The sequence below is a fragment of the Corvus moneduloides genome, chromosome 3 (assembly GCF_009650955.1).
Source record: "Corvus moneduloides isolate bCorMon1 chromosome 3, bCorMon1.pri, whole genome shotgun sequence".
NCBI lineage: Eukaryota > Metazoa > Chordata > Aves > Passeriformes > Corvidae > Corvus > Corvus moneduloides.
Window position 1 is genome coordinate 84,639,075 of NC_045478.1, and position 242,743 is coordinate 84,881,817.

At 39.4% G+C, this 242,743-nt stretch overlaps 1 protein-coding gene and 2 long non-coding RNA genes across 11 annotated transcripts; 1 reads left to right on the top strand and 2 right to left on the bottom strand.

The window, feature by feature from the left end:
• Positions 1-11,303: 11,303 nt before the first annotated feature.
• Positions 11,304-36,243, top strand: LOC116441040. Of its 2 annotated transcripts, XR_004238853.1 has the most exons (4): positions 11,304-11,365; positions 20,689-20,771; positions 35,382-35,415; positions 35,935-36,243. It is a non-coding gene; the product is annotated as an uncharacterized LOC116441040 (long non-coding RNA). The 2 variants fall into 2 exon arrangements; XR_004238852.1 differs by lacking the exon at positions 11,304-11,365 and having other exon boundaries at positions 20,404-20,771.
• Positions 12,463-207,110, bottom strand: LTBP1 (latent transforming growth factor beta binding protein 1). 8 transcript variants are annotated; one of them, XM_032102534.1, is made up of 33 exons: positions 206,177-207,110; positions 205,699-205,769; positions 191,101-191,389; positions 157,576-157,751; positions 138,710-138,877; positions 119,601-119,825; positions 116,044-116,090; positions 104,975-105,077; positions 98,910-98,981; positions 82,969-83,091; positions 81,223-81,387; positions 78,083-78,316; positions 77,170-77,192; positions 76,069-76,171; positions 75,383-75,481; positions 73,214-73,339; positions 71,951-72,076; positions 71,179-71,301; positions 68,328-68,447; positions 64,062-64,184; positions 61,907-62,029; positions 57,053-57,175; positions 54,415-54,540; positions 47,867-47,992; positions 45,519-45,662; positions 35,592-35,774; positions 34,199-34,285; positions 31,735-31,863; positions 30,273-30,413; positions 27,775-27,945; positions 18,189-18,311; positions 14,770-14,919; positions 12,463-13,497 (listed from the first exon to the last, which is right to left on the bottom strand). In XM_032102534.1, the coding sequence occupies exons 1-33, from the start codon at positions 206,635-206,637 to the stop codon at positions 13,328-13,330; spliced, it is 4,773 nt and encodes a 1,590-aa protein (XP_031958425.1). In that variant the 5' UTR covers positions 206,638-207,110; the 3' UTR covers positions 12,463-13,327. The 8 variants fall into 8 exon arrangements, with proteins under 8 accessions (XP_031958425.1, XP_031958421.1, XP_031958420.1 ...); XM_032102530.1 differs by having other exon boundaries at positions 75,383-75,478; positions 116,044-116,321; XM_032102529.1 differs by having other exon boundaries at positions 116,044-116,321.
• Positions 207,111-210,596: 3,486 nt separating this feature from the next.
• LOC116441039 lies at positions 210,597-232,433 on the bottom strand. The gene is made up of 3 exons (XR_004238851.1): positions 231,944-232,433; positions 225,374-225,453; positions 210,597-211,432 (listed from the first exon to the last, which is right to left on the bottom strand). It is a non-coding gene; the product is annotated as an uncharacterized LOC116441039 (long non-coding RNA).
• Positions 232,434-242,743: the final 10,310 nt, after the last annotated feature.

The window sequence follows — 242,743 nt, forward strand, 5'->3', positions numbered from 1 at the left end:
TACATTTTCTATTGTCAAGGGTACACGCCTTTCCTTTGCTTTATGCAAATTAAGTTAATTGCTGTAAAAAATCCTTTCTGCTGCTTTTTACAGTGGTAGTCTCCTGTTAGAATAGCAGTGTGTTTACTGAAGACTCTAATGCATAGCTTGGGATTGGTGATTATTTTAGTGGGAAGGTAGGGCCTTGAAAGATAGCCGTTATGTGGATGAAAAATCTTTATTCTGTTTAAGATTTGTATCTGAAATACACACTGTGGGTCACACTGAAAGTGGTGAGAGTTAAGGACCTGTGGCACTTAAGGAATTTGGAGAACGTTAAACCTTTTGTTTCAGACATTATGTAGGCAATGATCATGATTGTCAGCCAGAATGGTGTTTTATATAAGAACTAGTTAATCTGTGTTAACATTAGGTAGACTACATGATGCCAGAACAGTTTACATAAGAATTTTCTTCAGGAAAGTGTCTGCCTTGTTGAGAACTTTGCAAAGATCCTACCTGCCATGACAAGAATGCGATTGTTTATGAAAAAAAAAGAGACATACAGAGGGTGTGTGAATAAACACTGTTGTTGATATTTTGGGAATTAATAATAACTCTAGACCAAGGTTTTCCTTGAAAGTGCTTTTTTTAATAAAATGGAATGCTCCAATCAAAACTCCTTTCAAAATCAAGAATTTAATTTGTAGAAGGACCTGAAAGTTATGATATTTATGGTATTTTTTCTTGTGTTAATACTCATATTTAGGAGACAGTATGAAGCCTTAGAAAGAAGTTGATCTTTGCAGATCATGTACTACAAACCTGATAAAGAGAAATATAATTCTCTAATACAAATGTCTATTATAATATAATTAACTAATTTGTAATGAACAGTGGATCAAATACAGACTTCAGTTGAAACATGGAAGCAGATTTTGCTTAGAAGACTGTCATGGAGATGACTGAGGGCATGCTGCAGTCTTTCTGGCTCTTTTGGACCTCAGATCAAGGCCAAAGGATTGGCAAGGTGTAAAAGTTGATTGAACAGCTGTGGAATAGGTCTTACTTTATTTCTGCAAAGTCGGTCTCCACAGTGTAACAGCACCGAAATGCAAAGCTGCTTAGCAGTAATGCACTTGCGCATACCTTTATTCAAATGTAGTTTAGTTGAAATCTTAAATCCTCTCAGTGAGTTACTAGTGGTTACAGACTTGAATTTGCATCACACATTCTCTGTGTGCTGTTAGCACCAAGCACTGCCAGAGCCTTGGAGAGGCTTAGTCTGGAAGAGCTGCTTGCCTTGTGTCAGCACCGTGCCAGTAGAGCACAATTCCATGAGCCTGCTTGCACTGATTTTGTGGGTAGTCTTTCTTTCAAAACCACACACATATTTTCTCAGTGTCATTCAAAACATCCCTAAACATAAAAAATAGAATGCAAGGTTAAAGCAGAGTTGCTCTCCTCAGTCATTCTGACTTTGCACACTGGAAAAAATTCTCACTCAGTGTGCAAATTTCTCAATCCCACTTTACCATTCCAGTCTTGAGGAGAGTCTGTCTTGAAAGAGATCTTCAGAGTTTTCACTACAAACTTCCTCCTGGGAATTGATCAGGTAGCTGGTAGAGCCACAAGAGAGCTTGGAGCAGGGTGAGAAACTGTTGCTGAGGGCAGATGCTTGTAAAGAGCAGTGAATTTTTCCCATTTTTCTTCAAAGCAGAAGAGTTGTTTTTTCTCTGATGGTCTCATTTTTACTCATCCTTATGCATTAGTCTGTAAGACGAACAATGGCTGCACAAACAGATACAAGGTAACACTGTGGTGCCCAGAATTTGTGGGGATGTGCCTGGTCCCCTGGAATTCAAAGCATCTTGTCTTCACAGTTCATTTACATTCTGTGCCCTGAAAATATAGCATGTGTGTGCATGTGTTACAGACATAAAAAACCTCTTTATTTTCAGTGAGTTCCTGTGTGCAGATGCAACTTCTTCAAAGTAAAGAGAATCATGAATTCCTCACCGCAGAAAACTTAAGACTGAGCTATCACATGGCAGCATGAAAAAAGCACTGCTTTTTGCTGGACACCCCAGAGGGGCTTTGCACAAATAATACTGATTTCTACCACTGAGCCACAAAACATGAATTCAGAATCGTTGATATGCTTCCCCCTGCTAGTACTGATTACTGTGTTAGTTTTAGCTCTGCATCTGGCTTTTCACAATTAGAATGGTAAAAGTGGTATCCAAATTCCCATGAAATTTGAATATGGAAGTTTTTTAGAAAAGCTTCCAAAATGAAAAGCTGAACTACCTGAACCTTCTCCTCTGCTTTTTTGCTGCCCCTCCCTTGGGCTGCTGAGCAGCATTGTGTAATGTCACTCTTTCCACTGACATCAGTGGGAATGGGTTTGACATCAATTCAGCATGAGCAGGGAAGCACACTTTAGTGCCTGTAATTCATTAAGTGTCTTGAATTCCTTGTTGTGTTATTCCTGTCTCTCTTACCCCCTCAGTTGTCTCTTTCTTGCATTCACATTTGATTTCCTTGTGGAATATGTTGCAAGAAATTACATAACTTTTCCTGGTAAAACTATACAGAGGAAGAAACAAAGAACTAGTTTTTATCTTCTGTAGCTCTTGTTTAGTCTACCTGACTTAACACCATGAAAATCACTTGTCTCAGTAATATTGAGTAAATTATAAGGACTTTCCTTTTGATTTCTGATTCTGTTAAACACAGATGGTCTTTCTGGACTGCAGTGCAGGCTGTGGGCCAGAACCCTAACTTCTACAAATTGGAGTTGCTTCATCAGTTTCAGTGGAGTGACACTGATTTGAGCTGTCTGAGGATTCCTGCCAATTGGTTTTAATGTATCTGTGCCAGTTTATGGCAGTTGAGGAGCTGTGAGTTTAAGGGCCTTTCTAATTGTAGCTTATGTTCACTTTATAGAAGATTTATTGGTTTTCTTCTCTCTGCCAGTCAAGCAAGTCATCAAAACACAGACACATACCAACAGATCTGCTGCTTCCAGCCATGGGGCAGGCTGAAGAATTGTTCATGGTGATCTTAAAAAAAAGAAGGGAAAACTGCAGGTCAGACTCAGGCTGTGGGTCAACATACAAGCAGGAGACTGATAGTCTGCCCAGTGTGTTCGTGGCCCCATGAGTTTAGCACAGCTGGGGGCTGTGATTCCTTATGCCATCATCTGTCTCTCTGCACTTTTGATTGGTTGTGTGGTCTTGAAGGGAGACCACAAATAGAAGTCTAATTTGTTTTTCACCTGCTTGCTTACCAAAACAGAATGCATATTTTTTATTCTGTGCCTTATAGAACATGCCTTAAAGCTGATGGCAGCATAGCAATGAAGATTAAAGTTAAAACTTCATTTACAGAATGTTGAAGTTCTTAAGGTCCAAACCTTCTGTACCTCCCCACCATTTTCTCTGTGACTGATTTCTCTACAAACAACCAGGAGTTTAAAGCTTTTAGGGGTGTTGTGACGGTCTGAAATACTATCTCCATGGTATTGATGAGGAAATAGAGTAATTTGCCAAAGGTCTCACAGGAAGTAATACTTTTATTTGGAAAGCTTATGCTGTTTGTTGTTTCTCCTTTCAATATTTTTCTTCTTTTTATTTGTATGTTGTGTTTCTCCTGTTCCCTTTTCAGTCACATCTTTATATTCACGTTCTTTGCGTGCTACTTCTGTCCTGCTCAGGGTATGTGTAATTTGGTTTACTTCCAGACAGCTCACAATTTCATGTTGTTTCCACTTGTAAAATTGTCGTGTAAGCACCCATGTGTTTTCTCTACCCCTTGTGAGAAGCTGCTACAAACAACTGCCACATTACCACACGATTTGGCAAAACTCTCCTTTGTGCCACCATCCTGCAAAAATGTCAACACTGTTGCTGCAGGGCAGCAGGTGGTGTTTTGTTGCAGGAAAGTAAAAGGGGCTACATAAAATTTCAACAAGTTCTTGGACTGTCAGAAATTATCTCAAACAGGTTCTGCTGGTAATACCCATCTTTGTGGGTGGTGTCTCTGCTCTCCTGACTGCTCAGGATGCCATCCCCATTTCTGATGGCATCCCATCTTTGTACAGAGTGGGCAGCTGCTCTCACTGTTACTAGTATTATCTCATTTATTTGTATACTTTTTCCACCTCTATCCATCTTATTTTCTCATTTGATACCTCTGTTGAGAGAAAGCCTTTTTTACAGCACTTGACTCAGCAAGGTGCCTGTTTTTGACTCCCAAGCACTATGACTCAAAGGTATTAGTAATGGGTAGATGACCTCAGGCAATGCACTCCTGCACTTCAGATGTTTTATCTTCTTTACTCTTGCATTTATTATAATGTGTGTCTTTTAGAATTGAAGTTTCCAAGGAAAAAAAGTGAGAAAACACATAGCAGTGACATTTTTTTCCTCCTTTGTATATAATGTACTAAAGAAAGAGCAATAATGTACTAAAGAAAGAGCAATAATGCATCCCTAGAAAAATACTTCCTACAGGAATCGGTTGACTTCTTCATGGTTGCTAGAAGCTGTGTGTACATCATTTTACTTATCCTCAGACTCCTCAGGTGTAGACTAGGGAAGGAAATATTTTAAAATGGCTAAAATCTTTCTGCTTTTTGTTTGGGTTATGGAGTCTTTTTTACACAAGTTTCACTTTGCTGTAATTCATTGACCGAGATGAGTTTCTTCCCCCATATGTCAGTATGAATTTATTCTCCTGTGATTTCCTTTGCCACTATGCCAAGAGGTATAACCAAATGCTAACCAAACATTTCTGGATTTCAAGGTGTTGATTTCCTGTATCTACCACAACAGAGGAGACAGGTTAGGTTAAATTGTGCTAAATGCCATTGTGTGAGTTTATGGAAAGATTGCAGCCCAAGCCTCTTTGCTGCAATTTGAGTTAGGGCAGCCTGTTCTAAATGGCTTTTTTGGGGTATTGCTTTGGAATTCTTAGTTGGGTCTGAGTCATGCCGACAAGCGTGCTTTTCTGCTACAGTGGTGAGTTGAACACCAGAAATCCTACCAGAACACACACGAGGAGGGGAGGTGACTAATTTGCCTGCCACAAGGTGACATTTCTTCAGTGCCAAATCTCTCTCACTTGCACCTGTCTTGAGAGCAGCTGATTGCTGCAGTCTCCTCTTCTAAAAGGAAGAGGAAGAGCTGCTCCACCGCAATTCCTGTCAGGTGCTGTGATAGCTGTCACCTCCTGGCTGGTTCTGGCTGTTATCGGGCCCTTGAGAGCCCCCGGGGGCAGGACTAATGGCACACAGAGAGAGTCCCGAACCATGAGGTTTATTCCGTGACACCAAGGATCACAGTGGATATCTGTTTTGTTATGTTGGGAAGACGAGTGTCTGTTTCTTTTTTTATTTAGGAATTGTTCCAGAGCAGTTAATGCTTTCCCTATCTCCTTGTCCTGCATGTATGAGCTAGATTTACATTAGTTAGACCAGCTGTTCTCAGCCTGGGATAGGAATTTTGTTATGCAGGGAGATTAAAGAGTTTATTTTTCATGCATCAGGAAGAGCCCTCAGAGCGTTAGTCAGCTGGACTTGTTAGGTGGCAACTTCTACCTCAGGCTAATGGTTGCTTTAAAAATAGCAACAGCTACACTTCATCGCTCTGCGGGAAACTTCCAGCCTCTCGCGCGCTTTTATGCCGATTTTGGGCTCAGGCTTTTCGGTTTCAGCTGCGCTCTTCTTTTCCCGGGGCTTCCCGTTTCTCCTGTTGCAGAAACAGGTTCTATTATCTTGGATCTATTTCTTAAGACCACTGTTTGCCTCTAGGAGCTGGGGCTTAACATTCCTGAAAGGAGGGCAGCGTGGCACTGCAGGTGCTGCGCTGACCTCTAGTGACAAGTCAGGAGGACAGAAAGTAACTGCTGTTCAAACCCGCCAACAGCAGCTTCCCTCGGAGCACCCCTCTTTCCTGCAGTGTTCAGCCCAAACAAATCGTAGGGGCTTCATCTCTCCTACGGTATCTCCAAGCCTTTATAATATTTGTTTAAATTTATGTCCAGTTATTGAACAGCAGGTGTCAGACTCAGATCTTCTGCTGGTTGTACAATGGCAGAATTCTATTAGCTTTTATTAATACTTATTAATTATAAAATTAATAGATTTTGCAAGCTGATGATACTCCATTCCATTTATGATCCTACAATAAAATGATTTATATGAATACGACTTAACTCTTGAAACCTAGAGTTTAAAAAGTTTGTTTTGACTCTTAAAATTTGCCTTTTAATTGCATTTCAGTCCATGTGTTGTTACCAGCAGGGGAGTTGGAAGGGTTCAGTGAGATATTACTTGGTTTGAAACACAGAAAAGAAGTTATAACTAGCAAATATCTCTAGGGTTGCTAGATCTCTTTCAATAAGTTTTAGACACTTCATTCCTTGCATTTTAAATTATTTTAGTTTTTTAAATTTTGAAGTGTTAGAAAATTGCTGTGATTCTTTACAAACTGGGAGCAGAGCCACTCCCTGTGTGAGTCACTGAAGTCAGCTGAGTGCACCAAAATTAGGTGGGACAATATGCATATTAACAGATAATGTACAGAAGAATGAAGAGATGACAGTGGAAATCACACTGAACCAAACCAGAGACGTTAGAAGTACAAGGGAATCACAGTGTGAGAGAGACACTGCAGGGCCCTTTTGTTTGGCCTGCCCTGGAGACTGGTAGATCATTTGCAAGAGGCTCTTGCTTGAAGTCCTTGCCCTTGAGTCCTGGATGCTCCTGAGTCTCTAGGACCTGCTTTGAGTTAGGTATTTAGCCGGGGAAAATACCCCTAATGTCAGATTCTCCTAGACTATCATCCTTGGGGTACACATTTGCAAGTGTTTTGTTAGGTCTCGTATGTGGTAGATGTAATGTTTTTAGCAAACACTCAAATACAAAATTTTTAGCAAACACTCGAATTTTACTGGATGAGGTAAGGGCCATTTTGGCTAAAAATAGTTATTGCTGCCTTCTGGTGGAATAACCCAATACCAGAACTATTAGCAGATGTGAAATTAAAATATATGTCTGAATGCACTATGAACTCAACAGCGAAACCCTCAAAAGCTCCCTATCATCTGCTTTGGTTTATATTCAATGTGCTACAATGAACCAACATCACAATCAGTAATTCAGTCAATGTAGCTCCTTTTTTTCTCCTTAGCAGCCTAAGGAAATTTAAAAATAATAATTTTCTTAAAATAAAAAAAAAAAGTCTAATCATGAGCAAATGTGAATGAAAATTCCATGTTCATTCAGCTCACTATTGTGCAAAGCAAAGGATTTCCCTTTCCTGTCTTATTTTTGAAACTTCCTTATTCCATGTTTGCTGTTCAGCTCAGTTTGGGGATGCTGCAGGCCAAGAACACATTCATTGCTAAAGGCATGGTTGAAATTTCTTGCTTAAGGTAAAAGAGGGACAAAGGACATGTCACATCTCTCTGAGTAGTTTTGTTACTTGTGGTGGTGGCTTCTATTCCTGTGAGGAGAGGGATGACTGTGAGGGCAATGATCAGTTTACCTCGGCGGAAGGTTTTCCTGAGTACCGGATAGTAACTATCAATTTCACCACATGCCAAATCTTTATTTAGAGACTGAAAACTACTTTGTGGCCTCCAATGCCAATGAACAGGAAGGATGGGATATATGGGATGCTGAAGCTTTGGATCATGAGCAAATGACAGGATGTACTGGAGGCAAAACAGCAAAAGCGGGATTTCAGTGAAGACTGCTCCTGGAAAGGGGTATCAAATGGAACAGAAAGTGGGGAATGACCCTGTGGCCACAGCTGAGCTGGATGGCTGCCTGCAGCAAGAAGGACAGGTGTGGATCCTGAGAATGGTGCCCACTCACAAAGTTACACAGACTGCCCTGACAACAGTAAAGTTTCATTCAGTTTTAGGTGAAAACAGACAATATCCTGCTGGGGGTTTTGGAACAGGTCTTACCCACTCTTCCAGGCAGCTACTGCCTGGATGAGAAGTGGCAGAAATTGAACTTTTAATGTGAAAGAAATAAAAAATCTGCTTAGCTGCACTCAAAACTTTTCTGCCAAAGACATTCCTCATTAAACACACATGGTGGGATTTTTTTCAAAAGGGCTTGGCACAGCCTTTTCCCTGCTCCCACTGGAATCCATGTAGGTGCCACAGGTTTCAGTGGGAGGAGAGCTAAATCAATATGGAGTGCTTTGGAAAAATGCAGCTCAGAATGGATCCTGGCAGCCTGAGTAGATAGGGATTGGAGGTGATGCTGAAATTGTCACGTAGAAATTTTCCATGCTGGCTAGCGTTATCCTCTCCATCCTCCTTGGTTCAGAGCTAATGGAAAGCAGTGTGTGGCAAAGCAGTGTGTGACTTGAGGGGAAGGGAAAGTCAGTGTTGAATAAAATAAGAATATCCTAATTTCCTCCCTCCTCTGTGTCTTTTGTCAGGACAAAAACCGCAGAACTTCCCTTCTCCCTGAGGTTGCCACTTAACTCTTCAAGAACACAGGGGTTAATTGCAAGCAGCAGTGCACATTGTGCATACTGCTCCTTCTGGATGGGATTCTCCTGATGTGGGCTGAGCAGGTTGGTACTCTGTTTCCTCCAAAGTGCACCCAGCACATGTTCAGGTGTGGGAGAAGAAGGGGAGCAGGTCACATTCCCTCTGTCCTATCTCACATAAGGATTCTTTCCCCACCAGGTAGTAAAGTCACTTATTAATTCAGGTTGTCACAGGATAATCCTGTTTCATTACATGTTCTCTTGTTGGCACATGGGCACTGAAATGGCACAGGTTGGTGAAGGGTGGGGTGGTGTTTGGGTTCAAGATCTTCTGTTGTGTGAGCTTATTCCTCACAGGAAAGTAGTGACAGTAGCCTAGTCCTGTAGCAGTCACTTACTCTCACAAGGTGACATTGTCACTCATTGAGAAGCCTTCAGCAGGTGGCTGATTTTCCTCATTCACTCAGTTATTCTGCTTCTGTTTTGGACACATTATTTCAGCTTCCCTAAGTAAATTTCACACCTTCTGATAGAAAAAGCTACAGAAATAACAAATAATCACAGAATCACAGAATCAATGAGGTTGAAAAAGACTTCTGAGATCATTGAGTCCAACCTATGGTCAAACACCACTATGTGAACTGTACCATGGCACTGAGTAGCACATCCAGTCATTCCTTAAACACCTCCAGGGGCAGTGACTACACCAGTCATGATCTCAGAAGTGAACAGTAGCTTCTGTTACACACAGCAATTCACCTCTTCTTTGCTTGAATGGCTCCTTAATAACTCCCTTGGCCTGCTTGGTGCTAAAAGAGGCCCCAGCAAGCACAAACTGCCCTTTGAAGTGGGTGGCATTGTTAAAAGAACAATACTGCAGTGTCTTCTAGAGCAGCAGGGTTTCTAAGTTTGCCATGCAATTTGAAGGAATGCACTGTGGTTTAATTGCTGCGCAGATCAGGCCTGTGACATGCCCTAATTGGGTCTGTTACCTTTCTTTTTGAGGAATTAAGAAAGTGCCAAAGCCAGGAGCTACTCTCCTGCCAAACTCAGATTCAACCTGCATGAGGGTAATGATCAGTGTGAGCTAATAGGTTATGACAACCCCTTCGGTGCCTTCAGCATTTTAGGACGTCTCTCAGTCAGGAATTTACTTGAGTGTGTCAGTTGCCACTGACTAGCTGAATATTTGTCATGACTTTGAGTTCTGTCTCTTGGACCCAAACGATCTGTCCAGCTGTGAGAGTCTTTTCCCAAGGAATGTTAGTGTTCACTTCGATAGTTTTAACACTGGCTAATTTTTTCACTGAATAGCATCCCAACATGAAAGTATCTGTTCATAGCAAATCTCTTTCTAGCTGAAATGCACGTAACTCTAGTTAACTTCATTGTCATTAACACAGGAGCATTAAAAGGGAACTAGCAGAATTCAGTTCTACCATGTCAGCAATTTTATTTTTTGTAGCAAGGAAATGTCTGCCTGAAAAAGGACTGATTTTTTTTAGAGGATCCATATGGATGTATAAAGTATTGGTGCCATTTGGTATAAATTATAATCAGTTCCAGATTCTGCTGTACTCAGAAACTTGAATCATGGAATTGTACGTGGTGGTTTCTGTATTTTGAGGACTCTCACCTAAACCACAGCTCTTGTAACAACTAAAATGGCTACACCCAGGGTGTCCAATCCCTTGACTTAATCATGTTAAGAAAATGTTTGTTCAACTATGAATCAAAATTGTGTTCCTAAGCCCTGCAGCTTTTCAGGTGAAATGACAGAACCAGCTTTGCTACACTGGGGCAAAGTAGGTGGGCTCCAGAGGCTGAATTTAACTTAATTCCTTCAATTGTGGTTCCTTTGTCAAAGCATTTCTGAAGGCCTGGAGCCAGGCAATGTGGAATACTAAGCACTGGGACGTAAGTGGGATTTAGGCTGCTTGGTCTACTTTTGGCTCCCTGCATGTGTTTTAAGGCATATTAGAGGTACAAAGAGGTAGAAGGGAAAGGCACGAGCACGCACAAAGTCTGCTGCCTGCTTACACAGTGTCTGTGATTGATAGAAGCGTAATGAGGACATGGCTACTGAACCAGCAGAATGTTTCAAACTTCATTCAGGACTTGGGTCATCTGCTGCCCTCTTGAATTAGGTAGGGGAGATGGAAGATGGCTGACACACCAAAACCTTTTTTGTGAATTGCTGCCAACAGAAACTGATGGTTTAGGTTTGCTGTGGGGGTTTGTTTTCTATGGAACCAGAGCCAGCATAAGCCATGACTCTGAACTTACTCGTAGCTTTCAACACTGTGACCAATTTCAACCATGTCTATAAGGCAAACTAGATCAAAAGGCCAGCACAATCTGAGGTCTGCAAACTTTGATGAAGAGCTAGAGACAAATGACCCAACTAATCCTCCCTGCTGAGAGCATGGACATTTAACATGCCAAACATTTAGTTTGGCAGCAGTTGTGCCAATGCATCTGCATCTGTCAGCCTGTCCTGGCACTCACACCTGCAAATGGGTGCTACCTGTGTATGGATTGATGGAGTACTGGGATGCTGAAAATCTGAGGCTCGGGTGACAGCTGCAGTGGCAGCTTGGGGCCTAGGTTATCTTACAGAGATGGACACAGCTGGTTTCTGAAGCAGAAGCAGGTCGGAGTCAGGAGAGCACTATCTCGTCTATGAATTTTCATGGTGGCTGAAAGCAGCCCAGGGCTCATCCTGAACCCAGTGAAAGGTTGTAACTGTGACCTTGCTCTTTATTAAGATCGTAGGATTAACCTTAAGCAGGACAACTAGGAGCTCTTTAGTTACAGCATTCACTAACAAGACTAGACCTTCCTTCCTTTTTCCTTAACCACAGCAGGTAAGCAAGAATTATTTTTTTGTGTGTGTGTAATTATAGACCAGCTCGAGTGTTTGTAATCTACCTCTTTTTGACTGGAAGAGTGACTGGCCCTCCACCCTCTCCTGCCTAATTCTAGAAAAGTCAAGCAAGTTGGGCACTTCATAAAGAATCTCCTCCCTAAAGATCCCTCTTCCCAGAGTTTTACTGAGAATGTTTTATTGCATTTTAACAGTATCTCCACTTGTCCTAGTGTCAGGTTCCAGCAGACAGAGAGAAGGGTCCTGGGAAGGAAATGCTTCTGCACAGTTACAGTCACATGGACTTTAGTAAGATCTACTGTAGGGTACAGAACTGAAAGGGATACAATTTATGATATTTGTAGTTCAGTGGCTGACCTGAATATTGGAAAATAAATTTTATTCAGAATCAAAACAATATTTCTTTTTTTGTTTTGGTGAAATGAGAAATAATAACCTAATTTTTTGGACAATTGGACTGAATTTGACTCACTTAAAAAAATCTCAAGTTATCCTTCTCCTTTTAATGCAGGGCAGGTCTCAAAGACACAGCAAAACATTTTATTTGAAAAATAGCAAAAGGACCTGTTTCAGGATTTCCGAAATAAACTCTTTCACCCTGGAGAAGGTCAAAGTGAAACATCTGTCAGTCTCCTAATCTCTTTCTCTCCTTCCACTGAAAAATAAGAGCTGATGGGAAAGTATAGTTCATCAAGAAAAGGAAATTCTCCCCCTTCTCTTCAGTATTTCTGAAAACCAGGCCATCATACTGTAGAGTCTTATTTGCAGATTCAGTGGGAAACATGCCTAAACCAGGAAAGAAGAAAAATTCCATGGGAATCAGCTTCCAAGTCAAACAGTTTCTGTAGGTCTGTGTTTGAAATCTTCCCCCTGGAAGCCTAACTTCAGGCATTAACTAATTCAGATTCTGGTCTTATTAAAACAGCATGAGAAGGAAAGACCAGCCAGACAACTCCCTAAGACTGTTGTAATGTAAATTAAATCTAGTACTGTAAACACCTGAGGGTTGATTCCTGTAAAACAAACACAAAAAGAAAATGAAGGAGGGGGGAAAAGAAGCCACAATAAGTAAATAGCGCTTTTTTTCTAAAAAAAGGTGATTTTATTGAGTTTTAATATACAGCTTTAATATGTTAGGGTAATCATACAAGATCTCTCTTGTGTTCAATTTACACATTACAATAGAGATGTGAGCTAAAATCTTTTCGTTTAATGTACAAAAGGAATCCAATGTTGTCCACTAGCAGCTTTGAACTTGGCAAGAAAGGTTCTAAAGACTTTAAGTGCAGTAACAACCATACAGGATACAAAATGAATATAAGGACTTTTCGCCAAGGTATATAAACATTTGAAAACAAATGGTGCCTGCTCCACAGGGCAGACAACTAGCAAATTTAAAAAAAGTCACTGACCAATGTTCCAGAGAAGGAGGAGCATCACCCTGTGTAACAGTTCTTACAAAATGGACTAAGAATATCTGTATCATAGAATTTGTACTGATCAGAAAAAAAAGGTCTGAAAAGAAACAGTAGACAAGGAAATGAACAATCAAAAAAATGACATAGTAATATAAAACATTTCCATCACTATTTAAATGCCAAATTAATCAAGCAATAGTAAAAAAAAAATCCAAAACAAAACAAAAAAACCAAAGCTCTTCTGTTTAAAATAACAGCACTGTTTTTGATTATTTTCAAAGATTTTTTTTTTTATGAACACACTATATACTTGATTGTTTCTTTCATACAGAGCAATGTGTACATTTGGTCTGTCACTTCAGTGAAGCTGATACACAACCAACCCATCACGTCTCACCTTTGACACATTTTAACCCTTTTCTCCCCTTTCGTTTGCTACTCTGGTGCCTTCTCAAGTTAAATACTTTTCTTCCTTTTCTTTATACAGTGCAGAGTATATGGGCTTAGGATATGGAGATTTTCCTCTACTCCAGTTCACTATCTAGTTCTGAGTTCAGTGGTGTGCAGTAGTTTGGCTTGTCTGAAGGCACGTACCCAGGGAGACACAAACACTTGTACGACCCTTCCGTGTTGATGCATTTGGCATTCTTGCAGAGAGACATCCTGTTGTTCAGCTCGTTGCACTCATTCACATCTGCAAAAAGGAGGTATCAAAAGACATGTACTTAAGTCTGGTGTGTAGGTAATACTCATTTATTTCCAGCATTGTTAGGACTAGAACAATCTGTACCAATGCCCTGAGAACTTTATTTTCAGTTCCAATTGGGTGGAATTAGGCTGGGTCAAAAGCTCTAAAAGTTGAATTGGGAAGAGGTAGAAGTTATCATAGGAAATCAATAGGGTATTAAAGGGCTTTGAAGAGTTAGATTACCAAGTCCAAACTCAGTCTAGCTGCACAACAAAATTAAGCAACAACTTAGAGGTGTTTATCTGATGACTGAAAAGTGACTTTTAAGAAAGAAGCGCGAAGTTCTTAGCATAATATCTGCACTTTACACAACTGAATACCTTAGGAGCTGCTGGTGTTGTCAACTGAATAGTCATGAAGAGCAAACTACCTGCACTCAACATCATGCAGCATTGGCCTGACATACACAGCAGCTACATCTTGGCTAAGGAGGCCAGCTTGCCATAAAGTCCTGAAGACTACAAGGTGCATAGGCTTGTCATAGAGCTGGGAGATCTCAGCTGTGTGTCATGAAGCATAATGCTAAACAAGGTTAGTGCAGACCTTAAACTGAAATAATCACTATTTTTACTAGGCTTCTACACTGAGGGGTAGTTGTTTTGCTTCATCTTCTCACTGACACTTGCTGTTCCGACGTTCATTTGTTTTAATTGAAGATACAGATGTCATGGTTAGTAAATATGCAGATTTACTAGTTTGAGAGTGAGAGAAATAGCTGAGTCTGTTGACTGTTGAAATCATTGAAAACCAGGGGCCAAACTTCACCAGGTGGTTATCTGCATATTTAGGCAATCACTCTCAATCCACTCTAAAAATCCACTCTAAAAATCCACTCCTAAAATCACTCTTCTGCTCTGCATCCAGTTCCATCCTCCTAGCTTACCAAAGCCTTTGAAAAACATTTGGTCTGTATATTAAGAGTTAAATTCTTGATATAAGTTTAAGCTTCATTCCACCAATATGTGCCCGTTTACCTCTACTCTCTTAACTGAACACACCTGCAATGACCAAGATGAACTGAGGAACACCAAGCTATTTTTGTAACAATAATTACTGGCTTTTGCAGTGAGTAAGACAAAGCTGGCATCTTTAATACAATTCAGGTGATCATTTCTATCTAACCCCTTTGTTCGAGGCCTCCTTAGGTCAAGTGACTGAGTAAACTGACAACCTAACAGGACATAACAGGTGATGTAACAGGTGATATGCTATCCTCACCAACACAAGTCATTTTGGCCATATCGAGGTGATAACCATCAAAGCAGTCACAGGTGTAGCCCTCCTGGACTCTTACACATCGGCCGTTTTCACATCCATTCAGAATACCACATTCCTCTGCTTGTAGCTCCTCAAAGCTGTTCAGGAAACCTGGGAGGAGAAAGAATTACAAACAAGTAAGTTACAAAGCTATTGAATCAGTATACCCAAATATATAGTGAGAGTCTGAAATTCTCTCAGAAGCTTGCTGGAATGTGACTTTGCAGAAAATAGGTCAGCCTTAGCAGAGCTGTACCATCTGGAGTTTTAAATGTACCAGAAAAGTGCTGTGATATGTTTCAAGATGGAAACTAAATAACTTGGTTAACTCTTAAGTTTTAGTTTGTGTTAAAAATCTGTGATTTTTTTTGTAGTAATGGAAACTCCATAATTTCATTGTTTATTTTTTTAAAGAGTAAGTTGGTGTTTTCTAAATAGCGCCTTTTATTTCAATTGTTACGTGTATCAGCCTTTAAGGAAACAAGTGGTTGTGCAATCTGGGATAAAACTTTCTTAAAACTATTCTAGAAAAATAAGGTGTGTGTGTGTGTAGAGGGGTAAGAGATGCATTATAATTTATCCAGAAGAAAACATATTAAAAAAAAAAAATCAATCCCAGCTGCCAAAAGGAAAATAAGAAGAAATCAAGAGACTGCTTTCCTGTTGTGGTTTTTTGTTAACAACCCTTTGGCTTGTGCTTCAGTGACTGGTGCCAGTACAAATACCCATAATCTACCAATTGCTTCTTGTCATAATTCTAGATGGTGAGCAGTCAAAGCTCAAAGAGTTGAGCTTTTTAGTTTTTCACCTCTTACACAAAGAGCTGTCTTTGTATTCAGTGGTTTGTACAATGCTTTTTGTGCTCCTTGCCTTAGGGCTTTTGTGACAGTTATGCTTTTATATATAAGGAAGGATTTATACTTACAAAGTTATTTTACATTTTTACATGTTCAGAGATTGTGTCTAGGACTGAACAACTCCTGTAGGTTCTAAGGTTTTTTTCACTAGCTTCCTGCTCATGGAGCAGTGATGTAACAGGACTGCAGATGGCAGCCCATCACATCAAAAAGACTTCTGTGGAAAAAGCTGAGACTATTTGAGTCATAAGTTTAACAGCACAATGAATATATAGAGGGGAATTGGAGCTGGAGCGTAATAGAGTAGGATGTATCTCCCCATCTGTCCTGTAACAGGTAGTAGCTCCACCAACAAGCCATCAACTTATTGAAAAACTGTTTACTGATTAATTGCAACAGCTGTGATACATGTATTTGCTAAGCTACTAGGAATATGATTTTCTCCCTTCCTTATGTTTCTTTCTCTTGTCTTTTCTTATTTACTCCACCCTGTCTTGGTCCTTGAGGCCTTCTTTTCTATTGACCTGCTTTTTCCTTTTCTATTCTGCCCTTTCCATATCATCCTCCATTTAACTTCCATGCTGCCATTTCCACTCCCCCTCTTTTGACTACAAATATTGTTCCCCTATCCTGGATTTTCTAGCATGGTGGGCTTCTCAGTAAGGGTCAAGCTGGTCAGTAATACACTGAGTAGATTCTGGAGACACTGAACACGTAACATGAAGTAAGTATTTGCTGACGGATGTCACATCTCAAGAACATACATAATACACAGGATGTGTACAAGTGTGTATTAAATGGGAAACACTGCAGTCTTTTTCACGAGCCTTGTAAATCACTTATCAGTGCAATAGTATTGAAGATATTGAGCACTGTCATGATGTAGGTAACCAAGTTTCATTACTTGCTAGAGTCTTCTGACAGAGCTTGCAGAGGGCTCAGGAGAGACCTTTAAACTAAAGACTTTTTATAATTTAGGAAACAGTGCCAAGAAAGGGAAAGGTGTCTCCCCAAATATACAGATATTTTTAAAATAAAGACAAGACATAATTATTAGACATATAGTTTATATGTAGGTATATACGCATGTGAATAAACATATGTACACTCCCTCTCTCCGTCATAAATACAGTATGTTGTAATTTTAACTAGCTAAAACTGAAATATTTATCACTTACAGCAAGTTCTACTCCACAAAATATACTCTACTTCAAAACAGCTTGATGGGACCTGTATTGTAATTCTAAGGCATGTATTTGCTTCTGTAGAAACTGATTGCATAGTGACAAATATTACACTGAAGGTACATGGCCCGGCCATGGGATGGGATGTACTGTTGTATTCCTCACACAACCTGCAGCAGGATTGTGATCTTGAAGTCTCTAATGCCCTAAACAGGATGCCCCACCTGATTCAGCGATACGATGGGAGCAAGAGCCACGAGCTCTTAAGCCTCTGTCTCTAAGAGGTTGGAACTAGATGATCTTTAAGGTCCCTTCCCACTGAAGACATTCTATGAAGTGGTCTCAGCTGTGGATTCAAAACTTTCCACATTTCATAGTATTTATTTACCACTAAGTTATATACCTTGTGAAATGCTTCTTTCCAGATTAACAGTACATTAACATTGCTTAGCCATCATCCTTCTGGGCTTTTCCTTGTGTAACCAGTAGTTTTCAGCTGTGTGACACTTCAGTTAAACATCAACACTCAGTAACACTGACTGGGGAAGAGCATAGTGGCAACTTGCAGGCCATATATATGTAAAGCACAAGAAGTTACCAGCTCCTTCTGATACTTCCACTTTCCTTCTCTAAAACTGTGATAAAATATTCTGGACCTGTACAGGGTGCCTGATTTTGAGGAAGATGCTGAAATCTGCAAGCATTCCTCTCCCACAAGTCTTAACAGTGAGCTGGGCCAGACCCAACATAAAGGGCCCTGATATTCCTCAGGCACAACCAAGATGCCGTGTACAATCCCTCACACCCTGCCTGGCAGGCAATAGCATCCAGCCTGAAGTCCATACATACGTGTATTCTCTGATCACACTATGCTGTACATTTTCTCTGTTGAGAAAGAATGACTTGCATGCTCTCATTTCACCCATACAAGTTCTGCTGGGAAATCACGGAAGGATGAATTTTTTTTTTCCTTTAAAATTAAACACACTCTGGAGAAATCTGTCCAATGCTCCAAAGGAAAATCAATTTGTGAGAAGGAAAATTGGCAATCCTTTTGACCTTGAGCTGTAAAAGTGTTGGTAAACACAAATTTAGTACACTTGGCACAAACTGTTTCACTAGATTAAAAATTAATTGTACTCCAAGCCCAACTGGACTCTCATACAAACCTGGCTCTTGAACTGGAACACCTGACTGCAAGGTAGTGTCATAGGAATAACTAAAACATAAACAGGCCACATTATCCAGAAGCAAAGAGAAGAATGAAACCAGCTACAGGAAAACAACTGAAGTTAAAATCTCATTTCCAGTCTCTTATATTACAGAGAATCCCACTTACGGTCTTCAACAAAGTATGGATTAGTTTCTGGAGTGTAGTGCTCCTCGAAGTCAACTAAAGCATCCTGTCCATATGGCCGCCGAGATCCTGGAACAGGAATGTTGCACAGCTGGGCGTAATCCTCTGAGGGGGGGAAAGAAAATAAGATATAAAAGTAAACACACTCGTAACACAGGCTGCATTACATTAGTCCCAGTGAGCTGTGGTTCATATTTGCTGGAAATAAACTTATCTTCCTAGAAACACCATAAATCTGCAGAAAAGAAAATTTCCAGAAAGCATTCTCTCTTCAAGAAGAATGTCATTAAAATGTTAATGAGCCAAATATATACTATTAAGTCATAATAGGGATAACACCAGGGATAGATTTGAGTCAATAACTGTACAAAAAGTTATAGGTCAGGTTCTTGTGGTCTGCATGGGAAGCAAGAGCAGAGGGATGCTGTGTATCCCACTGCTAATGCACTTCTCTCCATGGCTATCTCTGTTTACACTCCTCATTCTGTGGAACAAAAGCTATCCCAGACCATCATGGCTGCTAGCAGAAGCCTCCCCAAAGGAAGGAAATTGGGGCAGGTACAGCCAGTATTTCTGGCACTATCAGCCGACCTGCAGAAATCAGAGTGAAAAATACTTTTAAAATAGCCCACACTTATCTACAAACTGTATCTTCAACCCACAGGCTTAAAATTATGAGTGCTGTTCAAAGTGTCCTTGGTTGTGAAACTCAAAGGGCATGGGAAAACACACAGGAGAAATAGTTACATCTGATTTTGTGCCTGTAATAGCCAGACTACACAAGCTGAGACAAAAGCAACTCTTCATTTTAGGTGTCAGAGTCCATGTTTGAACTGCTTATGCAGAGTTTGATTCTTTTATAAATCAAAAATTGTGTCAACTCTGTTTCTACTACCCTTTACTAAAACACATACAATACAATTGATTTGAAAATAGAAATATTGTTAAAATACAGCAACCCAGGTTCTCCTTTACTGTTCCTATAGTCTATTTAGCATCTGGTTCTGTGAAGATTGCCTGGTGTTCTGAGAATCAGGCAGAGAAAGGACAGGAAAGAAAAACCACCAAAAGAGAGGGAGGAAAAAAAGCCCTCCCTAAGCAGATACAAAATCCAAGAATTGCAGATGGTTACAGAGCCAGAAACCTCATGCTGTGTAGAACTGTCCCAGACAGCAAATAGTTGGGTAAGTCCAGACTGCCTCTAGACAGTGCAGAGCACAGCCCCACTTGCTGTCCAGCACTGTAATTTTATTTTTACAGGTAGTATCTCCTCCACCTGGAACGATTTTATTTTGTACTGAAAAAAACCCAAAGTGTTCAAAAAGTCTGTTTGAATTCTATGGTCAACAACTCGGCCCTCTGAGAGCACAAGACGTTGCAGTACAGGCAAAGCGTGTCCGTGCACATCCAGAGCTGCCATGGCTGCCAGTCCAAGTCTGCAGCATGAACTCCCCAGAGAACTTACAAATTATTGTAAATCCCATCACATTCTGCTGCAAGACTGAAGTGGTTTCCTTTGAGGTATGTCCTCCAAAATATATTTATATACAGTAATAATATTCAAGCAACACTCTCCTCTCCCAGAGAACAAAGTACACTGCCCAAGAGGAACATCCCAGGGCACAGCAAACAAAGCCAGCGTGGCAAAATAAATGACATATAGAAAATGCTACTTACATCCCTGACTGCACAGCTTCCCACTGAGATACTGTGATAATGAGCATAGTTTTAAGAGCAGACATAGGACCAAAACCACCCCATTCTTTCTTCCCCACATCTAATCCCAGATTAACATCCATGCATGGGGACAGGTTATCATCTCAGAGGGACTCCTTCACTCATAGGTACACACAGGAAAGCTGTGGAGAATAGTAAAAGCACTTTCTCACAGATGCCCACAAATGTTCTTGGCAAAGGAAATCTGTGTTCTACCACAAAATACTAATTCATCTGGCCTGTGTGGAAGAAACCACCACATGAAAACAGTCAGTGAAAGGCAAAGGGATAAGACAAGCAGGTCTTAGGGATCACTGCCTCTTCCACATGAATGGGATGTGACGGGAAGGACTGAACAGAACCTGGACATTGGCTTCCCAGATTACTCAGTGCTAATTTTCCATTAGTGATACTGGTAGTATAAACCATGTTTTAGTTCTGAAGGAAGCAGTTGGAACTTCTGAAAATCTGTAGACCTGGAACTCTCATGTACATGAGAGTTGCGTAGTTTGACAATTGTGCAAGACCATTTTATACTGCATGTTTGCCAATGAAAAGTTGTTTAGTATCTAAAAAAGACTAAAGAAATGTTGACAATAGAAACTTGTTTCCTGCCCCACTGGTCCGTCGAAAATCAAGTTCTGAATGTCTGCATTTTTAGGTCTTATACCTATAATTACCTATAATACTCTCTTAATACTGTATGTTCTGTTTAGCCGTCCAAGTAGTGTAGACTGAATCTCTTCTTTATAATGTGTTGATTCAGTCACTAGTTGCTCAGGCAATACAGGGGAGAAACAGCAACTCACCTAAGAAACCAACAGTAGAAATTCAGGACCAATAACAGTGGTAAGTTATTCTGGTAAGTTATCTGTTTCACCTTTCTCAGCTTTCTTTCTCCTTTTTTTTTTTTTCTTTTTCTTTTTTTCTCTCCCACAGGGAAGAAAAATGTGGGCAGAGAGTACAAAGACTGAAAGGTGTACAGGGGGCCACATTCTGGAAAGATCATGAGAACTGGTGTTTTGAAATAAGGTAGACTTGAGACTTGGATCCCTGACAGAAACGAACCCATCAGAATGCCCCTGTGGAGGACAGAACAAGTTACAGCAATGACCCTTTCTGTTGTTTTAAACTTTTTCCCTTGCTATGCTATGTTCCTACAGTTCAATTTAAGATAATGTATTTTGGATCACTATGATGTGTGCTGGTCCCAGTCTTCTAGGGGAGGGAACTAAATGAACAGAGTGCTGTAAGATTTGTGGGTGAAAGCATGACTGGTGCACAGAAACTTGCAGGTAAGTATTCAAATGGAAGAACAGCATGAAATTGCCCTGGGGAGATGGCAACAGGAGACAGAGATCAAGAAGGCAGTGAAGGGGTAGAGACCGAGACAGAATGTGGAACTACCCCTGAATGACAGAAACATTTTAGTTGTCACAGAAATTAATGCTCACTTCGAAAAGAATCTTTCAAGTAAAGTTGAAAGAAATTTTTCTATAATTCACAATGAATGAAGAAACCTTTTTCTATATTGGTTTGTTTTTCCTGCTCACTCATCTCCTGGCTGTGATCAGGGACAATACAACTACAGTTCAAGAGGAAAAAAAGTACTTTGTTTTTAATATAGTTTAGTCTACATTGGTCCATGTGTTTCTAAGTTTTCTTCATAGCTTGCAAATGAAGCATAGAGACAGCTTGTTGTATAACTAAGGGTGGCTATTATAAAAGGAATCTGATGTATGCTTCCAAAAATGTAAAGGACACTTTTAAAGTCAGATGTATTGCATATTAAACAAGTGTTAGGGGATTACATCTAGACACACATGTGTACTGGCACAGATGTTAGCTGTAATTGGTGACGAAAACTCGGCTGACAGAGACAACACAATATAATGGGATGGACTGACTGGCTTTTAGGTGCTTGTTAGCAAAAATGCAGCTGCGTAAATGTGCATTTGATTTGCATATCTAGCTGTAACTGAGCAAGCCCATGTGGGCCTTACTTGTACCCAGAGGCCTAAAAATCCTAAATTCTCCAGTCAGAAACATAATTTCACAATTCATTTATTTAAAGCAAAATATTATACAAAAAGCTTTTCCTGACACAACCATGAAACAACTACACCACAGCCAGTCCAGCTCCTGCCCATAAAGAAAGCTTTATTTCTGTTCCAGCTCTTCAGAACTGTCACTATCACACAGACATACAAAAGAAGCCAAAACTAAGAAACCAAGCCAGATCCATCAAATTATTTAAGATTGCAACAGTTTCACCAGAGGTTCTGGACATCAGTCTAAATTGGTTAAGTTTATGCTGTCTCAGGAAATTGCATCATCTGTGAACCAAAGCTAGAGGTATTTCTGCTCTGTATTTAGATTGTGCTATTTGACAATTTAGATAATTTCATTGACATTGCCCATGGATAGATGCTAAGGTTTGCAGTGAATAGCATTCACATCTATCCTACAACTTAAAGGTAAGGACATCAATTTTAAAGGTTATTTTTCATTAGTCAAAAAGGATGTTCATATCCTCTCATGGACATACTCTAAATGAAATCCCTGAAAAAGATTCACAGTGGATGTAAAGCTCTTCCTAAACTGAAATAATTACCAAATTGATTATCTCAATACCTCTTGGTACTGACCTTTTGTTCCTCTACTAATGCTGCTCAAGTTTCCTAAAATTACCTTCCCTCTCCTTTTGCTCCAAATAGATAGTTAAAAGTTGTAGTAGAAGTCAGGTTGTTTCTGACAATTTTGCACATGGCTTCTGACTCCTTGCTGATTTCAATGCACACTCGGAATGTGAGGTTCTGTGAGAAAAACCCTTTAGCCAAAGCAATTCTGCATGTCTCTCCTAACCTTCAGAAAAAGCACTGAAAATCTCCATGAACAGAAATGAAATCAGCCAAAAATCTACACAGCCAAACACAAGAATTTGAATATTCAAGGCCCAATCAGTGCAATATTTTAAGCCCAGAGGACACAATCCATTTGACCAGAGGACTAACCACAAAGGAAGGAGGCACACTGCCATCCATGAGAAAATGATCTCCAGAAATGAATCCAGTGCCTGCTGATCTTTACCATCTCGAAAGGATAGATGAAAACTCATCCTTTACACACATGGGTTTTCCCTGTACTTCCAGATCCTCATGAGTGACATTAGCCAGAACTTAAAGGGAACACAGTGTTCTCATAATATGGAAGCTCAGCCCAGAACTAGCTCATAATGTTTACAAAGGATACACAGAGTTCCTTTGCAACAAAAATGCAATCCAAACAATCTGTTCTGCCAGAAATGGGCAGAATTCAACTCCATGTAGGCATTACTGAGGGTCTACATTAGAGTTAGTTATTCACTGTCGATTTTTAGTCCATGAAAAGACATAACCCCTTCTAAGACAGAATCTCATCGTAAAGCACGTATCTCAGACAGGTCAGGGGAATATATTGCTCAGGGTGCTAATTTAGCTTTCCTGATGGAAGAAGAAACTGGCAGGACCAGCACTGATGTGGGTTTCTGTATAAAAAACATGATATGAAATTGTCCAAGAGAAATCCTACGTTATACAACACCCCAGGTGATTCACACTACTCTCAGTGTTCCCTTAGCATGGGCTTTGCAAATGCTAAGGTGGAAGATGAACTTCAAATACAACATGAACAGCAGTTCTAATACCACAGAATATGCGAAGTATCTACTGACTGGAGATCCACCATTGTCTTTTCTGCTGTGGTTCCATAAAATCCCACAAAGTAATAGAATTTAAAACTTAGAATAGAAAATGTATTTATAAGGATACACAAAATAAGCAGGCTGATAAACTGAATGCTGGTGCCTTTTACAGTTGCCTAAGGATGTGTTCATGACATTGCCTTAGCACTCACACCAACAAAAAGGTCTAAGTTATATATGTAGGAATGTACCCCCACTCTCAATAGTTATTAAAACATCTGCTAAAGCTGCAGAGTCCCAGACCTACCTCACCCTGTTTTTCTATATGAAAGCTTCTCCAGGCAGCCAGCTACAGAAGAGAAAGTACCCTCCTTAACTGACTGACATCTTTGTTTCAGGGGCTCCTCATACCACCTTACCACCATGTTAAGGTGTTACTGAAGCAAAAGTGGTACTGCACTACAATAACCTCAAAAAGATCATTTTACAAATACAAAAATAGGCAGTCTCTGTAAATTAAATGCTAACCCCAGCACACCACCTTACTCAATGTTTTCTAGCTGTTAGTTCTATCTCCTCCCTTCAAATTTCATGTAACCATACACCTTGTCTAAAATCCACTTCAGTACCATAAGGGTCTCCCAGGAGCTTCTGGAGTCTCAGAAGGTTTATAGTTCAGGTCCTACATGTTCAAGTTATCTTGAGGCTTTATTTTAGATTTCAGATTTTTTCAGTCTGGGCCAGTTGCTCTGTTTTCTGGCATGGAGGCTTTGACCCAGCTGCTAAACCTATTGGTGCCTGTTCTGCTACCTGCTACTAGACCATGGACTCTGGATGGAGAGAGTTGGGCTGTTAGGCACTAACAGTAAATTGACCAAGGAAGCAGAACTTCTGAAGACACGTCATCCAATGTGTACTTTTTTGGGTAGGTGCAATGAAGAAAGGATGTTTTGCTATTGTTATCTAAACCAAAAGTATCCAATTTTCTAATTTTCTTCAGCTGGTCAATTACTACAGATTGCCAATGACAAACCTCAGTAACACAGAAGCTTTTAAAGAATAATTACTAAACTGTTATTACTGTTCTTTGGGCAAGTACAGATTAATGCCACCATGAGCTCAGAGAGGTTACACCTCAGTAGCTGACATTTTGGTACTGGATGCAACCTGTGAAAGTTTTTGTCCGCAATATGATATCCTAAGATTATAATGTTAGAACCAATGTAACTGAAAACAATTACATCCCTTGTTTGCATGAGTCAGATGTACTCAAGCATTGCACTACAGTACATTTGCAGTGTTGTGATCAGGACTTTGAACTAATATTTTGAGTTTGTTCCTCAATGTTGTCATCAAAATCATCATCTGTCTTACTACTATTGTTAAGGTGCTGCTGTTGAGTTGCAATATCAACAAGTGCTACTTATTTTTGTTTCAGTCTCTGAATGTTTGGAGTCATTTCAGTGGGGTTTGTTTAACTAAGCACTGATTAGTAATTTTTAGAAATTGTAGCAACCATGTAAGTTCTGTTTTCACGCTGATTTAAGATTGTATTTATTTTTGCTTAATCTGGATAAATTCTTACAAAAATGCTCTATCTTCCCACAGGTTTTATGCTGGTTCCTACTTGAACAGGATATTTAAATTTTGTAATGAAAAATGGAAGCACTTTAAAAACAAGTTGGGTTACAAAAGCTAGAGGTTATTTTTATTAAAGCATTAATATCTTTAGAAGGGACTTGCAAAGTATCACTTATGGTGGTAGGCCTGTACTTCCTTCTTTCTAAGGGTGCTGACTAGATCTTCAAATACAATGGGAACATAAACAAAGTAAAAGGAAACCACAGATCTATCCTATGATCCAAGCCATTTCATGGTGATAGTCTTGTGGTGATAATGCTTTTCACACTGCCAGGTCTTCTTTAACATGTGCTACAAATCTCCAGAAAGCCCCTAACTGGGGAAATAAGCAAACACCTTCAGTGGTAAACCCGGCCAACACAATACCTAAGTATTTAAAAATGGAGAAATTCCAGGTTCCCCAGCCAGGACTTGAACCTGTGACCTGCTGGCCTGGAGGTGTGAAAGCACTCTCTTGAGCCAATGATATCACTTTAAGTGCTACAGACTTAAGACATGTCAAATGAATCATTTATTCAGTTCAGTCAGCTTTAAATTTTTCTTGGTAAACGTTCCTGAACGCAGAGAAAGGCTTCCAGGTTTCTGTGTGGGTGAGTGCACATGTGTGTGAGGACAAGTGAGCACATACCATCTCCTCTAAGAAATGTGAGCTGGTATGTTTATTCTGACATAATAAACATTCAATATGCTTTTATTTTTAGCTATGTTCCAATCTATAAGGATAATTTAAAATATTTAGGATCAAAGTATGCCTCATACTTTCAGTTAAAGCAGATACCTCTCAATGCAAATGAAACATTACATAAAAGTTATCTCATGTCTGGAGGGAGAAAGATTTTATTATCCAACGTAATGCTCTTCAGCTTTGACTAAGGATCATCCAACCGATGTTTAGGATGTTATCCATTGGGAACCTCCATGTAATTTTTTTAATGAATTTCCCTATTTTCTTCATACAGCTAGTGGGGATTTGCATCCCACTGTTGGCACAGGATTGAGGCTCCAGAATCCTGTGTTCTTAATGATCAGAATACGTCTAATATTTTCAGACTGAAATTGTTCCAATTCTTCCTCATATCAGCACTTTCATTTAATTAAAAAGTTCCTGGGAATTCTGCATAATTGTGCTGTAGTGGAGAGTCTTAGAATTTGCAGCCTTTGTTCTGCATCTATGTTTGGAATTTTTCATCTTCCCTTGTGAGGCAGGTTCTCTTCCCCTGACTATGTTGGTGGTCCTTCTCTCTTCCTTTGCAGATTTATCCTGCTTTAATTGTAACTAGCTAGAAATCTCCAGAAGTAAATCTTGTACCTAACTGAACTCCCTCTAACAGGAACAGCTTTTCTTCCCTCTCTCAGGATTGCATGCTTGCACGACACACATGGGTCACTCTCACCATGCAATGAACTTTGTACAAAGCAAAACTCCTTTAATCTGCTCCATCTTTCCACCTGAGGAGTTGCAGGTCACAGCAATGATTCTTGCTATTAGCTATTGCCCTGTATATTTCTTACTATTACATTTCTTCCATTGCATTTGTTATTCTAGCAGTTTTGATGCCCTCATATAAGATTTGTTCTGACAAAGACATTTCAGAGATTTCCGTATCTTATAAATCAAGCTGCTGTCATGCCCTGTTTTTCTTCTTCAGTCTCTTTCTGGGGTAAGCATCAGCCAGCAGTTACTCCAGCCAACATCATCAAAATCAGGTGGTTTTTTTTCAGTTGCTGCATTTCCAGAGCAAACTCAAACAAGTAAAGATATCTAAGAACAGGTTCAGGGACATTGCAAGTAAACTATAAAAGCATAAAACCCAAGCAGACAGAAACAACCACATTGATGCTTCACTGAGCTTCTCTGTGTAGTTTTTTAATTCCTGTTTTTTTGCTACAAGTAAAACATGTATTGCTTTAGCCATAACATTATCATTGGAGTAACACAGGCCCAAGAGAAAATCCAGGAATGTGCACAGTAAAATGCTTTACCAGTGCAGGATGGTATTCCTACATGGGAAGACATGTTACTGAAAGACACATAGTAAGAAAGCCACATCCAAACCAGGCATTGGAATAGTTTATACAAGGGGGAAGAAGTTAGTATTGTACCAGACTGTGTATACCAGGGCTGATGTATCTCAGGCAGAGCATGACATATACCCATGCTGCTTCCCCTGGCCCCTTCTCCAGTCCCCAGAAATAAATCTGTGTGTCAATGACACTTCTCTCTGTATCCATCTAGCTTTTGTAGTCACCACAAATAGCACCTTTACCTGAAATGTCATGGAACAGCATCTGATTTCCAGACACGTAAACAAAATATAGTATTTTAAAAATACGACTGTCAGCTTTCTTTTTAACACTAAATTATATTCCGTGGAAATTCTTCAGTCCTTATTGGCAACCCATTTCCCTTAACTTGAGGGGCTAGGGGTTTTTTGTTCTTATGTTATTGGCGCAGGTACAAATGCAAGGGATTAAAGTGATGAAGTATTTCAGATTTCGTTCCAAGAGCCGACACACACATCTCCTCACCTGACTCCTTCATGGGACACAGCGCGCACTGCATGCCCCAGGCTTCACCGTACAGGCAGCAGCACTCCGTGTACGTGGTCTGCTTTCCCACCAGTGGTCGACTACAGACAAAATCGTCACTTAGGTGCTGCCAGCAAAGGTCCTGGTAGACCTCAGCTTCTTCAGTTTGTTCTGATGGAGAAGACAGGATAAGGTAATAATCACAGCACTGTTATTTAAATAAGACACTGGCATACTGAAAAATTTTATTAACTTAGATTAGAAGAATAACTTAGCTTTACAGACTTCACTGAATACAAATTTAAGCTTAGAAGTCATGACTTTTTTAAGTGCCTGAGGTGGCTCATCACTTGAATGTTCAGCTTTGCAAAAATCTTGAAAGGTTCTGAGTTGTCACATTAGCCCAATTTAAAAGCACATTGGGTTGGACACCCAAGAAATAAATCTTTCTAAATCATAGTCATTGCTGAACACTTAACACTGATTCAGCTCGGCTCCCATGGAAGTTAACAGAGCTTGACAAAAACCAGCTTTGGGACAGAGGTGAATGTTTGGAGAACTCCATCCACATAATGGATCTTTAAAAGTTGCTATTTTGCTTTTCTTATATTGCCGTCAATGGCATCTGAACGAACTTTTACAACTAGGGCAGAGCTGAACAAAAAATTTTACATGGGCTCCCTGGGAGACTGGACAAATACTTGGAAGAGAGAGTCCCATTAACTAAACAGACAAACTACATCAGTCTCAGGAAATCCCCTGAGCTGAAAATAGCTGGAGGCTGAGAGAGTGCTGGGGAGGGTGAAGAGAAGTATTGTTTATCTGCCCTCCTGGTCTCTAATCATCCACTTACAGCTATTGTTAGAGACAGAATACTGCTGTGAACTACTGTCACATTCTTAGGAACATTAACAAAAATCTGTATTTTTGTCAAGGCTGGAATATTTCAGAGGCATAATAGTTTCAACACAGATTTCAGAAGAAACCATTCCCAGTTGCAGCAAGTTTTGATCACTGCTGATTGGAAGGAGAGGAACTGTAAACTTAGTCTTCTACTTGGAATGTAAAAATCTCAGTACAATTGTTTTGTGAAGACATCTGCAAGGTTTTGATTTTGTTCCAACACAGAGTGAAAAATAAGTGTTGTCACAAACCAAGGTTCTGTTTTGTCTGTGCATTTCTATTTATGTTCTATCTATTCTTCTATTGTCTGTGCATTTTTACATTATGCATGGGTGAGTACGGAACTGAAACCTTGCTCAAGAGTAAAACTGAGTTCTGAAAGCATGAAGGTGATCACCATTTAGATACCTATTCTAAGAGCTTGCCAGAACACGCAGTGAAAAGCAGCAGTGGGTCTCTGCAACAAACTCCAAACTCTGCTGGCAGCAAAGGAACCAGCCTGCCCCTTTCCCCTCTGCGTGAGGGGGACATTGCCAGTAGCAGTACAAGGCTTGAGTGCTTTGTGCTGGCCAAGATGATCATTGCCTTGTCAGCCCGAATGCCTCACGACAGAAGACCCTTTGGGCCCTTGTATTCTTTTCACATCCGAGATGAACCAAAAGGACAATCCTGCTCTTGGTTTGTTTAACTGAAGATTGAACAACAGAAATGCTGTGGTTCTTTCACAGTTCCAGGCAACAGGATGACCACATTACTCCTCAAAAGTATCAGCCTTATAACTTGGAGTGGCTAAAGCACACATTCAGTCTATATTCCTATTTACTTTCATAGAAGCATCTCAGGAAAATTCACTGCAAGTTGCAGGAACCAGAGGTCTGGATTTATGGCTATACAGTGCCAGCATTAAATCAAACCCATTGTAACAATTTTTTTGAAGACATGAGTGGCATAGACAAAGCTGTGCACACTGCATAATGCTCTGGATTTCTGAGACATTTCTAAGAATTTCATAATATCTAACATTTTTTTCTGAAATCAGTGTCTTCTGAAATTAAAATAACACACAAAAACATTACTTTAACTGTGATGTTGAAGCCCGCAGCTTGAAACTGTGAGCTCAATGCACCTTCAATGTTAATCAGTTGAAAGCACACATACAATTTTAGCTATTTTCTCCTATATCCTGTCATTCCTGTTTTTATTTTACTTTGGTAGAACTGAATCTTGAGACTTAGCCTGCAGCCAAACCCCAGCCTTACTGAGACAGCAAGAGGGCTGTGCCTCATTACCTACAAGGCTGGACTAGGCAGATGCAGAGCTGGTGAACTGGCTGAAGACTCCTCAGCCCGAGCCTAATCTCACAATACTTCCAGCAATATCCTGTCTGTATAGGCAAAGTGGAAACTGTGGAGTTCTACATCACAATGCCTTCTGGATCAACAGACGATGGTCCAAGCATTGCCTTCCAAAATCCTCCAGAAGAGCAGGCTCATCCAAGGATGACCCAGTCTAAGCTTAGACTTCAGGTCTGTAGCCATGTCAGCAGCACCTCGTAGAGGTGTACTCACTTCAGTAATATGTATAACGGATCATACCACTCGAATCTGCTGGTCTGATGCATCGCTTTTCTGTTGCGTCCAAAACCATTGGGTGTGTACAGAAACAGTTGTAAGATCCTTCTGTGTTTATGCACTGGCCATCAATACAGCTGTTTGGGTCCTGACATTCATCCGTGTCTTTAAAATGGAAGGAAATGTATCAAGGAGAGCCAGCACAAAGTATTTGCATTGTGTTAATCTATGTTTATATTTTCCTATGTTAGGAGCAGACTTCCCTGCATGCCTTCTGTTAAGTACCACAAATACCCATTGCTGGCAACAAAATCCTGTCTGTGCTCAAGGAGAAGTTCAGACATCTGAAGGATGCTAACGTCTGATCCTCAAGTATTAGGGAGCTAGTAGGGAGGAGTACTAGGGAGGATGAGGAGGCTTGCTGGGGGGGGTTGGAGTGCCAGCATAGCTGCCACTGCTTCCCACATTCGTCTCCCTTTAGGACAGTACCAGCGGGCATTAGAGGTGGGCATACTCTTAGTGATTCTTCATGAGCTTGTCAGAAGAAGGGATCACCTTACGTAGCCATGGCAATTATATTTCTTAGTTTGTCTTGGAAAGCAAAAGCTGAAATTTAGCTCAAAGGGAAGAGCAGGCCATTTCAGATAAATTACATTTAATCAGCAAAAATCCCACCCTTTGTAAAGAACAATCATAGAATCCCAAGGTGAAAGGCTCTCTTACTGCAGTTGCAAAAATTACTTCCTTTCATTATGCTATTCTGCACATTATACATAGTTCTCTGCTTACAAAGCAAAAGCCAGGGTCATAGTCCTGAGGAATTTTCAGTTGAATACCAGAACCAAAGGAGTACAAGGTTGTGCAGGCTAAAATGAGCTTATCAATGACCTCAACTGTAATTTCACATTGCATATTAACTCCTTGTGGAAAATGTCTGTCCTTGAAACAAAACAAAAAATAATCTGTGTTAATTTGATTTAGTATAGTAAACCCAGAACACTTACCCAATGAAAGGTGAGCTTCAACATACAGGTTTTCACTGCTCACCCCACATACAAAGAACAGAAGGCTAAATTGTACCTTGGCAGAGTGAAGCAGCAGTGTGCATGTAAGGAGGGAGCCTCCTCTGATCACTTTGTGCTGCCTGCATTAAGGCTGGCACCAGCTCTTGACTATGCGCTCAAAGGAGCACAAAGGGCTGCTGGAGATGCAAACTCCTGGGAGTAATTTACTGTAAAAGGAGGAAAATAAAGCAAACCCTGCTCTACATGCCACAGCTATGTCATCCAGAATTGCTGCTCAGCCAAGCAGAAGGAAGGGAAATGACCCAATGCATCTCACAAAGCTGCTACAGGAGTTCAGAGGCCCAGTGTTTCTCCCCTTACTGGGAATGCCACAGTTCTGATGGGAATCCTGCTGTACAAGTCTGCTTCTTTTGCCCATCTGCATACCATTATAGTGACAAGACCACTTTAAATAAACTTACCAAAGCACTGGAGCTTAACAGGGTCATAGTATGTGCCTTGTTTGCAGTAGCACTCATAACCTGGCTGTGTATTCAAACAGAAGCCATTTTTACAGATTTCTTGTCCAAAGAGTTGACATTCATCAGCATCTGGGGAGAAAACATTAAAGGCTGTGTTACCATTGTTACTATGATGCCACATAGAGAAGAAAGATGGAATAAATCCTACACACTTCTCTGTTCAAGCAAACTTCAGTTTAAACAGAAAGTCCCAGGAGCACAGATATCCACAGGAAAAAAACAAAACCCTCAGACAACTGGTGTGGAAGAGGCAATGTAGCCAGAATGGAAAAGGAAGACTTGGTGGACTGTTACTTCCCCTTGTCAGAATTAAGTCCCGTGGCACAGAGAGACTGCAATAATCTGCTGTTTCCCTTTCTTTCCTTTGGTATCACATTGCTCTTGGCTGCAAGCAAAACAGATGAACAATATGGCCTGTATTTTCCCACATAATTTGCTTTACTGAAAGGTATTCCCACCATGGATCTAATTTAAGCACACCACCTGATTACAAGACTAACTAAGCAGCGATGCTTATGGATGGATTCTGTGACTGGTCTTCTCTTTGCATAGAGTTTGGTGACTCTGCTGTGCACAGCAGGAAGCTTTCCTATCTGCACTGCTCATGGCTTTGTTTTTCAAAGCACAGCTTCAGTGCAGCCTTCCCCCACATAGGACCAACTGTGTCAGTTGCCGAACACAGGGCGGCAAACACTATAGAAGCAGCGATGGCTGACAAAGAGAATCTACCACACTTTCAAATGAGGCTAAATGTTTTCAGGGAGGTTTCACAGAAAATATATGCCAGCTCATATATAGCTTTTCACAGTTGTACACATTTTTTCCCAGTCTTGTATTTATGTATTTGTTACTGTTGGAATTCTATTCACTTCCTTTTTTCCAGCCTACTTTTCATTTGCTAAACCTACTTAGAATAGTCTGTTAAAGCTAGGTTGGTAGTAAAAATGGCAATAAAAAGCACAACTTAAAGTAGGTCATTCTTCTCTCAATACCAATTGTTTTAATCCACTGTATTCTATATATTTACTCCCCATTTATTCTGGGGCAACACAGATTTTATCCCAAAGCTGTAATTTCCAGCTATACAGTAGTTTTAAAGGTGAATCATTCCTTTTTCCAGAAGAACTGGAAGATCTAGAAAACAATTTATTTTCACAGCCACTCTTCCAGCCACTTAGCAGCTATAAACATTAAATATTTTGACTGTTTAGCAGCAAGAACAATGCAAAGATTAATAAGAAATGTCATGTACACATCTGTCTTTTTCCTGTGGAACATGGATTTGTGTCTGGAGAAAAATGGGAAAGCCTGGAAGCAAAGCCAAGGAAGGCTAGCAGGCTATTCACTTCTGACAGATAATTCCAATAAGAAAACAGGAATTGCTCTTACAAGCAAAAGCTTGTGGAGAAAAGCAACAGTAACATTGAAGTTAGTGTAACAGAGAAAGATCACATTACGAAAACAGCACATTAGTAAAAGTTATTTATCTATTTAGTGTTTGTCCTTTGTGGCATTCCTAAGGTTTTACAACATAAATTTACTGAAAACAGAAAAAGCCTTACTATGGCAGGGATTTGTGGAAGATACTTCCAGATGAACTATTTCCACATTTCAGTATTTATAGCAGCTAGAGATATTATCTACCCTGAGGTAGCACAAAACAACACAGATTTTATCTGAGATGCATTTGGACATGCTGTACACACAGCAACTTCCAAACCCCCACTGTGAATATACACAGAAATCTTAGATCTGCAAAGATAAACAACACCCTCAAACAATCCCTGAACAAAAATACTCTCAGAGACTTTAAGATGAGCTCTGTGACAGTCTTACAAATTATTGATATTGATGGCTACTTCTGAAACCTGAAAAGAAATTTTGCTGATCTCACTTTTCCTTCTTGGTGACGCCAGGTCCCTCCCACCAACATCCTCCAACTTCTATGACACTGATTCCTCTACTACCACTGAACTACCACCAGTAATTATTCCATGAAGTTCTGTAATGAAAATATCATTGCCGAACTTCTCTTCAGTTTTTATATTCATTCTCCCTTAGAGGCCAAATGTTTAACAGAACTCTCTCCTCTCTTCCAACTCCCCATACATATATTTACAAATTTAAACTGGCATTGTATTCCATATGTAAATGAGTATTTGTGGTTTGTGGTCTCAGCACCTATTCTCACAGCAGAAATTAAACCAGAATATTACAGAGACTGTGTAATTGACATTCTTAACAATCTGTAAAATGATGCTTTTCAGTAATGTTTCATACTACAAACTGTTTTTATCACCTAATAAAATTTGAATTAGTATGTTTACATTCCTGGCTCACATTTCTAGTCAATCAACTACCAGAACTTCTGAAATAATTAAACTTAATACATGTCAGTACTGACCTTTGTAATTCTGAGCAAGAAGCCCGTAAGATGATTCTCCAGAGGGAATGAAACCTTTTCCTTCAGGACACAAATCAGTAAATTCAGCTGGGAGAGAGAGAAAATAAAAAATTATGTTGTTAAGAAAAAGGTATTCACATACGTAGTGTTACGTGTTTCAGGGTACTTTGAGATATCTGCCTTATTTGCATCTATCAGGCAATCATACACACCTTTAGCTTAATGGGGGATGTTAAATGCCACAGCCTGACTTTCCCCTGCTCTCAGTTTGCAGAGCTAGCTTTCACAAACCTAGCTAGGGTGCCCACAGCATCACAGAGCTCCAGGCAAACTAATTTTTCTTGCTCTTTGGCAGGAGAATGTAGTCCTTACTAGGTTTCATGGTGCACTGCAGTTATAACAATACCGGTAGCCAAATTATCTTAATTAAAGCTAGCATGGGCCTCTCTGAGCTATGCTGCAAGCTGTAATATAGGCATACCCCGACTGAGATACAAACCCCTGTCCACATTCTTCAGTCCTCATACAGGAAAAACACTAATTGACTGCAACAGGAGAACATGGTGTGCATTACAGAGAGAAATTATTTCAAGTGTCTTGGAGACTATACAAAATCAAACTTATCCAAGCAGAGAGGCCCCTTTTTCATTATGCATTTCATTTCAGTTTCACCAATTATAAGGTACAGTTAAAACAGGAATTAAACGTGATGATGTATTTGTGTGAAAAGTAATCTTTAGCATTTAATCTCAGAAAGTTCACACGTGTTCTCTCTTATGTGATTTTTTCCATCTGGATTCTGAATTTCAGCCATTTATGTTTATGTTTCAAGTACTATTTTCAAAATTTGTGACAAATATCACATGGCTATGTTTGTCTAATTTAATACTTAGAGGTTAAACAATGGTCTACAGACAACATTATTAACTGAATTGTTCAGTAAGTTGCAAAATGTAAAACTAATGTCATAATATATATCAGTAAGTTGCAGTGCTGTAGAAATAGTGTTACAAAAAATAGCTGCAGACTTTAAAATGTTGTCATGGTTACCTTTGTTTTCCAGCTTGTGGAAAAAATCTAACATGTTACCATAGCATCTGGAAAAAGCTTTTGTGAGAATCCATATTTGCTTAAAATCAGTTGGAGCTAACATTATTCAGTAACAGGCTCTTTTTAACCCTAGGGCAACTGCACAGAAGCCAATGGATTTACACCAGGTATGAATTATTCTTACCACTCTTTCCTCTGTGGAGGGCTCCTATGGATAAGTCATGACTAAATACTACAGAATATGGGATTCAATGGGCAAGCCTTCTCTAAAGGCAAAGCACACTCTGTTAACATAAACACAATGCTTCAAAAGCTTGCAAAGGGACAGAAGGCCTCCTCTTACCACTTCCAATGACAGGACATGGGAAGATTTCACAGTTATCACCCCAACCAGCACCCAAGGTACAGCAGCATTCTTGTTTGGTTACATTGGATGTAAGCACGTTGTCACAGAAATTAGCATCATTCAGATTGTAGTAGCACTCCTTCTTTCCATCTTCCTGTTGATCAACCTCTACTGGCAATTCTAAGGCAGAAAAGAAAACATAAACCACACAAGATGACACATGAAATTAGTCACTTTTACAGGAGATCAGAAGAGTAGAGAAGAAAATGGTTAACTACAAATTTGGTTGAATATTTAGAATGAATGATGAGAGTTGATAACTTTCCTTTCACTTTTTCAGACCTGTTCTCCAACTTGACCATAAAAGGATTCCTCCAATTTGCACTTCTATCATTTTCAAGCAATGCATGAAGCACCCGCTCTCATGTTCCGCTATCTAACGGCCATGCCCAGCTATTGACACGATGCTCTTCACATATGAATCCAAAAGTTCTTCATAGAGGTAAGCAAACATTACAACCTCCTTTTTTCAGATAAAGGAGCTAAGGCATGAAATGTAAAGACCCAATTTTCAAAAGAATGAGCATTTACAGCCCCCTTTTATTTCTCTGGTAAAAAAGCATGCTACATATTCGAATATAATGCCCTTTATGATTTTTGCAAAAGTAACTTACTGACTCCATGGTAAGCAGAGGAATATAATGCAGATGTCAAGTTAACTGACTCTGTGTTTTACTTTAAAATAGGCATCCAGCCAAGAAGGCAAATTTATTGCCTTGAGCACTGAGTGGGTCCTCTCACAATATTTATATGGACTGGAGGCAAAATAGTCTGTCCCATAGATCCAATAAAAGACCGTATTAATAGTCAAAGATCTTTCTAAAGCAAGGCACTCCTAAAGTACACCAAAAAGTGATTTTGAAAAGAAACAGCTATTTAAAGCTTCTGTGTTCACAGAACTCTGTGTACGTAACATTTCACTTCACAAAAATTATCATCAAGGGCTCAGAAGTGTGAACTAACACATAAAATTGTTATTCACACTTGACCAATATGGGAAACTTTTTGCAGGCCATCAGTAAAGTAACCAAGTTCCAAATCTACATGCGCCCACATTTATTAATCAAACCCAAAACTTTATTAAGGAACTTGAGATAGATAAATCTTGAGGCAACTAGTTAACTTCATTTTTATCTAGAGAAATTCTCTATGCTTGGTACTTAACAAATGTTTAACTCACAAGAAACCTATTAAAATTATTGCATGTTGGCTGATTTTTCATTCTTCGAGATTTCATTAATTTCTGTCCAGGCTCTTGTACAATAAGCCAGCCTTGAGACATTTCTCAAGAAATACAGCTATTGAAGCAGGAACCAGACCCTCTATTTTATAGAGTGACAGTGCATTTCAAGATGCTACTGCAGCAAATGTTGGTTTCATGGTGCAGTAGGAAAACTGTAACTGAGTTGCTACCACAGAGACACGGTGGGATGACTTGCACAGCTGGAGCACTGCAAAGGATGGTTCTAAACTCTTGGGAAGGGATAGGCAAGGGAAGACAGATGGTGGAGTAGCCCTGTGTGTTAGGAAGGGTCTCAACTGTCTGGAGATGAACAATGATGACAATAGGGTTGAGTGCTTATGGGTAAGAATCAGGAGCACGGCCAACAAGGCAGGTATCCTGGTGGGAGTCTGTTATAGAGCACCCAGCCAGGATGGAGAGGCAGATGAAATATTCTGGAAGCAGCTGGGACAAGTCTTGCAATCCCTGGCCCTTATTGTTCTGGCAGACTTCAGCATATCAGACGTCTGCTAGAAATACAAGACAGCAGAGGGGAAGCAGTCTAGGAGATTCGTGGAGTGTGTGAAGAGAACTTCCTGACATACCTGGTGAGGAAGCCACCAGGGGAGGTGCCCCACCAGACTTGCTGTTTGTGAACAGAGAAGGGCTGGCGAGTGATGTGATGGTCAGAGGATGTCTTGGGCAAAGCTATTAGAAAATTATAGTGATTGCGATTCTTCAAAAGTAAGGAGGGGTGCCAGTAGATCTGCCACCTTGGACTTCCAGAGGGCAGACTTTCACCTCTTTAGGTGACTGGTTGAGAGACTCCCTAAGGCAGCAGTCCTGAAGGGCAAAAGAGCCTAGGATGGCTGGATGTACTTTAAGAAGAAAATCTTAAATGTGCAAAGGCAAGCCACCCCTATGTGCTGAAAGATGAGACACGAGGGAAGATAACCAGCCTGCCTGAACAGACTGCTTTGGCTGGAACTTGGGAAAAAAAAAGAATCACCTTTGAAACAAAAGGCAAGGAGGACTATGAGAATGTCAGGTCGTGCAGAGAGAAAATTAGAACAGCTCATGACCAACTAGAATTTAATCTAGCTACTTCTGTTAAAGACAACAAAACATGTTTTTACAAATCCTTTACTGGATGCAGGGAAAAAACATAGTGACAAAGAATAATGAAAAGACTCAGGTACTTAATGCCTATTTGGCCTCAGTCCTTATTAGCGAGACAAGTTATCCTCAGGGTACCTAGCCCTTGAACTGGAAGACAGAGATGGGAAGCAAAATGAAGCCCCACAGTCCAGGAAGAAATGGTTAGTGACCTGCTGTGCCATGTAGACACTCACAGGTCTATGGGGCTGGATGGGATCCACCTGAAGTACTAAGGGAGCTGGCAGAAATACTCACCAAGGCACTTTCCATCATTCACTGCAATCCTGTCTAACTAGGGAGGTCCCAGTTCGTGGGAGATAAGCAAATATAAGAAAGCATATATATATATATATATGTATATATATATATATGTGTATATACATATATATATATATATATACAAACGCATCTATATATAACAGGAAGGAGAATCCAGGTAAAAAACTGGCTGGATGGCCAGGCCCAGAGAGTGGTAGTGAATGGATCTAAATCCAGCTGGCAGCAGTCACCACTGGCGTTCCCCTGGGCTCTGTATTGGGGCCGGTCCTGTTCAATATGTTTATCAAGGGGCATCGAGGGCACCTGCAGTCACTTTGCAGTAGGTCACCAAGTTGGGTGGAAACGTTGATCTGCTGGAGTGCAGAGGGATCTGGACAGGCTGGATTGATGGGCTGAGGCCACTTGTATGAGGTTCAAGAAGGAAAAATTCTGGGTCCTGCACTTGGGCAACAACAACCCCAGGCAGTTCTACAGGCTGGGGGCAGAGTGGCTGGAAAGCTGCCCAGAGGAAAAGAACCCGGGGGTGCTGGTTGATGGCCGGCTGAACATGATCCAGCATGTGCTCGGGGCCAAGAAGGCCAATGACATCCCGGCCTGTATCACCAACAGTGTGGCCAGCAGGACCAGGGTAGAGATACTCCTTCTTGGCACTGGTCAGGCTGCTCCTCAAATCCTGTGCTCAGTTTTAGGTCTTTCAGTACAAGAAGGACATTGAGGTGCAGGAGCAAGCCCAGAGAAGGGCAATGGAGCTGGGGGGGTTCTGGAGCACAAGTCTTGTGAGAAGTGGCTGAGGGAGCTGGGGGTGTTAAACCTGGAAAAAGGAGGCTCAGGGGAGGCCTTAACACTCTACAACTGCCTGAAACACTGTAGTGAGGTGAGGGATGGCCTTTTCTGCCATGTCTCAAGTGAAAGGATGAGAGGAAATGGCCTCAAGTTGCTCCAGAGAAGGTTTAGATTGGATAGCAGGAGAAATTTCTTCACAGAAAGGGTGGTCAAGCATTGGAACGGGCTGCCCAGGAAAAGTGCTCAGGTCACCATCCTTGGAAATGTTCAAAAAATGTGTTGATGTGGCACTTGGAGACATGGTTTAGTGGTGAAAATGGCAGTGCTGGGTTAAGGGTTGGTCTAGATGATCTTCTGCAACCTAAACAATGGTTCTAAGATCCCACTTAAAAAGTGTTTGTGAGGTGGGAACTAGAAGATACTGATGTCCAACAAATGCTAAAGGAATTAAATGAACTCCAGCTCTTGCTACTTCAATCCTATTATCACTGCCCACCCACGTTCCCCAAAGCAGATGGAGCAAGGCAACTTTACTGGGCATGCAAATACTAGATCCGTTTGGAGAAAAGCAGGTTTAAAAATGCCAGTATGGATTGCCTACTATCGCACTTCAATAGCATGAACATGTGTAACAGTTCTTTTGGTTTCTAATTAGACACAGACAATTGGATTTATTTCTGATTTCCTCAGAAAAGTGACTTCAGTTGTGGGAGGCTGAAGGGCTGGCAGACACCTCCATTCAAATTTAGTATAATGTTGCCACCTACAAGCTTTGCATTTTTGCCAATATAACTAAATTGTACATTAAAGGATACACCCAGCTGGGTGCTTATTTCAGCTTTGTTAGTTTAGCCTGTGGTCAACCCTCATCTGATAATTACGATTTTCCATAGTGTGTTGAATTTCATCAACTGAGGTGGTTTTGTGGTATCAGTTGCTAGCCAATAGGAACTATATTAAGACTATCATGTCAGAAACACAGCTGAACTAAATCTCCCATTCCAAGGTGAGAGAGCAGTACTTCAGTCACCAATTCATACACTTTCCTTGGCCATTTGCCATCTGTCTAACTGAATCAAAGCCAAATCTTCATCAGAAGAGAAAGCATGGCCATTTTCATGCTGTTTATCAGAGGAAGGGGAGACAGTCTCATCATGTCCTTGTTTACTCCCATTTTACATACAAGTTGGTTTCTCCTCCCATTATCTGTTCAGTAGCTTAAATGGCTGTTGTTTACACAGCTGTAAGTGAGGGTTAGTCAAGAAGGCGTCATGAAAATGTTTGGAAAGCAAATGAGATACAAACCTTTCTCCTTTTGTTTTTTTAACCAAGACCAATCTACGTCTACAAGTTTATAATTTCTCTCTCATAGGTTATTAACCATTTAGTAAACAGGCTGGCTTTGAAAGTGATTTCACTAAGTATGTTGACAAAATACGATAGAAAATTATTTTTCGTATCATTGCTCTGTTTTTTGTTATAAAATGTAAAACATCTCTCTACCTAACGCATGCTAGTAAAGGAAAATAATATTACCACATTTTTGATATAACTATTAACAGCCTATGAGAGAAATTCTGTATAGTTGCTCCTAGATTGGATTCTGAAGTATTTACTAGAAATAGATTTATATATGTTAGCATAACCTTGATCCAATAATATGCTTCAGCATATGTTTGATGCAAAAACATGCATCAGTAATATAAGATTCAGTGGACAATATGGGTTAGCATATGCTTAGACTTCAGCATACAATGAAATATTTGCCTAAATAGTGTCCTGTTAACAACTGTGATCTGAGAAAAACAAAACATAGAACTGATGGGATCTTAAATACTGCATCAGTGTACCAAAACCACTTACTCACAGGTACAATCAGAAAGCTGGTGGCTAAAAAATGAAAAATACTCCTTGTAACTTCATGACTTCTAAAAACTCAACAAAGACTCAGATGACCCAGAGCAAACAGCTTGAGTAACACATTTTCAGAAACTAATTTTCAAAAATACAGTAAAAACATATTGGTAAGTGCCTATTGTCAGGGTGTACTTGTTTGGATTTCTCAATTGACTCCATATGTGACAAGCTACAACACCTAACGTGTGTGTACCATGCATATACATATACATGCATATGTACAATTCAGGGATTAGTGCAAGTGATGAACATTTAAAACTTAGAGCTAAGACTTTGTCCATAGACAACTGAAATTCAGATCATGTTTTATCTTGGAAAACCATGCACATATTGATATAAAAAATAATACAAATATGAAGATTCCTTTTAAGTCTTAACAATTAGAAAGCCTGTAACGTTTAGGAAATCTAGAATCTGTACTCATGCACCAAATTTTTAGCCTTAAGGAACCTTTTGGATCAAATTTATAAACTGTTACTTGGCAGCCTCAAATTTTGTGCTGGTGGTTGGTTAGGTGCAGGGGGGACTGATTTTGCCTGCTCGTGTGCTCCTAGGAAGTGGTGCTTAAAAAGTAACCATCACTGAATGGACCTCAGCACCTTCAAAAGCATTTTCTCAGGGGACCTTGCTAACTAGCTCCCTGAGAAGCCTGAAGTGTGCTATCCTCGTATCTTAAGAGTGGAGGCTGGCAGTTTCCTCTTGTCACCAGATTTTAAACTTGATTGCTTCATGGTCTCTGTCTCCAAGACAGCCATCAATCACCACCTCACTCATGAGACCCTCTTTGTTAATAAGCAACAAATCAAAAAGTGCATCTTTCCCAGTGGGCTCCCTTAGTACCTGTACCATGAAGTTAGCATCCTGGTGTTTTAGCAATCTTCTGGATCTGTTTGTGCTGGCTGTTTGTTGTTCCCAGTTAACATCTGGCAAGTTGAAGTCCCCCCAAAGGACAAGGGAAGTTGATTTGGAGGTTTCCATCAAGGAACAATTCATCAGTGTCATTGTCCTGGCTAGGTGGTCTATAGCAGACTCCCACGATGACATCCATGTTGTTTGTCCCTTAATCCTTACCCAGAGACTTTCAACCATACCATTACCAAACGTAAGCTCCATACATCCCAGGCCCTCCATTACATACTCCACCTCCCTGCCTCACCTGCCTTGCCTGCAGAGCCTGTAACCATCCAACGTGGCACTCCAGGCACAGTTTCATCGCACCAGGTTTCCCTTATGCCAATGATGTTGTATCTCTGCAAGCTTTGGTATTGAAACATTTCAACTTTTGGCATGCCACCCCAAGACATACCTGTTATAACCCTCAAATATACACTATCTATTATAGCTTCTGGATTCAACATCATGAGACATGTTAGTAGTATATTAGTCCATATCAGCAGTTTAAATGTATACTACAACATGCAACAACTAATACCACAATTACATAGATTATTACTTGAACTGCATCGAGCTTGGCACTTGCTAGAAACTAATCACAAATGGCTTTATACAGTTTGTTAAAAGAATAAATGAGAAGACTTCAACCGATAGCATGCATTTTTTTTCTCTTAGGCACGAAGATGTATGGAACAGCAGATTTTCATCTCCTACAGAATAAAGTTCTTTCCTCCTTTATCTTTTCTTCCTTCTGAAACATTTCCTGCATTTTATGAATGGCAGGGCAGACAAGAGGGGAACGGGACAATCAAGCCTTGCACAATTTTTTGCATTTTTTTGGGTTTTTTGACTGGAAAGTGACAATACGGGCTTGAATTCCTGATACATACACTGGGAGGACTGTTTCAAGACACAGCTAACAATAGACAAATTTCCAGCAAGTGAAATCTAAATAAAAGGAAGTCTCAAGAGCCCTAAGGGCAAGTAAAGTGTGAACACACAGCACTCCACAAATCTAACAACCTTTAACCACATAGAACAAAGGTCCCAAATTAAAGTAACATTTGAACAAACATCACCTACTTGCACTTCATACAAGGTGGACAAAGACTTCTTTATGTGCACAAAAATACAGAATGAGAAATAAACAAGAGCTGAGTAAACCAGGCTGAACTGTCAATATCTGCAACAGGATAACGCAGATTAAGTTCTTCCTTTCTGGCTTTTAAGTTCTGCCTTTCATAAGCATGGTGCAAACTAATGCTGACAGATGATGTCCATATGCAACACGGGACCTCTGGAAGCACCACGCCTGACTTGAGTACGTGGCTTGTCAAATCCAGAGAGAATGTGCGGCTATTGCAGCATTCTTTACAGCAATAATTAAGAGAACTAACAACAGTCTTTTCCCCTTTTACTTTGGAAGAAAAGAGAATAGTAAGGTCCCTGTTCCAAGTACTGCCATTTTGCCTTATTCTAGTTCAAGACCAGATGGTGTAAAGTACTTCTCACTAGGTCCTTCTGGTCTCCTATAAGAGATCTTGATGATCTTATCAGAGAAGAGACAAAGGTGAAGCATGTGTTTTTGTTAGGGCCTGATGAAGCCTGGAGGGGAAGGGACAATAGTTACTTTCCGGACCGATCACAGCAAAGCTGTGCTCACTGCCGACAGCATAATGGAGTTAGTACTGACAGCAGAGTATCCATCTGTTGACAGTACTATCGGTCACACTGTGGTCTTCATCCCCTTCCTCCCCACAGTAACGTTAGGGTATGTCCTCAAATGTCCCTTGGACGTGAGTTCTTTTTACATGGCTCAGGTCCTCTGCTAATTTTTTAGTTCTGGTTTTCTTTTATCAGCTATCTGAACTCCCCTGAGTACTACCTCCTCACAGGCCCGAAACATTTATCAATCAGCTGTTAATGATATTTCACAGGCAACTTCTTCAGTGCTGCTGAGTGCTACATTCAGTAATCTAAATACTTGTGACAATTACGTCATGGATATTTCAACCCTCTTTACAAGTCTGCAAGACCATGAAGTGATAGGAGAAAATAGCCACAACCTGGAAGCTGTAAAGTCAGTACCTTGGCACTACAGCCAGTTCCTCTAAGGCTGTCCAGAAGCTAGATCAGCCTGCAGTGTAAGAACAAAACAAGAAAAAAATACCAAGATTTTCATTCTGGAGGGTAAAAAACGCTGTGCAAGCAAATACTTTCATTTCTTGTACTCTGTTCTTCCTTATTGTGGGCTTGATCCTTTCTCCAAACTGGATCAGTGTAGAAATGTGGAGGCAGGTTTAAGAGTTCTAAACTAATTTTCAGTTAGTGCATTTCCAGTAGAATTTTCAACACTCAAAACACTATAAGAGAAGCTCACAAATCTAGTACAATGGACTAGTAGGAAAAACAGGAGTAAACCAGGCAAGGACACTTCAAGAGTGACTGACAATAGAGGTAGATTAACAACAGAGGTAGACTAACAACAATTTAGTGGTTTGGGTTTTTGCTTTCCCAACAACCTTCTCTTAGGATTTAGGTTAATTCTAGATAATGATAACAAGATATCACTACTGTGCTGATTTTGGCTGGTATAGAGTTCTTCACAGTGGCTGGTATAGGGCTGTGGTTTTGGTTTGTGCTGAGCACAGAACTGATAACATCGAGATGTTTTCGTTATTGCTGAGCAGGGCTTACACAGAGCCAAGGCCTTTTCTGCTTTTTGTTCTGTCATGCTGGCGAGGAAGTTGGGGGTGCATGGGAGGTTGGGAGGAGACACAGCCAGGACAGGCAACCCAAACTGACCAAAAGGATATTCCAGACCATATGACATCATGCTCGGTATATAAAATGAGGGGAAGGAGCAGGAGGGGGATGTTTGGAGGGATGGCTTTTGTCTTCCCAAGTCACTGTTACACATGATGGGGCCCTGCTGTCCTGGAGATGGCTGACCACCTGCTTACTCATGGGAAGCAGTGAATTAATTCCTTGTTTTGTTTTGCATGTGTGTGTGGCTTTTGCTTTCCCTATTAATCTGTCTTTATCTCAACCCATGAGCTTTCCAGCTTTTACTCTTCATTTCTCTCCCCAGTCCTGCTGGTGGGGGAGTGAGTGAGTGGCTGCGTGGGGCTTGGTTGCCATCTGGGGTGAATCCACAACAACTAAATACAACTTCTGGTTTTAATAATATGCTCCCTTAAACATTGTCCAAGCATATTAATGGGTGTTTGTAAAAGTTTGAACAAAAACCAAAATAATTCAGGTCATAAGGCTTGATTCCATATCACATTTCATTGTCACAGCACAGCAAACAAGACTGTTTACTCTTAACTGTGGTAATTGCTCAATATTACTGCCAAGTCTGTTGATGTATAACATTTTGAAGGTGCTTCTGCTATATTTTCACTAATGATTCACTGGATGATATAATGATTCATATTCCATCCTAGAAAAACCTCCTCTCATGCACACACTTTCAAGACAATGACAAAGTTTCAAATTTTCCTGTTGTAGTTAGAGCAACACCAATACTTCAACCAACTTTGCCCTTCCAATGGTTATGTGTGCAGTTGAAATCACGGCAAGCATGCAAAAATCTGCTGGTGTTTTACCTGGTGAGGTACGGAAGCGACACTGTCCAGTCATTGGATCATACTCCTGGTTTTCATCAGAGCACAGACACAGGAAAGAACCATCAACATTTTCACAGAGGGCTTCGCCACATACTCCACTCAACATTTCACATTCATTCACATCTGGGGAAAAAATCCGAAACATAAATCAATTGAGACCCATTACTGATTGTTCTTTTATCTCCTGTATCTGTGCCAATATTGTCTGCCAGATTACAGATGTGATCTCTGGGGAAGGATTAAAAACTCAGTAATACGTAAGTGGATTCATAAACAAGTATTAAGTCCTTTGAAATAAAGACCCCTGAAAATTGCAGTACAGTTTATAGACTGTAAGTGCTGATTAGGTGCTGCTTGTAGACCAGAACACAGTTTTTTGGTGTTTCTCATTGTTAAATACTTGTTTTTTCTGTGTATTCTCTTCTTGGGATTTAAGATTCAGAGTAATTTAATTTGTTTTCTTAACTTTATTATCAAACTTTCACTAAACTCAAGGAGCAAAATGAAAAGGTTATGGCGTGATTCAGACTGCACCACAAAAAAGAGAGTTAATTTTCCTCCCCAAAATACCATTTTCCTTGTAAACAACCACTAAACAGTGAATTCCCTGGCCCCACTGCTACCATATGCCTATCATATACATGGACTCACAGGCTGCTCTGGGACCCACAGAAGTTATGCCCAGGTCACCCAGGGACCCCCACTGAACACTGCAAAATTCCTCTCTCCAAAAAAATCCACATATTTTTAACCCGGATTCCATACACCTGCTAACTAGCCTACCCTGAAATGCTTTTTTGATAGAAGACTTGTCTGTTGCTTAAACAAGGATTACCAAATACTACAAGGATCACTTTACTTGACTTTCTTTTTGGTTGCTAAAGTTGACATTTGAAAATCTACTTTGTCTACTAATGAGAGAATCTCATTAGTAGACAGAAATCATGCAGATTAGTATCAGAAATAGTAATTTCTGTATCACAATTCAGAAATTCCTATAATTGAGTGTAGGAATAATTTGTTGCCTATCAAAATCTAGTCTTCTGAATAAATGTTGATTTTTATATATTTTTATACAAATATGCATTTTAACTTAAAGTTTGCTCAGCATTTAAAATATGTATTTAGATTTTTGTTTTTACTGGGTTCTTGTCACAAGGAATAAGTCTTTTTGGGGAACATTGCCTAGTCAGGAACTAGAAACTTACTTTTTCCTGAAATTCTTTTGGTTGAAAACTGGCTTCAAAATTTATAAGAGTATTTTATACTATATATTTTTATACAAGAAAAGAAAAAAAAGCATTATTTCATGGTTCAGAATTACTTCACTGGGAACTCAAAATTAAATTTAGTTTCACACCATCCTTTCCTTCCCCCCTCCCTTTTTTTTTTTTTTTTACTTTCTTTGCTTCAATTGTTTTCATCCATGAAAAGTCACTGTATGACAAAACACGCCTTGGTATGCAAAATAAGTGCCAAGTGGCACAAAGAATTTTGTAACAAAACTATTTAATATATTAGAAAATGCACACAAACACTCTGTAAAACTTTTAGTTCCTTCTCTCTGTTTGGTATTCCATTTAGGTCTCTGTTACCGGTAAATGTGTTTCATCCTGCGTCTGGCTTGAAGAAATTGCTTAATGAATACCTTTCCTTGATCTGGTATTAATTTTATGCTACAAACTTGTGCTGCTTCAGATGGTTCTCCAGCCATCACTACTAAACAGATCTGGAAACCTATTAGTCACAAAAGAAATGTGCAGTATTTACATACCTACAAAAATCCCACATCATTTCATGGCAATGGGTGTCTTTCCTGGAGCTGGAAGCTAATGTTAAAACCTGTTTAAACACAATATGCCTAGGGAGGTGCCATCTAATTCAGCCTGGCTGCACCACATTCCAGAAGTTATTTCCTGCAGGGGGTAGTGCAGGGTCCTGGTTACTCAGCTAAGAGACTAAAGAGATGTAGCACCTAAATAGGCTACAGTATTAAACTCATTCTATTATATTTGTGAATGGTCCTGACATGCAGAAACAGGGAGGTTTCTTGGGTTTTTTAAAAGAAATAAAATAAGTGGCTCGGCTTAATTTGCTGTTGGCTTTCGTTTGTCCTAATAACAGGTTTTCATCAAATAGATACACAGTAAAGTTTCCATCTGGCACAAGGTTCACTGAGTGAAGAAGAGCTCAACCCTATTTTAGTAGTAGGTGGCATAACTTTAATAAAAACTGACAGAAAACAAAAATGTGAAATGAGTTTGTTGGAGTGCTGTTTTTGCTCACTTGAACTTTGCAGCAGTGACTACTTGCACCTATGAACTCACCTGTACACCCTTGCCCATCCTGTGTGTCCTGGTAGCCTTGGTAACAGAGGCAGCGGTAGGAGCCATCCATATTTTCACAGAACCCGTGACTGCCACATACCGTGCCATTCGTACATTCATCCACATCTGCAAGGAAGAATTTTGACATCAGACAGGCTGAGTGACAGCCAAAGGCAGACATTCATGAAGAGTGCAGAAAACCCACAGATGGGCCATTCTGCAAACAGATGCAGCTATGTCTCTCAACATACTGGGAAGGAACATAAGGACAAAAATTAAGGTAAGCACATGAACAATTTAAGAAATTGTTTCAGTGTTAGTTTTTCAGTAAATATGTCAGCAATGGTCAACTGCCTGCACCCATTTGTTTCACCAAACTTGCCAACCACAGCATGATGCTACATAGCACAGACTAAGGCATAGTTTAACTAATCTCTGACTGACTTACAGATTCTTCCAGTGTAGTATTATACAGTCAACAACATGAGAGAAACGGAACTCACTGTGCCTACAAAAAGAGTTCAAGGTTATGGCTACATCCCCTGTGCAGAAGTGATGCACAGATCTCATTCTGGCTCTCAGCACAGATCACAATTCCATAGTGTAAGTGGTAAATATCTGTGGACTGAGCCTTTTGTCTTTAATCCTGTAAATCTACACATACAAGTCATCTTACTCAGGTACACAAAGTAATTCCAATGCTGGAATGTTTTCTGCACTGGCCTTTTCATTTGTAGTTCCAGTTTTGGTTTGCTGGCCTTACAAGTAAGTCACCGGCATGTGTAAGTCTGTTCTTTGACTCAGCTGCCCCTCGAATTATAAAGAAGCAGAGCTGCTTGTGGCAGATTGCGGTTTATTTCTGTAAGCGTATAACAAGTGCTAGGAATGCATTCTTTTATCTCCACTCAAAGTAAGACCTAAACCCAAAGCCATGGCCATATGTGGTCATTAAAGATGTCATGGGGTGCTTTTCAGGAGGAAGACCATTAGCTGAAACTGTGAACCTACCAGGATGCTAGGATTAGTACTTTCTGCCTTCTAAATTTCTCTGCAGTCTGAAGCAGAGAAATTATTGCTGTATTTCTTTCCTAAAAAACATTATGATGTTAAGTAAGGCTGCTGTCTGCTTTCCTTCTGCACATTTCCTCAAGGGATAATTACATTTTAAATGGGGAATAAAGTGATTTGCTCTTGATTTATCTGAGTACTTGTTACTATCATTAATTCTGCACATTTTGGTAGCCCTTCATGTGATGGAGCCTACCATCATTCTACCTCCAGTGAAAGCCTTTGGCACTCCCTGAACTAAAGAACTGCTGAGACTGAATCCTGCAGTGCCACAGAGAAGGCTTCTCTGAACAGGTGAGCAGCACTGCTGTTTGGTGTCTTCCTTCAAGAACAGAGTAGGGCTCAAAGGTAGTCCTGCCTACTCCTCCAGCTCTTCACAGCTGTGTCAAACAAAAAACTTCAGAAGTCAGCAAAGATGCACTGCATTCCTATCCTGACAGTGCTCACCAAGCAAGGACTTTTTTGCTTTTAAATTGTGTTTTATGCTCAGCTGAAAGGGAACTCTTGGTCTTTGAACCATGTGGTCACAGCCCACCAAGCTATCAAAATTTGAGCAGCATGTCATTACCATCCACACTTGTTACCTCTTCTGCTGCCCTCTTTTTCCCCAAGTGCTCAAATTCATTCACACAAGCTCTGCATGCCTCAGGGAGAGGTATTTTTGGGGTCTTGAACACCAGCTTTTCCTGTGTGCTGTGGTGGGTTCTAAACAGGTTTGGAATCGCATGTAGACTTTTAAGGCCAGAAGAGTCTATCTAGAGCCTTTTAAAAGGCTAAAAACCTGTCTCTGGCAATTTCTGTACCAATGGAATAAACGGTGAAATTTTAACATTTTTCTCAGAAAGACATGTCATTTCACTCTAGGATGTTTAAGTGATGGAAAATTCACTTCTACTGAACTGACCAGTTAACAATCTTCAGCCTACATACGAAATGCATACAAAACCTGTATGTACTACATACACCAAAATCTAGGGGACATATATGAGTATAATTGACAATTATAAAGAAAGTACTGGCAGATGGAACTGGCAGAAAAATTTATTTGGTTTTAAGTTTTGCAGTAAAGATTTTAATAGTCTTTACATCTTGATTTATTAAACAAAGGAAAAATACTCAAGGAATTTATGTTAGAAAGGGCTATTGTATTTGGCAAAGAATACAATAGCCAGTATGCTTATTCTCAAGGAATTGAATATGAAAATTTGGATGGTTTCTGGATGTTGAACTAATTGAAACCTACCACAAACCTTTCCTAGCAGAATTAATTCAAGAATGTGAATAAGCAACTTATCTGTATTAAAGACTGTCAGAGGTCAAGAACTACCTTTTACACCTTTTCATTTTCGAGTCCCCACTCAAGTGACAGAATTATAGAAAGATGCATATGGAGTTACCAGGAGGAAGACAATAAAAAGTCTTTACAGTGGTGTTTTCCTGGTCCCTCCTTTTTGCTGCTATGCACTGTCTCTGCATAACATAACTGATATTAATAGTCTCATGTGATCAGCAGAGTTTCACATATCTAATAAAACAACTGAATACTCTGTCTCTTAATCAGAAAACTCTGTTAAGAAAATGAATTAAAAATGAGTAAACAATGGTGGACTGACAGCCAGGAATTTCAGACAACAGACAAAAACACACAGTGCTTGTGTTTTCAGTGAACAGCTATGGTTAAATAACAAAAAGTTCCTGAGCCACAGGACAGTGACTTTGTTAAAAACCTACACAGAAGAAACTACAACTGGAGATTTTAGAATTACCCAAATAACAAAACTTCTCTTGCTTAAAACCTAAATGTTAAAGGAAACAGGGGAATGGTTCATGCAGCTAGCTCTTCATAGGTAAAACAAGGTCATTGACTAAAAAGCTGTAGAAACAAAACCTGTGATTTCAGCAAGTGTCCTAATTCAGTGTATAACACAGCTACAGAAGACAGTTTTGTTTCTAAGAAGTACAGTCTGAACATCTTTCAGTGCATAGGATATTACAGAGAAGGTCCAAGCACCAAATATTTTTCCTTGTCTAGACAGTTCACTCAAAGGACTCTTTTTTATAGCCGGAAAGGACATTTGTTTCTTTAATCACCCCGTAAAGAGTGATGCTTGTAATCGGCAGTTCTCTTGCTACATAGAAACAAAGTCAGGGGGAAAAAACTAAATATGAAACTAATATACCCTATGTCTATAGAGTGACTAAAGCAGTTCTCTGTAATTCAGCCTGTTTTAGAATCCATGAATCAGTGCTGCCTGCTTTAATCAAAAGGCAAAACGTGCACTCATGCACACTCCCGTGCAGTTCAACACTGTGTTCCTGTTTTCTGACAACCTGAACAAGATGAAGGCAACCTCAACCTCAAGCATGATAACTTAAATCTCACTGAAATCTATTTACAACGCAAAATGTCTGGAAGAGGAACTGGTTCCTAGGATAGGTCTGTAAAGTCATTAGGGAAGCAGAGCTCTGATTCTGAAACTTCCAGGGCTACCCATAACATGCATACATAAAAGGAAGAAGCAAAGGTTGGATAGCTCTGGCGGGATGTGTAATTTTTTTGGGACTGCCTGTTGCAGCAGAGAGAAGCCAGTGAGAGACATATGGGATGGGACATGGAGACAGAAGAGGTGCTTGAGGCAGGGTATTGACTTAAGCATCAGAGAACTTGAGGTTTTGCCAACATAGTTGATTAGCAGCCAGCTGGGTAAAACATCATCTTTACATGAACCCCAGAAAGCTCAACAAGGAACTAACGAGCACTCTGAGAGCCTTCCGTTCAGAGAGCCTGGCACAGTCAAACTGCTGAGCCTGGGGCAAGGCTGCAGTGGAATGTCACTGCTGCAACAAAAGTTTGTCTACACCTTGGAAGAAGACACAGTTTCCACAGCTGTTCAGTTTACTTTGGCCGATGGCCACAAAAACTCCATACCAGAACTGAATCACATGAGGTTCTTAAATGTTTTATGCTGTTGTTTCAAACTTTAAAAAAAAACCAAGTCAAACTCATAACAAAATGTCTAGAGATGCAGAAAATTTGCTCCCCAGGTACAGAGAGGTGTGTGAACCCAGGAAAATTTTCTCAGGTTCTTCCTCTGACGGTATAAACAGTTATTCTCACTCACTTAACTAGAAGTAAATTCACAGAGGCACTTAGTGTAAAGAACAGTAGCTCCTGCGGCTGGAAGGCACATCCTTTCTCAGCACCTGGAATGTCACACATTCCTTTTGTTTTATCTTGCCTTTTAGCATGAAACTAACACCACTACAAATATTAACACTGATGCCATCAGTGCTCCGTTAAAATAAGTTTTTTCAAAACTCTGGAGTTGTTTTTATTAAAATGACAGAATGGAGAAACTAATTGTGGTGGAAAAGGAGTGCTGCTGCTTCAGAGACTAGAAGTACCCTTGCTTCGCCAAGTTATTAAAATACTTTCCAAGTGCTGAATATAAAGTCTGATCTGTATTCCATACACAACACCAATTACTTGTGAAGCATGCTCAACTGGTTTTGTACTTGTTTTATTCTTCATTAAAAAGTTCCAAAACTAGTCACAATCCTGGAAATAAGATCTTGTGACTTCATCTTTTTCTATTTAGTAAGTTTGGCTTTTTTGTTCTAATGGAGATTAACTTTGTATTACTTCATCATATATGATAGCAACCTTTCCCTGGAAACTGTGCTACTTTATTAACTGTCAGAGATGCAGAGGAGGTCATTGTTTCTGGTACATCTCCTAACATTAGATGCCAATGACTCTGGAATTTTTTTTTTGAAGTTGTGTTCCTTTTTGATTCTGCTTTTTTTAATTTCTGGGAGTTTGGATTCACAAGGTTGATAAGTGTTCTTCTAGCTTTGATTTGAAATAAAGTGTTTGGTTTCTACAAAGAGATGGCTGCATTCTTCTCTGGCCACTTTTTTTTTTTTTTTTATAGCTATGCTCAACAGTGAGGCAAAACACCTGCTACTACTTTTCTTGCAGAGAAATTGAAGATATGTAGCCATATCCTTCCTGAACACTGGGTGAAATGTATACATGCCGATGAAAGAGTCCATGAACATGCTTTGGAATTATCCCCATTACTTCAAATCATAAAATGTCGCCTCCTCCATCAATCATGGAGTTACTCAGATTTGCTCTCTCTAGCCCACTTGACCAGGCTTCTGTCTTGGCAGTAAGAGAATGTGTCTTTCAACTTACACCATGGTTACAAATGAAGTAAAAGTTTAGAGAGAAAAAAGCACTAAAAAACACTCCAGAATGTTTTATAGTTATCAATAATAATTAAAACAAAAATGGTGTGCTTGATGTTATGCTATATCTAAATGTACAGCACTTACTCCCTTACATCAGCATAACAGTGCTCCTGCCAGCAGTGTATTTCATTTCACGAGAGATCACATTACTAAATACATGACAGGTTATATGCCAGCTTGAATAATAAAGCTGTAATGCTAGTTTTTCTCTGCTATAAGCAGGGAGAGTAAATGGAACAGTCAGAGACAAGTTTCAGTCTTGAGTCTCTGACCTCATCTGCCAAAGGACAAATGTTTTCACTATCCTAAGTGAACTATGAGAAGAGCTGGCCTGTAACCAATCACATATGGATTTACTGGCCTATAATTTGGGAGAGAGAACAGTTGCTTACTTCTTGGATGCTTGAGATCCACTATCCATAGGTTCTAACACCGAGCTATCATCTGCTCCGTGCTTCTCCTCGGCATGTACCCTGCTGAAATACTACCATTTAATTTTTTCCCCTTCTGTACTTTTCACACAAGACTTCTTGTCTTGAACGCTCCTCTCACCCATAAGAACAGCCATTCTTAATGCAGTTAGGGGAGTGTTTATTTTCTATCAGCATCACTGACTACACAAAGCTGCATACCTTCTTGGTCTCATTGAGCACAAGTGTCCTGTTTTAAATTCAGTGCAGGAGAGCAGCATCACTAGCAAACGTGTGTACACCATTAGCAACAGGATATACTCTCATGATATAGTAACATAAAAAACCTAGTTACCCTGAATTCCAGGCTCCTGCTTGATGTTGCTGTAAAGATCTGATTACTGCTATTTACTCCATTTCTGTAATTTCAAAATGCCTGAAGTGCTGTAATAAAAATACTGCACTTCACTACAACTTCTCACTGGAGTTACCATTCTGTTTTTCAAAAAAGTTTGGACATGCAAAGCTCTGTTGTCTTCCACACAGCAATGAGAACATTCAGGCAGCCCAGGCTTGCTGATAATGCACTTAAGCTTCAAATTAGATAATCCTAAATATTCATGTGTATCTTACTCACAGAAACTTATCAGGAGCTTGAGTTCCAAACACACTTTGGACATCATCTATTTATGAGAAAAAAAATATAGGCCCTTAAGTGGCAGATTTTAGAATTAGTAGTGACTGACTGACTACTTTTCTCACCCTCCTAATAGCAACAAATCAATGGGAATGGGTTATTATAACTTGTCTCACCTTCGCACGTTCGGCCATCTGCAGACACAGAAAAGCCCCGCTCACATATGCACTGGTAGGAACCATCCGTGTTTAGACACTCTCCGTGTGGTGAACAGAGGTCAGATCTCTCACATTCATTGATATCTGAAAGCACAGACACATTAAGAGCTTTGCAAATCATCACAGCCTTAATACTAAGCCTTAGTTCAATTAATATTAAAAGCGGCTTTTATTTCCACCAGCTATGTAAATAGCTGTGTGAACGAGCTCATCTCCCAGAGTCACCAAATCTCCTGGGATCATTCTTAAACTCTGTAAAGATGTCATTATGTTCTGCTGCATCATACTCTTGCTACATCACTCTGTGACAAGGATGAGCAGAGAGTGATTTGTGAGATACCAGCATAAGTGCCATCCTAGCCAACATTTCTTCTGTGTTAGAGGAATTCTCAGACAGCTCCATCTCACTGCTTTTTCACTGCTGCACACTGGTCAACTTGGGCATCTGACTCCACATGTTACTAGCAGGTTCAGAGCTGCATCCTTCCCAGAAGGTTGATTTTTTTGTAATTCAAAGCCAAATGCTCTCTTTTTTTGCTGGTGGGGAGTGGGAATGATCCCATGAGGTTGCTGTGTAAGAGCTTGTCATCACTGTCTGTTTTGTTGGGTACTATTTTAAACTTAGAAAGCATTTTTCAAACTTGTGAATTTGAAAAACAAATATTTCCTTTTGATTGATGTCTCATGTTAGCAACCAAATCTGCCCTCAGAACTTAAGGACTGCATTCTTTCATTAAGGTACTACAACATTGTAATTGCACTTTTGTATTTTGCTTTTAGAAAATCTATTAAGAAGCATTCAGTACCATGCTGAGATCAAACACAAATTTACAAACAAAACTTACCCATGAGGCTCACTCATCCATTATCCCAACACTAGAATTTCTCATTTTTAACTGTACCTTTTGTTGCTTATAGCCACCCAGAATATATCAAAGTAGACAGCAATTTTGATATTCTAGAGAAATTATGATTTCAGTATCATCATCTCAAGACCATGACATCCATTATATAATTTTCTTTAGATACAAACTGATTCTAGCCTGTGTGTAAACCTTCCAACCAGTGTCCTGAAATCATGGCCATAGGAGGAAAGAAAAGAGGCAGGCAGCTTGGGGACTTTGTATCTGCATGAAGTGCCTAAGGAAAAGTCAGTGCACTGTGCTCAACACAACACCTACATGTGTAAAGCTTTCTCTGAATTCATAGCAAATGCGAACCATCAACTACTTCCTGAAGCCCTCTGAAAGTTGGGAATGGTGGGAGATCAGCAATGACAAGGACAGTATTGTACATTCTCATACTGTACTCAAGAATTAGCTGTCTTAAAACTGCCAGAAAAATACTGGAAACCGAACCAGCTGATTATACAAGGTAGAATGATGTATTAAAAGACAGGAAAACAAAATTACCAGTGTTGGAGAAATAGAGTATAATATGTCTGAAAGAGCAAACTGCAGTTTCTCATGTTTTGGACTCTTTTCAACTTTCTCCTTACCAAAACGCATATCCCTAACTTCTAGTCTAGCCCAGATTCAACTTGCAGACACTGCACTCTGTGATAAATTTGCCAGTTTAATTCAATAGCTCTCTGTCTGTACTGTCTGTCCCTTAGTTGGCTCATAAGTGCTTTCAGTTTTGTTATGTTTATCCATTTAAAACATGAGGCATATATCTACTGCTTTAGATGGCAAAGTGAAGAGAATAGCAGGGTATCAAAGCTGGCATTGATTTTAGCTTGTGATCACTTCTCTTTTATCTGCTAAAGCAAGGTCTAATACAGCACTTCTGTATGCTGAATGCAACATTTTTTTGAATTAGAAAGCAGTCACACAGAATACTCAGAACTTTTACAGTGAATTTACTGTTTGCTGCAAAAGATCTTCAATGTGGATCAGCTGGAATACAGTTTCTCAGCTCAAGTCTAAACTGTGCACAAGAGAGCAGCCAAAGCAAAGTCCAGTGTTCTGGTCCTTCAGCCATTTAGAACATGAACATGCTATCACTTTCCAGTTCTAATACCATGGTTTCTGTCTCATAAAAATGGAGAGCAAAAGGGAGTGATGAGGCATGTCTGGGTGTCGCGACAACATGAAGATGGGATCATTCAGAACGAAAACCTGGGAAGTGTTTTTCTGGGTTTGGCAATGCTGACTCAGTCTCAGATAACACATTCTCTTCCTTCCCACCCACCCTCCACAAAGCCCTGCAAGTGTTTTAGGGGTGATATCTAATGTGACTTGATGCTAACAATGCTGCTCTTGTTTCATCCCTGATTCACAACACATAGAATGTTCTGTCAAAAAAAATTTTCCAGGATTTGGGAGAAGAGCAGTGCTGTATCTCTGTTAGTTCTAACATAGATTCTCTTTCAAGTTATGAAGGCTGAGACTTCAGCCTTTTGAAATAATTTCTCAGCATGTATTTACAGAGAGAACAGAATGAATGAGAATAGAAAATGAGAAGAGTAAGAAAGTACTACAAATGATAAACGAGTTTCTCTTCCTTAACATGTTCTGTGACTATCACAAGTTACACTTACAAACTTGCACATTTATAATAATGATCCAGGTATTTTTTTACACCTATTTCATACCTTGACATCCCCTATTCGCTATCTGCTGGAAACCATCCGGACAAGTGCATTTGTAAGACCCTTCAGTATTTATGCAGCTTCCTCTTAGGCAAACATTGCTGTCTTGAAGGCATTCATCAACATCTGAAATTAAAAGGCAACTGAATTATTAGATGACGTCAAAACTGATGAAACTTTTAATAGTGATACTTTGATACTAACATAACTTGAAGCAACTGTGGTCCATGCATGGAAATCAAGTTTACTATGCCTTAGCATTGATTCTTTGTTACTTTCCTTTCATCATGTCATCAAACTTCTCATATTTCTAGAGGGCTTTGAAATTTGAATTTGTATGTGATTTATTCCTAGTAGATATGACTCATGTACCATCTGCATCTCTCACAAAAGCACATCTTAACAGTAATGCAGTTAAAAAGAAATCCAAGCTGCTGTACATTTAGAAGACAGACACAAATACACCTACTAGTGCAAATCTAAAAAAATCATCTTTGGGCATGTTTAAACCACCACACAGAGATCCCTGAGCTGGAAGTGACCTGACTCAGACGTCCCCTGAGAGCGGGCAAGCCCAAGCATAGCTGGTGTGTCACACTAGGCAGGATGTGCCTGTGGAGACTGCTCACACAACAGCCACGTGGGCAAGAGGCTCGTAGGACAGGGACCACACTATGTGCACTGCTGTGCTAATGTGTGGCTTTTCATGCAGTTCTTGAGATGCAATACAGCCATTTCACAGGCTTATTTAGCAGCTGGCTCATGAAGCTGAATGGTTGCTTTTGCACAGTGCTGCACTCAAGCCATAAATCCAGCTCCAGAGTCCAGGCACGCAGGATCTTGTTTCCCAGGTGCTGATACACCACGCTCAGCATCAAGCCTCAGGCCTGTACACTCTGCCCTGGTGTCTTGATATCCATGGGATAAATGGCTGACACACAGCAGGGAAAGTTTCAGGACACAAACTAGACACGAGGTAATCAAATATTTCAAGAAGAGGGCACTGGCATTGTCTCCATCTAAAGTATTTTCTTCCCATTGTCTTTCAAAAGGCTTAAGGTCCAATGGAGGAAACAGAGTACAGCTACTTGGGGTAGAGGATTAAGTCAGCAAGTGCCGACATTCCAGTGATATTATGCAGTTTTGGTTTCATTACAGCTAAAGATCACAAGGTATTTGGTGACTGTAACTCTAAGTTTTAAAAGCAACAGAAAGTAAGAGAGTCAAATAAAAAAGGCTGTCTCATAAGCAACTTCCCTCTGCCTCCACAGAGCCCTACCTAATAATCTACCAAGTCTATTGCTTTGATAATGTAGTTAGTTTCCTTTGAAAAACAGTAATCAAAGACTTTTCCCAGTATCTTTGATTATTCTGATTTCTTAAGTATGGATTTTAGCTGATTAGAATTGTAACTTTTTCCTGTGCTGGAGGAATGAATAACAACTGTAATTAAAAAGAGGACATGACCTCATTTCTACATTTATCTTTGGAAAGCCCACGCTATATCACTCTCCTTGGGATTTAATCTATTTAACATAAGTAAGAAATAGGGATAGCTTTCTTACATAAATGAATGTTATTTAAGATAAAATTGCACTTAATGTTGACAAAGTTGTGACCTTTAGATAACCACATGTTTTATAACCATTTTCAACTACGAAATAAAGTGTGGCTTATTTAAAAAGCAATTAATTTTGACTAGAAGCAGGAGAAAAATTAATGACTCCCTTGTGCTAAGTTAATGCCAAGTCTCACAACACGAAGGTGTCTTCTGCCAAATTCAGTCAAAATGCATTATTTTCCATATAGGATGCAAACCTCCCTTTCTCTGATGCAGGTCTTCATAGATCCTATGAGTGCTGCATGAGAATCCCCAGAAAAATCAGAGGCAGTAAATCATGCTTGAGACATTCAGTGCTTTTTACCACCCTTTACACACGCATGTCTTGAACATTTTGGCTAGCAAAATCTCTGAAAACTCTAGAACACTGGAGACTCTTACACTCTAGACTTTCTTCCAGTAACCCAGGTTCTTTGAGATGTACAGTCTGTACGCAAGTCCCACTGGTGCATATTCCCACTCCCTGTCGGTTAAGACAAGGCCTCACAGGTGCCCTCACACTTTGTGTTCCCTCTTATTCAGGGTGACAATGAGCAGAAAGTCTCAATGTCACTTCATCTCAAGAACAAGATGCTGAATGAGAGACCAAGGCAGAAGACAAACATGCATGTGGGTGTGTATCTTGAAGACATACTGCATGTATACTTGTATACATCAATGTATACAAGTTATTTGCAAATAACTTTTTTTCTTAAACAAGTAAAATACCGCACAAAGGCTTCCAGACAAAAACTTCAGCCAGGGAGTTGCAGAGTTATGCAGTTGCACAGCATAATTCTGCCAAATTCTGCAATACCCCTAGAAGTTTGCACAAGTTATAATGATCAAAACAGCAAACTGCTTCTCACATATAACATCTTTAAGAAAACTTCTGAACCAGAAGAAATCCTAATTAAACAAACACATTTCTTTCAAGTGGTTTGCTAATTACATTGGTTTTACAGCATCATACATTTTTTGGGTATCCTCTGATGTGACAAATGTCCATACCTGGCTCTTCAAGAAACTGGACAGAATCTGAACCACTTTGTTCTTTCCAGACAACTGTGCTGTGCTATACCCACAGTTTTTTGTCATCTCTTTCCTGCTTTCTCTGTGAAGTGTTAGAAAACATTGAGGTAAATAGGCTAATCCAAAAATCAGAGACCATTATGTGGAGAAACACTGGATGTCTTCTTCAGGTGATTTACTCTTTAGTTTCCAAGGTGCAAAAAGCAGTCTGTAATATCCTGTACTTCAGAAAATTTTGAAGGGATATAATGAAAGCACAGAAGAACTACTTCCACTTCAAGAGACTAATTATTTTGTGCAGGACTTGCCATATTTACAGAAGTCTTCAGTGAACAAACTATGTCTACAGAAATTAACCCCTCTGTCACTGGGTAGAGAAGCTGTAAATTTGGTTGCAGACTTTTAAATAAGACAAAGATCCTGGGGTAAAGGAGTGGTTTTGCCCTTTTTCCTTGTTTGATTCAATCCCTCTTCTTTTGCCTTGAAAGTGTCTGAAAGTATTTTGTCTTGAAAACTGCCTTTGAGCAGGATAAAGAAAGAGTGGAAGATAAAGCATGGACCTATCTTGACAGGCCAGGTAATGGAGAGCTGCAACAGCTACCATGACTTCTTGGGCTGTATGAAATGCACCAAAGCAGTCTGATGAGAAGTTTGAAATCTCATCTGAAGCCTACTCAGAGCAAGTTACAGTAGTTATCAGGAACGATACCATATTATCTGTTCTGCCTTTGGGAGTCAGGAAGGACCTGTGATCCTTTACACGACATTTTTCTCTGATTCTTGACAAAGTATCTCTGCATCTGCTGCAATTCATGAAGATCTTGAAGCCAGATGAGAGCAAATTTCTTTGACTCAAATTTCTAGTGCATTGGATCATCAACCCACATTTCTTGAAGCTGATGCAAGTGATGTCGGTACTCAGCACGAATCATGAGAAGATTGTGTTAAGTTCTTCCATGAACATATTCTCCAAATAGCTCAGGACCAAAGAGTATCGGTGTGCTGAGGAGATTTTAAAAGATATCCTTATTCCTTGTTGGTGAGAACTTCAAGAGATGCTGTCACTCATTGAATGTGGACAATCCAGTATAATCACTGCTGACAAAGTCTGTTACAGGTTTGTCTTGACAAAACAGCATTTGGTTGGCCCAGGGGGAACTGCTCTTCTTCCTGGATCACTTGAAGAGGAGGACTCCTGACCTATTGTTGTGAGGGAGAAGGTGAGGACTGCCTTCCAAGTGCTATGTGGAAGATAACCTAGCAGCAGAACACTATTTGGTAGAACAGCAGTAAGCAGATGTATCTTGCATGGTATCAGCAGCTACAGAAAGCACACCAGAGACTGAAAAGCTTTTATGAGCTAATGCCACCTGTACAGTGAGACCTTAACTGAGAGCTACTTCTCCCTGCTAGCGTGAGATAAGAAAGCAACTGAGGTACAATCTTTCCTGGAGCTTGCTAGGAAGCAATCTTACATTTTCAAGGTGACCATGAGTAGCGCAGCAGATGTACCATATCAGATGGTACAGCCAACAACAGAGAAGAGGGAATAGCTTTGAAATGCTTCGTTAGAAAAACATCAGTTTGCCAATTACTGGACAATGAATTGTTCTACTTGAGAGATAAGAGGATTTTTTTCTCTAACACAGCATTTCTCTGTACATTTAGTGTACATCTCTCACTTCTTACTTTTATTTTTATAAGCTCAGTACCTAGACTGCCTTTTGAGACCATGCAAGCTGTGAGCTCCAGCAGATCCCCTTGGAACTTGTAGTCTACTAAATACTTTCTCTTGCCAGTGCACATGTGTGACTGTGGTGGCTGGCTGCAGGTTCCCAAAACCAGCTGGAGAAGCTTTAACTAGCAGGCCCCCATGAGAACAGTGTATGCTGGCAGAAGCTTTGTAATACAGAGCCTCTGTGTCAGAACTTAAACAACAAGGTTTGGAAAGGCTGACTTGTTTTCGGTAATAACGTGAACTGGTCTTCCAATCTTACTGCTGGAAACACGTGTCCTGATTTTTTTGTATGTGGAAAGATGACAGGGACTATTTCTAAGAACCATTAAATATGTGGTTGTGTTGGTGGGAATGAATGGTTAGCAGTGTAGAGAAAAAGAGGCAACATATATTTCTGCTCCATTCTTAAAAAAGTTCATGCCTATAGCTGAAATACTCAAGACCTTATTGAAAAAAAATTAATCAGTAGCTAAGTCCCTCAGCTTACCTTCACACTGATCTCCAGTAGATGATAATGTGTAGCCTTGGCTACAGATGCATCTGAAAGATCCTTCTGTGTTCCTGCAGCGCCCATTCGTACAGACTGATCGCTGATGGCATTCGTTAATATCTGCAGCAGCAGAGACAGCGAAAGTGTTACACATCTGAAAATACCAATTACTCATCAAATGGTGCAAAGACCAAGCCTGAACAGAACAGCAAAGCACAGTGTCAATATCCAGTACTGCTTAACTTGTTTGTATTTATTAAATACAGACAGTCATTATAATGCATAAAATTATATGAAACTGCAGACTGTGTGTTTTCCTTGAGATGACTGTGTTCAACATTCTCTCCTATAATGTCAATTTATCCCTCAATGCACAACTGGGTACACACAGACTCACAAATACACACACATGCTGCCTGAGAGCTGCTTTTGTTTCTGTTACATCTGGCAGAGGTAGCAAGTCAGCCACTCCAGTGAGTCAGCAAAACCCACAAAATACTTTCCAGCAGGATCACCACCTTTAACAGGGTGTGGTTTTCAGATGCACACTGACAGGCTGTTCCCCTATTAAGCTGTACGTTAAGGCTCCTTAAAATTCTTGACTTGTAACAGTGTTAATCATCTAACTGTGGGGAAATGTCTCTTTGCTTCCACAACACTGCTAATCCCTCTGCGCTTCAGTTCTCATTAACTGGGGTCAAACTGAGCTAACAGATGGATTTGAACATAAAACTTAAATTTTCCTATGGAAAACTCAAAGTATTGGAGGGGAGTGACACCTTGAATTCAGAACATAGCACATGCCTTGTTTGAGCTAGGAAGCCTATTTTCTCTCTGTTGTATAAAAAGTATTCATTAAGAAGCAGTATTTAAATTGACTTGGTGAGTTCTTGGTCACTTTTAGCATTTTGGCAAAGCTGAATGTCTTTCTGGAAATACACTTCAGTTCAAACAGGAGAATGTTACTCAATGAGGTTTTTCAGGTCTGTGTTATGGCTGTACAGTCTGACCTCCTAAGTAACGGTTCCCTGCAACCACAGAAGTTTAGAATTTAAGGATCACTGAAATCTGTGGAGCTGCACGAAGCAGCTGGGCATGTGTACGGGTCCTTACTTTAGAAGGGTGCACTTTAAGAAGAACAGTCTGCACATGCCAGCTAGGCTTGGCAAGGGCTCTTCCATGAAAGGCTCAGAGGAAGCAGTCAAATTTTGTCTACATATTTTCCCCAAGATCAGTCTGCTGTGTGTCCTGAACAGCATATTTAACTCACTCAAGACACTTAACTTACACTGATGTTTTGTTTCAAACTTCCTGACAAATTTATAAGAACGATCATTTAGTTTTACTGCATTATTTTTAGCACTCAGAAGTCTGAAAGTGTTCAGTGCTGTACAGAGACACTTAGGGAAGGGTGAGGGAACGGAAAAAGAGGGAAACCCAACATCTGACAAGAAACATGTAGGTTTCTCTGTGCTTCCACAGCCTAGAGACACTGTCCCAGATTTTCACCTTTAGGAAGAAGTTTTAAGTGCCTTCTAGTTAAGGAGAAGAATATTCTTTCCTCCTGTACACAGTCTAGGTTCTCCCTCAGACTTCTTCACTCTAACTTAAGACCCAATTTTGTTCCACTGGAGCAGTCCTGATAGGAATTTTAGATGTGGAAGAAATGTGGAAACTGACACTTTGGAGGTACAGGTACTGTTCCTAGAATACAACACCAAGTTCTCTCTCTCTCAATGCACTACTGGAAATACAGTGACACCAGTGCAGGCAGTGTTAACAGCACGGGTTTTTTGATTCCACTCACCCACATGGTAGAAAAAAAAAAAAAGAAAGAAAAGCAAAAGCCACTGTCCCTAAACCTCCAAAATGACAGATATGCCAAGGATTTTGCAAAAATTCCAGTTTAGCAATGTAAATATTACTACATGTTCTTGACTGGCTTTATAACACATGTCAAAATCTACAGTGTGATCACAGAAGCCATAAAAGGGAAATACATATTCTTAAATTTTGGGGTTTTTAGCATCAGTGTTGTATATTTGTTGTTTCTCCATTAAAAGCAAAATAAAAAAAAAAAAAAAAAAAAGATGAAAAATATTATCTAAAAGTTAAGTGCAACCTTATGAATTTTAATTGTATTCTTTCTTACCTTCACACTGATCCTTTGATGCAGAGAGTTTGAAACCCTGGGCACAAATACACCTGAAGGATCCCTCTGTATTTTCACAATGTCCATTTGTACAGAGATTGCCATACTGACATTCATTTATATCTGTGAACAGAAAGAAAGCGCAAGAAATTAACTGGGGTACAACCACCTTTCAGTTGAGCTTGGGAATATATTCACATTACATCATAAGCTTGGTTATTATTCGTGAGGAATTTCAATGGGATTTCAGCACTTCATGCAGGTCCCTTTGTAAGGCTACTCTACATACTCAACAAGGAACTCCACTGGATTATGCAAAATCTCTCTTCCTAGTCACAAACCATCCTTTCTTTTGAAGAACTTGAAAGTGGCTTTTTTTTCTATAAGCTATCCCACAGACATCTACTTTCATCCTTCTCTGAAAGAAGGATATTAACTAGATGGGCCACTTTCTTTAGCCAACATGAAAATTGCTGTGTTGCTACTTAACACTAATTTTCAAGAATTTCTTCTGAATGCAATTGGTATAAATCTACAAAGCAAAAAGCAAGCATAAAAATAACATATATAACAAATCCAGCCGGAATTAATTCTGTATTCTAAAATAACAGTTACTGTTTTTCTCCTCACAGTGGTTTTCACTTTAGAAAAAAAAAAATCATTTTAGTTTTCAAATTTTATTTCTTTATTTTGGGGTTGCAGTAGTCAGCACATGTCCCTGTTTTTATGGAAAAAGCTGTATTTTTTTAGCTTCACTGATGCAGGAAAAGAACTACGCTTTGTTTGTTTCTATATGCCAGAAATCATATTATTCCCAATTATCCTGTCTTTTGCCACCACAAAGCACACAAAACCCATCAACATAAAGAAGTGCTAATTATTTGAGGCACTTGAGCTATTTAGGCAGCTGTAGCACAGGGAGAGCTGGAAGAAGATTAGACATCTTTAAATCACCATCATCATAACTCTTACTAGCTATGGGAATACGTGCAGTAACTTCTCCTCACATGTACTTACACACATGGCTCTTTACAAGCTCCTGTACCACCTGCCTTTGACAAAGCTCATCTTTCCCCAGACGTAAATGAAATCACCACTGTCCATATTCCAAATGACCTACAACTCTTGGTTCCTCACTTGAGCCTCTAGCTCTGTAAATAAGATGTAAATAAGATGCTGCAGCCTGGCCAAGCAGACGAAGTGACATCCTCCCAGAGACGACAGCACAGATCCACAGGTGCTGTGCTATGCCATTCAGTAGGTGTTACTACTTATTCCTGTCTCCAAGGCTTATTTCCCAGCTGTTCTACTGTTGCAAAATGTGCTTGCTCTACAAAACACAATCTTTGCTCTCAATGTACATGGTCAATGCTCTAATTGAAGAAAGAATCTGTCCAAACACAGAGAACCCAATTTGGGCATACAAATTTCCAACTGAACAACAAAACTGCTTCTTATACATTCATTGTCATCTCCAAGCTTCTTGACAAAGAAACTTGGAATACTATGTCTGATTTTTGGATGGGACTCAAAGATCAAGAGTCTTCCCCATAAAGCCAGCAGAAAAACCAGGAACAGAAATTAAATCTTCTGAGATGAAATCCAGAGCTAGAACTGATTCTGTTGATGCTACCTACAGCAGGGCTAGAGGTATTTGGATTAGCTCGGCTGACTTCTGTATTAGTTTTAATATCTTCTAACAGGATCCTTAAAACTGTACAAGCTGAATATTGATACTTAACCATGGAGCTTCAAAATCCACCCCAGTGATAATCACAAGGATGAAGTGGTTAGGATCTAGGAAGTTTTGTCGACCTGTTTTTTTAAATTTATCAACACAGAGAAGTGTGCTCTAGATACATCATGATATATGACATTATTTGAATGTGCAAATGTGCAGAGAGAAAAATGGAATAAAAATAAATCAGTGCTTGAAAGTAAACTTAAAACCCAATGAATCATTTCAAATATTTTGTTCCTGTACAACATGAATGCATTGAAGGACCTGGGACAGTGGTAATTTCAAGACAATGAGGAGGCAGGCTGTGCAGGTGTCCTTTTCCATTTCTTCCAATATGCACTGAACATTCCCACCTAAACTCCAGTTAAGTGTAGTCTACCCAAATTTGAAGTGAACTGATTGACTTGCCTTAATGAAACAGAAGTGGCCATGTTCCTGGCTTTAAATCCTGGAAGATTACAATATAAATGGCATCAAAGATCTATTTGCATCATTGTTACACTAGATTTTCTATGGCATAAAGTGCAGACGGAGGAATGAAGTGAGGTAAAAAAAATACTGAGGACTGCACTGTGGAAAAGCAGAAGAGCCGCAACTGACCCAAACTAATAGGAGAAACAACGAATTTATGGAACAATGGATTTAAATACCCTTCACAGACAATGGGAAATACTTTCCTTTTTGGTGTATTTAAACTGTGCCATATTGCAGAACTATAGATTTATGACAAATTGCCTGCATTACATTTTCTAAAATGTATATGGCTCATTTCCAACATGATGTAAGCCTAGGATAAACAAAAAATGGACTGATCACATCACTAATGAAGTGAGTAAGAATATCTAGGCTTAGAACATTTCATAAAACAAAGGAAAAAAGGGAAACTACATGTAGTAATACAAGGAAAAAAATTATCACTTGAAACCAAGACATATCCCTTACATGACTTAGTTCTGAGAAAAGCACTGACTTCTCTCATTTCCCTCCTACTAACCTGGTTAGCAAGAATGAAACAACTGAAAGTTACGCCAGGGAATTTTCAACCAGGCTATTTTCATAAATAGGTACAGAAATAAAGCTTAATATTGGGAAAGAAGGCAAAATTAAGCCAACACTTTGCAAAAAAAAAAAAAAAAGGAGTTAAGTAAGAGAGTTCTAACAGAGTACATATGCCACATTCTTTGCAAGGGCACCAGTAATCCAGGAAGGTGGGAAGGAATGAAACAAAGATGAATGTGGAGTAATTTGTGCAAAGTGAAACCCATTAATTTGTTGTGAACATTTCATAGCCTGCTACAACTCCATTAAAATCCATGAAATTACCTGAGAAATACATTCCTCCACAGCAAGTCAAATGACAAGACCAAATATGCAGCTATGACATGGCAGATCTGTTCAGACAGTTTGACTTCTTCAGAAAACAGGATGGTTGAAAACAGTGTAATCTGCACAGCAAAACTGGTGGTGAGGTTCTGACAGCCACACCATTGCTTCACTGCAACCTGGCTCTAATCTTGATCCATAGATCAGCAGCACATTTGCAGTTGGAGCACAGCAGATCCCAGCCTCCAGAGCTGTTTCCACCAAACACTGCTCTTAGACTGCTTTGTGAACTGAACCAAATCACAGAACTGGGAGCCATTACAAAATAAGCTATGGAAGTACACTGACAATCTGCCCTACAACAGTAATGCAAGCAGCCCCTCGATGTAGGTTATGGTACAGCTGTTTAGGTAACATGGTTATTCCAACAATCACAAATTACAGGGCATGTGCTACATGGAGTGGGCAGGAATATTCACGACATATAGCAGATTCTTCACAACTGATGCTAAATTTAAGTTTCTGGTAGTGTCCTGAAAAGTGGCACTCGAAACTGCAAAAGTTATTTCTTTTTGCGCAATGGAATAATTTGCTCTTTCTTACCTATATCTCAAATAACCAAAACTGATCTTGAAAAAAAAAAATTAATCTAACATTTAAAAACAAATAGACAAAAATAAAATGCGAGAAATCTGTCCTAAAACCTTAACCTAAAGTGAGACAAGAGGCTTTAAGATATGATAATGTTTTGCTAGAAGTACAGATAATTTAGGAGTTTTATTAATATGCTCCATGAGCAAAGTCCCATATCCTACTGAAAAACCCGTGAGTCACACTGATGTATTAGCACTCACTTGTCTTTCCATTTCCAAACAACAGCCTACTACTATTTCACTGACAATACACCCCCTTTCTGTTCCATATTTTCTATTTCAAGAATTTTGTTTCGTAGTTCATAATTATGCTGTTTGTAGTCTAGATTCAGCGCTCATTTATCTACAGTAAGACAAGATTTCCTCATATATACTGTGCCTGAGAACATAAAAGAATATCAAAAATCTCGTATTTTCAGTTATTTTCAGTTATTCTTGAATGAAATGAGGACCCAGGGCAACATGCTGTCATCAGGTTGTAACACTGATTGAATATGAAATACAGCTCAGAAGAACTATAACCAGAGAGACAAAGAGTACTAAACATACCATGGCACTGTCCATTCCAGCCTCTGAAGCCCACTCTGCAAGGAATGCACTGGTAAGAGCCAGGAGCATTAAGGCACTGTGCATCCGGACAGGTGGTTGGAGTCAGGCATTCATCGATGTCTTCAAAAGAGAAGATAAAAGGAAATACTGGTCAAAGCCATAATAGAACACTGAACAATAATCTGGTTACTCTGACTCTCCTCCTGTGATACTAAAGCATTTAAAGAGTTGCATACTTTATCTGTTAGAGACACAGGAATGAACAAGTTCACACAGATTTGTACCAGCAAAGGGGCATCTCCGAGAAATACAGTAGCTCATAACACATGCAACTGAATCTGAATTCTCTGTTACACTACAAATCTTTGGTAGGTCTTCCAGAATACACACCGTGTCAGATTTCTGGCTATGATAGGTAAGAAAAACTTTCCTTATGTTACTCCTTTACCATATTGAAGTGCCTGAGATTCCTCCTATAGTCAGATTTTGGAAGATCATTGCAACAACAGTAAAATTGAAACTCTGGCTTCCAAAAGCAAAGCGCAATTTGGTATTCTCCAATGTTGCAGAGTTATATAAGTGCTATGGGGACTAAAAATGTAATTGTGTGAATTAGAATCAAAGATGCTTACATGAAGCAAGAAGTTACTTTTGTCTGAAAGAAGGCACAAGCCACATCACTGAGTCTGGCAATGTTTAGGGTGATAGAGGGACTTTCTGCATCAGGCAAGGTCCTAGTTTACCCATGACAAGAAGAGATAGGTCCTGAAAAAGTCATGGAACTAATGTTCAGGCTCTGAGGAAGAACAACTTCTTCCAGCACCAAGGAAATCCATAATACATGCAACATATGCAATCTAGAGGAGACTGCAGACAAAAACCAACATTCAAAGACAAGTTGCTGTCAAGTGACCAATGATCAGAAGATGCTGGAATTAAAACTGTGTAGGCAGCTTCCTTGCAGTCCGCTCCCATGTGTGAGATCATTTCATATTATGGTCTTTAATTACACAATAATTACAATCTTTCCCATGAAATACTTGCTTCATGCAGTGCACAGACCTAATTAAACTGTCAGTCACCTCTGAACTCAGCTTCCTAAGCTCCCATCCTTTTCCTGACCCAGGCCTTGCAGTTTTGTGTTCTGCAGTTAAGGACTGCTACTTGAGCACAGATCGTAGGGAGGAAATTCACTCCTAGTTTTGAGAACAAGCTCACAGAAGTAGCTCCCAACACTTTTAATTTAACTGGAAAATGCTCCAAACTTGAGAGAATTGAACATCCCAGCTCCGAACAACTCACTGGATGTGGGCAAATAACAATTTTTCATAGAATCACAATTGTCCAGCTTAGAATACTTTCTCATAAAACAGCAATAGGCTTCTTCAGCTGCTACGATGCAGACCTGCAGAAGTTTCTCATGAAACTGCTGTGAGATTTTTTCTTAATTACAAGAAAATCCATTTCTACTGTAATCTCTTCTCAGACCTGTCTGGATTGTGTCTGCCCTCAAAACATACAACATGAATTATGTACTTCATACAGAAATTTTCAGTCAAAATAAAGTCTAAATGCTGCAAAGCTTAAAAACAAATCCCAAGAAGATTCTATAAGAATTCTTCATCCTATGCAATGATATTCAGCTATGACTATAACACTGTTCTACATAAACAATAGACTACAACAGCATATATGCACTCTTTACATTCCCCTAGCTAGGCCCATGACAGAGCTTATGTGAATATAGCTTGAAGGCAGAATGAAGATAGGGTGAGGAAGTGCAAGTGAACTGTGAATGTTGTGTGCAGCTTGGACAACTCTTGCCTTTGTCTCTGAACTGTGGAGGAGGTGGAAGGAAGTTTTTTGCGGAATCAGAAATCTGTCAGTAGGGTGATCATGCTATGAAGGTGTAATGACATGGTGAAATGATGCCCTGAATGTGTAATTTCCTTGGTTTGATGGATTTAGTATAGGAAGGTTTTTTCCCTTATGCAACCTTAAATAACTTTCAACAAAAAACTTGGTTTTAGAAATTACATATTGTTAAGTTAAATTATAGAGGACTACCACCACACTATTTAAAATACAAGTTAATAACAAATTTGATGTACTGTAATGGCCTGATTTCTAGCCTAACTGAATCACAGACTCCCTACTCACAGAGAAGATTTGCAAAGACTAGTTGTAAGAGTGGAGTCTGTGAAACAGCTAAATAAATACAAAAAATGGAAGAGGAATCATTTAAAATTAAATGATTTCTTGTGGTTTTTATTTCACAATTCAAGTTGAAAATGAAAAAAATACCAGGAAAAAAGGCAAAAATATCACATTAAAAAATAATGTGAAGCTTTGAAGGTCACATGTCCCAGGATCTCCTGCAGCATGAAATGTCTGCTAGATAGAGATACTGAAAAGGCAACCTATCATTTGCTACCTTTTATAATATAGGAAAAACGACAACTTTTTTTTAACAGGAACTTGGTATGCAGGTAAGGACTAACAATGAAGTTAAGTGATTCCATGGCAAGAGACGATAAAATGGCTGTCCCAAGATGGCTCTGTACACAGTGGGGAAACTCCTTTGCATCATCTTAAGTTTAAATAATAGGAATTGAATTGCCGTTCCAGACACCAAATAACGGCAAAGATGAAGAGTACTCACAAAGGCTTCTTGTTTAAGATTGCACCCCCTGGGATTTGTCCCTTTGCAGCTCAAGCTGCAGCGCTAAGCCTCTCTTGAATAGCAGGGGATGTTAATCATTCCAAACAGGAGTAGTTTGGCACTGGTTTTGTGCTATCAATAAATGGTGACTTCACTTCATCATCGCCACTGTGAAGAGTCCAAACCTACCTCCACATTCCCCTCTCCTGTTCATTTGGTATCCACTGTCACAATATTCACATCTGTATGAGCCAAGAGTGTTTATACAAAAGCCTTCTCCGCAAGTATGAGGTCTTGAACATTCATCAAAATCTGCAGATGACAAAGAGAAGAGAAGCTGCTTCACCATCAAAGTATTTCTGAATGCTTGCATCTCCTCAAAACTCTGCTTTAACGAAACTCTAAGTTTGGATTTTTGAAGCTGTTTGCAAGCCACCTCACTGCACAGAGAGAATGAGTTTGAGAAACAACCAGGGTATAGGAAGGTGGCCTGTGAGCACCCCTCTGGCTGCAAACATGTGTTGCTGCATGTATGCAGTGCCCAGGCCAGCACTAACCTAAGGTGGACCACAGCCCCTTCAAGCTGTTTGTGTTGCTTTGTGAAGTCTGTGACTGTTTGCAGCTATATTTTAAAATATGGTTTGTTCCAGCTTCTACTCATTGAAAGAGTGTTGAATATTTGTATTTCACACAACAGGTGTTTTTACTAAATGGCAGTTTTCCTAAACAAGGACGGTGCTGAAAAAATTCTTGTTTTTCAACAAACAAACATTTGAAGAGGAATACCAGCTACTCAGGTGTTTTCCTCACCACAATACCTGGTGAGAGACAGTTAAATATACTTCCAGACACCAGTCCAGTACCACTGACATTGAGAAAAAAAAGCTGAAAAGGGGAATTTAGGAGGGTTTAGATATGCTTTTTTATCTTCTTATTTTCTAGAAAGGAGACTAGTTATTACCAACGCAGTCAGTTCCATCTTCACTGGCCATGAATCCAGCTTGGCAAATACATAGGAAACTTCCTTCTGTATTTTCACAGCGTCCAAGGGAACAGAGATGTGGTGCCTGATTACACTCATTGATATCTATAAAAGAAATGAAAACATAAGACTATAGAATAACATATTTAGTTTTGATTCTTTTTGTGCATTCTATGCCACACATTTGAAAGGACTGATCTTGTAATTATTTTAAATATTTGAAAAGGTGTATCTTTTTTCTCTCAGAGATGCAAAAAAGATGCATTAAATAGTTTTGGTTGGAGAAAAATGCTCCTATTGGCTTAGACTGTAAGAATATTGCATTGGCCTGAAGAACGTGACATGATTACATTTCAAATCCCTACACTGCGTGCAACATGAGCACAAGCTGCAAGCATGGAACATTAATAAAATTTGGATGAAATAAAGGGATTCTAAATTGCCACTTGGCTGTGTTGTGTGATTTACTTTTGAATACTGTAGTTGCACCTGATAGCATGTGTTACAGCGTGAAGCTGCTGAGCTTTGGTGGCATGAAGGTTTTACAGCATATAAGCTGTCGACACAATACACCCTTTCTGATCCAAGTTACCGAGGAACCCGTATGCTCTGAATGAAGAAAAGATACCGATACAGCTGCTTCCAAATCTGAAATGGCTCATGCAGAACCCATCTGTGCCCTGCCTCATGTTCAACAGAGGCCTCTGTTCTAGAATTTACTAGCTTAGAAGGGGATGAAGACCTTGCTTTGCAGATCTCTTACTGTGCTTCTCAGTTGTTTATGATATACTTTCTCTTTTCAGTAGCAGGCTGAAAGGAATGACCTAAAAAAAATGCCTGGACTTAGTCCAGCTGCAGAGCTGGTAGCTGGGTAAATCACTGTGAGAAACAAATTCATTCTTTTTCCAAACAGAAATGTATTTCTCCCTAGCAGTCTTTTAGATACCTGATATACAGCTGAGAGAAGATGGTCTGTCTAATTACTTTTTCTCTCACATCACAATGGGAAAGGCTTTCATTCCATTTAGTTAAATTCACACTCATTTCAGGGCAGCTGAAAGGCTATATTAGAGACTACCTCGCAAATTTTATTTGGCATAAAAATACTAGCTTGTAGTTTGGAAGGATTCAACATAGGAAAGAACTCCCGACTGCTCTTTAGGTATTTCCTCTAACCAGATTCTACATTTCAAGAATTTCATAGCATGGTTATTTCAGATTTTTGAAAGCATTGTTTCATACCAGTGCACTTCGTCTGCTGATCATTAAGTTTGTACCCCTCGTAGCAGATGCAAGTGTATCCCACAGGCAAATTAACACAGTGTCCTGCTCCACAGATATCAGGATTAACTGTACATTCGTTGATTTCTAAGCAAACAAAAAGAAATTTGAGGTTAAACTCTCTCACATAGTCCAGTAAGTGCACAGTATTCTGTAATCCAAGTAGAAAGCTCAGGCCTGAAAACAAGTGGAAATCAAGTTTGTGACTCCTGAGTTTCTGTAATGGATACCTTATCTGGAAGAATCTAGAAACCATCTAGGCTCTTCCTAGTGACGTAACCTTATGTCCCATCCAAGATCTATAAATCAGTACATAAAATTTAAAGTGAAATGAAGATAATATAGAATAAAAAAAAAAATATGGCTCAACCTTTGCATTGCACATTAAGAAAATAACTGTGTGAGTTTCTGATTACAGTGGGTATTCTGATTTACAGAATACTCATCTATTAATGGCTTGGATGTATTTTTTAAGATAAGGAGATTCAGACACGGGCAGCATTGGAGGCTGAAACCTTACAGTAGTTTTAGAAATTCCTGAACTATATGTGTTACTGCAGAAATGCTAATGACTGTGTCCAGTTGCAACAAACTAAGGTTACGCTGCAGTATGGAATTGTAATTCCTGAAAAAGAAAAAACTATTTGTAAAGAAGAACTATTTATCTGGATCACTTAGAAACAGGTCACATTTAAATTTAACTAAAGGTACAGAAATAAGGCACTCAAAAACTTCTCAACTTGAACTGCATTCAGTTTTTTAAATCACGTTCAGGATTTTGTCCTACAAATCTTACTGCACTTGTACTTTACTATCTCTTAAATATCTGAACAACATATTGATTTATAGTACACAGCAATTTCTAGTTATACTAATTTTCCAGAGGAAATAAAAAACAGAACATGGAAAACGACCATTTTCTTTTTACTAACTGATGTGAGTTCCCAGCAGGGTAACTTTGTCTGCCTGTAAGGAAGCTGGGAGCTGGCTGGCAGAAGGGGCACAGTCACAGAAGAGCTTACTTCCAAGTTCTAGTTTGATGATCACCACTAGACACACCTTCCTATGGGATTGGTGAACTGTAACTACAGCATACCAAAGGAAGCAGTTGAATGCTCACAGAAGGACAGGATACTTTCTCTACTCTCACAGTACATTCAGGAGAATTTAACTGCAGACAGAATTGTACAAACAACTGGGTGATTTAGACCCTGTGTGCATTGCATCAACTCAAAAATCCATTCCTGCATGAAGGAAAACCATTTTGAAGAGTTTATTTTTTATTAAAGTATGTGAAATTTCTCCCTCTGAATGGAAACCTCTTTGTAGGCCTAAATATCTCTACCAAATAAAAGAATGCATCTTACATGATTTACTAGGATATTGCAAGCACTTCAAAGTCTGTGTTCATTCTGGTTCATTCTAACCAATGAGACAGTGTAATGCTCTCATGTCTAAATATACTACGTTCACCTTTTTGTTTGTAAATGCACAGCAAAAGAAATTTTCATGTCTTTTGGACACAGCTGTCATTTAGGCAAATTTCAGCTGACAGGTGCATTACTTGCATTTCTGTTATTTTCACTTCTTGACACATAGATGTAGACGAGAATACTTTAACACATCAAAAAAGGACGAAACACAAATATCAAAAGAACATTTCAAAATAGATCTTACAGTAACTTCTCACCTGCTTTTTGTAGAACATTCTGATCTACATCCCAGGAAGTCTACATCCCTCAATGAATATGCTCATGTATACTTCACGAATACACATGTAGACTGTCTAACAACCTGACTTGTATCCAAGAAGTTTTCAGTTCTAGACTTTCCTCGCAGATCTGCAAAGAAAGTCCAGAACTGAATCTGAGATGGAATTATTAATTTTACATTCTATCCTTTTTTCGTGGGCACAAAAATGGCAGGTACATCCTGGAAGGACCTGGTCCTGGCTCTCTTGGCAGTAGCCTCATTGCTGTGCTGTTCTGTACTTTCTCTCTCTAGAGTATTCCTTCTGTTCTACAACCATGTTTTCTTCACTACGGTAATTCAGCAACAGCTCGGAACAACAGCGTCAAGAACTCAGTCATTTCTTAATTTATTGTAGTTCTAAAAAAAGAAGTATAATACCTGTAACTTGAGTAGGTGCAATAACTTGACTTGCACTTGAAGTAGAGACTTCAGGAGCCACTTCAACAGGCAAAGGAGGGGATGTTTTCTCAATCACTACTGTGCGACATGGAATGGAAATCAATCACATCCAAAAAAACCACCTTAAAGCATTCAAAAAACCCCAGCCCTTAAAGCATTCACACATGATACTGAATAAGTCAGGCACCAAGGAAAATTTAATTAGTTTATTCTGCTTGACATAGAGTAGAAAAAAATCAGTATAATTGGAGTTTTCATCATTCTAGTGCTTGTGAAAAAAACACTGAACTAAAGGAAGCAAACACAGTTGTAAAATTTTTGCAGCAAAAGTTATGCATAAATCTACAAGGAGTCACCCAAGCACAGTTTGCTCTTGACAGGAGTACAAGGCTTCACCTCTGCTGACATTAAAATTCTCAAATACATAATCCAAGATATCACTTTTTCTTAAAATATGTCTTTATCTCCTCAACAAGTCACCAAGCCAATGCCAACCTCTCAATTCCTCCCACTTCTGCTTCCATTATTTTTTTTTTGATCATGGAGAAGTTGCTTCTGAAGCTCCAATCATTTTTTCATTAACCTCTGTTAGAATTGTTACTTTCCTGTTCTTTTAAGAATTGTAAGCACTCTCTCACATTGAAAGAAAAGCCAAAATAAGTTACCTGGAAACTTTGGATGCAGGTTAATTGTTGAAATTCCAGGAGAAAGCTGAGGCTGCCCAGGCTCTAGATAAGGCTGCTTTTCTTGATCAATGGAAGCTAATTCCTAGAAGAATGATAAAAAAAATAACATTCTGAAAACATTGCCTTAATTCATAGCTGCCCACAAACTCCTGGCTTGACACACTGATAAAATTCTCATGAATGGCTTTTGATAGCAGATCATTAATCACCACCAATTTAAACCTGAATGAACATGGAATACTATGTTTCCACAATGGCAAACAATTTAACATTGATTTTACGTGAAGCAGTCTTTTCCTGGAGCTTCTAATTTTATCTTTGGCTTTGTCCCTCCATAATTCTCCCATTCTCTGGTCTTTAATTGCTTACAAATAGCATTTAAATGCAGTTCAGTATCACACAAAAGTATACAATCTCATCTAGGTCTCTGACCACTGTGAAAGAGTCCTTCTTAGCTACTGAACCCATCATCTTATTTTCATAGAAATGTTAGATGCTTGTACATCCTTAGGAAAATGAAATGGAGTACAGCTGCAGTTATTCACAATAAATCCCATTATCTTCAGCACAGAGAACCTGAAACCTCCAGAATGGGGGACTTCACACAGATACACACTTGCTCTTCTCCAACGAATAAAAGACATCCTAAACAAACAATGAAATTAACTTAGGCACTAATACTAGTCTCATAAGCAGGTGTCACAAATGCTTCTCAAAGCTTCATAATGTTTCTCTCAGATTTATTTTCTCTAGCTGTCAGTATCTGTGTCTCTTCTTCATACCCTCTGCATTTTTCAGTATCCTCTTTAAAACACAATCTCCAGAATGGGATAGAGCAATATATACCAGAACCTCCAACAAATGCCTCTAAGACAGGTTAAAGTAATCTCTTTCTTGTACCTCACTACCTGCCTGTTGTTGTATATAATAACAGCACAAGTTCTTTTTGCCTCATGGTTTGAACAGTAGTCCACAGACTTGTTTGTTCATTATAAATTCTAAATCCTTTCAGTTATCTTTTTCCCATCTTGTACACATGGTCTGCATTCTAATTCCCAGATAAATTACATCATGTTTTACCTGATCAGGAGCTGCTGTTGCCACTAAAACCAGAAAGAAAAAAGAGAATTAATCAGTTTTCACAAAACATTTTATTATATATTTTATCACATTTGAAAGTTGTTGTTGCCATGACACAAAAAATTCAGGCTCAAACCTCATTCCAAAACAGTGCAAACCTGAAATAATGTTCCTGAAGCAAGTGTAAAAACTAACCTGAAACCAGATCAAGATTCTACACACTGTCTAATGTTTCTTTATTCAGTATGCAGCTGCCTTGTAGGTTTCTCAATTGTTTACCTGCTTCCTCAGAAACAATTTGACAAACTCACAGGTTACTAACTCACTGATGAAACCTTTTCGATTCCTTACAAGGAATATCAACATTTGTAAATATTTTAAAGGTAAATTAATATCATAAGGATATATAACCTACCACTAACAAATTTTCAAGGATTTATTGTAAAAAAACCCAAACCATCAAGTTTTAAAATTTGTCTTTTCTTTAGACAAGCAAGAGTGGTTTGGGATTTTTTCCTCCACAAATATGACTTTTTTTCTGGGAAGGCATGGTAGGAATTTAATATAAGGTTTTATTTTCCATTGCAGCTTTCCATTTTAGAATTCATAAATATATATATTTGATTGATAATTTTTTTTAAGTCTTACAACAAATATGTACTATTTTCTGATCATAAAAATTATTGAGTTTAAAGCAGTCTCATTCTCCTTCCATGGTCTCAGCATCTGGTAGGACCTCCACCCAACATGTGAGAAGTGAATCACGTGAAGCAATCCCCTTGGCAACACGGACGCTCTGCTGTGGGGAGTGACGCCTCTGGGCCCTGCACTGTCCGCAGCTGCCTCGCAAAGACACAAACCATGGAAGACACATGCACAGAAATAGACAAAGACTAAGTTTTCCCACTCTCACCTTCTTGTACAGCCATCTCAGTCTCACTTTTCTGTGAGAAGGTCAGTGCCTCCACTGGCTCTTCCTTTGCTGGGAGAGGTGGAGGAGAAGTACCTTTAGCAACAGGTTGAGTAATCGGGGTCTTGCCAATGACAGGTGGCTGTACTCTAACTGCAGGGTGATGATATAGCTTGTTTCTGTGAGGGCCAGAAACCGTATAACCCATTCCACCAGGGCAGATTTCCTTAAAAGCAGCTAGATTTGGGATGGGAAAATATTCCTTTTAGGAGTCTAAAAGTGCAATATGTTGACATAGTGGAAAATATAATGACTACCACTAAGAAATTTAATCTCATACTGTATATACATTTTAACAAAAAACTTCTTAAAGAGAAGCTATGCATTGCATGCTAATATGACTGAGCATTCTCCCAAAAGCATGTTCTGGCTGTTTTTCCCAGGAGGCTTCCCCTCCAGTTTACCATTTTTCTTCAGTTATGATTATCTGTCATTATATCAAGATATTTCTTAAAATTAATTCCCTTCAAACAGTATATCCTTTCTAAGTATTAATTTAAATATGCAAATTGTCTTTATCATCTATACTGCATAATGAATGAAGACCACTGTTGCTATCATTCTCTTTTTTGTAGAAATCAAAGAAAAAAAAGCTCACCAGCCCTGTACTAGAGGAGCACAACACTACCAACCAGTAACAACACTGATCCACAGGATCCCACCTGACTACATCAGAGGCCTCATACCAGTCCAGATCCAAATTCCACTGAATTGAAAAAGGCTGGCTAAATACAAGATGAGGATCATAAAAAGCCAAATCACTACTGGAAGAGAGGGGAAATAATCTCATTTATAAAGCTGCTACAGAAAAAATTAATGAAAGGCAACAGCACTTGCTCTGATCTCTACAGGTGATCTATAAAAGCATCATGGTTTGCAGTTCTGCTGGAAGAGTAAAATGAGAAAGAAATACAAATCAGTCTTCCTCCCCACCAAAGAGAATACTCATGCTCCTGTCAGGGTCAGGAAGACTTTCAGGAGTCTTGAGGGAGCAGTGTTTCTTTGTCCTTATTGCTCTAGGTAAAGCCATGTTGAGGTGAAATAAATTTAGTCTCCCATGTGGGAATTCTTAGAGAGGCCTAAGGGGTGTGCCAAGTGGGGCATTGCTAAGTTCACAAATTCTGCTTTGAACACATCAGGGTTTTAAAATGAATTAGCATCTAAAATAAAAGCACAAAGTACTAGCTAAAAGCACTCCACAGATGAGTTAAATTATACATTAAATCACAGCATGCATTAATTGCACAATGTGTTTTAATGATGTCTTTGAAAATATGAAGAGTCAAACTAATTAAATTGAGTGGATTCAGGATAATGAAATACTTTTTGCTGGAATATCTGATATCAAAACTTGCTATAAAACAGCCAAATGAGGGTGGGAATTCTGGTCAAAGGAGTAAGATAGAAAATTTGAGGTCTGTCCCTTCAGATGCATACTTAGGATGCAGGAAATCTCGCTTCAGGTTGTATTCTCTCAAATGAAAGGTAGAAATGTGAGTCTTACTCTACCACAGCTCTGATAAGAGCTCTCAACACCTGGGCATACAAATCTGCTCTATCAGTGTTTCTTTAGGAGATGGTTTACTTTCTACAAATATTTAATAAGCTTTTTACTTCAATGACTTTTATACTAACATGGGATGCTGCAGTAAATACATTACCCCATTCTGGAGTATCCCACTTTCACACATTTTTCATAGAAAACTCTGAAACATTATGAATTTAACCTGTTACAGAAAGGAACATGTTTTTAAATCATGCAAGTAGTCATTAAATGGGAAAAACTCATCAGAATTTTTAACTCACAGACTTTCTCTCTGAAGCCTTTTCATTAAGAAAAAAAATCACTAAAGCAACCAATTCCATATGATACTTGATATATTTTTTGTGACCAGATAGCAGTCAACATAAGGATGTATTCTGTGCTCCAGCATACACACTATTAGGCATAAAGCCTCATGCAATATTCTCACAGATGTAAAACACCTGCACTTAAATTGCAAGTCATCTCATGAGAATGTATCTTTTCTCCATTAAAAAGCCATGGAAATGTTATTTATCCAAAAGTGAACTGGAGTTTTAAAATCTTGATCAATGATCTAGTGACCCAATGGTCTTGCAGGAAACAGTGGCTTTAAAAATCCATTGAAATGCTCAAAACTGTTGGTCACTTTCACTTCTTTAAGTCCAACTTAAGGAATCTGCTGCTCTCATCATGTCTCTGATACCAGCTGTGGATTTCCCAAAGCAGCCAGCTGGTTTGAAAATGTAAATCTTTATAAAATATTTCAGAGAAATACATAACCTGCATCATGACAGTGACATCTGCAGCAGCAGCTTCAAGTAAGCACAATGCATTGTCACTACAAATACTCAACAGACTGGACACCATGTATATTACAACAAGCAATGATGCTTCTAAAACAGATTAATTTGACCTTACATTTGGAAACAAAGAGAACATTAAATTGATTTTGCCTGAAGATTCCATAGGCATTTAAGTTTTAAGCAACATCAGGGAATAAAAAGTACTTGAAAACAGTGATCAGTATCTATAATTTTTGGTGTCTTAATCTATAACCAGCCAAAGTGAGAGTGGTGACCAAACAAGCTGATATTTTTGAAGTCCTTATATATTTAAATAACAGCAGAACTCCAATGGAACACTGATAATACAAGAGAGCTTTATGTATCAAGTAAGGAATTGTTTAAGTGAAAAATGGCATGAAAAGTTTAACTACTAGTTTATTGCTAAGAATTCTCTCTTCAGCACATTCCTCAAAATGGATGGTAAAGATATGAAGGAAGATGAGAAGGCAAAGAAATTACCATGCATATCCTACTAACTGTAATACAAACTATATTCCATGCTGTTCTGTAACCAAATTCTCAAAAGCTGCCATCCTTTCACCAGAGCCTTTAACAACTGAAGAGTATTAAATAAATTTTGGGTTACTTTTCCTGTATCTATAGTATGTACTCTGGTGGTTGGTTTGTTGTTTTTTTTTTTTTTTTTGAAAACATGCATAAAAAATTTAGGGGGATGGGGGCAAGAGCTTGTATTTTTAGTGGGAAGTTCTTACCTGTTCCTGGGAGTGGACACTTCTCACAGTGTGGGCCCCAGGCTTTGCCAACACTGCAACAGCAAAGCTGCTTGCTGAGCTGAACAGAAAGAGGATGCATGCATTGCTTTCCTGCACTAACAAACCGGTAGCAGGGTCCTTTCTCTTCAGCTACAGGGTTATCAGCTGCAATGGAAGTGGAAGAGAGGATGGTACTGTTCACAGGAAAAGCGAAACAGCGAAACAGCCCTAGATTTCCAACATCACTTAAATGGATTAATATTCTGTCTGCAGAAGTTTTATTTCAAACACCTATCTCAGATGAGAATCACAACATTTAAAAAAATCTTATTTTGCATCGACACTCCTGAATTCCAACTTACCCTAGACCAAGGATAAGAAGTATTTAAAAGAAAAACAACAACAACAACAAAAGTAAATTCAAAACCAGCAGTTGCCATGCTGCCACAATGAAGAGTGAGAATCGTCTCTCTCACTTGTACACAGCAGCTGAAGATCAGTCACTGGCACTACAGAGTTGTGTCAAGCTACAAAGCCAATAGAACATCCATCTATAAGCAGGCTATGTCAGTAAGACTGCAAAAGCATTAAGTACCATACATGACACTTTTTTTTAATAAAAGAGACAACTACATATTCGCATTTTGATATGCTTAGTTTTAATGTGGAAGAGCCAAAGGCCATAAGCTATGATTAATATGAGGTAACAGAAAGCTAAGACCCATCCAGCTTTCTAATTTATGCATACACATTAACATACATTTAACAGTTCTGGGTAACATGTTCACATAACTCAAAAAATACAAAGACTACCTGATTTTCAACATGACATGTAAAAGCAAAACCAAAACACAACAACCAACTCCTCTCTTCTGGTGTTCAACTGAAAAGCAGTATGAAGTTCTTCAAACTGCTGAGAAACTTTCTCAGTAATTAAGTGTCATTAACTAGTACCATAAAATTGTTACGCTGGGAAAAAAAAGAAGGACTCACCTATGACTTGAGACTATATTTGATAAATGTAAAGATAGCTCAGAGAAAGAACTGAGGATTATAGATATTTTTCAGTTGTACATATTCTTCACAAAAAAAATATAAAGTGAAAAATTTAGTTGTTCTTTACACTCTCTTCTCTTCTTGCAGAGGTAAGTGATCGCAACCAAAGTAAAAGCTAACTAATAGAGGGAAATATTTGCATTCATGTCATTCACAGTTTTTTCTTGCCCCTAATTCTTTCTTAAATTTGAATTCTTCTTAATGGGAAGGAAAATGTGCTAAAGACCATACTGGGTTAAATGTTTATTAATGGACTATCCAGATCAAAGCTGCAGAGGTGGAAAAGGGGAGAGCAGGACACAAAGATAATTTTGGCTGGGAAATTAGCAGAGAGAGGAGCAAAAAAAAAAAAAAAAGGAAACTCCAGGATACTGAAAAGGACTGAGTATATGTGGAGGCTGGATATGGTGTTGAAGATTTGGTGACAAGAAAACAAGAAAATCAGGAAAAGTTGGCAAGGATCCTGGGTAGCCACTGGTGGAGACCAAGCCTTCTGGGACAAAGAAACAGAAAAGAGGCATGAGCACTGAGACTGACTAAATAGAGTGAATAAACTGAGAATATGAGTTGGAGACAAAAAAAAAAAAAAAAAAAAAAAGGTGACAGATTAGAATAGTTGGGCCCAATCAAATAAATCTTCATCTGAAATTAACTATCTAACTTGGTACTTTAATTAGCAGTATTACTTACGTATGCATCTTGAGAGGGTAGGATCTGGCACAAATCCCATTTTGCAGGTACATCTGTAGCTGCCCATGGTATTCAAGCACTCACCATTAGGGCATACTCCCTGTAACTGACACTCATTGATATCTGTGGGAAAATTGAAAACAATCAGATGCTGAAACATGTATTAATACTTCTTTCTTCAGAAGTTCTCACTTTTTTTTAAAATATGAAGGAGAACTGTTACAAGTTAACACTCAAATCAACACTTTTCCCCATATTAACATTTGATTTATAACCTTTTAAAACACTGTTGAGAACATAATAGAAACAAAATTACATTTATACATCATTCTCAAGTACTCTGAATTAGAAAAACAAATACACTTTGACTGGCTTCTCAATCCCTCTTCTCCTGACTAGATTGCTTGCACAGTTCAACACAGCTCACGAGAACATTCACAGAGACAAGTTTTAACCAATGAATATTTTACAGGGGGTGGAACGCTGCTTGCCACATTTAATACAGTTTTTATTAGTATTTATGTTTAATAGTGCTCAACGGTTCATTACGCTGAAAGCAGCACAATGCAAAAATATCCTCTGTAGCCCAAAGAACCTGATGGCAAGAATATGCTGCAGGGAGCACAGAACACACCTGACATGAAAAGAATTGCAGCTATGGCAACACAACTTGTATGTCCCTTCCAACTCAGCGTGTTCTGTGATTCTGTGAACTGCTTTGATAAAGCTTGCTGTTACGAGGCCACCTGTGCAAGTGTTGCTTTCACGGTCTGACTGAATCATCCTCCCATGCCCCAAGCATTGGGTCTCAGGTCTATATCACCCTCATGGTTGCATCTGTAGTTCACTTACTCTTAAAAACAGAACCTGTTTAACAATCATCTGGAGACCATCTGTAACTATGCCAGCCAAACTAGTTTTTTGTTTCACGGGACAGCAACAACATAGTTTGCACTGATAATCCAAACCTTAAAACAGTAACAAAAATAAAAATTAAAAAACTGTCTAATCCATAATTATCTGTCATAAATTGTGAAGTGTCCTCTTTCAGAAAAATGGAGCAAGTACATTGAAATAGATCTACTTTAAAATATTTATGGGTATTATTTTTCCGTAAGACTTTCCCTCTCTATCCTTAAGGCTAGGAAAAAACACCTACCTTGCTGAGTAAACAAACTTCACATGGAAGTCAGAAATTCCAGCTAGCTCTTGGAAAATCAGGTATTAGTGATAATTTATCTAAAATATACAATATTTATTATCTTTCCTTTTGGCTTTTATAAAACCAACCTAATTTTATTTGACCTCATTGTATGTTGCTTCCTAATGCAACGCCATCACTGAGGGTAAGAGGTTGAATATACAAAATATAACAGATGTACTGAAGTTTGCATTTGGAAACCTACAGAAAGATTCCTTCTTCATTTTTCTTCATAAGTTTGGCTACCTGTCCCATGACACAAAAGTGCACAGTACAGCAGACTCTGGCAGTTGCCATATCAGCCACATTTTTTTCCAAATACTCAGTGTTGAGCTTATCCCTCAGCTCTTCCAGTGCTATACCTAATATAGTATCTTGACACCACCTGGATAAAGTTCACTTCTATGCACTTAGCTACATGTGACAAAGAGTAGTAATTTATATCCTAGAACTTTGGATGAAATGTGATGGAAACCACACGAATTACAAAGGATCAGCTCTGCCTCAAAGGAATTTTCAAGTGAAATTCCCAGACTACATGACTTTCTGACCTCAGAGGGAGTGGACTATTTAAAAAGGAGAATGGTATAAGAGCAGAAAAACCAGCTGAAATAGTTTTGTACAGCAGTCTACATTTGTCCCATCCAATGTTTAAGCGGGATGACATCCCATATAAGAACAGGAGTATCTTATTTAAGGATTGCATCAATACAGAATATTTATTAAGCCAGACTTTTATGCATGCACTTGAATTTTACCAGTTTCTTATGTTTTTTCATCAGACTAGCTTCTTTCTTTTACCCTCAATCTCAAAATATGATCAAAGGCACCTACACAGTTCCAACTGGTCCCAGAGGGAAGTTTATCACTATTTCAATACCATTATGATTTGTGTGTATTAAAGAAATGAACTTAAATCTTAACAGTTAGCAAACTAAAGACATTATTGAAACATCTCTAAGTAGAAACATAGTGGTGCTGTTGTACAGTTGTTGGGAGGAAAGGACATATTACTAACGCTCCATTTTCTAAAATTAGTCCCCACTAGGACCTGATGGAAAAAAGGACTCTGCAATATCTAGAAGCTAATACAAAGAAAATACTGGAACACTCAAGAACCCTCTATTGAATTTTCTACCTGTTGGCAATTTGGGTTGTCAGATCAGTCTTCAAATGCTAAACCACAAAATGATTCTATTTGCTTTGATAAAGCATTGTCTCTGGTGTCAGAAATAATAATAAGAGATCTTTTACTCTGAGTACAGGAAAAATGTCAATATATGGGTTCATTTCAAAATGAAAATCCTCAACACAGTTACACAAATACAAATTACATGCACACTTACGTGTAAAAACCACATACGGTTTTTGGAGGAAGAGGAAAAACACAGGAGAAATCGATACACATAATGAAAATAATTTCTCTACTCCCTACATTGTAATAGCCAGACATTTTTAAACAAATTTCTGCCTTTCCAAATTCTAAGTACACATTTTTCTTTATAGCAAAATTAACCTATACCACTGGAGGAAAATGGAAGACATCTGCCAAGCAACATACATAACATATCACTTTTTTGGTGACTTTTTCTGGAATTAGAATTAACAGAAATGCTTTGTCTAGTGAAAATAGCATTTAAGTTTTACATCAGCAAAGAGGACTGCTTATTTTAAAAAATGGCAATTTGACTTGGATTTTGTAATTCTTATTTTCAAGGAAAGACTAAGTCTCTTGTTTGCTAACCATTAAAACACATTGCTATTTACTTATATGTTAGCATGAAATGGATGGCACTTTTTCTTTCTATCTAGGAGGATAATTCTACCCTTCTACATGTATTTAACGAAGGTAAGTAATTACACAGCTTAACATAAGTGCATTTGTATTTTCAGTGTTAAAAATGATTAATGATGCATTCTTCATTTATTAGATGATACCTTTACTCATTGTTTGCATCCACCTTCATTTTAAGGAATATTTAAAATCTATATATGGATAAACTTTATTATTTGAATATTAAAAGTATGAATGTTCCAAGGCATCATTTACTAGAGTGGCTGATTTGTGGATACATAGGATCTTCCTATAATTCATGAATACACAGTCATCCTTCTTTCCAAATCATTCAACTATCCTACAGGAATCATTCACAGATGCTGTCATTACTGCCCCTGTATTCAATCTCTTCACAGATGAACTGTTCTTGTATGTCTTGTATTTAAAAACATAATCCCCCATTCACATGAGCTCTGCTATTGCTATTTAATGTGGGCACTTCTACATTTAAGTACCAGCTTTTGTATATGTAAATACCAACTAACATTCCTTCTAGAGTTCCTGATACAGATGTTCCTCTTGCTAAATTTGTCCAATTTTTAAAGTTAACTTCACTGTGCATGTTCCAGTGTCCTCAGCATGACTTAATTATAGTGTATTTTAATGCCTCCTTTCCTGGTCATGTCTACTCAATGAGCTCATAGAATTGCTGAGCTGATGCCCTATGCTGAATTACACAAGCTTGTCTAGGGATTCCACAGAAACAAGACAGAAGCTGATCAAAAAAAACCCCCAAACCCTCAAATTTTATAAAGAAACATATGTACATGTAAGAATAGTGTTTATTTAACAACTTGAGCAGAAAAAAAAAATTCCTCCCAGATTTACTACCTACTTCATTTCAGACTGTGGTAAAAGGCCACCTATCCAAAATGTTTCCTACCACCTGCCAGCCTGCCCAGCTGTGCAAATTGCCCTGGAATCAACTTTTTCAGGCAGCTGGAAAGGAAATGTAATTCAAGATTAGCAGACTTTTTTTTTCTTTTTAGCCCTCTATTTCTTGTATATGGACATAAAAATATTTCAATGTTACATTAGTATAGGAATAAGAATTCATTTGCTTCACTGTAAAAACTAGAGAAAAATGTCTGAATAATGTCCTGTGTACAAGTATGAACTGATGGCATACTTGAGGAGTAATTTGATCAAATGCCTTCATCTACACAGAGGAAATACTAAGGGGCTAGGTAGCAGTACTACAAAACCACACATATGAAAATAAAGCTTTCCAAAGACCAATTCAATACAGAATTTCAGTTTTTGAGAAAAGCGAGAGTAATGAAGTTCCATTGGTAAAAAGCCTCTGCGCTAGTGATACAGAAAAAAAGAGAATTTAAACAAGGAGATATTGCACATAGCACCTCACATGGTTCCATCAAGAACTCTCACAGTAAGCACTGCTATTTATAATTTTTACAGAACTGGTAAATAAAGCATTAATTTTTTAATAGTTGGTGTTTGATAATATGAATGACTTGACCCTTTCTCAGTGGTAGTAAATGGGTATAACCCCACTGGCATGAAAGAAGCACTGTCAGTTCTGCACTGACTGACAGCCTGACCCTTGCTTTTACCCTTTAGTATTATACACACCAAATACGTGGAACTGGTCCTTGGTATACTGTACTCCTAGATGTGATAGTCCATCTCCATGAAAGTTTGACTCACGATCTATTGAGATGGCAGTGGAAGCCACATGCCATCTGTGCCAGTTTGGCCAAATTTAGGAATACATTCTCTGAGAGAAGGCAGGTTACAACCACCCCTCCCGCACCAGGTTCAGGAAAAAAAACTTTTTCCTCGAAGGAAAGTGAAAGAGATAACAACTATTTATTTAACAAATACACAGGAAAAAAGATACTAATGCTAAATAATGAAACCTCTTGCTGTAGAGAGAAAACCTGGGAAAATTTCAGAGTCCTTCAGTAGTCTCTCTCTCTCCCTCCTTGGAGCTGGGACGGGGTGGTGGGCCCACCTACAGGGTCAAGGCCTCGGTGGAAATTCTTCCCGATGTATTCTGATGTTGAAACAGTCCAGCAGAGAAAAAAGGGAAAAAAACCAAGTCCCAGGAAAACAAAAGTTCAACTCTCTGTCTCTGCCTCTCCAGAGAAAAAGAAAGCCAAAAACTGGCTGGAAAGCAAGCTGCTTCCTCCCGCTCCCACTGCTGCAGAAGCAGACCGGTTTTATCACTGTGTCCTTGGAACATGAAAACAAACTGCTTTGAAAAAGTACACTTTCCTCTCTCCCCTCTCAGGCTCAGTTTAAAGGCATAGAAAGGTATATATACTAATTTCTGGGCATAGTGCAGCGATAGGGAATACAACATCAAGTCACCCCAAGACACCATCCCAGCGGCCCCATTGGTAACTCTGCTCTCACAAGTTCATCCAAATACACAGAAGCTTTGCCACAACCAGGGTCTTAACAGTGATGCTGCAGCACTGTACAGATGAGTCTGTCATACATGAAATCCCTATTTGTGCTTGGTCTTTGCATATTAAGTGCTTTAATTAATTAAATTTGAGTTAATTATTTTTAAATTGAATGTTACAATTAACCCATCAGCCCAGGTACAAAAATCCAGTTCCATTATCGGTGTTTTCAATTGTTTAAAGTAGTTTATTAAGAGAGTTGCACCCTTCCCAGTTAAAATTTTCCCAGTTAAAAATCACTAACTTGCCCCTTCTCAAACTTCAAACCACCTATACACCATAAGAGTTGCCTTTCCTGTGTTTACTGTATACTTTTACAAGTGTTTTGAGATGTGTTGGACTTGCATTCTGATTCCAAGGCCAAAACCCCACCCAGTCTTAATAGCCAGCAGCTATTTTTAGCCACAAAGCCATTACTCTGCAGGCAAGCTCCATGGCAACCTGAATACCTGAATTTTAATGATGCCATTGTATTCCCTTATCTCAAACTGATACCCCCTCCCCCCCCCCGATAATGATGAGCCATTAGTGGACAGAGATGATCTATCAAAGGGAAAGCACCAATCACTTTAAACCGAAGGGGCGGGCTGTGGGCAGACTGGGGGCGGAGCAAAAACTATAAAAACGACGAAGCGGAGAGGCAGGGTCTCTTTTCCCCTCTTGCTCTCTCCAGACCAGCTGTGGGAGACGTCGGTGCTGGGGCATTCAAAGCCTTACCCCTTTTAAGGGGCTTTTAGTAATTTTTTTAAAGTCAACCCAGCACTGCAAGTTCTTTTTCCCTTCCTGAGGTCTAGTGCTGTCTCAGCCAGAAGATCTCAAATCCCTGCGCTCCTGGGGCATACCATCTACTGAGCCATAGGATCCCAAATTTTTATATTTTTCTAATTTCTGTAATTTTTCAATTTTTCTGTTTTCAATAAATTTATCTTTTTAAGAGTTGTCTCATTTCTCACAAGTCTGCTATGCCTCAGCTCCTCCTAGACCCTTTTCTAAGCTTGATATATGGTGAGGTCAACCACCACACTATCCAGAGCCAACACTGTGCTCCCAGCTTCAAATAACTCAGACACTGTAACCAAACTGCTGCTAATCTATCCCACAATCTTCCCACAGAGGAGAACTTAAAACAGGCTCTCTTAACAACAACAGTTGGCGTTTGATACCTTCCCACACATTTTTATAGGTCTTCTGGGTGTCAGGTCAGCCTACTCTCAGAAAACGCAATGTGTTAATGACTCACTGCCACCGAATTTCCTGGTGAAAAAAAGCAAGCTGTAACAGCCATTTTCTAACTGAATGCCCATCTGCTCATGTGGAGAGTAGGACTACGAACACAGTACTATCTTTGTGACATAAAAAAAAAAAGTCAACAAAAAACCAACTCTCAAAACCAAAGAAGCAAGGGAGGAAAGTGGGAACAACGTAAGATGGTGTTCATTTAAACAAGTAAGCACACAGTAGCATTGAACTTGCTATAAACCATGACAATTACACAGCTTTACTAAGTCCAAAAGCAGATTCATCTTCAAAGAACTTTACATCCATTATTAGCAGATAGAAGATGGAAATGAATGAGTAACTCAGATAACAAAAAGAAAATTTACTTTGTTCAAGTTTTTTTCTGCTTACTTTTTATCAATGTTCACAAAGAAATTTTATTTGGATTTTTGTCCACTGTAAGGCAAGCATCAAGGTTTCACATTAGAAATACCACAAAGCATTTTACCAGAATCTTGGTCCACATATATTTAACACAATTAGATGAAGTTTTTACTCATGACCACACATAGACACTTGCACGGGCTGAGTATCACAATACTAAAGTAAATGTCGTTCAGTCTAAGTGCAGGCAACAGTTAATAACACCTATTTTCTTCTAATAACTGTGATTTAGAGAAGGACTGAATACTCCAGAAGAAATAAAAAAATGCAGAAAGCTTCTGAAAAACAACCTGACCCTTATCTGTTACTGTTAAAGATCAAAACCTCCAGTGATTTTTCAACATCTCCACCTGTATTTCCTGAAGTACAGATTTACTTGTTCAGCTCTCTTACATACACTGCACACTGGAGAATCACAATGACTGAAAAAGAAATGCATCAATCAAAACTTCAAATTCCGTTCTAAGGTACTTAAATTTCACACCCAATGGAAGGTCTCCCTCTTGCTGATGTAGAGGTATTTATGTGCAGAAAGGTAGAATGCAGTAGAATCTTTCTCAACTGAATGACAATGCACAGAACTCAGTGCTGGAGGGGAGGACATGTTGCAGAAGGTCTTAACTTCCAGTATTCTGCTTGCATTCTCCAATTCTACACTGGCTTTTAAATTAAATTAAAACAGTGTTTGTGACTGCATTAGCTGCTGTTCAACATTACTTTGGTTCTTTACTGGAAACCTACGGGCAACTTCTCTCACATTTCCTGGAGCAATGGTATACCTAATTCAATCACATCCAGGAAGTGAATAATTTCAGCTTTATTCCAGGATTAATGACATTGTAATGCAGACTGAGTATCCTTTATCCAAGAATAACAAACGATGCTAAGTGTAAACATCAGATCCTAGGAAAAATTCCTGTGCCTGCTTAAAACGACATCTGTACTTGTCACTTACTGTTGAAAGAATATGCTTTGCTTGGTTACTGTAAAACATGCCGAGTTATTTACTACATCATAAAGCTCCTTTAATTTCCCCTTTTACTGAAATACCTTACTAGATGCTTCAGCAAGCAAAGACGGAAATGCTTCACAGCCTGCTTCTGTTCTACCCACTAACAGGCCAACACAACCTGAAGGTGATGGCTGCTACAGCCAAGCAAAGTGGTGCAGAAGGACTACTGATCAGCAGAGAACTGCTCTGCCACAGAGCACCCCACAAAAGCTGATGTTGGGAGTATCAGCTCTGCAGTGTTTCCCTTCAGCAGCTTCCAGCTGTAAGACTAAGAGAGGTTCACTGTGTTTTGGCTGTGTTAACCATTACAACAGCTTCTCAGACCACCCAGGCCCAGCTGGCCTAATGCAGAAACACTGAGGTGGTGTAAAGCTGTCTTCTCTGCCTTCAGCCTAGTAAGCCATTCGGACACACTGAGCAAATCTACTGCCTACCCTTTTCAGATAGGGAGCAATGCCCATATTTGGTCACAGACACACAGGAATTTGAAACACTCTTATAAAATTTAATTCATTCTTTCATTTCCCAGCTTAGCACATTGAATTTATGCTCATCAAAATCATCACAGCTTGGAAATTTTAACCATATCTAAGTATTATCTTAAAATTCTACAACCAACCATACATGTTGATTAATGTGTTGTGCAGTCTTCTGATATTACATTATTTAAATCTATCTATTCATTTTAGAGAAGACATTCTTACTCAAGAAAAGCAGTCTGAATTCAGAAAGGTCAGGGTTTACTGCAAGAATTTAGAACAATGCAAATACAAACAAAAATAGTCTTTAATTTGTTTTTTGAAAGAAACCATTGCTACTATTGATGTAAATAATGCAGTCAAATTTCTTTCCAGGAGCACTGATAGCTTTGAAACTATAGGTTCCACTACCAAAATGGGATCAGGGTTTGATTTTATTACTATTTTATGTTGAAGTAACTAAAAGGCATTTAAAATTTTCATAAATAAGTTTGAAGAATGTTAAGTGATTGAGTATTAATTAAAAAAAAATTCCTCTTTTGAAACCATAGATCTCACTTGTATCACTGAGTTTGCTATGTTACAAATTTGGCAGGTGATTTTTGATTACATGAATTAATATGACTCAAAAAACAATGAACAATTCAGATTTTCAAAGTGACATTACGTGCACTAGAGGAAAACAACATATAATTTCACAATTTTTAAGACAACATATAACAAGGTATGAAAACTAAATATGCACCTGCTTTCAGCTAGGACAGTCATGACATCTGGAAGATTCTTATAAAATTTGGACCAAGAACAGGAACTTGTAGAAGCAAGGACTTCTAGTCAGACCACCACAGCCCTGGTAACTTCACTGAAATACTCAGAATAAACTTGTGGCTAGAAAAATACTGCAGCCCATCTCACCCCCTCTGTCCCAAGTGTCTGGTGCTGGAGGACACAAGCAATCTTAATAGCTGATCATAGGCCTAAGCACTGTGGAAAGATAAATTTCTGAAGGGGGACTTCTACAGTTAGCTCTCAAATCCTATCTCTATGCTTATTAAAAACTGACTGACTTTGTTTAAACTACTAAGCAATAAAACCAAGTGGAAAATATTTACCTCCTTCTGATGCAAAGAGAATGACTTCTCTTTCAGTAAGACCCACGCACCCTTAAAACACTTCACTGCATTTAAGCAAAGAAAGCCTTCTAGATCAATTATATACTAACTAGAATTTGCCAAAGTATTTAGGCAACATCTTAATTAAGAATATCCTAGAGGTCAGTCATCAAATGTTATTTAGTAATATCTGCCTTGATAGATGTTTTCATACTGTAAGTGCTTTAATACGCATAATAAATCATACTGCAAATTTAGACTGGAATATATAATTTATGCCAATATGTCAATTGTGAAAATTTGACACATTCTGGTGTGTTGGGTTGACCCTGAGTTGATGGACAGTCTTTAAGACCAATTACGCTTCTCACAATTTACATATTTAAACCACACAGAAAGGCGGGACTTCCCCTTTTTGGTTGGAGCTCGCCTGCTGGAAGGTGGGGGGGCTCCGAGCCTCCCGGCCCCGCTGGGCCGGGCCGGGACCACTGCCCCTTTCCCCCTTTCTCAGCACCACGGCACGGACCCTGGGTCGCTGGGGGGGACTGTCCCAGAGCCGCAGGCAGCTAAAACCAGCCATGGACTGCCACAGCTAACCCATCCAGCGCGGCTTCTGGGGCCAGGCGGGGTCCCTCTCCTCTCCATGCGGAGCCGGCGGAGCCAGCGGGAGCCGGCAGAGCCTCCTGTCTGCAGCCAGCACACTTCGTGCTGAACTGAAGAGGACACCACGCAGCCAGCAGCACAGAGGGAGCGAGGCTTTCCCCACCGTAAAGCCCGAACAAGAACACTCTTCAACATGGCGGCTTCAGAGTCAGAGAGAAAGAGAAGTGAGTCCCGTGGGACGGAGCTGAGCATGGCGACGGGAGAAAAGAGGGCGGTGCCGCGATTCTGGCGCGCAGCTTAAAAGAAACCTTCTTGCATTCCGTGGTAAGAAACTGTAATACCACAAACTGTTTGTCTCTTTAATCCATTTGAAGAACATGGGGGGATGGAGTATCCTCGTGTGCCTATGAAGTTTGTGAAGAGTGCCTATGCCAGGCTATACAGAAGTAGTAAGAAGGCTGTTAGAGACTTGTGGAGAAGAAAAGCCTCTGTGTGCAGGCCAAAAAGAACTTTATCCTTAAAAGATGAATAACCCCATGTGATGGCCCCATGTTTTGTAGTATGAAAGAACTGTGAAATTCTTCATGGGAGAGATGTTCTACACACAGCAGACTGTTTGTTTCCGGGCGGGTCTGCTATTGGTAGCAGTTTGGGAACCACGTGCAACTGAAGGAAAACCTTTTCTTCCTTAAGCATAAGAGAAAGATTTTCAAGAACTGCAACACTGACTAACATCCCATGTTCTGTTATCCCTTGTGTGAGCTGGATAAAAGGAGAGAAGTGCTGGAAAGGAGGGGGGGGGGGGGGGGGAATTTACTTTAATTTTGTTTTGTTGTTTTCTCTTTACTTTTAATTCTGTTAGTAATAAAGCTCTTTCGTTGTACTACAACTGTTTAAGGTTTGTGCCTGCTTTGCTTTTCTCCTAATTCTTATCTCACAGAAGAAAAAATAAGTAAATAATGGATATTTTGAATCAAAACCACTACATTTAATTGGTGTTTCTGCCCGGTTTCGAACTCAACCCGCTACATCTGGTAAGTTAGGCTTCACTGGGAGTGCCATCTGACTGAATGATCTCCAAATTGACTCAATATGCAGGCATCAATTTTTATTCTCTTCATGAAAACCAATTACAATCAATTACCGATTAACACCACAGAAAATACTGTTCCAACTGTTTCTGCTATAGGTACATTAACCACTATTAATATCCTCTAAGAAAAATACAATATCCAGATTTTACTGCCTCCATTATAGTTGATTGTTTCAATAATAACTTGGATTAGTGAGAATGAGAGGTAAAAGAAACAAAAAACAAGGTTTCATTGTTAATGAAACTACTGCAATGTTTTTTAAAATTACAGAAAAAACAGCTGCTTATTCTAAGAAACGACCCACTGATTTCTGTGAGCTAAGAGAACAGCAGCAGAAGAAATCAGTCCAACTCGTTTTGTGCTTTTGCGTGGAATTTACTGGAATGAAAGTTTGCAGAGCCACACTTCTCAAACACATAATCAGTGTCCAAACAGCAACCCAGCCCAATTTCTGGAGATATATTTAATTCTCACTGTGATCATCATGAAAGAAGGTCTTTGAAAGATGGTTGTTGACTTAGTAACTAAGTAACATTAAACAGCATTTCTTATTAAGGAAGCTCTTTTATTATTTAAAAGTAGTGAAATAAATATACAACATGCAGAGAGAAACAAATTATTACTTTATTTTAGGGACAAATGTAGGAGGGAAGAATATACCTTCAAAATTTATCTTAAAACATGATGAAACCAAGGGAAAAGTGCTTCAAGTCTCCAGAGCACATGATTATAGAATTTGATCTATCAACATACAAGTACTAGTTTCTGAAAGTTCATAAACATTTAATTTTAAGAATATAGGGGCTTTCCAAGAACTTCCATGCACTTCTTACTTCATTGCAAAACAACAAGTGTTCAGGTATTTTTCCAGTTCTTCAAGATAAGATTTCTAAAGTGCTCTGTTGGCAATATGTTAAGTTTCCTGAAAAATGAATCCAAACCTTTTCACCAGCTGTTTTTTTCCATTCTATTTCAGTTTTCCAAGAAACCACTAGCAGACTAAGGAAACAGTAAGTATAACTCTAAGCAGGGAACCAGAAATTAGCATAGCATGTGGATTCTGACAAAGAACTTGCAACACTGATAAGCTGTATTTTGGCTCTAATGACAGCCTTAGGGCATCCATGTGTGTACATGTAATAAATCACCCCATTGAAAAGATAATTACTGAGGAGGGAAAAAGCTTTCTTGATAGTAATTATGCTAAACTGTTTGAATTAACATACCCACAGATGATTCTTTGTGGTCCTACTTACACATTAGAGAGAAGAATGCTTCATTACATTAATTCACTCACTTGAAAGGAAAAAAATAATGATCTGGTTATTAATCACACTAATATTCCTTAGTTTCTGAAGCCTATGTAGACTTTTGACTGCAAAACCAAAGTAGAACAAAAGGTTAATTAGGCTTTTAGGCCTGAGTTTTCAAAGGCAGTGAAAGTTGGACAACATAGAGGTGAAAAAACCAATCTCTTTTAGCTGTAGGCAGGGATTCAGAAACATATCCTCATTACTATTTGGTCTGGCAACCCTGGCCCTTTCTAAGCACGGACACAGCATGCATACCCTTTCAGCAAAGAATAATCTAATTAAAATGTACACTTGCATATGGACATGCTGTTCCACTCCCAATTTAATTGTAAGGATTCTTAAAGGAATATGAATACTCCCACGCCAGCAGCTTAAACAGTTTTCTCTTGACATGTACTGCTGTCTGTGTTAGTGATACGGTCAGCTCTTTCTTCATTAGCCCTGTCCTCCTCTCTTATAGGAAAGCATGTCTGCTTCAGATAAACAAACAGGACACTTTTGGCTGACCCATTGAGAAACACATGCTAATAACCATTTCAGGGCTGAAATGCACCCTGCCAGCCAGCTTTCAACTTATGAAACTAGCTTTCCTGAAGAACATTCAAACAGAGGTCAAAATCCTGACCCTCTGAAAGAAAATGGTAATCTTGTTACTGACTTCAATAGGACTAGATTCCATCGTGGCTTTGTTTCATGTTCCTTCTCCCATCTGTATCTCCTTGTTGGAGTGTCTTATTGAGCAAATACAGAGAAGCCATTCAAGCCTCAATAAAACAATAAGGGGAACCTCCAACAGCTACTACCTCATCCCTCTCCAGGAAAGTTAGAGATTGTCCCCATCCCAAATTCATAAAACAGTCTGGTAAGATAATCTTACTATCATTTCATGATTAAACACTACATTATAAATTTCCGTGTATCAATTCCAAGTTATATTAGAGTTCTACAGCTCACTCTCTTCTGAGATAGTGACAGAAGTATAAAACAAATTATTTAAAGCCTCATATTTCTTGCAGTTTTAGTTATGTAGTACAAAACTGTGTCACAGGAAAAATTATCAAAATCCGGTGCAAACCCCAATGATTAGCCTACCACATCACATACAGATCTATTTCTGTACTGGCAGTACTTAGCTCCCTCTTACACTCCTACCCAGATACATATGTTCTCTCTCTCTCTATCAGCCTGTCACCGCTCAGTGAAACAACTTCCTGGCCTATTTCTGGCAACCTTCACAAGCACCAGACCATTTTCTAACTGTCTATAACCCTGATTAAGGATCTTCGTTTCCATGAAATAAGGTTTGCCAACACCTGGGTTCAACCTCTTGAACTGAATGCCCTACTTGCCTTTAAATGCCTGCTGGGTTGCTGCTGTCTGAAACCATTGTGTATTCTGTGGGGTATACACAAAACTGCTGAAGATATCAAAAGCTCCTGTCTCTTCTGGATCAAGCTCAGAGGGATGCACGATGGCACTAACACATTATAGCATCTTCTAGACACTTTCTGTGCTGAAAGTTAGAAAACCTCTCTTTTGCAGACTCTGAAAAACCTCATGACTGATATGTGGAAAAAGACAATCTCTTTCAAAACAGCTGGAACCATCTTGTTGAAATACATACATCACCTGCATGTTTGAGGCATAAAAAGGCTGCCATTGACATCTCACACGTACCTCCCTCACCTTTTCACCTTGCAGTCCCTCATTAGTAAATTGCCATCAACATCTCCCCATCCCTTTTATTTATTAAAAAGACTCTACAGTCTTTCACTGTAGATCAGGGAACAAGCTCTTGAGGTGCAATTGGCAGCTCTCCTCCATTTACTTTTTTGAGCCATCCAGTCCTCCAAACGCCCCTACCCTGCAAGCTAGTAAACCACTAGGTAGAGACCTAAGCAGCAGATAGGCTCAGGTGGCTAAACTTGCAGACAGCAGCTCACATCTCCCTCAGCAGTGAACCAGCATGATGTTTGTGTTTAGTGCTCAACGAACTTTATTATTTTGGTGGGTAAATAATTTCTTTATGCAACTGGCTATTGTACATTCCCTCATTAACATGCAAAGTGAAAGTTTTTAGTTAAATAAGATTAAATTTATGTCTAAAATGCCTACATTTATCCTTTAACATGAATTATTCTTTCATTTTATCCAGCTCTCCACCACCACTACTGTTTTTTTGGGACCTCTTTTACCTTTGAAATACAACAGTGATTAAGAAACCTGGCCACAGCAGTATCAGCTTCACTTGAACTCGTTTTTCCCTTCCTTCCCAAATCCCTCTCCAGAACACTACTGCAAGATTGCTTACATCTTCTCAGAGTTCCTTTTTCTTGTTTACTTGTGCTGTGCCAAACAAGTCAGACAAGCAATTAGGCTTTCTGCTATATCCTCATCTGGCACCTCTGTGCAGTGCTCCAAGATACACAGAAAGAATGAGCATTTGCCTGTGGTCATCTCTTCAGCTTTGTCAGAGATGCTATAGACCAGGAGAATCCAAATGTCCCAAGCCTTGCTTTGTAGCTGCATGGTCATGCAGACCCCACAATCCTGTATGTTTTGATAACTTCTTATATTTATTGCCACGGCAATAATAATCTCGGAGTAACACAACCAGGCCGTTGTCTAACTCCATACATCCTCACCTGCACTATGCACATTCTGGAGTAGGTGGGTCACTTCTTTACACAGCAGCCAGGTATTCATGCTTTTCATCTCCACTTGCCAGGGACATTACCTGGCTTTTCTCAGTACTGTTGTGCCTAACCTCTTGAGTCCAAAAAAATTGTTCTCTGATTGCTCTACACTTTCATGATTACAAAAATTATTCTGTATTGCTAGTTTCATCTGACTTAACTGAATATGTCTGCAGATTCACTGTTTAGCAAAAAAAACTGACAAAACAATGTATTTCTACACAAAAACCAAGTAAAAGAATCTGTATGAAGTCATCTTTATAAATCATCAAAGAAAAGGAGTGTATACATAAAAGTTTCAGAAGTTGTTTTCCCTGGAGGAAAAGAGCCACTCTTACAGAGTTGCCAATATTTGGAAAGAGTCAAAAGTAGTCTCAAGATTTTTTCCCAAATATAAATAAATGAACTGGACTGATTCATCTAAATCATCAATATCAAAGAAATTGTCACAGAAAGCCAGTACTCAAAATAAACACAATCAATTGTGGGTACTATCATACCTTGACAAAATGTAGCATTGATCCTCTTGTAGCCTTGTGGGCATTCCATCATAGGACCGTATCCGTGGTAAGCTGAAAAAAAAATTTACATCAGTTAAATACTGCTAATTCACATGCTTACAGAGCCTGATAGCCAAATTATTATAGAACTATATTAAAAAAATTATAAGGTTTTGTGATGAATGGTTAAGCAAAAAGACAAAGAAATTAAATTAAAGATTGTACAGGTAACCTTAGTTTCCATGTCTTTCAATGTGTGTACCACTTAAGTCTTTGGTTATCCAGTCAAATTTGTGTTAAAAAAACAAACAAAACAAATTGTTGAAATCAGGACATCTTTCATCCTGTATGTTCTGAAATATTCAAATATTTACTCTTGCAAACCAGCTATAAATACCACATTTGAAAAAGATAAAGTTGAAGATTCATTATGGAAACATTTGGGATTTCCCTAACAGAGCTGTTGAATTTTAGAACACTAAGCTTCACTTCACTTACTGGCTGATCAGTGTAAACAGTCACAGATACAACAACACTGCAAAATAAAGACTGAATTGAATTTTGCCAAACTAGAAAGAGTTCGGTTAACTAGCTCTTTATTTCTATTAATTGTTTCTTTCCTCCACTTAAGGTTGCTTTTCAGACTACAGAAAACTCTTTATCATAAATGAGAGCAGTAACTTCATTGTATGGTTATGCACTAAAAGCTAATTTCTTGGCAAAGCCCAGTACTTCGTTAAGCATATAGGACTAAATTTTTGGCACTATGATCACATAAAAGCTTTTAATAAGAGTCAAGAGAGTTTTTCATAATTTGAGTGTTACAACGGAGATAGCTTGTATTTTGTCAGATCTTTTGTTTCATCTAAAAAGCGTTCCAAATGTTCAACAGACAAAAATCACCCCCAAAACCCACCAGATTCATGAGTTTCCATCTTTACTGTATGTAAACTGTCAAATAAGACAGAACAACTGAATAAGATACTGCTGTTGATTGGCTTCACTTCAAATAATGCCTGATTCGCAAATTTATCCCTGCAGCTTAGTTTAAAACTGGCACCTGGTTGACTGTAATGGTGGGGGGAAAAAAAAGAAAACAAGATAATTATTTTAACTAGTTGTAAAGCTTTGCCTATTATTTGGAAAAATTTAAGTGTTGAACTTGAGTAGCAGGCTTTGGAGCGAGATAGTTTTATTTTCAAATTTCCGTGAATTATTTAAAATAATGCTTAAATAAAACATTAAGATTCTCCTTAGACATTGCATAATGGGAAAATGGTTAAAACACAGTAAAAATACAGCAACAATGTTATTACAGCTCTGAACACATACTTCTCCATCTTTACACTGACTACAACCATTTTAACACAAATTACAACTTGAAATTTTGTCTCTCTAATAAAGTGGCAGCTACACATTTAGCTTCCAAGGCAGATTTTTCAGTCTTTTCACAATGTTAATATTAAAACCAGCTGAAATTTAAAGAGACTTTCAAAAGCACAATGCATTAGTCTACTTCTGATCCCGAAAAGTGTCAATGAAACTACTAGTACTCATGTTGGCAGAATCAAACTCATAATGCACTCATTATGTCCCAACTGATCTGTGTTTGCCATTACTGACCTGATTTCATTCACACTAAAACCAAGAGAGTCTCTGTAACTTTCTGTGGGCAGGAATGGTACCCTGCAGTGCAGCCTGCTGAATGAAAACAACTTCCAGTTGTAGATGGAGACCAGCCCATAACCTATGCCAGGTCTTTTCCAGTGCTGCAACACATTTTCCCTTCCAGGGTGACTCAGCTGCTCTAGAAAGTGCAGTGGTGGACTGAAGTCAGAGATTTTAACCTCTCCCTCCTTCCTCATCCTCCTACTCCCACAAGGAACAGGAAATGGCAGCTTACTAGCAGCTGTTTTCTTCCTTTTACAAAGAGCAGAAATGTAAGCAAGTTACAGTAGAGAAGCAGCTTGTTCAGTGATGGCTTGTGATCCATGTGGGAGCTGGATGGAGTCTGGCAGTTACTTACCCTTTACTCACCTAAACAACCTGTTTGTAATTACTAAGTTAGCGAGAAGCCTGACCAATCACAAACATTCCCACATAACACTGAAAGACCCTTCTTCTTCAAAGTTGTCTTCTGTTAGAAGCCCTCACAAATGTTGATCTGTTCCAAAACTTCTTTTGGTTTTCAGTAATACTGAATAACCCACAAACTTACAGACATGGCAGCTGTCTCAGGCCAAGGCACTCACATTTGCAACAGGGCAGAAGCCCTGACTGAGCAGTGGCTGTTACCCAAAACACTCAAGTCTTTACAAAGATGACTGAGCCCTCTGTAAGACAATGGGAGCAAGACATACACAAACTTATTCATGTCCTTAAGTAGTTGATTGAAGAGAGAAGTGCCTCCTAGTGACACTGAAGTATATGCTTAAATATTTTGTTGAAGTGGGTTATGCAGAAGATCACGACCTGATTACATATTATTATAAAAACAGGTCCACCTTAAGTTTACGAGGCATAAAACCATACAAGCAAAAGGAGGTCTGTTTGCTTCCAAAACAACTACAATAAAAAGGGTAATACTAATTTAGTGAAATATCAGAACATGTCAAAATTATATAAGAATGTGGGACTAACTTCACCTGTTGAGACACCAGCACAGATATCACTTAACTGACAACTTACTAATTATCTACTCAACTCCCAAGTTCTTCCATCCAGTATCATATAAATTTATACATATAAATACATATGCATACTCTTTTTACCACTGAAGCATTCCCAGTGTTGTAAAAATAAAAATACTTGATGAATATAAATCCTTCAGCTTCCATTCCAGACTTTCATTAAATCTTCTAATAAATTTACATTTATATTTGGAAATTGTTTACTCTACAGAACCATAACACTTTGATACTGTCAGGCTTAGTTTGGCTTAGTTTGACACCTATGCCCAAAAGATACTTTGACCCAGATCCAGAACAGATTTTGGGGGTTCAAGTTTTGTGCCTAAGTTCAAACTGAACATCTATAAAATTTTAAGATGCTGTAAGATCACTTAAACACGTGCAACACACCAAATGTATCACATTCAGTTCTTAAAAATCTAAAAATTCACCATTTGCATCCATGCAGAATTGCCATAAGACATGGCCTGATTAAATAGCATCATACTTAGAATCATTCCTAAATCAAATGTAGCCTAGAGAAAATACGTACACTGCTACTAAAGCTTCTTGACAGATCCAATGAATACTCTTGAAGCATACACCTACCAAATCACACTCTTGATATAATGACACTGTATTTTAATCTGGATAAAACAGATAGTGCATCCTTCTCCTCCTCCTTTCATAAAACACTAATGTAAAGTGAGAACTCCCACCTAGAAAGATGAGAAATGTATCCTATTACGTCTAGGAGACACAAATCCTTACTTTCCAGGAATGCTTTAATCAGAAGGAGAGGAATATTCCAAGTGGCACCATTCTCTGTCTCTTCCTGAAATCATGCAGTTACATTCAAGAAAACAACTCCAAATTGAGCCAGAAAGCGGGAGTGAGCATGACTCATACTGTAAGTAATTAAGGAATCTGGGAAAGAGACTGGGTTCCTAGAACTGTTCCAAGAATTGTTTCTACATTTTATGGGTTAGGGCATCTCCTCATAGGTATAAAATGTAGATTAGAAATTATTCTGGCAGACAAAGGACCTCTGAAGTGTCCCATCTTGAGCAAGTGTGCTAGCCATTAAGCCTTTACAACAAAACGACACTGCTCACCTCATTAACATTTAAATAAATTATTTCTACTCAGTGCTTTGAGAAAAGGGTGGTGGACTTCCTTTCAGGAGAGGTTTTTAAGTGAGTTCAAGCATTTCTCTGCACCTGCTTAGGAAGCATCTATGGATCAGAACTTCAGACATGGTTTGTCACAGCTTCCCTGTTTGCTTGCTCTTAACACTGTGCTGAGCACTGTAACATTAAGCAGCTGCCTAATCTACATATCTGTGGATTCCAGGCTGAGACAATCAGTATTTTACCTGAACTATGAAGAACTAACAAGTGAGCTTCCCTTCAAACCAGGCACCAAAAATTTGTATTAGTAGTTCCACCCAATTTTCGGCTGAAGCACATTTCAGGCTTTTTTGTGATTTTTCTCATAGCATGCCTACATTCAAAAAAGCAACACTTCACTTGTCAATATGCTTCTGATGAACTAGACTTTCAGTTGTAATTCAACTGCATTGTCCGAACACTTCCTGAACTCTGTCAGGCTGGTGCTGTGACCACTTCCCTGGGGAGCCTGTTCCGGTGCCCAGCCATCCATCTTCATCCTGGGTGAAGAACCTCTTCCTAATATCCAGCCTAAATCTCCCTGACACAACTTCAGGCCATTCCCTCAGGTCCTGTCACTGGTCACCACAGAGAGAAGAGATCAGCACCTGCCCCTCCTCTTCCCCTTATGAGGAAGTTGTAACTGCAAGGAGATCTCACCTCAATGAGATCTCCTCTTCTCCAGGATGAGCAAACCAAGTGCCGTCAGCTGCTCCTCATACAGCTTCCCCTCAAGGCCCTTCACCATCCTCATTGCCCTCCTTTGGACACTCTCTAAGAGCTTTATATTTCTTACTTTGTGTCGCACAAAGCTGCCCCCAGCACTTGAGGTGAGGCTGCCCCAGTGCAGAGCAGAGCGGGACAGTCCCCTCCCTTGCCCGGCTGGCAATGCTGTGCTTGATGCACCCCAGGACAGGGTTGGCCCTCCTGGCTGCCAGGGCACTGCTGGCTCATGGTCAGCCTTCTGACTGGCATCGCTCTCCAGCCTCTCACTCCCCAGTCTGTGCATACATCCTGGGCTGGCCAGGGCCAGATGCAGAATCTGGCACTTGCCTTTGTTAGATTTCATATGGTTGGAACGTATGCTCCTTTTAGAAATTGTATTTACATGCTACAGGAATAAAACAGATACCTCAGTCTTATTAACTATGACCTTCGAACACCCAAGGAGGCTCTCCTTCTAAAGCACATCAGAAGATAAACATACTCCAATGCACAAATTGTTTCAGAAACTAGCAAATCACACTGAGTCAGCATAAATTTATATCAGTCTCCTATGGAAGGAGAAGTCGAGAAATAGGAGTAATAGCAGATTTTCTGCTGGAATTGTATTTACATCCACATTAAGACTAGCAGAGAAATGCATGTTTCCAAAAAATCAAACACTGAACATGTTTCCAGCACTGCTATCTGAATAACAGGGTCCTAGAAGAACTAGGTAAGAATGGCTGCAATTTAATGACCTATTTTTGGCCCAGTAAATGCCGGTCCACTCCATCTGCAAAACAGAGATTACATTATCTTTTCCCATCTTTCATTTAATGCCGAAAATACGACATGACACAGAAGTATTACTATTCCTGTGCAACAATAATGTCATTCACAAAAAGTTTAAGAGATCATCCTCACCGATCATGCAAATAATTCAAAATTCCTTTCTCATTATAATATGATGTCAAATCATAATAAAATGGTGAAGAAAGTCTTTGTTGTTGTCTAATCATTGGGGGAGATATTTCAAAAGCAGAGGAAAAAAAACCAACTGACAGTTTAGAGCTTGGAAGACCTTGGCTCCAAACTTGAAATTTCATCTGCAGTCCCGAGAGGTCATTGCATTCTCTCCAAGCAGAAACTGGCGCCTCTATAATTTAAGATTTCTGTGCAAACTTAAAAAAAAAGTAAGTCCAACTGGAAAAGGCAAGATGATTCAATGTGATTACTCTTCCTGCACTGAGTAAATGCAACAGTCCATCACTGACTCAAAGGAGGAAGAAACAGGGGAAAAAACCCAGCGACGTCAACTTTGCTGGCTGCACCAAGTGCCTGCATATTGTAACTCTGCTGGCATGTGGGAGAATTCCAGTTTCTACAACCTATCTCTAATCAAATCATAGCACATTTGTTCTGCTAGGTTCCTTTGGTTTTTTGCTTTTTTTCCCCTCTGAGAAAAGGGAAAACACTACTTGAGGGGAAAAAGCCACAAGAATAACAATAAAATAGCACTTACATGGCTTCTTGGGACATTTCTGGCATTTGTTAAAACCCCAGGAAGTACCCACAGTTCCACAGCAGTCTTCTTGTTTGGAAAGACCAGGAAGTGCTTTGCCACACTGAAATAGTCAGGTAAAAAATATTCTGGTTAGTGATATTGTACAACACTCACTTCCAGTACAACGTTCTTTTTCAGTCGTTTTGGATCAACCCCTTGCTGAGACACTGAAGATTCAATGGAACTCTTAACTGAACTTAAATGGTACCCACTCATTGCTGAAGCTCTCTAGACAGGCATGAGTAAATTAAGTGACAGTATTATCTTCCCCCATGTTTAATTGAAAAGAAGTAGAAAAAGCCAGAAGAAAACAGTTTGTCATAGGAATGAGTGAGTATATTTCTAAGGTAGTAATTCACCATTGGCACCTATCTTTTTCATCATAAAAACATGCTTGTCCACTTTTTCAAAAGCTATATGAATTATCTCAAACACCTTATAATTTCTGAGGTCAATTTTCATTTCCCCCCAATCAATAACATACTTACTGTGCAATATAATAATATGAATAGCAATATTTGGAAGCTTACAACATATTAGTTATATTCTTGACTTTTGCAATTTTCTTCCATTTTAAATGGTAAAGAAAGCTTAAATGTATTTGAGATGCAGACACTAAAAAAAACCCCAAACATCTAAACCTGCCAGTTAAGTATCAAGTGGAATGTACAAAGCACAGGAGAAGTTCACAACAGCTGTACTTAGTAGGACTTTCAAAGCAAATGTGATATAAATAGGTACTGCAGCAAACAATTCAAATGTGCTGAAGTGTGAATCCTCAGTATGGCGTGAATAGACTTCCCCTAATCTAACTCTGTGTTCTGACAGAGTATAAACCTCTGACCCAAATGTTCACTGCCACATAGCTTTCAGCTCAAGACAGCTGGCTCATCCTATGCCACAGGCTGCGGCCCTGTGGTTGCTTTCACTTAGCTGGTAACCCAGTCACTCGCAGTGCAACTGCATGCTGAATGCACAGGCACTGACAGCTTCCTCCAACTTTCCCAAAATTTTTCCAATGTGCTCTTAATCATACTGTGACACATGAGCCAATGATATTTCTAAAGCAGAGTTACCCTGTGTAGCTTTACAGTGTGACTACTAACAGGATAGCAAGCTACCCCACAAGGGTTCTGACTCATCAGAGGGTCCCCTCTGCACAGGGAGGGCCAGCAAGGCATGATCCCAGACATTTTCTCTGTCCCTTTTTCACAGATACTCCCCAGACACCTCCTGAAGTATCTCAACAAATTAAAAGCAGCAGCAGCAGTTCACTATTTAAACACCAGACTGTAATGTGCAACCTGCAACAGCTCAGCACTTGCAGCACCTGAAGCTTAGATCTATGTCAAGGGATGTGTGGGAAGTCCGAAGCGTCCTCCAGATTGGTGACAGCCAGCCACATACATCCAAGTTTCTAGCACCAGGGCAACTTGGCATGGCTATGGTGTGCCTCCACACACTACCCATATACAGGTTAGCACCCCCTGTGCTTTGAGCCTCAGTTTGGTGTGACACATGAACAGCAAAAAGAACAGAGTGGCCAAACAGGTTCAAACAAACTGCTCCATTATTGTGCAACTTTAGGAATCTACTTCCACATTACTGTCTGGAGTGGGCCTGGTGACAAATTTTCCTATGTTGCAAGAGATGAGAAATAGTCCTTGCCTGGATGGTATTTGGCTGTGTTAAAACACTGAGGTATCTCAGCAAGTCCCACCTTTTAGATACAGGCCCAGGCTTACCCTAGGTGAATGCATGTCTTTCAGCTGTCTTGCACTCCCCTGGCTTAGGCACTGGTAGGATTAGCACAAGGCTGACTATTCCTGATCAGAGTCCGCTGAGTTGTGCTTCCTTAAGCAACTCCCAGCCTGGTACTTCAGAGATACCATCAAGATGCATAAATGGACATTTAATTCTGCTATAGCAGCTCAGCTGTTTTCAAAACCAAAATAAGCTCTTTCAACTGCCCCTAGCTAGAGAATACATAGATTGTGCTGCAGTTCCCAGAAGCTAAAAAAAATCTTCCAACTGGAGAGTACTCATAATGCCTCCTCCATGTGGCTACTCTAGAAACCTTAGAGAGTTCATGTTACACCTTTATACAATGCTGGTTTTCTCAACCTGCATCCCAGGCAGGCATGCTCCAGGAAGGACCATTTGACTTTATAACCACAGCTACCAAGTTTTGCTTTATAGTCACAGATGCTTAACCTCTTTCCTAGAGCTTCTTCAAAGACAGAGAAGCCACTCACTAAAGTCATATGCTGTGGCTGTTATCAAGTCAGCTGCTGCATTTTGCACTCAACTCTTCTCCCCACACTGTACCTTGGTTTTACAACTCTCCACTCTCTGAAGAGAAATGGGAGGAATCAAAGCTGGTGTTGCAACCTCCCCTTATGATCTCAGAAATGGAGCATTTGGGCAGTGAGGCATATTACCTAACACCCACTGTTCTCTTCAAGGTCAAAACCTCAAGGACACATCCCAGGAGCTCGCGTGTGTCAAGGCAAGATTCCACTTAACATGAGAGCCAACATGCCATCATGAACTGTGCCCCCTTTTTTTTTTTTTTCCTTTTCCTCCCAAAATAGAAAAGGTGTCATTTAATAGTAACAAGCAAAAAACAAGAAGGCAAAAAAGCAAGGAGGAAGATGGACTAAAGCCTGCTTATAGTTTAGGTGTGGTGCTACAGCATTTGCACTCTACTGAAAATCATGATCTCTGTGGTCATAACTTTTTCAAATTTCCATATAAAAACCATGAGCAAAAATAAGGATGCCAAAATCTGAGTCATCTGGCAACTGTGTTTGCAGTCCCGTCAGTAAAAACTGGCAATGATTAAGCTGCTGCTCCCTCTGGCCTCTATGGCGAATTAAAGCTTGAAGAATCAATGATAATTTGGTAACATCCAGATCATTGTAGAAACTGGGCAACAAGAAAAGCAACTCCCACATGGGGCTCCTATTGCCTGGAAGATCTGTGTAATTTTGGAGCTATTCATCACAAAACATGACTGCTCTGCAAAGTCCTAATTCAAGCAGAAACAGAGTTCTTCTGTGGCTACTAAACCCTGATTTCTCTGGTACATCTAGCAGTGCTCAGATACTCTAAACATTCATGGCAACTGCACAAACTGTTCCTTAGCCAGCTATATTTTCTTAAGATGCTCCCTCCTTTCTGCAACCTTAAGCATCGATGAACTGAAGCTCTATTTCTACAGGTAGGTAATTCCTCTCCACTTCAAAAGTCTTACCCACATCTTACTACCAATAAGAACTCATTAGTTGAACTTCAGATAGTTTTTTTCAGCCTCTGAGATCACAAGTGACTGGAAAAAGTCACTTGGAGGAATTCATAACTATTTTTTAGTTTGTTTCACCATTCAACACAACTCTAACACATACACACATGAGCCTAAAATAAGCAGGAAAGCTAAACCCAGGCATGCTTGACTGTGCATGAAGATAATGCCATTCCCTAAGCTTAGGTTTACACTTTCCTATCCATCATCTACACATATTTTTAACTAATCTAGTCTGTATTCCTGAGGGCTCCTGGAAAAGAGTACAGATTTTCATGAATGATATCTCTGTCATGAGCTTATAATATGGAAATAAGTCTTACTGGTTCAGAAGGCAAAGAAGTCATGAAGGTTTGGTATAAAAGAGCTCAACTGTGCTGAAAGAGGCTCAGCAGTAGCAGCAGTATGATGCACACATGGTACTGCTATAAAACAAAGTCCTTCCTGGGTAAGAGCACCTCAGAGACCCTGAAAGTATTGTTTCGAATCCACATATTTTTCCCCATGCGTGCCTGGGCTCCTATGCCAATATTTTATATAACTGAAGGAAGTACTGAATATTCCCACTGGAAGACTGAAATTCTGGCTGACCCTGTGCTGGTGCACAAAAGCCACCCCAAGCCACATCACCTCTTTGTTACTTTGTCCAGACTCAAGCCTCTGCCCCATCTCCACAGTCCTGGAGTGCTAAACTGTGTATTGCCACCACCGCTTCATGTGTTTTCCAATGCCAAGGAAAAGGAAGGATTATATCCTTGAAATTCATCTGCTAAGACAGTAGGGGGAATTTATTCCGCTCCCTATAAAGTGCAGTAGGGAGCAATTACTCTCAGGGCAGCCGCAGAGGATTCTGACCAAGGGACCACAAGGTTTCCTGGGACTCCCACTCCTGCATGACCCATCTACAAATCCCTGTCACAAGCTGTTAGCTAAAACCACAGTACAGGCATAAATAAAGGAGTGTCACATGATTAACTATGATTGAAATTGATAGGTGCTTTGCCTGAGCTAATAGCTAATGACTCTGGGATTCAGCTCAAAAGACTGCATTTCACATACCACAATAGCAGAAGTGAATGGATACACTGTTTAACTTTCTGTAAACCACTCAACAGGCACAGACCTTGGATTGTTGCTTCTTTTTTTTCCTATAGGCACGACAAACAGAGCAAGAAACCTCAAACTTAATAAACTGTATTACAGAAACAATTAACAGACATACTTAATTAGCTCACTGACCAGCTGAATGACAGGTTGTTACAAATGAAGAGTGTTATCCCATGTAGCACTGGCTCACTAACAGGCATTGTCTCATAAGCAGAAGAGAGAAACTTAAATACTTCCAGACTTTCTAGAAGAACTGGTAAAGAATTTGTTTTGGCTTAAGCAGAACATTCTTCATAAGCAAGTAAAAATTATCCAGCTTTCTTCTATTTGAGTAATTAAAACAATGTTTGGTGTTTTTGGTATCTGATACATTTTTAATCTTCTGATATTTCAGAGTATTGATCTTGCAAAGAAACTATTGCGAATGAAGCATTAATCCTGGAAATGAATCCACACCAATTTCTGACAGTCTATTTGTTTAAGAACTTCAGAAGCCAAACCATGAGCTTCAAGAAATTCCAGACAGTTATTTTATTTTATGAGATTGGTATTTTTTAAGACTATTCTAAAGAAAAGAGGTTTTAAAAGTGCTCTAAGAGAAAAAGTACCAGATGAAGCACAAAACTGTATCATTTCTCCTGCCTAAAGAAGATAAATACGAAGTTCATTTCATACAGCTGTCAAAAAAAGAAAATACCTGAAATTTACCTCCACAGGAAATGTTTTCTTAAATACGAAGTTCAACAGGGATGCTTATACAGTTGAATGAATAACTTCAACAGGCATGTTACTACTGTCATCACCTCCACACTACACACATTATGATCATATTGCATACAGCAGTATCAATATGTTAGGTTAGGCATTAAGGGCAATCAACATATTTTGCTGTTCTGATTTCTAACTCAAAAACTTTGATGCATTTGTTTAATATTTCCCATCATGAAAAACTCACCAATTATCTAAGTCCAGTTTCTAAAAACTTTATGTATATTCTCAAAGTTAAGTAGCTGATCAGTGTGTGCACTTGTCTGAATGAAGTAAATGCTTAATGATTTGCAGTCAGAATCTTGACCATGATATGATGTTGATAATTTCTGACCTTTTCCAGCTGCCACCTATCACTTGGCTTTATTTTGTATTCTAGTAATTTTGACAGCAGTTTGTTTGACAGGGTGTTGCTCAAACCAAAACAAGTGTTTCCTGTAAAAGACATTACTGAAACAAAGTATTAAATAAACTATCTCCAAATGTATCCCGCTCAAGATGTTGATTAACTAATATCTGTTGATCAGACATACTAAGCGGCATTTGAAACACATTTGAACACATATGTGAGAGTTTTGATTGCACTGAAATATGGACAACCCTTATAATTTTCAAAAATCTTTCCTAGTGTTCACCATTAATGTTATTTAGCTCAATTAAAACCATTCATCTATCAAAATATGCTTCTATTGTTTGCTATAGATGTAATATTGTGATTTTCTTTAATATGATTTTCCAAAGTATCATTATAATCCACCAAATTTCACTTCACAATACCAAAACAGCCCCAATTCAGGCATCCTTTTGAACAGAGCTGTAACAAGTATGGATCTTTTGTGCCACACCTTTTTAAGCATTTTGCAAGGGAAGCACAAAGCATCATATAGCAAACCACTGACAAGTGAGGAACAGAATGTATACCCAATATGGCAACCTGGTACTGACTTGAATTTAAAATACCACAAGAAAAAGGGGGGATCAGAAGACAGTATTTCTAAAATTGTTGCAGTGATCATTTCAGAGATGATCCTCTCAGCAGTTACATGAGGAGGAATGAACAAACATAGGCAGACAGGACTTCATAGCCAGCTTCTCTTCTGGACATTTTGCGATGTGTTCCCTTCATTAAGGGAAGCAACTTCAGTATCTCTCTACAGAATAACAACTCTTTTTTTTGTTTTTAAACTACAGATGCTGAGATCACTAGAAGTCTCCTTCGGTAAATCTAGCACCCAAAAATAGCTGCTGAAGAGAACAGCATTACATGTGAATTTAGACAGAAAGAGCATGATTTAGATGAATTTTTTGAAATATCAGCTTCTCCAATTTCTTACTGTTTTGCAAAAAATACCACAATTTTTACATTGAAGGGAAGAAGAGATCCAAACAATTTTGGGAAAAAAACCCCCACTTTTTCAAGCGATAATACTGCAATGCAGTAACCATAGGAAAACACTTGAATATACTTAGTAAACACTTCAAAGTGATCCTAAGGGGTGGAAAAAGTAGTGCTTAATTACCTTTATATGAATTTTGACAGACAGTAGATAAGTGCATTCTTTTCTTGATTTAAATGCAAAGAAATTATATGCAAGATCAACAGGACTCAAGAATACCAACACAATCTTTACTAGGTACACCACTGACGCTGTAAAGTATTTTGGGAAATAACAAGATATTCTGTGTCATAATAAAGGCATTTTTATTAGAATTAAAATGAAAATCATCTGAAGAGGAGGAATTAAAGAAGAGAAACAAAATCTTCCTTATTTGCTTGCTTTTTGACTAGGACTTAGTGAATCAGTGGTCTAAGATGACCAACTCCTTGGATTTCAGAAATAAAGGACGACATGGCTGTAAAATATTTTGCAGGACACTATGCCCAGTCTCCAGCTTTTGAAGGCATCGTAACATAGAGTAGTCTTCAGAAATTTACTGTTCTGCATCTTAATTGGAATTTTATCCTACTGCTTCCATTATGTCTATTTCCCAACTTCAAGTCTCTATTTCCTCCATGTAATTTTCTATATAGCAATCTGCAAGTTTAGGTAAAGGTTTGTTTCCTATATCTTTATGTCAATAGCAAGTTTCTGGCCTGCAGATTAACTGTTTGGTTTATGACATACTCTGCAAAAATCCTTGTGGTACTAGGAAGGAGTATGATGAACCACAACTTTTGCATGGGATGTATCCTAGTGAGCTATCATGTAACGTGATATGCTGTCCTGGAGCAACCACCATTAACATCTCCCAGAGGAGAAATAATTGCTAAGCGTTCCAGTCAGAGAAAAGAGAGGCAGCCAGGAAAAGTGAATTGACTTGAGAACAAAACAGAGCCATCCAAAACACTATTTGCTCCCTATAATACTATTTAAAAATTCAAACAGTAATACTACTCTTGTAGTTATCTTTCCACTTCACAGTGCTGAGGACACTTCAGAAAACAACCACAGTTAAGCAACATATACATACATGTGTAAATGTATTTATGAAAATGTATGCCTTTGTTTATCTATTCTTATTAAACTACGAAAATTCATTCCTCTTGCCCCTCTCACTCCCCCTGTCCTGAGCTGGTGGACTGACATATTTTCATACACCTTTTACTAGCCTGTCCTCACAGTTGCTGCCTGTGGTTACAGTCACTTATGTTACTATAGGCACCTAAGAGAAGAGGTGGTCTGAAAGAATTCATATGTCATTAATGAAAAGTGATTGTAGGCCTGACAATATGACCAGGTTCTTCAACTATCAGTGCCACAATGTCCTCTGAGCTTCAGTTCAAGGTGGCTCCAGTTGCTAACTGAAACAGTATGCACTCGCTTGGAAATTCACTGCAGAAAACGCACTCTCTCTGCCCTGGAATTTGAGTATCCTACTGTTTTTGAATGAGATACATTAAGGGAATTTAACTAAGGTGAGGCAAGGAAGAATGTGCTGGGAGATGAAAAGTATTCCACAGAAGAGTATGAAAAAAAACTCAAAGCACTAAAATCAAAAGACCTGTAATTGAAGAGCAGTTGAAATTCAAGGAAGAAGAAGAAGAGAACAAGGGATGGAGAGAAACATAGAATGGTAGAGGTTACACATGCACACAAAACCACAAAAGAGAGTCTGATACTGTTTTAATCCTGTCCGCTAATTTTAGCGTGGACCAAAAGTACGTTCAGCAAAGCCATATTAACTTAGTTGACTTGTCTACAAGAGGCCACACACAAATCCTTCCACCAATCTGCTCTACAGACAGTAAAGTCATCTCAGGATCCCAGGACATTTAATAAAACATTTCTGAAGCCAAATACACAGTCCACCCTGCAAAAAAATGTATAAACACTGATGATTGTTTAACAAAGTATGGATATCAAAATTATGCAGCATTCAATTCCAGAAAGGACTTGCTACTAATAGCTACACATTGCTACTAATCGGGAAAGCTCATTTTAGTATCTCATCTGAACAAATAAAGAGAATCCCCAGATATAGCAAAGCAAATATGAAAGAAACTGAAACGCTAATTCTTTTAGAATAGATCTATTAAGCAGTTTAAAAAAAAAGCTGTCTTTTGCAGTTTAAGGCATATTTACCATAAAAAGAAAGAATATGCATTGACTGACTGCAGGAAAAAAAATAACATTTCAGATTCAAATTTGAAAGGTGAATGAGTCACTTAGATCTATATTTATGGCAAGGCCTTAAAAGAATGCTCTACAAAATGCCCTTCTACAACTCCAATTAAATTGAACAATTAACAGAAGGCCTCTGAAATCCTTACTATGCTCTTCTTCAGGATTGACACTGATCAATGAAATCTGTAAAAACTGAGAACACACACTATTCTGAACTAGGAGGCACTACCCTTTCTTGAGAGCACTGCAAAGACACATTTTTCCAGGGCAATACTGAAAAAAAATGTTATAAAAATTGGTGATTAAGCATTTAGTAGGATTCCAAGTCAGACATGAGGGTAATGCAAGCTTATGTTCCCTCTTCTCCCCCCTTAAAAGGAGCACATTACTGTCTTCCAGAGAGCAATGAGTAACCTTTAGTTTTAAAATCATTGTAATGTGAGGGGCATGCATAGGACACAAAGTCTCAGTATGTCTTTCAAAATACCTCACTCATGAATGTGGCAGAAAGAACACACAGGAAACTGCTTAAGCATGAGAGGTAGGAGATAAAAGAGCACTCACTGCCAGGTCTAAGACCAAGAAATTAATTTTGTATTCCTTTATATATGAGTACAAAGAGAAATACAAAAAAATAATAAACAACTATTATTATCACACTTATTTCCAGATTTTTAGGATTGCACATTATGATGCAATGCTTTTTATATTACTCATTTTTAGGAAATAGAGAGAAATGGTTGTTTGGCACAGGCCCCGCTTAATTTTTTCATGTAAAATCCATGACCTTTCATTTGACCATGTGCTTCAACACTTGTTGAAAAAAGCATTGAAGGTTTTACTATTCTTGACACAGACAAGCACGAAGAACTCACCAGTGTAAATTAGACTGTAGATCCCAAATGAACCATTCAACAATTTGTGAATCCTAGCCTCTAATGTTCCACATTGAAACTTAACCCTGGTCTTCTCTTGGTGTGTGATGACATTTAAATTAACTTCTTCCCTTACATTTTTCAGAATGAATGAATTACTTTTAAGCATCCTCATGTCAATTCCTTAGAGATGGCAGGTGACTGAGACTAAGGCACTTTGATTTCAAGTTCAACATTCTGCCCATGACAGGAGGAGTTCAGTACCTTAGGATCTGACAACTATGGGGGGGGGAAGGCAGGGGTTGCACACAGAGCCTTTAAAAAATTCACTGACAGCTGGAAGAAATGGCCAGAAGAAACACTTGTAAAGGGAATTTTTCTCCAGTCCTGCATCTCGGTAATGATGGGTGATGTCCCTTGAGGGGAAGGCAGACCATGCTCTGTGCTGGAGACATCTTTGGATAATTTTGCTGCCAACATCTAACAAGCATTTGTGAAATATACTGGAAATATATACAATTTTTGATGCTTGAAAATTGGCTAACTTTGAGCACGTATTACTGGAAGGACCAGAAGCAAAGCAGCCTTTGTGATAAACTTGAAATTCAAATCTTCAGTGATAGAGTCATTAAGTATTTTTTAGCCTGAAAAACAACATACTTATTCTCTAACATCACATCCCAAAACGAGTGATTTCTCCTGAAACCTCAAACACTATTTCAGTCTGAGACATGCATTCACCTTAAATACATTTGATCTGAAAAGTCAAATTTCAGAAGGGTAATAAGCAATAAATAACAGGGTTTTACTGACTTCTTAACAATCTTTTCACATATCCTTATCAAGTCTGGGTATATGCAAATATAAAAATGTGTTGCTATTAAAATGCTTTGAGGATTGAAAGAAGATACATAATTCTGAATAATCATATGTAAAACATGATGTGAACATATTATTTTTAACTGAACTAAGGTTTCTAGCCAACACCCAGTTGGCTTTCATGATTTTTCTACCCCATTCAGTGGTCACATTACAACAGATTCAAAACATTAGCCTAAAGTACTGTATAACACAAAGCTGTGGCATAGGAATTTCCATGAGAAAAAAAAAAAGCTATGGATAAATTAATTGAAATCAAAATTTCAGGTACCCAGCTCCATAGAAAATAAAGACATTAGCTTGAAGGACAAAGAGGTTCAGAAAAATGTTATTTTATAAAAATTTTACATTCTCAAAATAATTTTTTTGCAGAAAAGAATGTCGAATATGTCCTTTCCCTCCAATTGTTGGATTTTAAATTTTTTTTTAAAGCTACCTGTCTCACAAGCCTTAGCAAACATTTCTTACCTGTGTCCCAACAGTCTCCTGAAAGCAGCGCCCAAGCTGAGTTTTAACTGAAACAGGAAACATATGAGGAATGGGTTGTTGATTTGTGTAAGTTGTATGTCCCTTCTGGGTCTTCTGATACGGAAGACCTTGGTAAGAGACCTGTGGATGTACTGGCTGAGGTACTTTCGCTTTTTGTCCTGTTGCTGTGCTGTCAATTCTCGACACTTGATGGATCTGAACTGAGGCTTCAGGGGGATGTTTCACATGGATATTCACTATGTTAGGAGGGAACTTCACTAAAATAATTGAAGGAAAAACACATAAGAGAAATTGGTAATAAAATATGTGAAAAAGATATCTTCGGCACCTCTAAAACATTTCTTTTTCGTACATAGAATTTTTACAGAGTGCCTTAAAGTGACTGAAATATAAATGAGGCCCAAATTTGGGGGTTAGAGGGAAGGCTTAAAGAACACATAGAGTCTCATTAACAAAGCAAGAAAATGAAAAATCTTCATGTAGGAAAGAACAACATTATAGGATTGTAAAGACTGCTAGATAAACATGGATGTCCAAATTGGCTGGTATGACATTAATATTTGTGGTCATACTGTGTAATAAGAATCCCATTCAAAGATCCAGAACTCAAACTCTACTGGGTTATTTTTGGATATATATTAAGCTTCATTTTCTTTTTCAGATCCATCATCTTTCTCTGGAACACAGAAAAAGCTTCAGATTTCATCCCTTGACCTTTATATACCTGCCAAGTCCTAAGTTTGCCCCTGCAAGAGTTGCCAGCATCTCAACCATCTAAAATCACCACTCCCTTTGTTGAACTTTGAATTCAGGGTTTGGCAGACAAAGAGGGAGGAAATGATATTCAGACACTTCCGTTTTTAAATATGGTTGTAGCTTTAAGTCTGGGTATGTAGACTGAGACCCTCCAGCCAATGCAATCTGCACAGAACTGCTTGTGACCCTTAAGCCACTTTTCACTGGAACACAAAACGCCCTTTGAAGACATAAATTATTATTGGGGTGGGCAGGGAGGAGAGGTGTGTAACAAGCTGTACAGTTTGTAAGCTGCATAACTAAGTTAGCATTTGCTTTGTCTAGCTGGGCCTCTCTTGTCAGCGAGTAGTGCACAGGCTACTTGAGGCCAGACAATCCATCAGAGGTAAGACCCCTTCCAAACATCAAGAACCAACAAGTATCTTTTGACACAGCTTTCTCTATGATGCACACTGGATTGTTGAGTCTTCTGGATTGTCTCTTTGTCTCCCGGAGTTTGACCTATTCTTTGGAACTTGATTAGGCATTTTCAGCTCCACTGCTCAGGAGGCGTATTTCATTTATTTGAGCTACTTTAAAATTATAATATTTTGGAGAAAGTGCTTTTGGTTTTTGACATTATTTTCATTTCTCTAGGCACATTATCAATATTAACTGGTCTCATATAGGAATTCCTTAAAAGAAATAGACTTATTTTTACACTGACTGCATTTCATACTCAGACAGAAACATCAGGAATAAAATGGTAGAAAGTCAGCAAATTATGGCTGCAGGGCCAAGATGTTGCCTGTAGCTGAACAATCTACAACCAAAATGTATGCTATGTGAGGTCTGCTAAAGGCAAACCCACAGGGGAAAGATTCAGTGTTACAAGCAGAAGCAGTTAAGGTCCTTCTCAGGCTGTTGGACTGGGTTTGCAGCGCAAGACAAGACTGCACAGTCTGTCTGTAAAAAGAACAAAACTCACCCCAGCATTTTTATGTATGAAGAGGGACCCCTTCAACTAGTTTCTCTAGCTGCTAAATCTAAAAAAATTCTTAGTTTTCAAAAGAAATCACTGAATTGCTCTGCTTTAGTGTCTCAGTCCATCCAGAGATGTTCAGATGCTGAAAGTGTAAAATTTAGGCTGGATTCTCCCATGCAGTACTATTATCACAATCCTCTCCAGGTCCTGGATCACTGCCAAGATGTGCTCATTTTTATTCCTGCCAGCCATTCCAGGATGAATTGTTTTATTCTTTCCTTTAAAGAAATGAAATATTCGTCTCTCAACATCCAACATCCTCATTTGGACATGGAAAGAGAAGAAAAGGCATTGTGACTGCTAATGATTCCTATGAGGATTTGAAGGTCAGGAAAAAAATATTCAAGAGGTCAGACTCTTTAGCAATGGGAAACCTATTGTGCACTTTAAGAGAGGAACTCTAAATCTGAAGAATAACTGTGTCTTATAAATTTGGGGGTGGTGGTCCACTGTATCGTCTATAATTATTTCATCTGGAATTACATAGGCACAGAAATAAACTGCTGCTCTGCTAAATGTTTAGGTAATTATATCCTCTTCTTCAGATGGAAGAGATACTCAAAAGTACTAACAAAATATTGCATTTCCAGGATACTGTCAACAGTTCCTTCACAGCTATGTCCCTTTCTGAATACAGAATTACTACCTTAGATTATATTTATCGCAAATATCTAAATAGTTCGGCCTGTTTTAGCAAAGTTATTCAGAAACTCTTTGCCAGAAACTGAGCCTCCTCACATCTTCCCCTATATATTTTCTTTTTATTCAGAGATAGCAACCTTGGAGAGATAACTGTAAAATTACCCTTGACCAAAAATCAATCTGGCAATTCAAACAAGCAAACAAAATTCACATTAGGTCATGTGTTGAGAATCTGAATTGCAGGGGTCACTCCATATAGACAAGATCTCACCCAGATAAACTCCTAGCTAGAGTCATAGGACACATAAGAAATAAATTCAACACTTCTCTTCAAAGTCATCAGAAGTTTTCACCTCACAACAAAAGTATTAGGGGAAACAGAGATCTGAAGCTGAATAAACTTTCTTTGACTGGGAAAATTTGATTAACTTTACAGGTTTTCTTTCTTCTTATCCTCTGTCCTCTTCACAGCATTGGCAGTAGGAAAACCCTACTTTACTTTTTAAAATTTTTTTTCTTAATGATACTGTTATTTGACCTGGAAGGAATTTAAGTGAATTCCTTAAGAGAAGTCTATTTAAGTGAATCACACCATGGCCTATCTACACTAAAAGTTCACCACAAAATTAACTTGTAAGACTCCACCAAATCATGTAAGATAAACATGGCTTGTATTTTTAGTTTTATATTAGATTTTTTTTTTTTTAAATGTTGAAAAGCATGGTCTCTTCCCTCCACTAGTAACCATGGAATCACTTGCAACTCTCTGTCTAGGTATACTGCAATTTATGGAATCTGTTCAACCACAATTGTTATCTTTTTGAACAGGTCTACACTTCTGGAAGAAACCCCCTGCATTATCCCTTGACTCTGCAATCTGCCTTAAATTCTGCCATAAAGCAAAGTAAATTTACCTATAAAGTCTTTTCAATAACACTGTTATTTCTTATTATTTCAGATATTGAGCAAAATATGTTCTAGACATTCTGGTGACATTCAAGTTGTGGTGTCAATATTTGATACATGTAGATGTAGCACTATTATTACTGGTTGAATACCCAAAATAGTTTGTTAAAATCAACAAGTTAAAAATATCTATCAAGAAAGACGTTACCTTTTACACCTTGCTGTCCAGACATTGTCAGTGGTAAAGTATGAGTGGAGTGGATAACTTGAGATCCTACAGCCTTGTTCACCTGTTGCGGGTGATGGTAGAGTTTTGGAGAACCAGCAGTCTGCACGGGAATCTGACAAAGTTTACCAGTGTAATTAGGAGGGCACTGGCATTTATCTCTAGAACTACACTGGCCTCCATTCATGCATGGAAGGTGGCAAATAACTGAAATGAAAACAGAAATAAACATTTTGTTAATGACTTCAGTATTATCTGGCCACATATCACACACAAGTTGAAGAGGAAAGGAATAGGGCTGGAGAGCTTCGTCCTTCATTTGGACATCCGAGGACTGACTATCCATCTGACATGCACTTTCAACCACCTTGTGGTAGAACCACTTTCCTTTCCCTCCTTGTGATCTCTGACCTCTGCCTCGTTCACATCTTCTCTCCATGACAAACACAGTAAGCACATTCTTCCCTTAGATATCCCAGCCATTTTATTTCATTATGCTATTAAGCAAGACTCTTAATTAATATGGTGTCTGGCTCCACTTCTTATTCACACTTTGGTATAGATACTGTTATTTGTCAGCCTCCTGTTTCCGAAAATCCTGGACCACTTACCCTTCCCTGGGAGACTGGGAAAAAACTCACAAGAGAATAGAAAGTAGTGGGGACAAATATTTCATTTTGACTTTAAGCCTTGGTTGTTCTCTAGAAAACTATTTCTTGCAGAGGACCTAGATTTTTGCTCAACATTTATTTCTCAGATAAAAGAAGCTAGTATGTATCCACCCATGAAGATGATAAAAATATCAAGAGATTCTACTGAAATAATTTCATAGACAAACTCCAAAGCATTAAAACCTTGTAACTCCAATATAAAGACAAGGGTAATTATTTCTGTGCCAGGTAGCGCTTGCACGTATACAGCAATACAAATTATCAGATGAAACATGAAAAATGTCAACATCAAATGAAAAATATTTCTCAATTCAGAGATACATGCAGTAATAGGCATGGTTCAGCACTTTCTAAAGATGTAGGATTTTATAATCATTCACAATGTAAATGAGCTGTCAGAATTTTCAAGAACTAAATGATGTGAAAACAACAGGAAAAATTCCGTAAGTTTCAGTTCAAGACAAACAAAGGTCGTTTTTGTCAGGAATCAAATAGTATTTGACAAGTAGTGTTCAGTATCCATTTGTCAGATTTAGGATAAGATTCTGACTTAAAAAAATAAAAACCTTCACATAATCATGGCATTTTCCTGGATTGGCATTGCTTGGTCTGTAATGAATTACAATAAAAATGACAAACTGTAGATAATGCAAGGTAATTAAGAACATAAAGCTCATTATTCAAATTGCTGTGACCTCTGGACAACCACAGGCTATTACTATTATGAATACCATAGAAGGCCAGTGTTGGAAAAGGAACCCGTGTGTTGTGTGATGCACAAAGTAAGACACTCAGCAGCCCAAGGAGTTCCAACTCAGCTGTGTAATTCCCTTGGCCCAGGAAACACGCTCAAGAAACAATGCACTCAGCCCAGCTCGTCACAGAGCACCCTCACACTGCACAGACAGGGACTGGAATGCCAAAGCCTGATTGCCGGATAGGTCCACGCACAATGCAAACTGCCAGAACTGTTTTTTCACTGTGCTCTGCAAAAGTATATTTAATATTTTTCTTGTCTTATCTTATATTTTCATTTAATATAAACTGACTGAAAGTACTTCAAGCTGTAGCATTGTGCTAGTGGTCCTAGTCAACCTTGGAAGGCTACTCATGACAGCACAAGCTTATTTTTTTTGGGTCTTAACCTTTGTTAGGACTTCATCTGAGTGTATAAAAGACATCCTTACAGAACTGCTGTTACTTCAGAGCAAAATGAAGGGGGGTTGACCACAGCAGTAACTAAAACATGACAAACATCTGTCTCTCTCTCTGGTACCGTTTCTTCCTGAGCAGCCACAAACAAGTGGCTGCACTGTAATACAGAAAACATAGAAAGAATTTTAGTGCTTTTAAAGATGTGCCTGAGCAAGGCTGAACACTAAGGTGGTTTTCCTGCAAAGTAAAATCACACAATGAAACAGTGTGAAATAGCATTAAGGGGGGAGCAGTTTGGTGTTTGAAAGAAATACAGTGAAACAAAGGCAAACAAAAACAGTTTTACTGTGGAATTCCTTGAGTGCAAGACATCTATCTTATAGATTTTCTTCCCCCTATCTCCAGGGTTAAGGAAACAAGGTAATGTGCAAAATCCACCTTTTAAACAACATAAATATATCCAGTATTTCCACCAAAATAATTTTTTTTTTCTATGCTACTGTTCCTATAAAGCAATTGACATGCAGAAGGCCAAGTTGCGTGGGTATCTGCACCACCAGGCACTTTTCACGTGTTCCTCTCCTGCAGGAATCTGGTAGGTAATGAATGAATGGGCACGTGAAAAGCTTTGTTTTCAAGCAAAAAGTTTGTGCTAAAAATACTGGGAAGGAAGATGCCAATAGATAAGAAGTAGTTCATGTTCCTTCTCATAACTGTTTGCTTTGGACATCCACACAAATAACTTGTGCAAATAAGTGTAAACAAATGACACTAAAAGGTCTAGTATGAGGTAAATAATTAAGAATTTTTAATGCCTCAGTATTTAAACATAACAGGAAATAACAATTCCAAGCTTCACATATTATCATGTGGTGCAAATCACTCAGTTAACTGGCAACTGATTTACATCTCTGGCCTAATGTATGAGGAAGGAAGTTTAAGTGAGAATACATGAAATCTATTCTAAGAATATAAAGTTCTGTAATAAAAATTTTAAATTGTGAAATATACAACTGTAAGTTCAACTCAGCCATGTAAAAACAAATAGGATGCAATCTCCAGGCTAAACTGAAAACTTGACAATCTCAAATGGCAAATATTATGAGAACTTAGAAAAACCCCCTCAAAACAAAACACAAATAAAAGATAAAGAAAAACCCCCACACCACATTGAAATAAAATTCCTGATTATTTTAAATAGGTGTAAGCAGCCCATACTCTTGTTGCATTATTTCCTCAGGTAGTTTATGGCCAAGAGTAGGGGCTGCATTTGATTATGACACTGGTGCTGGAAATCACAGGCCCACAACTTCATCAGAACTGGAATTACACACAGACCATTTGAGAAAAGTGAGCTGGAGGAGCGTAAGCCTTCAAAAAGGCAGAGGAAGGAAACACTGCTTTTCCTTGACAAAGGTTCTGGGAACTTCTGTTTAACAAAGACCAAGGAGCCCTGGGGAAATGACCACTTAAGACAGAAACAGGACATAAAGCCAGGGTATGTTTAAACAGCTCAACCTCTCATGTAAGTTTTTTGCTTTGTTTTGTCATTGAGGCTGAAGAACCTAAACAGAATGGTAGAATACTGCCAGAGGCATAGGGGACATTCCTGACAAAAAACAGATCGATGCTTTTTGGGAGAGACCATTTGAAGATGCTGGGTTTGCACTTAAGTTCTCAACTGGCATTCAGAAAAAGTGTGCACTGGAGCCTGATTCTCATTGGGCTGTTACCATTTCCTATGAGAAGAAAAAATAAAAGAAATAAAATCCATTGTGGAGTGAAACCCTCTGGCTCAGACCTCGATAAAAATGTGAAGATAGGTCTGTGTAAGATTAGAAGAAATTTCAGTTCACATGTGTGGGTATCTTATAAACAAAGCAAAGAAAGTATTAATGGATTTGAGAAAGGCAACGAATTCCTCACTCGGGTCTACTGCAAACTAAATCTCTCAATGGTTTCTTAAGGAACAGCCAATATATGATTGAACAAACCTAATTATTTTTTACTATAAATGAACACACATCCTTTAGAAATGTGGAGACAGATGTAAGAAAATACAAACATTTTAAGTATTCTTCCCATCCTTGGGCATTTAACTGGTAATAACAAGCTTTGATTCCTCTGGCATTCAAAAGCCTTAACACTTCCCAGTCTGGCAGAGCTCGGTGGGTATCACAGAAATGAGGTAAGCAGAGAGGTGCATCAAGATGCCCCCACAGGGAGTCTCTGAAAAGCTCAAGGCATAGAAAAAGAACATTTGCAAGATGAAGTCCAATAAAGCTGCCACAGCTATGGGTTGGAAACACTAGTACAGGGCATGAAATCATCAACAAAGCAGCTAGGAAACCACTGATAAATACAGTTTGTTCATGTAATTACATAATCTAATTTGTTTCCAATACTCAAACAACCTTGAACAGCTCCAGATAAACTAATTTAATCAAGTCCAAATGTTTTCATTTAATCAAAACCATGTGTAACAAAACAAATTCCAAGCACCTCAATCCTCTTAATCCTCAAAAAATAGCCCATGCTTACCCAAACAAAACCCTTAGGATGGATGGAAACTCCCTTCCTGTAACCAGTGTTAGAGAAAACGAAGATGGGTTTTGAAATGTTCCTCATCTGAGTCTCCAAATTCCTTTTCTTTTACACTTCAGGGAACATTTGAGTTTCCCTCACCACTCTTTGCCTTTTCTACTTAGGTACTATCAACAATTCAAGCGTAAGCACTATTCAATTACACCAACAGACTTGCCAAGGAAAACCTTGAACTGCTCATTTAGATAACAGTATTTCCACTGGATGCATCACAAAGAGCAGATTAATTTTGTCTCTGAGTTACTATAGTTATCCAGCATTACTACATGCCCCCCAGCTGTTTGGGCATCTTTCATCCACCCTGTTACTAAGCACACAGAAAGCACAGGGACTAGCACGCAGATCTACCAAGCACAAACTGTCACAGGAAAGCAGGGATGGCATTCACTGTGCTGAATGCGCATGCACTGCCATATGCAATATTCTTTTAATATAGTGCTCTGAAACACCACACATTTTAGGTAAAAGCTGAAACCCAGAGGTGGCACACATGGATCTGCACAATTGCTCTAGACTTATTTCTACATTCTAATTGCAGAAACTCTAACAGTAACTTATAAAAGGCACAGAAGCATGAACTACAGTAGTGACGCTATTCCTCTGGTTTAGACTCTTCCCTACTTTTTTTCCCCTACATCTTACTTGTGGCACCTCAACTTTCTAACTAATTCATCCTAAACTCTTTTCTCTTCAGATTCCTGGCTGCAATTCAGAAGAAGTTGCAATGTAAAAAATATGTAAATATGTAAAGAAGTTGCAAACAAAAAAATAAATTAACTATTTGGTTACTTTAGTAACATTCAGATAATCTTGATATCGCAAACTTGTGCTTTGGGAAGCAAAGGGAGAAAATAAAATCTTTAAGTGGTGTTAATAGTATAATACCTCTGCATTCACCTCTGAATTTATCCTAATGTTTGTATTTTGACAACTTTTAATATAAATATTCCATTGCAACAACAAAACACAATTTTAAAAAGTAGACCTGATAGCAAGAGCTCCAGCACCAGATGTAAGAGTGATTTTTTCTGCTCATCACTGAAAACAGTGAAGTGACACCCAGCTCCTGTGACTGGCCTACTTATGTGAACATGTTAGTGAAGGCACTTGAGATGTTTCTTCTGGAAAGAGGTAAAATCTGCAACACTGCAGAGAAAATTTTCAAACAGGAACCTAGCTCAAAACCTAAACCTATGATAAAAAAATATGCAGCTACTAAATTGGGCTCTCAGCTATTGTAATTTAACATGGTTACTGACTTCATTAGAATTTGCCTTATATTTTTAAACTATTATTACCAAGGGATCTTTAAATGCACCCCCACTTGGGAATGGGATCGTAAATATCGCTATTTAACCAGCTAAGCAAACCAAATTACAGCCAAAATAAGCAAGCTTTGTGGTGTTATTCCCGTCTGGATCATGCATGTTTTCTGGAGCTATTGGAGGCTACACTGTCAGCTATGGAACATCCTGATACTGAAATTTGGGGGTAGCAAGTTCAGATCATAAAGGGCAAGGCTTCAATATGTTACAGAGAAATATACATTTGTTGAGCGAGCATCATGATCAGCAAGAAATCCAGAATGAATATGCACTAGATTATTTCACTGTACTAATCATCTGTCTTCCTCAGTTTTAAACTCAGTACTTTAAAACAGCTCAGGAAGAAAAGCTGGATGTTGACAACTCGAAGATGCGTACACAGAGTCAACCAAGAGACATCAAACATGTCCCCAGGTATTTCACTCATCTCTCATTGTGGTTCCCAGTGGGATGGGAGTCTCATTGGCTCTGTATCACATCCTTCCAAACTCATGTGATAAGTCACCTATCCTCAGACATGCCAAATGCAACATACGTCTGTGTGTACGTGACTTAAATGAGCACCATCTGACCAACAGCTGCCAATAAAACTCCTAGTGTTACAATCTGGAAAGAACAGGATGGATGAGAAACAGAATATTCAAATGCTATCAGAAAAATAAAGTGTATGTTGTGCCATGGAAAATCACCTAATGCTGTGCTTAGTCAATATAGAAAGGGTATAGTAAAAGTTATGGTAGCTGCAAAATGATTGACAGGAGGATTTTTACTAACAGATATGATGCATAGTCAATCTTTGCTAACTCTGCTTCTAATATTCTCAGTATCTGAGATGATTCAGACACTATTTTTGGAAGCTAGGTAAGGAATCATCTGAGTCTCTCCTACCCTGATCGTAGGTGGCGAATCTATTGACTTTATTTGAATTTATCACCCTGATATACTGAGTATACCACAACAGTTAGGCTTCGACTCAGTATACCACGAAAAACAAAAACCCACCTTTTACTGTTTATCGGGAATTAATGCCTTACAAATGGCCAGTGTCAGACCTCTGATAACAATGCTAACACATACAAAAAAGCTACTCCAGACATTTCTTTGGATTTCTAGTGCATTGATATTTATTTTCCTCTGAAATAAAATAACTAGGAAAAGCTGGCTTTGTAAGTGCAACAAATTAACACCCTTGTTTAAAACAAGCATGCTGCAGTATAAAGAAAGACATTATAGGTATCAATTTAAGCAGTCCTGAATAACTTCTTAATTGCCATCATCAAAGTGGGAATGCTGAAGTCAAGATGTACAGTGTCAGACGAAAACTACCTTCCTATGTTCCCAGCATTTTTAAGACTTACCCTTCTGTATAGTGTTTCATGTGCCTGAGCACATGTAATGCTAACAAGTATTTATTAATGTTATTGAAACATACCTGCCTTCAATAGAACAAGAATTCAACAGAAGGACAGGTAACAATGAAAAGCAAGCATCTTTATTGCTACAGGATCCTTCCAGACTATACTCTTCCCTTCAGGTGCCAGCTGAGGAGTCCTACCCACCTTTCAGGACAACAGGATTAATGAGTAATTTGACCACAATCACACTAGGCTGTCATTGCTCATGCACTGTTACAATCTGAAGAAGTCAGTGAACTGATTCTCTGCTCTGACACCTGTTCTGCTATTAGGCTATTTCCAGAAAACGTACTGGACTCTTGCATAGAGTAACGCCCACTAGCATAGACATCTAACTACTTGGTTACATCAGATAAAGCAGCAGAATGTTCTGAGAAACGTTTAAGCCATTGGGCATGCCTCTGTTATGCAAAGGCTGTGAAGACCACAGAAGTAATAAAGCTGACACTGGCCAGGGACATCAGCATCCTTACCGTTACTGAATAATAGATATTTAAGATGATGTGCTGGTTTCAGCTGGGGTAGACTTAATCTTCTTCACAGTGGCTGGTATGCAGCTGTGTTTTGGGTTTGTGCTGAACACAGTGTTGATAATGTAGAGAGGTTTTTGTTGTTGCTGAGCAGGGCTTACACAGAGCCAAGGCCTTTTCTTCTTTGTGCACTTCCACACTGGCAAAGAGGCTGGGGACGCACAGGAAATCGAGAGGAGACAGAGCCAGGAAAGGTGACCCCAGCTGACCAAAGGGGTATTCCAGACCATAGGACATCATGCTCATTATATAAAGCTGGGGGGGAAGAAGGAGGAAGGGAGGGACATTCTCAGTGATGGTGTTCATCTTCCCAAGTCACCACTACATGTGATGGGGCCTTGATCTCCTGGGAATGGCTGAACACCTCCCTGCCCATGGGAAGCACTGAATTAATTCCTAGTTTTACTTTGCTTGCATGCATGGCTTTTTGCTTTCTCTATTAAATTGTCTCTATCTCAACCCATGAGTTTTCCCACTTTTATTGTCCCCATTCTCTCCCCAGTCCTGCTGATGAGGAAGTGAGAGGCTGCATGGTAATTGCCGGCTGGGGTTAAACCACAACAGCTGAGATTCATTCCCATTTAACCTTTTGTGCCTGCTTGAACAACACAAGTTAGGAGTGCTGTTACCTGAGGTTTTCTGGTCTGTCACTGAAGAGAGGCTCACCCAGCAGGCCAGTAAGGACATCCACAGGCCAACTTGCCATATGGGTGCATCTCATCACCCATTTACTACTAGGTTCTTGACTGAGGTATCTCAGTATGATTTCGTGAGCCAGAGGAACACCCAAACTTAGCTCCAAATGGTCTATAAACGTTGATCTACTGCATCCCATCTGTCATAGGTTAGCAGGCATAGTCCCGGAAGGGACGTCCTTGCTAAGGGGTGCTTACAGTTTCCTCTGGGAACTGATAGAACCTATCAGCTGGCCAGTTTGAATATGGACAATTCTCTAAGCCACTTAAAGTTGTGATCACCTCTGTGATCCACATTTAAGAATAGGCAAACTCCCCCTCCAAGCTCTCTCTCGTTTCCGGCGCTGGGACAGGTGGCTGCGGGCCCCGAGTGGGGGCCAGCGGGCCCGGCCAGGCCCTGCTCGGGCCAGGCCGGGCCGGGCCACGGCCATCCTGAAGCCATGGACCTGTTCCAGCCGTGGAACCCCCCCCACTGCCTTGCCGTGGGCAGCCGGAGCAGCTCGGCTCTCCCCCCTCTCCACTTCGATAAGAAAAATTCAACATTCCAGCTGCAAAGCTGCAAGGCCGAGGTGAGATTAACCCTTTTTATTGCTGTGAAGAGCTGAAAACCTGAGGGAAGAGAGAGAGGAGATGCTTAAAGCTGAAATTCTGTTGTGAAGCTATGATATATCAGAGTATCCTGTTGTAATTGCATGAAGATATGGGGGGTGGAGTGTTCAACTCGTGAGCAAAAGCACCTGCGCTGAGATAGGCAGATGCTGACGCAGCTGTAATTTCATGAGAAGTTTGGACAGGGAGAGATGAACCAGATGAGGACTTTTGCTCCAAACGGGAAAGGAGAAAACCTCAGTCCCTAGAAATGAACCAGATGAGGACTTTTGCTCCAAATGGGAAAGGAGAAAACCTCAGTTCCTAGAGATGCTCCCAGAGATAGTCCTAACGATGAAGATGATGAAGACCCTTTGCTCCCAGGGAAGGAGAAGGGCCTCTGTTTTTGTTTCTGAACGGCTCAACCTTAAAATTGTACCCCAAAGAACTTCAAGAGTGGACCCTCGAAGGCAGTTGCGGGAAAAGCTGCAAGTCGGGGGAAAGGACTCACACGCAGGCAGAGAGACTCCTCTTCCTAAATGGACTGAACAATATTTGGAAGTGGGCGGCTGTCTCGTTGTGATAATGTTCTCATAGCACGAGCAAGAAGAGACTTCTCTTTCTAAATGGACTGAACAAGGTTATTATGGAAGTGGTAAACAGACTGAACATCTTAAGGGTTGTCTTTTCACATTGTCAGTGGGAGAAGGGAGGAAGGTGGGGGGAGGAGGAGAGTTCTGAAGGTGGTATAATTTTTTTTTCTTCTTTTAGGTCTGTTAATAAACTTCTTTATATTCTTTCAAGTTTGATGCCTGTTTTGCATTTCTCCTAATTCTTATCTCACAGCAGATAAACAGTAATGAGTATTTTGGACCAAACCACTACACCATCATACCACAAGACATCCTCGAATGATAAAATTATGTTTAAAATAGAAAAAGAAAAGCCACAGAAACTGTAGTCATGACAAAAATTTCCAAACATCAGGAGACTGCTCTCTCATTACTGTAACATTACTGCAGTGCTCTTTTTGGAGTAAAAACTTCTACAAGAAGAACAAAGTAGGACTAGATTCTTTAAATTGGATATTCATTAACATACAGATAATAGCTCATAATCCAAATGTTCATGGAATAGTTAAAAAACATATGCTATGATTTGCTGGCACTGACTACATCACAAGAAATTGGAAAGTTTTCTAGGGAGTTGACCTTGAGGAGGTGACACAATGTGAGAATGGGATGGATGTTGTTCAGAGTTTGAGTAATAAATTAGGTCATAGGAGACCAGTGAAAACCTAGAAACTCAAATCCTGGAGTTCTGAAGGAGGAAAGGAGCAGAATCACTGCTAGTGAATAGGAAGAATAAAGATTACTCCGCAGAGAATGTACAGTTGGAAATTCATTAAAAATACACAACTTCACCACACATGGTGGTTCTTATAACCATAATAGCTGTATAAATTGTTGCACAAGCTTTGTAAACCTAAAACACAATCAATGCTCTGCCTGGTCGTGTCCAGTTCCAAGCAACTTAACCATGCACCAAATTCCCCTGAGCTGTGTACAACCTCATTGAGAAGCTTCACACGACAATGCTGGTCTGAGTAAGGTGTTCTAGCACTACATATATAGCATCTAACAGGCTGAGTTTAAGATATTCAAATAATAAATAAGAGAGATGCAATGGACTCATATTAACTATAGAAAGGTAGTATTACAGCATATGTTATGAAGCTGGTCTCTCCTGGTTACCTATACCAGCAGTTTCCAAAGCAGGGTGTGCTCATCCCACACAGTGTGCCAGAAAATGTACTGGGATGCAGGAAAGAAATATGTTCTGTACCATTAATAAATAAAATAAATTTTCAATAGAGTTCACTTAGTCTTTTTCTCATGCATTTTTACTTTCTATTTTGTCTATGGTTTATAATGTACAAACAGATGATACATACAGTAGTACGTGTATGTAATTTATAAATATATACATATGAGGGAGAGTGTTCAAAAGTATTTTATTGATAGGAATGTGCAATCAAAAAAGTTTGGAGACCACTGCCCTATACATCCTATTGACAAAGGCAGTCCCTCTCAGGGAGAAGTCAAAGAACTCATTCCTAAATCATGAGATGAACAGTTGCTAAAAGTTTCCCTAAACTTGAAATATCTGAGTAACATCCAATATAAAATTTTGATTTAATAGCTCATCTTATTCTCTTTAAATTAAACTGAAAATACAACCAAAATGAGAAATGAATAAATTATTTGGATGAGTAAAATATAGATGAGAAATACTCTGTTCGGTTTCTTAAAACTCAATCCTCTTCCTGTGCAATCAGCAAATACCTAATTTTCCTTCTATTCATTGACTAGCATCCCTCAGGACTTTGCAAGAGATTAACAGAAAAAAAGTTTACAGCTCCCATAGACTTCAATTTGATTCACATTCATAAATCCCTGGTTGAAAGTTCATGGTTCACCCTCTTAACAGGTTTTTATGGACACACAGAAAACTCACTGAATTTAAGTGCCTACATAACAAAGATAAAGTTCATGTTCCAAAAGAAAAATCCAGGAATCCCAGAGCCTCTACACTACAAAACAGGACTCTCAATTACAGTGATACTCAAATCTAAGAGCTAATTACAGGTGGAATGGATAGATGAAGGCTATACAGACTACATAGGATGAGAATTATCTGGAGCAGAATAAAAAACCAGAACAAACAGTACAAAGGCTGAATGGGGAAAGACTGTGATCAACAGAGCAGTGGTAGCTGCTTGCTTCCTTTTGACTGTGCTAAGCCCAGAAGGACACATTAAATACAAACCCATTTGCTAAGAAATCTATTAATGATATATGCCATATTTCAACATGTAGAGAAAATTTTCAGACTCTTTCTTCTTCTTTAGAGGCAACTTTTTTCTTGCTCTTTCTTACTCTTTAGAGGCAACGTCTTTTCTAAGCCAAAGTTGGTATACACTTGATCTTCAGTGAGGTATGTGCAAAGACATTTAGTTTAGCAATAACAAAATTACAGCTGTACAAGGTATTGTGTTTATTTGAATATGCAACAATGTAATCATTCAAATAAATGCACTCTCAGTTCTCTTTTTACAGTACTTCAAGTCAGATGTACATAAACTAATCCCTATAAATTAAAACCATATACAGTAAAATAAAACATTATGCATTTTAACTTTGTGTTCTGTTTTGCTTTAACTTTGAGAGAAACATACTCCATGTGTTTTTGAATGACTGCAGGTGTGGATTTTGTACCATTTCCATTTGTGGTTTTTCCTATGACTGCACATCCAAAAACTGTGTTCTCTGTAACAGACGGTTTGGGGAGTACTTTGAGAGCAGATGGACTTTTGCTTCATGGTGATGGTCTGAAGTCTTTAAGGTGAGCAAGGGAGTGGAAATGAGTTGCTAACAGGTTTGTATGAGTTCAGCCTCATTAAAATCATGTGACTGAACAATCTCTTTTTTTTAAATTAGCGTCTGGCCTCCACTGGAATCTGAGGTAAAGATGTCAATTTTGAATAATTATTTTAAGATTATGAAGAAACAGCTCACAGATGCTGTAAGCTCCATGGTAGAAACCAGAACTATTTGTTGATGGCAAGTTCTGATAGATACATGGGGGAAAGAAATCATTCTTTCTGAACAGATGTGGATATCAAAACTAACAAAATCCTTAAAATACAATTTTTCTTTGTAATTTGAGCATTGGAGGCCCATAATTGAAAATGCATTAAAACCCTGATCTTTGCTCAGTCTATAGAATTGTACACTTACATTACAGGATGAAATTGTAGTCCACTAGTATTTCAGATTAGAAAAGCCTATACTACACTACCTGGACTGTAAGTAAATTAATTCATCCTGCTGTCAGCTCAAATTTATTTATAGAAGAAAGGGGGACTGGAAGAAAGAAATGTCTTTTGAATTGATGGTCATAAGTGGTTCCTCCCAAATCATTTTGCATTGGCTCTTCAGGCTAGGAAATACCTTTTTTCCCCAGTATCTTCCATAAGGCAAAGAAGAATTCATAATAACAGTCCTGCTGTTATCTGTCCTTTTTATTTTAGCTACTCAGTTCACTGTCTGAGGAAAAATACTTGGCCTTCATTTTGCTACAGCTATTATGATGTTGCTGCATGAATATTTCTATCATAGTCATCATCTGTACAGATTAAATTTCAAATTACCAGATAAAGCAGTGGATAAATCCCAATGTCCTTTTCTTAGTATTTTTTCCTGAGACACACACTGACAGACTGACCAACTTCTTTGAACTACTGTTGCAGAAAGTTTAAAAAGGTATTATTTTAGCCAAGTTGTCCAACAATTCTGAAATTTTCACGTGTCTGTTAAAGGAAATAATATTTCATTTGGCAGCAAAAAAGCATAAACCAACGAAGTCTGACAATGCACAAATTGTAATTACTACAAGAACAAATCTTTTACCAAATAAGGCTGCAAGGTAGCTACCAGAGAAGGACAGAAAAGGACAAAAGTGATAATACTAAAGGAATAGCAAGGTTCTTGCATCACAGCTTCTTCATATTTGCAAGTTCAAGCGCAAAACGCAAGGCTATTTCAAAGTAACACTTCATTCTTACCCACAGAGAATATACTACTAAAAGCAAACTGTGAATTACCATATGCTGTTCTTGAGCTAAGTAGTTATTCCAGAAATAAGCTTCTCTTCAATTAGGTTGTCTGATGGAACATATAAAGTTGAAAAGCAAAGATTTTTTTAAAACATTAAAATAAAATCACTTCTCACTTATGTTACCAAAAAGAATTTAAAAAATCTCTGCGTGACATGTGCTAGCAATTATTTTAAATCCTCCACGTGTTCATCTGCTAAGTCTCAGATGGAGCCACAGGAATAGTGTTCTGGGCAGAGTTACATAGGTCATACATGATGGGTTACCTACACAGGCTGACACCATTAACCAAATAGCAAACACCACTTCAAAACAGAGAAGAAAGCATCTCTTCTAACATGTTACCTTTCTAGCAACTCTTACTAAACCCAGTAAAACAAAAGGGTAAAATATAATGGGTAAAAAACTGTACAGTATGTACCTCACAAGCTGCCAGAAGAGACTGTGACTGTAAAGTCTTAAAAATCTACACAAATACTCCACAAGATGTTGGTCTTTTATATGCCTTTACATGCCATCATGTCACCAATACTATTTACATGCCTGTTCATCAAAAGGTTACTAAAAAATCCACCTCAAATGTCATAGTCTTACAGTTCCTCACCAATGTGGTAGGACATGTGCAGAATGTATCATAGGGAGCAAAGAAATGACAGCTTTAATACATACTAAATGGTAGCAAGGAAACACCAATCACTTCTCTTGGACTTCATACGTAATCTACAGATAAAGGCAGTTGGCTGGCTTGCCAATAGGCTGCCTTGCTTGCAGGTAATTGACATTTTTAACCAACACTCTTCTTTGATAATACCTGAAGTGCTTGAATAAAAAGCAATGCTAACTCCTACAACACTAACAGTAACTCATGGTCACATAGGTTCAGGAATTCTATCCACATTTTGTAAAATAACTGCCTTAAATTTTTGCAATTCTAAATAGTTATGCTTTCTAAACTCTTTGCTAGATAGGAAATTATGTTAGAATAATAATTACATAGTGAGTCTTCTTACTAAATTTCCTTTGAATAACCTATTGTTTTAAAATATATTGGTCAAATTTTCATTGCTTTCAGAAGAAGACCAAATAAAATTTGAGCAAAATGCTTCTGCTGCTTCTTGGAAGTTTCTGTCTGTACGTAATTGGAAACTTCTGGACAACCTCAATTATCTAAAAACATTTATACAGAGTCAACACAGTAAAGCTGGAAAAATTTTTGATAGAAAATTCCAGTAGGAAAAGTGCCAAAATTCAAGAGGCAACATAATTTCAGCATTATTGTAACAGGGTACAGAATATCCAGGTCACTGTGATCCATGCTGAAAATTTCAAAATTTATGATTAAATAAGAAGGATCAGATACATTTTTACTTAAGACACCACGTTCACCTGGAGAAGGCTCCAAGGTGACCTTATAGCAGCCTTCCAGCCTCCCCTAAAGGGGGCCTGCAAGAGAGCTGGCGAGGGACATTTTACATGGGCATGGACAGGACATGGGGGGGAGGGGCTTTAAACTGAAAGAGGGTAGATTTAGATTAGATATGGGGAAGAAATTCTTCACTGTGAGGGTGGTGAGGCACTGGCACAGGTTGCCCAGAGAAGCTGTAGATGCCCCAACCCTGGAGGTGCTCAAGTCCAGGCTGGATGGGGCTCTAAGCAACCTGGTCTAGAAGAAGGTGTCCCTGCCCATGGCTGCGGGTTGGAAGTAAATCATCTTTAAGGTCCCTTCCAAGCCAAACCTTTCTATAATTCTACCATTCTGTTTCCTTATTTGACACAGATACTGCCAAGTGCTCAGACACAAAATTTCTACAGAAAGATATGCACTTTCACTGACTAGCATGGAACTTTGACTTCTCATTTATAACTGTTTGAATGAACCACTTTAAATGAGATGTGGAGCTGCAAATGAACAGTGAATATGAACCTAAGTATTAAATGACTGCTTCCTTTACTAAGTTCTGTCATTCCTGTTGAATTAATGAAGCACAGATTCCATGGGAAACAATAGAATGTAAATCTATAATTAAATATATATATACAATAGTGGAAGAAAAATAGAAAAGCATTAAAATATTAATTTGGGCATTTACTGATTCCTTATTGCTTCATTTTACAGTTACAAATTAGTCATTGTCCTCCCACTCTTAACAGGAAGATAATTCATTTCAAAATTGGAAAATGGACTAATTTTGAGTAGAAACAGGACACTTCACTGAGTAACTTCAACAGTGAAAGAGACGGAAACCTTCTGTGCTACTCTGTTCCCATCCCTTCCCATGCACCCGTATCAACCCTGTTTTACAAGCCTCTGTAGATATATCAGGACTGAAATACCATACAAACTGCACATGCATCAATCCAACAGAATAATGAGATTCATCTATTCAGCAGAAGTTTCCACTCAGATTAAATGCTTTCATTCTCCAAGCCAATGAAATATTAGAGGTTGGTTAGTTTAACTGCAACATATCCCATTCACAAAATGAAACTGCAAAAATCCCCAAAGTTTCACTGAAGCAGCCTGGCAGTCAAAGAGGTCCTTCCTTTTAAATACCAAGCTTTCATCACCTTCAACTGGTGTGCTAGGAGCTATTCCTCACCACAGCCAAAGATCTCAGCTACCTGAAAAGCACCATTCCCCCCAGTCTGTCCCTTGTTGTGGGTTTTTATTTTTAATGGCTTATCCATATTGTATAAAATTTTCAGGAAATGGGATCTGTTCCTTGCCTGAGCTCACTGCTATCAAGCTTCAGCTGAATTGACAAACTGAGCACTTTTTAAGAATCTGAAATAATCAATGACAAAGCTTGAGTAACTGTAATGCAGGTATTGCGATTTATTCTCTTTGAAAATGCAGTGTTTACAAAATTCAGCACAAAATTGAAAAGAAACAAAAAAAATTTACTCTGGGTCATTATTAGAAATAATTTATTATTAAGAACAAAGTAAAGTGATTTCTAACTAATCTGTCTCTGAGAACCTAAATTCAGCCTCGTGTACTAGAATGCTGCTCCTGCTACAAAAATCCATTTAAAACTTTTCCAAATAGGGCATGTGACTATCTCCTCTGGTTTTAGGAAGAGAAAATATTTTTAAAAAACATGCTGAAAAAGTGCTGCTTATTGCTTTAAATACATATTTTGTGACATGACATTCTGTTTCATGGTTGCATTTCTAAATATCAAGTCATCTACATAAGAATTTCCACACATTTTGGATTAACAGTAAGTAAAGAAGCTAAAGCAGGGACTTGAAAGCAAAAAGCACAAGTTAAACATAATTCAGTTGTTAAAAATATAACAAAAATTAATGATCTTGGAAGACACAAATTACTTCTGCTTTATGTAGCAGGAGACATCAGGACAAGTCTAAGCTAGTGAAAGGCACTAGAGAACAGATATAAAAAATTATTTCAGTAATATATATTTTAATTTCTGATTCCGAAGCTCCTGAAAACTGTGACTGGTGAAAGAATTTGATTTACAGGTGTAGGATCCCTCTTCTCTAGTTATTAAGAAGTTCATGCAGCATTTTTGTTTTTAATTGGAGAGCCTTTAAGTGCTAGTTCAGACCTTCTTACTCTTCTTTGAAAACAACAATACCTAGAGCTGTGGTAAATGCTTTGTGTCTTTTAAATGTAGTAGTGAAGATAGCTAACAGGCAGGTTAAAAATCCTTATCCATGTGTAGCAACTTGCTTTTATACATTTTTAAACATAACACTCCCTTATCTTTCCATCAAATACTATTATAGGCTGCTTTTGTTGAATGTTTCTAGCAGCCCACTGTACCCAGTGAATCAGAGCTGCGTGGACTGAGGCCAGGAAAGAAGGTGTGGAACACGTCTTCACAGGTCAATTTCCACTCTCCAAGTTTTCAAGTATTTGAGAGAAGGTCATGTTACAGCACAGATTTACATAGCAGACAAATTACACGACTGCCCGTTCTCAGCATTTCATAATTTCAACAGAAAAATTAGGTCAAATGAAAGGGGGGAAGAATAACCCTATCCTTTCATGCTAGTCAGAAAATTACGCAAAAAACTTACTTAGCTGGGGTTCTTGCCAAAACATTGGTAAAAATCTGCATTGGCAGTGAACACAGATTTTAAAGTATTAGATTTACCATTCCCTTACAAAATACTTTTCTTTTTTTTTGTGCCTCCAAACAACCACAAACCAACTCCAAAATTTGCTCTATTCTTGTTTTAAAACACTGGTTTTACTATTAGTCCAAAACATACATTTTTACAAACATGCATACTATGAAGGAATGAGTTAGTAACTTCAAGGGCTTTCACACAGAGTCTGACAGTCTAGCAGGAGTGTTAAAAGAGGGAACTCTATGTATCATCTGTCCAGAAGAAAAGAAAAATAATTTGGAACGGCTTTTCCCCCTCACCCTCAGAGCATGAAATACACTGCACTTGAAAAACGGCAATATTGGCCAGCCTCAGCACTGCCTGAACTCTGTGTTTATTCTAGACAGAGACTAAAATTACAGTGTTCATATTTGGCATTCTTTGACTAGAAATCTGCAAAATAATTAAGGTTCTTTTTTCAGAAAACAGTACTATGATATTTTCAGGATAACTACAAAATTACTTTCCAAGAGCAGTTCAGGGTATCATAATGTGAAATGACAAATTTGAAGTGCTTAGGTATGTCCCCATACATCTGTACATCTTAACTAACAAGGCAAATACTTGCACACAAATGCCTATATAGTATACAGTTAAAATATGCTAATCATTATCCTAGGTAGCTTTCAGGATTTGTTTCAACAAACAGTTGCAGGGTTTAGTTTGGCATACTGTTGATACTCTTACTGAGCAAGCAGAAAGAACAAACATTAACAAAGACATTACTGGCTTCTATAACTTTAATTAGACTTAACATTATTTCATTTTCTAAAAATGCCAAATATGAAATCTGATTTACTTTCAGCAGTAAGAAAAGTTTTAAGCTGATGCATGCTTAAAAAGGATTGTAGCTCCAAGGAACTGCCGAACAAATTTTTGAAGACCGAGTCACTGTTAGCTGTTCCCTAGATTTTACGTGCATTTGATACATATTAAACAAGTAAAAAAGAGGAAACACAACTTTTTGTGTAATCTGTCATTTTCCCTATTTATTAACACAAACTTTGAGGGAGGAATTTTACCAAAAACTCAAGCTTAGTATGTTGCATCCCTGCAGCTGAAAATTCACATGAAAAATATGGGAGCTTTTTTTCTCTGACACAAAAGGAACTTTTGGGAACATTTCCGAAGGACACCAGAAAGCTTGTCTAACATAAAATGGTTCCTGCTCAGCAGAGCCCTCCAAACAAAGAGTAACAGATGCACAACTGGTATTAATAACAAAACATCTCCTCCCTCTGTTAGTCAAGAGAGGACAGCTAAGGACAAATGCAGTTTCAGGGTACTTACCTACTCGGAAGTTAGTGGCTGTCAGAGTGTCAGCAGCATGGCCGTTTTCACTGATGAGGGTGGTTGTATTTCCCTTCTCACAGTTGTTCTGACAGTTGCCTTTGGTACAAGTTACTTTACAGATGCTGGGTGTAAAGACCACCTTGATGCGACCAGTGTGATTTCCCACTGTCAGCGGAGGCAAAGAAAAAAAGAAAAATAAACAGATCACTTTGGTATCCATTGATTTCCTTCAAAAAGTTTTTGGGGAAAAAAAAAAAAGGCGCGGGGGGGGGGGGAAGGCGACAGGTCTACAGGAGGAGGGCAGTCTGCAGTGCTCTCTCTCATAGATCTCCAGTGGTGTCTCTGAAACAGGAGTAGGAAGCTTAGCAAACAGAACTCCGGGATCCGCTCCAAAACCACATTTAAAGTCAAGTCACTGGAGTGGGATTAGTAATCACAATGCTGCACTTTATTCACAGGCAGACAAAGAGCAATACCAAGGGCATGACAGCTTAAATAGCCAACCCTGACAGGCAGATGCAATATAAAGAGGCTGGCTGTGCACCTAGAGGTGAATAAACTCTTGTGTACTCCTACATACTTTTCCTGTTTCTGAACTTATTAAGTCACTATTTGTAGCTCGACCCCTGGAAATGTTTTAGGCATGCGGCATGTCTGAAAACATCTGTCTCAAATCTCTTGGCACCCCAGTCTGAAGTGGTCAAACCTTGTGACGCAGACACCTGGACCCATTTTTTCTTCACAGTTTTTTGGCACTATTTTTCCACAAGAATTTACATATTATAGACTGAGCTCTGCTGTCAGCCTTTGTTTTAGTAATAAAAAGCTCAGAGAAAAGGGTGAGGAATTATCAGTGCTTTAAAACACTGAGATCAAAGACAAAAAATTGCTGGATTCTCTTTTTTTATATACTTCCCTGTAGTCATTTTAAAAAGTTTGCATGCAATAAAGACTGCACAAGCACAAATTTGAAATTAAGCTAGTTGTAAGAATTTCTTGTTACAGAATTGTATTTAAAACCAGATGTATTTGATTCTATATCTAACAGTTGAAGACAAAAATTGTATTAAAACTACTTATTAGGGAAAAACAGGGAAAAGAACAGATTCCATTTACAATTATTTAAAAAGAAAACAGTTTGTTTTCTGCATACTACTAATAAATTCAGCAAGTTCTTGTAAATACATCATAGCATCTTTGTGGAAACTATTAATAAATACTTTCATATCAAACCTAACAATGCCAAGAAATGACGCACAAAAAGAGAAGAATCTCCTTCTTCCTCATGTCATAGAAATAAAAAAGTTGCTGGACAGTTGCCTAACCTAGTTCATGAAACACCCTCCAGACGAACTTTTTTTTGAAAATATCAAGAAAATCTCAAAAATCTTCCAATATCGAAAGAATATAAGGCCTCCTTATTTCTGGCTCTTCATAAAAAAAGTAAATTAAAGCAATTGTGCCAATTGTTTTGTCTACAGTACAGGCATTGCTCTATTTGAACAGCAGCTGTAGTACAGATGCTCCCACCTTATTCTCCCTAAACAATTATTAGAAAAGGCAGAGCCCAGACAAGAATAAAATTATTTCCATCAAAGGCTAATATTGCAATTTTAGGGGATTTAGAAGACATCTTGGATTCTTGGATGCCAAGCATTTCTTACAAAAATGAATACACCTTAACGAATAAACAGATATAAGTGACCTGTGAACTGCTGAGGGTAGAACTTTTAAGCTTTGCTTTTTTTAAGCACAGCTTCACAAGCAATACTGCCATCTTTGCATATTACTTGCATAGTTTTATATATATTTTTTCCTAGAAAAGAGTCCATTTTATATTTTCAGACATTTTAGCAATATTTTTCCTTTAGGATGTGATCTAATTAAAAAAACATGGTAGTCGAGTCACTAAAGTTGGTTCTGCCTACACTATAGAAATGAGTATTGGGGGATCCAGACAAGCTTTCTGGCTTAGCTAAAAAAAATAAATAATTTGACTTTGTCAGTGTTGGAAATGAAGACAACGCAGAGCACAATATGTGATGGAGCTCACAATGCAAATACTGAAACTGGATGGAGGTCACATGGTTTGTGTTGCCCTGGCATCGGGCAGGAACATGGAGAAAAACAAAAGCGGAGGCCATGTGGTCTGATTCTTCCACCTGACACCCAGAGATGTTCTGTACAAACCAAATACACTTCCTACCAAGAAATAGTCTGTACAATGTGTCCAGCAAGAGCAGAAAGTTTGACCATAGTCCCACCACAGCACCTGGCACAACAGTGACTAATAAGTTATAAAAAGCACCCCAATTTTCTATCTACCCAGGAGATGAGAATTTGACATGAAATTGTGCAAGGAGAGAGCGACAGGTTTATTGTCCTCACCCCCCATGAAGGGACACTTTTTGGTAAGTCTTGTGTCCTCAGCTCTGCTGAGTGTTGACCCGGGACATGAAGCTCATGAATACAATAGTGTTGTTAGTGTTACATACAGCTACTCTGCAGTTAATGCATTTGGCACCAGCAATCCAAAAGAACCATCCATATGCGTTGCATTCAATAAATCGTGCTGTTCGTGAGCCCGAGCGGCTCTTCTGAACATGACCCAACTTAAAGTGCAATAGATTATTTGCACACCCAGCATCAGACCCATAGTAATGCTTTTGAAATAGTCAGTAAAGATGAAACTAAACAATTGTTTAATTCTCCCTCACAGTATTCTGTACTATGTTGTTGAGTGCTGAGCTGCAGTAAATCTTGTGCATAACGTTCACAACAAAAACTTAAAAATAATTTTTATCACATAGTTTAGATTTTACCAGAAAATCCTGTAGCACAATTATTTCAGTAAAAGAGATGCCTTAGTATGAGACTCAACAGAAATTGTAAAATTTGCCTTTCAACACTTTTGGATGAGAAAATATTAGTATCTAAGTTTGGGAGTAATAGTGGTCTAGAAGTACTTTCAAAACCACAGATCAGTATCCAAAGAGCTAAAGAGTATCCCTGAAGGAATATTTAAATTAAACTTTTCAGGGAAGAAGTCTTAAAAACATGATGCAAGCTCTACCCCTACAAATATTCAAATCATTATTCACCAAAGTTTTTCATAGAATATCCTGAGTTAGAAGGTATTTACACAGAGTCCAACTCCTGGTCCCACACAGGACCAACCCAAGTGCCACACCATGGGCCCTGAGAGCACTGTCCAAACACTTCCCGAGCTCTGTCAGGCTTGATGCCATGACCACTTACCTGGGGAGCCTGTTCCAGGACCCAACCACCCTCTGGGCTTTTCCTAATATCCAACCTAAATCTCCCCTGGCACAACTGCAGGCCATTCCCTCACGTCCTGTCACTGGTCACCATAGAGCAGAGATCAGTGCCTGCCCCTTTTCCTTCCCCTCATGAGGAAGTTGCATGGGGGTCTGCTTGGGGGTCTGCTTGGGGGTCTGCTTGGGGGTCTGCCCTCAGTCTCCTCTTCTCCAGTCTGAACAGACCAAGTGACCTCAGCCACTCTTCTAATGGCTTCCCCTCAAGGCCGCTCCTATTTTCATAGCCCTTCTTTGGACATTGTTCAATAGCTCTATTGGCTTCTTATACTGTGGCACCCAAAACTGCATTGAAGAGCACTGACCCTAGAATGTAGCCCTATAGACACCCACTAGTGACCCGTCACCAGCCTGATCTAACCTCATTTACTACAACCCTTTGTGCTTGACCTGCCAGCTGGTTGGTCAACCATCACATGATGTGTTTATCTAGCTGTATGCTAGTTATTTTGCTATAAAATAAATTCTCACATATTCCTATTTTGATAGTTGCAAACAGACAGAAATAAGACACCTTCATATTCTTTAGAAAATCTTCATAGGAAGATTTTCTCCATCTTTCTTAGGTTTATGAAAACTATAACCACACTTAGTTTGTTCTCCTTCCCTAGCGTGCCACAGCTTTTAACTTCAATTCTTCTGGAGACATTTAGGATGGATACAAAGCTCTGAGCCTCTGAGCTAAAAACTGATCAGTGTTTGAGGAGGTGACTCAACACAGAGATGTTACTCATTCTTTTCTGCAGTTGCAGAGAAGTAGACAGTACTATCTTCACAGATTCTGAGGCTTAGGGACCTTAACAGTGAGCTTAATACATGCAGATTCAAATTGAAAAAACGACCACAAGCTCTTCTCCTGAAAGGAAGATTTTAGCAGAAACTTCAAGTTTAGACCCTTGGACTTCCTTGAATCTCCTCTTCGGTATTTTTTTTCCCTCCTCTTCTCCAAAGAGGAAAATTCAAGTCTAAATAAGAAATTGTTCTTCAGTACCTGATTTCGCAGTATTAATGCTAAAGCCCACAATTTCATGCTAGGAAAAGACCAATACTGCCATAGCCTTGACCTCTTTTGACTTTGGACTAGCTCATATTAAAGGACAGCGTATTTTTAAGGAGGCATACAGAATATTTGCTTTAAACTCCAGAACCTCTACTGATGATGCCACTGTGACATAGGCATGACAAAATCTGCAACTTGGATTACCTCAAATTCATATTTGGAAAAAAACTGATAGTGCTACAGCAACACACCTGGAATAATTTTTTCCTATACATAGACAGAAATATATCAAACTCTTCTAGACCAATTTTAAATGTGGAAATGAAACACCTCACTATGCTCCTAAGTATAACACCAGACTGAAGAAATACAAATATGAGACCAGATAAACAAATGAGCCTAATGAAAAAAAACAAAAGTAGAAGATGCAAACACCAAATAAATAGCAAAGTTACTGAAAAAAATGGCCAAACTAGAGATAGATTCAGATTGTTGTTTTAATAAAGACAAGACAATCAAGATGACTAATACTGGATAAAGCTTCATCCCTCAGCTAGACAGCAAATTCACAATGAGATTCAGCCAACAGCACCATCATCCTGCCTCATAGTCCAGGCTCACTTACACTTAAGAACTCCATGATACATTTGTCAAAAGAGATCAGCGGAAGAATGTACCCGTAATTTCCAAAATCTATAAAACTCTTGAGCCAGATTAAAAAAAGAAAGATGTCTGGGTAAAGTGATGAGATTTTAGTTAAAAGTTGGCACTCTATGTATGTGATTTTCTTTCCATCTCCGTAAGTCACTATGATATAATATCACGAACACAGAAAACTCCTGCTGTGATAAATTTATGATTTAGCAACAACTGCAGGAGAAATGGAAAATGTAAGCAAAAGGATTTCTTCACAGAACCCTTTCTGTCCCCACTGTTCATTACGACAATTTTTTTTTTCCCCTGCATTACCAAAAAAGGTGAATTAGTTAAGACAGCAGGTGGCACATTTTATGTCCAGGTGGTCACAATAGCTTACACAGCCATGCCTGGAAAGAATTGTATGAGGGGAAGGATTCCTCCTCAACCTCCCGAGTCCCTGTGTAATGCAACTCAGACTTTGTTTCTTTCTAGAAGAATTTCTATAAACACGCTTTTTTTCCTTGGGTTTATGGCTGCTCTCACAGCAGAACATTCTGACAGTATTCAATAGCTGCAGTGGAGCTCAGATGATTTGTGGTATGTCCCTGTTTTGTGGGAAGACAATGGGCTAGCAACACTAGTGAAAGCAGGACTGGTATTCAGTTAAATAGATAACTACAGAGGTCAAGCAGGGCAAAGAGAATAAAATATTTTAATGTGTCAAAAATATTAATGTTATTGGGTGATGGTTTTGTGCTTCACAGTGATCTAATCAAAAGGATTCACAATAAATAAAAAAACAAACAAGCAGTGGCTTCTACCAGCTGAGTACACAGTGTAGCTTATGCGCACGTCTCCCATATTCCTCGTACAAACATTTCTAGAACTATTTTAAGAGGCCAGTTTTGGGAGGTTGTTGTTGTTCTCGTTGTTTTGCTTTTTTTTTTCCCAATACCTTCATTTATGACATATATCCTGAGGCAAATCTCCTGAGGAAACAGAACTAACAGAACTATAGACATTCCATTAGTACCTCCACTAATGATATACATTACTTTCTTTTCATGACAATCTACTTCTGCAATGATCCTAGTGTGTTTTCAGATGTGTATCTACAGAGTGTCATCAGACCTGAAGATTCTATTTTTAAATTACATTCTCTCCCCAATGAGAACAGATTATCTCAGGCTATTTCACATTTTCAAATTATAACCATAATGCATGAGGGGAGAGCATTTAAAATTAGATCTTCTCAAATCAAACCCAGTTAGCTTTTAAACAGCTAATAGATTCAACATTTTAAATTCTCAGATGACCAACATCCTCTTTTTTTCTTAGCTAAATGCTGACACACACACAAAAAAAAGGAAAGAAGCAGAAGGAAATGACTTATTTCCTAAAAAAAATGTCTCCCAGTTATTTTACCAGTCCACCTGGTTCAATCCTTACACTAGATATGCTTGTTCAGCTAAAAGGAAAGATGACATTGTATGAAAATCAACCACACAAGTAAGATAGTTAAGCTCTTAGAACTATTGTCAAATGACCTTTTTACACTTTTGATAATATCTGAGGAAGTTGTCTTGTCATCACTTAGTCATCAATTTAAAACAAAAGAAAAAAAAACCCCAACCAACCAATCAACACAAAAACCTAGTTCCCAAAGATCAGAACAAGTTGAACTTAGCTGTCATACAACTTAGAAACAGCACCACCTAGAAGATTTAAATTGCTAGGAGCTAAAGAAGAAAAGAAAAAAAAGGGGAAAAAAAGACAGGAAAAAAGAAAACAAAAAAGAGATATAAAGACACACTAGATTGACATCTAGGCCAGAGGCAGATCTTCCCTAAATTTTTGATTACAGATTGAGAGAAATACAGGCTTTACAAGGCACAGAAAGGGCTGAAAGAGATTCTGAGAGATCACTTAATCTCCTCTCTCTTCATCTTCCCAGGATAAAACAGCAACATCAAACAAAAGGTTTGTCCAGACTATCCTCAAACCCCTTCTATTATGCAGATTTCACAGCCTCCCTGAAGAATTTATTCCAGCACTTCAGCCTCTCTTATTATAAAGGTATTCCTAATACTCAACCTACATTTCCCCTGTAGCAACTTAAGCAAACTACTGCCCTGCTTTATCTACAGCAAACTTTAACAAAATATTATTCCTCTGTGGGTCATTTTCTAACATACTTGAAGACCACTGCCATCATTTTCTAACATACTTGAAGACCACTGCCATCGATCTCCCTCAGTCTCATTTCAGCCAGACCAAAATCATCTAAACATTTTCAGTCAAACAGGCCGTATTTTGCAGATCTCCATCTTCTTTGTTTTTCTTTTGATACCACTCACTTGGTCCTCATCTTTCTTCAAACACCCTGTCCAAAACCACACTATACTGCAGCTGAGGTCTGATCAATGGTGGGAAAGCAGCAGAATTACTTAATACAGCTTTACATAAAATGCTTCTATGAGTTTAATTTATTTTCCTCTCCCAACAGTGCACTAACTGATACTTCATACCCAGAACCAATCTGCAGGCTAGGCCAAAGGGGCAGACATCTCCCAAATCCCTTCCTGATCTGTTGATACAGATATCATCCCAGTAAAACAAATCTGGAACACCCTCTGCACAACCTTAGCAGGACTGAATTCAGCCCTTACTCTGCTCTGAGCATAGGAGTAAAATCTCCTAGATTCAAACCTCGCCCATCTAAAAATCATGCAGAATATGAGTCTTATTCTTTCTGTAACAGCCACAAGCACAAACAAGTCTGAGAACTACATGGATTCAATAAAGGCAAGGCACAGCTGCTGAGTAATTTGATTTTTGGCTTCAATATACAATGCCTACCTTCAGGTAAGGCAGTGCATCTTTGCTCTTTCCAGAAACTTTGTTACTGTTCCCTAGTACACCTCACACCCAGCTCTCTTTTCACAAGCATTGGGAGAAATTAGACATGCCGACAAAATAAAAAATAAGATGATCCAGATTTATTTCATCTGAGACCCAACATCTTCTCTAATGCTTAAAAGTACACCCCCCCAGCTCTGCATGAGGCAAGGTGTACGTGTGCACATCCACCCAGTCAAACATTTTGAGCAAGATGACAGTATGGCAAGCTGTACTTGATTTAACATGTCTAGACAGCTAGGAACACATTATTGAAATATAATTACTTTAGCACTCCTTCTACTTTTTGTTATTTTTGTTATTTCTTGCATTTGTATGATGCTACATGTATTTCATTAGTTAATGCAGCTTAACCTCTGATATTTCATCACTTTTCAAGTACGCAGTTCTACTGTCTTGATGCAGACTAAAATGCTTCCAAAAAAGCAAAACATGTTCCAACTACCCAATGACAGTAACTGAAGGGGGATATGTATTGATATTTTTGTTGCCATTCTTATTGCCACTATTGCTATTACAAACACTTCTCTATACACCTATTTCTGATTAGCCATGTTACCACATCTTCACATCATTTCCCCCTTCTCTCTTGCTTAGAAGCTCCTACCACAATCTGCTCCCTGCAGTCAGAACTGAGCTCTCAGACTTCCTGCTTCTATTGTGCTCCTGTTTCTCTATCCTCTTTTTAAGCGCTACTTGCTTCTTCACCACACTTGACAAACAGGAAAATAAATCATCCAGAAAATTTGATGCTTCCAGGATACAGAAGAAGGTAACTTAAAAGAAGATATCTGGAAAAGTCTTTTTCCTTCCTAATTATCACAGGGATACAATCTCTTCCTTGCTCCCTGTCACAGAATTGAACAGAGAGAATTCCACTGTCTTTCTCATCACCACCTCCACCACCCTCCAAAACATACTAAAATTTTTAGTAGTATATTCTAGGAGAGGCAAATAACCCACTCTTCAATTCTGATAATCTCAGTTTAAAATAGAGAGGAGTGTGAACAATGTACTGTTTGAAGTCATTTACTATAGCAACACTTGTTTCATTCAAGTAGGTTTCCTTTATTAATTTTGACAAATTCCAACAAGCTCTCTACTGTCTGCAACACAGGTTTCTTGTGTTTTCTATGGATGGCTTCACTTAAAAGTACCAAAGGAGCATATGCAGGCATGACTGCTGAGATTGTTTAAAATGAGCTATGTTTACATGCCACAAGCCCTTTGCTGATAAATTCTCTCACTGGCACAGCCTTTTTAGAGCAAGTCAGAGGAATTCACAGAAATTACAATCATTTCTGTCCTGTGGAAACCCATAACATACAAATCAGGCACAGATTTGAAATCTGAGATCTCTGTCAGCAGGTTTTAACAATCACCTTTTGTCTTCCTTATCTTTTTTATCACTACCAAGATTCTTTATATGCAGTCCTCAGGCAATGAGCATCCTATCTTAAACTACAGCCATTCTCCATGGCAATGACAAATGTAACTATCAATTCCCTTTACATAGTTGAGAATGATCCAGAAAAAGGTACCAACCCAAACAAATTAGAGACTGCAGTGTGGTTTGATGTCTGATGGAAGGGCCTCAGCTCATTTCAATAAACTTATTGGGCTGTTAGTTCTTTTACTCTGTATTGAATTTATTTGGTTTAAAGATATTACATTTAAACTAGATCCACAAATGGTTATGATGCTAAAGAGCTGAACTTTAGCCTCGAGTTATACCACTTATCGGTCCTAGGTCTCTTTTCCGAGAGATGAGAGAAGTTAATTGCATGGAGCAAGCAGCCTAACCAGCACACTGAACAGGAGCGTGCCCAACCCATTCAGAGGTAATGCTGATGTCCTAAGACTGCTTAGTTCAAACCCTTAGTTCAAGACTGCTTAGTTTAGGGCTCAGACACATTTCTTTGAAGAACGGTGTGACTTCACAACAGCTGGGTTCCAGACACCACTATTACTGCCTCAGCCGTCCTTGGGGAGCTTAATCCTGCAGGAGTTTAGCTGACTGTACTTCTAAGGATAGTACTTCTAAGGCAGTCAAGTGCTTCAGCACTTCAGCTTCAATTTCAATCAAGTGCTTCAGCACTTCAGCTTCAATTTCAAACATGAATTGTGCAAAATATTAGAACCCAGATGGCCTGTGTTTTTCAGAGTGAAGCACTTGTCCTGAAACAGAACTTCAAGCTCTTCAAGTGTCTCATGCTTGAGTTCACATCTGTGCTTCAGGTTTGGGGCTGGATGCTACTCCAGCTGTAAGCAATCCATCACAGCATTCAGGTGAACAAGCCTTTTTAAGCTTCCATTCAAATTATCCAGCTTCTTAGGTACCTAAGCATACCTGGATCTCTCACTTGAGGGACATGGTAACAAAGGCCCAAGAGATGCATTTTGACACGAACATACATCTAAGGCACAGTTATTCAACACAATCCTCATCTTGGCTGTAAGTGAAGCAGCAGTAACTTCACAGCCCACCACAAGCAATTTTCCACTGATGGAAGCTGGCACACTCTGATAATGAAGTCAACATTTTACACAAACTTACAGCCATACAGGAGCTTTAGTATTATCAGCTAAATACAATGCCACTGTCCACTTTCTCAACAGGACTTTTTCACTCTTTTCACAAGAAGGTCTGAATTTGGTCTTTATACACTGGGAATGAGACTCATTCCCACCTGAAATTATGTATTCATCTGAAATTATGCCTTTTGCCTAAGGTTATTATTTAGGCTTCTTTCACAATAATAATACAAATATTAGACAATAGTATTACAAGTCTTAAGTTGGAAGAACATTACTTCTCGAGAAAATAAATAGCGTTTCCCCCTCCCAACATATGCAACTCCCTCAAATGAGAAAAAAGTCTAAACTGCAAGAGTCAATGTTTATCATTTCTAGGAAAAATACGGAATAAAAATTAAATTAATATTACCTTACTAAAGTATATCCACTTGACATTTAATTTCCCAAAAGGAAACAACCAAAAAGCACTCAGGAAGTCAACAAACTGTAAACAGTGACAAAGGACAGGACATCATGGAATTAAGTTATAAATGAATACAGCCGCCTCTGCATGCTGAATCACCATTAAAAATCATCTCTCTCAGCAGCACATAAAGCCAAGATCTCTTTTTTTCTTCTAATTTTCTGAAGAGGGGAAAAAATGACAACAGACATAAGGATATAACTGATTCTGAAATCTCCGTTTCACAGGGTATGAACCTTCTTGCAGTAATTTTATTTGTCAACATTTGTTCATTCCTTCTGCCATAGGCAATGGCACTGACAGAAGAGCACTTTCACATCTCCTATGAAGAAAACCAGACTCAGCTGCTTGGAACAATCAGAATCAATTCTTGGTATCAAAGACTTGTATCACAGCAACTCTGGAGTTAGCCAGGCTAAGGGACTTCTAATGTTTAATTGTGTGGGTTCAGTAGGTCTCTATATCCACCTAAATGAACATATTTTAAACATCACAGAGGCTTTTCCCTACAGAATTTTCTGGAAAGCCTCTTCTTTTCTTCTTGAGAAATTTTTGGTTTTGGAGCCAATACTCTTTCATCACAGAAGTTGAGATGCCTCTGTCTCAGTCTGCATTTTCCCCCAGCAATTACATGCTTTGAACTGATTTTAATTCAGTTTGCCAGATCACCAATCGGTTTTTCCAACATTCTTCCTCATTCTGCTGTATATCAGTCTCTGTCTCCGTATTTTAAAGCATGGAGATGATAACTCATTTTTAGGTGAATGCAACATTTAAAATAGTTTCTACAAAAGCACCAGCAGCCTTTGCCTGTCAGGCAGACATTTATTTTCTGGTGAGCTCAGTGCCATAAAATCTTTTCAGAGGCCAAAGAGAAAAATACAGTACATTTTGGGGGGGGGTGCTGATTTTCTGGCCCCTCAGTTGTGAGCCCTTTATGGACACGTAAACAATCACGAAGACAGCTTGGCAAGGGTATTGTTAGAATGCTTACAGCAACAGTATATTGAGTGAAATAGTTTGTATTTATACAGAGCTATTCCATCTCCGAGGTTTTCAAAGAACTCCATGGTCTTTTATAATTGCTAAATAAACTGCATTCATTTGTTAGTTACTTTTTCAGAATTTGTCACTCTATTATTTGAGGCAAAGTAAATGTGCTGCTTGGTTTGGTAGAGTTAGCTGCATTAATGTGAATCTAGGTAACCCACTTAATCTACACCTAAAATTTAGCCTGTTACTTCCAAGTCCTGCTGGAAACAAAAGTAAACTTTAAATGGCTGTTATGAATTGCCATGCTGTTCAATAGCAGGAAGAATAATGCTCTTAAATGGGAGAGAGGAAAAGGATGATTCACACTAAAATTGTTCTTCAAAAAAGCCCCAGTGCTGTTCGACACTGATGCTGACAGCACCAAAATTTTTTCTTAAAGTTTTTAGAATGTCCCTGAAAAATCCCTTCTGCCTCTTGAATGGGAGCACAGGCTTTGAACACACGTGCATTTGAGAACACAAAACAAAAAAGTCCCCAACATTTACACACTTACCCCATTCCCCTGCATTTGATTATGTGCAATTTTAGCAGCAACACATGAATGGAGTTGCCATGAGTCACTGAAGCGAATTTGACTCTACATTCCCTCCAAATAGAGTATGTTGTAATTTTTCAGTTATTTCTTACTCTTAGTCTTCTAACTGTTCATTCTGTTTTCACCCACCTCATTCTGCTGGCTATACCTTCTACGGAGTGTAGCCTTAACATCCTCCCTTATCTCCAAATTTCCCAAAACTTCTAGTTGGGAACATTACCACTGTTTAACTCTAATATCCATAAATACATTGATAGGCAGAAGTTACAAGGATCACAATGCAATGATCTAGTTAAGACAAGCCAGTGAGAGAATTATTTTGCTGTTCATGAAGGAAGTTCCACAAAGAAATGTCAAGAATGGAGGAAAGAGTATCTGACCCAGTGGAGACCTGAGAGCGACTTTCCTCTAAAGTTCCTCTTGGGTAGCATGTCAAATCATACAGATGCATTTATATGGAACACATGTCACATTTCTGTGTGCACTTTTTTAAGCAGTTAAAACATTTATGGCTTTTACAGCTGTTTACCCATACTTCCTGGTGGGGAAATACTATTATTATGAAGTAAGTGTCACTTAGTGAAGTCAAAATGGTGCAATTCCACAAAAATAGTTTAAATTGGAGTTTCAAAGTGACACCTGGGTTTTGCTCAAATCAACCTATGAAGTCATCGGTGAAGCCAGCATGTGTAGTTACATATAAGCTACAGAGGGCTTCACTAAGTTACCACTGTATTGTGCTGCCAATATAGGAAAGCTATTGCTACCTCAAATTTGTAACAGAGTATTCTGCACATCACAGCGCTAAGTGCTGGGACATTTTCTTCCACATTAAGCTTATTTCATGTGCATAAACTTATGTAAAATATTATGCAATACAATGTATCCATAGTTAGAGAAGTTACATGACTTTCATATTCTTTCACCTTCATCTTTACACATGAATTTAAGAGCTGTCCACAGAACCATGTGCAGATCCTAAGAGTCCAAAAGCCATGCACGCATATTTGTCCAACTTCTAGCTACAACACACACAACTAAGCCACAGTAGGGTGCTGCAAGCCCGATTTCACTAAACCTTATGTAACCTGTACTACTTAAATTCAAGACATGTTCTCATTTACTACCTAAAATAGAGAGACAAGTTCTCCTTAATGAATTTTATAAAGAATTTTGGTGAAGACCAAAAAAACCCCATCTACCTAAAAGAAAGAAGTTTTCCATAATACTTGACTTTATCAACTTAACATGTAACTTCAATTGCAAAATTCACATTACTTCTCATATCTTCCTGAATAGAGAGATTAGTCTCAGTTTCTTTCTTATCCTCCCTTCTTCATTATCCTCCCTTCTTCCTTCTCGGGATGACTTCATTATACAAACACATGCCTTATTTACGTCACATAATACCATTCTAGTTGTAGGTAAAGCACTCTTGAGTTTTTCTTCTGCTTTCAGTGCATTCTGTGGTCACCTCACACATTAATTAATACATTTTCTCAGTGTGCCTCTAGAACAGGGAATTGGTGGCATCATCATTGCACTTATGGGGAACTGTAGCCTGGTGAGAGGGTGTACAAAATAGTCCTACACATGCAGGCAACACCAGACAACTGATTTCAGAAACAGAAATTTCACTATTTTCAGCTCAATGGGCAAAATGCGCAATGCCACTAAACACTAGCCCTCAGCTATCTCAGGCTGGAAAATGAAGTGTGTATTTAAGTGCACATTGCACCAGAAGTGGCTAGAGTGAAACGGAGAACTTCCTAGCCTTTGCTGCTCTAATAAGCAGTTCTCACAATAACTGTGTTGAAAGGAATTCCAGAAAGACTACACTCTGTTAAGAATTCTTATCATATACATTTTGGACCAATAGAAACAGCACAGAATTCCTTTAACTAATTTTCTTCAGCACTGCATTTACAAAGCCAGGGAGATAAGCACTCATTTAGAGGATTCATGCTCAGATGACTAGTGGTTACTATTTAACAGTCCCATTAAGACAGTAGTGGGAAATGTCTGAGGTAGATGTACCTGAATTACTAAAAAGATCTTCCTACTGTTTTATAGACTACCAGGTTGCAAACAGAATTGCATAGTTGAAATTTCTCTGCTGGTGCCATTAATACTAGTAGAGAATTTTTAACTCTGAGGTTCCAAATATTTTGGCAGATTATAGGTCAAGTGTGACAGTATGTATTTTTAAGCAAGCAATGCATCCCTTGAGAATCACTCAGAGTTCATGGTGAGCTTATATAAGACATATATCTGCTTATAAGAGTCACATTTGGCTGCCCTCACCTACATGTTAAGGTATTTTTGATGTTTACATGACAAATGTTGAGATTCACATCATGTCATTAGTTTCAGTTTTTATTTGCTGATCGTATCAATTCCACTGCAAGCTTATTTTTATCACTATATATTCAGTCCTCCTACTGGTACAAAACCATATTTATAATTGGTCTGCAGCTGTCAGCCTATCCAACAGGAGATATTTCCATTTGCTTGAGAAGGCTCTGAATTTCCAAAGCCTTTTCCTTAAGTATTTGCTAATACAACACAAAGATAGCCGAAGACTAATTTGCAGTAGCTTAAATATAACAGCATATTGATTAAATAGAATCAGAGAGATGCTTTACAGTGTAGTATCTTTAACAGATGATTTAGAAGCATGCAGAGTAGCATTTCAGCTCTAAAACCAAGCACATTAAAGGTACACACCACCATATTTATGGGTCCTGATTTTTCTCTCCTATACTGAATGTGGTATGATTCCTTTGAAAAAAAGCAATATACAGATATATAAATTAAACTGTATTACAATGCAAGTCTTAAGGAGATAGAATTATGGCATAAAACTGTGACTATTCTGAAAATGTGAATGAGTCAGTGAATGCAAAACAACGTCTAAGACCTTTAACATTGTTTTCAGGGTGGGGTTTTGCTTTGTTTTTAGAAAAAAACAAGATTTCTTAAAAATCACTCTGAACAATTTTAACTGCCTCAGCTATTAGGCACAATAAATGAGAATCACAAATTTAGCACTAAGAAATTACAATTTTTATGCAAGCTTTATGACTCCTTACACTATCTAGACTTGGGAGATGGCTTGTATCCCACAGGACAAAAGTTCAAAACACTTGGTTGTATAAGTGGCTACTGGCAGGTAACTCAATTTCACATTCCAGGGTGACTTTAAATGCTATTATTGCAACCCCAATGGCTTACTGAATTTTCAAGCTCTGATGATGTGATATATAACCTTACAGTAAAATTCAGCTTAAAAGCCAAAAAATAATAGACTATTTGCTGTCTTTAATAAGAGCTCTATACTGCATGTTCTGAACATTATCAGAGAAATGAACGGCTTACAAGTACACCAGAGTAAACATTCCAGAAGGAATCTTGAATTAATTTTAAAAGAAAAATGTTTAATGTGATTTAACTTAATGGTTTTTATGTCAGTATCTCCAAAAGCTCATCTGACAACACTGCAATGGGGCATTTAAACATGACTGACTTTCCATAAATCAGAAGATGCTCAGAAGCACCTGGTCAAGTTTGGCAGTTTTCTTCCCAGTGTACCAGTCCCCCACATCTCATTTGTTGCTGCGAGGACAGACCTGTCTCTAAAGGTAACAAAAGACTAACACTTTTTCCAGTTTCAAGACTACCCATTTCATGTCACTGGATTGAAACAATCTATACAAGTCCAAAAAAATCAAAACCAATTGCAGCCACAGCTAGAGAAATAAGTTTATTCTATGGAGTACATTTTTCACGGTTGCTAAACTCTGGCACAGGGTTAATACTTTGAAGTAAAATGCATAGAAAACCCATAAAAACCCAATAAAATGAGTAGCTTTGCACTCCATGTTAATTGATAACTATGAACTCTTGGGCAATGCTACCAAGTTTTACCCAGCTAATATTTCTTCTCATCTGTAAAATATGTTATTTAATGTTAGCATAAAACAAATGTGAAGCATTCGGTACTAACTTTCTGGTTTTTGCTTTTTAATAAAACTCCTACATTTTCTCCCTCTTCCTTTTCAAGTATCTCCACATGGCCACTACCAATTCCTTTGTTCAATGAAGTAAGAGGCTCTCCTATTAAGATTATACATTTAAGAGCAATAACAAAATACCATGAGGTCATCAGCCACTGTCATAAATTAACTAGACAATGAACGCCAACCTTGCCATAAGCATGAACTAATTCCCAGAGTCCATCTCTGTTCAAAAAAGGACTAGGAACTGCATATTTGTGGTTATCACAGAACACCTGACATGAAGCTTCACATCCTAATCTTACCTCACTGTAGTTAATTCAAACATCCCTAACATTAAAATACTGACACTTGAAATTTAGCACTCAATTTTTATGAAAACAAGTTGTCTTCTAACCTTCAAGTTCATTCCAGCACCTCCAGAAACCAGAAACCCCAAACAGATACGGCTGGCCAAGCTGTAGGTCTCCTGTTCAAGCTACAAATACACAATCCTAGACTCTAACAACATACAGCTCTGTACTAGCACACATCTAAACTGCTTCATCAGAAGTTGCTATCACTGACTCCCACCTCACAGATGTAGAAAAGAGACAAAACAGGTAATGGGACTGTTTTTGAGGCTGCCAGAGAGCTCAGAATCAGAAATTTAGACACCATCCAAATAGCCTGCATTTTACCTCTGTGTCAACACTTAAGTCATGGCTGACCTTATCAGGCCATAAAAACTCTTTTTACTACTTGTCCTCTGGCTGTTTCAGGAATCATAAGCTTTTCAATTAGGGTACAATGTTTTACTAATGTACTGCTCACTAAGGGGCTTCTTAGAATTTGATAAAAAACACTCTTGTCTTCAGCTCTTGGTTTTCCTTCTCCTAGTCATGTCCCTCCGAGCACTGTAATTAACAGGGGGAGCTCAAATAAGCTAGAAAGAGCTAGAAGCACTGGCTCCTTTGTCTTGCAGCTGCATAGAGTCATCTCCTTATGCTACCATAGAAAAAAAAAACCAACTCACAGAATCCATCCATTTACTGGCAGCTTGATACTTGTAAGTAATACCAAGCGTATTAAACACAGAATGACTCAAACAGCCTGAAAAATGGGGGTAAGAGGAAAGACTTTTTTGGCTGCCATCCAACCTGGAACAGTCACTCCAAATACTGGAGAACTATACAACCTGGAACTTGTACACTCTTTGACTAGTAAGAGTCAGAAGAGAGGGACACAATCCAGTCCCAGTGGCCATTAATATTTTATTTGAAGGAAAATGAGGGCTGACTGGAAAAAAAAGCAGTATTATCTTATTTACAAAAGAGACTACTGGTTGATGTTGACAGTGTGACAAAAAGAAAACCAAATCTTTCTGAGACTTCTAAGAAAGGGAGATAGAGCTTTGCAAGGAGTATACTTCACCACTCTAAAAATGTTAATTGATAAGACCTCCAGCTGCCCACTGTTGTTCCCATTACAGCCAATAGTCTCATTTACCATCCACAAACTTACACTTGAAGAAAAGCAAGCAGGGAGTTGTATTCAAGTATAAATTGACAGACCATAAAGATGTGCAATGTAGAAATGCAAAGATACACAAAGGAATTCTATTTAAAGATTTAGAAGGAAAGGCTCTTCCCTAAAACCTCAGCAGAACATAATTCTTTGTGCTACAGCAAAGGAAGTCTGTCAGGAGACTGCAAGTACCTTAAAGTCTCAATGTTAATCAGTCCATTATTCAACTGCAGGAACTTTTCTCCAAATCAAGCCAGCAGACGTTCTGTAATACCTAACCCATAATTCATCAAGCTCTTCATCTTCTAAGCCAAAACTTGTCCTCAAGCTCTGCACACAATGGGGCATGAGCCAAGGCCACAAGCTGGGCACCTACACAATCTTTTTTTATAAATATGAAGCAGAAACTCTCAGGCAGCCTCCATACTGTGCAGAAGTTCATAAACACATAATAAATTAAATATAGAGAAAAACAGTCACCAGTGAGACCACGATCCTGAACTCCAGCTTTCCAAAAAGTGTATCCATCACACTGACACTGACTACACTCACAGTTGTGCCCATTCTAGCAAAGCATTCAAAAAGCACCCTTTTCTGAAGAAAAAACTATTACCTAGAAATGCAGAATTTTCAACAGTGAATCAGGTTCAATATTTTTTTCATCCAGGAAATCTGTTTTGCTTCTCCACAAAATGCAGAATATTGGAGCATTTGCTAATCTAAGAATTCTCATGTATAGTTATTTTAAGCTTTCTCTGTCTTCAAGTGTTACTGCAGAGAATTTCAAGATCTTAAAAACAGGGGAGTGGGGGCTTTGTGAGGGGAGAGAAGGGGTTATGTTTTTTGTAGTTGTACTCACATCGCAAAGGTGACGCAGGTTGATCCTGGCCCAGTCTCAGTGGTAATGAGCCCTCAGTGGACTGCTCTCCAGAAATCACTTTTTTTACTGGATAATATTTGGGCTTAATCACATATTCCTGTGTTTGGCCATGATGAAGATTCATCATTAGTGTCTGAGATGAAAGGGGTATCATCCTGTTTTGGAAAGAGATGGAAAAGACAGAATAATGTAAGAATTAATAAATTAGACTTAGAAACTACTTGTAAAAAGATTGAAGATAAATTCAACTGTACTCCAAATTCTCAAAATACAGTTTGGGAAACCTACTACCTTACAAGTAAGCACCTGATTTTCCATGCATTTAGCACCCTCACTGTTGTGTCAGCTCAACAAACTCCTAACAAAGAAAGACTACAGAGATTACACAACTTTGTTTTTGACATGGAAAGAGAAATATCATGGACAGCTCAGAAAACAGGGAGGAACAGGGAAAAGCCCTGATCAAAATCATCAGTTGAAGATCAAATTTCTTAACACACAGAGCTTTCCAGACTGGTCAGAGAAGCAGTGATGCATTCAAACCTTATTCCATTTCTTACAACTGTCATTTTGTACAAGGTATATTAAGTAGAACCAAAACCCAGCTGATTTTCCCCCTCTAGTCCCAGAAATTATTTCCTTCTTAACCATATTCCTCTAGCTACAGAGCAAAGCACTGCTCCTCTTCCCCTTTTTCAGTCTGTTTCCCACCTCCTTACAAGTTTTATGTCCCAGAGTTGCATTACTTTGCCCACCCACTTTCTCTTTTCCTGCACTACTGAACATCTCTGACAAACGTCCCATAACCACATGGCTTCCCTTAACAGTAAAACTACTTCCCCTCCTGTCAAACAAGAAGATTCCTTCAAGTTCACAGATTCACTCACTGCTAGTTCTTCCTCATATGGTTGGTTCTTCCCTATGACCTCAGTTTCTCACTGCACAAGGCCTTGCCAAGTTTCAATAACAATTCCCTCCCATCCCTATCAAAAAGTCCATGGTTATTCAGTGACCATCAGGAATCATTTCTTCATTAACAAACCGGCCTTCACTCTTCCAGCAATAAACAAGGCGGCAGACTGGGCAGCTCTTAGCTACATGCAATGAAACTGCAAGGTTCTTTGGGGCCCTGAGGCTGGAAAATCTCACTGCATAGCAAGTAATAGCACATTTTCAAGTAACAAACCTACTAATAATGTGGTAGTTGTAGCTACTGCAGATCAGACTGTAAAGACACACACTCCATGAAGAGTAGTATCAATTACTAACCTAATAGCAGTGGCTATCAGGACTACATTGTCCTTTGCTCAAATTAAGGCATATAGAGTGGGATGCTGCAAGCCTCTCTCACTTTATTCTCAGCTGAGAATAAAGTAACTAGTTCAGCCTTCAAAAATGGAAAAAATGGGAGAAAAAGTTACGGGATTCGTAACAATCATCCCTTGGAGCCACAGTTCTGCAGGGTAAATAACTGTCCTCTGAGAATAAGTCATGAACCCTATATCATAAAGGAGAGCTGAGCAGCACTTCCCCACAGTGGTGAGACTGCAGAGTTTCAGCTGAGAACTTGTATGACTACTGCATTGTTCTCTGATATGTGGAGCCTGAGCCAGCCCCTATCTCCAAAGCAATGCCTAACTCCTTGGTCATGTTATTCAAGATGCTTAGTAACTGCTGTAGCCAATGGATTTGTGGTTAGAACAAACAATGGAGTTTTGTCCCACACAGATGCTCTTTTTCTCAAATTGATCCAAGTTAACAAAAGCATTCATTAATAGTGACATTCTAAGCCTCCTATGTAGAACAGAAACATAACTGCTCAGGCTGTCTCCAAGTTGATTTTTCTAATACAGCACTTACACAGTCTCATTACATTCCGTAAAAGTCCTTTTGCCAGACTAAGAGAGAATACTGTATTTTCTACATTGTTTTTAGAGTTCCTACAAGAAGATCAAAAGAGAGGCTTCACTGGCATTGGAGGTCAGGCTTGGAACTCAACACAGTTTGATAAGAAGTATCGCCAGGAAACCCTCAGCCTGAGATAAAGCTGAAGTCATTGCCTTCACAACTGCTTACATATGAATTTCCTGTCTTTGAGGAGTCACTGCAATCACTCCTGCACAACCTCTTTTTTCTAACAGACCTCATTTGATGCCTATCCATAAGGACATCCACTTCTCGTTTTGGCCATAAAAGAGTGTCTATACTGAATATACAACAGAGATCAAAATACTAGATACAAATGCTGCCATTTAAGTGGCTGACTGTTTTTTGTTAAGGTTATAACAAGTTGTAAAGCATTACAGAATCCCAGAATGCTCAAGATTGGAAGGGACCACTGGTGGGGTCAACCCCTCTGCTCAAGCAGGGTCTTCATAATGATCTCTGATTAGTAGACCCACTCCCAGGAGCTCCATGTCTCTCTTCTCCTGAGTAGCCCACAACTGGACACAGCATTCCAGATGTGCCTCACCAGGGAAGAGTAGAGGGGCTGGAAATGCTCTTCCTAACACAGTCCAGGACACCACAGACCTTCTTGGCCACCAGGACACACTACTGGCTCATGGATGCCTTGCTGTCCACCAGGACCCCCAGGCCCTTCTTCCCAGAGCTGCTTCACAGCAGACTGGTCCCCAGCCTGTGCTGGTGCAGGACCCTGCATTTGCCTTTGTTGAACTTCAGACAGTTCTTCTCTCTGCTCATCCTCCAACCTGTCAAGATCCTTCTGCACAGCACTCTGGGGTATCAGCTGCTCCTCCCAGCTTTGTGTCATCAGTGAACTTGCTGAGGAGGCATCTGCCCCTTCATCCAAGTCACTGATGAATGAGTGAGCAATATGGGACCTGGTCAAGTCTTCTGCCGTTCAGCCAGTTCTCAAAGCACCTCACTGTCCACTCCTCCAGTCTGCACATCCCATGTTTGCCTACAAGGATGCTGTGAGAGACACTGTCAAAGGGCAGGGTGAAATCAAGGTAGAAAACATTCACTCTTCTCCCCTCATGCATCCAGGTAGTTTTGTCACTTTAGAAGACAATTGGGTTGGTAGAGCATGATTTACCTTTGGTGAATCCATGCTGACTATTCCTGGTCACTTTCTGGTCTTCCACTTGAAGACGGCCTCCAGAACAAGCCTCAATTTCCAGAAATTGAGGTGAGGCAGTAGTTGCCTGGGTACTCCTTCTTGCCCTTTTTGAAGACTGGGGTGACATTTTGCTTTCCTCTAGTCCTCAAGCACCTCTTCTGACTGCCGTGACCTTTCAAAGATGACCATGAGTGGCCTAGCTATGATGTCTGCCATCTCTCTCAGCCCTCATGGATGCATCCCATCACAGCCCATGGACTTGCAGATCTCAAATTTGCTTAGGTGATCTCTAACCCAATCCTCCTTGATGAAGCAAAAATCTTCCTTCCACCATTCCTTTTCCTTGGTCTCCTAGGTCAGACATTCCTAAGGGCTGGTCTTGTCAGTGAAGACTGATGGACAGAAGGCATTCAGTAATTCTGCCTTCTTTGCATTCTCTGTTACCAGAGTCCCCACTCCATTTAATAACAGGCCCAGATTTTCCTTCATTTTCCATTTGTTATTGATGTAGCTACTTGCTGTACTTGATATCCTTGGCCAGGTTTTTAACTCCAGATGGGCCTCAGCCTTCCTTGTTGCATTTCTGCACACTCGGACAACATCTCTATGTTTTAAGTCTTCTGTCCCTGCTTCCTTCTCCTGTGTATCTCTCACTTGTGCTTGAGTATTGACAGGAGTTCTGTGTTAATCCACGCAGGCCTCTTGCCCACTTTGTTCAACTGTATGCTCATCAGGATGCATCATTTTTGAGCCTGAAAAAAGTCATCCTTGAATATTAACCAGCTGTCTTGGATCCTTCTTCCCTTCAGGCACATTCCAATGATATTCATCCAAGAAAGTCCCTGAATAGGCTAAAGTAAGCTCTCTGGAAATCCACACGGTTGCAATCTTAATTGCTGCTTCTCTTCATTCATGAAAGATACTGAACTGCACAATCTCATGGTCACTGTAGCCAAGGCTGCCCCAACCTCCACGTGTTCAACAAGGCCTACTTTGTTAGTATTAGATCCTTCTACTTTTATTATTACCTTTTATATTGCCACACATCCAGCCACACTGAAGCCCAACTGTTAGCCTACAAAAGTCCATTGTAACACTTGAAATTACAATAAAAATTTTAAAAATCATTTAAAAAACCCAACACCACACCATGCCATACCAAAATTATGAATGCCATACATTGGAGACTGAAAGCTTAACCACTAGAATTTACAAAAGTTACCCCTTCCTTCTCAGGTATTGTAATTCTCTTCCTTAATTTAGTTTGCGTTAAATATTAATGTTAATGAATTAGTGCTAAGACAGCTTTGTTTTCCAAGAGTGGTTTACTCAATACTACACAAGACAGCTGTAAACTTTAGCAATCCAGTTCTTTAAAAGGAAGCACCTCCTTGTGTTGTGCAAGTTGATAATTTTTGTTTCAATGCAGACTAAATCACCTAATCTACATCACCAAGGTATATGCTTACAATAATCACACGAAATCAAAGTTAAGACTCGTCTAGACCCTTTTTCTTACATACTTATGCTCAGTTTTGATCATCTTGGTGTATAACTGCCATTAACCTAATAAACTTGACAAAACTTTTCCACTGCTGAAGTGTACACCAGGCAGATAAACAAATGTCTAACTGCACCTTCAACAAACAAACAATATGATACATGCTAATAAGGTTACAAGAGCACTACAGAGGAGGAAGAAACATTTTCAGCCAACTATCATGCAAAAGAAAGCTCTCTTGCTTGATAAACCAACAAAAGAATGTGATGTATCAGAGTAACTCTGGCAAGCAGAAATGATATCGACAACATTTGGCATGAAAAGTACTGTCTAGACTAAACTAAGACAAATCTCACGCAGGTTGCTTTCTTTATTTTATTTTCTTTAAGTCTGATGCTCCCATGCTTGGCTCCTAGCTAACAACACTTGAGAAAATATGAATTGTTAACACTCTTGCTTCATGCAAGAGTACAAATTAACTCCTTCATTACCTCCTCCCAAAGTCACAATGAAAAATCAAAATGAGAAGAAGAAAACCAGTATTTTCTAGAACCATGAGATAGTAAAGGAAATATGCAGGCCAGTTCAAAAGGTATTAGAATAGAACTAACCCCTACCCCTCACCCCATAAATTGTCAAAATTCAGTTGCTAGTTCAGCCTGACCTTTGCCAGCTGTTTCCTCCTTCCACTGCTTCTGATAGATTTTTTTTTTTTTAAAGGTACATGAAAAAGTTTAACTTCTCAGCTGATGATGAACAGATGGGATCTCTCCAAAGGCCTTTACATGATCATACCCATCATTAAGCAAGGATGGCCTATTTCACAAAGTCCTATCAGTAGCAAGAGATGAAAGAGAAGCATTCAGCTTTTCTTTATTTTCATCATTGCAAAAGTTCTGCACAAAATTGATTTTACGAGCAAATATATATTTTTAATGCATATTTCAAAGTCCTGTCCCTGAAACACAGTGCAAACACTGCAAAACAAGCACTGAGACCTGCACATCCTATAATAACAATCCCACAATGTTGCATTAATATCTTCATTATAAAACTGCCTTGATTTATATCTTTGCACTACATTTATCCCAAGGCAAATTTTGCAAAGACAGTAGCTTGGTAAGATTAATTAGTTTTCAAATAATACCATCAAGTTATTAATTCCTACTTTTTTTACCACCTTAAAGAGTTAGAATGTTATTTATAATATAGAAAAAATCTTATTTGATCATCAAGTTGATTTGGTTTGTAAATAAGGTAATACAACAAATACAAATCTTAATAAAGAAATATTTAATCTACACCAAGATAAAAAAGGGCAAAAGGAATTCAAAGCTGTTTATAAAGGTTCACATAGAAATGTGAAATGTTAACTTTTATCCACAAGTACCAGTTTTGCCCATCTTATATATAATTTCTGTGGTAACAGCCCTGTCCAAGACACTTTCAGGGATTATCTAACTCTTAAGTATTTGCTAATAAAGATAGCCCTGTATTTGCAGACTCAACTGAATTCACCATCATAACCTGGTGTAAGAGCTGAACTAGAGCTCTGTGAAACAAAACCATCTGAAAACAGCACAACTATGACTCCATTGATACATTTCATCTTTCACAAACAGCACAAACTGAAACGTGTAAATTACGAACATTATTCCAGATTTCTAAAGAAATACTGAGTTTTTCAGAATCATAAGCAGTGATTCGTTCCCTAGATGTCAAAAAGCAGAAAGATCTCTCAAGGCAAAAGAAATGTATCTGTTGGCTAAATATTCAGATAGAGAGCAACAATACAGGTTCTCAGTCACACAACCTGAAGGAAGCTACAATTCTTGCAAGTTATGCAAGAGCAGGAAAGCATTCCTCATGTAATACAGCATTCAAAGATTAAATTTGAAGAATATTCCTTCTGTAAAATACTTAAATTATAAACAGTAATTATAGCAGTGAAAAAAAGGAAAGCTTGCCTACTACATCGTTTCATTAATTTAAGTACAGAAAGTGTACCCCACCCTATTCCCAGAGTGCCTTCAAGATACAAGTTATGCAAATTTTTAAAAACCTTCTTATATTGTCTTAAGTATTCTTCAAGTATCCTAAACCACCATTAAAGAAACAGTATGCATGAAGGCTAGAAAAATCTGAGGCAATGATGAACACAAACCAGCTGAGCCTAAGTCTCACAGTAAAACCTCCCTTTTCACCATGCACCAAATGAACAACTAGGAGTTACAAATTATTTGTTACCTCATGCATACTTTCACTAACACTTAACCAATTAAGCTTTTCACAAATCCAGATTAACTAATTTGACATCTGGATTATTTTATATAGATTTCCAGCTATACATACATCTTCAACTTTCCAGACACCTCTTACCAGTAAAGTTCAAGGAGGCAAAAAAAGAAAAATCTCCACAACAGAAAACCTACATGTGTGGCTGACTTGTTCTTGTTCCTCTACTTTTATTGGTTAACTCTTTGTTTTGTGGTTCCTTGTTGTTGTTTTCCAGGATGCTACATTGATAATACTACAGTCAGGTAAGATATTTTGTCAGGATCAAACTCAGCTTTTAAAGAGTGGCTGCTAATGTCACCAACACTTGCATTAAGAAATTGACCTTTAAGCATCCACTACATATTGCACCACTGAGTCAAGATGAAATTCACTAGTTAGTAGCAGATTTACTTAACCACAGCACTGTGTCAGTTCAATACATCATCTTCAGTAAATTCATGTATGTTTTTCCCTTTCCTTTTTTACATTACATTTTCTACAGAAAAATTGCTTTTGTTTCCATAGTACTAGTGGCATGTTACACTGACACTGCATAATAAAAAAAAATTACTCAGATAAAGACATATTAACTAGTGATCATTTCTAATCTGTCGACCCATGAGACAGACTTTGGTATTAGAAAAGCATGCTGAAATGACAACTAAAAATAGAAACAAACTCCCACAATGGATGTTATACGATAAAGGCAAGCGAGCACAGCTGCTGCAAAGCAAAACCACGCATTACTAATCTACTTAAATTCTTGAGCATGTTAAAAAAAACAGGAGACAAAGAGCCCAGTAGGTTGATGTAATTTATTTGAAATTTGAAAAAAAGCTTTGAAGATTTGTATTACAAGAGACTACTAAGAAATCTTAAATTATAAAATAGTGTTGCAAACTTAGAATGGGCAAATATCTGGAACATAACAGATTCATTTTCTTGAATATAAATTAATTGTATCTTTTTGAAGTCTACTAACATATACATGGTTTGATAATACCTCACTTCAGGCAAACAAGTAATTTAAAAATATATGTAATTTTGTTACAGTAGTTCAGAAAACCCTCAATTATTATTTTGTCTTCCAGACTAGCAATTATATATTTACAAAGGATAAATTCTCTCTGGGAATACACTTACGCCCTTGGCTGAATTAAGCAGAAATCTGTAATTTAGGAATATAATACCTAAATAAAAGTAAAAATGCTAGTAAAGAACCAAAAACCTTGGCCTATCCTTGGTATCCTGACAGATTAATTCATGAAAAACATAAATGGAAAGAGCAAGTAACTACCCCATCAAGTTTTTGCAAAGATGCAGACGGATTAGCAAAAAACGTTTTCTCACTACTGCTTGCTATGTCTAGAAAATGTTTTAGAAGTATGATCTTGCTGATATAGACAGAGTTTCTCAGAAGGAGCCAGATATAAAAGAATACATCATAGGTTTACAACTTTTTTATAAATTAGACCTATGTACAAGTAGGAAAAGACACAAAACCCCAAGACAATTAATGGTGGCTAGACAGGAAGAGACAAGGACTCTGAGTACCTGGACTGGAGGTGAAATTGAGCACTGATAAACATGAAAATGTGCATCACAAGCAACCACAACGTGTCACACACATAACTGATGTCTATGCCAACTGCAGCCAAACAACCAAGAGACTCTCATCTCACATCGGCCCGTGAAAGTTGCCAGCGTACAAAATTGGATTAAAAGATAAAACTCAAAGCATTACTGAGGTGCAAAGAGCTGAGGGAAAATAACAAGGAAAGCTTTTAAAGGCACTGATATTCACAAAGCTATGAGTCTCCAGAAAGCACCCAGGCAGTGGAAAACCAAACTCTGGTTCCAGAGGAAACTCCTTAGGGAATATATGACAGAAAAACACAAACTAACTCTAAATTAAAAATTAACTGCAGTAAGTTCTAGGCTAAAAAAATAAATACTTTTTCCACATATTGCATAATCAGAACTATGACAAGATATAATTGATCATTATTGCCCTCAATAATCAGAACTATGACAAGATATAATTGATCATTATTGCTCTCAAGAATCCCAGTGTAAACAGTTGATGAGCACACCTCAAATTTGACTGAGATCACTGAAAAGTCAGAAATCCTCATGCTTAAGGATATCAGTTTCCTAATATCATAAAAAATGCAAACAGACCTTATTTTTCTCCTGCTAAGGAAGTGGCAGGTGTGCAAGTTGGAGCGCTTTATCCCTCAATAACACATACTGATTTCTTACATAAGCAATTACTAGCAGATGTATACAATACTGACTTTGCCCAAGTACTGTACACAAGAAGTGCTCACAGGAGAACAAATTATGTGTTCATGTTTGAATGGGAAAATGGTTGCTGCACATTCAGAAGCTTAAACATATCTACTGAAGGCTTTCTAAATTTACTTGACATGAACCATAATTTAGGATGAGCAAGCCTTTAAAATTTCAAGATTAAACCCAGACTCCAACTTCAGTATGTGTATTCATCAGCAGAAGCTCCTTCTGGTATATGAAATGAGCAGCAAGAAACTCTGACCGTCTGTACTGGCTACAGGGTACACTCCCTGAAACACCCTGGGGACTGCTCTTCCTAAGTTACACCACAAAATTTAGCAATGGAGGGTCAGAAAAAACCCAAACCCCAAAGTTTACCCAAGTTCTCCACAGCAGTCACCTAAATTGAAGTGGTGAAACAATAGCATGCTTCTTGCCAGATCTGGGAAGTCTGGAAGTGATGCATGACAAGGACAGAAGTACATGTTGTGCTGTACCCCAGAGGGTGAAAAGATGAGTGGTGAAAAGTTTTGGATATAGAAATAATATTTGCATTAGGCCAAGAATACTTTTAACATTTAAGTTTTTAAATGTATAATTACCTTCTTAGCTGAACTAGATAAAAAAAATCATATGATCTATTTCTTCATACCACAAAATTGAGCAATAAAGACTGTCCTTCATATTAAGTCATCACCAAAATGGAATGCTTCCATTTGTGGGCAGAACCAGAGAAAGGGGGGACAGCAGCAAGCAGTTATACTTACCAGGAGTCTAATTATGGAGCTAAGGAGCTTCCAAAATCTTGTGACATATATACACAAATAATTTGAACATAACATTACACAGAAAAGTATTTTCTAATTAATTAAGATAGTAAACGCATGCATTATAACTATGTGTCCAATCATCATGCATTTTCAGAAAAATAACATCCAGAGAAACAGCATGTTTGTGTCTACATTCTTTTTGTGTCAGTACAAGATTCCTGATGTAAAAGAGTCGCTTCAGCAAAGCCAAAGAACAGACTAAAGCTAACAGAACTAATAAAGCATTTATTCACTGTCGTAACCTAAGAAATTCCTCTGCAGAGAGAACCTTGACAAAGAACCTTGACAACAGATTAACAAAAATCAACATGCTTTATTTATACTTCCATTACAGATATCATAAAAATAATCAACCTCCACCACAATGCTGTTTATCAGATTATCAAGCTTGTTCAATAACGGAGACCAGCTATGGTAAATTTTAGTTACATGAGCAATCACTTTAAGGCTTAATAGGAGCACTTTAGGAATATTTCTACATTGGCTTAGTGTCCCAGAAGCAGGAGAGATACAATATATACCTTTTACTTTCAGACATTAAAGAAAGAAAAAATAAGCTTAGTACATCAACAGTAACTCTTGGCATATATAGATCACTACAACATTTCATACAGCTAGAAAATCTAAAAACAACATGCAAGGAATCTAGATTTAAAAATAGGCTGGTTTTCCTCATTTACTTGCTTAATTTAATCCTGCTATAAAAAGACTGGTTGCTTGAAAACTGTGTTAAAATAATTTTTCAGAAAGCAAACCTAGATAATACAAAGACAGTAATATTTTTGTCTGAGAAATGTTCATGATTTTCAGCAAAAATTACAGGGCGAAAAGTGAGTGTAGATTTCAATTCAGTAGTGCCTCACCCCTCCACTGCTAATGAGCCCAACAAATGCTGTAATTATAATTAATATCATAATTATGCCCTAGCTTTATTTCTAAAATAATTAAGTAAAAGGTAAGATTTCCTAGTGCACTGAGGTCAAGGACAAAAGTTAAACTGCATTAAATTCTCAATTTTCCTACTGATACTGCTCTACTGAGCCATACAGCTTGCTCCAGAGACAGAGAAGTTTGCATAGAGTAGGCGCACATTTTTTCTTTTCTCCACTTCCCTATCTGGAACAAAGATCTACATGACCGCCTAATAAGATACTGCCAAGTTTTTAACAATGAAAGGTTGGTACACTGCTTGGTACATCAGCAAAAGAAAACCAAACAGTTAAACTGGTTTTCCTACAAGCTGTTTTCCCAGACACTAGCATAAAATCCTGATTTCACTGAAGTCAACAGCAGAACCCTCATTTATTTCATTGCTGGCCGTTCCAGGGCTTTGTTACTTGTGAAACACAACTTTGCATCGTGGACTTTCAGTGGTCTTTACCCTGCCTCGGAATGCCAAAGTAGAGATTCCTTGTGGTTCCTAACTCTAGCTCCTGAAACCCACATTTGTCACCCTGGAAGGCAGTGAAATGCAAACAACTTAAAGAACACTGTATCCTTGACTTCAGCCCATGATCAACACAGGGATGAAGTATGTGAAAGCAATCTAATTCATTATTATAAAAGTAAGTCCACCTACAATTCAAATTCAGCTCGCAAGAAAGCAGCTATGAAGAATTTCTGACATACGGCTGAACCAACAATGTCTGGAGGAACTTGGATCTCCTACTCCAAACCACTTTGCCTACTTTTAAATAAAATAAAATACTGTGACCAAAAGCCCAGACTACATTCCAGAGGTCTAGGAATAGCTTGTTTTCCTATTTGCAGTTGGTAAATTTGAAGTCTGTGAAGCATTCCTCTTGTTTTTAAGGATGTCTCCGATTTCTCCTCAAAAATTCACTTTGCTTCTTTCTCTACATGTAAAATTTTGATCTCCTTAGAACTAAGCTGCAGGCTTTTTTATATGAAATTTTTTTCAGAGTAAATTTTGAGAAAATGTAATTCAATACATTCCTTCTTTCTGATACTGTCCCAGTCCTCAGTTTTGGTACAATACACTAGGCATATATTTTAACTTGCTGAAGCTTGTGACTTAGAGGCTCACGTTATACACAGGCATAACAGTAAACCACATTTCACAATACTTACTCCTTTTTCTCCCTGTTGCATAAGGGACAGTTTTTAAACATAAGCTGAATACTGTCATTCCAACAAGTCTAAACTATAAAAAGGACAGGTTGTGAAGTGTTTGAAATTGCATCCTTAGGGCTCAATTTAGAATCTTCTCCTCACATTCTTTTGATTTGCGTGCTTCGTTATTGAAATTGTCTGCTAAAGTTCTTTTTCTTTCCTCGTTAATGACTTCAAAGAAATACATGCTTGAACTCCTAAATATATTAAACTAATTTAAATTATCTTAAAACATCCAGTGACTGCTCAGCAAACCAGAAAAAGCAGACTGCTTTTTCCACTTCTGGAAATAATACACTATTTAGCTAGGGAACTGAATGCATAATGAACGACAAAATAAGCACATCTAATTAAAGTATACCATCAATATATATTTCATAATATTTGAATTTGTTAAAGCTGCTAAATCATCACAGTAACACAGAAACATAAAAATAAATTTAAAAACTGAAAGTAACTATTTCCTAATTATTTTTAAAAAATGTTTTCATTACATACTATTTATGCTTTTTATTCTTCTAGGGGGCAAATAAAAGAAAAAGGCAAGCAGTTATGCACCTTTCATGAAGAAAAAGTTCATATATACAATTCACTTCTAAAAACTCTTTGGTTTGTGGTATAATTTGAAAGACCAGGTGTTATATCTAGGTTTATTAACTTGAAAAATTTAAGTACAGCATTACCCTGTAAAATTCTATTACAAAATTCTGAACATTAAAACATGGTTTTAACCAAACTGAAAAACCGTCCTTAATGTGGCCATATTTTGGGCTCTATAGAAAAAGATAAAATTATTCTGTTACTAAATGAGGTATCTTAATTATAAACCAGATCAGAACTTCTATTTTCAAATACTATGATTGACAGGGACAACTTCCTGCCAAACCAAACAGAAATACAGTTCACAGTATTTGCACAGGCTAATGCATGCTGAATCACAAAACTAATCAAACCACCTTATGAACATAGTAAAACATAGACAACTTGCAAACAAGATCTACTGAGGTAATTTGTCGTGGTAGGAATAAAAGTAAAATAGTACCATCTCAGGACCACTGATAATAGCCTGTGTTTTGGAAACATCCTATTTTTTGGTGCCAGCTGGTTTGTGAATCACACAACCTCAGCAGCCTGGCTGAACTTGTTCCTCTGAACTTTTGGAAACTGGCATTCCTGCCAAAGAGACATGTTGCTTCTGCATGATCGGCTGGATGTTGAAAATATTTTGATTTTCAAAGTACCCTTAAATTTGTTCATGCTCTCTGTTCTGTAGCTCACACCATGAGTTACTGTAATTCTTACAAGTTGCTCTTGTTCTGTGCTGTATGAGGCTCTACCTTGGTAAAGCAACCAGAATTTCAGAAAACGCTGGATACTGCTACAAAACCGACACTACACATTCCCAGGCCACTTCACTAATTTGAATCACGATGATGCTGAGCACATTCTTCCTGTTTCCAGCACTTGAATGTTCCTGTAATTGCCTAGTATTTCTCAACACTTTTTGAGCTCTTTGGCAGGACTTACTGCTCAGTGCTACTTTTAGAAACTCCAGCAATAAATACCATCGATACCTACTCCTATACAGGACTTAATGATGAAGACATAGCTGTTTGGAATCCCTGGGCTTCACACACTACTTTTGAACAAAGAGTGAAAGATGGAGGAGTTCTACTCATCTCCAGTACTTTAAACTCTACTTTGGACTCAGCTTGTTCAAATGCCTTCATTCTCTTGGCTGATCACATACATGACCAACCAGCAAACACTCTCAGCTCCACTATGCACAGCCACAGACAAGAGGCTGGAATGATCAAGGCCCTGGTTCTGCCCTTCCAGCTGACTAGAAGTGACCAAAGTCCTGCAATCTCTCCTGCAGCCTGACACGTTGAGATTGGCTCCCATTCTTAGGTGGGACATGGCTGACTCACCCACAGGCGCTTTCTAAACCCGCAGCCTGCATTCCAGGGGAGATACCCAGAAACGGATTGGTATAAGAGTCCACTTCCTCCAGCAATGGGGAGATACCAGGAGCATCCTACACACAGAGATGGTTTGCCCAACTACCCCACTCAGGATAATGATAGGCAACTACAGATACTATTAGTAGGCAGATGACAATCCTCTGCTGCCAGTATTAGCCTCACAACAGAATAAACTGGAACTGAGGGCTGGAAGTGAAACACGAGGTTGGGAGGGGGGGAAAAAAGCAAAAAAAACCCCACACAGGAGCCAGGGTATACATCTGTTATTTGGCTTTGGATGTTCACGAGCAGAGCTGACTAGCTGATCTTTTATAATCCTTACAGCCTGCTGCTTTTCTTAGTTTCTGCAAAGTTTTATCTCATACACGTAGTTCTACATACATGGAAATAGAAACTGTCTTGTTTTCACAATTAAAGCAATCTAGTTACACCAAAATATCTCCTGTGCATACTTGTTCTCAAAGAGCAGCTTTTTTCAGTTCAGCTGAACTCTTGACACAGCACAAATGTACTTAACAATTAGCCAAGAAATATCTCAACTCTCTTCCTTGAAAGACATGAAGATAAAATCCACCAAGCACCTGAAAAAACACCCATTTTCAAACTACAGGACACCCAGCAACAACTTACTACAATTAATCAGCTGGATGTTGAGAATATTTTGATTTTCAAAGTACCCTTAAATTTGTTCATGTTCTCTGTTCTGTAGCTCACACCACGAATTGCTGTAATTCTTACAAGTTGCTCTTGTTCTGCGCTGTATGAGGCTCTGCATAATATTAAAAACTCTGAAATAACACACAGTGATAAAAAGAACAGTATTTTATAACAACATGCCAAAGGGTAAAATTTCGGCTTCACTTCCAGCCACATCTACTTTTCCTGCCTAGTAGAGTTAAGAACTTGTGTTTTTAACTACAGCTCCTGTGAATGCCAAAACATTCTGTATGAAGCTGACACACAGAGTACTGCATGCAAACTACAATAATTTTACTAAATAAGAAAACAACTTAAAAAACAACTGCAATAAATATAGTGCACAACAACTACAATGGATTTAAACTATACAGGATACTGGGTTTTCTTTGTTTCATTTGGTTTTTCCCCCAGTAACATAGGAGGGGATGGGAGGAAGAGAAGCAGAAAGGATCAGAAAAACCAAGAGCTGACATTTGTATTTTACAATAGAGGCACATATTACTTCTTCAATTCTCTGTAACAAGTCTGACAATTAAAGTTATATATCTTTTCAGAAGACAATCACTGCAATTAGTAGTTCAACAAGCTAAAACTATGTGAGTTTTATAGCCTCAGCCAAAACCAGCTATGGCTCCTCATAGCGTGTGTTTAAGAGTACAGCAGAAATAGTTCCGGAAGCTTGTGTCAAGCATGTTAAAAGTTGACAAATAAGCCTCTTCTAGCAAGCACTACCATGCCAAGAAGATTTTAAGAACACATGCATACTGTTTTCTAAACAGTTAGGAAAGTTAATAAAACCATTTTGAATGACTACAACCCTATGCACCGGGAGGATGTTGAATCAGAACAGCAACTCCTTCCGATGTGAGTCACTGGTATTTTAGAACTTCACAAGTATAATCAAGAGACACAAACCTAGGAGAGCCACACCAAATCCGACATGTCAATAAACCTGACAACAAATATGCACAGAGCTTATGATCTACCCCTCTCAGCATCAAAAACTAACTCATAGAAACAGAAACATTTAACAAGCCTTCCCACAGTATTTTCTATCTAGAACAGCGCAGCCGCCACAGACTTAACAGAGAAATGTGTGGCAATCAGCAGCTTTTATTGACTCTTTGGTTTCAGTCTTTTAAATTGGAAAAATCTCCCCCTGTCCCCTTTCTCTTTAATGAGAAAATAACTACTCAAGTATTTTTTAAAATACCATTATCTAAGTAAAATTGTACTGTTTAACCATTTGTGTTAGAGATGCAATGTAAATAATGTAATCTAAGAAACTGGAAGTTATGCCCACTAAACTCTGCACCTTCAAGTCTAGGTACACAACTCCTGTAACCTTCAGGACATGTTTTGTAACATACATGAGACAAGTCTTTTGTCTTAAATGGCTTAAAGCTGTAATTTGGCACTCTCAGTCTTGTTCCAAAAAGAAAAGTTTCTTTAACCAGATATTTCCAGCTTAAAAGAGAAAAAAGATTCTATTTATGAGTTAAAAAAACAAACAGAAAGCTAAGCAAACAGCAGTCTTATGTTTTAAAACTCTAACATATCTTAATCGGGATGAATATTTTGTCCATTTAAAGAAAATTAAATTAATTAGGAATGTTGTAGAGTGCCTGTGAAGCATGTCAGTTTTAAGAAGGGAACACAGCCAATGAAAGCACTGAATGTTCGTATTAAATTGAGAATCATCTAGTTGTTTCCATAGCTACTTTTTAAACAATTGTAAGCTCTTATCATTTCTTAGAACGACCTTGTTTACTATGAATAACTTTAAAATGGCTGTTCTCAGAAAGAGCTACTTAAAAGTAGTTAGAAAAAAGTACAGTAATCAGCAGCAGCTGCTGCTTTAAACTTTTAAAAAAGACAAATAGATAGTGTTAAAATACAAAAGAACAGTAGATAATGCACTTACCTTTTTCATTATATTACTTGTAATAGAGTATAAGCCTTAGACATCTCAACCTGGATTCCAATCTTGCCATGGGAAACACTTCAGAAACACCCAGCAATGTAAAAATTACAGTGCAAGGATCATACAGGTCACATGGTCACTACAAAAAGTGGGAATTAAAGAAGAGGAGCTCCAAGAGCGTAACAAACACCTCAAAGTGGAAATTTGTCACCAGAACTCCCCCAGGTAATTTTTGTAAGTATTTGCTTCATTTTCAACAATGTCAACACAGTACCAGTAAATATCAATTAAGCAGATAGCAGATATAGAGTCTCATCCTGGTATGAATAAACTATGCACCATATAGAAAAAGCATCACAGTACACGACAACACATGACAACTGCTGCTACCCTGTACAGAGCAACCCCGATAGTGCGTAACTTAACAGAACTCAGGGTTTCCATCGACTTCAATTCACCTCAGGGAGAGTAAGCCTGGGTGAGACTTCCTCTCACTTGGCTGAATAGGAAGACTGTGTGTCTCCCTTCTCTAATGGGACCCTGAAAAACATATGTGATGCCATCCCTTCAAGGAGACTGTTATAGAACGGACTAACAAAATGACTACTCTAGAATTGCCCCAAAATTATCTCCTTTACCAGGAGCACATAGAATTACCAGTTCTCCTCTACTCTTTCAATTATAGTGGAAATTGGTAATGAATGGGAGGAAAGGAAAAAGGGAAAGGGAAAAAAATAATTACATCGCTGAATTTATATACCTGTTTTTCCTTTTACAATCTCAAGCTCTTCAGTCTTCCTCACCTGAATTCCCATTACAAATGTTCTGAGTGTACAGCTGTGGGTTATATTTATTTCTAATATCACTTCCAGAAGCACATCAAAAGACAATCCAATTTAGGAATTCACTGGATTTCTAAATAGAACATCAGAACAAAAAAAGTTTATAGATACAGCCCTCCAGGGTACAACTGAAGGAAAATTCTTCAGCATGCAAAGAGTACTCTGTAGTGAAAAGCCGCTATAAGCCACTGGAATAGCAAAAGGGGAAATGAGGGGGAGTTGGCTTCTTCTTAAGGATCTGCATGTGTGCAACAGCTGGAATACCCGAACAGGCATTATATAATAACAACAGAAGCTGTTCGAAGCAGTGAGGAGGCACAGCTGGGACTATGGTGACCAGCAGTTGTCCTTTACTTTGGAGCTTTGAGGTTCCAGTTTAGGAAGCAAGACAGACACCAGAGCTTTTACTCCAGTATATAAATATACATAGTTCTGCCTCACTGTTGTTATTAATTTGGCAGTGGCATCAATTCTACAACTATCCTTGTCCACCATGCTGAAACTACACCAGAATCCATATCATAGTAGGATTTAAGATCAGATTATTCATCAGTTTAACACAGTTTACATCTGTTTGCTACCTTTTCCAAAAGCACACAAAGGTTATAAAATACAAAATGGTCCAAGGAAAGAGCTCTCCCAATGTAAAAACCACACAAAGGTAAGAACTTTAAGCTCCCAAAAACTATTACATCCTAAAAGTACTTTAAAAAGTGATTAAAGCTAAAGGGATTCTAGACTCAGATATTGCTGTCCAGAGGCAATTGCTGAAGATTACCAACATACTAACTTTACTCCAAAGCAATCTGGGAGTGTGGTTCAGAAAGCAGTTGAGCAGTATCCTGTTGGGAACGTGTAAAATCACAGTGCAATTTTTTTCAAAAAAAGTAAACATATTAAGATTGTATATTTTATAACTAGGAAGCTGATGTAAAAACAGAAGTACTGACTGCAGCATGTAAGTTTAGATCTTGGTTGACTGTTCCCCCTACCACGACTTTAGACTGCTTCTTAAGAACCTGATATTTGTAACACATTGTGTTATAAAATATTTTGGAATCATGTATATTATATAGAGGCATTTACTTCTTACGGGTTATCACGATCTTAGCTATTGAAAGGGCAGGGGGCAACTGAACTGCAAGAGGGACATAAAGAACAACTTTTTATGATGAGGGTGGTGAGGCAGCATAACTGGTTGCCCAGAAAAGTTGTGGATGCCCCATTTCTAGAAGAGTTCAAGGCCAGGGCTTTGAGCAACCTGTTCTAGTGAAAGCCTCCCTGTCTATGACAGGGAAGTTGGAACAAGACGGTCTTTAGAGGCCCCTTGCAAACCAAACCATTCTGGGATTCTGGGAAAGTGCCAAATGACAGCACATTTGTCTCATGCACTAAAATTTAACACTTTTTGCTAAGTCTGCACAAACAAGGTGCCAGAGAGGTTGACAGTTTCAGTGCACGGCTCAGAAAATGGTATAAACATAGGGGACTTCAGAGTTGTCAGAAACTGGAACAGAGAATACTCTATGGAAGACAAAACTCCATTTAAAGCTTGATGGAACTGACAAGTACCATAGGAGAATTTTTAAATCAGAAATTGGGAAGGAAAGTATACAGCTCTGAATGATGCGGTCAACTTTTAGTCAAGTCAGCACACTCAAGTAAACAAAGCAAGAGTTGGTAACAAACAAGTAACAGTGAGAAACAGAAAAAACTGAAACCTTTTAAAACAGTGTGCTTTTTAACAGAGGAGGCAACTGAATCAGAAGTATCTGTGCTTCTACATGAAGCATTATAAGGTCAAGAAATAGAACTGAGAAAGAATGACCAGACTTACCAGGAAGGAACCATTCATATCTCAGGAAAGCAAAACTAATGGTAGGACTGGGAAAAATCCATGTACTATCCTGGATATGAAACAGATCACCTTGTGAAGGAGTGATGCTACTTCTCAAAGAGTAGCCTGTCAAATTAGATCAGCAAGTTAACCATATCAGTCACTAAGAGAGCATCTCTGTGATCTGTAATTTCAATAAAAAGGAGAGAAAACACAGCATTAGGACTATGTTATTAGTTGCTAAGATGGTGACAGCTATCGTATCACTAAAGGTAGAAAGTATGAAGTTTCAGTTACCTCCCAAAGCAACAGGACAACACTAAACCAAAATTTTTAGATGTAATTAACATCATCTTCAGGGATCAGCTCATTCAGGAATGCAGAAGAAGAAAATAAAATGTTGGTTTGGCCTAACCTGTGTACAGGATCCAATTCAGATATTACCACTGCAGAGATGCTTCAAGAGTGAGCAAAACAGAGTTATCACCGTTGATGGGCAAAAAAGCCAAATATTCTCTACAGCAGTTTATAGCTCCAAAACAGAAGAATGAAGATAAAATGGAAGCTAGTTTAAAAAAGTTAATGAACTGAAAAACTGTCCAAAAGTCTTTAGACCCAATTAAGAAGTGTATTAAAGGAATGCACACAGAAGAAAAGACCAAAGAAGATGGTCCCAATTAATTCTTCTCATCTAAGCTCAAAAATGCACTTAAAAAGGTCCTTATGACTTTCTCCATGAGGGATTCTCAGGATCTGTTTCAGATTGAAGCACAAGAGAAGGTGGCAAAACAGACAGTCAGGCAACACTAATAGGTGATTAGACCAGATAATTCTGACACAAAACTTGTAGAAGTTAAACAAGATTCTACCTATTTTCTAGTACTCTGGGCACAACAAAACCCAATAGAGAAGAATACAGTAACTTTCAACAACAACAAAATGACACCAAAATTAGATGTGCATTAACTTTCCTTACTATTCATGTGGAACACAGGTTTTCTGCATAGTTTACAATTCATGCACAGCACCTGGAGAGGTTAATCAAACACAGTAAGCTCTTAGAGAGGGACTGTAACCTTGACAGAGCCGTTTTCTCTCTCTTACTGCAATGAAGGTTGTCTGTTTTGGCTTCCTGACAGATGAGTCATGAATGACAGGGGAAGGGGTGGAGGATTCTCCTACAAGCATTTCATTGATCCTTCCCTCACACTCAAGATGAAATTAGTAGTGGAAATTGTACAACATAGCCAGGTGACAGTTTCCCTGCTAGTACTCCAACAGTGACCACCCTTTTCTTGCACCAAAGCTTTACTCAGGAAAGTGATGTCACATAGCCACAAAAAACCCATAAGCCATCACACAGAATAGTTTTCTCTTGTCTGGAGTAAGTTCTGACTGGCTTGAGACCTCTGTTGGCTCCCTATAATTTAAGTCTCTGTATCAAAAAGATTTAATTTCTGAGAATACTTTTCCTGTCAAAGATACTAATGAAAACCCTGAATATCCTGTAACAGCTGTTTGTGACATGGTCACTTACCTAGAGGATAGCTAAAGTGTGGATAAAACAAGATGTTCACGCAAAGGTAGTCTACATCATCTCAGGAACAACAATAATTTGAGGTATAGGACTGCAGCTCCAGTGGTGATACTTTATAGTTTTAACATTCTTTCCAAGATATCTCTGCTTTTCTGGTGGACACAAGTTTACAGCATATGCACAGTACTTGACATGGCCAGATGCCATCTGGGTTCAGTCCATTGAAAGAATCTGTGTGGGACTCTCAACAGAAGTAAAGTGGATACTTGCAACCCCAAAGATTTCAACTCAAACAGGTGTAGTAGAAATCGCAAATGTTCACATTTTAAAGGTCTTACAAACAAGTCATTAGAACAGACTGGACTTTGTCCACCAGAACACCAAAGGCTTCACTCAAGGCAGTTTGCCATAACGATCTGCCCACTTCTCACACCACTGAGAGCTAACAAGATCAATAAAACGATTAGCCCGTTTTGTAATAGTCACAGGGTTTTTGCCTTTCACACCACACTTAAGGCCATGGTCTTTAGACCCAGGTCTACTACAACCCAATTAATATCAAGTACTCAATCCAACAGAGGTAACTACAAATTATCTGTTAGCTTAATGGATTAGCACTGAAGTGTACACCAGCAGTGTTCAAAAAGGACACCAAGACTGACACTATTGCCATCAAAAAATCATCGTCTTTGCTGCCAACACAAATGATCCCAATCCTGAGGGAGACCAGCCCTTTGAAATAAGCAGTGACTTCAGCTCCTGCAGCCTGATGACTACATTTCCCTAGAATGATGAATAGAGGTGTTCTTGAGGGCTGACTCAGTGCCTGGCAGCACAAAGAGATGAGTAACTACCTTTGAACCAGTTTTTGTTCTAGCACACATAGATCACAGCACTGCCAAAGACTACAGAAGTGAGAGCTAACCACAGTATCAGAATCTCAAAACACTGGTCTCAATTTACCAATAATTGATGCCAAAGATCCTTTTAGCCTAGTGTTCCTGCAGCAATGAAATTAACCATGCCTTCAACTGACACCTCAGATCTGCATTACCAGTCCCAAAACACTTCTGATCTTCATCAGGAATTGTGTGAGGACAGAAAGCTTCACCAGTGAAAATGTAAATTCATATGGAGCCTCTATGTACATAAGGAGACCCCCCTATGCAGAATGCCCTGACATAGTACGGAGAAAATGTTAATTTCTGTTTCAGAATTTCTAGAATGACATAATTGAATGAATATGCTGATGTTTGGGATCAAGGATATCCAAGACAGCTGATCTTCCTCAGAGAAATTATTATAAAGTGCACACAGGATGGAGTGACTGAGAATGAGAGACGTGAAAATTTTTTAATCCAGAACAAACTTGCCCAAAACTTCAATAGCAAAGCAAGAAGAACTCTAACACATTCATTATGAGGAAACTCAAAGAATTAACTTGGCTAATGGGTAAAAATTGTTCTAGAGAACGGCAGAGAATGTCTAAGCTGGAAAACAGCTGAGATGAACTGCAAAGGAGTAGAGGTTCTACAACCCTGGTATCCTTGCTAAAGTACAGAGCTGATCACTAATTCATCAGCTGCCAGGTCATTTGCTCTGGACAAGAAGTCTGAGCAGAGAAGGGTTATTAACAGTCACCCCCAACAGAAAGTTTCTAAAGGCAAGCACTCAAGCATTGCCCTCTCTACACAACCTTAGTTTTAGCTGGACAATTTGCTGCTGCTGTTTTATTGTCCCCGTGCTGAAGGCTACACATCAGCGGAGCAGGCTGAGTTTGTGAGGACAGCTACAGCAATTCATGGGGGAATGGAGGGGAGGATGTGAGCACACAGACCAGAATAGGATATGACACATCATAAGAAAGACAAATAACTATTCTATTATTTTTTTCTTTAGATTTATTAGTTACAGGGATAGAGATAATATGGGAAAATACTGTGTTAAAAGATGGTGTTGTCCCCCCTTGCCCCTAGCTATACTGTGGTCCACAACAGAAGTTGAACAGGAAGATCCCAAATAATTTCAGATTGCCTGTGACTTCACCTCATTTTTATAATGTGTATTAGTAATCTTCCCACAGAAGTCACGAGACAATACAACAGAGCTCACATTTCTTGATTTGCATCCCTCTGTCATTTGAAAAGAAGCTTTCCTTCAGTATTCAACAGCAAGACAATTATCCACAATGAACAAAAGAGATTGTTAAAAAAAAATGTGCTGCCAATAAATGACATAATCCAGTGAATTTAAACCACTCCTCTAAAAATTCTGGCATTCTGCAAGACTAAAATAAACCCTAAGTAGAAGGAAAAGCAAAGCTTGCCACCTACTGCCCAATGACATAATAGTATGTACTAATATTGTCTATCTCCTTTTAACAGAATCCCTTTTCTTGACACAGAACGTACAGAACTGCATCTTCAGTTGTTTTTTTAATGAAACAAAAAATACAAAACCAGCCCATGGAACATCCAAAAGCAGTCTTTTCTATAAGAACACTTATAAAATCCCTGACAAGCCTGAAACATCATTTCTTATAGCATCCAAACAAAGAATTCCTTTTAATATCCTCCAGTGGGGTTAGAGACTTTAATAAAGTCTGTCCCCCCAGCCACATGGTAAGTTTTAAAGACAGTACTTAAAAAAAAAATTATTACAATAGATAAAGCCTATCAGAAAATATTTTTTTCCTGTACATATCTGAAGGAGATATTTTCAAAGCTATAGATTACCTTAGTAAAAAAATAGGGCTGTAGCAAACACTGGCTTATTGCAGATACTTTATTTGTTCTACAAGCTCCATGTCTCAGCGTCAGAAATGATGCTTTGTTATGTTTTCAAGCACAGAGAAATTCTCTTCAGTAATTACAATGCTTAGTTGAGCTATTACTCCAAATAATATTTATTTTCCTAATATATCACATAAGAAAAGTCATTTCTGACTAAAAGTAGGTCCTTTGCTTAGTGTAGGAAGTTGCTTAACTCAAAGTCAAGTAGTCATGATTCAATCACCTCCAAAACTTTTGAGCACACCTGCACACTCTTCTTGAGAAACAACACCATGCTGCACACTGCAGTTAGCCGACAGTTCACCTTCCCGTCCTCCAGCCCTGCTCTCTAAGGCTATGGGATAATTTAGGGAAAACTTGATGAAGAGGGAAACAAGGATTTACTGCAGAGGCCCTCTAATAGAGTGCTGGCTGGTTACAAAGTCTCAATATATATTTGAACAATAACATCAGGAGAAGAGCCCACCTTCTCCATTTGCCTAGTGTCCTTCACCAGTTACATTCACGCAAAAAGAACTATCAGTCTCAACAGACATTGATGAACAGTAAACTCTAAACTTTAGCACAAGATGATGTGAGTAATAAACCTTAGAAGTGGTTAGATCAGCAAGTGATTACACATTGTATAAAAGAGTAATTTTGGATTCCTGGGCAAAATTGATCAAAGTACAAGGATACACAGCATACAACCATTATGGAGCTCAGGTAAAGTGGAAACTGCTTCTCAGTGAAGTACTTGGACTCTAGCACTGAAGAAAGTAAGCTCACTGGAGATGAAACATGTCTCTTAGGGTTCCTAAATCATGAACAGAACAGGCTATTTGTAACAATGAAATCAGTGAGGCATTTGTAATTAATCTGACAGGCCCAACCCTGAAGATACATCTGCCTTTATCTAAGGCCAGTCCACATCATCTTAATGAAGATTCTTAGTCCATCTAGTTATCTGCTACACTAGCAAAATGTTAAGACCAAGTAAATCCCCTGAAAAGGGGTTCTTTGTGTCTTTGTTATCTATTTAATAAGGTTACTAACAATGGAGACTCAATAGCAACTGGAAATTAAGACAATACCAAAAGTTATATTGATACGCAAGACACAAAAATCAGCTAATAGGTGCAGCTAGTATTATTTTACAGGACTTTAGATCCAATATTCAGCAAGATTTCTGACACAGTGACCAAAGACATCTACATACATTTTCAAGTTCAAAATACCTGAAACAAAGGAAAATGTCCCTGGTTCAGTTATCATTTGATCATTACAACATTAAACCAAGACACACAGATTTTTATAAAGACAGAATATTGCTAAATCACATTTTTATACCCGAAATCAGTAATAAAACCTATTCTTTGCTTTTCTTCCTTTGAAAGTTAAAGGTACTGGATTTGACAGGACTGAAACTGACAGGAGACAGTTTTCCAGATCAAGTCACTGAGATCTATTCACAGCTCTAAAGAAGGGAATGAAAAATCACATGAAAACTATTCCCATTTTCTGCAAGGAAAATAGCTATTTGCAACGTTGTTTTGATTTCAGCCACATCCCATAATCATTACTGTTGCACAGTAGTTTGTTTAGAGTAACCTGAATGGGTTACTTTTATCTGTTTGGCTAAAAAGACTCAGTTAAATATAAAATTGCTGCATAATTGTTTTACAATCAAAAACACTTGCTAACAGAGAAACCGTTTTAATAGCAAGGTTCTGAATGACACAACAGCAATATATCAAACCAAACTTCAACAATACAAATGTATCTCTGTGAAAGTGAAAACACACTGTCATGCTTTCCAAGAAAAGCTGTTCTCCTTCAGCCCCAGCAAGCCCCTGGAAAGAAGTTCTTCCGATAGTTTCCCAACATCTCCTGAAAGAATTGTTTGATGATAAATAGTAAAAGTTCCAATAGTTACAGAGAAAAAAAGCAAACCAAACCAAAAAAACAAACCACAACCTGAAAAAGCCACTTTGGAAGAGAATATAGCACATTGCAAAACAGTAACAAATGTTAAAGCCTCATTAAAGCATTCAAAGCCTCCCTACTCATTGAAACACTGTGAACTGAATGGTCAGGCACACGTTTTCAAGCTAAAAAAAAAAACCTTAAAAATGCTACCACTTGAAATGATGGCTTACTGTCTGCTTTTCAACTAAGCTAACAGCACCAGTACAGTTTGGAGGCGATTTTCTTTCCTGAAAAGCAGTGCCTTGAAAGCAAGATGATTATTTCCACACACATGGAATATGCCTAAATCACTGTCTCTTTTTGCTGTACTGACATACAGGAGCATAAGCATATTCCAGTAGCACTCAAAAAACCCTCAAACTTAATGACAAGTTAATTAAAAGTTAAGTTTACCTCATGGAGTTTATTGATGTTCCTGGGATTGTGGGAGGGAAGTGTATGTTGACATTCTCAAGAGGAATGTGCCTTACAGGATAATATGGATAACTGGTCTGCAGAAACTCTTTACAAGTCTATTAGGAAGAACATGAATAACCTGATGGCTAATAGGGTACACTGTTACCTTGCAGCAAGTCTCTCATTGAAAGCAGTGTGCAAAAGGCATCTCAGAATCCACCCCAAATAGCTCACAATGGGAAAGTTGTTTTCCTGATTCTCCCTGGAGCCACCTTCCACTAGCAAACCTAAAACAAGCATACCCTGAGCTCACTACAAGTTAGAAATCTATACTGAAGGGATGCAGTCATCAGCGTAACCTGCAGACAGAATGCCAGTTTTTCATCTCCCTGACACAAAGCAGTAAGCTCAAGAACTGCTGGAAAAATCTCACCTCTGACCACTGCAGCTAAATTTTTAAGTCTGTGAACAGTCAACACCCCAGTGTTGCGAAGCACATGGTGCTAATACAAGCTCAAACATCTATGTCACTGGGCTCTAGACGGGCAGAAATACTAGTCCATGACTTACAGACCAAAGCTCTGAAGCACCAGGTAACAATCCATGGTTGTATCTTAATAGCATAGTCATGGCTGGCTCAACACCCTCAAGTACACAAAGTACTTAGGTGTATTGGCTCTGAGCACAAATACATGCATGTGCCTAAGAAAAGGAAAAACCAGATTTAAAAATACTAATATGGAATATTTAGCCTAGAACCAAAAGTAATACTTTCCAAGATATCATCACTGGAACTACGCTCCAGTTGCTTCCAGCTCCTCTGTGTAGACCAAGAGAACATATGATCTCCTCTCCTGAAGAAAGAATGCAGTGTATCACACAAGCTCCTGGCTTCGAAGGGAAAGAGCATCACCAACAGAAAACCAACTGAGCTAAAAGTTTCAGCAGCCAGGAAGTCAAATGCTTTCTAGTTTTTAGATTGAATTAAAGATTTTTGGTTTGTTTGTTGGATTTTGTTTGACTTTTATGATGAGATGACTAGCTCAGTGCATGAAGGAGCATGATCAATCTTTTTAACCTGGATTTTAAGTGAGGTGTTTGACACAGTCGTCTCTTCATGTAAAAGCTGATGAAATATGGACCACTACAATTGGGTGCAAAAACTGTGTCTGAATAGGTGGTACTCAGTGATAGGAAATCCAATTCATAGGAGATTAAGTGACTATTTTTTTTCTTAGAGATCAATACTGGATCAATATTGTTCAATGACTTGCTTGACGACCTGGAGAAGGGGAAAAATACAGTCTTAGCAAGTATACACACTTCCAATATGGAGGAATGGTTGTTACACTGAAGCCTGAGGAATTTTGACAGGCCAGAGAAATGGGCTTGCAGAGTTCAAAGGCGAACACAAAGAGCAATACAGCAACTCTGTGCAAGAGTGTAGATTTGGCACCAAAATGGCTGGAAAGCAGCCCTACAAAATGTGGGGGTCCTAGTGGATGAGGTGAACACATGTCAGGCAGCGTATCTGCATGTGAAGAATGCCAGTCATAGATGGGGCTGTGTTAGCAGCAGCATAGCCATACAGGTCAAGAGAATGATTACTCCCTCCATCAGGCACTTGTGAGACTGCATCTCAAACATGGTGACCAGTTTTGGACTCCCCAAATCAAGAAAGACACCAGCACAGTGGAGCAAGGCCAGCAGAGGGCCACCAAGATTGTCAGGGACTGGAACACACAGCGTATGAGGAGAAAGACTTCCCAGCTCTAAAAAAAACCCCACAGCTCAAGGGGATGATATTGCTACCTACAACTGCCTCTTGAGAACCTGTAGAGGAGACTGAGCCAGGCTTCTTAAGAGGCATACAGCAAAAAACCACAGGGTAACAATAAACGTGCAACAGTGGAAATTTCAATACTCTTTTTTTTCCTGAGGGTGGTCAAACACTGCAACAGAAGTGCACAAATACCGGAGATCTCCAACCTTGCAATCTTGAAAGTATTCAAAGCTCAACCACACAAAGCCCAGAGCAGCCTCTTATAGTGATCCTGGTATAAGCGAAGGGTTGGACCAGATTGCTTTATACTTTCAACCTAAGTTTTATCCCTCCTTTTCTTAAAAAGCTTCCTTAAAAAAAAAGTCAAAATCTTTTTGGACAAAAGTTCAATATTATCAAGAGCTTCCATAAAGTATTTTCAAACAGACCTCACAATTAAGTTCAAGTGCAGGGCTCTTGTAAGTAGAGAGTTTCACTTGCTCTGTAAATCTTTAGTACAAAACTGTCATAAAAGTGGTAAAAAAATATGTCCTCTAGACTTTTGCACTAGCTACTAACCTTCAGAAAGCCTGTCTACAACCTTTTTTAGACTATCACCTGACACATCATCATATTAACCAATCTTACAACCAGAAGTTCAAAAAAATAAATTACACGCAGTCAAAGGTACAAAAAAGAACTAGTATGCGAGACAGGAAATAGCCAAAAGAGCAGTCTCTTATACTTTACAGTAATCCTCAGCCCACGGGAGTTTGTACAATAGAAAGTCAATAATCTCTATAGATTTTAAATATATATGTAAACATTTAACTTACTATTATATATTATACAAAGAATGTATTCTATTTTCAGTTATGACTGTCCAATATTGTCAGTTTCAGTAGGGTCACAACAGCATGTCCAGTTCTTCTCTCAGGCACATTTTTTTTCAGTCTAATTCACACTGATATGCCACCAACTAGTTAAAATTGGGAAAAAGTAGTATTTTTTCCAGTTTAAACTATATCTTTGAACAGAAGTTAAAAACAGCTTTAAGACACCAGTTGATAGGTTTACTAAAATTAGCAGGCAATACATCTGCCTGTAATAGCATGAGACTAGACCCAGTGAACCAGGAACATAGGTTTGGAGGGGACCTCTCAGCAAAGATTTCTGGGCACATAAGACACACCAGTAAGTCCAAATATGTCACCTGAAGTCTGTGTGTTCGCCACTCCTTTGATGAGCTTTGCTTTGCCCAACATTAAAGCAGACTTCCACATTTCATCACCAGCTGCCTCCAAAAAGGCTGAAGAAGCAATGCTGTGACACTTCAGTGTATTATTGAGCTCCAGCTGGTTGATGCTGTACTCCTTCTGGTGACCACTTCCAAAACTGTACTAGAAAGGTCCCTTTAAAAAAAAAAAGTTCTACTCACACAGATGGTAAATGCACAAAATCAAGCTGTTGGAGCTATCCTGTTGCCAACAAGTAAGAACACGAGATGTGAAAGGAACACCCAGAGTTACTGGAGAGCTATCACAGGAATTCAGGCCCACAAAGCATGCCTGTTACTGAGATCAGAATTCCCTACAGGTTCCAATAAGAAGCAGATTTTTGTTTCTGAAACACCACTTGTTTTCAATTACAGCCATCTATACCTTCTGCTAACGTTTTTCCGAGATGAGACCTTGTACCTGACGGTATATCCATCTTCAGAGCAGAGCTATGACAGACTTGCTGAACTCAAGATATTCCAGGAAATTAATCTCTCTTCAGCTTTCCTTCTGTTCAGCACCTTATTCTTCAAAAAAAAGATACCTGGAAAGAAATAAATTAATTCCCTGCTGTCCTAAATACCATCGCCACCATGATCCTAAGAAAACATGGATGAACACATCTTGATGACTGAAGTTGGAAAAGTTGCATTCCTATACAAAACAGAAAAAAATTGATAGAGGATGGCAAAACAGAAGCTCTGTATAGGCAAGCTCCCTCTAGGAGCTAATTTAGGTGTTCCAGGTTGGGTTCTGACCCAGATCTCACCAGTTCAGTCCTTGACTGCACAGCAGCAGTGTCCAGATCGGCACACCAACTATACTGACAATGGATGACTCCACCTTCTAGGAGTGGGAAAAGAAAAAGCCATTCCAAAAGCATCTGGGCAGCCTCACACAACATACAAGATACAAGGTATTCAAAGAGGAAATGAAACAGGAACTAGCCTGTCTACTCCCTGTCAATGTTAGAGATGTGAGCTCAGAAGGATCTTCCAGCCCTGTAAATTGTCCTAATAGTCATACATGGGAACTATCAATGGCACTCATTTCAACAGCTGTATCTAAACATCCACCTTCTGCTGCACTTCATACAACTGCTTTGGTTTGTGAAAACAGTCCATGTCCTTTCCATCTCCAGCTCCTACACCTGGCTCCTGCCAAGGTTGTAGGCAGGCACTCTCATGAATCCAGAGACTCGGTTTTCCATTTTCCCATGCCAATATTAAGCTGACTGAAATAGATTTACCTTAATGTGATCTCACAGAATAACAGTTATATCTACCTGAAAAAGTCTCTCTACAGAGTTAGGAGAAAATCCTTAGGCTGAGAAGGGCCACAGGAACAACAAAGCCCACTGCATATGGAAGCATGCAGAGGCACTTTGGATAGCACATAACAGATGACTGGTCTTGTCAGTCTGAAGTTGCTTCCTCTACATCTGTGATGATATCTCATGCAAGCAGGTAAAGAAATTTTCGTGAAGCATGAAATGCTGTAGGTATCCTCTAGAAATACTTTGAGCATCATAGCCCAACAACTGTCATAGTAGGAAGGAAGACGAAAAAAGCCCGATGATTTTACTGGAAATTTCCCCTTCATATTAGTCACTCCAATAACCCTTGCTTTGCTGATAGGAATGAAACTGGACTCAGAGTACTATGAAATACTAAAATTGTGTAGCAATTTCTCTGTCCTTCAAGACTGTGGATGTATTTGTACCTAAAGCCCCCACTGCTCTACCTTCTATCTTTCTCAAAGAACATACTGGCTTAGGGCTTAGCACTCCAAGGGAACTCAGGTTAACTTCTCTTCTTATTACACAAGACACGTAGGAACCTAGTTTAGCTTGTGGATCCACAGTTAGATGAACAAGGACAACAGTACAAAGAATTAGAAGGGTTTAGGAGGGAAAAAACCTGATAAAGATGTTATGAGACAACAAATAGCAGCATTGGCAATATCCAATGATCTCTGTTCTCAGATGCAGCTTTGGAAAGGAAGTGGCAGGATGAACTTTGTTGTTGGAGTATGACTACTCAGGTGCAGAACTCTATAATCACACAACACCCTTCCACATTCATTTTTACAGGTTCGAACACAGGAAAACACAATTTATTTCCTAGCCCTGATTATCTTGCTCTGGAGACTAGAAGCAAGACAGACTACACCCTCCTTACAGCTCTCCAAAAGCAACACCTGTAACAGGACAGAAACACTTTTTGTCACTGACTTCACCTGAAAGTGGAAGGACAGCAGTAGCTGCAAACACCTAAAACTTCACATTCAACTTGATTGACACCCTGCTGTGCACCTCCTTCCCCCCATATCAAATGGGGTCTTGAAACAAACTAAGGTTGGACCCATCAATAAAAACAAGAGTACAATTAGAGAAATTTCAGACTCACATTAAGTACTTAAAGCTCAGAGAAAGAATATCAAAGACTGGCTAAGTCACCAGCTACTAAAGAGACAGAGAAAAAATTCTCCAACAAGATGGGTGTTTCCTTGCTGCTTATAGCAGTCAGATACAATCCTGAACCTCAAACACAAACAAGCAGAAGTAGCACAGCCATGCACACTTATATTAAAAGAGAAAACATAATGCAAATACAAGAAACCGGAACAGAACACAAGCACCAAATCTTACTCTCCTCAGTTACTCAAGGTGTCAGAATTCCATGTCTGTTGCAGGTTTGAAATGGGTGCCGGGAAAGAATATCAAGCCCTACCTTGGACCACCACCAACAGCCCCTGAAGATACATGAAAAAAATGCAGATAACCCTGACACTGAATCAGCCAAAGATGAGACTAGTGCCGCCTGGAGGCGACGTCAACACAAAGTGACAGGCAACCGAACATCTAATTTGCAGCCCCTCCAGACTGTTTCGGTTTAAAATCCCCCTGAATCCCTCTGACCCCTTCCCTCATGGTTTCCCCGCCCAAACAATCCCTTACTCTTCCTATACCCCATATGTACCTTCCTGTTTTGAAAAGGCGGATGGAAAAGGGAAATTGATAAAGGGAGAATGAACATTTCCAGTTTCAGGTATTCTCGAGTGATTCGACCTTTCAGTAATCTTGCCATGATCCTTAACAACTTTGCTTGAGACCCTTACAGAGACACCAGCCCCAACTCCCCCATGGAACCTGACACCTGTCACCCTGCCGTCTCCTAGATGTCCTTAACCTGAGCAACTACACAGAGACACTGCTGTGGCTATGGATGCTGTGGCTGATAAGAGCATGGAAATAGCAGCCTCAGTAGCCCAGAAAGGCCCACCGCACCCAGCACCGTTGAAGGAACTCGGGACTTGTTGGGACATTGGGAACTCGGGGGAGGGGTTGCCTCCCTCCAGAGGCTTTGCAGGTGTTTCTGGTTGTTCTGCCATCCGTTCATTGTTTGAAATACTGCCACAACCCTGGACCGCCACTGTTAAAACCAAAATATCCTTTCCTCGCTCATAGAAAGGGGAAGAATGGTTCTCACCTTAGTTCCAAGTAATAGGGGGAGGCCTTCTTCTAGAGTAAATTAGGGGGAGACGTTGTGGTGGCTAAGTCCACTTTATGCCTCCCAAGTTACCCTAAAAGTGGTCTCTCCCTGCAACACTGTGCTAGAAAGTTCTCCCTTTGTCTAGATCCTTCTGGCCCTCTCCCCCTCCCACTCCTTTTCCCATTGGCCCCTGTTAACTCACTCAACCTTGCCTCTGCCCCCTAGCCCTCAGACCATTGGTTTTGGATGCTCTGCCCACCTTTGGGAGCTCTTTGGATAAAACTGGCGTGGGCTTTCAGTTCTGGGTTCTTCTCACCTCTGCCACCCTTCGGGTGTGTTGCCATTAAACACCTCGGAACTGCAATCAGAGAGCCCCTCTCGCCTCTCTGTCTCCAGTTCATGCACAGACTGTGGGTGTGAGTGGCTGTGCACAACCACCTGTGAAGGTGACATCGTGTGCACGCGCAGGTGCCGGCAGAGCCGCCTGAGCGTGTCCATGAGGGACCCAGCAGGGACAAACGCAGCATTGATCCGCCAAAGCTCTCATTCAATACATGTCAGACTCTGTTCTAGGCTAAACTCAAAAGGTGACCAGTGTAAATTAAGAATAATTCCTCCAAAATTAGTACAGCAGTAATACTCTAAGGAAAACAGAAGTTGACTGATATTATGGGACATTCTGTTCAGGTAAGGAAATCCAGCTCATAAATAATAGAAGTCTAAACATCCACTGAAATCTTACTGTGAAAACAAGAAGCTGTTTTAAAAAATCTCTGAAAGTTTCCAAATACAATTTTTTGAAAACACTTGCAAGGAACAACTTTTTATAAATCTAACATACTGGACTTCTTTGAAAATAAAGAAAACACTTACTGTGGTTGCATTTGCTGAGTTAACCCAACAGGAGGCTTCTGCTTGATTGTGAATGCCATCTGAGTCATAGGGCCAACCTTTGGTGGGACCTGCACCTTCTGAGAGAAGGACTGCTGGGCAGCCTGCTGGGGTATGGGCCATGGGGGAACAACAGGGCTCCGGCCTCCAGTGGAAGATGTGTCTTGCACAACTGTATCCTCACAGGAATTACCTTTTGTTCCTGGTTTACACACACAAAGCTGAGGTCGCAGGCACATCCCTCCATTTTGGCACGGCGGTGCACAGTTAGCTAAGAAAAGACATTTTAAAAAGTACCTTTGAAACAAAGCGTAAAGGAAAATGCAAACCCTCCCCACAATAAAAAAAGGTATTAATTGTTAATGTTAATTGGAGTAGGAGAAAGCAATATTGCTAAGCTCCACAAAAGATAATATGCAAATTGGTATAGCTTTTACTGATTTCTTGCACAACAGACATGTACAACATTTGAACAGCTTCAAAAAGTAAAATGTTCAACCTAAACAATAGGAAATGCACTAGTTAAATCAAGAAATATAGCATTATTTCAAATCTTCCTCCTTTCTTCTCAGTATTCCTCCTCCTCATATTTTAACCACCCAAACTGCATCCAATGAAACAGTATTACACAGATTACAGAATTGTACAGATCCAGGCTGGGATTCATTTTACAGTAGTAAAATGTACATATGCTGCATAGGTACCTAGAATGAATCCCTACTGTCACATTATAGATCACCAAAATGATGCAGAGAAGCATGAAGCAATTCAACTCTTCCCCCTCTAAAACCCAAATGACACTCCCTGCAGTAGCCCCACTGTAACAACACAAGAGACATGAACTGCTGCTACAAAGACATTGCTACACCTAGGAAGAAACAAACAAGTGCTTGTGATTATCCCAGACCAGCTTCTATACGTTCTTTGTATCATCAGTAAAAAGGAATCAGATTCTTCAAAATACAATTTGCCTTCAGAGAGGATTTATTACACTGCTTTGTGTTGCTCTATCTAGTGACTACAGAGGGAGTCTGAATAACCAGCCTAGCTTCAACACCCAGCTTGTAGACCTAGTATTGCAGGATCAATTCCACTCTGAATGAACAAGAAACTTGGAGAAGCAGCATATGCCATCAAAAAAATGGAGGGAGGGGGGGAAAAAAGCAAAAGCAATTGCTGATCATATATATACACAATACTGCAAAGGCATGTCTGATTTGAGGATTTATTCTGGATGCTTAAATTTACATCACAAAGATGGCAAAACAAATTAATTCTCTAATCCAAAGGACAGAATTTAACATTAAAATAGGATTCTGGGATAGCCAACAAAATAATTTCTTCATTAATCACATTAAAGATGGCACACAATGAAGCATGTATTAAAAAAAAAACCCCACGGCTGAGCTACTTTGTTCCTACAAACTAAGCATATTTTTAATATTGTTAAAGATCCTTTAAAATCGACAAAATTATATGCCAGGTGATAATTTTTTTACTAGAATAGGTAAGATCATACTTTAAACTATAACACGGGATTCTGCACCATATACAGATACATCCAACTGCACAACTATATTATTTAAAGTCAGTCCACAACCCTTGTCCAAATAAATTAGAGTACTTGACACTTCAGTCAAGTTCTAATACATACTTCTATACATAAAAATAAATTAAATGCCCAAGACTATATATTAATTAACTCATTAGGATGGGACTGTGTTAGTTTGGAGGACTAGTTTGTCAGCTGGCAGATGTATCATATACACCAACTGCACAAGGCACCAGAATTGCCCTACAACTTAAACCTGAGTTTTCCATGGGGTTTTTCTCACATATACTTTCCCCTCCATGTGAAACTTACCTTCTTTTCAATAAAACTTAGCTAGGCTACCTTATTTGCATATTATGCATCTCCCTGACAACATAAAAATAATCATTTGCTCACTTCTATTTGTTTATTTTTGAGACTCGGTCTTGTCTTTGACTGCTGGAAGACTGAAGACCATTTTCACTGTAAACTTGAGAAGGAATTTGCAACAAGCATGCGCTGTAATATATGAGCCAAGTCTTCGTTGTGCCTTATTTCTAAAACTTAGATTTTGCTAGAAACAGTGAAAGCTCATTTATATGCACATGACTGAAATAAATAATATCTTGGCAAATAAATTCAGGAGCCTAAAATTCTAATTGAATTTCACTGGCTTTGGAGAGACTCTTAAGACCAGAAGAGTGATGCCATCACCTGGGTCATCTGTAGGAAATGTGCAAAAATCACAGTAAAGAATTTGGGCACAGTTGAGAGTGCTTTAGAAAAGCATCTCAAAAAAATTCTTTAAAAAAAAAAGCAAGGCTTTCAGAAGTCCCATTTTTACATTAAAAAAACATTCATACTGAAAATGTATTTCTGGAGGTTTATGGACATGCACCTGTAGTAACCACTAAGTTTCTCGAGAAGTTATTTAAAAACTGATGACTCAACACAGAAGAAAGCTAACAAGACCACACCGAAAGTCAGTATGACAAAATATCCACTCTGCTAGGACGCTGATCACAGCATACCTCCTACCAAAAGTGAAGTAACAATGTATACATACACAAAAGACAACCCTGAAAAATCTGCAACTCTTTTTCCTGTAGTTAAGAACCAAAGTTGTGCTTCAGAAGCCTATGAAAGCTTGAGTTTCTACTTATTAAAGAGAAGGTAGCAGTGAATTTAAAATTATAAAGCTGAAAACAGAACCTGTTTCGAAATTACCTCACCTTTTTTGCCCACACAGACTTGAATATTCTTACTTCACTGACAGCAACGTAAACCCTGGAAGTTTGTACACATATTACATGTACATGAAGCAAATGCTCTGCAGCAAAACAAACTGCCTTACTCTAACTGGCCTTTAACAAAACAAACATCAGGAGATCCAGCACTTAAGTTATAAAACAACGGTGACAAGAGGTTGAAAACCCCATCCATTAGATCTTCACAGCAAGGAACCCTTTGACTGAAGTCCTTCATCAACGTTGCGTAATAGAAGATCACAAAACTGGATAAAAGATCACGTTTTTAGGAAAGAATTAAAACGAACATTTTAATTGCCATAATACAGCAGTTTAGTTTCTAAAATGTCCAAGACAGCTGTAGTGTGCCAAATGAATGACCTAATTATTTTGTTTGAAGACAACAATAATGGCCCATAAAACTGAAAACACCAGTATTTTCCATAAAGCTCCGCTTCCAAAAACTGAAGCGTGGAAGTATTAAGTACAAAACTGAAAAGCAGGCCAATATACTGCTGTTAAAGGCAATTGCCTTGGTCCTATTCAATTCGAGGAGGTCATGACTGGAAATTCAAAACGGAGCTTGGCAAAGATGCAAAATAATGAGACTAAGCTTAGTGGTCAGATTAAAGATCCACTTAGAACAGTCTTCCCCCTCCATTACTAAAGTGGATGTTTAAGGACAGGGTGAGACACAATAGAAGTTTATATCACTACAGCTTTTAAGAATTAGAGGCTCAGCAACTTCCTGAGCAGGAGTGCTGGTTTTGCATTTAGTAAGTCTCAATAGATTTTTCTGTCAGAGGTTGAATGATCTGTTCTTTGAGCCACTTCGCTTCAACATCCAAAACTTACTGTGCCATGGAAGTTGGCCACACTGAAAGGCCAGGCACAGACAATATAACCAACCTTCCCTCACTTTCCAGAAGTGTGATTTATGGTGAGCTTGACCTTGGCTGGATGCCAGATGTCCACTACGCTGCTCTATCAGTCCCCAGATAGACAGGGGAAAGAAAATAAGATTGAAAACAACTCGTAAGTTGAGATAAGGCAGTTTACTAAAGCAAAAGCAAAAGTTTGCATGCACACAAGTAAAGAGAAGAAAAAAAAACAGGTTTATTCTTTACTTCCCATCAGCAAGCCATGTTCAGCCACTTCCCAGGAAGCGGGGCTTCAACGTGTGTAGGGGGTGCACCAGAAGGCAAATACTGTAAGTAACAAACGCCCTCTGTTTCTTCACCTTTCCTTAGCTTTTCTATCTGACCTGATGTCATATGGTATGGAATATCCCTTTGGACACTTTGGATCAGCTGTCCCAGTTGTGTTCCCCCCCAGGATCTTGCCCACCCCCAGCCTATTGATGGAGGGGGGGAATGTTGAGAGACATCACTGGTGCTGTGCCAGCACTGCTCAGCAATAGCCAAAACCCTGGAGTGTTACCAACACCTTTCTAGGTACCAACGCAAAGCACAGCGCTCTGAGGGCTCCAATGGGAAAAGGAGCTCCAGCTCAGCCAGACCCAACACAGAGGGGAAGGAACAAGAATTCTTTTGCATCGGTTTTGTGTTTTAAGACCATGCAATCTGTATCTACTAAAAATAAAGCCACAGTGACACATTTGCTTTGGAAGTACTTAAATCACAAAAAGCCCAAAGCTGTACCCCAAAATGCTCATCCTTTTGATGCATCTTTCCCTAATCAACTACTGCTCACCACTCTCTCAGGCAGACTACTACTGGGTTTGACAAATGCATATCAGGCCTGGTATGGTTGTATTTGTGACATTCTTTCAGAAAGCAAGGGTAAATTAACATTACCACTAGGTTTAAACACACCCTTTCCAAAACATCCTATGTTGGTTTGGGACTGATCTATACATACACACTTTTCAGTCCATGTGTTCATGTCATTACAGCTAAAGTGTACAGAAATATTTGCAGAAGCAAGACCTAAAATAAAAAGTTCATAATAATTTCAAAACACATAAATATTTTAAAACTTCTATATATACAGAATGTATTTGTTTTAATACTTTATAAATTCAGCATAATTTATTATCTGGAATAAGTAAGCATAAAACATTGTCATGCATGGAAGGAGTTTAGATAAAAACTTCTCTTTTGTCCCTTCAAATGAATCAAAACACAAATATAACTGACTCCACTTGTCCTAAAAATGTGTGTAATAAATTAATATTAAACTAATGCTAATTCTTGGATTAAGATCATTACAATCTCATTCCTATGCTAATCACTTATTTTAACTTCTTCAAAAGTAACACCTTATTTACAAGTTTATTTCCCTGTGGATAATAGAAATTCACAGAAATGTATTTTGCAGTGAGAAACTCACAATAAAAGAATTTGAATGTCCCAGAAGTTTCCTGCACCCAAGTTTCTAGCCTTTTAGCCCTGGCTCCACCATTAAGCATTTCCTTTAACAAGCAACTGCTGTTGGTTTGTACTTAAATGTCCACAAACATTTTTCAATGTCATTCCTGCATTTCTAATACTTCGACACAATTACACTACAACAGTGTTGTATTATGCTATTTCTAATGCACCCATCCACCTGATTTCTTTCTTTTTCCACCTCAAATTTATCTTTTTTTTCCTCCTCTTGAGCACACATAGTAGTCCAGCACCAGTTTAAACAGAATGCACTGACTTCCGACAAATTTCATCACAGTGCACATTGGCACAGTATATAAACTTCTCCCACAGGAGTGCATAAATCCTGTTGGGCACAATACATGCTGGAGGGCAAATAATAGAAAATACAGCAGTTGGAAAGAGGATTTTAAGTATAGAGCTGTTTCAGATTCCAGCATAAAACGGTTGAGAAATGATGCAGGCATCAATTTACAGAAAGGGGAAAAACCAACACCACGACATAGATACGTCTGTGCTGAGGGTGCAATGTTCAACTTCCTTTACATGCAACATAGGAATACTGTTAAAGGCATAACAAATACTGCTTTATTTCATTAATTCAAGATTTTTATTCCTCAAGCACACAAGGAAACCAAAGCTCATCTTGGTTGAGTGCGCATCCTAAACAAAAAGCTGTCATACAAAGGCACCTTTAACTCCTGCTGGGTTGAAAGACAGAGTGATGATCCCCCACCGATTCCAGAAGAAAAGCAGTGAAGTGCTTTCCTTGGAAGGCAACAAGCTGTGGGTTCTGAAAGGAAGGAGGCATATTCCAGCTTCCCTCGGAAAAATCTGAATATGGTGCTGACATCCTGAAGAAGAGCAATGTTTTTTAGAATTTCCTGTTCTACAAATTACCCTACTGCTTAGCTCACAACTTAATTTTATGCTTTTATTCTGGATACCATTTTAAGTATTAAGTCATTGTCCAGACTGAGGATGCAACAGCAAAAGCTAACTGAAGCTAATGCTTTTCTGGGAAGCTAGTTCTCTGAGTATCTCACACCAAAGAGGTTTCAAAAATTGAAAAGTTTAACAGAAATACATCCAATAATTCTAAATATTCACTGAGAAGGGGAAGAGAGGAATTTGCAACCAAGGGTGATACAACCTCGTTGTAAGACCATTCCATTTAAAAAAAAAAAAAAAAAAAAAAGTAGAAATTACCTTATATAATCCTAAGAAATTACATTAACTGCAGAAAACCTGTGTGCCCTCTACACTACTAATGAAGGTAGTATTACAACCATCTGTGTCTTTCTACACAGGAACTTTTTTTTATCGTAACTATATGGTCTTAAGGAATTCTTTCCCTAAATATGCTTCCAATGAAAGCATGTGTTGGAATTCTTTGCTGTCCACTTCAAACCATCAGATTCGTTCCCACACTGGCATGTAAACATGACCTCCAGGAAGGGAGGGAAACAAAACACAATGCTTTTAGCATACTTACTTCTTTTAAAACAAACACACAAAAAACCCCAGTTTCTCTCCTAACCTAATGGCAACATAAAGTACTTTGTTAATATTATTTTCTATGTATCTTCATAGTATAATCTCTAAATGCCAAGACTCACCAGAATTGAATAGCTGCTGTACTCAAATACTTCAAAAGCTTAGCTTCAGCAAAAGGATGCATTATTCTATCAGTAACAAGAATATAACACACTGTATGATACTTGGCATTTTCAGTCATGTTGTGTTTACTGGAGTTTACATAATATAAATAGTTAAGACTATACAATCTGAGAGACATTTTAAAGTATTTAATTATAGCAGACCATAACTACGCATATTCTGACAATACAAACATTTCACATGCTACAAATCCCTTTATCATTCCAGTGCCAACAAATAAAGATAAAAATCATTCACTACAGAATGGACAAAGCCAAGGAAACCACCAGATTCACGATACACACTATTTTCTCTGATGGAGTGGTTAGCACTCAAGTATGCACTCCTTTTAATTCTCTTAACATTTCTCAGTACAGTGCTTACTCATTTTGTTATCATAATAAATATGCAGGACACTGAACAAACTAAGACAAGCTCAGTAAAAAGGCAACTGGAAATACTTAACTGGATGCAGGATTCAGACAACTGAAGTGTTACAAAAAAGAGAAAGACTGGAGAAAAACTATTAATCACAATAGAGTAAGCAAAACACTAAGTACAATAAAGTTTTCCCTAAATCTAACCAACTCTCAATAATCGCTCACAATTCGGTTGAGCTTCTCTGAAAACCCAGGCCTAAACTGCCACCTAGAGATAATAAAAACCTGATCTAAATTATAAAAAAAAGCAAATCTTGCCATAGGACACAAAAAACTCCCTGTATGCAGGGATTACTATCTGCACTTCACAAAAAAAAAGAACATGCCCAAGCAGCCCTATTTTTAGCTCTGTATTTAAATGAACATCTTGCCTTACTAACATGTAAAATGCTTGTTCCTCCTCTGTGTGCAGTCACAGATGTGGAGAAATGCAAAAGATTTGCTTTCTTTCTATAGTCAATGCACAGGATTTATTTTCTAGGAATAAATTAGGCTACACAAGTACTGCTGCTTTTACAGGCAAAACAAAAATTCAACTAAAAAAGAAACCTCAAACCCAACCCAGTATCGGTCTAACAACTTACATATCAGTTACAGAACAGGGACTGACTTGACAACCTGAACCATCAATAATCTGCTAACACCCAGTACTGCAGAATTTGAGCAAGGAGGCAGCTGAAGGAGGTGTGTGCCTCTCTTCATCCACCCTCCACAACTCCTATAGCTCCCAGGCAATCCAAGCTTGCTTTAAGGCAGGATCAGTCAGCACAAGCAGCCCTTCATGGTGAAGGCTGCACTCTTCTTCTCAAGGCCTCATGGAGCAGAACCCCACCCCTCATTACAGCCCCACTTTTCCAAAGGTTGGGAAGCCCACTGATCCCATACACACACTTTTCCCTGCTCTCTCACTTCACAGGAGAGGAAGGAGATGGGAGCATGCCCCCTCCCAGCTATTCCCCTCTCCATGCTCAGGAAGAGTGGCCATAAGAAGAGAGATGCAAGACTAGTACTGTAAAGTATCACTTCATTGTCAGTACAAAATTTTGTTCCTGCACATGTGCAGAACCAGACAGTGCACAATTGATGGATGAACCACAGCTTTCCCTGGCACCTACACAGCTTTCTACTCCACTTCCACATTACACACTGAAAAAAACCAGCCAACAAACTGAAAGGGAGGAGGAAAAGAACCCCAAACACCTCCGTTTTCTGTGTTCCTTCTGATTCTCTATTTAGAAGGGAAGCGTTCAGGACTTTTCATCCACTGTAGATTTACAACAACTTTACTGCAGGTCCTGCTTCTTTTGTTAACACTAACTGCCACAGTGAGCTGAACAAGTTCACTATCAATCTGTCATCTGCTCCAGTGTGGGAGCACAACATCTTGACAAGCTTCTTTTAAGGTTCTCATTTTTTTATTTTGTTCTGTCTTAATTCTATACACACTTGCAATATTTGTATGAAACAGACTATGTACCATTTTAAGCTTGTTTCCAGTGAAGTCCCAAGTGTCTCACAAAGAAAAGGCTGGGTAGGTTTCACTCCATACTAATTGTGGACTTAAGTTTCCTCACCAAAATGAGGGAATGGCACATGGCATGGTCACATGTGTACAGCAGGCAGCAGTTAACAGCTCCCCCATCTTCTCACAGCTCTTTTACAGCCTCATCTCACAGGAGGGAGGTTGGCTGCCAACCATGGCCAGGGGACAGACATTGTGCTCAAAGTCTGCATTACTGCTGATTCAGGTCAGCCTCTCTTGAAGCTGTCATGCCAGTTGCACTTACAGAGGTTTGGTTTGTGTTGTCGGACCATCTTTAGGTATGTGCACTCTATTTCTTTTAAGATGTGAAGAAAAAAAATATGTCTAAATAATAAAAAGCTAAACTCAAAACATGAGCACTCCAAGAAGCACTCAGCCTCATACTGGCACTCATTCCACAAGACCAGACTACACCTTGTCCAAAATAAAACACTAAGCCCTGAAACACACATACCGTGGGCCTCAGGTCATCAGACCCAAAGGGTTTTGTCTATAGATCAGCTCCACGCTGCTTGCTAATGCAGACAAAGACAACAAGAATTTGGACCCTGTCATTCTACCCCCCTCCCAAGGGCAGTAAGTGAAAAATAAAGCAGAGTAGAATTACCATCAAGGGCTAACAAGAGTCCTTTCCCACTACAAAAGCCCATCTATTTCCTGTACATGAAATTTGAAAGTTTTATTTACATATTACAGTAGCAAGCACAGCAAAGGCAAAACCAAGCTTCTCAAGCTTTCAGTTTTTCAATTCTGAATTGTTTAAAAACCACGTCAAAGGAGAGATTAAAAAGGACTAATGTATAGGTCAGTCACATGGGGTCAAAGCAGTTTGTCCCTTTAAAACTCGGACATTAAATTTTGATTTAGACATAATTTGAAGGAGATTGATACTGCTTTTACTGAGATTATGGTCTTAGAATGAAAAGAAACAACATTCGGGGACAGTATGTTATAGTTAGGCTTTGTATACACTATGTAAATAAATAGAATTTGGTAAAACTCAAAGGCACAAAACTGTTTAAGCACAAGCCTCAGGAACCGGTTGTGACCAGAAAACCTCCAAGAAGCACAGCTGCAAACATTTGAAGTGCTCAGTTCCAATGATCAAAAGTAGAGCCCTCCTGGATACCACCATTTCTAAGAGCTGAACAGAAGACAGAAAAAGAGTAAATTCTGAGCAACCAATACTACAGCATTTAGTGATATGGAGTTTTATGTCTAAACTGGAGGACTCATGTATGCTTCTAAGTTTCCAGATCTGGATCCTAACCCTATTTCAGAACAAGGCCTAAACATGCAACCTTTCTCTCACCTTCCCCAAGAAATTCAGAAGTGCAAGCTGGAAGCAACCTGGGGCACACTCCATCCAGGTGATCTAGAATCACTGGTCATGCAGTCAAGTGCCCATGTCCTGAAGGAGACACAGAGCTGTAGCATACTAACTCAGTCACAGCAAGAACTAGAGCTCTGAAAGTTTAGAAAGGAGGTGGCTCAAACTGAACAGCAGTACACAAGCAGAGGACAAGCAGATTCATAAAATGAACAAAGGGGACCCTTCCTCAGGGCAAGTATTTACACAGCTTTCTGGTCTCCTGCCTCTACAGTAGCAAGCATCTACTGCTGTGTATTTTCTTATTCTGAAAAATAAATTAACCCTCAATAACATCTTTATTTAATGTTAAGTCAGGCACGCTTTTTTAAAAGAGAATTAGCAAAATAATCTTTTAATACAAAGAAAAAAGAAAACAGACTGTTTTCTCATTTCTAATGACCTTCCCAAGGTGCCCAAGCACATGACAGTTCATATGTCACCAAACTCCTAGAATTCAGTCCAGTTCCATCACCAAAATACTACTCCTACGCCTATGCATGGAATACATGCATGCACACACACAACACCTTCAGCTAAGAAAGACTTAAGACCATTTTTATCTTAATTGACAATGATGGCATACCTGGATTCTACACAGACAGCAATTTCTCTCCCTATAGCAAATTTACTCTAAATGTGTTCCTGCAAAATCCACTTCCTCACCTCTTTGCACTGTGAGCCTTTCTTACATCTTCGTAGTAAGGAGCTCATGCCATTAAAAACTGCCAGCTGTCTCCTTCCCATTTTTTTAACCACCCAGTTTACATTGAGAACACTCACAAACAACTGCTATTAATACTCCAGACAAAACATATTATGCATTTTACATGGGGTTTATATTACAAGGCAGTTCTTCTCACTTATCTTTTTAAGATATCAGATTCTACATACAATAGGTAATTTTCTCTTACATTCTCAACATGAAAAACAGCTCCTTGTACCATTAGGCAAACCAAAACAAAACAAACAGCAGAGTATATTTTGTAGAAGTAGTTTAAACTAACAGAAATTTAGTAGTATTTCAACGGGATGAACACGCTGTTGGGTGGTGGGAACTCGTGATTTCCAGCACAGGCCTTCCTGACAGTTGTTATAACTTGTCCAAGACCACATTTAACCTATGGTTTAATTTCCATAAATGAAATAATAAAAACCCCACACTCTCAGCTTTACTTGCCTTACAGACATGTTACAGCGCTAATTAATGTTTCTATAAAGCTCTGTTATGCAACAAGTACTAACAAGGCTGTCTCCAGCCTTGGTGGTATCTTATTACTGCACTTGCACAGATTATAACCTATGATAACTATGACTGGAAGACAATCCTTGTCCTAAACCCTTTCACGTGCTTCTAACTTTCCAATATGTTTACTGCTGTGGTTCAATTTTTCCCACCTCTGTCTTTACCCAAAGGTGGAGGTTCTGAAAGCTTCAAAAAGGTTGGTTTTGATTGTTAGGCATCATATGGCCAGCATAAAGCAATTCTGAATACTTTTACACTGAGTGTTATCACTTCATCTTTTTAATTAGAATGACGCAGCTCTGCATAATTTAAGTCACACTGAGTCTGAAAAAGTTCTTAAAACTTTACAATATAAAACTGAAATATTAGGGACAAAGTGGGGAAAACCCTACATGCCTAAATTGGATATGGTAGGCACTCTCATACAGTTTACAGAGAGACAGAAGCTCACCTTCTGAGGACTATCAGGCTTCCAAGACAATATAAATAAATGTAAACACAACAGGCAGTTCAGCTTCAGACTAAAATTTTTTAAAAAGGACTTGAAAAAGTTCCCTTGCCTCCTCTGTACAGATGCTGCCCTCTGACCCACTTCAAACACCCCCTGTTGCTGCTACTGAGAGGAAAGCGACGTGGCTGCCACTGCTCCCAGCCAGACCGCCCCCCGCCTGCACGGAAGCCACCCGAGGGAACGGCAGCCTGAGGCGCGAGAAAGCAGGGCTAGCAACCACCACCACGCAGGGCAAAGGGAAGGGAAGGCAGCCTGGCTGCAAGGCCATACCTCTGCCCTTCACCTCTCTGTCTGCGGGTTCCAGGCAGGCTTATTCACACAGGTGCAGCAGAGCAGAAACACATGCTGCTTGTTCCAGCCTGGGCTTACACCTGAGCTAATAAAGCTCGCTGATCAGAGCTGGCTCTCAGCACTCTGGTTCTGGAAGCACGATGCAGACAAATGGAAGTTGGCTCTGGAAAGAGGCAGTATGGGTCTGGGGTTTATTAGCTCAGGCTTTGCACCATGCAAAAGGATAGAATCTGGCCCTAGAGACTAAATAGCTTATTAAAGTGATACTGAGCCTGAGCTAATAAAGCCTGACACAACCAAACTGACTTTGTATCAAGTCAGCTCAGGTGTGCCAGCATCTGTGGCACAGTTAATCCACTGCTGCAATAGCAACTAAAACCAACGGAGCCCCCTATCTGAATTTTAAAAAAATCACTTAATTTTACAGGAAACAAAGGGGTTAACTGTTGTTCAGTTATAGGGTTTCTTTTCTTCTGAAAGGAACATCAGGAACTTCCAGAAAAGGTGTTATCTGGCTTTTATGACTGTGAGACTAATCTTCCATAGCTGAATCAAGTCAATGCTATCTCATGGTTTAGCCTAAGTTACAAAACAGACAACTTCAGTACATTTAGTGCTTCCCTTGGCCTGCCAAGAGAGGGGTGAAACTGAGAAAATCCAAGCCAAGTGTATTCCTCCACTGCTAAAAGGAATCAGAGAAGCATCAGAGCAGGGAGTAAAAATATTTAGAAGAGCCTAATATCAGAGGCACAAAATGAGAAAGGTGGGGGGATTTTCTCCCTGACCTTTCTTTAACTCTGTCTCTGCTACTCCATTCCTACAGTAACTGTATGAGCTAACTAAGTAATTTATGGATTTAAATTAAATTCAACAAAGCTAACCCACAAAACTCCAATTGTCTTAGTCCTTACTGAAGGTAAGATGAATGATAATCAGAAAAGTGAAGATGACAAAACTTAAAGGACAAAAAGCAAAGAAAATTACTTAATTTACAAACAGAAAACTAACCTGGAAATGAAAGTCACTAAAAGACAGAGAAAAAGCCATAAAAAATGAACATTATTTGGGATTTGTTCAAAATAGTGAAAATAAAATTGGTTGAAAAAAGCACAATTACAATACATTTTTCACTTAATCTCCTGAAATTACTAAGAGGTTTTTTTCATTTTGATTAGGCTTTAAGCTAAGGTAGGTGTTTATTAAGCTCTGCAATTAGCCTCAAAATACCACTGTAAGCTGAAGGAAATCATTCTAGTACTTGTAAGGTGTTAAGTATAAAAAGTGACTAACCTAACACAGCAGCATGTATTTGAAAATGTTAACTTAGGAGAGTACGTTAAATACACATCTAGGTTGGTAGGGAAATCGTGAAGTTTTGTCTTTAACTACTGTCATAAAGTCTTTGCTTCTTAGCAACAGGTCCATGCAGGTCAAAGGTACTTGACCTTAGTCATGATTACAAAAGTGATTGCTCTCCCTATTGCGAAAAATCCCACACAGGGACAAAAGCCACTAAAAAAAAAAAAAACTCTTGAAAGCATTGTTTAACTCAAACTCTCTCAGGGGCAGTAATCTGTCCTGCGGAACTACAGCAATATTCCAAGATCTGCCCAATCTCACTGATACTCACAGGGGTTTCCTGAAGAGCTATGCCACTCCAGTCTTTCCTGACCTCATGACATCACTCCAGTTTAGCCATTTGCAATCATACCGAATCTTGCCTAAAGTAGCAGAAATTCTTCCACTTTCCCATTACAAAGGACAACCAGCGTATAGCAGGATTGACTCGATCAGTGTTATTTTATGCACATACTTTGTGTTTCTAATTATCCCAGTAAAGGTACATCACTCTACAGCACTGTCACCAAACCAACTTCTTTCACGTTGTTCAGTGGTTCAAAAATTCTATGCCCTAAGCATGGGATCACTCACATGGGCTACGTGGTGAAGGGAGAGTTTGAGTAAACGGCGATTCCTTGCTCCCCACCTGTGCTCCTCTGGTAGACTCTTTACCCTGTTAAGTCCTCCATTCTAAAAACTCCTAAAAACCAAGCACTGATGGGGAGGGGATGTTCACACACACAATGGCCCCACAAAGCTCTCTCCAAAAATGTCACGACCTGCGCCGAGAATAAATATGAGGCACTATTCATCTTTTACCGAAGGTTAAGGTTAGGAAGGAGGGATTTAAGGACGGAAAGAGTGTTAGATCTGTCCTGTGGGTTCCGTAGCTCAGCCAGCGCCTCTTTGCCCACAGATGAACGCAGCATCCACCACCAGGTGCCAGCGCGGTCCCCGCGGGTCCCACCACATCTCCTACCACACCCCCCTCCCGGACCGCACGGCTACTCACGTTTGATGCACCGCTGGGAGCCCGTGGCCTTGCTCCAGCCGTGGCAGCACTGTCCCCCGCACACATTGACCCTGCGGGAACAGCAAACAAGGACCAGTGTCCGGCGGGGTATCCCCGCTCCCCATCCCGAGCCAGGCCAGGGAGACAAAAGGCGGGAAGAATTAAACCTCCCGATTAAACTCGACGCCTCGCCGGGCGCGGGGCCCGCCGCGATTCCTGGGATGGGGGGGAGCTGGCCCCGGGCCCGGCCTCAGGTGCCGCGGGGAGACGGCGAAGAACCGCGGGCGTTCGGTGCCCGCGGCGGGGGTGCGGCCAGTCGGGTACCGGGACCGGGCAGGTAACGCCGCGGTGCCCCCGGAGCCCACCCTCCCCCCACCCCCCCCCCCGAGGGGACAACAGCGGCCGCGACGGAGATGCTGGAGGTGCTCGGGAGCTGCGGTGGTGCAGCGGGGGCGTGCGGGACGGGAGGGCGCCTTACCCCGGCAGCGGCGGCAGCTGGTGCTTCTGGCGGAGGGGCAGGGCGGCGCTGCTGTTGCCGTGGGGGCCCGGCGGCGCTTTGGGCCGCGGGCCGAAGCGGGCCGGCTTGACGAAGGAGGAGGCGTGAGCGGCGGAGTTGGGGTGGACCTGGCCGGAGGGGCCCAAGCGGAGCTGGACGCCCGCGCTGCCCGGCTTGCTCATCCGCCGGGTCCGCTCCAGGGGGCCGCTGCCGCCGCCGTAGCGCGTGTTCAGCTGCACATTGAACGTGCGCTGCTGCTGCTGCTCCCCCCCGAGGAGGGTCGGGCGCTGCTGCCGGCTGCCAGAGGAGCCCCCCCGGCCGGGCTGCAGGACGTACGTGATCCTCCTTAGCCTGCCCTTTTCGGAGGCTGCGAGCCCTGGTGACAAAAGTGCACAGGCAGCGAGGAGGAGGAGGAGGAGGAAGCACCGTCTGATCCGACCCATTTCCAGAGCGGGAGCCCCTGCAGCCGGAGAACTTCGCGGACCCGTGGTGCAAGGGCTTCCTCTCCGCCAAAGGACGCGTGTGTGTGCGACCTGCGCCCGGGGCGCGGATCCCTCCTCCGCTCGCTGCCCCCCAACCTGCTCCGGGCGGGGGGAAGAAGGAAAAAAAGCCTCAGGATCCTCCCACCCACCCCCCAAACTGTTAGGAAAGTTCAGCAAACACTTCGCCCCGTGGAGCAGGAAAACATTGTTGGAAGAAAGGAAGCGGCGGGTGCGAGCCGAGCTGCGAGCCGGAGCGGGAAGGGAGGAGGAGCAGCAGGGGAAGGGTGTTTGCTGGAGGGGGGTGGTCGCAATGGAGAGCAGATGTCTCGGTTGCCGGAGCTGCCAGGGGTCTGCGTGCGTGTGTAGGAAATGGCCCTTGAGTCGGTGCGGGCTGCTCCGAAGCCCCTCTTTAAGGGTTTCCCTGCGAGCGAGCGTGTGCGGAGGGGAGGGGGCGGGCGGAGGGGAGGGGGCGGGCGGAGGGAGCCCCTGCCCCGGTGCCGGCCCCGCGCAGCCAATCTGGGGCCGCCGTGACGTCAGGGGCGCTCCCGGGCGCGGGGAGGGGGCCCGGCCGGGGCCAGGTGACCGCGGACGGGGAGCGGGGCGGCCGCGGCGTCCCGGCCTCGGAGCCTGCGCCCCTAAGGGAGCCTCGAAAATACCTGTTTGAAGCTAGGGGCGCCGGCTTGCCTTCTGCCAGGGACCCAGCCCGCAGAGGTGCCCGAGCGGTTCGGGCAGCGTACCTGTACTTCGATAATAGCTGAGCCTTTCTGTTCTACTTTAATAGAGGTGAGGCTTTAAAGCTCCAAAAGCGTAGTATACGTGCTTCACTCTGTAGGTGGGAACTCGAGGAAAGCACATTCCACCGTCTCAGCCTAATGAGAGCCAGAGGTTGCTCTTAGCAGAAAGCAGGATTAGGAGGGACCATGTTCTTCATTGTTTTTCTTTATGTTCGTAAAGCAGTATATATTATTAAAGAATGAAATACAAACCACAATTGTACACTGGTAATTAACATATAAGCAAAACTTCCCACATTTTTCTCCAGTGGGTCTTAACCAATCTCACCCTCTAGCACTGTAAACAAAAAAACAAAGTTCACAACCCAAAGGTTACATCTTTTAAAACACTCAGAAGCTGATGTGTCCGAGTTCTTTCCAAGAAACTTCGTGGAGAATCAGTTTGCAAATCCAATAGCTTGGAATTCAGGTCTTCCTCCCAGGGTTCTTCTCTGCTCTTTTCCAAAGCGTTAAGGACACTGACCCTGGCTCCAAACTGACGAGATTTTGCTCTTAAATGCTCTTGGCACAGCTATACAGCCGGCAAGGGGTGCAGGAGGGTTTTACATTGACTCAATTCTAGGCAAGAGCCATGTGTAAGCAAGGAGCACAATGGTCCCTTCCTCCTTAGTTCTCATCTATTTAAAACTGCTCAAAAATACATAGATGTTTTAAATAGATGAGAGATTGGAGCTTGCTATAGTCACATTGTAAGGGATCCACATCAATGTTAAAGGCTTCTGCTTTTTGTGCCTCCAGGAGTCTGAATTAAAACCCAGAGCTTGAAAAGAAAATGCCACAAGTAGTTGGGTATTCTAAATCCACAGAGGGTTAAATGAGAATGAAACTCTTTGATGCTTCAGAGAAAAACTGAGATAAAGCCTAAAAGTTTCAGAGCCCCAGTTTGAAGTTAACTGGTAAGTTAAATGTGAGACCACTGTCTCTTCTCGTAGCAAACATATACATCTATTGTCTTTTTAACTTGGAAGGCTTTCCCAGCAAGTGAACTGTTCAGCCTTCCAAAGGCTAATTATTGTGAATTCCAACTATGCTAAGTGTTTTTACAGTATTTAGGGAACAGAAAAATACCTTGAAACCAGTGTGGGGAGGTGAGGACTGAGTAAGTAGAGAGAAACTGACGTGCTACTCAGGATTGTTGCTCTGCACAAGGCTGCTCTCCTTCAGAAGTTTTCCAGAATGAGATCACAACTCCGTGTGTGGCTGGGTTTGTTGAACAGAGGGCAAAAACTGCATCATTCCACAGCAGAAGCCAGTTGCTTTTAAGAAATGTGAGGTTTAAGTCATGTCAAGCAGGGGGCAAATGTGGTGTTTTACTGGCTACTGTACAGCAAATGGTAAGGAACCTCAAGGGAAATATATTCACAAAGGTGGATGCCTTGCACAGAATCATCAAGGTATAAAAACATTCTTGAAAAATTGAAAAATGAAATTAATTGCTAGAGGTCAAGCACTCCTCACAAATTTACATGGCAGATCTGATTTTCAATGTTCTCTCTTTTTTTTTTTTTTCCCTCCAGCAAGGAAATCCACACTTTTCCATTTGTCTGCTATCTGGTTTTGGTTCCTCCGTCCCTCCCCCTCCTCCTCCTCCACAAGTCTGGACGGTCTCGGATGTTAGGGACCAGGTTTGGCTGCAGTAACACATCAGGTTGGCCACAGAAGTTTTAACAGCTAAAAGAGAACTTCAGTGAACCACCATTGCAGACTAAAGCTCAGCTCAAAATTTCTTCACATGTAGAAGTTTCTGCTTCCAAAGGACAAAAAGTGCATCCAGCACCAAACAGCCAGATGCTGGCCTTTTAAAATCAAGTCAGGTGGCTGCTAAAGTTCTGAGGATTCTTTAGTAAATGGTGTCACTGCTTGTGGGAAACCTGCTCTGGCTGCCTCCCCACCTCCTGTGGAAAAGACTCTGATTTGAGTTAGCAGTGACAAACAGGAATTAATATCTCACACTCCCTTTCAGGCACACCTCTCTTTTGAAGAAGAGTTGGGAAAGCAGTTTGCACTGTTTCTGTTCTTGTCCCCTGTGGTTTGTGACTAAAGGGTGGACGTAAGGAAATATAAAGCTCCTTAGTCTGTACACCACCCACCAGAGGGGCAGACCTCTGGATGCTCTGCTGTAAGGGTGAGGGTGAGGCTGAGAAGGGCAGAACTCGCTAGAAGACTGGGAGCAGGACAGATGCAGGAGGCAGAATTGCTGCCTGATGAGATGGCAGGATTGCTTCAAGGTTTAAAGGCTTAATGGATAGGGGAGAAGCCAGTTTGAGAGCGTATCTACAAGAAGAACCAAAATAGCATTATTTAAACCAAAATAAAAGGAAGAACTAACTGCTGTATATGTTTTTGCTCAAGACTTATGACTTTGGGGTCGCTCCTATGAGTTGAATGAGGAAGGACTGTTGTTTTGAGCTGTCAAAGCTGGCAGCACTCAGATCTCCACCATTCTTTTCATCAAATGACTGTTACCCCGTGTCACATGGAGGATATGTTTGGGGCGTAGGCTCACAGGGCAACACCGGGACCTTTGCAGGACCTTCAGTGAGGATATACAGTTATGCTGAGGGTGAAGTCATCTGAGCACGGTGATCACTGAGCCAGCCTTATGCATCACAGTGCCACCATATCTCCCTGTGGCGCAATGTCCTCATTAGCCGGGCAGTAAGTTGATGATTGGCAGTGCCTGATGTGTCCAGCTGCAGGGCCAGTAAATGGCTCTGGTGATCTTGTAGATCCACCAGGCAGCAAGCCTTGGCCTGTAAGGAAAGCTGGGTTGGGAACTCCCATGTAACATTAGAGTTTGACAATGCTGAATGCTGTGTTTAACCTCCATTTTGGCTATAGAAGAGAACTTTTACAGTACTGTAGCTCCATTAGCTTCAGTAATATTACTCCAAACTTCTTTTGAGCTAAAGGAGGAAAAGCAGTCTATAATTTCCTGTAAGATGAGAATCAGCTGGAGAGCTGTATTTGCTCTTTTCCTTTTCTGTACTATGCAATCATCTGCAAAAAAGTCCTGTATTTTGCAGGCTAAATTATACCTTTAGCCATAGCTCTGTACAGGTAACATGACACTAATTTGAAGAGCATTTCTTTTGAACAAAACGTAACAGCTTAGTCTCACTGTGATCAGAGTAGGAAAAAGAAGTAATTGGTGTTTATTATGTCACTAAAGTATATGGCACACGTGACTCTGAATACATACCTGATTTGCCAAGTAAGACCATGTAGATACCAGCATAATTTCTGCATGCTGTTTTTCAGAACAGAACCCTGATTGTTGTTTGTTATTTCAGGCAGAAACTGTAATTACTCTACAGTTTGCACTAATATCCTGAGGCCTCAGCTGTTCCTGAGTGTTACCAGAGTATAAATATCATCAATAATATTTCACAAAAGGACAAGTCTTGCTCACTCTATTCATGCAGGCACTTACATCCACTTCCAAGGAACTCAGTCAGACTAGGTCTGGATGGATGTGTGAGGCTTTGGGGGGAAGCAGCTTAGCTTTGCTATACCCATTTGCTGCTAGTGACCTTCCTTGTGATTTGGAGATCTCTAATGACCATACTTGGCACATCCCAGTAATTCCAGACTCACACTATGTTACCTTGGGTAACCAGCTTTCTGCCTCCCCCTCCTTGGATTTGCTGAATCCAAGATGCATGAATGTGCCTTCCCCAGCACGTTCTCTGAAAGATCTCCCAAAGCCACTCTCCCACTGCCACTGGAATCAGCGCTCTGCTGCATTAGCACTGTACACACAGGCTGGGTGATAAATCCTGCCGGCTCTTCTGACTGGAGTCACGCGGTCCTGAAGCAGACTAGCTTTTCAGGGGCAAAGGAACTTTTATGATAAGCTTGGTCCATGATGTGAATTCGTATCTTGGAGCAGTACAGATCCTGTGTGGCACTCAGTTTCTGAAGCAGACAGATGAGCATGCAGATATTCCAAAGCCACAAGTCTGGATGGGAAAAGAAAACAAAGTAATGATAGTGGGAGTAGGGGTCATCATTCCCACTCGTACTGCTACCAAAAGAGATTAGGACTCTTTTTTTTTGCATTAAGTCACACTGAAAGCTGGATCCGTTTGGCAAAAGCCTGAGGCCAGTCTGTCGCTACTGACCACCACCATATCCAGCAAAATACACTTAAGGCAAGTAGGAGTAGACTTCTTTATAAGTTGCTGACAGTAGCTGTGGTAAAAGAAGTTGTGTGGATTTTTATAGTCCTGAATTCCATTTTTCCGAACAAGCAGAAATCCCTTCTAGAATATTTGGCAGTTTCACAGTCATCCTCACATACAGAAAATAACTGATTCAGAAATACAAGATTTTTTTCAAGATATGAAAATCTCCACACTGTGCTGTTGCAATTATTCTTCCCCTCAAGGAAATAAATATATCTTGTCTACAAAACAATTAAAATATCTATGGAACTTTTTTATTACACCATTCCTTGCAATTGTTTGTTTCTTTTTACAATCCCGTGTACACTGAAAATAAATAAACTGCAGAGGAAATTAGGTGGAAAGGACCACAAAAATAAGAAATTACATACAATTATTTCACTTTACCTTAGGAGAAGACATGTTTAAACCAACATATTCTTCACAAAAGCAAAGTAAATATTATAACTGATATTTGAAAACTCTCACAGCGTGACTATGTCGTATGCCAAGAATACTAACCTCTACAAAAATAAACTTCAGCAGTGGACCCTGCACTGTGTGCTGCTCAGACTTATGAAAGCTGAAGGAAAGAGAGTCTGTGTAAAATAAAACTGCTTCTGAATGTCTTAAAGTTTTCATAATTGTGCATAATCTAGGCAGACCAGCAAATCAGCATAAGTGGAAGTGAAGCAGACAAAAGTGGTAACTATGAAAAGAGGAGCCCTGGCTCATGGGAACACCAGCCATGATTACCCCTGCAGCAGCTGCTGAATAACCTGAAAGGTAATGTTTTCACAGCCTTATCTGTGTTTGGTCTTCCCCTTTAGCCATAGCCTGGGATGATGTTGGGTGGACAGCTTGGGTATCTACTGTCCAGTTTAACCTTCCTTTGCCTGTCACAAAGTACTGAGCCCTGCTTAGTACCTGAGCTGGACTGTCAGGGTAAACAATTGTTTCAAGACCAGCTGGGCACCCGGAGCAGCAGACCCTGGGTCTCTGAATTTAAAAAAGGGCAGAATACTACTTCTAATGATGCACTTGGAGCAGCTCCCAGCACACCAATGTTATAGGTGGGGAGTGTGTGTATAGGTTCTCTGTCTGCTGCTCTTTCAAGGTTTGTGGTGGAAGGTGATGGAATGAAAATTACAAGTTTTTTTTTTTTTTTTTTTTTAGTTTTTTTTTTTTTAGTTTTTAAAGTAGGTAGGCAATAACATGCTGGGCTTTCATTTCCATCACTTTTCCTCCAATAGCTAAATGTGTCTGCAGAGATGTTTAATGTCAGTCTGCAGTGTGTCTGTGTTATTCATCAGGATGCTTGCACACTGACCCTGGTCTGAGCAGGAGGACCTCTGAGGGTCCCCTCTGCCCTCAGTTACCATATGCATCTGTGATGAGGTGTGGCATCATGCCTAACAAGCAGCCTCAGGTGGAAACAGGCACAGCTGCTGCCCATTTTGGGTGGGTCAGAAACCCGTTTCAAGAAAGCAAGCCTGCAGGGTAAAATGTAGACGACTTCCTGGTGTAGGCTACACGTGGGAAGGAGATTGAGGACTGGAAGAGCTAGGATATGCCAGAGGGGATGAAGCAGACCCCAGGAAAAGGCTAAACACCTGGGCTCACAGATGACACCAGGCACAGTCTGAACAGATCTTGCCACCAGGCAGGCTGTAACATAATAGTACTGTAGAGGGACACATCAGCCCAGCACCTGTATTTAGAAAATACAAATTCAGTCTGGCCTTATAGCAAAGAGGCTTAGCTGAGGAGGGCCTGGTAGGGGCTGACGGCACCAGATAATCAAAACATGGTCTCTAATTAGCCAAATCAAGGTGATGTGAGTGACTACTTGAATACAATCTTTCTCAGATTGTAGTCAGTTCTGCAGCGTTCACCTGAGCCTAAGAAAAAAAAAAGCATGATTATGAAAATCATAACTTTTTATCCTCCCTTAATAGCTGTATTTAAAATAAGCCTCTATGACTGTCAGATTGTTTCAAACCTGCCATCGTAGTTTACCACGCTTCCCTAAAGCAGTAGCAGATGAATCTAAACAGTAGAGGGCTTGTGGTGCGTCCCCAGCATGGGCACGCCACCGTGCTGCTCGCAGACATTCCCGTGCGGGCCAGCCGCTGAGTCACGGACCGCGGCTCCTCTGCTGGCACCGGAGCCCACCTGAGGGGCAGCCTTCACTCCCTGCTCCAGGCGGCCGCTCCCCTGCTTCTCCCAGCGGGGCTCCGGCCCGGCGCTGTCTCCCTGTCTCGGCTGATGTCTCTTCTTCGCAAGCCTTTCGCGCCCAAAGGCAAGCGGGCCCCAACGCTGCACATCTGCAGGCTGGTTTGTTAGAATACACACATCTGCAGGGCAACATAGTGTCACAGGCAGCGCATACGAGCAGCAAGCAGAGAGTCTGTCAGCTCTACACATCAGCATTCCTAGCTGAAAAAAAAGTCTGGAGGATGTGCCTCAGTGCTAAATAGCCTGTCTGTGAGTGATTCTTGTTTGAGTCACATGTAGTTGGACTGGAGAGAGTAGAACCATTATCTGTCCAGAACACGGTCATCCAGGAAAGCAGGCATTTGGAGCATGAAGTTTCAGGTCATGTAGCCTCGTTTTCTCATTTTCTCATTTTCCTTCTGTCAACTTTTAGCCAGCAGCATACAAAAAATTAAAGTTCTCTAGATTCAGGATCCTAGTGTAGATGAATTTGCTAGCTTTGTTCATATTAAAGTTTAAAATTTTCTGGGGGAAAAAAAACAAAGGAAAAAGAAAAATAAGCAGATTCCTATCCTTTTCTTCCAAAACAAGTGTAGCATTTTCTAGGACCACAGTTTTGACTAATCAGTGTACGTACAATCTTGAACTGAAAAGATGTAATCTGAAGACAAAGGGAATGATCCACCTCTGCACATAAGCTTCTTGTCTGCTCCTTTTCAAAGCACATTGATGTCCATCTCTGACCTAAAATCAAGTGGTACCTATACTCCTTCAGAGCTGAAGTAGCCAGTGTTGCCCCTCATTTTCTGTGGGGTTGTAGCCATGGCTGACAAGGATCAGGATTCTGCTCCAGGACTCAAAGTTTGATGGTTTCCAGAGTTGATTTAAAGGCAACTGCAATTATGAAAATCAGAAATTATGACTGCCAACAATTTAAATTGAGAGAAAGCCTCTCCAGTCAAGAAAACCTGAACAAAGACCATATGTAAGTCCTTAGCGCTGACTGGCAAAAGCACCAGTGGTTTTTTTGAGTGTTTGCCAGTTTCGTGAAAGATACAATACATAATGTTTTCAGGTCTGCAGGAATCTCTTGTGATTCTTTACAGTTCAGCTCATCAAGTACTGACATTTTCATCTTCAGTGTTTCAGTATTTAAAGCAGCTTTTCCAAGCCAAAATTATACAGTTCTTCAGTCTTCTCTTGTCATCTGTTATCATGTATCTTTCAAAGACTAAAACAGATTTATACTAATTGATTTAGCTCTTCTCAAAGATAGGGCCAATAAATTGAACTTTCACACCTGCTACCTTTTCTTAGGCTTTCTTAGTCTTAAAGTGAGGTGGGCTTTTTCCTTCTGAAAGAATTTAAGATTTGTTTTTATTGCAGAGAGTATCTCAGTGACTTGACAACACCAATAGGTAGAACGAAGTCTTTTTACAAATAGTTATGCTGAACAAAATATTCACAAAAGCAGTTTAAGTATTTCCTCACAATTTGATGTAGGGTTTGTAAAGGGGAAAAAAAGAAGAGGATCCATATTTATAACTCACCTATTAAAAGTGTTTGTTTGGAATCCGCATCCAAATCTCATCTCATCTCTGTGGTCTCCAAGTTTTCAGGCAGGCTGTGCCTGAGGATTAAGTTCTGCCCTGTTCTGGAGAAACTGGGGAGTTTTCTTAACTTATGCATGTTTAAGGTTGCTATTAAGAGTTCTGATCAGCACATCAGGGAAGTGGGGTTTTTTTTCTCCTTTCTTTTAAAACTTGTTTGTACAGATGAGCTAAGGCTGAATTTGTGTTTAAACTAAACAAACCTCTTTAGCAAGTAATTTTCTTAAATATAACTCTTCCCAAATGTTTCCACAGCTAATTTTTTTAAAGTGCCCATAATGATGTCACCAGGCAGGTAGATTACTATTCACATTACAAATAAAAATCAAAAAATAGTTTTCAGTGAATTCTCTAAGGAGCATTTTGTGAAGGAGAATATGGGTATCATACTGTTGAAAGAGCTACTAGGGATCCTTAAAGCAGGGAGCATTTTTCCTTCTTTTTTGTTAAGTGTGCCTGCTGTAAATAAATGTTGGATGATTTGTCTCATGTATTGAATGAAAAAGTTAATGTGACCATCTAGTTAGGTACACGTGTTGAATACTCCATTAGCTAGTTTTCACAGCTAAAAACCCCGTGCTTTAAGGCATCTTTTTCCTCTCTGGTTGTGCAATAATCGTCAGTACATGTTAGGCTGTATCATGAAAGCTTATCTTCTCAGCAAAGGAGGCTTCAAATTCTCTCTCACTGGTAAAGTAGTTTAGCTCTATGCCAAACTGGAAAACTTCACCCTCCCCCAGGGGTAAATAAAATCCCTGTAAGCAAGAGTTCAAGTTGAGCAAGTTCTTCACTAGTTACTCTTTCCATGAGTCACACACATCTCTTCTGCAGAATCTGTCCAGCTCCTTGTCTCAGTGATACAAGATCAGCATAGTCTAAATTATCCTTCATAGCTGAAAACAATACTAACCCCTAATACTAATGAGAATAAAAGCCCTATGCAGTAACAAACCAAACTTTCTTCTCCTTTCCTTCTGCAGTTTTCTTTACTCTCTTATTCTTCTTGCTGTTTTTCCTAGGTCTGGTTCTCTGATCAAAACATCATGCTTACCTTCTCACATTGTTGATTTCTAAAGCAGCCCCTAATCATCCTGATGTTTTTCAGTCAGTGAGATGCTCTTCTTTTCTTATACTTTCTGATCGTGTCTCAGTCATGAAATTATGCCATTGGCATGTGGTCATTCCTCGCAGCACTCCAGGGTACAAGGCTTAGACACAAACCAGCAGCAGTGTGGTGGAGGACACAGAACCTGGTTTCAAGGACTAGCACTGCCTGTTAAGGTCCACTTCTAATTTGACTAAGGGTTCTTATATTGGGGAAAACCTAATGGTCTGAGCGTACTGTCTGATCTTGTAATCAACTAGTCTTGCACAGCATCTTAACTATTATATACAACCATTGTTTCCACAGCATAATTCCAGCAAGAACTATAAATAAGAAAATGTTTTTACTTTTGTGACTTACTAAACCAGAAGCACTGACTCAGAGAATGATCCAAACAGGGATGTACAGTACAGTAATTAGAATCTTCCAGGGCTAGGTGTTATGTTAGGAGGGTACATGAGAAACCTTTCTTCAAAAGTAAGACAATAACGTTCAAAATAACAATGAATGCTTAAACTGCAAGTGTGGGTGAAAACCCATGAATTAGTTTTCCCTGTAGTGTTGAATCCCATATTGCCAGCCCATCCAAAATACCGTGCACAGCAAGCAAAGCAGTCCCAAGGGGGACCTTCGAGTTTTATTGCGTATTATGGTGATATGTGCACAAAGGTTTGTGTATTGTCAAGAGAATCTTGTCAAAGATAATAATCCCACTGAACTGCTTGGAATGTTTTCACAGTTTCATTTTCCAGGATATGTCCAGAAGTGTAGCTGGCGATGTCTAGGCGTTGTGGAAGATGAATGATACTCTCCTGACCTTCAGTAGTAGGTTAAGCCACAAGGTAGCCTGTTGAGTCCAAAAGGAGTTACACTAATATTTTGGCTGCATAAACCTGTAATTTAGAGATGCTTAAAGTCACAGGATTATGAGCATACTGAAGTAACAGAAACTATGGCACAAAACACTTTCAACTGCAGGCAATTAATTATTCTCTGTTTATCTCCTTGTTTTACTAGGTCTCTTCTACCTACATGTTTTAAAGTATACAAGAATAAACTTCATTAGGATTTATATATAAGACATGCTAATGTACTTAGAGGAAAAATCCAAGTCCCATAGCAGGTTTTGCTTTGTTTGAAAAGTACAATGGTGTGAAAGCCGAGCACATGGTTTAGGTTCCCTTTTATCACTTTAGAGTGTTGTCTGGCTTTTCCAAACCATATACAGAAATATGCCTGTATAACCTGGAGATAGGAAAGCACTTGTTTAAACATGTGCATGCCCACAGTACCACAATTTACATAAACTCAGAGTTGGCACCATGTTCTGACATAGAAATTTAGGGTTGCACCACACGTACTGAACAATTACTCTAATATTTGAAATACAATGGCTACACTGTTTTGTTTCCAAGTTCTTTAGGAAAAATCAGTACAGTTGGGGTTTTTTTTTATACCACATTACCTCTCTAGATACAATAGAAACGTATTCAGTGTATTATTTATTAATTAGCTGTTAACTTATTATACTCAAAAAAAAAAATCTTCAAATTAAATCTTAGGCACAACTAACTGGCACGTGGGGAAAAATCTTTGAAATTCAGTGGAAATGCTGTAGTAGCCTGTGAATTCAGAAGTGGCAGGTGGAACACAAACAAAAAAATAAAAAAGGCTAAGAAAAATCTCTCAATTATATATACCAGTTTCATTGTCATAAACCAGCAAGTCAACCAAGCACCTTATGAGGTGTTGAGTCAGAGGAAAAGAGGTCGGGGGACGGTACCAAAAAGTAACAGTGCAAAGTAGCGAAGAAAAACCCCTACCTTTGTCCCTGTTAGAAGACAGTTCCCTGTGCTGGTTGCAGTTGTGATGTACACTGTATAAACACGCACAGCTCGGTGCTCCTGAACCCAGAAAAGGTCATTTGGAAAATCCCACATGTTTTCCCAGCTTTTCCTCACAAATTTCCCCTCCATAACTCTGCATGGATCACGGTCCAGTCACTTTTGCATATGGCAACTCTCAGTGAGCAGTTGTGAGACAGAAAGATTTTGGTGACGCATTCATTCCAAGATTATTTCTTGATGGCAAATCATACTTCTGCTTTCCTGGTGTCCAAAACTGATTTTGTCATCCTGACTCAAGGAAAGCACCTGTGTGGGACAAAGGCACTGAGTACACAGCTGCCAGTAGTATGCTAGGATGCACTAACCTCTCAGGAAATCTCTGTGAGGCTCAAAGAGAAAGAAAAGGTGCTTAGCTGTTCAAAATTACATTTTTTTGAAAGAGACATTGAAAAAATGCGAGACAAAAAGCGATCTTTTCAGCCTTGGTCTCTGCTGCATTTGACTCAGGTAGACAGGAATTTTAATGGAGTTACAGGAATGCTATGGCAATTTTTTTTTCTTGTACTTCAGTAGTTCTCAGCAAAAATGTCAGCTTATCTGGGTTTAAGCTGACACTGCCATGGCTCATTGTCTCAGGTTCATTTGTAACACTGTCTAGTTCTATTAAGCAGCTAATAATACTCACACCTACGCAACACTTTTAATTTATAGACTTCAAAACACTGGCACAGCTGTACCCCCGTTTTACACAGCGGAAAAGTCAAGGAAAGCAAGGCCAACACTGGACTTTCTAATGCACACAGCAGTTTGGGTGGCAAAAGGATGATGGATATTACTTGTTTTTATCCTCTGGTGTGCTGGAAAAGGGTTTAATTAGACACAGTGGACTTCAAGTGTGGAGCCATTTACAGGGCTGAAGGCCCCACAGGGTTCCTGTGTCTCACAGGCATGACTGGTCGTGTTTTGGGGGTGGGGGCTCAGCCTGAAATGTGGGAGCCCCCCTCTGCCACAGCCCCAGGCACAGCACATCTTCTGCACCCAAACACAGCCTGCTCGATCTTACAGGGAGCAGCAGAAACACAGAGGGGAGAGACACGCAGCCTTGGAAATGTTGGTGGCATGAGATCAGAGGGAACGTGAAGGGGAAACTGTGAAAGGAGAAGGGGAAACATAGCAGAAACTTCCAGGACAGTGAAAATACATTCAGGGAAGAAGAGGAGGGACACGCTGCACCTCGTACATGGAAGTTTTGATCCAGCAAAGAACATAAGCATTGCTTAGGCAACCTTTTAAATTCGAGGAGGTGGAATACGAAGATGCCTGAGCTTTGCAGTCTTAACACTTTTCCACTCTTATGTCTGTCTGTTTTCCTGCCCTGTGCTGGAAACATTCACAGAATTATAGTCCAGTTCTCCTGAGTACCATGCCCAGGTAAATGGAAGCCTAACAGGACAGGAAGCCAGCCCCTTTCATTACACAAGAACATGATGGATCATAAAGCAAGATCCCAGGGTGAGGCAGCCAGCAGTGCAGTTCTTACTGTTAGGAGCAACCCAGTCAGCCATGGGGCACAGGCATACCAATGTCATTTTCATAGCCTCATTTTCATTGCCCCACCACTTCTTTGTAAAGCTGACACGCTCTTTTAATTTCCAGCCTCCATTTATGCACCACCACTTTGTACCGACTCTGTGCTTTCTCTGTGAGAATTTTCTTTCCACCTTAGCAAAGTTCAGGCTTGTCCTGAGTGGATAACACGTATGTCAAGTTATCTGCAAGTCTATTAGCACATCACTTACGGATTAACAACAACTTCTATGTTTATACAGGACTTTATATCCAGTGTACTTCCTAATACCTTGTGATTGTTAATATAAATTTCTTTTGCAGAGGTGTAGACAATGTCTAAACCACTAAAAAAGGTGGGATGTTTAAGAATTATTAACTACATGAATAGATTTATCAGTTAAATAAATAAGCTTTAGCCTTACAAAGCCATTTAAATAACATAGCCTTAACAAAATATTTAAATAATGTGGAATTAAGACTTTAATAACTAGATGTACTAGAGAAAACACACTTCAATAACATTTTAGAAAACACCAAATACTAGAATGTTTAGTCTGACAGTGAAGCTTATCGGTTAAAAAACCCATGAAATATTGACATAGAGTTACTTGACAATTAGTCACATCCTGGCTCATGTGTTGAACATGAAATTCACACTGGACTCCTCTGTTGAAAACAAAATACTTTTTATGTGGCTTAAGTTTTAAGTCATTTGTACATTTACTAGTTAAACTGCCAGGTAAAAAAATTAAAATTAACAACGAACAGAAGTATACTCTAAGAATAGGCTATCAAGTGTCCAAATACTCAAAAAAAATCATAATCTGACTCTTTCTAAAACAGTTTAAGAAAAGTCACCAACAGCTGTTAGGTTCTGATTTCCTTTCAAAATTAGATTATTAATTTAGATACAACTAGAAGGTAAATTTGGCTATCCCACTTTAAGTATCAGTCTTCAAATAATGTTATTGTTCCCTATTTTGCAATAATTCCCTAATTACAAAGAAATTCTAAGTTGCTGGAAAGCTGTGCCATCAGACAGCTGGCTCAGCCAATCAAAACGAGGATTTTCTTTTTAGAGTTAATATTGCCATTCATGGCCGTGGGCTGTGTGCAGCTCTAACCCAGCTGTTCAGGATGACAAGGGAGCAGACAAAGGCGTGTTTCACCCTTTCAAACCTTGCTGCACTGCTTCTGCTTAGCTTTTGCTTTGGGAAATGATGGGAGGGCGCAGGCTTTTGGCTGGGGCATAGCCCTGGGAGCTGGACGAGAGGACAGCCCAGGCTGGAGCAGGCACCTCCATGGGCTCCTCTTCTTGCCAGGGCTGCTGCCCCTTCACGGGACTGAACACTCACCTTAACCCATTCTAAGCACAGAGCAAATTTGTTCCTAGTGGTTGGGAAGGGGAAAACCAAAACCAGGCCCCTCCACCAGTTTGAATCTTTGGTCACGTCTGAGTGGGTGATCGTACAGGAGTGTGCTGTGGCACCTCTCTGTGCGTGGTAAACCTAAAAATACGAGACTATAAATGTACTGCAGAGCCAACAGTAAGTGAAATGTTTTCAGAAAATCCTAAAGGGAAGAGTGGAAAAAAAAGCAGACCAGCCCTCTGGGAACACTGCTTTCCTAAGTCATAAAACCCTCAGTTTTCCCTGTCTGGAAAAGTTGTCCACAATGCTCAGAACAATATGCTTTTATTTTTAGCCTTTTACACCAAATAACCATGAAGAAAAAATACCCAGTGTCAAATGTTGCGAGTGGGCAGAAGTACCCCCTTGTAGTTAAGATAGATATGTTTTTAAAAGCTGGAGTTTGAGACATGAAATTGAAATTGTTCAATTTACAAGTAAATTTAATATTTCAGGAACATGTTTATGTCCTTAACTAAAACATGGTTTGAAATGGCTTTAGTTTTTTATGCCACGTGTAAAAAATATTTCATGTTCTTCACTTTGAAATTCACAAAAATTTAGAATCTTAAAAAAGTCCTGAAAAATGGACATGCCAAATGTGTTGTTAATAAACCAAAAAAATTTATTTTATTGAATAAAATGGCTTGAAAACAAGCCAAACTTCCAAAATAGAAAGGAAGATACATTTTTCTCTTCTTTTTCTGAAGGCATCCAACAGTGCAGGAATGCTTTGTTGAAAATCTAAAGATGGACAAATAATCAAAAACTTGGTGGAGCATGGAGCAGCAGACTGTATTAATTAAACCACAATTAACTTTGCGGCACTATTTGGTTTTGCATGGTTGCGCAGTATATTCATGCATATTGTATCTAATCCTGCTATCAACCAGAGAGACAAAACTCCAGACACCAGGAATTTGGTTTGGCTAAGTCAAGCACAGTGACTTATTTCAGATGCTGATATCGGTTTCTTAAAAAGAAGCATTGTTACTTTCCCCTGTATATTCTACAGCCCAACTCAGCTGAGGCTCAGACTGCATGGGCATGCTCAAGGCAAACCTTCAGATAACACCCAGATATTGCAGAAATTTATAAAGATGGTAATGAGGCTTTGCCTGGGTGTGTTGCTGTATCTACAGCTGAACTGGGTCAGAGACTGAAGCTTCTGGGCACCCTCCCAGCTGCTCACTGTTGCTTTTTCTTTTTTTCACTGCCAGAGGTCACTCTCTTTTGAGATCTGCCTCTGTCACTGCATGCTTAGGTTGACACTGTGAAATGACATAATTGTCATGATTGCTTTACCGCTGGTACCTCTCCATAGGTACTTGCATTACAGATAGTGAAGAGCAGAGTGAACTTGGTCAGTGGGCTTGCTAAAGCCTGCACCCACCAGTATGGCTCAGGCTGCTGTAGGAGTTCAGAGTTTATAGCAGCAGTGAGTCACTGGAGGCACTTCTCGCCTTGAGGGGCTGGCAAACCCCTCTGGGTACATGAGCCCCTCTTTGCACCCCTCCGGAGAGATGGAAACCTCTACTCCAGTTCACTGGGCTAGTCAGTATTCTCAGATTCTGCTGTGCCATGTTTGGCACAGCACAGGATAGGTGTTAAGGAACAGATACAGGTAGGTTCTCACTGCATTAACACCTGTGGCAGCATTTCCCAGGAATCTAACAAACTGTAAGGGGAAGAGGTGATAAGAGGCAGGGTAGTTTTGGCAGCCTGCCACCACAAACTGGTATATGCTGAATGTATGTCACGGACAGGTCCTGTGCAAACATCACAGCAAGCTAAACATTACAAATCCTAAAATGTCCTTGCACAATGAACATTTTAAAATAATATAGATTATATAAACGGCTGTGATTTAAAGAGGCCAGGAACAGGGGAAGGTAGCCTGCAGCCAGGATTGTACTGATTAAAATATACAATAGAAATATTAATCAAGTGAACTTAAGGGTAGGAAGCAGGCAGGAGGGAGGGGGAAGACATGACATAATCCCCTTAGTACCATATGATATTCCAGTGCCCTGAAATATGGGACAGGCAGACAGAAAGAGAGCAGTCCTGCCATTTTGGCTGGGAAAAGCTGTCTCTACCAAGGCAGGGGTTCTGCCTGGCCTGAAAAGCCACATACAATGTCTCTGAGTGCCCACCAGTGCACACCACAGCTGGGGTACTGCAGCCTGCAGTGTCCTGAGCCCATGAAGGCCTTGAAGAGGATGGTTTCCAAATGTTGCTTTAATAGGGAGTTTTGTTTTACTTTTTCCTACCTTGGTATTACAGATTGATGGTTTGAAGTAAGCCCCATCTTTAAGGGCAAATCTCACTGTGAGTGACCTCACACACTAAAGCACTCTGTTCCTGCGAGCATGGCAATGTTCAAAGCTCTTCCTGCAACCAGCGTTCCTATCTATATTTTTCAGGATACCCTAACAATAATACAGTCAGCCTCCTCTTAGTCACAGGGCTGTTTGGGAGATGGTATCTCTGGGTCTGAGGTGGGGGAGCATCTGCCAGCAGACTGCTTTAGCCAGGAAAATCCTCTGGCAGAGGGTGAGTCAGGAGCCTGCCAAGTACACAGCACTACGAAGCAATAAAGCAATGAAGCCTGCGCATGCTTCTGCCTTCGTTTGCTTGCTGCTATGGAGGATCATGCCTATGTCACAGCCCAGCTCCTGCCTTGTTTTGTTTAGATCTACCAGCTCAACTCAACTTCATTTTCTGCCCTCAGCTCATCTTGCTAGTAAACTGGGCACTTCTATTGAAAAATCCTTTTTGTCTCTATCCCCTCTTCCTCAGCACCACCCTCATGTGTGGCTGTGAAATTCCTTACTTAATTCTTTCTGTCCCTTGATTGTGACCTGCCATCTTTATCAGCCTCTGATGTTCAGGTTGCACACAGCACCTTGGGGCTGGATTTCCCTGGCAGGAGCCTGGGGAGCTGCCAACAGTAGTAATGAGGAAGATGGATGGAGAATCCCAGCCGGATTCTGTCACATGAACACACTGTCTTACAGTAATTAGGAACCTCACAGCAGCTTGGATATACACACTCTTTATGCCTGCCCACTACTCACTTGCATACTGTATTTTTCTTAGCATTTTTTTTCACTGATCTTTGGAATAGTATTTTGGAGCAGCTCTCAGTACCAGCAATAGGATAAATAGGGTAGTCCTGTTCATCTTTAATTAGTAGTTTGCAGCAAGGATAGTATGCAATATCAGCTTTTACTATCATAATTATATAAACTTTCTTGCATGCAAGCACCCACTCAGAGGAATGCATATGCCCATACCAAAAGTTCTTTCAATACCTTTGCTGGCATCTGTTGTATATTGCCTGAACAAAGAAAGAGAATGGATCTTTTCAGCCATCTAGCCATTCATACCTAAGGTCTTTGTTTCTGGGGCACAGGAATGAAGCTAGTCCCCAGGGAAAAAAAAAAAAGGTTAAAAAGACCTCAATGTAATCTTGTTTCCCTTCATGATTAACTGAAGTTAGGAAAAAAAGGGATCTCTTTCATGAGCCCTAGGTCGCTGGAAACATACTGGAGTCATGCTGCTTTGTCAGCTGAACAGGAGCTCCCAGTGTGACATGCTGCTAAAAGAGACAATGCTGTTCTTGGATACATGAGCAGATACCCAGGGACGTATCCAGTAGGACGGATATCGTATGTCTGCACGCCGACCGGAGCAAATACTGCTGGAATACTGTCCTGGCCTAGTGCCTGCAGTTCAAAAGGGATGCTGATAAATTATAGTAACTTCAGAGAAAAGCCACAAGAGCATTTAACGTGGACATGACCAATCTTCCTTATCCTATAAACCCTGTACCAAAATCACTGTTTGAACAAAAGCCAGCAAAGGGGAATTCCAGGAACAGTCAGTAGAACACAAAATTGGTGCCCCAGGAGTCCCACTGCTCACCGCATGGAAGATGAAAGAAGACCATGATAGAAGATGGGTTGGTCACTCACCTTTTCTATAGCCATGCACAGTCCTGAGTTGCACCTTAACACTTCCATTTCATGTAGCTCGAGCACTGCTAATTAGTTCCCTGGAAAATAAACATCAGCTATGAGAAAGCCCATGAATTCTGACTATTTCACTCATCAAAAAGAAGGTCAAGGATTGAATTCAGAGTTTAATACAGGAACAAGACTTTGATAACAACTGTTTCAATTCAGTAAAGGAGAAGGACTCTGAAGGTTGAATATGAATAGTGTCTTCATTTCTTAAGGTGAAAAAACAATTTTTGAATGTAATCCAGCATTTGAAATTTTGAAAAAGAAAGTTCAAAGCAGCCATAAACTCATTTTCATTTTGTTTCTTAAAGTGATTATCCTCCTCACAACCCTGTGAGCAAGTATTGCTTATTCATATGGTAAACGGCTGTAGCTGTATAACTAAGAGAAATCTCATTAAAAATATTATTTTCTTAATCCTACATTGAAAAGAACTAATAAAAAATTTCATGCCCATTTCTAACTTTCTACTTGGGAAATATCTATTTATGACATAGGAATTAATAAACCTGAATAAAAACCCCATACCTGAAACTCTAAGCAGTCCAGCTACTCTGGCAGCTCATCTCTTTTCTGATGGCAGCACACAGCTACTGACAGTACGAACCTACTAGCAAATTGTGCAGGGCCTTCAGACTTAGTACAGAACCACCCCCACCTCCCCATTCAGAAGCCTTTGGCCAGGATGACCCCTGCTAGCAGTTTTAAAACATCACAGTGGATTAAGGCACAGAGTGATTTTTTTGCAGTCCAGAGGTATGCAGAAGAGCTACTAGCAGATGAAGAAAAGCAGGGGATTCTGGGAACCAACACTTGCATTAAATGTATTTTTATGAAACAGCACAATCCCTCTTCCTTGGCTTCCTTAAGAATAGGCTAACAGGAATCACACGAGAATGATAAGTGCTTCAGCAGCCATTATTGTGGCTAGTGGGATTTTAAAACAACAACAGAATTATTGTATGTTCCTGTTAAATCCTCCTTGTCACCATTGATAGAATTGATCGAGTGTTCTTCAGTGAATAAACACATTGGTGAATTACTCCTTTTCTTGGTCAGCTGTTGTGTTGACAGGACTCTTTTATCCTTTGAGTGGCGGATGGTATGTGTGGCTGCTGGGAGACAGCAGACAGAAAGTCAAGTCCAGGGCTTAGGGAACAGGCTAAGAAATGCCAGTGGAAGCTTGTGCAATGCGTGAGAATCAGCCAGATTCAGAAGGGAAGGAGAAGCCCTGTCTAGTGTCTGTTGAGCCTGATTTGGGATAGCCATTGGGATTATCTTCCTGATGACACAGATGATAGTTGCTTTTAAAGATGCCATCGTGATTTCAAACATTGTTTGATTTCCCCAGCAGTTTCAGAAACTGTCTCAGCCTCCAGGAAATCAGATGCTGCTGAAATACCTTGCCACAGAGGACAACACCAACACAACAGCAAAAGGAAATACCACTTTTTCACATGCAAACATATTAGTGATTAGAAGAGTCTTCCTCTAAATTTAAATGTTGCATATCATAACCCTCTTGTAAGTCCAAATGTTTTTAGTGCAACTCTACCAAATTAAGGGGAGCCATTGAAACTAGTAAATCAACCTATATATTGTACCTCAACACTGTACCTATATTTTGTACCTCAGCATGCCACATCCAGTATGCCTGTGGTTTCCAGTGATCAGAGAAAGAGCAGCCAGTGAAATTAAACAGGTATTTTTCCTCAGCAGTAACATTTTGTTTCCCATTTCTCCGTAAGGCACTGTCTTGCCTCCAGCAGCAGACCCAGCCTTGGCATTCCAGCACCATCCCTACTCCCGAGCGCCAGCTGGGCGGGGAGAGTTGGTGCAATGAACTTTGCAGCTACTCTCTGTGTGCGCCCATCAGTGTCACTGACCACATTCCTGGGACCTGACACACACTGGAACACCTCTCCTACGCATTTTTCTCCTCCAGTTTTGGCTCATTCCGGTGGTTTTCTTAGAAAAATGAACTAACAATGGTCGTATTACTTTAAAATGTAAAGCAGACATTTTGGCCCCTCAGCAAAACATCTTTAGAGTGAAATACTGGAGAAATGTACAGAAGATATTTTGACCACCAGAGGGGGCCTGTATTGTCCCAAACTTAAAGTAAAACCAGAAAAGCATGTTTTAGGAGAGAAAGAAAACAGCAAGTATGATTTGTACCAGGGTAGCACCTACAGACATGGAGTAATGACCCATGCCCTGAGATGAAGGGAAAACAAGTTCATGTGGGGTGAATATGGAATGCTATCTGGTACCCACTCCATCAGCTGTGCTCAGAAGGTATCCTACAGAGGAAATTCTTTAGGAAAAAGATGAGTTTTTCTGTGAATCTGTATGTGAAATACAATGGGATTATTTTGGCTGTTGTTTTAAACCGCTGCCTCCCCCATGTGCATTTCAGTAAAAACAATGCTGTAGATGCAATTCAATTTTCAAGGCTCTTATCATATGTCATGATATTAATATCTGTCTTAATTTAAAATTTCAATATTTTGTGTGGATCTAAGACAGGGTTAGGTATCCCAGTCACAGGACAAAGAATAGACTTCAGAAATACAGTTTACAGTTAATAATTCTAATTATAGTCAGAAATCCTAGCACAAATTCTAACATGTAAGATTGGAAAAGCCTAAAAGGTTTTTTCACCCTAAGAAAATGAACTGATCTACAACTGAGAGATACCATTTTTCAGTACCTACTTAGTTACTGTACTGTATATCTCAAAAGTACTTATTTTCCCTTTGTCTGCACTTTGCTTTTTTTATCTGTGTAGAATGAATGCAAACCATGCTTAATGCCATACCCCATGCTTGCAGTCTAAAGCAACTTTCAAAAAGCATTCATATATCATCATACTAATAACTAGGCAGCAGAAATTCTAATCCAGCATTTAATGCAAAAAATCCTGTTTATGTTCTGTGACTTTTATTGCAGACCATTGATACAAAACAATGGCATTAACACTACCACAAAAAAATTTAAAAAGATGGGAAAGTTACTGCTGTTTGAATAGCAATTGACAATCTTGGATGTTCTTGCTTGGAAACATTGTTCAAAGGAAACAAATCTTCCAGCTTAAAGCCTCATTCCTAGAGTCATCCAATAATGCATAAATAGGACCACTTAGACACAGCATTTGTCCCACACTCTAACTTATTCATCTATTTGTAGTGGATATGAGAGCTTGTGGGTGGCCTGACATGGTCCTCATTCAATTTTATTTAATTACTCACTTGATTTCACTTGAAAGAACTATTAAAATGGCATCTTAATTGCTCAGTATTATCCAGAATCTTTTTCAAAGCCCATAAACTGTCAGGGATTAAAAATGATGTCACTTTTCTGAATTCCCTGTTCAGAGGGGAAATGAAAAAAAAAATCTCCGTCCAAGCCAAAATAAATACATAATAATACACAGCCCTTGAGGAGGGGGCCAGCTCTTTCCCTCCCTCTATGCTGCACTACTGCTCTGAGCAGGATTTGGGGAAAGCAGATGAAGAACTACAGCCATAAAGGTTTAGGCAGGACAGGAAAGTCACGTTTGGGATTGTCAGATCCTGGATGATGGGTTTTCACAGCCACAGCCCACTCCACCCCCCAAACAGGGAAAACTGCCATCCCAGGGTAGATGAAAGGTCCATCCAGCCCAATATCCTGCCTTTGACAGCAGACAAAGGCAGATGCTTAGGAAAAGAATATAAGAACAGGGTGCATGCAGAGTGATTCCCTCTCCACACACCCCCCTCCCTTAATATCCTCTGTGTTTCCGACAATCAGGAGTTTAGGGATTTCCTGAGCCAGATGTTGCATCTGGACCACTGCTTTTAATAATCAAATAGAAACAGAGCCCCTTTTCTGCAGTGGCTTGGCTGTAACTGCAGCCAGCCTAACACAGTAGCAGCCACAGTGAGTGGCTGTACTGCTCTCCTGAAACTGCAGAACATTTCTTCCCATTTCTGACTTTCATACATAAAAACGCTATAAATTCAGGATTAGCCCTAAGAAGAATTCATAGCCACTGGACTTTATAAAGATAGATTATGCCATCAGTAGTCTTATTAAGCAATCTATTAGTTGAGTGGAAAGCCCTGTTTTCACATGCACAAACACATAACCTACATCTGCAAGCAGATGTTAACTGCAAGACATATGGAATCTACCCCTTAAATATCTTACATATCAGAAGAGTTTGGTAGGATATTTGATTCAAATGTACTTCAATCTATCTGGGAACTGGAAAACTAGAAAAAAAAAATAGATAAATGGTGGTATACAAGCATGGGGCACTAGTTGCATTAGGCCATAACTTCCCTTGAAGTGCTGTAGGTTCTTTGTATAGCAGACATCCCATAGTGGCTATAAGGACTAGCTGTCATGGATCTAGAAATTAGATTAATTTTTACCTTTGGAGAAGAGAGGAAGTCACCAGAGAATACCACCTTCTTTTTTGTGCTTGATGTCCATGCATAGCTTTGCCTTTTCTTTGTTTAATTAACCATTTTGAAAGAAAAAGTGTCTTTTATTTCTGCTTAAAATAAAATCATCCCCCTTTCTTCTCCTGATCAAATGCCACACACTTTAAAAAAAAAAAAATTATGGAGTTAACTCAAAAATAACTGAACTCTGGAACCCGGCATGCAAATAGTTCTAATCTTAGTGTACACAAATGTTCAAGCTTGAAAACAAACTGAGTAAGATAAAAATAAAGGTGTTGGCAATTCTGAGTATGGCTGCTTGGCATCTGTTAAGATCTTTAGAATGTCCTGATTTAACTCCCCCATATTTTGCAACTTGACACAGATATACCTGCCTGATCTCAGTGCTCAGAAAGCTCTGCAGAGGCAGCAGGCAATGAAGGACAGTGATGCCTCACAGTTATCACAGCAGAACCCAGTGGATGGTGAGGGAAAAGAAAGAAGAAACTGCCTAAGCACAGACACACTGGAGAGTGCTTTCTTCCAAGAACTGCAACTCCTAAATGCTTTTGTTGCATTTTGCTACTTTAAGCTCTGCAGTTGACTCTAAGGACTTGACTCCAAACAGTTCCGGTCCCTGGGTCACTCAGGGTCTCACAATATACATCAAACTGCTCATACCACATGCCATTCCAGTGAAACAAGAGCATCACTGACTAATTTTATGATAATTTAACTCCTGATTCATCAGTGTTTAGTTCACCTTCAAGGAAGAAGGATCTCATTTACATACCCAAGTGGCTTACTTAGTTGGAGTTTAGTTTGGAGCTTACCTGCACCAAAAGCCATAAACCCTAATGCCCCTCAACTGGAGTTTCTAGGGTTTTAAAGCTAAGGGAGACTCGAAATTGAGACATTCCCCCAACATCAGTGTCAGACATTCCATTAGGTAGGGATGTGCAGGTCTTCTCTATTTCTGCCTTTCTTTCTCAGCAGCCTTTAGAGAAGTCAGACATCTTCAAGGACCTGGGATCCTCTCAAAACAGCTCCTGTCTCACGGAGCATTGAGGCAGTGGAAATAATGCTCACTCTCTTTCAGTCTCCATTCCTTCTTCTTTTGCCCTTCTGCCCAAACTTTCCTGCACTCCCCCCCAAAAATCATGAGTTCTGCCATCCCTGTGCAGCAAGAGAGTCTGTCTGCTGGGCTGAAAAGGGAAGACAATGCAGATGGAGAAACCAAAATCATCCCCCCTTCTGTGGACCCCCTTCAAGTAATGATGCAAGAAACATCTTGCCTGTCACTTTTAGCAATTTTATTACTTTTAAAATGCTATTAATTGATCTCCATGTTGTTAGTAAATTCTTTCAAAATCATGAGAAAGTACTGCTATATAAAAAGAAATTGTCATAGGCTTTACACACTGATAGGTGAGTTAGGATGCCAGCAATACTCACCTGCACTCCTGTTAGAGTCAGTGTGTTACCACACATGGGGGTGTGCACAGGCCTCAAGAAGTGTCCAGCCTGAGCCCTGCCATACTCACGCTGAGCTTAAAGTTAAACATTAATTAACTGAAAAGAAAGGATTGGGTAGTTCTGGGTACCAGGGAGACAAACACATGTAAGTAAAATAGGTACTGACAATCTTCAGAGCTCCTGAGAAGCAATGGATCATCCACCTGGAAAGTCTTTTCTATCATAGGAGAAAGTGCACTTCAATGATATCTGAATTTTCTGAGCATGAAGCATGGATATCTTCTCTCAAAAAGATAAAATTGAAAAATTTCAAAGTATGTTTTAACTCTAAGTTTGATTTATCATAAAGAAACTTGCCTGGTTTATAAATTAGAATTTGTATTTTTCTTAAGTATGACTTAAAAACAGAAGAAATGGATCAGTTTCCTCTGTGCCTATGTATGTGTATACATGGACAGGAACGGCAGCCATAACACATGTTTTATCATTTAAAACATCTTCCTCTGGGAAAATAATGCCGAAAGTGGCTATTCTCATTTCATTAATTAGAACTCAAATGGTTTCCAGTTTTGACATGGCTCTCAAGAAATGAGTGTTTCTGCCTGTGACTTACCTGATTTACATTCCATGTTGCTTGAAATTCAAGGAGTCATTCATCTTTACATCTTCTACTGTCACGTGCTGACTGCAGACATGTACACACACAGTGCTGCAAGCTTGCACCTCTCCCATCAGGCTCAAGAACTGTTTTCCAAAATGCAGCAATGACAATTCATTTCAAACAAGACAGTCCAGTAGTTGAAGTTACACTGTAACCACAATTGTCAGTGGAAGCAGCATATTTTCTAAGAAATTGCTGGTCACTTCAGGTCTATACAAAATAAGGGGGGAAAAAACTACCCTAGCTAGTTAAAAACTTGCCTTGCAATATTATGGTAAAGATTTTTTCTTTTTCAACTGTTTTTTTTTCCCCGTTTGCTGCTTGCCAGATGTTAACAGGATTGCAGCACATTTGCACAGCTCATGGAGATTTTTGACTGCAAGGTTTACAAGAGACATATAAAATGCATGTCCTAGCCTCTGATACAATTTATTATTTTTAACTAGCCTAAGTGAAAGCACTAAAATGCCCTGCTCAGCACTTGAGGAATGAGTATCTGACAAGGAATGCAGCACAATTGCCCCCAAATAACTTTGCCCTGACCCACCAAACACAGGGATAAAACAAATGAGATGGTTCTTGCCCCTCCTCCTTTTCTGAGAAGTCAGCATTCTCCACTGAAAATAAACCAGTGTCAGTAAGTGACAATTCTGGAATTCTCCTTGGGAGTTAAGTCCCAGCTGAGACACTAAATCACTTCATGAGAATGTGTCCTATTGCAAAACCTTTGTATCAGGGTCCCATTGCACTGTCCTTGGGTGCATTCTTTTTTTAATAAAATTGACATTTTATTCCACTTAGGCACATCATAAAATTGCCACCAAATAATACTTCATGTGGTAGTTCTGTAATAATCAAAGAGATACACTGGGCACTTTATTCTAAATGTTTGTCCTAATCCTCCAGGCAAATACTAACGGATAGTAGCAATTTGGGTAGTCACTGGAGCATAAAAAATGAACTTTTTAAAATACCTAACGCTTAAAAGCAAACAAACAAACAAACAAACAATAGTTTGCTTGTCAGAGCACAAACAACTTCCCCACAAAGCATTTGAGAAAGAATGAAAAGGCAGAAGTTTGGACAAATCCAGTTTAGTCACTGTGTGCGGGTCTCTGCCTGCAGTAGGAAATTTTGATGCTTTTTTACTGACATGACTGCCACTGCATCACATCTATGAATAAAACCCAAACAAACACAGCAATTATTCTGTAAAGACTAACTGTGTTTCATGAGAGTATTTAAGACAAAAGAAAATGAATATGTGTACTTGGAGCTTGATGGAAGGATGAGAGGAAGGTAAAAGATGCATATAATTTAAATATTCTGTCTTTTGAAGGCTGCCATTTCTACTATTATTTTTCTACTATTTATAATGGGGGTTCAGTTCATGGAATGCACTCGCCTGAACATGGAAGACAGTAGTATTCAGCAAACACTGTTTACCAGTAAACACTCACCTTCAGAGAAGCTTAGCAACAACTCTGTGAATGTTTGGTGAAAACCTGTCAAACCATGCCTTTAGGGCACAGATTCTGCTTTTTCATCTGAAAAGTACCTTACATTCCTGTTTATAATACAAACAGTACAAATTACAGAATCACAGAATGTTCTGAGTTGGAAGAGATCCACGAGGATTCATCAAGTCCAGCTCTTGGTCCTGCACAGGACAGCCCCAAGAAGCACACCATGAAAATTAAAATGGCAAAGTACTAGAGACAATCAACTGGAGGCTTCACAAAGAAAATATTAATGAATTCTGTGTGCCAAAAGTTTTAATTGCAGTATTTGAAAATCATTGATGTCCTCCGATATCCTAAGCTTTAAAATCAAAATGTCACTATAATTATTTCTTGAATATTTTTCTGCCTTTTCCCTCTTTCTAGAAGGAGAATTTTCACCAAACTTTGTTGCTTATCTAAGACTTCACATTTATGCTGACTCTGTATGCTAGAAGGGAGAAAAGAAGTATCAAGCATATTTTTCAAAACATATTTTCAACCATGGAAGATACAGAATCACGTTAGTTACCTTCATAACCCCGGCAAAAATGGCAGATCATGTTTCTGGTGATAGAAGTGACCAGACATACTTGGTCTCTGTCAGCTCTCTCAGCTCTGGAGAGAGGAGACAAACAGCTGAACCCCTGTTTTCTCTCTCCTTAGATGTAGCTCTTACGTGTCAGTTGTGGTGGCTATGTTAAATCACAGTCTCTCATGGAATATTATCATTAAGGAGAGGCACATGGGAAATCAGTAATTGGTACTAAAACGTGATCTTTCACCTCTGTTGCTGGTAACTCAACAGATCCCCCACTTGCAGGCTTCATGAGATACTTTAGCTTTTGGAAAAATGTTCATGCACTCTGAACTTGTGACACACATTTTGGTGTTAATCTCATTTTGCTGAGCTGATATCCTCACCTCAGTGCAGGCACTGGTGTTCACATTATAAACACAGATGCTTTAATGCTGGACATAATGACATAACAAGATCCCATGGCTACAAAACAAATTTAGATAAGTTCAAATGGTAAAGCACACAAATTTACTGTGAGTAAATGCAGCATTTACTTCAACTTTGTGTCAATACTGAAATTTTTCACACCTGGCTCAAACGTTCTAGGCACAAACCAAGTACTTCAGGGTGAAATTCTATGGTTTGTCCTATAATGAAAGCTGAAAGAGATGAATATTTATAATATTTCTAAAGCCTCTCCTGGCTTTAAAATCTCCTAGTTCTTTGACCTGTGATCAGAGTGCCAGAAAGCTATTTGGAAGAGTTCTCCAACCTATTGTTTTCAGACTATTAAAATTTTGTAATTTTGAAAACATGCTCCTGTTTTTTAGTATTTGTTCCACTTTCTATTTTCTTGACTTTATGGGGATTTTTTTAGGGGGGAGAGGGGGCAGAGTGAGGGAAGAGAGGGAAGGATATGAAATAAAAAAAACCAACTTTCCCCAAAAGATCTGCTTAAACTACTACATATTTTTGTCTACTTCAGATGCAACCCAGGTTTTTATGCATTCATTGTAAGATAGTACAAAGAATTTTTTAATTGCTTAACTTTGGTTTTATTCTGAAAGGCAATTAAGCATCTTTTTCCAAAGATATTCGGGTGACTTATTTCAGCAATTAACAGATACTTCAAGGGGAGCATGTGCTAAACATGTCTGCAGGCATTGCTTACTGTGTTAAGGATTTACTCAGTATTTGAAAAAGTAAAATCCTACAGTTAATTTTACAAATAGTGAATCAGCTCTCTGACATGGGACATAAAACATTCTGTTATATAATGCTCGACGCAGATAAACCATCTGAACCCATTTCCCCTTTGACTTCCTACAATCTAAACAAGTTAATGCATATCTTTTTTCATCACCTGTCCTTCATATGGGGAAGAGCAGAAGGTAAAGATCTGTCCAATGAAGGAATCTGCAGACAACTGACTTTACAGAGAACCCCTAAAATGCATAATTCATTTTCCAAACAAGATCCTGGCAAACCTGGAGAGTTCATATCCAAAAAGATCCTGATGTGATTCAGTATTTTATTCAGCAATCTCAAATCATTATTATTCTTGGCCTAGTTTCCTAAGATGCTGAAAAGGTGTAATCATGATATGTGTCTTCCCCTAATAACTTCTATGGACACAGCCAACTTCAATCACCTTTTAAAGGAACAGGGATGTCAAATGTATTCAATTCCACAAGGCTGTTAAACTGAAATGAGGAGAAGCTCCACTGGAAAATGACAACAGTTTTAGACATCAGTGAATGCAAAACTTTGTGAGAATCCTAGGTCTGGGACAGGTTTGGTTGGCTTTTGCATTGTAGATTGGACAAGATCTACCCACAAGACATAAAGCTATGTGTTAAACCTCAGTAACATTGCTGCCCAGAACTATTTTCTGTAGAGTGACTGATATATTTAAAAAATTTTTTTTAAGATGGAAGTGTTTGTGTAGTCCCAACCCGCTACACACCAAATGGCCGCCTGCAGGTGCCATGCAGGCTGCCTGCTAATTCCATAGAAAATATTGCCTTTGCCTCCTGAGAACCACTGCTGCCATTTCCACTCGCGCACTAATTAAGGAGAGGGCCTGGAGTTCTACTACTGCCAGGCACTTCAACCCAGAAGCCATTATCCCTATGTCATGTCCTGTGAGCAGGTCCCACAATGGGTCTCCAGCTCTGCCTCCTAAAAAGATCTGGACAGCTAATCACACATGCCATAAATCTCATGCAGTAACTTCATTACAATTATATTCACATTATTTCATTACATTGTTATGGCTTTGGTTTGCTGTTGGAATTCTGTGTCTCTACCTTCTTTTCTTGTAAGTGAAGTTCTCATCTGCAAACTAAACAATATAGAATTATGCTGTATCTATAAGGACTAAAAAGCCACTAAAAACACACTGAATTGAAAAATGACCCAGTCTCTCTGTCAAGATTTTTCCTGGAACTGATAAATACTAGATGGACTGCAAGAGAAATTGAAAATAAACTTTAAAATATGGCTCTAAGAGCAAACCAATTTGGACAGTCTTATGGAAACTTAGAAAATCAAGTTCAAGCCACAGAGATTTAAAATAAAAAGGCAGAAAGAGTAGATCCTTAGATTCTGCAAACACACAGAACAGAGTATTTGTTTTGACTGAAAGACTTCCTAATATATATTTTAAAAGATGTTTACTTATATAATACAAAATTGTATATAGAAAGAATAATGTACACTTTATACCCTGACATCATCCATGCCATCTCTCAGATGAAAACCAATTGCACTATATGCCTTAAATATTTTGTCACTGGAAGTTTAGCTAGAAAAACAAATTCCCAACAATTTTATTGTTCAGTTCCTGAAAGAATTCTGGTTTTCATTACAGCAAAGAATAGTTATAAAAGTTGCTTTTAAAAGATTGTGTAGGGTACCACAGACTGACATTAGGTACCTAAATAAAGCCCATGGTGAGAGTAAATCATGGCATATTTGCATCATCAGTCACTGGATATTTGCAATCAGTTGCTATGGAATTCGTCTCTGATAGCATCTACAGCATGGACAGGCAATTGTTCCATCACTTTCCTTATGGTTTTAATTAGTTAAGATGACAGGGGAAAGGCCACCTCTGGTGTTGTGAAGCCCCATAGATGTAGCCGAGCCACAGCTTTTGTGGTTCTGAGCAGGTCATCCCAGAAAAAGCCCAGCATATCAAGAGTGGGGGGCACTAGCCATACAGCACCAAACATCCCACAGATGTGATCTGTGTCCTTCCAGAAACAAAGGGGGGCATGAGAAGAGAGATGGAAGAGACCAGGAGTGTACTCTGCAATCCTAGGTGCCTCCCTGCACAAGCAGATAGGCAGAGCAGGATACTTCAGCTAGAAAGGGCAAAGCAGAGCCAGGGAAAGGGTGTGATGGGAACCAGGCATGCTCAATAGTTATTTATTTCTACAGCTGTACAGGAAATTTCAGCTGTTGGCAGCCTGCCCTGGCAAGCCACACCTTGTCACCCTTTCTGAGCAGACAGAAAAGAAAGAAGGGGAGCCAAGTAAGAGCCCTCTGTGGATTCAGCTACCAGTCCACCTGGAGCCAACAGTATCCAAAATGTGATGTTTGAGTACCTACTTTGCTTATGGGTTAGAGATTTCTGCTTCACCCTCAAACTGGGGAATATTTGTTGGCCTAAGTGATGGAATGGCAAATGCTGGTAGGACTGTGAAACACATAGAAAGGTTAGATGCTTTCCCGTCTCAGCATGGGAAAGAGCTCAGCTGAAGTACTCTGCCCCATTTGGACTCCGCACTTCACAGATGGAGCCAAATGGAGATAGCCCTGAGGGGAGCAATGAAAACTGATCTGAGGTTCAGAAAACCTGACATACAGGGAAAGACAGAATAAACAAGTTGTTTAGAGAAAAGGGCTGATAACTTGAGAAAAATCTTTGGTGTGTAAGGCTGCAAAAAGAAAAGGAGAGGAACTAACTATTTTCCAGGTCCAGTGTAGACAGGATAAGAAGCAATAAGCTTCATTTGCAGTACAAGAAATTTGGGGAAAGGAGTCCTCCAACAAAAAAGGAAACAAAACATCGGTGAGTTTGTCTGGAGAGCTCATTATGGGCGGTATTTAAGAACAGACCAGACAGATCTCTATGACAAAGTGATGTTGGTTTAACTGATCCTTCCTTGGGACAGGGAGTGGACTTCGTAACTTTTCTGAGATCATAGTTTGAGAAAAGTCTAAATGAGGTAAACTGTGTGTCATGGTCACACTACAGACCCCAAGACATCACATGTGGATGATGGTCAGCAAGGATTGTGCCGTACTGAAAGGCCAAATGGATTCCTTGGCACTTCAGCAGAGGATTGCGGGTACTTCTTTCAGCCACATATTGTGTGTGAAACATTACCTATTGACACTCACTTCCCTTTGCAATTTCCAAGTGATTTCTGCTGATCCAGGAGCTGATTCAGAAGCCAGTCTTTGTTAGGTCACTGTTAGGGCCTCACTTGGCCTCCTTTCCCATGACGGAGGAAGGGGTCTGGGAAAAGAAGTCATATCCTCACAAGAGTTGGTAGAAATCACAGCTTTTTGGGGGGACCAAGAGAAATCTCTTAAATCTGCTTCCAAATTTGGATTAACAGGGACACAGAGCATCTCTACAGTAAGCAGAGCCCTGGGGTGAGAAATAGCCAGTTTCTTAGATAAGTTAAAAAAAGAGGACTAAAGAGAGCCACATCACACATACCTCCTGTATTTGTAAAGGGGCCAGGAGCCGTCTGGCCATTCCCAGCTCAGGTGAATCCTCTTCTTCAATCAACCCCAAACCAGCAGGAATCCTTCCAGGAAGGTTTGCCATGTTTTTCTGCCTGCTGGTCAGACAATGTCCTTGCCCTCATTCAGCTCTGCAGGAAGTACATTTTGGTGAGTGCTGCAGCTTAAGGAATGCAGGCATGTTAATTATTAGAGCTTCAAAAGATGCAAGTTCCAGTGGGCTGGATTCCAGAGTTCTGAATGAAATGAAAACCTCGTCTTGATCTCCCATGGCCCACAGTTTGGGTTGTTAGTGGAAAAAAAGAATAGAGTACACAGACAAGATGGTTCGCCAGCACAAAACAATGGTACACAGCTTTAGGACTTGGGGACATGTTAAAGTAGGAGCTGTTGTTGGGCAACATTCCTTATACAGACTTACCCTTCACTGCTGTTAAGAAAATTCCACAGGAAGATTTCAGTGTTATGTTTACAGTGCTCTCCTTTAAAACAGATGTAAACAGATCTCCTCCTCTACTGTTTGTTTGGAGTTCACATTTCAGTTCCTATGCTGTGACCGTGTTATATAATGGGTGCCACCAGCATTCTGAATGCCCTAAGCAAAAAAGAATCACTTAAAAATATACCAGAATTGAGTTTCTCTGTCTGGAGTTTCTCATCATTCCCCACTATAGTTTCTGGCTGTTCCTACCCTTTTGCAGAAGAATATGTAAAGCTGTTACTCTGCTGCTTGCCTCCCTCTCTGTCTGAGGAAGCCTGTGAGTGAGGCAAGAAAACTATCAGATATGTTCACCCTCTAGCTGCTGAAAAGCTGTGATTTGAGGCATTGGAGGTAGGAAGAAGAGCACAAATACTTCTCCACCTCTGGTTACACAGGTAAGACAGGGCAGAAGTCCAAAATTTGGTATGTCCTGCCCAGGCTCCTACTGTGGTACACATGGACAAAATGAGTTTGTTTAGGTTCTGATTAAGATGACGAGATGGCTCATCTAGTAAAATATGAGACCAGACAGTATCTAACAAAATATGAGGTGTCTGCACAGAAGGAAAGGAAGGGTAATTACTTCTCTCATGAGAGCCACCATCACAGCTGAGCACTGAAGAAAACAGTACAACCACATTCTGTACCCTCAAAAGTATTTTTTCATTGAGTGAGAGAAGAAATCACATGAAGACTGACTCAGCCATGAGTGTCTCCTCCTAGTACAGGCAGACATACCAGCTTCCCCTTGCCAGCACACTGGTGCAAGCTGTCTGAATTTCATAAGGTGCCAATCTCCAGCTCTGTCTACTCTTCAGACACTCTGTTTTATGAACCACACAGGTGAAGTGCTTGCCATTTCTGAAGGTCAAAATCTCTGCTATTCACTGCTAGCATGTGACATGTCTTCTTCTCTCCTGATGGCTGCAGTATGTGTCTGAATGGATGTGGCACAATGTAGAAGCACAAGTCTCTAACTCCAGTTCTGTTTCTTACTTGCTCCATGATCTGGGGCAAGTCACTTCAATTCTCTGTGCCTCAGGTTCCCCATATGTGAAATGGTGCTAGTAATACCTCTCTGAAGTCTCTGGAAATGGATGACCAAAAGTTCTAGATACTGTAAGCAGTTTATTTCCCCAGCAGTTCTTAAAATTGCATGGGACCCTCTCACAAAAATACAAGTAATTTAAAAGAAGTCAGGAAATTTCCGGCAGTTCCGACTCTAAGAAGAAGTAAATTCCAAACCTAAGAATCTGTCTAGTGAGAATCCGGAGTTTCTCATTTAGTTAAAATATAGACAGCTAGCTCAAACTCCACTTCTTACCTCACTGCCTGTGACTAATTCACAAGGGTTCCCTAGCACCCAAACAAGGGAGGATTTTTTGTGAGTTGGTAAAAGAAAAGTTTGAGGGAGGTCTCTCTGGGATCTATAAAAACCACGCATATTACATCTCAACACGTTCCAAAAACATCAAGATTGAAAAACTGCATTTCAATATAGCCAAGAGTTCAAGTACTATAAAAGCACCATTAAAATGTACATTTGTATTGCATCACTGAGGCAGAGCATCAAAGGATACACACTAGAATTTTACTTCACTGAGTTTAATATAGGCATTGCTGTATTCTGGCTGCACTAGGGCTATCTCTTTATGACTTTGCCTTTACCATCCAAATATATACACGAAGTGCTAGAAGTTGTTTCAGTGGACTGCACTGAAGAACATAGTTCTTAAAAAAATAATAGTGCATACTTTGCATTTGACTGGATAACTACTTACACAATTATGAATGAGTGTGCAATCGTGAAAACTGAAAGATTAGACTTAACATTTGCCAGCACAGGCTTTTGTAGTAGAAATGAAAATCTTCTGTTCTGAAGTGAAAAACTATGAAATTTGGATTAAAGAGCATAGTTAATCAACAGCTGATGGTGGTAGCTGTATGGACTCACCAAAAGAAAAAGACAAAAGCACAATTTTGGAAGCACACTACACATCTGCTGTTGTGCACACAACATTGAAAACCTGGAAATAAATCATCAAATCTGCATTTTCTTACGGGAAAAACTTTGAACCAGAGTTTTCAAGCACACAAAATATCTCCGATAGTCACTGCAGTACTGCATCTTGTTATGCCCAAGTCATTTTCCATAGAATTTCCTACAAAATTGGAGGCTATGTGATCATTCATTTTGTGTTCACCTGCGTATTCATTCCACTAATTTCTTAAATATATTTCCAACCAGCTTCTAACACTGGTAGACTCATGAAAGATAGCCAAATTCCTCCTTTTTCTTCCTGAAAATAGACAGATGGGTAGAGATGCTATCAGAGTCCTGGCTCTGAGAAAACTTGCAGTTGTGAGTTCAAGATATGAGAGAAGCCTCATGGGAGAAAGCCCTTATATAAACACCCCACTGATGGGAAAAGCTTTGCCTGGGGCTCACATCCTCTTAGATAGTGAAAGTCAATCACCCACGAGACAAAAAACTATAGGAAACCAGGCTTCATTAGTTCTGCTGCCACAAAATTACTTGTTTAACAAAATGGCTATTCCAGGATTTCTGAAGAAAAGCACTGTACTGTAGGCATGTGCAAGTCTGGATTTTTTTTCCTTTTTCACTAAGTGCTTCTGTTTATTAAGCTATAAGTTGTGTACCTAACTCACCAAAATGTACAGTCTCACTGCCATCAATAGCAAGACAAACTGGTGACCTATGAAACACACAGGAGTTGAGCAAATATTTGCACAAACAAACCATGACACAAATCTACTGAGAAAAAACAAAGAATGAACAATTTAAACTACTTGCCTACTTTTCCAACACATAATGCCTGATTTTTAACAAGTAAATCTTAGCAGAACATGGGTGGGGGAGGGGAGGGCCAGTGGGAAGAAAGCTGTTCAGAATTTTCTTTTTAGCAGAATATAGTGTCCTAAATTTTCAGCAGTGGTTTTGCATGCCAAAACATCTGAAACAAGATTAATTATCAGAGAGCAAACTTTGAAAACACAGATAAAAACCCACAAGTCTATTTTGATGTCTCATAGCTGGTCAACTCAGAAATGAGGTATACAAAATCTTTAACAATTTTACTTCTAATCAAGGGCTGTGAGTATACTTTTTTTGCTTCTTGAAATTCTCACTTTGGGAGAGAAGGAAATTTAGTCACAAAACTCCCTCTGTATTCTTGATAATCGGCACTCTTCAAACATTAAAGCAAGTTACAAAACTGTAATAATCTCTCCTTCAAATTCTGGATTTCACACACACACACACACACAAAATACCCTCAACATCCTGGAAATTTTCTGCTATTGTGATTGCACCAGCATTCTCAAAAACAACCTGGAGACTTGGGCCAGGGTCAAAGAATTGAATCTTTTCTGCTCTCCAGTGTCACCAGTCTGAAAAAGTAAGGTTCAGATGCCTTCTTCCCTGGCAGTCTGTTAGTATGGATATATACTGGTTTACAATTTTCAGGTCT

Excerpts from the sequence above, each read along its gene's own strand:
- LTBP1 (XM_032102529.1), bottom strand. The coding sequence starts at position 206,637 with ATGGGTCGGATCAGACGGTGCTTCCTCCTCCTCCTCCTCCTCGCTGCC. Across the intron at positions 18,312-27,774 it reads GTGTCCCATGAAGGAGTCAG|AGGATTACGCCCAGCTGTGC; the intron begins GTGAGGAGATGT and ends TCCCCCCCTCAG. Across the intron at positions 13,498-14,769 it reads GGCCAAAATGACTTGTGTTG|ATGTGAATGAGTGCAACGAG; the intron begins GTGAGGATAGCA and ends TCCTTTTTGCAG.